The sequence below is a fragment of the Hyperoodon ampullatus genome (assembly GCF_949752795.1).
Source record: "Hyperoodon ampullatus genome assembly, chromosome: 14".
Lineage (NCBI taxonomy): Eukaryota > Metazoa > Chordata > Mammalia > Artiodactyla > Ziphiidae > Hyperoodon > Hyperoodon ampullatus.
In genome coordinates, this window is record NC_136927.1 from 70,195,733 (window position 1) to 70,484,090 (window position 288,358).

Below are 288,358 nucleotides of genomic sequence, written 5' to 3' on the forward strand. Positions count from 1 at the left end.
ATCATGGAGAAATCAGGCTCAGGGGTGGGGGGGGCGGTGTTAGGGTGGGCATGTGAATGATATGGAGTTAGCAGCACATAGTAGGTACACAAGTGCTGAATAAATATTTGAATGAAATTGGAAAGGAGCATTCCAAGGCCGTAGCCCTCAGGAGATGGTGAAGCTACCGGGCCTGTGGTGGGGAGTCTGTCCCCGCCTCTTCCCCGGGCCCACCTCTGGCCTGGCCTGAGATACCTTGAGAAACGGACCCAGGAGGAGCCGCCTGGCCAGTAGGTTCCTGGACAGCCGGGGTGAGGGCTGCTTGCCACATTCTTAGGAGAGAGCACATCCAAAACAATTTCTTTTTCTAAAAGCTCGGCGTTAACGGGTTCCAGATGTCTGTTTGTTATATAATGGGGTTTGTTTTAATAGCATCAACTTCCAGATGTGCAGCCTGGAATCAAGAAGCCCATTGGCCCCCGGAGGACACTGAGAGCCAAGCAGAGAGCTGCCCGGGGGAGAGAGGCAGACGTACGTGCGGGACCAGACATGGGAGAGGAGCTGGCGGTGCCTCCCACTGCCCACTGGGCCACTCACCTGCCCGGCAGCTGTGCCCCGACTGAGGGTGGGGTGGGGAGCGTGATCCAGCCTCCTACTGGTCAGCCCTGACTCTGAAGAGGGGCCCCCAGGGGACAGTCACAGAAAGGCGGCCTGCGGGGGCATGTGCTTGGGAATCCGAGTCGCACCGGTGCTGCCGGGTGACCTTGGTTACGTCTCTTGGCCTTGCTTAGCCTCACTGTCTGTGGAGGTGAAGTTGATTAACACCATCCCATCATGAGGGGCCATTGTGGAGACTGAAGCAAGGTGAGGGGCACAGGGCGGGTGCTGGGAAGCCTTGGACCTTCCCTGTGACCCAGCGCCCCTCCCCCCACTCCCCCCACCCAACCAGCAAGCCCTTGGGCAGCACAGGCGACATTTTCCCTGGAACACTGGAAAAGTGCCATCCGTGAAGCGCTCCCCACTTCCCCTGGCGGCTTGTTCCTCGTTCTGTGGCCCTGCAGCTCCAACAGACAGAACATTCTTCCTTTTGTGGAGCCAAAGGCGGCCTCTGTGTGACCCCCCCAAAGGTCCAAGGTCCATCCCTGGAGCCCTGCCGAGCATGTCTACTCCCTCTTCTACCTGAGGGCCCTCGGGTGCCAGAGGACAGTGACCAAGCCCCCCAAGTCCTCTTGCTCTCAGGGGGCGGCAGCTATAGCATCCCGTGGGTGAAGATTAAGGTGCCCTGAGGAGGGATGTTCAAGATCCTGAACAAGAAATATCAGAGAACCTGAATGTAGTCCCAGGAGACAGTCATGCCCTTACTCACGACAGGAACATTCCGTCCCTCAAAGAAGATAACCAGCCCCAGATTAACCCATAAAAATAATGCAAGTCCAACAAATTTTCAATCAAATGGGGGAGGTTTATAATATAAAGTTGACATGGAAAATAAGTGTAGAATAGCTATTGTTATGGACTGAATGTCTGTGTCTCCTCACCCCAAATTCATGTATTGAAATCCTACCCCCAATGTAATGGCATGAGGAGGTGGGGACTTTGGGAGATCTTTGTAACAGAGGTTAGAGCCCTCATGAATGGGATCAGTGCCCTCATGGAAGGGACCCCAGAGAGCTCCTTTGCCCCTTTTCTGCATCATGAGGACACAGTGAGAAGTTGGCAGACTGCCTGCCCAGAAGAGGGTCCTCACCAGAACACGATCATGCTACCACCCTGATCTCAGACTTCCGGCATCCAGATCCATGAGAAATAAATGTCTGCTGTTTGAGCCACCCCGTCTATGGTACTTTGTTAGAGCAGCCAGAACGGACCAAGACAATCATGACGTCCCTCTATATGAAGATCAGTAAGGGAGGCCTTACCCTCCCAGCTGTTAAAACATATGGTGAAACTCTAATACCTTAAACAGTATGGTACCAGCACCAGAATAGCAAAGAGATAAACGGCAGGGAAAATTGAAAGTCCAGAAATAGACCCATCCACAAATGAACACAGAGTGTGGAAAAGAAATGCATTTCAAACTAAAGCAAATAGGAAATGTAGCTGGTTACCTTTGGGGAAAGGGACTTGGTGTGGGAGGATAGTGAGTGAGAGAGGTGCTGTTTTTTTTTTTTTTTTGGCCATGCTGCGAGGCTTGCGGGATTTTAGTTCCCCACCAGGGATTGAACCCGGGCCCTCGGCAGTGAAAGCACAGAGTCCTAACCACTGGACCGCCAGGGAATTCCCTGATTTTTCATTTTGTATTTTTCAGGATGGCTTGACTTTTCCAACCCTATTATGTATTATTCTTTTTTTTTAATGTCAGCATAATTTAATGTCAGTATATGTTATCTAGAGATTTTGATTCCTCTTGGGTTTGTACTTCTCTGTTTAAAGGGAAATCTAATAAGTGTTATAAAAGTAATAATAAAATGATATATAACAAACTGTTGAGCCCAGGGGAGGGCTCTCACCTTTTATGTCATACATTTCCATGACATTTGGACTACTCTGCTTCCTCCTACTCCTCTGTTTTTAAAATTACAAAAAAAATTTTTTTTAATTTTTAGATTGCAAGTATGACTTTCAAAATCAAGAAGAGAGGAAATGAATTTTGAACAAAATAAACAAACCAGTGCAGAAATGATGGATTACTCACTAAACAGGACTGGACAACTGGCTCACAATTTGGAAAAAATAAAGTTAGATTCCTACCTTACACCAAAATAAACCTCAGATGGCTTAAAGATTTAAATGTTGGAAGTTAAACCAGAAAAGAATCCTAATCCATATACAATTTTTAGGATAGGCAATCATTTTCTAAGACAACGTCAAATGAACAGATTGGTGAATATGACAACAAAAATGTGTCAGGTTTCTTTCCATCAAAACAAAATAAAGGTCAAACTGCTGCAAAAAAAAAAAAACAACAAAAAACAAAAAAACAAGATAGCTATGTAACAAAGAATGAAGAATTTCAATATATAAAGAGCTCTTACAAAAATTCCCGCCCATAATTTTTTTTTTAAATCTAAGCCAAGAATAGAGGGAATCTGACCACAGTGAAACCTGAGTTTCCTAGGGCAGGTTGGAGGTGGGGATGGCAAGGCTGAGCCAGAGGGTTCCTTCTGATGGGAACAGGGAGAGCTCAGTGGAGCAGCTCTGGGGCCAGGTTGGGTGCCCTCCATGTGGCAGGGGTTTCCTGCTCTCCCTGGCATCCACAGTCCTATCTGGTGCCAGCTTCTTCTCCAGCCCAGCCTGACACACACCTGCCCAGCCCAGCACATCTAACATTCCCCCATTCCTTCACACACATCAGGCACTTCCCATTTCCATGACTTTTGCAAATGCTGGTGCCTTTGTCTGGATCACCCCTCTCTCATCACTATCGGAAAAATACACCCAATGGCTCCCTGAAGTCTCAGCTCAATGTCCCCGGTTCTGCATAATTATCTTTGATCCACCCAGCCTCCCAGGGCTCTCCCTTCAGGCTCCTGCAGCACCAGCCCATCATTCCATCCACCTAATTGCGCTTTTCTGCTTACCTGTCCTGGTCCCCTGCTAGACGACAGGGGCCCCTCTAGACAGGGGTCTCCCTGGGCTCCCGCTCCGCGACTCCGGGTCTGCCGTGGGGCAGGTGTTCAACTAATACTGCACGAACAGATGAATTGTACCATGGGTACAGAGCAGAGTACTTGACCTGACACGCCCCACGCTAGGTTAGTTGAGCTTCAGGGTAAGTCATTTCCTAAAACAGAACAATTTTATTAACAATAGGGACAGATTCTGTGACTATTATGTAATTATACACAATTACATAACACATTAAAAATACATTGAAAGAGAGGTGCCTAGTTACAGTTAGAGCAACAGAAAGACACTCACCAAGGGGCAGTGGTAGCTGAACACACTTGAACTACTGAAAGCCACTGCTGAGTCTGACAATCATGGCTTCATACCAGATCTATGCCAGGCTCCCCCTTGCCCTTGAGATACCCATGGTCTCGGGGCAGGGTGGCCGAGGGGAGAGAAAGAGCTATGATAGTGACATGCCCAAGTTTTGTGGTGTCACAGGGAGGAAGTGCTGTCTGTGTGCGTAGGATGATTACAGCTCTCAGGGTAGACATGGGGGACCTTGTGACGCTCAAGGCCCCCAACAGCGTGTGTTATGGTAATGGTACTGGGACTTGAGCCCACAAGGGCAGAGGTTTTTGTCTATTTGTCCACTGCTGAATGTCCAGCATCTGGAACACCATCTGGCACAGAGTAGACTTCAGTAAATATCTGTTGACTGAATGACTGGAGATAGTCCCCCCCCCGCCCGGCACAGTGTCTGGAGATGGTGCTGAAGTCACCTCTGCGTCTCCCTCTGCTGAATCCTCTTGAGTTAGATCACTCGGCTGTTTTTGCTGGAGGCTCAGCCTGCAGAGAACCCAGCTCGGAGGGAGCAGGGGGCAGGCTGGATCTGGGGCGGGGGAGCAGGGAGGAGGGGGAGGCACCTTCAGAGTTTGACAAGGAGGCTCACAGGGGCCCCGGGTGCCTGCAGCTGGGGGCAAGGACCACAAAGGCAGGAGGGAGGAAGGAGCTCAGAGGGGGAAGCTCCAGGGACTGGGCCTGGGTTCTGCCCTCCTCCCTGGGCCAGGGCAACAGAAGCTGGCAGGACGCTCTACCAGCCTGACCGCCCCGGCCTGGAGATAAAACACACAGAGAGGGTGCCAGGCTCTGAGGGATCAATAAAGAGGATTTGCCTCCAGGCTCTGAGCACGGTAACAAGAACTTGAACTTAGGGCTCAAAAAAATTAGGTTCATCCCGTTGGCGAGCGACAGAGCCAGGACTCAACCTCACGTCTTTATAATTCGAGAGCCTGACCTTTTTTCACTCGGCTAAAAAAAAACCAAGGTCACTGGCACAAGGCGAGCCTGGAGCCTGAGGCCAGAGCCAGGCTTCGGTCTGGGTCAGCGTCGCACCAGACCTGGGGGCAGAGCCACGGGGTGTTCTGGGGACGGGGCCAGACCAGGGCTGGGGTCAGAGTGGCTTTCTGGGCTCTGGGCGGCCTGCCAGAGACAGTAACCCAGGGTTGGTGCAGGGCCTGCTGGCGCTCCCACTCCGCCCTCCATCTCTGGCCCCGCCTGACCTTCCTCCCCCGGGGCGAGGAACAGAACGGAGTGGGCCTGGCCCTTATCCTGGAGGAGCTGCAGCTGCTCCTGCAGCTTGATCCCAGCACACAAAGGCGCCTTCTTTCCCAGCATGAGGTCTTGATTGCATGTTGCCCTGAGTCCAAAAGCTCCTCTGAAGGAAGTGGTTCCCTCCCAAGGGTGTGTGTGTGTGTGTGTGTGTGTGCGCGCGTGTGTGTGCGTGTGCGCGTGCGCGCGCGCGTGCGCTGGGTGTGAGGGAGCTGGGTCAGCAGGGTGGTCAGACCCCCTCCCTCCTCCTAGGTTTGGCCTGGAACTTCTCAATCTGCATCCTTTGTGTGTACGCATGTGCATACGTGTGTGTGCGGGTCTGTATGTGTGAACACGTTTGAGCACGTCTCTGCAGTGTCTGTACATGTGCCTGTGCATATTTCTGTTGACAGACAGCACACGCCTGTCCATGTGTGCATGCCTATGGAGCTGCGTAACCAAGTCCGTAACCAAGCACTTCTGGGGGTGTGTGTGTGTGTTTCATGTGTGCCTACACAAGACACCTGGGAGCAGGCCCCCATCTCTGCTGCCTCTGGCCATGCCTCCCCACCCTCACCTCCGCCCTGAGCGTGTGCAAGCCTCCTCCCCACCCGCAAGCCCGCCTCTGCATTTGTCTGGGAACCACCTGGCCCCTTTCAGCTCCAGGAGGAAGACAGGTTAGTACAGCTTGGCTTGTCCCATACATACTTTCCCAAAGTTCCCTGGATCCCAGCCGAACTCTTTATAAAAAGGCTCTTGGGGAATAGCCGAACAGGAAGGTAGAGACCCTGCCGAGGGGGCTCAGGACCCCCGCTCCAAGCTCCAGGAGGAAATGGAAGCATCAGTCAACGGAGCTTCAGCCAGAGAGAGGGCCTCGAGTCCTGAGGCTGAGCTTAGACTGAGGACCCTCCACCCCCAGGGAGGGGGACACATCATCTCAGGGCAGCAGAGCTGGCAGGGACCCCAGGAACCCCACTGAGAACAGGGAAGGAGAGACCCAGAGAGGTGCCCTGGGCCATTCAGAAACTGAGTCCCTTCCGGGCATCCTGCTGTCCCCGGAGACCCTTCTGTGGATAAACTCTGAGTCCTCCCACCCTCAGGGAGGTGGGCACCGCTCCCGCTCTCTCTCGGCCTTGCAGGGAGGCTCCGAGGCCTGGCTGTGCTCTCTGCTCTTGGCCTGCAGAGAGCTCACAGCCGCTGGGCTCCAAGTCGGTCAGTGGGCGTTCGAGCAGCCCCCGCACCACAGGGCGGGGTTTACTCAGCACCCACTTGCCTTGGGGTGCGGGGCCCTTGGGCTGCTTCCTCCCAGCCCCTCAGAGCACAGTGGGCGGGTGGGCTTTCCGCACTGCTCTCCCCCGACCGATACCCGGGCCCCATCCTCTAACGGCGCAGGGCTCCGGCTGGTGTCCTGGGTGTTGGGAGGAGGGTTGTCCAACGGGGCAAGAAGGTCTGACCCCAAGTGAAGCCCGGGGCACAGGTGACAGCCACTCTCACTGTCCGTGCACGGGGACGTGTTGCTGCTGCTGGGGGTGCCACAGCCACGCGGGAAGGGCAGCCCCATGGGCCCCCAGGGAGGAGGCCAGAGGTCTGCGGGGCTGACGTCGCCTCCTGCTGCCGAGAGCCAGCTGGGCTCCAGGAGCTTCCCCGCCGGTCCCCACTGACACACCCTCCTCTTGCCCTCAGGAATCTTTTTCTAGACGGGGCGAGGGGCGGTATGGGAGGCTTTGCTCTTACCTGTCCCCTTGTGTCCAGGCCAGGAGCTGCTTTTGAAAGTCAAAAGACAGGAGGAGATTCTTCTCTTTCCTTTCCTTTTCTTTTCTTTTTTCTTTTTCTTTTCTTTTTTTTTCCTTTTCTTTTCTTTTCCTTTTCTTTTCTTTTTCTGCTCATTGTCATATCAAGTCCCTGAGAAATGAGCACAGACCCGCTGACTGGCTTAGCACCCAAGGGAGGGGAGCCAGAGGGCGCAAAGAATCATCGAGAACCCAAAGTCACAAGGTCAGATTTGAAGAACACTGCGCCCCCCATAGTCGAATGGGCAGAGACAGTGCCAGTTTGGATGGATGTCTTATCTCTCAACTCCTGCTGCTTACGAGGCTGGGGTGCCCGGGCCAGCGGGGCCAGGGGGCGGGCAGTGGACCATGGCTGCTCCCTGGGCCTGTCCGGGATGGTGGGTCGTGTGCTGAGAGCGCAGCTGGAAGGGGCTCCAAACCCTCCCATACCCCAGTCCACGGTGGGGGGCTGCGTCTGCATCCCCTCCCTGAATGGAGGCTAATCATCTCCAACTTGTCTGGGGAAAGGAAGGAAGTGGCCACAGGGGCTCAGCTGGCGGGAACTCCTCACCAGGCCCCCCGCCCTCCAGCTCGGTCTCTCAGATGCACACGCACGCCAGGAATACAAGTTGAGGGCCCTTTCCCTGTGGACACACAGCTTGCTTCCTGATGGGGAGATTTGACAAGGGACCGCGGTGAGAGTTGGAGGGTCTCCCAACTGTGGGCCCGGGGACTGGGGTTGGGGGCTTTCCTCAGGCCCCTATAATCCACCTGAGAGGCCTGCACATCCCCCCACCCCAGTCCCCCCGAAGGCATTCACTGGGGCTTTGGCAGCCCCCCTGGCTCTTTGCCAGCCTGGAACGTTTGGGATCTGTGAATGGAAAAGCCTGGATCAGAGCTGGAGTGGGGATGGGGGAAGGGGTGGGCCGTGGGACTGGGATGTTGCTCTCCTGGTCTGGCCTCCTCTCGGTCAGAGCCAGGACCGAGGCTTAACACCTCTCCAGTCTCGTCTGGTCACTGCCTGCGCGGCTCGTGCTCGGCTTGGACCCCTCCCCCATCCTGCTCTCCTCCCCCACTCACACCTGCAGGGTGGCCGCAGGTGAGATCACTCACTCTTTCTAAGACCCTGAGGATTCTCAGGAACCTGCATGCACCGGGGACAGAGAAGGGTGAGGCCCAAGTGTCAACACGACAGGCACAGGCACCCAAACAGGACCCCTAGCTTCAGGGGCCCAGTGATGAGACTGAGGAGATTTCGCACGGCTGCTTCAGTCCGGGGGGTGGGGGTGGGGATCCCATCAGATGTTGGCAGGTGCCCAGGGTCGCCCCCATGTGCGACTGCAGTGCCTTCCTGGACATTCGGGGGGAGAGCTCAGTCCTCCGGGGGCTGCTAGCTGCCGGCACTGCACCGACGTGAACTCCAGAGCCTTTCCTCGTGTCCTGCTCTGAGAGCCAGCCGAACACCCCAGTGGGGGACAGGATAGTCACCTCCCTTAAAACACTTCCTGATTCTGCTTTCTCACATGTCACCTGGGGGCTGTATCGGGAGCCTGACAGCGCCCACGGCTCGGCCGTCGCTCAAGTAGCAGAGTTGTTCCCAGTGCCCTGGATCCAGCCCGTCAACAGACATTTGTCTGCCCCTGGAGTTTCTGAAAACCTGAATTTATTGCATACACTTAAAAATCTGGGGATTCTATACAAACATCTGAATTTCCATCCTCTGTTGAAAAACAATCAGGGTATTGGGCAACACAGAGCCCGAATGCCTCTATGGTATCAATTGGCTGTAGCTGGTAGCCGCTGCCCCTTTGAGTCAGGGCAAGAGGTTTCTAGTTGCCATTGGTCTTAAGCCTTAAATCTTAAACTTATTGCCTTAACTCTGCCCTGTGTCACTCATGTATGTCACCTGCCTCACCCAGGAGGCATGTGAGTTTATGAACACTGCAATATATTGAATAAAAGGGCCCATGAGTCACTGAGGTCTCCCCAGAGACACAGACCTGTTTCTTAGTTCTCCTTGGGCATGGCCATTCAGGTCAGGACACATGCCCACAGCTGTTTTTTCCATCACTGTGAAAAACACCCAGCACGGCTCTCTTCACCCAAGAGTCATCCCCCTGAAAAAGGATGGAGGCGGATGGAGGCGGATGGGGCTTGATTTATTCTAGGTAAACCCTTGGCACAGCTTTAAAACTCCTTTCTACACTTTTGCCCTCTTGCGTTGATGTCAAATTTACTAGGAAGTCATTAGCCGAATCGCCCATCTTCCTCCCCTGAAAACTGCGGCACTCCCTCCCTCCCGTGCCCTCCCCCTTGTCTTCACCCACGTCTGCGCCCCCGCAGCTTCTCCCCACGCACAATCCATGCTGGCCGGCAGGAGCCTTGAATCCATTCAGTGTCTCACGTCCCTCTGCCTGGTGCCGAGTCAGGAGAGGGCAACGTCCGGCGGATTCAGTAGTTCTGTGGGTCAGTCGTGTCCCCCAACCAGACTCTGAGGCCCCCAGCAGCAGGGTGGTGCCTGATCTGATCTGTGTCCGGAGCACAGCCCAGCCTGCTGCACAGCAGGACGGGCCCGAAGTCCCCAGGCAGTGTCCTAGGGCCCCGTGCCTTTGGGAGGCCAGTTCACCAGCTCTCTGTCACAAGAGGGTCGAGCTGGCCATGGGCTGGGGCCCTTTGAGGTGTGCCGGCTGCCCTTAGTCACAATGTGGGAGGGTGTGTGACAGGAACTCACTTGTCCCTGCAGAGACTTGGTCCCAGCTGCTCTTTCCTGTTTCCTCTGAACTCGGCTTCCAGGATGTGGCTGCCAGTTAAGCCTTGGCTACGGCACCCGCCGGCGGCTCCCAGCCACTGCTGCCTTGCACTCAGCTCCCCGCATCTGGCCTTCCTGTTGCCTGAGCTCCAGGTGGGACCATGACCCAAGCTGGCTCGTCCGCCAGGCCCATCTTCAGCCCACACTGCAGGTAGTCAGCCCACAGCCCCTGACGGAGGGCCGTTTCGGGGGCCCCTTCCCACGGCGTGGGTGGTTTTGCCTTCTGGTCCTTAACCCACGTCGTGTGTCTCCCTGTGCCTGTGTCCTCCGAACACGCGTCTTCCTGCCCTTTTTGGGTCCTTTCTCTAAAAATTGCTTCTCTATCGCTGGCAGCTTCACATCTGTCCTCTGGCTTCCTTCTTCTTTGCCCCAAATAGGACATGGCGTGGAGGAGAGAGAGGGCAGGAATGGCGGTTCTGACTTTTCCTCTGAAGTGAAAGGATGCCCTGGGGGTTTGGAGGCGGAAACTCGAGACAGGCCCGAAGTCCAGCACTTCTTTGAAGTCTGTTTTATCTCAGAAGTAGATGTCACTCTTCTATACTAGTGTATGGTTTATATTTATACAAAACCACGTTTGAATTAATATAAAAATACTTTAAATGACTTAGTTTTTGCACTGAATCTGTGAATACAATGGATGCTCTAGGACAGGAGTCTGCAAGCTTTTTCTGTAAAGGGCCACATAGCAAATATTTTCAGCTTTACAGGCCATGTGGTTCTGGAACAGCCATTCAAGCCCGCTGTGTGGGGTGGAGCCAGCCCCAGACAGTATGTAAAGGAACATAGCTGTGCTCTAAGAAAATCTCGTGGTCTCTGAAACCTGAATTTGGTATGCTTTTCATGGGTCGTGAAATAGTATTCTTTTGACTTTTCCATTATTAAAAAACATAAAAGCCCATTCTTGGCGTGTGGGCTGTACCAAACCAGGCGATGGGGTGTATGCTCTAGGAAGACTGGGAGGGGCCTGCACTTTTGGAATCAGACGCCCCTCTAGGCTCCTGTCCTTCCACTCACGGTGCCACTGGAGGAGGTGACAACCACCTGGGCCTCGTCCTCGTCTGGGGAACACGTTTGGGATGAGATCATGGGCGTCGAGGCCTGGCACAGCGGGCCGCAGAGCAGGCAGCGGGAGGTGGTGCTGGGGACCCTTAGCGGACGTGAGGCTGGGCCTCGTGGGGGAGGGGGGAGGAAGGTCACCAGGGCCCTGGTGGGTGCAGACGGCACCCTAGGGCAAGAGGCAAGCAGTTTTCGCACTAAAAAGCCAGACCGAAGCTCTCGCAGTTGGCGTTTCTGGTCCTGCTTTCCAGGTCCTTACTCAAAGCTTGGGCTGAAATGAGGCTCTGGCCTTTGGAGATGGTCTGTTTGCAAGTTGCCTCTCAGCAAAAAAAAAAAAAAAAAAAAAAAAGTACAGTTTGGGAATTCCCTGACAGTCCAGTGGTCAGGACTCTTCGCTTTCACTGCCGAGGGCATGGGTTCAATCCCTTGTTGGGGAACTACCCGCAAGCCAAGTTGCCTCTCTCCTCTTGGCCCCAGAGGACTCCGCCCCTCCCCCCAGGCCCTTCTGGCTGAGCAGTTACACAACCCCCTGCCAGCCTTCTTTACCACCTTCTAAGGCTGGATGCTTCCCCTTGGACCCAGGCTGGGGAGTCCAAGCACCCAGACGCCATGACCGCCCCCAGGCTCGCACAGCAGGATGGGAAGGAAATACCTTCTTTCCTGGGTGACCTGGCTCCTCTGGCCTCAGGGCTGGCCACTGTAGCCAGGGGGTAGCACGGGGCAGATCAGGCCCTCTCCCCTTGCTCATCATCCCTGCTTACTGCTATTTTACAAAGTTGCACTGAGGGGTAGCCTCCTCCATGCCTCAGACCAGATGCCCACCCTGACTCCATTATTGGCCAGTTTATGGCTCTGGAATTGGTTTCTCTGTGTCCCCAAATCCCTTGCCATTTACCAGCTGGGTGATTGGGTGTTACTTAGCCTCTCTGGGCCTCAGTTCTCTCATCTGTAAAATGGGTATAACCTCAGTGTTACTGTGGGGATTGGGAATATGGCCATAAAGCACAAGCCCCACTCAAAGAAGTTCCTAGTAAATGGGCGTCATTACTTTAAGGGACCGGAGAAAACAGGATGCCTGGTTCCTTAATGGTTTGAAATCTAGATAAACCAAAAACACCTTAGCATAATTACCTACCAGATATTGCATGGGATATACGTGTACCAAGAATATTAGTTTATCTGAAATTAAAATGTAACTGGGTGTCTTTTTTCCCCTAAATCTGGCAACCCTACCCCGAGGGAGGCTACACAGACCCGGGAGCTGCCCTGTCCCCCAGCCCCACAATAGTCTCCTCACCCCTTTAGTTCACTCTGATCAACGGGCTTGCGTGGAAAGGCCCCTTCTTTCCTGTGTGTAGGGTCATAGGGACAGAGGCAGTCAGAAAACCTGTTTCCTGCAGGTGCTTTGAGTCCAACCCCAGATCTACTCTGTACTTGCCTCGGGGCTTGGAGCAAGCTTCTCCTCACCCTTGATTCCCCTGCTACACCCCTAATTTAACTACCTTATCGTTCCGGGACTGCCAATCCTCACCTCACCAGCTATTTAAAAGGAGTAAAGGTACATGACTCAAATGTAACAAGCAGTTGTACGCACTTGACATTGATCATTTCCATCAACCCCATCAACAACCCTATAGGTTCAAGTTATAATTACCCCTGTTCTACAGAGGAGGAAACTGAAGCTTAGAGAAGGTGGGAACGCTGCTCCTGCCTCCGCCAGGGGAACCACAGCTCTTCCAGGGCCTCCACTCCCCTCCCCCCACCCCCCATCCTAGTTGCTCCCTTTGGCCTTTTGACCTTGGGAGCTCGGACACCAGGACGGGCTTCCACAGCACCAACTTCAGTCATTTCCAAACGCATCGCGGGGAACACCTTCCTCGTAGGAGCCGGTACTTTATTCATCCCTTTCCCTTATTTCCTACCTTACCCCACAGATACCCCGCTGACCGTGGATTATGAGGGTGGTCACGATGCCGGCCACTTGGTAGCACAAGCCGTGTGTCCTGAGGACCTGCCCTCACGCTCCTGTCCCTCGGAGACTGGGTTTTGAGTAGCCACGGTCCAGAACCAAGGTGATAGTCACTGAGCTGGGTGAACCCCACTGCTGACCTGAAAAAGAGGTCCTTTTGTGGTTTCTAGACCAGGCAAATGAACAGTAATTCTTGCAAGAAACCATTTTAAGGTATAAATGAATAGAGCATAAAGTTTTCCAGAGGGTGTGACACAACTGTTCCATGTTTCCCGGTGCCAATTTTCCCGAGTGTAATTCAGTCAGAGCTGGTCTCTGAGGCTGAGGGGGTCCCAGACTAAGTATCACAAAGGTTGGAGTGTCCTGGCCTCAGGCTGGTGGTGTTGGGGGGTTGTCTATCCCAGCTCTGTTCTCTGTGGTTTATGAGATACCTTTGCAGCCTCTCCGTTGGCTTTCATGAGGGAGACTGGACGCCAGCATCCCTCTACCCAGCAACCAAGATGCTCTGAGGACAAATGAGGTCACTTACGGTAAACACGCACGAAACATTAAAACACTAGGCCAACGCACATGACTAATTGTACTCTCCCACCCTCATACGAGGAGGTAGAATCTACTGGGGCAGGCTTGGAGGTCAAGAGTGAAACCAAGACTCTTTACTACTTCTACCCAGAAGGAGGGCTCCCCAAGTCTAAAGATCTACAAAGCAAACTGTAGCAGAGGTCCGTAAGGCCTTCTGGAACCACGGCCCACCCATGCTCCAGGCTGTTCATCCACTACCTGGTGGTACCAGCAAGGGACCCAGCAAGGGTGAGGCTGGTGGGGCTCCTGCTCAGCCCCACCGAGACTTTGGCACTTTCCTGCCAGCCTCATTGATAACTTCTGACACAGCTACCCAAAGCTAAGGATCACGAAGTTCTTAACAAGCTGTAAGAACTTCAGCTACTGAGGCATTTCTGTGTTTTGGGGCCTGTTCCAACCCACAGAGGTTCCCTCCTGAAGCCCCAGGTGTGTGACCTGAGGTGGGGCCTACGAAATGGGGCTTAAGAGAGTGGAGGCATCAGCTGCGAGCATTCAGACCCCAAGTCTGGGGAGCAGGTGCGGTGCTGCACCCCCTTCTACGGCATCTGTTTTAACTGGGTGTTCTGGTAGCTCAAGAGATAAATCAAGCCAACCCTCATGAATGATATTTAACAAGCCCCCAACAGGGTGTCCGGCATAAACTGGGCACCTAGGAAAGACAGTGGATTCCTGTGTGCATATGATGCATTCATAAAAATGCCCAGGCAGCAAGAGACATCCAAGTGCCACTGAAGTCCTCAAATACAAATTTGACTTTTAAACTTTTTTTTTTTTAAATCCAGGATCAAGACCACAGACAATTTATTATGTAAGACATGGGGTGAAGAATGATCAAGGAAAGTTATGGCTGTGAGTGACATGGAATTAGATGAAAAGGCTCAAGTTTGCTGAAGAGAGCTTAAATTTGGCTTTTGCTCTTGGAAACGTCAAAATAATCATAAGAAGCACTTATGCCTTACAGAGCAAATAATCCACAGAGTGTCATTTTCATTTTGCAAACAGGGACACAATAGCAGTCAAAGAGAAGCGTAAACACCCAGAGAGTTAACATACAGGTTCGATAAGATATAACACGGGATTTAGCATGCTGGTGGGTTTTAAAATCAAATCCATATTGAACCCTGTGACCTACTGTAGGTTCTAAGTGGAACCTGGGGAAAGCAGCTTTTCCATACAAAACAACGACAACAAAGAAAACCCAGGCTCTGCTGGATGTCTATAATACTCATTTGCAGTAAGGCTTTCAAGATACATGAATTTTTATAGCATTTGTATTTTAAGGATTTAGGGCAAATACAGTTTTTTTTCTACTTGATAAAAAGAAAATTAGTACTTAAAAGGTTCAAAAAATATATCAATTGAGTGATTTTTTTTTACATAAATAAATTATATTGATTTTTAGGATTTAACAGCTGAAAAAACCTTTTCTGCTTCCACTGGAGGCAAAACTGAACAAAATGTTAGTTAAATAGAGAGAGCAGCATTTCTAAGAAATCTGTTGTCAGCATTAGAGATCACCTATGCTACAAAGATGTCATTAAATAGAATTTGTTCAATTACTGGATTCTTTCTTCTTATATGATCAGTTTATAGAATTTCTGATTTATAACTCTAATTCATAAAACTGGGACTCCAATTTTTGAAAATACAGCTGATTGATTTTTTTTTCCAGCCCCGATTTAACAGACTTCTTTGAGATGCTCATTTTGACATTTACATAATTTATAATCCCAAATGTATAAAAGACAATGACAAAAGCATCATAAATAAATAATGCAAACTGAAATAGTTATGTCAAATTTTTGGACCTTCTGATAAATTATAGCAAAACTGTAACAGAAAAAGTAAAAAATACAGTAAATTGTGACAACAAAAGGTGAAACTGGTACTAGTAACACTTCCAACATTTCTGACGGTCCTGCACAGCCCTGTGCCCCTGGGGACTGAACCACGAGCTTCTTTCAAGTCTCAGAGTGTGAACTGTGGATGAAAAGTGACACCATCAGAAGGCAGGGACCACATGGGAGGGAGAAGGAAAGCAGGTGAGGGTTGCCAGGGCCGGCGGGTTCTTCCCGGCCTGGGCAGCTGAGGAAGAAGGGGGAATAATGTTAATTTGCAACACGGTCTCCACTAAATTGATGCTTTGGGATCTGGGTCCGACTGTAAAATATAAACCGAGTAGAGAAGAATCTGGAGAGAAGAAAAAAAACTTTTCACAGTCGCATTCCAAGAGGTGGTACAAACCTCAAACCCTGGCGAGTCTAAGAGTGTTGAGGGACTGTTTGCTTTGCAGGCTCCAGAAAGAGCCTGATTCTTGGCAAAGGGGAGCGTGATGTTAGGAGCCAGGAGGCCTGGCAGTGGCCAGAGCAGTCCCTAAGAGGCCTCGGCGGGGGCACAGCTAGTCGTGTGCAGTCCTCCACCCCCATCGTCGCCGGCAACGGCTCAAGGTGTGTACAGGTCTCTTGTACTGAGAACCCCCTGTTAACCTGGGAGAGGGGGAATGCGTGTGTATCAAGTAATGCCCCATCGGTATTTCTTCTTGCTGCAGGTGCCTGAAAACCCACAAAGGTGTTACTACCAGTAAGGTTTCTGTTTTAGAAAGAAATGAACATACGTGGTTTCAACCATTAATTATATACTTCTGCCTATCCTACTCGTTTAGTAATCATGATAAAACTGGGAAACACTTTAACTAAAAAATATGCACCAGCACTTCTTTCTCTGTGCTTTTCGGTTCCCCAACACATTCTTCCCATTCAGCACAGCTCATGGCAAAAAGAGCTGCTCTCTGCCTCTCCTTCGGCCCTTCTTCACTGGTAAATCCCTAGGCGGTTTTCCTTTGCCATTTTTCCTCCTCAGATAAGTGGGAAACTTGGAAGAGAAGGGGGCAGGGCGTGTCCCCACGTCTGCACTAACTACAATTGCTGGAATGAACGACTGGGTAACGGAGTGAGGATTCTGCGCCTCCTACACTAGGTCAACAACACTTAGCTGATGACGTGGCAAGACCCTGTGACTATTAACATCTGTTACCATAGTTCTCAGACAGGAAATCAGGTAGGTAATAGTACTTATGGAAACACAGGTTCTTATGACAGTGAAGTGAGGGAAGTAACAAACCTTGATGGGATAAGAAACTTACAAGTCATAAGAATTTCTTCAATGAAAAAGTTCTAATTGGTGACACTGTTAGAGTCTTGGGGGCCCCCTTCGCCAGCCGGTGCTGCGTGTCCTCTCTCTGGAGGCGCGGGGGCCCTGGATTCGGGGCAGCTCTGGGCACCGCCCGGCTCCCTCTCCAACCCGGGTGCAGGCTCTGGGCTGGGGTCCGGGTTGTCCCCTTTTGTTTTCTTCCTCATCCTCTTCTGGCTCTCCAGACCTACTATTTCCGAGTGTCTGGCCTGCTGCATGGCTGGCAGAGCCATGCCCATGCCGTGGGAGACAAACATGGATGGGTAAATGAGTCCAGGGGACACTCCTGGGATGAGAAACGGGTTAAAAGCCACAGGACTACTCGTAGTTATTGCGGGTTCGGCCTGATCGGAAAATGGACTAGGACCGGGCTTGTCTTCAGCTGACGTGTCCGTTTTGACATCGCGGCCGCTGGGCTGGTCTTCTGCAGTCTTTTCAGCCGCCGACGTGCCACTCTTCGTTGTGCTTGACAAAGGCGCTGGCACAGCCGAGGCGCAGGTGGTGGCCATGGGGGCGTTGAGGAGCCCCCCGACCCCAAACATCTGGGGCACGGCGGCCATCCCCGGCAGCACCATGGGCAGCATGCTCAACGTGCTCTTGACCTCTTCACCTGTGGGCATCGCTGCAAAGCTGGCCGGGAACCCCACCAGCCCCGTGAGGGGGATGCTGGGCATGTTTCTCATGTTCTGAAGTCCGACCAGGTCCATCCCAGCGATCAGGCCGTTCATGAACAGAGGCCCCATCCCGGAGGGGGAGTCCGCCACGAGGGCGGGAGCCTTCAGGAGCTCGCTCCGGGGCCGCCTGCCCCTCCGGCGGGGGCCTGAGTCTCGGAGAACAGGCTCAGGAAGGGTGTGATTGAACTTGTTTTCTGGGAGAAACCCCTGAAAAAGGACGAAGAGACACAAGATGCTGAAGGTTACTGGATGGTGGGTGAGAAGCTGGGGGCTCCTCACCGGCCTTTCCTGTCCGCCTGCCCACCCCGAGCTGCACAGCTCTGTGCCCCAAGGGCCTCTCCCTTGAGGCTGAGAGCCTGAAACCACCGAGCCACTTCCACTGTGCTCACGGCAGAGGGGCGCCCGCCCTGCGGAGCGGCTGCCGGAGCACTGGGAGCTGGAACCAGCCGAGACCTCAAGTCTTAGTCGAGACTTTTTTTTTTTTGTGGTACGCCGGCCTCTCACTGTTGTGGCCTCTCCCGTTGCGGAGCACAGGCTCCGGACGCGCAGGCTCAGCAGCCGTGGCTCACGGGCCCAGCCGCTCCGCGGCATGTGGGATCTTCCCGGACTGGGGCACAAACCCGTGTCCCCTGCATCGGCAGGCGGACTCTCAACCACTGCGCCACCAGGGAAGCCCCGAGACTTTTTTAAATCGAGGGATAACTGACATAATATTACAGTAGTTTCACGTGTAAAATGCAAAAACAACAAAAAAGGACAACTTCATGAGTTTCCGTGTCATCCTTGCACAGGGCTGTGCCAGTCTTCTCTGATTTGAGCGCGTGTGCTGCCGAGTCTGGCAGTCGAGACCTGCGGCTGCGACCCCTCGGCTAGACCCCACATTCGCCTCCCTCCTGACACAGGACGGTTTTTAACTGAAGCCACAAAGCAGGGCAGGAGGATGGGGCTTGGGAGCAGGAAGATCTCAGTCCTGACCTAAGCCCCCAGCTGTGGGGGCAGAGAGGACAATGGTACCTAAATTAGATCCTCAGAAGATGCCACAGGTCTCTGCTTAAGAGGCAGTCACAGCAGCAGGTGAGTGGGCGACACGGGTCAAGCTCTCAGCGGGCTGCGTGCACATGTGCACATCTCCCCTGACATGAGGAGCGGCTCAGATGCGCTGCTCCTCTCGGTAGTGAGGGTCTCAGCAGTGAGGGAACCTGGCCGTCGGAGGTGCTAACGAAGGGGGTAGTGATAATGGAAGAGCGGCAGGGCTCTCTGCTCTTTTTGGCAGTAACACGAAATAAGCATCTGCCCTGTGTCAGGCACTGGGCGACGGGCTCCGTGTGTAGGGTCTCAATTCGTCACCACGCCCACCCTACGAGTCGCTACTACTGTTACAGCCATTTTACAGGGAGTTCAGAGATTCATACACACGTGAAAAATGTGCACTTGGATGTTCCCAAGTCCCCAGGAATAATACTATTTTTGTGGTCTTATATTTGTCCTTCGAAGAATTTCCCAAAGAATATTAAAGAAAAACCAGGTCATCATGGGCAAAAAGCTTTACGATGGTGAACTTTGTTTGAGGAGAAAAGTCTTCTCAAAAGGCCTTGGTTTAGAAAAGCAGAAGAGGGAATTCCCTGGCAATCCAGTGGTTGGGACTCTGCACTTTCACTGCCGAGGGCCTGGGTTTGATCCCTGGTTGGGAAGGAATGAAGATCCCACAAGCCGCGCAGTGTGGCCAAAAAAAAAGAAAAGCAGAAAGGGAGAAACCTCTGGAACCGTCGTGTTTAGTCACCTTTCTTTCTCACAAATCGAGAAGGGCAGGATTTGCCCCCAGGGCACAAGTGGTGGGTGACAGAGGCAGCAAGAGCCCAGGCCCTGTGGCCCCAGCCCACCTGATTCTCACACGTGACCAGCCACCGTGCTTTGAAAGCTCGTTTGTCCTCAGCTGCTGCTTGGGTCAGGGGATGATACCTGGGGAGCAATTCCTGCCTGGTTCCTGTCTCTAAAGGGAGACCGGTTGGATGTGATGGATGGAGCCAGGCTAAAAGTATCATTTCTCACTGGTCTATCTTGAGCCCATCAGGGCAGATTGCCTCATTCTGGAGAGACCACAGCCTCAGGCCCCTGCTGGGAAGCCCACCTCAGCCCAGGGCCTGGCCATGGTAACCACCACTCGACTAACAGGCTTTCCAAGAACTGTTCCCTGTAGCCCAGCCACAGCCGAGAGCCAGGGGAAGGTCCCAGCTGTGTCTTTTCCCTTTATACTCCCAAATGCTCATCCTCACCCTCCTCATTACTCTCCAGTGGGAGGGCCTGTTTAATCTTAGAAGTCTTTCTGTTGGGAAGAAAAGGAACCTCGAACTTGATGAATAACGCTTCCATCTTCTTTTCAAACAATCTGCTATATATAAAGCAGACGTTCTTTAACATGCTTTATTTTGAGCTCATCAGGGCATCTGGAGCTGGAGAGCTCACTTCGGGCAAACTGCATCCTGCAGGACCTTTGTTTGGTCCCTTGGCGGCCTTGCTCACCAAGTTCAAGTCGCACTCCTCAGGTACCAGGATGCCCCACCCTTGTTGGGAACGACTGATATAGACAACGCTGGGCCCTTTCAGAGCCGGGAACTTGCCCAGAAGGCCCAGGCTGGCTGCCTGCCCCGCTTCAGAGCCGGGGAGCAGCAGCAGAAAGGCCCGGGTGAGGAGAACAGTGCTTCACCCCCAGCACAGTGAGGTGAGCTGGCAGAGGAGGTCGGCCCCACCTCTTCCTGCGGGTGCGAGCATCACCCTAGCCAGCCCGCGGCTGCCGGCCCAGGGCCGATACCCCTCCCAGCAGCTTGGCGACCACACACCGCAGGCAAGGCGGGCTTTGGCAGCTCTCCTTCCTGGTAATTAATTACACCCTGGGAACAGACCTGCTTCCTCTTCCTGGGGAGGCTGGGGGGAGGGCAAGGAAAGGCAGATAAGAAGGGCAGACGCTCAGCAACGCTGCAGGCGTGGATGACCGCACGGGCACCCCAACCCTAGAACATCTTTCTTCACCAATACACGGCAGCATTTATTCCAAAGCCTGTGTGTTCCAGCTCTAAAACTTAACTCCTGGGCGGAGGCAGAGAAGGAGGTGGTGACCAAAACCTACTTACTCCTCCCAGGAAGGTGACTAGGCTCGGCCAGCAAACATTCCCTGAGTGCAAAGAGGCCTAACAACCAAACGCAGTATGAGGACCCTGGTTTAAAAGTCCTACAAACAAAAGAAAGCAAAACAGAAACTAGCCCTGAAAGACATTTCTGGGACAAGTGGGGTAATTGGAATATGGGCTAGCTACAACATATTACTAATAATGACGTGTGTGATGGTGGTAATAGTGATGGGGGAAAACATTCTCAGGAGACACATGCTGAAGTATTTAGGGGTGACATGGCATCTCTGCAATTTACTGTCAAATGGCTCAGCAAGAAACGCAAAAACACCCCCCACTACACACAAGTATGTAAAACAAACATAACTTCACATATAAAATAAGAGGCATGTGCGTGTGCGTACACACATTTCATGATGAGCGACCACTATGTACTGGGCGGGCATCCTTTTTTTTTTTTGGCTGTGTCGGATCTTTAGTTGCAGCACGTGGGATCTTCATTGCGGTGCTCGGGTTTCTCTCTAGTTGCAGCGCTCGGGCTTCTCTCTAGTTGTGGCGTGTGGGTTTTCTCTCTCTAATTGTGGTGCATGGACTCCAGGGCACATGGGTTCTATAGTTTGAGGCACGTGGGCTCTCTAGTTGAGGCGGGTGGCCTCAGTAGTTGTAGCGCATGGGCTTAGTTGCCCTGTGGCATGTGGGATCTTAGTACCCCGACCAGGAATCGAACCCGGTCCCCTGCATTGCAGGACAGATTCTTTACCACTGGGCCACCGAGGAAGTCCCCCAGGGGGCATTCTTAAAGCTGAGTCCCGTGGCCTGACCCCAGTCTGTGTGATGCTGTCTGTGGGGCTTGGCTGCACACACGGCAGAAGAGGCTAAAGGCAGGAAGAAGTTCCTTGCGGGATCTGAATGTGTGTCTAGAAGAAGTGGTAGGGTGTCTAGGGGACCGACACAGAATGCAGCACACCCTAGAGGCTCCGGTCCCAGGAGGGGCCTCGGGAAGGCCAAGCAGTCCCGAGGACCAGGCAGACGCGTGCTTTCTGTTCAGGCCTTACTGCAGGCAAAGGACCCCGAGGCAGGGCCTGAGTTCATTTAACAAAGGAGGGAAAACTCACCTCTGGTAAGAGGCTGGCTCGGAAGGACAGCTCAGAAATGAGTGTTCTGGCAGGGGGTCAGCGTTTGCAGGGGGGTGATGAAGGTTAATTTCCAGAGAACATGAGGGAAATTGTTAGACGTGTGGAAAGAAATGAGACAGTCAAGGGGGAAACCACGTCCTTAAGCCAAGAGATCAGAGGCTCCACCAAGTAAGGACTGGGGTTGTCTCCTGACAAACGGAGAGCGGGGGGAGGGTGCGAGCGGGGCCGAGAGAGACAGAGGATGAGAACCGACGCGGAATCAGTCTGTACAGCACGAGCGGCTCTAAGGTGTGGGTTCCCGAGGATAAAGCAAGAGAGGGGGGCAAAGGGCAGCTTTTCTAGCGCGACAAACCTTCTAACCAGCAGTGGGCCCCAGCCATCCTCCCCGGTGGCCACCGCAGCGCGTGGGGATGGGCGAGGGCGGTGTTTGTCGGGCTGCTGGAGGAGTGACCCTCCAGGTGACCAAATCAGAGACAAGCTCCTTGGGAACATTAAGGAGCAGGAAATGACTAGGGTGGGTGGTCTCTTGGAATTAAAAAAAAGCAAGGGCATCCAGGAAATCCCCCTAAGAAGGGAATGCATACCCAGGAAAGCCGCAGCTGGCAGAGCGCTAAGGAAGGCGTTCAGGAGAGCCTGCGAGTTCAGAGGACGACCCAGGGAGGGCAGAGCCCCACGAGGATACTCAGAAGCGCCCTATTTGGGCAGAGCGCGCTTTGAGGAGGTTAAAAGCACATTTGTGTATCATTTGCCCAAGCTCAACACATTTTCAGGTTGAAATGTTACCGCCCCCTAGAGGTTACGAGTTTTCTATTCCAAATTTGTACTCATCTGTAAACTATAATTAACTCAGATTCGTTCCACTACAAGTATCTGCAGATGTCTTTGAAGTCGCTTCCAGGCTCATGATTCTATAATAGGAAGAGGGCAATGCTTGGAGTCAGCTGTTTTTCATTGCCAGCGAGGAGGGAATAGGAGGAAATGTCTTAAATGGTAGCCAGAAAAACTTTGATTGGAAAATGAAAATTTCCAGTAATGAAGTTCGTTAAACACTGGAAACAGACTCCTGATAAGGGTTAAAAGGTATTTTTCCCTGAACTGTCTAAAATGGGGGGTGGGGGGAGAGCATGGGGTGGGGGAGCGGGTTGGGAATCAGGCTTTGGGAATGGTTTAAGTACAGACTTAACCCAAAAGTTTCAGAGGTAAAGGTTGAAAACAAACGACCACGGAGGCCATGCTGCTGGTGAAAACACCCCAACACCACTTATCACTGCTTATCAACCTCCTGTGCAGCTCCTGGTCCCCCTGGTAAGGTCGCCTGGTTACCGCCTTCCCTGCTGGAGCTTTCTCTCTGAGTCTGTAAGACCCGGCTCCACCGCGATGTCCGTATTCCTTACCCTCAGGCCTGGCTCCTTGGGGACAGCAGGAACCCTCTCTTCCCCACTCAGGGAGTTGACGTCTAATTTTCCAGTATCCTTACAGCGTGGCCTCCTCTGCTTGGGTTTGTCTGAAAAATTCTAGGAGGTAAATGGAAACCAACATTACAAAACATTCTGCCACAGATTCTTCTGATGAGGGTGGTGCCTCTCAGCTGGTTTTGCTATTTTCTCGCTCATGGCCCTCTGCACAGGACCCGTCAGGTTAGGCTGAAGGGAACAGCCCCTTGGCCCTCAGCCAGGCTCTGTCCTTGAAGCCACAGTGTTCCTGCAGCAAGCCGGAAGACAAGTCTCCTGTGGGGGCCTCCCAGCCCTCCAGACCAGAGCCCCTGGCTGACCCACCAGTTTCCCAGGGCACCGCTTCCTCCGCTTTCCCCCTGATCACTGTCTCGGATTCTCTCTTCACTGCTCCCTACTTGGTGGGCTCCGTCTGTCTCTGGAGGGTGTGCATCTGTGAATGCATCCTTCTCCTTTCCTTGAGAGCTTTCTCCTGCCACGTCTTACTAATGAGATGTACCCAGGACAAAGGTGGTGGTGGGGTTGACGTGCAAACGAGAAACAAAAAACCAAGAGAAGATTTCGGTGCTCAGGAGCCCTCTCCTCCAGATTCTTAGTCTGAGGGACTGAGGGCAGAGGCAGTAAGGGGAACTGAGGACAAGTTCCTGAGCAGTAACTGAAACTAATCCATCACCTCAAAGTGGCGAGGCAGTAACTTGAAAAGAATACACAGGAACATTTCCGCAAAGTGGCGGCGCTTATGCAACCTAAAGAATTCTCTGTGAGCTCATGAATGGGATCATTTGGGGGAAGGGAGGGCTGAGCTTGGGCAAGTTCTGACCTCGTAAGATTTCCACGTCTACTTTCCGCCATGGCATTCTGATCTGGGCTGTAATTTCTGTTACTGGAAAACGTAGCCAGAATTTAAACTGTTTTTCTCCACTTTACAATGATGTCCTCAGTGGACACCGACTGCTCTCAGGCTTCCTGGTCCTCCTGGCCCCCCCTCAGCATCTTCGTGTCAGAGACGGCACCGACACACACTCACCGCGCCAAAGCCAGGGACCTCGAGGGGGCAGTCAGCCTGCTGCCGCAGCCAGTCCAGCAGGCTCTTGCTGGGAATGGCTTTCTCAGCCTGGCTGCCGGCTCCCGGGGCCGGCTCCGGGGTTGAGGTGGCAGGCACTGGCCCTTCAGGAGGGTGTGAGGTGCTCAGGGGGGCCTGTCCTGGGTCTTCGTGGACCTCCTGGATGAAGGGAAGACAAGTACGTGCAGTTCGTCACGACAGAATGAAAACTAGTTTCTCAAAGGAAAACACATATGGTGCTGTTTGCATCTTCCCACCAGAACATGACTCTGCCTGTGCCTGACTACGAAGCCCCCCCCAGAAGCTCCTGACGTGTCGGGCGTTCCCTCCACCCGACGGCTCCTCTCCCCTCTCGTCTCCGTGGTAGACTTCCGTACCATCCTGTCTGCTCAGGTTCCCTCTTGCCGCCTCTGTCACCGTCACTGACAGTCCTGGCGACAATGGCCACCCCGCTCCTCTCCCCCGTAGCACTCGTCACAGGTTTTCCCACAGCAGAAAGTACCATACTGCAGCTGCCTTACCTAGTTCTCTCTCAGCACTGCCAAAGCCTGTCTTACTCATCTCTGTATTCCCAATGCCTATATGGGGTCTGCTGATAAAGTACAATGTCAGTGCTAAATAAATATCTGCATAATAAATTTTTCAAAATACTCTGAGGCCAAGGAAAAAAGTTTCACTTCTTCCATTGGAATTCTACAATCATTATAGGAAAACTGGCTTTGCACCTCTAAAAAATGAGACAACCTTCGTATAGACTTGGAGGATTGGACAGGGCAAGAACCTGCCATTTCAGCTTCCCAAATTATATAGAAAGTCTAAGAGGGAAACATATACCAAGCGATAGAGCGGAGCTCTCTGGCTCTAGAGAACCAAGTCCTTGGTTTGGTTCCCTGATCTGCCATTTACCACCTGGATAATCTTGGGCAAATTATTTAATGCTTGTAAGCCTCAGTTTGCTCATCTCCAAAATGGGAATAGTAACAACACCTTCACAGGGTTTTTGTGAAAATCACACAGGACAATCATGTAAAACCCTGAATGCAGTGCCTGGCAAAGGCACTCAATACTGTTCATTATTACTCCTTTTCAAGTAAGAAAACATGAAACGTGATTCCTGTTTCGGAGCTCAAAATTCAATAAATGGGAAAAATCAAAATACAAACAGAGAAGTCAGTGGTCTTTGACACATTAAACAAAGTCTGAGGGGACTTCTCTGGACCAGGTGTGCAGTTTCTGCCCTTTTCTGTTGTTTACAAGGATCTCTGAGCTGAGAACACCTTAGTGTGACCTCAGGAAGCCTCACAGCGACCCTCTGTGGTAGAAGCTGCAGCCCCCTCTTTACAGAGGAGCAAAGGGGGGCGGCTCAAGGTGGCCAGCAGGTCAAGCAGCAGAGCCAGGATTAATGTTCAGGACGTCCTGACCCCCAAATCCCAGCTCCTGGAAAGCGCACTGACCTGGAACAACGCTGTTGCAAACACAGCCCTGCTTCTGCTTTACTCTTTGGATCACCAGTGGCTCCAAGACACTGGAGGCTGGGCTGTTACTGTGTGAAATGGTGAGACCTCCTGGTTCGTTTTTCCAGGTTGCATGCAGGTTAAGGGCCCTCGATGGACTAATACCTATTTCTAAAAGAGACTGAGAGCAACTGATGACGAGAAGATAAGCAGGACAATTGAAATAGGGATAAAAGATCCATAATCAGAAAGTGTTGTGTCTGAGGAAGAAGGGTTTGTTGCTCAGTGTACAGAGGTCAGTGTTTGTACTTAGTGGCTCATATACCCACCAAGATCCCCGCCTGGAGTGTCGGCTCCTTCAGAAAGATGAGGTCCACGCCTCCGTCTACATGCTTCCGCCTCCCTCTCCGCCTCCTGGTGGCAGCGTCATCTCTCCTGAGGCTTCCGTTGACGATCTGTCCAGTCACTGGATGGATCAGGCCGGCTTGCAGAATCCCAGACAAGTCCATGCCAAGGGCTCCTTGAAGTGAACCGATAGCCCCAATCTTAGGGGTGCTGGCGCTCACTGGGAAAGGGGATGTGGCCCCCGGGGACCCCTCCGATGGGCAGGAGAGGTCTATCGCTGACTCTCCGTGCCAGCCGTTGAGGACGATGGGGGGGTGCCCGTGGGTGGCGGGGAACTGCTCCAGGCCCCGGGTCTTTGCGTCCCTCTCCACCTCGAACTCATAAGGACGCCTGTGCTTCTGTTCATCCTTTGTGAATACCGAAGCCAAGAAGCTCTCCTGCGAACACACACATGTGGCAAGAGAGGTTTGAACGCCACCTCTGTGGCTGAATGCCAGCTCTTTCTAGGCCCCATTTCCTTGGGGCTAGTAATCATCTTCTCAGAACTTCTTCTAACTCAAACCTTCTCAAACTTTACTACTAAATCACCTGGACAGCTTGTTAGAATGCAGATTCAACTTCAGCGGGCCTGAGATTCTCTGTATTTCTAACAAGTTCCCAGATGCTGTGAAAGCTGCTAGTCCATGAACTATACACCTGGAATTGCAAGATCATAGTTTAGGGAATCTCAACCTCAGCTGTACATCAGAATCAACTGGGAAGTTAAAAAAAAAAAAAAAGCCAATATCGAGTCTACAGCCTGGACCAATTCAGTCAGAATCCGGAGCTTCTCAAGGTCCCCAGCGGAGTCCAGTGAGCAGCTGAGAGTGAGAGCTAGTGTGCTAATAACCACGCGTCCTTAAACTTGACGTTTGAGTCTATAAACCACAAATAAAACGCATGCCTGCTTTGACTCCCCTCATTTTTATCTGCTGCCACCGTTCTCAGTCCTCGAGTGTTGAACATCCCGATCCGTTCACGCCTCCCCTTCCTCATACAGTCATCAGTCATCACGACATGCCAGCCAACTCCCCCCCTTTCTTTGGAGCCACTCTGCCACTAAGCTGGTCTAGAACTTATCTCTTCCTCAGATGCCCACCTGCCTCCCAGCCCTGGAGGCACAGCCCCTCCCTGACCCCCATCCCCCATGAACCTGCACACCACTCCCGTTGAGGTGCAAACACACTTCCATCACGCACTTCCCCGCTCCAAAACTGCAGCCTCTGCCGCCTACAGGATAAAATCCAGACTCCGCAAAGAACACTAATGGCTTGACCCCCCAAAAAAGAAAGAAAAAAATTCCTATCCACTCAGTATTTGTTGAATGAATGACTCAATTAAGAAGTGCAAAGCGTCCTCCTCCTTTGTTTCAAGGTCAAGAACATTCTTACAGCCTCACCTTCTGCATCTGGGCCACCAACGCTGCGCCACTGCTGAAGACGTGTTCTGATGCCTCTGGCTCTGAAAGGCTGCTGCGGGGACCAGCGCCGCTGGTTAACACGGGGGTGGGCAGTGCGGCCGAGGGCTCATACTGCTGGTTGGAGGGCCACTTCCCCTTTAACACCACATGGCAGATGTTATCCAGGCGGTTGATTATCACGCGATCCTATAAAAAAGAACAAAAGCTCTGAGGAATGAGTACCAAGTTACCCAAATTCACAAAATCCCTTGAAATCAAGTGGCAAGTTTTTTAACCAGAAGGAATTGCTTAGAAAAGGGCGCACACAAATGGACTCACTTTACAAGTCTTAAAAGAAATGGTATCGTCTGGACAATGAAGATTAAAAGCCACAGCGCTGTAAATACGAAGATACGCTGACACTTCTGTCTTATAGTCAAATTAGGTGCATATATCTTTAATGTCACATAACTAGTACCTTTTAAAGATACTAAACATTTGTCTGAGTCTGCTTCTCAGAAATATTCTAAAAGGTTTAAAGGAAAGGAGTCAAAGCTGAGGATGCTCTGGGACGTACCTTTGGCCACTCGGAGAAGGAATAGAGGGTTTTCTCCTGGAGCAGCTGCGCGATGGTGGGAGCCCGAGCCTCCTGCAGGTTGTCCCCGAGGTCCCCTGCGATGCCCGAGGTCGAGTTCTTGCTCTCCTCCTCAGAGTATTTCCCTGGATAATCTAGGAAGAAAGGTTAAAGGTTAAAAAAATGAATTAGGCGCTCCGGAGATACTAGTGATCTGAAAGATGAGGACGTCTGATCTTGTTTTTTAATTAGCCCAGCGTGTGCTCATTTATTTTAAATTGAATTATTAATTACCATGCTTTCTATTTCCAGAAGCACTCTATCGGTTAAGCCATAAAGGCACAACCTGCTCTAGGGCTACCCATGCAAGTCATCCAGTAAGAGTCTGCATCCACAACCAAACAACAACGACGACGACGAAGGACCGCAAAGAGGCTTTCCCGTTTGGTGCAGTGGATGAGAGGCAAGTGAACATTATGCTCTGATACAGAAGTGGGGATAGTGTAGGAAATGTAACACAGCAAGAGGCTGGTATTAATGATGAAGGAAGAAAAGTCCTGAAACTTACAACGAAGGTAAAATAGACCTGATTTATATAAAAAATGATGCAAAGAAACCTAGAACGTTTTAAGTATGTCACTGATGGAAAGAAATGGAAATGCCACACATTCTTTCAGTCTTCAGTGGTGAATGTTTACTATTACTTGTGAAATGGATCTTCAAAGATCCACTGAACGGAGATGACAGGGAATGAACTGTGTGTAGCATAACGTCCAGGAAAAGTTGTGAACCTCCTTCGTGGTGAAAGGACACGGAACGTCTATCCTCTGAAACGTGGTGGTCTCACTTTTGACTGTGCAACAAGTCTCCCAGGGGGCCCGCAGAGACCCCCCCACCCCCCACCCCTCACCAGGAGCAGGGCCTTGCTAGGCCAGGGAATTCAAGGATAAACAAGACAGATGTGGCCCTGGCTTTCTAGGCTCTTACAGCTCCATGAGCGAAAGACAGTTGGGAAAATGCACTAATTATAAACGAATAGTTACAATTATAAACCAGGGTGAGGGCCATAAAGGGAAAGAAACAAGGTGTCATGATAGGGAATAAGAGGGAAAAACCGACTGGTAGAAGGGAAAGCTGGTAGAGAGGACCTCTCAAAGGAGAGACCACCCAGGAAGATGAGGAGGCAGTGGGGAAAATGAGGCGGAGGGGCAGGATCATCCGGAACATGCTGGGCTCTGCAGGCCAGGACAGAAAATTTGAGTTTTATTCTAGATCCAATGGGGAGCACCGCTGAAAGGCTTTAAGCAGAAAAGCTGAACTTAAATTTTAAGAAAAAAGCGGAATGCTGTGTGAGGGAAAACCCTGGAGAAGGAGCCAGGAGCCCGGGCACTGGCCCTGACAGCTGTGCCAGTTACTGCTCCTTCAGCGGCCGAGCTCCATCCTCAGAAATAGGGCAACCCCCTCTGCCTCACCTCTCCCACATCTCATGTGTGGAGGAGACCGCTGGGGTCTGTCAAAGCGTCTTTAAAAGCACTGGTGCTAGGGACACCCCCCCGGCCGAGTGTGCGCGATGCTCACCAAAGCCTATCAAGTTCACTGCTGTCTCCCAGCCCAGCCCAGCTGGATGCCACGGCCACCAGAGGAAGTCCAGGCCAGCACAGCTCTCCTCTAGCCCATCCTCACTGGACTGTCTACATTGCCCAGGACTGAGTACTCGCTGATTTCCCCCACAACAGAGTTCCAAGAGCAATGTATACATGTAATTCCACACGTGGCAGGGACCCTTCATGGCCTGGGGCAAGGTCTGGGCTGGCTCTCCTGGGTCAGCTGGGGCCACAGGCCGATGAAGCTCCTTTCAGTTCAGTTTCTATGTCCTCAGCTTGGCTGGTGTGTACATTTTAATTTGGGTTCAAAACCTTTCCCAAGTTATCACGAGGCTAAAACCAAAGGTGGGAGTTCAGAAATAAAAAGGAAGTGGGACAACCCAGGGCAGGGTTTCCCTCTTTAGATGAAGTCACTGCCTGGGGGGAGGGGCCGGCCTGCCTGAATCCCTGAGCATCACTTGGCCCCTGGCACCAGGCCAGGCACCTACAGGGTATTTTTTGTTTTTTTGACAAGGATAAATAGAACTATCTTTTGTTCACCCTAGTATGTCCTCTTGGGTCTGAGGACATAAAGACAACAGTGAAAAAGTTAAGACCCATTTGTTGTTGCTCAGGATCTCTAATCACTGTATTCATATCCCTGCAAAGCATATACAAATCTCAGGGTCACCTAGATTAACATTTTAAAATCCCTTCCCTACCTAAGATTTCCCTATTTAAAAAGATCAAATCTATCTGCATTTTTTATTGAGTGGCATGTAATTTGGTTATTCTTATTTCTGTTGAGTTACTTAAAGGAATCTCAACCCAGTGCACCGACATTACAACACAGGGTTTTGACAAACACGTGAATAAACGGCACAGTCTTTGCTCACCTTAATAAAGATCACGTTTATTTGTATTTTTGTGGCGTTCCTGAAACATTACCTGCACCTCCGTTAAACTGCAGGTTCTTGGCGTTCCCTGGCTGTTCTACTTTAACCCAGTTTGTAGCACTTTACCTGGTGGAAGAATGAATTCCTTCCCCTCAACACTGTATCTGGCATCTATCATATAACAGCACACAGCCCCTGCCCAAATCATGCAGCTGACACAGCCAAGGTGCTACGATCGTCTACAATCATCCTCAGATTTCTGGAATGATCAGAGTTAAGCTACTCTGCCTCATTTCAGACCAAGGCCTGTGACCTTCGCTTTTAAACAACACGGTGAGTGTAAGCAGGTCCCTTGCAGAATCTGTAAAACCCTTAACACGCCCCCCCGCCAACACACTCGCCCTCCCTGTCTTGCGAGAACTGGCTGATCCAAAATACAAGATCCCACACACTGTACCTTGACTCTGGCAGTTCCCGTCTCTATCATAATCGTCTTTACTCTCAAAATCCACGTCTTCCGCCTTGAGTTCACTGCCTTCGAGATATGTAGGGAAACCTTGTTTCCCTTCTGCACTTTCTTTCCAGGGTTCTTTCAAAAGTTCATGCTTCACCTGAAACAGTTCTGGCGGAACAGTGGTGAGCTCGCCCCCCATTGTGACATTATTGGCTTTGCTTTTGTAGGGGTCTGGGTTGTAACCCTGGGGTTTCTCCACTTCAAACTGGTCATTCTCGAGGCCGTGCGTCCACCTCTCCATGTGTTTGCAGTGACACTGACAGGCTGCGGGAAGAAAAGTGCCCTGCGGTCCAGGATGCTGGCTTCTGGCCGCCAGGTTTCCTTTCTTGGCTTCGTCCACAAGAAAGCCACTGCGGCTCTTCTCCCCTGCCATACGAGCAGTGGGCTCGGTAAGAGGCGACAACTCCGGCCTTTCCCGCGTGCCTGCGGCCAGGTCTAGGTTTTCCTCCTCATTTTCCTCCTCTTCCTCCTCCTCATCACTGTGGTTCCGACCCAAAATCAATTTACTTTCTAAACTTTTGCATTCTAATAAATCAATTAACTGCTGATCTGATGACAGGTTTCTTTTGGAGTCATAGACACTCAGATTGCACATGTCAACAAACCCGCTCTCATTTCCTTGGTCCAAGGAAGGGGAGGCTGTGCATTTGGTTTCCAGCTGCCCAAGGCTTTCAGGTCTCTGCCCTGCCTCGCTGCAGCAGAGTTCCTCTTCCTGTGAAAGAGACACCAGCAAATGTTTTCCATTTTTAATGTTCATTTGAGCTACTCCTGCTTCTAATGTATCCATAAAAGAGGGGCCTGAGGCTATTTCTGCCTCGTGGCCACCAGGCTGGAAGTTCCCATCTCTGCTGGTTGCGAGAGCCACGGCGTCTTGTCTGGATTCGGTATTGGTACCTGGGCTCTCCAGAAAAGAGAGTGGCTCCTGGCTTAGTGCTTTCTTACCATACATCATGCTCTCCAAGGACTCGGGCAGCAGACTCTCATCATGGGTGATGGAAATGACATCCTGAACTTTAGAAATAAAGTTTTCACAAGTCATGTCAGATAAGCTGCCCCGAGGTGGACCAAGATGATCATCCCTACCTTCTGTTTTCACTAGATTCTCAGGTTCATTTTCAAGGGACTCGGAAGTCCTGCTCATTTGAGTATACGCAAGAGATTCATACAGTTTGGAGTTGGTCTGGTAAAGGCAACAGAGACTCCCTGGAGCCCGGGGGTCGGTTCTTTTGTGTTGGGCATAGTTTCTGTAGGCGTCCAGGAAGGATAGCTGGGGGTCGGTCATGACGTAGTAGTCGGTGCGGTTCAGCCCGTGCTTGGCGGTGCCAATCAGCAGGTCCCGATCGTGCTTTCCACACTCCCACCAGACGGGGAGGGAGAGGCTGGGCCTGCAGAGCTGAAGGCGCTCGTGCAGCTGAGGACACTGCAGCACTTGCTCCCGGACCTTCCGCAACAGTTCAATGCGGTACAGGGTTCTCGCGGCCCGCTCTTCAGTGATGGGTTCAACGCAGATGCTGGGATCTGGGGGGCCTGCAAAGGTGAACACAGAGCCTGTCACTTAAGGTGGCCCTTGGACACTTCCTGCCCACCTGAGCGCCTGCATCTTTGATCTTATAGTTTGACTCCCTGGGTCCTCAGCAAGGCAGGGCCTTAGTGGTCCCACTAAACTGAAAAGCTGAAAGAGAAGGGAAGGTTTTTATGAAACATGGACAGACCAGTGAAGGTGAAAGAAGAGCCTGAAAACTCCAGTTCGGGAAATATTAGTTCCCGGTCAATAAGCATGGACTAGGTACCTTCTAACTAGGTACTTTATGGCTGTTATTTAGTCCTCACAAGAACTCTATGCTATACCATCATTATCCTTGTGTAAGGATGAGGAAGGAGCCTCAGATAAGCAAACTTGCTCAAGGTGGCAGAAACAGGACTCCAGTCCAGGTCTTGTCAGCATGACTCCAAGGTCCAGATCTTTCCGATCTATGCAGCTCCCTGGCTTTAATGACAACAGCCTAACTGTGCCACAGGCGGGCAGAAGGCAGGGTGTCTGTACATGGTGCCGCCAGCCCAGAACCCACACTGAATAGGCTCAACATTTGTTTCAGTTTTCCCAGAATACAGTCATACGGTCCAGAGCGAGTTAATCTATGAGTACGAGACTGAAGAGGGACAAGGAGGAAGCTGCTGCAAATTACAACCAGGAAGAAATTTCTTAGAAAAGGTCTCTAGTGGAGCCCAGGGAGTTTAAATGACAGCCACTAGTTTTCCATAGCTACAAGTCAACACATGAGAAAACATTTAAGATTTAATCTAAGGAAAGTGCAAAGCTCACAGTGGGATAATTCTCTATGAGACTTAAAAAAAAAAAAAAAAGCATACTTTGGAAAAGGTAATTAATAGTAGTTTCTTAATATTTCTGTCACATTTTAATCTGAATTTCAATTTTCGTTGGAATCACATCATTTTGGGAGAGAGATTTTATTTTATGAGGGTGGACCCAATTAGAAGTCCGTGGATTTGTGAAAACCCACTGGTCTTTACCTGAATTCTTCACGTCGGCTCCGCGTCTATAGTTATACCTAACTCTGTACCTTGAAAATAAGCACGTTCTCTCCTTGTCCCACCTGGGATATAGTGACAGAGACTGTCCTCACCACCATCCTTCCAGGCTGGCAGACGACAGACGTGGCGGCACATGGCCACGAAGCTATAGAAATAGTGTTCCAGGCTCTCGTCCGACTTCTTGTCCAAACGGGAAATGATGCGAAACTGCGTCCAGTCAAAGGTTTTCTTTTCTTGATCATAAACGACACCAAAGGAAGACACTGTTCTGTAGAAGTCTGCTTGCTCTCTCCTAGTCCACCTAGAGAGGGAATCAGAGAAGGAGAGTGAGCTATTTTCTTTCTTTCTTTTTTTTTTTTTTCCCAGTTAAAAAAAGCCAACAACTACTTACTGAGCACCTACTTGGGAGAGCCCAGGAAGTCAAGAGAGCAGGCAGAGCAGGTCTATTTTACTGTTTATTTTTTTTTTTTTTTTTTTTTTTTTTTTTTTTTTTTTTTTTTTTTTTTGTGGTACGCGGGCCTCTCACTGTTGTGGCCTTCTCCCGTTGCGGAGCACAGGCTCCGGATGCGCAGGCTCAGCAGCCATGGCTCACGGGCCCAGCCGCTCCGCGGCATATGGGATCCTCCCAGACCGGGGCACGAACCCGTATCCCCTGCATCGGCAGGCGGACTCTCAACCACTGCGCCACCAGGGAGGCCCTACTGTTTATTTTTATTCAGGTTGACTTGGGTGGAGGGGCTTATAACAAAGCAGCCCCTCAGCCTCTACCACCACCTTCAAATCACGTGTGCATACTTGAGATCTTAATTCGCCAATTTTATTTTATTATCATTATTATTTTTGGCCGTACTGCACAGCATTTTTTGGCCATCCTGAGCAGCGGGATCTTAGTTCCCCGACCAGGGATTGAACCTGCGCCCCCTGCAGTGGAAGCGTGGAGTCCTAACCACTGGACCATCAGGGAAGTCCCCTTGATTCATTAATTTTACAAATTACCTAATTCATTTCCTCTTGTGGGAGATAAAGATTTTAATTTAAAAGTACTCTATATGCTTAAACGTTCTGCCATACGACAACAGAGAATCACAGAATTCTGGAGGGACCTTTCAAGCCCTTAAATTCACTTCCTTCATTTTACAGAGGGAGACACTGGTCCAGAGCAGGGAGGAGACTCCCTCAGCCACCCACCTCCCTGACTCCCATCTCACACTGGCTTCCTTCCTGGTCTCAGGTAGGCAGGTTGCCCACAACAATCATCTTTCCTAGGACACGAAGGTTCTCTAGATTTTATATCCTGCAGGATTAAGATAATGACTTATGGAAAATGGATTATTATATACCACTGTAGTCTTCACCAGGGGCTCTTGGGCACGGTACTCGCCACCCCCAGAGGCAGTGAGCTAGGAGAGGGGTGAGAGGGTAAGTGGAAGAGTGAGAAGCAGGGAAGGAGGGGCTCTGGTTCTCTCTTTGGAGCTAGATGGGAGAAATCTACTCCCCCAATTACCAAATTTCATAAAGTCACGAGTATACAGAAGTATCAATAATTGAATTCACTATGTGGTATTCTTTTAATTCACTGCATGTTACATCAAAAGGATGGAGAGATATAAAGACTCAAAGAACAGCAGCTTTGTTGATTTGCTCTCCTGGCATCATTCTTAGCCTGTGTGGCCTTAGGCAGCCATTTTTACCTTAATTCTCAGATGGGCAAGTAACTCCTTCCTTCTGGGCTGGCATTTTATGGTACTTATTGTTCTCAAAGGCTTGATAAGGACTGTTGGCTACAATAAGACAACTTCAATGCACACTATTCACTTTGCTGCTGAAAGAATATGATCTGATACATGCTAGTGTGGTGTTTAAATCACATCCCCAGAGACTGGGGTCCAACTTAGGGAAGAGGGTAAGGTTGGAAAATCACACAAGTCTGGGAACTGTGAACAGAGGGTGTCCTAGATATCACCAGACTCCCCAGTCAGCACGAAAACACCACTGCAGTTGGAGGCTGGATTTAATTCACTCTAGAGACAACCTGACTCTATATGAGAACACTGGACACACCTGCCCCCCAGCTGTTGGGTTCCCTTTGTCACCTTTACCCAGTGCGCAGCTCAGCACACCCTTTTGGCCACTGGCTTTTACCTCTTTTGGGCTTCCTTGTTGATGAGATCCATCTCTGAGGACCTCCGGAACATCTCTTCCTGGACCCAGTATCCCTGGTTTCCTGGTCCCAGGATTTCAGGTCGGCAGAGCTCCTTGCGGTTACAGCGCTGGTAAATGGTGACCAGGCGTCGGAGACGAGCTGTGAGTGCAGACGAAACTGGCCAGGGTGATTTGTCTGGGTCGGAGCCATCCTGGGCTTCAAACATCAGTGAGGATATTAGTATTTACAAACAGAACTAAACAAAGGCAACTGGGTTTTTTGGTTGTTGTGCTTCCCCTTCGTTTAAAGAAAACTAAAGCTGACTCAGTAACTTAATGGAAGTAGCTGCTGTTCAACAATCAGCTCGGGAACTAGGCATAGCTGGAAGGGCTGCAATTGCACTTTAGAATTAGCTTTAGGTATGGTGGGTTCTGCTCTCTCTCCAGTACAAATGTGCCCGTCTGTGGGGGCAGAACTGACTCAAGGGCCTTGCTCTAAGGCATCGGCTTAAGTGGATGCTCTGTGGCCATCTCCATTTAGAACTAGGGGCTTTTGTGTAGCTGGGCCTTCCAAACATCAAAGCCTCCGTTAAGTTTGAATTCAGAAAAACAAACAAACAAAAGAACAAACCAAATACCCCTAACTTTTCTCAAAAGAAAAAAAAAAAAATCACTGAAACCACAATTCCTTTTTATCTTTCAGACTCCATCCTGACTTCATTTCACTGTTGAATTCAGTGCCAGGTGGAGAAAGCTGGCCAGAGCCACATTAACGCTCCCTGTGTGACTCCCGCAGAGTTTGATGAAGGTCAACTTAATTGGCTTTTAAAAAGAGCCTCCTTAAAAAGCAGCATTTTTTTCTTTTTTATTACACATGAACTCCAGGATAACTACAAACAGGGACCTTACTTTCCTTTGCCTTCAGAAGGACACAGTCTCACCTGCCCGGCTGTCATCCTTCTTTTCACCAAAAATGCCATCACCTCCATCACTGGAACTTTCCTAGGGATAAATGAAGTCATGCTGTCAGCAAAAATGCAGCTCTGAAGAGGCCAACTCAGAAACCCAGTCCCTACACAGAAGGAGTAAAGAGGCACAAGAGACATCCCCTGCCCAAGAGCATCTCAAAGATCAAGGTGGTCCCTGATGAATAAAGCTTACTTATGCACAGTCTTAAAAGAGCCAGAAAGCAGTTTATTTAAAATAAGCACTTTTCCCTCCTGGAATTGTGTGGAATGAGTCTGCCCGTAGAGAATGAGCTTTAAGAATGATGAACTGGCATGCTCCCCTGGCAACTACATTTTACATGCACTCTTTTAGTTGAGAATTAAATATTTGCTTTACTATCATCACTTGCAGTCTAATACTGTCATTTCACAAAGCATGTGCCTGCATTTTTGGATTTCTGCTCTGAAAAACTGTCATGCTCATGTTCATTATGCTTCATTTACTTCACAGCAATAGACGCTATTTTCCTAAAACATGACTGCTCCAGACAGGAGACCTGATGGCACAAACCTCCAGGAATTTAAAATTAAAATCATGATCTGAGGCTCAGAATCTGAAATAATATCACAGGCACAGAGCTTATCCAAGTTGGAGTATATGTCAACCTGGCTCTAATGGATTCCTTTACGAAGCCTTTCTTGGTCTCAGGAATGGAACTTCAGAGGCTCCTTATACACAAAGCATGTGGGAGTCTAGGTGTGGACGAAGAGACAGTGTGAGTCTTCAACTTACTCCATTTTTAACACAAAAACTTACTTTTTTTTTTTTTTACTTAAGTAAAGTTGACTTGCAACATCATATTAGTTTCAGGTGTAAAACAGTGATTCGGTATCTTTATACATTAAGAAATGATCACCACCATGGGTGTACTTTCTATCTGTCACCACACAAAGTTATTCTAATATTACTGACTACATTCCCGATGCAGTACATCACATCCCTGTGATTAATTTATTTTATAACTGGAAGTCTGTACTTCTTAATCCCCTTCACGTATTTCACCCATTTTCCCACCTATCTTATTGTTTTTCTTTTTTCTTTTTTAAAAACTTTACTTTTTATTTATTTTTTTTACAAACTTATTTATTTTATTTATTTATTTTTGGCTGCTTTGGTTCTTTGTTGCTGTGCATGGCTTTCTCTAGTTGCGGTGAGCAGGGGCTACTTTTCGTTGCGGTGAGCGCAATTCTCATTGCGGTGGCTTCTCTTGTTGCGGAGCACGGGTTCTAGGCACGCGGGCTTCAGGAGTTGCAGCACATAGGCTCAGTAGTGGTGGCGCACGGGCTTAGTTGCTCCACGGCACGTGGGACCTTCCCGGACCAGGGCTTGAACCTGTGTCCCCTGCATTGGCAGGCAGGCTCTCAACCACTGCGCCACCAGGGAAGCCCCGGCAGGCAGATTCTTAACCACTGCACCACCAGAGAAGCCCTCTTATTGTTTTTCTGACTTGCATCTTTTGACCTGAATGATAGGTGAGAATAACCCCAGGATTCATGACTTCGGCCATGGTGGAGCACAGGGTCAGATTCTGTCAGAATAAGGGTCAGCAATCTGCAGCCTGTAGATTGTTTTTGTGTGGCCCTTAAGCTAAGAATGGTTTTTAAAGGGAAGAAGAAGAGGAGGAGGAGGAAGGAAGCGAGGGGCAGGAGGGGGTGAAAGAGAAGGAGGTGAAGAAGATGTGACTCTACTGGCCCCCAGGCCTAAGATATTTACTGTCTGGTCCTTTACAGAAAACTGGGACACAGCCCAGGAGAGCAGCACCTCGGTTCAGGAGGGATGGACAGACACCTATGACTGGCAATAGTGAAAATTCAAACCACTCTCTTAGGCCCCTAATACCGGGGAAGGACCTGAGAAAGGCAGAGGGGCAGGGGTTCATTTTCTGAATGCACTTCTTTCTTACTAGAATAGTGGTCATAGCTGACATTACCAAGAACTACGTGTTACTGTGCAAAACCCTTTACACGGCTTATCTCCTTTGGTCATCAGCACTGCTTTCCCAGGTAGAAAGTATTACTATCCTTATTTTACAGAGGCAGAAAACAAGCCCTAGAAAGTTCTGTAACTTGCCAAGGTCACATGGCTACCAAGGGGCAGAGCTGGGTTTCGAACACAGCAGTCTGATGAGAACCTATACTGTAACCACTGAGCTGCCCAAAACAGAACAAAAAGAGAGACCCGGCTGAAAATCTGATCTAGAGAGTGCAACATATTTAGTATTGAAGAACACTAGTTTAATCTCTCTTCTTTGCCCATGTAATATCAGTGAAGAGAAGGAACTTCAAGCTGATCTACTGTACCATTCTGAAGTGACACTTAAATATGCCAAAGCAGCCTTTCCCACTATTTAGGTAGTTAAAAAGCAAGCAAACACCAACAACCAGGCCTTCCATTCTTCCTGCCATAGAGAACGTTTTTGGGTATTCTTAGAGTACCCGTGAAGACCCTTAGAATGCTGAAAGTTGTAATTATAGACACTTCTAGACTGAGAAATGCTGTACAGCCTATGAGGTGTGGGGTCAGGCGCCAGGGCTACCACGCTCCTTATTACGACAGATGTGTGGCTGCCGTGGGCACCGAATCCACAGGGTTAGCTCCGGGCTTGGTGTGAGGAAGGCACACCCGCCATGCAGGCTTCCTTTCCACCCCCCCTAACAGTTTCTGTTGGCCTGAGGCAAACCCTCAAGTAAGGAAAGATTCTGGAAGCCGTAAGTGCCTTTCTGTCTCCTGCCCTCTCTTGATGGCAGGTCCCCTCTCTATCACTGACAGAAAGGAGAAGACCTGGCTTAGCAGCAGCCAAAGTGAAAAAGATGTCATAATCTTGTGGTCGCATAACCAATTTAATGTGAGTCTGACAGACCGGTATCGCAGGGAGCACATGGAAAGCCCTGCCTCTGAAGTCTGCACGTGAACATGTAGTATCCTAGTTTCTGCCTCTGTGAATCAATCTGAAAGAAATATTCATCTCAGAAGAAGTATGAATCAATCATTTCGAAGTGCAGGGTCCCAGAGAGTGCTGACAAGTAAGACTGTCAAAGCAAGGGCAACGGATTAGTTCCAACCTGCAGTTTCTCCATCTTGAGCACGCCTGTGTTTGGAGTCTGACAGTCCACTGCTCTCTGGTCTTGGGCAAGTTGTTTTGACCTCTCTCAAGCTCATTTCTTCATTTGCAAAATGCAGATAATAGTACTTTACGGGTGATTGTGGGGCACAAATGAGTTGTTTATGCAAAGTGTTTAACCAAATGCTGGCACAAAGCAAATGCCTGACATACGGCAGCTGGCACCAAGGAGATACCCACTTACAGGCCCAACTGCTAGAGGATCCTTCAGCATTTCTATCTTTCAGTTGAAGTGTGTTGTCTAAGGATAGCTTCATGACACAGTGGAAAACAGCAGCAATAACAACAAAAGTCTACAGGTAAGTAAATGGCCAGATACTATACTGAGTACTTCACATGCGTTTTTCATTTATTCATTCTAAATGACTAAATGACCCTTTTTAGACAGAAGGAAATTGTAGAATGAGAGGTTGATAATCTTATCTAATACTACATATAGTTATTAAGTGGTGAAGATGGAATTCAAACCTAGAAGGCCTGACCCCAGACGAGGAGCTCTAACCATTGGGCTGTATTGCCTCTGGTGGCTGAAGACACACCTGGTTGAATCAAATGCACTGTCAGTCACTAAGAGTAACTTAGTTTCCCGCGTGGCACTTCTGCGCCGAGGATGCAGGGCTGTTTCCTGATCTGAGAACAGCAGATCCCCCTTGCCTGTGGCTGTTCCTCCAGGCCCGGCTGCCTTCCCTCTTTGGTCTGGGTGTGGATGCAGGCAGTGGCGTGGCAGCACAGACCTGCAGACCCAGGGAATTTCCTCTAAGCCCTTACAAAACTCCAGGGCCAAAAGAGCGGTGATGAGCTGCCTTCCTACATTTGTTTGCCAGGAATTGTGCTGGGTTCAGGAGCTCTGACAGTGGGAAGGATGGAGTCCTTATCCTTCTAGAGCCCACATTCTGGCCATTACAAGAGACATAAATACTGGCCATGCAGTGTGATGAGTGCTCCTAAACACAGTGGGAAAACCAGAAAGGGTCACCAACTCTGCATGGCCCAAATCAGGTAAGGGAAAGACATCTGAGAGGTGACTTTTGAGCTTCAGATTGAAGGACACAGGAGTTCGCCAGGAGGAGAATATAAGAACTCTTTGTGTAGAGGTAACAGGATGCACGAAGGCGCAGTTAAAAAAAATCCCACAGCAGTTTTCATTTTGTAGAAAAATCAAGCATCCTACTACCTTCATAAATTTCATGTAGAAAGTAGATACACATCAAATGTCATTAACACAAAATTCAAGGATTTTATAATGGAAAGACTGCAGGATTGAGAAAAAGATGTGAGCAGGCAGACACTGCTCTTGACGAATATGACTTTTTTTGCAGCTCATTAAAACTATCTGAGCTTCCCCTGTCTAGAATGGGGATAAGAACAATGCCTAACTGAAGGGGAAACGTGCTTTGTAAGCGTGGAAGTACTCCATCTACATTCAAATATCACTATTTGAGTTCAGAGACCCCTCAAACTCTCAACTCATAAGAATAAAGTCATGGTTCAGTTCCTCATTGAACTTTTCTTATAGTGGGATTTGACCATTTTAGGCATTAAGTTTCCCTGCAGGAGTTTCTTCCTAGTTCACTGTGCATATGACCTCACCCTCCTTTTACAGAGAGCACCTGCTGTAGGAAGTGCTGCAGAGCGAGGACAAGACTGCTGGTTAGAACACAAGGACTACACCAGGCAGAGCTGGGCCGCTACTTATTACTATCTCAGTTAAAGGAGATGGTAACCTCCCTGCATACTAGGTTTGATAGAGAACGATTTCCTTTACCATTCTAGGCTCTAGACCATCCCAAACACAAGTAAACTTTTTGACTAACTGCTTTAGAAGGCATGTCCACTGACTCTAGCTGCAACTGTTTACCAATCAAAAGCTCTACTGGTATTAAATAGAAAGGGTGGGGGAAGGGAGTAGACTAATCATCTCACATGTCCCTCTAACATTCTGTGGTTCTCCAACTGCCACGTTTGAAGAGGACAACAGCACAGTGAGTTCTGGAAGGCACAAGAGCAGCAAGGGGTCTGGAGACAACATGATATGAAGAAAGAAAGAGGAATTAGGGATACTTCACCTGAAAAGAGACTAAAAGAGATTACGGTAGCTAATTGGTCTCAAAATTTTTTAGTCTTATTGGAGAGGAAAGTAAGAACAGTTTTGCTCTTTGCAGGACCAGAAGAAAACTAGACAGAGTCCATGGAACCAACTGGGAGTCAGATTTCTGGGTCAGAATAAGGAAATACCACCCAACAATGAAATGGGCTTCCTTGGAAGATAGCACATTCCCCCTTTCCCTTCATGGATTCCTGGAAGCACCTACACCTGCCTGGAATGACCCCACAGTGATGTTGTAGAAGGGATGGAACACCATCCCACAGACCATGCAGACATGCGTTAGGGTCCTTGCAATGCTGAGATTCTCCCATCTACCAACCAGGCCCCCTCCTATGCCCAGGTCTGTTTAATTCAGATGAATTAACTTAGTGATGGATGATACGCTCTTTGGGCTTCCTTAACCTGCTGATCTGCCTGAGAACAGAACTGGGAGAAGGAAACACCCAACCAGTGTCTTCAGTACAAGGGCCGGGGTGGGGGGAGCAGGCTTGGTTCAGATGTTGGCTGTTCCTCTACATTTGTTATTCTAGCACATGGACTAGAAGTCACTCTTAATCTGTTTATAATCTGTTCACCTCAAAATTTGGGAGAAGGCACTCCCCATTCCTTCTGCTTTTGATTATATTCTATAGCCCAGGTTTTAGGGATCTGAAGAGCAAAATAAATAATACAGGCATTACTTTCATAAATGAATTTTAAAAAAAGTAGTTCCAGAGGAGTTTAACCATACTATAAGGGAACTTGAGTTATTTTACCAATTCTGCCACAACTCCCACTTCAGTGCCCAGATCTCTCCAAGACTGAAGTAAGCATGAGTTAAGCATGTGAACTTTACTATGAACAGCTTTGAGAGCTGGGTCTGGCCTGCGGTTGGTCTGGGGGCTGCCTTTTCATAGAGGGTGCTGCTGGGAGAAGGGGTGTGTATGTACAGCTAAAACACTTCCTACTCTCTTGACTATGAAAAGAATATTTGATCAGAAAAAAAAAAGCCAGAATATCTAGAGAATATCTAGTCTGAACTCTATCATCTAGTAGCTGTGAGAATCTGGCAAAGTCCTTTAACGTCCTGGGCCTGAATTTCCCCAGCTCTCAAATGAGGGCAATAATACCTGAAGCTCTTACTTCACATGGCTGAGGTGAGGATCAACTGAAACAAATGGGAAAAGTGCTTTGGAAAGAGTAAAGCTCCATATGAATTTAAGGTACTATTTTCATTTCTTTGGTACTCAAGTTATTTCCATGGGAAAACACATCCCACACTCCAGACAAAGGAAGTAACTGTAGAAGCTAGGCAGAGCTTCTACCAGAATGGCAGAGCACAGATTTTAATTGTCAAGACCAAACCCAACTTCCTTCAGGTCCAGGGTCTGAAGCTTCATGCTGACTTGCTTCAATCCACTGCTTCGCAAACCTCAAGGAGATATGGAAACATATCTTCAAAAAATAATTATTTCTTACTTTGGGAAAGTGATGTCATTGTTACTGTTACAGGAATCAGAGCTGATGGAAACCAAAGTAAATACCATTCTCCAAACTAGAACCAAAAGAAGAGAATTGAAAACTTTTGGTTGGTGATCAGGAGGAGCAGAAAGATTATTCTGGTAATGGAGTCAGGCGAGGACAATGCTACAGTAACCTCTGGGATACAGAACCCATGAAATTCTAACAGATTTATTTGCTCCACTGAAAGCCAGAGAAAATGTGGTCAAATAGTGCTGGGGCCCTAGTAAGGTTTTGGTCTGCTTATGCAAAGCCCTAGAAACTCATCTGTAAAATGCAATATAGACTTCTGCTTCTGGGAAGATGCATATTTCCCTATTCCACACAACATTTACAACTAAAACCCCTGGACATTATATATAAAACAAACCTAAGAAAACTCTGAAAGGTGAAGAGAAGGCAGACCAACCAGGGACTTTGGGACACATGGGATGACACAGTGGTGAGCTTCCTGGGTTTTCTTTTTTGCCTTATATATCCTAGATCTGGAGGTAAAGAAGCTGGCTACCTGGAAATGACAAAGGGTACAGACAAAAAAAGCCCCAACAAAAGCCTGCTCTCTCTAGTGAAGGACTAGGAAAAGGGCAAGCTAGGAATGGACAAAATGTTAAGACAAGATGTGCTACACTTCAGCTCAACAACACAGAAAAAACTTCTGCTCACCACATCCATGCTGGCAAAGGCTGAGTGGGCCTCTAGAGTCTAAAAGTGGACTCTAGACTTCCACCTTTGCCAGGCTGTAACAGGGCACCCCATTCCCCTGCTGGGTGGTGTCAAGAAGCCAAGTAGGGAGCTGGGACTTTTATCCCTGCTAGGTGGTAGTAAGGTCCCCAACACCCATGGTGTCAGCAAAGACCATATGGAGATCTAAACTTCCATTTCTGCCCAACAGTAATGAGAAACACCCCCGCCTTGGGTATCTTCAGGGGCTGACTGCGAACATTAACTTCTACTCCCACCAGGCAGTAAAAAGGTGGTGTACTCTGCCACCCACCCTGTCCCGTTCCCCTGCAACAGAGGTGTCAGAGGCAATCAGTTACAACAGAAGTTTTAAATAAGATCCCGAGTTTCACAATGTAATACCCCAAATGTCCAGGTTTCAATCAAAAATCACTTATCACATCAAGAACCAGGAAGATCTCCAACTGAATGGGAAAAGACAATCAATAGACGCTAACACTGAAATGACAGAGATCTTAGAATTATCTGACATAAGAATTTAAAGCAGTCCTCAATGAGGAATTCTGAACATACTTGCCACAAATGATAACACAAAATCTCAGCAAAGAAAAAGAAGATCTCAGCAAAGAAACAGAGATACAAAGAAGAACCAAAGGGAAATTTTGGATTTGAAAAATACAATAATGAAATGAACCAGACCAAACAAAAACAAACACAATGGATAGGCTCAACAGTGAATGGAGGAGAAAGAGAAAAGAATCAGTGAGCTCTAAGAGAGAAAAATATAAAGTACCCAGTGTGACCAACAGAGAGAAACAGATTAAAAAAAACATTAAACAGGGAATTCCCTGGTGGTCCAGTGGTTAGGACTTGGCACTTCCACTGCTGTGGCCCAGGTCCGGTCCCCAGTCGGGGAACTATGATCCCGCCAACCGTGAGGCACAGCCAAAAAAAAAAAAAATTAAACAGAACCTCAGGGACCAGTGGGAATATAACAAAAGATTTAACATTCATACCATCAGAGTTCCGGAAGGAGAGGAAAAAGGACTTCAAGAAATAATGGCTGAAAACTCCCCAAATCTGGTGAAAGACACAAACCAACAGATTCAAGAAGATGATAAACACCAAACAGGATAAACTCAAAGAAATCCACACACACACAAATCACAGTTAAGCTTCTGAAAACTAAAGAAAGAAAAAAAAAAATCCTGAAAGCAGCAACAGAGAAAAGACACCTTACCTAAGGGGAAAAACAACTTGAGTGACAGAAGATTTCTCATCAGAAACCAGGGAGGCCAGAAGGAAGTGGCACAACATTTTTCAAGAGCTGAAAGAAAAGAACTGTCAACCCAGAATCCTATATCCAGTGAAAATATCCTTCAGGAATGAAGGGGATATTAAGATATTCTCAGATGAAGGAAAAGTAAAAGAACTGTCACCAGCAGATCTATCCTAAAAGAACAGCTAATGGAATTTCTGTCAACAGAAAGAAGAAATCTTGGGACACCAGGAAGAACAAAGTAAATAAAAATATGGGTAAATACAGTAGATGTTCCTTATCCTCTTGAATCTTCTCAATTATATTTCAGAATTGCAGCAAAAATTATAACATTGTCTGATATGAGTCTAAATGTATGTAGAAGAAATATTTAAGACAATTATATTATAAAGGGGCAAAACTAGAAGTAAGGACACTATACTTCACTTGAACTGGTAAAATGATGATACCAGTGGACTGTGATATATTATGTATATGTAATGAAATATCTAGAATAACCACTAAGAAACTTAAAAAAAACAAAACATACCCAACATAGATAAATCAAAAAGGGGATCAGAAAGAAGTTTCAAATAACCCACAAGAAGTCAGGAAGAAGAAAATAGAAAATAAAAAAATGGAGAAAACAAAATGTCAGACTTAAGGCTTAATGCATCAATAATTACATTAAATGTAAGTGGCTGAATACACCAACTATAAGACAGGGTGCATTAAAAAATATAACCTGACTAAATACTGTCTATAGAAAACTCATTTCAAATAGGCAGGCTGAAAGTAAAAGGACGGAAAAAGGTATATCATGCAAACATTAATCAAAGGAAACCAGGAGTAGCTATATTAATAGCAGATAAAGTACACTTCAGAGCAAAAAAAAAAAAACTATCAGACACAAGCAGGTACATCATATATTGACAGCAGAGTCAACCCACAAAGAAGACATATCCTAAATGTGTATGCACCAGACAACAGAGTTGCTAAACACGTGAGGCAAAAACTGATAGAACTGAAAGGAGAAATACACAAATCCATAATTATAGTTGGAGACTTTAATACTCCTCCCTCAGCAACTAGACAGAAAATCAGCAAGAATACAGAAGAACTCAACACTATCAACTCACAGGACTGAGTTGACATTTATGCAGCACTCTGCCCAACAACAGCAAAATACACATATTTTTCAAGTGCCCATGCAACATACACCAAGAGAGACCATATCCTGGGCCACAAAAATAACTTAACAAATTTAAAACCACTGAAACAATAGAGTGTATTCTCTGAGCACAATGGAATCAAACTAGAAATAAAAACCAGAAAGATTATAGGACAATCTCCAAATACTTGGAAATTAAATAACACATGTCTGATAATCCATGGGCCAAAGAAAAAGTCTCAAGGGAAAAAAAAATTAATTGAATGAAAATGAAAATACAACAAATTTTACTATTTATAATAGTAAAAATCGTGGGACCTAGGTAAAGTAATGTTGAGAGGGAAATTTACAGCACTGAATGCATACATTAAATAAGCCCAAAAGTCTCAAATCAGTAATCTAAGCTCCCACCCCAAATATCTAGAAAAAGAGGAAATTAGAACAGAGGGGCTTCCCTGGTGGCACAGTGGTTAAGAATCCACCTGCCAATGCAGGGGACACAGGTTCGAGCCCCGGTCTGGGAAGATCCCACATGCCGTGGAGCAACTAAGCCTGTGTGCCACAACTACTGAGCCCATATGCCATAACTACTGAAGCCTGTGTGCCTAGAGTCTGTGCTCTGCAACAAGAAGCCACTGCAATAAGAAGCCATGCACCGCAATGAAGAGTAGCCCCCACTCGCTGCAACTAGAGAAAGCCCGTGTGCAGCAACGAAGACCCAACGCAGCAAAAAACAAAACAAAACGAAACAAAAAAAAACCCACAACACAAAACCGGAATGAAAAGAATAATAAGGAGCAGAAATCAATGAAATTTAATATAGAAAACAGAGAAAAATCAATGAAACAAAGTTCCAATTCTTTAAAAAGATAAAGTAGACAAATTTCTAGCAAGAATAATAAGAAAAAAAGAAGACACAAATTATTAATATAAGGAATGAAACAGGGAATAGCATTATAAATTCTGCAGACATCAAAAGGATAACAAGATGATACCTCACTGTAGTTCTGATTTGCTTTTCTCTAATAATTAGTGATGCTGAGCATCTCACACCAGTCAGAATGGCCATCATCAAAAAATCTACAAAGAGTAAATGCTGGAGAGGGTGTGGTGAAAGGAAACCCTCCTAAACTGTTGCTGGGAATGTAAATTGATACAGCCACTATGGAGAACAGTATGGAGGTTCCTCAAAAAACTAAAAACAGAACTACCATATGACCCAGGAATTCCACACCTGGGCATATACCCAGAGAAAATTATAATTAAAAAAGATAAACGCACCCCAATGTTCCTTGCAACACTATTTACAACAGCCAGGACATGGAAGCAACCTAAATGTCCATCTACAGAGGAATTATCTGGATAAAGAAGATGTGGTACATATATACAATCGAATATTACTCAGCCATAAAAAGGAATGAAATAGTGCCGTTTGCAGAGATGTGGATAGACCTAGAGACTGTCATACAAAAGGAAGTAAGTCAGAAAGAGAAAAACAAACATTGTATATTAATGCTTATATGTGGAATCTAGAAAAAGGGTACAGATTAACTTATCTGCAAAGCAGAAATAGAGACACACATGTAGAGAACAAACTTATGGATACCAAGGGTGGAGAAGGGAGGGGTAGGATGAATTGGGAGGTTGGGATTGACACATATACACTACTATGTATATAACAGATAACTAATGAGAACGTACTGTATAGCACAGGGAACTCTACTCATTGCTCTGTGGTGACCTAAATGTGAAGAAAATCTAAAGAAGAGGGGATATATGTATACGTATGAATTTTTCATAGTTTTCCTCCTTTCCATATTTGACTGAATCATGTCAAAAGAACTCAGGAGCCAACTTGAGTAGTTTTCCATAGGCCATATTTGAACAGCATTAAGAAACAGGGACTTCCCTGGTGGCGCAGTGGTTAAGAATCCGCCTATCAATGCAGGGGACACGGGTTTGAGCCCTGGTCCAGGAAGATCCCACATGCCGCGGAACAGCTAAGCCTGTGTGCCACAACTACTGAGCCTGCGTGCCACAACTACTGAGGCCCGCGTGCCTAGAGCCTGTGCTCTGCAACAAAGAGAAGCTACCACAATGAGAAGCCCGCGCACCGCAACAAAGAGTAGCCCCTGCTCGCCGCAACTAGAGAAAGCCCGCGCGCAGCAACGAAGATCTAACGCAGCCAATAAATAAATAAATAATAAATAAATAAAAATTAGTGACAACACCAAAAGCCAGTGAAGATGAGGAGAAAATGGATCATTCATACATCACTGGTGGGAATGTAAAATGGTACAGCCACTCTAGAAAACAGCTTGTCAGTTTCTTGAAAATACTAAACATATAACCACTACATGACTCAGCAATTATATTCCGGGACATTTACCCCAGAGAAATGGAAATGTAAGTTCACACAAAATCTGTATGCAGATGTTTACAGAGGTACTTGCAATAGTGAAAAACTGGAAACAACCCAGATGTTTTTCAATGGATGAAGGGAGAAGTACTACTCGGTGATAAAAAGGAATGAATTATCATTACACACAACAATCTGGATCAATCTACAGGGAATTATGTTGAGTGACAAAAGCCAAGCCCCAAAGGTTACATACTGTATGACTCCATTTATATAATATTCTTAACATGACAAAACTACAAAAGTGGAGAATAGGTTAGTGGTTGCTAGGGATTAAAAAGGAGGTGAAGGTAGGAGGGATGTAGATGTGGCTATAAAAGGGCAACATGATGGATCTCTGTGGTCATGGAAATATCCTATATCTTGATTCTGTCAATGTCAGCATCCTGCCTGTGATATTGTATCATAGTTTTGCAAGATGTCCCCCTGGTGGGAAACTGGATAAAAGGTACATGGGATCACCCTGTATTGTATCTTACAATTCCATCTAAAATCTACAGTCACCTCAAAAGCAAAAGTTTCATTAGAATAAAAGGGCAACGCAGTCTGTGAGTTGACAATTTTTACAATAAAATGTTGGGGAAAATGCAATGCAACTGCAGCAATGCAGTCAAGTTCCCAAAGACCAATATACCAAGATGGGGATTTCTCTCTTGATATTAAAGATAGTGTGGATTACAAACACAGCACATTTGACTCACCATTTGTTTCTGGAGGCCATCTACTTTGTCTTCTGTATTGTCTTCTTTATCTGTGTTGCCTCTAAATAAAATTTTAAAAAAATAAAAAGCATCACACACCACCTAGGAGCTATTTTGCAACTAGGATGCTTGCATGAAAATCCCCCAGAATCACTGACCAAAGAGAGTATTAGTAGATCCCTTTCCCCACAGGCCTCAAAATCTTGGTTTTTCCAGTGTTACAACTTCTACGAGCAATGATTTCCACTCAAATGAGACTTTAGCACGAGACTCATGATCTACTCAGGCAAGTTCAGAGGCCGGCTATTCAACAATGATGCTATCTTTAAAAAGGTAATTACTGCCCATCAAGAACTGTCTGAATAAGCGGCTTTGATAAAAGAACAGTCTAGAGGCTGACAGCCATGCAAACTAAGAGTCCTGATGTGCCGACCCCCAGATCCCACAGTAGGATGCCATGGATAGAGAATCGCTCCTCACATTTAGCAGCCGTCACTTCCTTGAAAGGGAGCTCTGCTGTGCCTGCTGAGGAAGGACGCTGCCCTCCGGACCATCAGCTGCTCGCCCCTAGATCAGCTGCCTAATGTCCTCTCCCTTGTGAGCTTAACTACTGCTGATGCCTACCTGTTTTTCACGATCCCTGGTAAAATCAACTTTGAAGGATTCCTGTCTCAAATATTCTTCTCTCTGTTGTTCAGGTCCTGGGGGCAGAAGGAGCCTCCTACCTTCATTGCTTAACCACAGAAAGAACAGCCCCCCCACCCAAAGATATAAGCTGTAAGCCACATTCGGGTACCTCCCCCAGGTGGTGTTTTCCCTGACCCCGTGTGCCCAACGTTAACACCACTGGTCCTTCGGGCATTTGTTAGTATCTCTCTGAATGCATCTTTATTATCTTTGGGGCAGAGAACGTTATGATAGCTAGGGTGTTCACCAGCAGCTAAGGACAGATGGAAAATGTATTTCAGTCTTTTCTCAGCCTTAGCACATGGCTAGGGGGCCTGGCATTGTGTACCCTCGTGTCCAGGCTTGCCCGTGGCCCTAGGAAATGCTACTTTTGGGGGGAAGATCAGGCCAAAAGCTTACCAAACACAAGCTAAGGGATATATGCGATGTTTTCCAAATATATATATATATATATATATATATATATATATATATATATGAAAACCACAGCTTTTCTCTATTTAGCTTTCCTATGAATTTACACATTTTGGAGTTTGCCCAAAGTAATTAAAACTCGACAAAGGGGACGCTTTCATACTTTTTTTGCACATAACCCAGTGATAAAACCTGAATGCCATGGCCATCAAGCAGTGGCTCCTAAGTCCACCTTACTCATGGACCATGAAATCTTTAAATAACACTGGAATTTCATCTGAGGCACTTCAAGGTCAGGAAGCCTGAACTTGCTGTACCGCTTCTTAACTTTCTGCCAAGTATGAGAAGTTATGAGAAGTCTGAATTCTTCCTTGAGAATCCTCTGGCCAGACGAGCCTGATTAAGGAGTAGGAAGGATGGGGGGCAGCTTGGGAACTCAGGAAGGACAGGAACTGGTATTTGGTTCAAAGTGTTTGGGATTCAAGCGAAAAGCCTGAGGCATCGTAGGATGTAACCAAAGCAGCAATTCTGGAAGGCAGTTCAGGTTTAAGGGAGATGCCAGACCGTGAGGAAGAGACTATTATAGAGTGCTGGATGTATGCGGTCACAGATTCGTGGCGCGACAAGTCACACTGTGGTTGGCCCATGAAGCTTCTCACCTTTCGGGAATGTCTGAGGTCCCATCTGTAACACCCTGCTCTGCAGAAAGGGACTTCTCGTCTGGCATCCCAACCTTCTCCAGGAAGCAAAGTGCTGGGTCTGCTCTCATGGCATTGTACCTCTCGTAACCTGATCAGGGGTAACGAGGAACAAAGAGGTCATGTCAGAACTCACAAGATCTGCCTTGCGCCCTAGACAGTCATTTTATTTCCCTTATTAAATAAAACGCAAAACGAACAAAAAAATACTGATGTAAAAATAACCGGATCCTGTAAGATTTCCTGTCAGGGGAAGATCCTTGCGCTAAAGTGGACCCCTTTGAGGAAGTAGTGCTTGCCCCAAAATGAAAGCTGATGTAAATATTCTGTGTCCGTGAAGACACACAAGATACAGATACAATTCCCACTTGTTTGTGTCTCCTGGACAGCAAGGGAATCAGGCAAGCTGGTTTTGCAATTTCTTCCCCTCACCAACCCTCCAACTCTGGACACCCTATTATCTTGTCATCTCATGAACAGGCCTTGTTTTGTTATGGTCCAATTTTATCCCATGTGTTAGAAGCGGAAGCTGAGCAAAGTAATGGATGCAAAGGATGAAATACAAAGAGGACTACTGTGACTGTCGATTGGATTAAAACAGACCTGTTCCCTCTATATTCACAAACTCAATATGAAATCCTAATCTACTGGCCAGGGCTTTGGAACTGCCTCTCACCATATCCCCAGAGTCAAAAACAGATGGAGGATTTCTGATCCAGAATAGAGGCCTCAGACAGAAGGCAAAACAATGAAAAATATCCCTTTTAATTTGATGATGCCATGCACGACAATTTGTTATTTTATTGAATCTAATGTAATCCTATAATGAGACAGGAATATTTGGTCACAGCTATTGTCATATCGAACTATTTTGGGGGAAACTCCTTCATGATCATCAAAACCCTTTCCATGTTGCCCCTAAGTAAGTCAATTTCTAGCTCTGTAGTATGTACAGAGAGATCCCATCACAGGTGATGTAAGATGCTGTACCTAAAATGAGTACCGGCTGGGCTGCTAGTAACAGATTTGATTTTACTCTGTTGGGTATTTCCCTTCTATATTGGTTTTTGTTCTGATATCACTGTTAATGCTGTTCTAGCCCTCATGTGTAGGCAGCACCTGGTACTTTTTATCTGAGGAGCTGCAGGTGCTTTATCTTTTAATTCAAAGTGACATTTCTGCCATCTCCATGACAGGTGCTGCCTGCACGAGGCATATGGCAGGAGAAACTGGGGCCTTATGTTCTTCTTTATTCACTTATTCCTTAGGGCAATTGTTTGATTACTGTAAGCCTCTCTCATGAGACTGTGGGCTCCCCAGGGACAGAAGCTGTATCCGTTTTTACTCATCATTATACATTCAGTACCTAGCACAGGGCCTGGCACTGTACACACTCAACAAACCGCTGACTGGATGTGTCAGTTTGGCCCAGACTCTCTTCCAATAATCACTGTAGGAAGAACCATCCTCACCCTCTCCCCATGGTCTGCCTCAGCTCACATCACAACAGAAATGCCCTCCATGCTCCTGCTGTCTTGAGGACGTGCCTGCCATCGTCTCTACCTGCCCCCTCCCCTCCCCAGGAAAAGAGGGATGCTTTATCTCATAGCTGAGATGGTGAAAGCTTCCTCCTCTGACCCTTTACCATGGAGGGAGGTTGACTGTCCATGAGGGTCCTGCCCTCACGCATGCTGTGCTGGACAGGGCTTGAAGCAGGCCGGTCCCTCAGATGCCTACTGCCTGGGTGAGTCTCTGCTCTGCAGACTTCTTCTTGTCATGTGCAGGCCTGAAGTCTAGACAAACTCGGTATTTCTATTTCTCAACCAGCTATGAAGCTGGAGACGAGGAAGAGTGATTGACCCAGTTCCCTAGAAAACCCTAACAACTGTCCTGAACAGACAGTATAGTAGGAGCTGTAATAGCAACATAAAGACATAAATAGAGCAACAGGCGGCGTAGGCTGCTTGCCTCTCTCCACTTAGTCTAGAAGTTCCTCTATAAGAATATGAACAGAAATACTAAAATCCATAGCCTGATGAGTATTTCATAAATCCAGGCTGCCCTAGACAGGCGGCCGCCATTTCTTAATGGGATCAAGAGCGGTCAACAGCATCATTCGGAGCAGATTTGCTGCAGGGTCCTTCTTGCTGTAAGCGGAAGCTCCAGCCAGTTCTTCCACGGTGGTAAGCTCGGAGATGGAACCGGGGCTTTGGTCTTCCGATCTAAGCAGGGTCGTCGCAGGCTATGTCTGGGGTGGGGTAGAAGATCCACAAAACCTTGGACGACGAACAGCTGTGTATTTCTTAACAAAGAAAATAGCTGCAGCTCTACAGCTCATACTATGTCTCCAGGGCCTGGAGGCAAGGCAGAGAGAGCTCCTGATAGAACCTTGAAAAGTAAACGCCAGACAGCTTGGCTCTCTGAAAATACACATCTCCATCGGCTGCCGGGTATCTGGGAGTTTGTCACCTGGTAAGACACGTTGTGTGGGTTTGGTTATCCTGTGGAGAGGGCTGTTTCGTGGGGTGATGAGGTGTGTTACCCAGGTGAGGACAGGTCTAAGCCTAGGCTCACAGAATGTCTGCTGGGTGCTGAGCAGCACCCCGCCAGGAGCAGGATCTGATCTGGACTACGCAAGACACCAAGGAGGATGGGCCCACGGAGCCAAGCATCGGCATCGGTCCAACCCAGCCTAGGTTTGACTCCAATGTCACTGTCCAACTTCACAGGTCTGGTTCCATCCAAGAGTGAGCCAGTCTGCATGTGTGGCTTAACACCAGTCCCCCAGCACTGGGTACAGAGGCTAAGTCTTCCCCATCTTCACAGCGTGTCTGCTAAGCTCATCACATTACACCAGGTACTTCAGGCACTGCATGCATCGCCTCCCCGGCACCTGCCCCCCAGCTCTGACCCTGAATACCAGAGCTCACTCAACTGGGAGAACCTGAACGGAGTGGGTGAGGCACCATCTTCAAGTCTCACAGGCGTGCTCAGGAAACACTTAGGAATTATTTACTTGCAACCCTGCGAGCTGCTTCACTGAGCAGAAGAATTTTAGATTTGGAAGTAACCTTAGATATCATCAGATTGACTCTACCATTTCCGATAAGAGACTGGTTCGTTGTGCTTCATGGAGAGGTCACATGGTTCCTCTTCTCATTTCAGAGCTGAGTCTTAGCCCTGCACTGTCCAGCAGAGGAGCCACATATGGCTAATTAAATTTGAACTAATTAAAATTACATAAAATTAAGAATACAGTTGCTCAGTTGTATTAGTAACATTTCAAGTGCTCAACAGCCACATGCGGCGAGCGGCATCCGTAGAGGACAGTGCGGAAACAGGACATTTCTGTCATCAGTGGAAGTTCTAGTGGACAGCACTGCTTTAGCCTAACCTCAGTGGTTTGAAAAATTTTAATTGAATTATAGCTGGTGTACAATATTATGTTAGTTTCAGGTGTACAACAGAATAACTGGACATTTAAATACATTATGAAATGATCACCACAATAAGTCTAGTAACTATCTGTCCCCACACAAAGCTAATACAGGATTACTGACCATATTCTTTGTGAATTATTTTATAAATAGAAGTTCGTATCTTTTTTTTTTTTTTTTTTTTTTTTTTGGCGGTACGCGGGCCTCTCACTGTTGTGGCCTCTCCCGCTGCGGAGTGCAGGCTCCGGACGCGCAGGCTCAATGGCCATGGCTCACGGGCCCAGCCGCTCCGCAGCATGTGGGATCTTCCCGGACCGGGGCACGAACCCGTGTGCCCTACATCGGCAGGCGGACTCCCAACCACTGCGCCACCAGGGAAGCCCAGAAGTTTGTATCTCTTAATCCCTTTACCTATTTTGCCCACCAACCCACTTCCCTCCCTTCTGGCAACCATCATGTTGCTCTTCATATCTATAAGCACCTGCTTTGTTTATTCATTTGTTTTGATTTTTAGTTTCCACATAAAAAGTGAGGTCATGTAGCATTTGTCTTTCTCTGCCTCACTTATTTTACTTGGCATATTACTCTCTAGGTCCATCCATGTTGTTGCATATGGTGAGATTTCATTCTTTTTTATGCTCAAATAGTATTTCATTGTATATATATATACCACATCTTCTTTATCCATTCACCCATTGATGGACACTTAGGCTGCTTCCATATCTTGCCTACTGTAAACAATGATGCAATGAACATATCTTTTTGGATTAGTGTATTTGTTTTCTTCGGGTAAGTATACAGAAGTGGAGTTGCTGGACTGGACGGTAATTCCATTTTTAATTTTTTGAGGAACCTCCATACTGTTTTCCATAGCGGCTGCACAAATTTACAATCCTGTCAAAAGTACACAAAGGTTCCTTTTCTCCACATCCTCGTCCACACTCGTTCTTTGTTGTCCTCTGATGCTTGTGGGTCACCAACCCGGGGGTGTGGGTCCCAGGCTAGACTGCACCTCCGCCTCTCCTACCCATCTTGTTGTGGCTCCTTCTTTATGTCTTCATTTGGGGAACATCTTTTCTGCTAGTCCTCAGGTCATTCTCAGAGACAGCTACTCTGCAAGCAGGGGTAATTTCCATGTGCCCGTGGGAGGAGGTGAGCTCAGGACGTTCCTACTCTGCCACCTTGATTCTGACTCCCTTACCCCAGTGGTTTGATAAAGGGCTCTCAACAGCACCAGACCCTCCCAAAGACTGCATTTGTAACACCAGAATCTACATTTTGAAGGGATTCTTCGTTAAAATAGGTACACGCGTGGTTGTTACATAAATATTGCAGGTTGGCCTGCAAATGTTGAAGAATTCTACTCATAGGGCATGTGTTAGAAAGAGAGTTAACCTTCCAAAGGCAGAGGAATAAGTGACAGTGGACAGCACCAAGCACCTGTTATGCATTAAGCACTGTTCTAGGCCGCCCACATATACTGTCTCATTTAATCTTCAAACAACTCTCCAGGTAGGTTGTCTTGATACTCTCCCCAGTGTACAGGTGAGGAAATAGGTCAGAGAAGTTTATGACTTGCCCAAGGTCACACATTTAGTCAGTGGCAGAGCCGGCAGTGAAAGCCAAGTACACCTAACTCTTCCCACTTCAACCCCTGCTCTCCAGTTCAAAATTCTGGCTAATTCACCTGGCAGGGAAGGTGTGTATTAGGCACATTACAGTGGATATTACCTGGGGCTTTCATTATTCATTTTAACAGTTGGCTGAAAGCAAGAGCAGGTAGTTAGAACAAGGCCGGAAATGAAGAAACAGGGCATTTATTTCAGTTGTTCCAAGCTATTCAAAAACCTCTCTCAGTCCCCTTTGGTCTCTAGGTTACCACATTAAAAAAAAAAAGATGTCTATGCCATCTACTGTTCTTGAATTTTTATACCAACAGGGCAAAAAATACATACTAGGAATATGTAGATTAGCTAGAATGACCTTAGAATTCTGCATACATGTGACATGCTAAAACCTAACATTTCCCCCATTTATTTACTGCTTTACTCAAGAAACCCTGAGGCCTACCACGTGACAGGCACTAGGCCAGAGGCTGGGACTGTAAGAGTGAACAATCCCATGCACAATGGTGCGGTGAGGCTAGTGAGGAAGATACACACTGAACAAAGCCCTTGTGGCCACCCTTTCAGAGTGCCTCACTGATACTTACATTTGCTATATTTTCATGACTCACACATTCATCCGGCCAAATTTCTGAGAGGACAGAGGTGAGGCTCTACTTTCTAAGAGAGACATGGAACAGGCCTATGCAATTTTTCAGGAAAGAGAAAATGTTCACTGAAATACTCACCATGTTTGAACACGCCAATCAGAAGCGACTTGTCAGCCTCGGCATCCCACCAATCCACTGGGATCTCCACGCAGTCGATGTCGGGCAGAGGCACTTCCAGCTCCCTGTGGAAGGAAGGGTGTGGACTCAGAGTGCCTTCAACACAGACAGAAAACAACACAAGAGCTCCCGGCCTGAACCCTCGTACTAAGCCACATCCCGGGCTGCACGCTTAGAATCTGAAGTAACAAGAGAGAGGATTCAGATAGCTGGGGGCCAAGATATCTTAACCAGGGCTCTGCCCCTGGTTTACAGAGGGAGCTACATCAGCAGATGTACTTGGTGTTCAGGCTCCACTCAGACTGAATGATGCAGAATCTGAAAGCACCTCGTGAAGAACGCAGAGTCAGCCAGCCTGGGGTGGGGCTGTGGGCTCTACACGTGTCAGGTGGCTCTAATGTGCCTCTTCGGTTGACAGCCACGGCAAAAGCCAGCAATATGTTGGTTATGTGAAGGCAGAACACCGCTTCTGACTTCATACATGATACATGCATTCAGGTGTCTGAATTCATACAGGATCAAATGTTGCAAAGTGCCCAAATCATCTGGATTCAACCCTTGGAGACCCCAAGCACCATTCAAGAACAAGCTAGTCTGCACTGCTACACGCAGGGTATGAAGAGAGCCTTTCAGAGGCTAGCAGCCACAGTAGGAGGTACTTCCTGGTGAGGGTCTGCTAACGGTCTGCTGGGTAAAACTTCTGGCCAAAGGGATGAACACAGCTCACCCCAGGGAGCAGACATGAGGGATGAGCCCCTCTCTGAGTTTCTGTCCATGTTCTGAGAGCTCACATGGACCCTTAGCTGATTGGCTTTATTTGTCTGAGCACCATCCTTACTCTTTTGAAGGCTCTGAGGTTTGGGGGAGAACATCCATCTGGATGGCTCTTCCCTCCCACCCCCCAGCTGCCTGGGATGGTGCCTCTGCAATGCTGAAGTTTCTTCTTCCAGCAGATTCTTCTTGCTGTGACACAGGGCTGCCTGCCCCTTGCCAGGCCCAGCTCTCCCTGTGGGGATGGGGCTCCCCGGCCCCCACCTCTCCAGGCAGTGCTCCCTAGCTGGCTCCACTTCAGGGCCCACTGCTCTGCCTGCGTGGTGCCATGGGCTGAACAAATTTTGGGGGATGAGCTGTGATTCATTCCTCATGGCACTTTCTGCACAATAAGGCATCTAACGTGCACGGGACCAGTGAGAGCTAAGACGGAGGAAAGCAGAGGGAAGGAGGGAAGGGGGGGAAGGGGGTGGGCAATGGACCTACCCGCTCCACGTTCTACTACCTTCCCTCCATCTACGCATCTAAGAAAGCACATGACGGGGATGAGTAAATTCAGATACATTACTTCTGCCCGGTTAACACTGGATATAAATAAGCGGGTTGAATTCTGCTGCGTATACATGACTGACAAATTGAACTTTTTAGCAACACACCCAACCTCCCTATCCTTACTAGAAATGCCCATAGTAACGACCGAGGAGTAACAGTCAATGTGATGACTGGTCTTAATTACAAAATGCCTCAGGGGTAGGACTGTTGTTGCCTTTCACCTCTCTCCTTCTTTAGTGCTCCTGTGACCACTAAAGCCATTAGCACTGCCCAGTGGAAAGTAAGAGAGAGGAGAAACCACGGCCCCAGGGAATCTCAAAGCACAGTTCAAATGCCAACACTTCCTATGTTCCCTGGGAACAAGCAGCGTTGTAGGGGCCAGAGCAAACTGCCCATCTGGGGAAGGTGAAGGAGGCCGTCTGGGGACCCCATTTATACACTGTGACTTCTGACAGTCCAATCAAGTAGTAGCTGGGGGCTCAGCAGCCTCATTCCCCCAAATCCTGGGATATTCCCACAGGATTCTACAGCTTTGGAAACACTAGCTTACAAAACTAAGGCACAACACATCAAATGGTGACAAAGTATTAGTAATACGACTAGCAAATAAAGGAGAACCACTCAAAGGTAGAAGAGGACTAAGGCCAAGAGTGGGATTCCAAGTAAAGCTTTTTTTTTTTTAATTTTTATTTATGTAATTAATTTATTTTTAGCTGCATTGGGTCTCCGTTGTGGTGCGCGGGCTTCCCATTGCGGTGGCCTCTCCTGCTATGGAGCACGGGCTCTAGGCACGTGGGCTTCAGTAGCCGTGGCTCACAGGTTCAGTTGCTCCACGGCATATGGGTTCTTCCCAGACCAGGGCTCAAACTCGTGTCCCCTGCATTGGCAGACGGACTCCCAACCACTGCACCACCAGGGAAGCCCCCAAGTAAAGCTTTTAGTCTACACCTGTTGGATCAAATATCAAAGTCACTAATGTCTATCCAACAATGATTAGTTAAGGTAGAGAAATGACTGCTTTAAAAGCAATTTTACAACACTACCGGGAGAAAAAAAAACCCAACTAAGAACCTCACCAAGAGCTGTGTTTTTAAGCAGTTGTCTTCTCCTTTATTTCACTCGTGGATGATCTGGCTGAATCATCCTCATTCTGCCTGCCTGCTCTACCAGAACTGGTCCTGGGTGGGAGGGAACACGGGCCTCTTGAAACACAGGCAGGTTTGTCCATTTCCATCAACAGGCACTTTATGGCAATTCTTTAACACTGGGAGCTAAGGTTGACCTGTTTTACCTGGCCGGAGTTCCTTCAAATGCTTTATCCGCTGCTTCTCCCAGTATTTCAGCTTTTAGGTAGTACAGCATCCGGACTCGCAGAAGTACCCTATGATACGTGAACACAGTAATGAAACACATTAGAACCCATAAGCTGCCCGTGAACTGCCATCCCCAAGCTGACCTGGGGGAATTATGGGTGCTCTCAGGTTGTTAGGGCTACGAAGTTATATATGAGAAAGCACTAGAAAAAGAAAACACTAGGTATTAATGGCAGAAATTATTGTGATATCTCCATTTCACTCAAGAAAACGTATCTCATCAGTCACCTGTTCAGGTCATCCTGTGGGCGTGGGAGGTGAGGGAGGGGAGGTGAGGGCAGCAGAAACAGCATCCCACCTGGTCCTTAATAGCAGCAGTCCCCAACTTTTTTTTAAAAATTAATTAATTAATTTATTTTTTGGCTGTGTTGGGTCCTCATTGCTGCACGCGGGCTTTCTCTAGTTGTGGCGAGCAGGGGCTACTCTTCATTGTGGTGCGCGGGCTTCTCATTACGGTGGCTTCTCTTGTTGCGGAGCACAGGCTCTAGGCGTGTGGGCTTCAGTAGTTATGGCACGCGGGCTCAGTAGTTGTGGCTCGCGGGCTCTAGAGCGCAGGCTCAGTAGTTGTGGTGCACAGGCTTAGCTGCTCCGCGGCATGTGGGATCTTCCTGGACCAGGGATCGAACCCGCATCCCCTGCATTGGCAGGTGGATTTTTAACCACTGCGCCACCAGGGAAGCCCAGTCCCCAACCGATCCCTGGCACCAGGGGCCGGTTTCGTGGAAGACAATTTTTCCATGGACCCGGGGGGTGGGGTGTGGGATAGCTTCAGGCGGTAATGCGAGCGATGGGGACCGGCAGATGAAGCTTCCCCCGCTCGCCTGCCGCTCACCTACTGCTGTGCGGCCTGGACCACTACCGGTCCGTGGCCTGGGCGTTGGGGACCCCTGCTTAAGAGGTCTCACCCTGTCCACATGGCCACAATGACCTCTCAGGCAGAGCTGCCTTCCAAGAGGCTTGTTACTAGTTTCCTAGTTTAGTGACGGGTGAGGTTATGTTGAATGGTGCTGTTTTCAAATAGTTTCACTTGCACATAGTTACATGTTACATGAATATTTTAAAGTCTTTTTCATGGTGATACTACCAGAGAGCAATCCCGTCCTCTCTCCTGTGATTCGGCATGGACCACACTCAGGCTTCATGGGAATGCCCCAGCATGTCTGAGATGAGGCAATTAAGTATTTGTTGGGCAACTAGTGTGTCCTGCACTGTGCTGGTACCGTGAGAATGTAACACAAGTAAACGTTAGTTTAACCTTGTTCTTGAGGAGCCTACAACAGTCCAATTGTGAAATAAGGCCAGCCACAAGAGAATCAGAGCACAGCAGACGGCCGTGGGGGTTAGGGGCGGGAGGCTTAAGGTATGCAAAACACAGAGTGAAAGCCAAGGACAGGCACAGAGAAGCCCACCACATCTGAGGAGATGCTGCAGTGAGGGTTACAAGAGTACCTGCCACTGTGTCGACACCAGGCAAGAGTGAAGGCGAGCTACTAAAGCAGAAGCCCGTTTACACGTACTTCTGTAGGAACTGATCTCCATGTAAGTTGTTTAAAAAGAGCGACGAGAACACAAACAGCATGTAAAGTAAATACTACTTTAGAGAAGGTAAGAGGAGGCTGGGTGTTCCCACTGCTGGGCCCTGCACAGAGCATCTCTGGAAGAACCCGGTTAACAGTGGTCGCCTCTGGAGAGGGAAACGGGCGCTGGAGTGGGAGGAAAACTTACTTTTGACAAAAAATATTTGTTAACACGTGTATGTATTACCTATTCAAAAGGTGTTTAAATAACGAGGGGTTGAGCCCTCTAAAAAAGCATAGTTTCTTAGATCTGGGTTGAAAGTGCCACTGTGGGCCTAAGTTGTAGGTGGCAACATAAAAGCTCAAACTTTTAGATGGGAAAGAACCCTCACTTTTCTGCCATATCATTCCTTACCTCAGCTGTCAATCAACTCAAATTCGAGATGTTTTTTCAAAGCTCAGAGAATGAGAACTCTAAGAATTTGCAATCGTCCCTGATCCTTCTGCCTAGCTGGCAGTAGCTGACAGCCTCCTTAGCAAGAACTAGAAAGAAGCTGTCTTAGGTATAGGATTCCTGCCTGCCTGGATCTACCTCAGTCAGAGGAAGGCTTCCAGAAGATGTAAGATACAGCTGTTTCTATATCTCCAAAAAGAGGCAAAGGTGTTGATATCTGGCAGTATCTACAGCACAGGAGAACAGAAATGAAAGCCAGTAGTATTCACCTATACTGCAAATGAGAAGTAAATCAACTCAGAGGACAGACAGACACCTCCTCTTAGAGAGCCACTTCCTCCCAGGCTGAGAAGATAACCTGAGGTGGCACCTGACCTCACAGGGAAGGAGAGCTGGAGCTGGTCTGTGACACCCTTCACTTCAGCCAAACAAAACCTATTAATACTTTTGGGTGGCGGTATTCCCTTTTCTTTCATTTCTTTCTTTTCCTAAAAAACGATTCTCTTGGTATGAAATATACTTCCAGAGAGGGCATTTTGCATAAATGTACAGCTTGATGAATTTCCACATACTAAACGCACATGTATATCCAACATCCAGATCAGGAAACAGGACATCTCCCCAGAAGGCCCCCTGGTAGTCCCTTCTGGTCACTATACCCACTCTGAACAGACAGTCACTGTCCTGACTTCTTAGAGCTTAGATTTGAAGCAGCTGCTTTTTAACCTTTTAAAGTTCTTTTGATAACAACTTCACGCCCCTAAATACTATATGTATTACTAATTACGCAAATGCTTTGAGTACTCACTATGTGCCAGCATGTATTAGCTCACTTAATCTTCATAACAATGCTGAGGTAGGAACTATTATCCTCATTTTAAAAATAATTCACCTGCAGGTAAGTAATGGGGCCAGGATTCAAATCCAGGCAGTTCTAACCCCAGAGCCTTTCTTGACCCACATCTGATATATTGGGGTGGCAGTAAATTTGCTAATTAACAGAGCCCACAATTCTAGAAGCTCACAGTCCAGTTATGCTAAAGAAACTCTGCCTGGTGCACCTCAGGACAGAACCCAAGATCAAAGGGTGGAAGATTCAAGGAAGCGGATTTTAGATTCAATATACAGAAGGACAATTCATTAGAATCATCTGGTAATTAAATGAGTGTTGCTGAGAAATGGTAAACTCCCATCACTAGGAAGGCTTGAGCAGAGGCTGGAGGACTCCCTGCTGGGACACTGTCCACAGAATTCCCACGCTGCGTGGGAGGAGCTGCAAGGCCCCTGCTGGCTCTGAATCTCTTGGTCGCTGAGCCAGAAAAGAACTAAAGAGGACAATACTCTCCATCAGATTCAGATGAATAAACAGCAGTCAGCTTCTTCAAACCCAGAGAAGTGCTTTACTGCATTATTCTTTGATTGTCGGGGTAAGGCTTGCACTCAGGAAAGATCCTGGGGCTGGTGGTTAGAAACGTTAAGGAATTCCTCAAGGGTCACAATTCTGCTCAACATCTGTGATCATCTGTGCGGGTGTCGAGGGAAGTTCTATGTTAATCTCTCCAGCTCAGCCTATGTTCAGTGCTCCAGACCCACATCTGCAGCTGGGGATGGGAGAGCCAAATGTTGCTGCTGTGACTTAATAAGGCAAAACCTGAGTCCTTCGTGTTGCTCTTCAGCATTTCCTGAATATAACGATTCTGATTCTGTCATGGCTACAAGCACCGCCACTCTCCAGCCTACAAGGCTAACGGCCACAGAGTTACCTGCTTTCTGTATTCCTCATCACACATGATGGATTCTTCTTTAGTCACATCTCTCATATTTGACCCTTTCTCCCCAGTTCTACAGTCAGCACCCTAATCTAGGTCATCACGATCAATACTTAGTATTATGACAGAACTCTCCTAGTTGGCCATTCAGCTCCAGGTAAACAACTACTCCATCTTGCAAATTGTTACCGGATTAATTTTTCTCCCCCAGTATCATTTTTTATCATGTCTCACTTGTTCAAGAAATATGGTTGCTTAGTACTTACAACAGACTCCGTGGTGAGCCTGTCATACCAGGTCTCCCATCAAGGAGCCCTCGTCCCTGCCAGCTTCCTTTCTGCTCCCTCACAGTGACTCTGATCCAGTCACAGTGAACATGCCGTCGGGTCCTGCCCCAGCCAGGCTCTGTTATCAACAGCAAGTGCCCTTTAAGTCTTGGCTTGAGATCTACTGCCCCAGAGAGCTTGTACCTTTGTGTGCGGTAGTTTTTATTACAGTATTGGGCATGAGACCTGTCTTCAAATATTTGGAGGAATCAAAGGACAGGGTTAGACTTCAGCAGTAAAGGAAAAAAAAAACCACAACCCAACAACTACAGGACCATTAGGTTGATGTTACAGGGAGGAAGAAAAGACCTTGCAAAAATCTTGATTTACGGGATAGTAAACTCTTTATAACCAGAGGTGTGCAAGCTGAGGCCTCCTCACGGCCTACCAGGAATGCTGAGGAGGTAAGTCTTGCCTGGCCTAGGAAGCTGGGCTAGATGGTTGCCAAGGGTCCTTTTACTTCTAACAGATACACTGTACAGCGATGCAAGTACCCACATGCAAACCTGTCATTGTTTCGTGCCTGGGTGCCCTAACTCCCCCAAACTAAACAAGAACAGTTTCATTTTCTATCACTTTTTCCTTTATTTCCGCCTGCCCCACCCCAGCTCTTAGCCTCGGGATATAAAGAACACTATCTCAGATGAATGTCCACCAAACACCGGGAGGCCATGAATGTCGAAGCAAATCTGAAGAGGAAGCAACCTGGCAAGGGGGTACGGCTGAGAGCGGAGGCCACCAAGGCCAGTCTTCTGCTCTCCCTGATGTGCCCTCGGAGGTGGAGGGAGGGAAAGGAAAAGGAGAACGAGCAGTGAAATCACCAGCGTCCTCCGTGGATTTTGAGAGTCAGGTCAGAAGATCCCGTACGAACTGCACTGGTAAGAGAGGCCGGGTCCCGGGGGAGAAGAGAGATGATTAAGGGAGGTAGAGAGGCTTCAATGCGACTGAACCCTGACCCAGCTTCGAGCACACAGCCTATCCGCCTTTCCAGACCTTGCACGGTGGTACAGGGGCATCAAGTGCCTCCCACAGCCCCGCGGGGGTCCCGGGAAGCCGCGCTGTCAGAGCGGAGCTGCCACCAGGGCTGAGGGGGGCACACTCACTTGTTGCAGTGCTGCTTGAGGTGCTTCTTGTAGCCATCATCGTGCAAGACCACCTCGGGGTTGCAGGTGGCCAGCCAGTCTGCGTTCTTTAACTCTGGGAGCAGCAGCTGGTTCTTCGTTTTCTTCCCCTTCCTCCCTCTGGGGACTGGAGCGGACAATCCTGAGACAGAAATGTACGAATATGAGCCGAGACGGCTTAAACGTGGCTGTCGGAACAGAGCTGGGCTAGGGTGGCAAAGAGGCAGCCGGGCTATGCACGGTGGCCCTGGATGACAGGCCCCACTCCTCCGTCCCCCAGGCAGGGATGGCGAGGAGACACCTGGTCCCCTACTTAGTAACCCCCAGGACCATTCAGTCAGGCAGCAAGAATCTACCGAGTGTCCTGCAGGATCAAGAAAGCTGTAGCAGAACCTGTGCCCGTGGGGACCTCACAGCCTAGCCGGGGAAAAGGAATGCTCGATCTGAGACGTGAAGGTGAGCTGTGTCTCAGCACAGGGAAGGAGCAGCACAACGAAATGCACGGACAGAGGTGGAACTGAGGCAGAGCACGCTGTGTGAGTCCCCGTATCAGAGAAGGAACCCCTGGGACACCCAGGTTAGTGGGCAGGACTGGCACGTGGGGAACTTCAAGAGGGCCCAACTGCACTTAAAACAAAATATCACAGCTAACACTGGATGATTCTGAGGGAGAATGGAAATGGAAAGCATCAGCATCCTTTCCCACAGGTAGCATTCTGGAAATACACCTGAGAAAGAGATGTCCCCAAAGCACAGCAACATGGGCCAACATGGGAAGAGAGAAGGAACTACAGGGGTTTGCGCTACTCGGCTACGGCCCGTGCCACCCCTCACCTGAGTGGTTCTGGAGGGTCTGGGCCTGCCCATCTTTGGTAGGCGTGATCAGTTCCCAAATGAAACTCTTGATCTTCTCGTCGCCCTTGTAGTGCTTGACACAGTACACCAGCAGGGCCCGGCAAATCATCTCCATGTCCTTCTCATTCAGATGCCACTTGAATCGTCCATGAGTCAGGATGTCCTTCCACCGGCCCCAGCTGAGAGTGGAAATACAGAATGGTGTTAGAGGGCGGAAGGGCCACGCATGCCTTCAACACTGCAGGACAAACAGGAGCCGACGGCTTCTCGACCCCTGCTGGGCTTACTGATCACCCTGAGGGATTTGTCCTGAAAGACCTTCGAGGATCGCATACTGTAGCACACCAAATGTCACTGAGGTGACCTGGACCCTGGACACAGAGAGCTTCATATGGCCACTAGAATGTTAAAAAGGGAGGGACGAAAATATCTGGAGCGAGGAATAAATCTGGAATTAAAACAGTCCAGGACTTCCCTGGTGGCACAGTGATTAAGAATCCACCTGCCAATGCAGGGGACATGGGTTCAATCCCCGGTCCAGGAAGATCCCACGTGCCGTGGAGCAACTAAACCCATGTGCCACAACTACTGAGCCTGCGCTCTAGAGCCCGCGAGCCACAACTACTGAAGCCCACGTGCCTACAGCCCATGGTCCGCAACAAGAGAAGCCACCGCCATGAGAAGCCCACGCACCACAATGAAGAGTAGCCCCCGCTCGCCCCAACTAGAGAAAGCCCGCGTGCAGCAACGAAGACCCAATGCAGCCAAAAACAAATAAAAATAAATAAATCTATAAAAATATTATTAAAAAACTGACCCCAGCTGCAGTATTTGAAAGCAATGGTGATGAGCTCCCAGAAGCTAAACCCTCTACTTCTACCAGAGCCAGAGCCCTGCATGAATCATGCCTTAACTCTAACATCTGCTACACTGATTCCTTATATGTCCTTGGGGGAAAAAGGCAGGAAATCAGTACCAGGCAGTAAATTAGTATCAGAGATCTGCCGTGACAAGCATATGAGAAAATCATGGCCCGTCTACAACATGGCAGCAGAGTGCAGTGACTGAGGGGGGCCGCGGGTAGAAGGCACAGCTCTCTCTTCTGCCAACAGCCCAGACCCCAGAGGTGAGTGGAGAGACACACTGGACACATCTCAGGGACTGAACCAAAGAGGGGAAAACAACAATAAGAACAAACAGGTGAAGCCAATACCCACCCAAAGATGAGCAGGTTCTTCTCCACCCGGAAGCACTCGGCCCGGAGGTAGCGTCTGGTTTTGTCATTGAGGCGCCTGGACCTCGTGGGCCTCTCATCAGAGTCACTGTCCAACTCTGAAAACTCCATGAGCTCATCCTCCTCAAAAGAGTTGTAGTGTTTGGTCTGCTTCCTCACGCGCGGGCGGTCGATCACTAAGCTTTCCTGGAAACAGAGAGGACTGCTGGGGAGAAAGCCCCTCTTCACTCTCCCTGCATCACAAGGCAGATCCTGCTGCTGTTCCTCAGGACACATTTGGGAAAGAACCACCCCCATCTCGTCCTCCAGCAGGAAAGGCTCTTCCCAGCACACCTGCCGTGTCCATGACAAGCACAGGGGACACTCTGGGACTTGTTGAAGCTGGTGTCTCCCTCCGCCCCCAGTGCTGGCTGCCCCCATCTGCTGGTTTTGCAGTCTAACAGGGGCCTGGGCAGGCGAGGCCCCCCAGCGCCAGAGTGGCCTCCTGTTCTTGCCAAGAAGGACGGGAGTGGTGCACCCCAGCTGCTCTGCCCGGCATGCGGAGGCCGCCTGTGCTCTGGAGACAGGAGGAGTTGGAGAATTCCATCTGCTCAGCAACTTTCGGAAGACGAACACAAGTTACTGCCACTTCATTTTGCCTTCCAGTGGAGCCACTAACCTTCTGTCTTTCATGGAAAAGATAACCTCTAGCTCAGGAAACTCACCCATTCTGGCGGCTCCCTTGGCCATGACCATCACTTCTCTGGTCTCCATCATTTCATGCTTCTCGCCCCTCCCCCCATGCCTCTTCCCAAAGCTCAGCTAAGCTCCTGCAAACTGTCTCAGGGCAAGAGCTTTTTCTTCCCCCGCTTGCCCACTGTCCTCCTGCACACAGAGTAACTCCCTGACTGTGACATTGTTAAACACTAGAAACAGGTTATTATGGGGACTGCAGAATCCTCCTACTAGGAGAAAACAGGTCAGATTAAGCAACCTCTGGCGATCCTACGGAAGAATATTTAAGGCTGGACGCTGGTTCCTGAATCAGCTAGATGTTAGCAGGGACAGTCTCCTGGGTCTGTGAGTCCATAAGAGTTCAACACTCACCCGAGAAGACAGGCAGAAAGTGATGGGTGCTCATCCCTGAGGGAGGTAACTGGGTCAGAGATGGAGGGAGGGAAAGCTAACGCGTATGGGCTGCCTCACATGGGCTGGGCAGCCACCTTCACAATGTTATCTCTAACTCTGCAAAGGGGGCGCCACCACCTCCTTTGTTCACATGTCTTTTTTCACTCTCAGTGAGGTCAGTTCCCTTGCCCAAAGACATACAGCTAGTCAGTGGCAGAGCCAGTATTCAAACTCTGGTTTTATTCCAAGGCCATTCTCTTTCTCATGTTCAGAAATAGGAAAATTCAAGATGCTGAAAAGAATGGAGGTGAACCCAACAAACTTTTCTTCGTCATGCTTTTTTTCTCTAATGTTCGTCCGAGGTAAAGTTCCTTGCATAGGAAGTGTTGAAATAGAGGAAAACAGTCACATGCCAAGGATAGGATTTTGGCTTGGGTCAGAGGGCTGATCTTGACCTGTTTGGCCAGTTCCAGTTCTAACTGTTTTTATCGAATTTCCTGGACACCCAGCAGACTGTATGCCCCATCAGGTCACTTTAAAGATAACATTTCTCGGGCTTCCCTGGTGGCGCAGTGGTTGGGAGTCCACCTGCCGATGCAGGGGACACGGGTTCGTGCCCCGGTCCGGGAGGATCCCATGGTGCGGCTAGGCCCATGAGCCATGGCCGCTGAGCCTGCGCGTCTGGAGCCTGTGCTCCACAACGGAAGTAGGTTACATACAGCATCTTATTTAAGAACTAAATCTTAGGAGTAAATAATGATTGGAGCTGGTAGGAATTTACGGTCCCATAAGACACCAGTGAAATGTTCAATGAAATAAAATATTCTCAGTGCTGTACCTTCTCACTCTTTGCTTCAGTGTCCAGTTCAGCTATTTTAGCCCATTTCTGCCAAAAGTTTGGGTCATCTAAGGAAATATCCGTTCTGTTTCCGGAAGCCACAAAGCTAGCCTGTGAAGAAGAAAGAGCCAATAAACTGTACTTGAACACAAACTGTAAAACACCTGTGTGATCTCAAATGCACCAGAGACTCAAGAATATTCTCCATCCGCATTCAAAATCAAAACCCCTCACAGAGCTGCCAAAATGAAAGTGAAAATCTTGAAGCTATTGTTTTAAAATTTTATTTTAACGGTGGGGTGAGGATATTACAATTTCAACCTACAGGATCATTTTTTATAACTTAAACTCGGAAGCAGGAGGACAGCCCCTGGGAGATGATGGCAACGTATGTCCAGTTGCCCGTGAAAGGGCTGATTCTTAAAAAACTTCCCTGGATATAGTTTTTCTTTCAGTTCACCAAGCCCCAAGTTTCCACTCTGGGAAAGGCCCTGGCTGGGCCATATGAGGTGTACAGAGATGAGCTATGCCTCTAAAGCACAAAATGTCCCCGAAAAAGCCCTTCCCCCGTAAGCCACCAAACAGGTGATTTAATCACACAGGTCATGAAGCTCACAGAACCTGTGGCGAGAGAACCTGAGAGTGATCTGATAAGTGGTCTGGTTAGTTGAATTCTAAATCCAGCGACCTGACGGGCAGAGGAAAAAGGCATCTAGACTAGAAGCTGGGAATCTTGAATAAAATCTCTTGTCTCACGAAATGAACAAAATACGTGTTCACTGGAATTTCAACTCCCTGACACTGATCAAGGAGTGCTCTCCAAGGGACTCGGGATGACCATTCGAGGGTTTTGGAGCAGTCTCCGTGAATAGTGAAGAAGGCAAACTGCAAACCCAAGTGTCTATCCTGCCCACGGAAGATCAGCTCCAAGGATTCAGAGTGGTGATTTCTTTTCTAGCTTGTGACCCATTATTCAAAGCCTCTCTAAGAACCTGCATCTATCAGGGTGGCACACAGAATAGTTGTGTAGCCAGACCATTTCAACGGTTTGCATTTAGACAAACAGCAGCCTGGCTAATGAGGGTCAAAGAATAAAGACTTTTCTTTCCACTGCCGCCCCACGTGGACTCTGCGGAGAAGGCCTTATACCTTGGCAAAAGTGGATCCTTTCCCTTCAGACTGGATGGTGATAGTGTGGGTTCTCCTCTGCAGAATCTGGTCTATGTCTTCTTCACAGAACTTGGAGCCTTCGTCTTCCTCATCCATTAAGGCACCATAAGCACCTTTCCGGAGCAAGTCCTCTACCTCCATTTTTGAAAGCTGCTGTACCTGGACAGGTCACCAAAGGCTACTCACAAAGTGGGAAATGCACAGGAGAAAAAGAGCCTCTAATCTGACCTTCATGATTCAGTACCCAGTTCCTCCACTAATTGCACATGTCAGAAGAATAAAGACACAAGATTTAGAAAATGAAAACCCAGATAAAGACACTCAAGAGAATGATGGGGAGGGCAGGCAGACAATCCTCCAGGGAGCTCTGGAATAAAACCCAGCACACGACCCAGTGGCCCTAACATTCCTCAGGATCCTGGTTATTATCAAGTGTCACAAACCATTAAAACTATGCACCACTGAAGAGAATATATTGAATGTTTATTTTATGTTTTAGTTTGAGTCTGTATCTTTAAAAACCTCCAGATGTACCAAATGAGCTAAAGAATAATGAGTTATTCATTATTAAATAAATACAACAGTATTGGAAATGATGTCATTTCTTAACTAAAGAAAGGATCCCATGCCAAGTGTTATCTTCTCAACTGCTTGTTGAAAACAGGAAATGGGAGTTCAAAACACCCTTTCCTGGTTCTAATTAAGAATCTGGTTCTCTTTATATCAATCACAGGAGGGAATTCCATGACTCCCAGCACTGGTAACTTGAAGTATTAAACTTAGCAACATATGCATAGCTAAGAGGATGTAGAACATCTGGACTAAAGACAACTCAGAAGGGCCAGAGATTAAGGAGATATTCTGCTTTGTTTGCCTAGACTTTAATACAATTCAAGAATCTTAGCAGCAATTTTTATCCCCTCTAGAGGGGGAAAAGAAGATTGTATTAACTGCCACATTTCAAGCTGATAATTCATTCATTCATTTTTTCACTGATCATCATGCATTGAACGTCTTTAACATGCCAAGTACTGTTAGGGGTGCTGGGTAAGATAAAATAGCTCACCTTCAGGGAGCTCAAAGTCTGTAGTATGAGAATAAAAAGCATGGTGATAATTTAGAGTTAAGTGTTAAGATCTACTGATGTCCAACAGGCAATGTGTAAAACTCTATTTACTGAAATGTTACTGCATGTTGGGCAATCCTACCACCCAACTGCTCCTACAGATCCCTTTACTCATCTATAAAATGCAGAGACCTGAACCTGAATTACCCTCTATTGCAGGGAATTACCCATTAAAGATGTACGGCCTGACTCAATTTAGTGAAAGGGAATCTTAAAACAGCTGTAGGAATGAAGAATTCAGAGAGGCCCTGGGCTGCATGATAAATTCTTCTCTAGGCTCGAAAGCAGGTACTGGCATACTCACTCCATTCGTGCTGCCCTTTCGGTTGATGTCCTGAAGGACAGCCTTGTCCAGACCCAGCTTCAGGCTGGCCTTGTCAAACATTTCCCGCTCGTAGGAGTTCCGTGTAATGAGGCGATACACCTTCACGGCTTTACTCTGGCCTATCCGGTGACATCGGGCCTGAGCCTGGGAAGGAAGGAGGGTCACACACATCGTGTCACCAGACAGAACGGAAGCAGCCCAAGGAATGGGGAAATGCTTATATTCCACGTGGGGTGAGTGGCTGGCTCTCACAGTTACGAGTCATGGGACTGATTCTGGAATAGAATTCACCCAAATGCCAGCCACCCCTTCAAGAGCACTCATTTCATGGCCCGTTATTTACTGAGTGACTGCTGTATGCTGGGACAAAGTGATGAGAAGGACCTGGCTTCCTACCCTCCCTAGCCTGTGGTCTGAGTGCAGGCACTCGTTCCCAGGATGCTGTCTCGCTCTCTGGGGAAATGTCTCACCCAGAGCAAGCAGCAGCACTTTTTAAGTTTTCTCATTTTAATACAGAAATTTTCATAGACAAAAGTAGAGAAAAGTATAAGGACTCTTATGGTCACTCTTGCTTCATCTCTGCTATGCCTCTACCCTCCAAGATTACTATGAAGCAAACCCTTGGCATCATATTGATTCATCCTCACATATTCCAATATGTATTTCTAAACATAAGGACTCTTGTAAAACGTATTACCATCGCTATACTTCAAAAAATTAATACTAAGTACTAACTATCTAGTTAGTTCCAATTTCCCTGCTTATCTCATATATATTTCTTTAAGTTTGATTGTTTGGATCAGGATCCAAATAAAGTCCATGCATTGTAATTGGTTGATCTCTGTCTTTGATCTCTCCTTTTTTCCAAATGCCATTTATTTGTTGAAGAGACCAGGTATCTGTCCTACAGTTTCTCACAGTCTATATTTTGCCACCTGCACTTTGGCTGTGTCACTGAATGGATTCCTCCGTTCCCTTTATTTCCTCTAAACTGGAGTTATACCTTGAGACTTGATCAGGTTAAGATTTTACCTTTGGCAAGTGTAATCCATAGTTGGTGTATAAATTTCCATCAAAAGGTACATGATGTCTGGTTGTCTTTCTTTTGAATTGATAATCATTGCCTAGATCCATGATTTCATTAGCGGTTACAATTACCCTCATCAATTTTTTGGTTACCCTGATGTACAGTTCATATAGGAGAGACAAGCTAAATGTCTGATTCTTTCTCTTTATTTAATCAGTTTCCAAATGAACACCCTCCAAAAGTGACTAATGAAGATTTTTATAATTAGTTCCTTAAGGAATACAATGCAAGTATGCATTTAAGTAATATCTGTGCTATTTTTCACTGCATTGCTGTTTTTTTAAAAATAAATTTTATTTATTTATTTGTTTATTTATTTATGGCTGTGTTGGGTCTTAGTTGCTGTGCGCAGGCTTTCTCCAGTTGTGGCGAGCGGGACTACTCTTCATTGCAGTGTGCAGGCTTCTCATTGTGGTGGCTTCTCTTTGTTGCAGAGCACGGGCTCTACGCACACAGGCTTCAGTAGTTGTGGCATGCAGGCTCAGTAGTTGTGGCTCTCGGGCTCTAGAGCAGAGGCTCAGTAGCTGTGGTGCACGGGTTTAGTTGCTCTGCGGCATGTGGTATCTTCCCAGACCAGGGCTCAAACCCATGTCTCCTGCATTGGCAGGCGGATTCTTAACCACTGCACCATCAGGGAAGTCCCTGTTTCTTAATGTTGTTCAAATATGGCCTATGGAAAACTCCTCAAGTTGGCTCCTGCGTTCTTTTGACATGATTCAGTCAAATATGGAAAGGAGGAAAACTATGAAAAATTCTGGTATTATATTTGGAGATGTCAGTATGAACTCACAGTTAGGGGTGTGTGTGTGTGTGTGTGTGTGTGCGTGCGCGCGCGCGTGTGTGTGTGTGTGAATATACACATAGGTAAAGAAAAAGATATGGATATGTCTGTATTTATGTTTGTATGTTATATCAAAGACCAGCAGTCTCTAACAGCTCCCTTGTTTTCTGGTATGACAACATGTTCCATGCTCCCATTGTATATTTCCTCCCCAGACCTGGATTCAGCCATTTTTTCAAGGAGTCCAAGAGCTTCTTTCAGTGGGAAGTGGCAGTAAAGACAAGAGTCTGGATGCTCTAGGGATGCTCCCTGCCACTAGGTTGGTCATTGTTCCTGGGCCTACTCAGTGGGTAAAAGCAGAAGCGTTTGTGTGTGTGTAGTGTATACGATCATGGGCACACATAAGACAAATTACATCATGAAATCATACTGATATTTTAATTCAAATTTGGGACTACAGGATTTTAACTTCATTAACTATACTCATTAACTATACATCTGTATCGCTTTTTAACCATGTTGAAAAGCTCAGTCCTTAACCATGCCAATATCATTACTCATCTGATTCATCCCGCAAATACATAAAATATCAGAAAAACAGCATCATTATGATCACCACCGAAACATAATTACTGAAAACCATGTAAGGTTTACTGCCCTCCCACCCTGGGATATATCCCACCAAGAATGTACAAACTCGTGTTTAAATACACACTGGGGCTTCCCTGGTGGCACAGTGGATAAGGATCTGCCTGCCAATGCAGGAGACACAGGTTCGACCCCTGGTCCAGGAAGATCCCACATGCTGCAGAGCAACTAAGCCCGTGCACCACAACTACTGAGCCTGCACTCTAGAGCCTGTGAGCCATAACTACTGAAGCCCGCGTGCTTAGAGCCCGTGCACCGCAATGAAGAGAAGCCCCCGCTCGCCACAACTAGAGAAAGCCCGCGCGCAGCAACTAAGACCCAACGCAGCCAAAAATAAATAAATTTATTAAAAAAATAAATACACACTGGCAGATAAGTTTCTTTTTCACAGTGGCAGGATCAGCAATTCTAGCACACTTTCTGTGTAATCTAGGATTGAGCAAATGCGTAAATATACTGAGGGTAACAGGAGCCAGGGTTTTCACTGCTGAAGAAGGAAGTTACAAATATGGCAAGAAGAAAAACTAGAACAACTCTGTGGCGTTAGAATGGATTTGGAGGTATCAGTATTAACTCATGGTTAGAAGTGCACATGTGTGTATAAAACCACACAAAGACATGAATGTGTGTGCATCTGTTTATGTAGACACATGCATGTATATACACACATATACATATGAATGCATGTTATGTATATATGTATATTTATTCCCTGTGTGTGTATGTATGTAGTCTAGCTGTGTCCACTGAGAGGGCCTAGAAGAAATGGCATCCCAGTAGCAAAGAACGTAACGAACCCTCAGATCTTGGTTTCTAAACTCCATTCTCCATAACAAGAGAGAACAAGGCATGTTAGAGAAATGATTAATTCCAGGGCCAGGGTAGTCAAAGTATAGGATGAGTCTGAAACATATCACTGTGCTGGAATGTAAGGAAGTACTCAAAGAATGATGGAGACGCATCAAAGTAACACCTGAAACCTAAGAGGCTTTTGCTGCTTAGGTCCAGGACTATCTGAACATCAAAATACATATCGTATGGAATATAACCCACTGAATAAAAGAAGAACCCATGAGTACATACTGACATAAATAAACTAATGGGAGAAAAGGGAAAACGCCTCCTCAGAGTAGAAAGTAACTAAAAAATGTAGAATGACTGTTAGAAAATCACCACTTATGCAACCATAACAGTGATGACTGATCCAGGCAAAAATAATCAAAGGAAACTAAAACCAGTTTGTGAAACTCTGATGAGGAACAGGATATTTACATAGTCTCAAAGCATCTCTCCAAAGCTACTTAGTAATTTCAAAGGGAAAAATAGCAACTTCATAGAGAAATCCAGCAGACGCCACTAACTAAGCTCAAAGTACTTTTTATCAACAAATGGACATCATGTTCCTCTCGACATGACACACTGAGAAGGACATATCACTTCGAGGTATCACTAAACCTGAACTCAATCCTGAGGAAATACAGACACAAAATAAGGGCCTATCTATGAAACATCTAGACTGTACCCTTGAAAGACATCAAGATCGTGAAAGGAAAAGAAAGATCAAGGCACGGACCCATTAAAGGAGACATGAGAACTAAACGAAGTGGGTGATCCTAGTTTGGATCCTGGGGTAATAACATAAAGAATAATATAAAGAATGTTGAAAGAAATGATAAAATTTGAATACGGACTATGGATTAGAGATACTATTCTTATTTATTTTGAGAACTGAACCCTGGTTATATAAGGGAATGTCCTTGCACTTAGCAAATACACACTAAAGCACTCAGGGGACAACTTACTCTCAGATGGTTCAGAAAAAAAGTGGCGTGTGTGTGTGTGCACACACATGTGTGTAGGTCTCTGTATGTACTCAGAGAGACAGGAGAGAGTTAGGGCAGAAATGATAAAGTAAATGAGGCAAAATGTTAGCAGTTGGTGAAATCTGGATAAAGGGTATATTGGAGTTGCAAACTGAAATTATATCACAATGAAGATACTGAAAAATGAAATACAAACATTTGCGCATAACTCTTGGGGTTATGCTGTCCACATCATATAGAGCTAGGTTCAACTGTTTCATTTCACTTTTGAATTTTAGGGATTGATTTTTCCCACATTAATTTAACCACAATGAAGGGGGTGGGAAAGAAAAAAACTAAACCAAGTAACTTTGGAAATTGGTATTTTGATTATATACTTTAAGACCTAAAAAACACTTTAGTCCAATACTATACACAGGTAAATTTATTTTTCGTAGAATATGGGTTAGTAATTCTGAAACTACTTTATGCGTATACTAAGACTGAACAAATGAGTAAATGTACTGTGTTATGACAATGAGACCAGGCTTCTCACAGCCAGAGAAAGGAGTTACAAATTCGGAAGAGTGCAGAAGGCTAGAAGGAATCCTGTGATGTTGGACTGGAATCAGAAATCTCACTACAGATGGATAGATAGGGAATAAATACAGAGGTGTGGTACCAGTGGTTGTGTCAGAACGCAAGGGAATAAATACAGAGTTGTGGTACCAGTGCTTGGGTCAGTACACACACATCTATATTTCCTAGCTCTGTCTGCTCAGAGTCTAGAACCAGTAACACTCCAGTGGCAATGGGCACACCTAGTAGCCAGGCCTTGGTTTCTAAATGCCATTCTCAACTAAAAGGAACCAGGGAGCCTTGGAGGTATAGTCAGTTCCATGGATATGGCAGGAAAAATGTAACATGAACCTGAGTGTCTTGTGGTGCCAGAAAATAAGAAGTGCTCACAAACTGACAGGAGCATGTCTAAAGGACAGAGGAGCCAACCTGAAGGGCCTCCTAATGACCAAATCTGAACGGCAAAATAAACAATGCGAGTAGTGGGTTATAACCTATTACATAAAATAGATATCCAGGAATCCATACAAATACAAATACATAAATAAATGGGGGACAAAGGACAGCTGTCCTTTACAGTAGGATTCCAATTCCTACTGTAGAAGGAATGACTGAAATAGAAAACTACCATTTGCCAAACACCATCGTAATAATTACTGAAGGCAAGAACCACTGATGAATGCTAAAATTAATGGGCAAAAGTATGATAAGAAACAGGATATTTATAGCATCTCAAAATATCTCCTCCCAACATACTAAGTTTCAAGGTAAAAATAGTAACTTTACAGTGGAGAGACCTGGCAGACACCACCTCAACCAAGTAATCAAGGTTAACATCACAAGTAATAAGACATATCGACATCATGTACCCCCTGAGGATATAACATCACTTCTATGATATTCTTGCCAAAAATACATAACCTCAAATCTGATCATGAGAGAAACATCAGGCAAACACAAAGTGAGAAACAATTCTACAAAACAGCTGGTCAGTATCCTTCCGAAGTGTCAAGGTCACGAAAGCTAAGGAAAGACAGGAGATGTCACAGACTGGAGGCGGCTAAGGAGTTGTAACTTCTAAAGGAGATGTGAAATCCTGAATTGGATCCCAGACCAGAAAAAAGAACACCGGTAGAAAAAATGAAGGAATTTGAACAGGGTCTGTAGATCAGAGCACTGTATTGATGTAAATTTCCTGGTTTCGATAATTACACTATGGTTACACAGAATGTTAACATTAAGGGAAGCAGGGCAAAGGATCCTAGAACTCTGCACTATTTTGCACCTTTTTTAAAGTTTAAAATGATTTCAGAATAAAAAGTTTTTAAAGCTTTTGTTTTATAACGCTATAAAATACTTAGGATGGTTCCAAAGTCAAATATACAAAAAGGCATATTCAGAAAAACTAGCTTCTATTCGTCACGTCCCTGTTCCCTCACCGCCTCCCCGCAAGAGGTAACTATTTAAAACGAAGGTCTTTGTTTATCTTTCCATGGCGGGGAGACATGACAGACAGACAGACAGACAGCCTTTTTAGATAAATGCTAGCATACTATACATACTTTTTCCACCTTACTTTTTTTCACCCAACAATATATTCAGGAGATGACTCCATAGCGGTATGTAGAGATATTCCTCATTCTTTTATCAAAGCTGAACATACTGTTTTAGGCAACAAGTCTCCTACTGATGGACAACTAAGTTCTTTTGTTTTTGGCTATTACAACTAGTTGCTACACCTTCTTTTACTATCTTTAGTGATTGTAAATCTTCATTATTTGGAGAAAATCTGATGGATAGCTCTGGTAAATAAAGGAAGTGATCAAGGTAAATAATATGGTTTGTGGAAACTATAAGGCAGTAATAATATGTGCTCATTAAGTACTGACACTGATTTTCTTTGTTTTGGCTTACCTGGTGTTGAGGGCAAATTACAAGAGGGAGTTTAAGAAATATTCTGAGCAAAGGTCTAATAGAGGAGAGCTACAGACATCACTAATTTATTACCTTCTTGGAATCCATATCCCCATTTGTCCTCAATACCAGAACCCTGACTCTTATACAAGGGCAGCGATGTATTCAACTGAAACCATTTCCAGCCTCCCAGGGCGGGCAAGGTAACACAGTTCTGGACAATGAGATGTAACAGCAGTCTATCAGGGATATCTGGAAAAGTTCTGCTCTCTTGAAAAAAGTGTCACACCTTCCTTCCTTCCTTATTTTTCCTACCTGGGGTTTGAAGTATCCATCTTGGAACCAAGAGCGTGTGAACCACACTCACTGGGGATGGTGGAGCAGAGAGACAGAAGGGACCTGGGACTCTCATGTCACCATGAAGCCACCTCACTAGTCCTGGGATACCCATGTCTGGAAAACAAACCTCTGCTGGGGCTGGGGGTGGGCAGGGGGCACTGTCACGAGCAGCTAGATGGTACCAGGAGATAAACACATTCTCTACCAAGACGACTTACCTAAAGGATAACAGGATGAGTCCTGCCGCATTTAAGAGACTTGCCATTTTACAGTCAAATCTCATATATTCCTTATTTTCCTTTTCAGAACTCACACACACACAAATGTGGTAGAGAGAAACACTGAGAACTGTCAACAACTGAGGTGAAGTGCAAACAAAACACACCATCAGGGCTTCCCTGGTGGCGCAGTGGTTGGGGGTCCGCCTGCTGATGCAGGGGACACGGGTTCGTGCCCCTGTCCGGGAGGATACCACGTGCCGCGGAGCAGCTGGGCCTGTGGGCCATGGCCGCTGGGCCTGCGCGTCCGGAGCCTGTGCTCCGCAACGGGAGAGGCCACAACAGTGAGAGCCCCGCGTACCGCAAAAAAAAAAAAAAAAAAAAAAAAAAACACCAGCAAAGGTATAAACATAGAACCTTTGGAGCTAGACCACCAGTAGGAGGCAGTGGTGCTACCCCTTGCCCCCACGGCCCTCCATCCCAGGGGAAATTACAGAGCTCCAATGCTCTCCTGAATGATTTGTAGGCACCTAGTTTTTTCTGTACTTTTTAACACATTTGAGGTGAACAAAAGCCTACAAGAAACAAGTAGTCAGGTTCAGAAAAATTTTAAACAGATACAGATCCCAATGACTGTGATGGGTAGAAAGGCGGAGTCTCCAAACAGTGACAGATTTCCAACTGATTCCAGCCCTCAATTCACTGTTGTCAGGTGCAAGTCCAGAACCTTACACCACGTCTTTACAATCACGTGAAAATTAAATAGCTGGTACAAAGAACCACACATAATGTTGATTCCTCTACTGACCCTTATATTACTCTTCCAAATTATTAGTTCTATTACATTTTAAAGGTACATTTTCTTTAATACTTTGAAATACTATTTGTACCTGAATGAAAATCTACATCATCAGAGAGGTTAAAACAATCACCTATAGTCCCACAAGAACCCAGCCACGTCTAGCATGCTGGGACACTTCCCCAGTTCATTTTCTACACATGAGTATTTTACTTCATGTCCAGCAATTTTACATTTCTCCTGGCATGCAGAAAGTCTGTATCCGCAGGCCACCTACTCATCAGAAGAGGAATCGGGGCTCTCAGTGCAGTATGGATCCGCGGGCACTGACTGGGAAGCTGCCCTCCCTCAACTATCTCCTTTGCAGGCCTACTTTGGAATCTGAAGTTTCCAGCTCCAGATTTATCCTTTGGGGAAAGGTATCAAACCCTCTGACAATGTAAACATCTCTGGGAAAGAACGCAGATACCTGCTCATTGCACTGTTATTTCCACTGCGTGGTTCAAAAGCCCTGAGCACTTTTCTTTCCCCACGGCCTGGCCTGGTGTGTAGGGCTCAATAAATGTGTCATAAGTCAGTCAAGACCTGGCTGAGAATAGGAAGGAAGGAGAGGCAAGTTAACAGCATGGGAAGAGGGAGCTTTTGGGCAGCAGAAGAAAGGAGCAGGGAGTGAGAAAGAGAGGACACTGAAAAGAGAGGCAGGAGGGCACTTAAAAGAAACCTGACTCACTTTATTTGGGACTGACGCTGTACTGTAAGCACCTGTCCCACCTGCCTCAGGTGCACCACCGACGCTCACCCCACTCTAAGTCGTCACACTTCTTGTTCCCTCTGTCTGGAACATTCTTCCTACTGATTTTATAACTTAAGATCCCCGCCCCCATCATTTAGGTCTCTGCTCAGATGTCACCTTTTTGAAGAAGCCATCCTACACCACCCTCTACAGCAGGGCGTCCAATCCCCATTATTCTCAACCTGTTTCGTTTCTTTGAAATAAGTATCGCTATCTGGGACTATCTTACTTATTTTTCCTTGTTTTTTGCCTGCCTGCTCCACTAAAATGAAAGCTCCATGAGAACACACACCATGGGTCTCGGTCACTGCTGTGTCTCCAACACTTTAAACGGTGCCCGGAACATTCCAGTGTTCAACAAACATAACAAACATTCACTGAACGCCTGGACCATGTAATGGAGCACTCACAAAGTCTTACTTTCTCCTAGCAAAGAAAAGTAAACTCAACAGAGTTTAGTCGTCCAAGTGCAGGCATACATTCTACCAAGCAAGAGGTGGTGCCAGCAATATGATGGCGGCAGAGGAAGTGGCAAAGGGAACCAGCACCTCTCCTTTCTTGGAGCGGAGTGTCAGGCCCCTGGCTCCTCAGGCTGGATTCCCTCCTCCCTTCCAGAATCCTCAGCACAGGCAGGAGCTGCATTACCCTGTGGTTGTGCTCTCGGCTAGGACACCTGCGCCCAGGCTTCCTGAATTCTCCCTTCGGGGACAACCTTATCCACAGGAAGGACGGGACCTGGGCAGTGCTACCACTGTCACCTTGTGGCCTCTGCAAGGGTGGCATGGTACCTTGCTTTTCCCACAGGCCCACTCAGCCCTCAGAGCTGGCAGCAGTGAGAAGAGGTAAAGAGAAGAAGTAAAGAAACCAGTTTTTCACTGCTCTTTTCCCTTCTCAGGCTACGGTAAGCACCCTTTGCCATTTTTTGAACTCAGGGGTTACAGGTACTATAGAAAACCTACACAGAACCTGCTGCAGCTGACGTACCAGGACTGAATCACAGCTGTCCCTCCTGGGTGAAGGCACAGTTTGATTTTTCACACACACTGATGCTAACACAGACATGTTCAAGGTTTGAGAGAGGATGTGGCATTTACTTGATCCTCTAGATAAGACCTCCCTAATAAAGGGACCTAAAAATTGATTTACTGGAACCTACTGTCCTGGAACCTAAGGACCCTGCGCCTTCACTTGTCTGGAAAGGGGAGCAGAAGGATTTGGGAAGGGCTGATGGAGCAGATACTAGAGCAGGAGCCCTAGTTCTCTGTCCTCGTATTTCCGGGAGGGAATGTCGGCTTCCAGGTAGGAACACAACAGTCTCTTTCGCCTCCTTCCTCTCTACTCCAAAGGAGTGACTGATCTCATCAGTGAAACGGGAGATCCGGTCCGAGCTCCTATAGACTCACCATCCCCCCATCCCCTGCGGAGGGCAGAGTCCCCCCTCTGTCACTGCAGGCTTACCAGGACAGCCTTTGCTCTGCAGGCGGCTGCCAGCAGTTCTCAGTGGGCAAGGTTAACTGTGGGATGAGGGTGCGCAAGTGCAGGAGTCCTCGGAAGTCTAAGTCTGGCTACAGGTCAAGCTATACCATCTAATCCACCATCACAATTTATTAAAGCTGATGCTTTGATCCTTTGCACTCCTGGGTCTATTTCTTTTTTTTTTTTTGCGGTACGCAGGCCTCTCACTGTTGTGGCCTCTCCCGTTGCGGAGCACAGGCTCCGGACGCGCAGGCTCAGCGGCCATGGCTCAAGGGCCTAGCCGCTCCGCGGCATGTGGGATCTTCCTGGACCGGGGCACGAACTCATGTCCCCTGCATCGGCAGGCGGACTCTCAACCACTGTGCCACCAGAGAAGCCCTCTATTTCTTAACTGGTTCTTTTGGAGGCAAAAGGGAGAGAAATACAATTTACTGGACTCCTCAGACTCTAACGAGACCAAAGGAAACAGGATGACATCCAATGTCATCTGATTTATGAAGACCTAGGTTTTAAAAACATATATATTTCTCTAGCAAGTCCTAAGCCTCTAATTCTATCCCCAAAGCACAGAAAACCCCAGCAAAAAGATCAGAAGGTTGAATGAATGAACTTTTAATAATAACGAAAAAGCACCAGAAAAGGTAACTGTTCTCTCTGGCTTCCAGCTGAGTTTTCAGACAGTGCAGCTCTGTTCCACAGCCATGGAAGCTGGCTTGTCTGCAGGCCTGCCTCAGGGACTGGGCTGAGCCCAACCTCCCCCTAAGCAGGTTGGCTTCCCTGTCAAGGCTCGGAGGGGGTCTGCCTAGGGGTCGAGAAGCAGTGTCCTGGCACTGTCACTGCTTCCCCACGTTGTCCCGACTCCGGATAAGCACGGACTGCACCACATCTGTCCAGGCTGTTTGAGACCAGAGTGAACACTTACATGTTCTACCATCTGAACTTGACCTCTGGAGCTATGCTAAAATTCCACTAGGGTAGAGGGTAAGACCATGCTCATAATGGGACTCTCTTTTCGTGGCCCTGATGTTTATATCAGGTAGCATGTGCTTCAATCCACTCACAGATAAATGTTCTATGCCAAGCCCATTTCCAAAGGAAATACGATCATCTTGTATCAGAGTAGGAATTGTGGTTCTTCAATAACCATGAAGAACTAAAGATGACTGAAAGCTTTCACTCATTTACAAAAAAGTATCAGAATATGTGCATATGTGTGAACGACTGTGTGCAAGTTAACATGACCTAACTTCCTAGCAAGGACAGTACCAGGGAGCCGCCTGGTTGAGTTTTCTGCTCCGTTAGGGATAGGAATGCATTTCGCTGATTTTCACAGCTGATTTAGCTGCAGTCCTGTGAACCACATGATGGTCTCAGCACCCTGCTCTCCAGACTCTGTCTTCTACATCACATTCACAGCATGTGGGTGAAGGGCAAATGCCAGGGAGAGTGTGCTGAGTGAGCACCATTTGGGGGGTAGTCTCCAGCTCTCGTGCTCTCTTCCCCATGCCAAGCAAGCCGAGAACCTAGCTCCGTCTCTGGGGGCAACTCGGAACAGCCCACCAATCCCAGTAACCACAGACCCAATTCCCTGCCCTAAAATTACTCTATTCTTGCCAATTCTTTCATTCCTACCTAGTCTGACCAGACATCTCAAAAATAAAGGAGGGTTTCCTCTTGGTTACCAAGCTGTAAATAAAAATAACCAAAAAAGCAGCCAGTCTGGAAGACCACAAGTTGAGGAATTCTAACTCTAACGTGGACCTGGGGCTGTTCATCGACACCATCACTCATTTACCTTCTGCTACGTTCTTCTACAAGTGTTCTCCACTCCCAGCTAAGTCACCCGAATGTTCATGGTCTTTGTTTTTCCGCTGAGGTTGAGCGTTAGAAGAAGTTCAGAAACTGACTTGGCATACAGAACTCTCACACTATCCGATTTCAGTTTGGACTTCACTGCTATTCCTTTATTCATCTCCTGCTACTCCCCCAGCAGGGGCCATTAAAAACGGCCATTCCAGAGTTGCTCCCTTCCCCCCAGACCCTAATTCTGGACAGCGCCACCCACCCCATCTGGCTGGTACACAGACAAATCAATCACCTCAGAGGACTTTACCTTCTCCTTCAGGCCTGGACATTCTCGTTCTTGCTTTTTCTATTTCTTGGCATTTCACCTTCAATGTCTAGACTTCACTAGGTGAAGCACGATGATTCCAAAATCTTTGCCTCTGACAGTGACCTGTCTCTAAATGCCAGCCCTATGCTTTCAGTTTTTCTCCTGAAAGTCCTTCAGGCGTGCCCAGCTAACATGGCCTCCAAATGGCCACCCGTTTCTCATACCGTCACTGGCCCAGGTTCCAAGCCTCACAGTCAGGTGAGCACTGCAAAGGAGCACAGAACTTTACAGCTGTCAAGAACTTACTACTTAAGGAACCATCTGTCTCAGGGTTGGCAAACATCTTCTATAATAGTAAATATTTTAGATGTTGTGGGCTATGAGGTCTCTGTTGCAATACTCGACCCTGCCACTGTAACATGAAAGCACCCAGAGATAATAGGTATACAAATGGGTGTGGTTATATTCCAATGAAACTATTTTAAAAACAGGCGGCTAGCCCACTGGCAATAGTTTCCCATCCCCTGATCTACATCACTATCCTAATTAGGTTCTTGCTGGTGACCTGATCAAATAGCTTCTACTGATTATTATTACTTTGGCATTGACTATGTTAACTCCTTTAAAAATTGGTTATTTGAAAAAAAAATTGGTTATTCGTCATATCTAGCAACTCATCTTTGACCGAAATATCCCGTCACCAGGAGCAGAAAGCCCTGATGGCGAGCTGGCCATAGCCACTGATTTTTCAAGTTGGATGTTGAACATAGTGCCACAGAATTTCTTTTACAATGATTTTTTTCCTGCGTTTTACCCAGTTGTCACCAATATAATAATTTAGAGCACTGGTTTTTCAACTAGTAGATTGTTTTCTTCAAACAAAATGTTATTTTGCAACTCGTTAAATGAAAAAGACAAAGCAGAATGACTCTGTGTGACATGGTAGGTAGGGAAGAAGCCCGGATACCCATCACCTTAGCTCCTTTCCTCTGTATCCCTTCCCGGCAGTATCCCCTAGGGCACCTCCTCAGTTTTGTGAAACAGCAGCCTTCAAACTTCTCTTATCAATCACCTGTATCACGAAAAAGGTTTTGAGATCCCCACCGCTCTCTGAGCCACACACTCACACTCTGAGTATCAGCAGATGTCCCGAGATCCAATACACACTCAGGATGAAGTTTGTTGTTAATGATAATGGATGTAAAACTGTCATCTAAAATAGCCTTCTTGACAAGTTAGAATCTTTTGCACTGACTAATTGTGCAATCTGGCTAGAATGTCATTGTTTTTACTTTCACACAGGGTTGATGAGGAATTCTAAACCAGAAGTGTTAGCTCTGTCATTTGCTTGTTTACACTTGCTTTTAAAATGTATTAGCTCCAATCTTTGCCATAATCTTTTCAAGCCACCATTATTCAGTTTGGTTAAAACGAGCAAATTTAATCTGCAAATACACTTAACCGGGCCCACACCAACCCTACTATGCTGCATTCATTGGAGAGCAAATGAACTACTGGGGAAGCCTCAGTCACCCCTGCCACACCAGGGAACTTTCCTAGCCCTCTGGGTCATCTCATGTGCTGTATACGACATATGACCACCTAACAAACAAAGGGAGTGAAAATGCCAGAATCAATCCGTATGTCAAGAGTTAGAGAATTAGTCAAGCTTCGTACCTTTCTTTATGTCTGATAATAAATAGTAGTTCCAATCTACATTTGGAGGCTACCACTGTGAAATACCATTTGATTTGTAGTAAAAGGAAAGAACCACTTGGATTAGCGGGAAGGCTCGACATTTGCTTTTTATTCAGTTGTACCCTGACCGAGGCCCTAAGCCTGCCATCTGGCCGAAGCCATAGCGATAGCATGGAGCATGGCAGACACTCTCTACAGCTAAGCCAGGCCGTGTCATGATGTTCTTGGATTCAGGGACAGCTAAGGCAAACAGCAATCATCCTAATGGTTACCTGCAAGTCATTTTGTGGGTTCCAGTCTGAATCAAATATGATGCAGGTATCGGCAGCTGTGAGATTGATCCCCAGGCCTCCCGCTCGGGTGCACAGAAGAAAGACAAAGCGGTCTGAGTCTGGCTTACAGAACCGGTCGATGGCTGCCTGGCGCAGGTTTCCCCGTACTCGCCCATCAATTCGCTCATAGGTGTATCTGAGGGGACCCAAACGAACGAAAGCCCAGGTGTTAATCATGACTTCAGTGGAGAACAAGAAACAACGCAGGAAGCTGTTGACTAATGGCCTTAAACCCGTCACTTCTACATATGGACCTAATGTCAGCGGTCTAAAAGGAATCCCCCCTCCACATATGCAGCAGGGCAGACACCGAAAACTGCACTGCAATATGTGCCCTCTCTCAAAACAAACGAAAACCAAATCAAAACAAAAAAAACCAGCCAGACTACGGAGGACTAGAGGACCTGTAAACATAAAACATCAATCCCCACTGCCCAGGCAAACTTACTCTCAAGTGTTTCCCAATTTTCTTGCACTGATTCTAATCATAAGACCAGGAAAAGCAAATAAAAGCCGCAACCATCTACTTTCAGTAGAACTCATAACACGGAATCAGAGTTCGAATCAGGCTCCAACTGCTTTTGGATGGACTGAAAATGGGAAGAAGACTGGGTGGACAGGCAGTCTTTTTATGTCTGGGTTGGTCATTTCTATCCTAACAGTTCCTCAAAGCTTCAGAGGTAGAAAGCAAAACCTCCAGGTTTAGAGCTGGAACCAAGATCTTCTGGGCAGCACATTGCCAAGCCAAGTAGGAAGAAATCACAGGAAAGGTTTCTGAGCTGTGTCAGGTTGGAAAGAAGCCAGGAGAATTTTTAGAGGAAAATAAAGTGAGGAAGCAAAGCTGAATATCATTAAGAAGGCATATACCTGTGTAGAAAGTTAAGAATTAAGGGTGGAAAGAATGGTGAGGTGAAGGTAAAAGGAAAAAGAGTAGGAAATTAAACTGCTACGGGAGCCTATTAGCATCTGTCCATCCAATTAGAAAACACAGAAGGTTTGTTTATGATGGAGATCATATAATTAGCACAGAATTAAAACATAGTACCAATCTGGATAGCTGCTTAGTCTTATTTATTTCTTATTTACCCCTTGACAATGGACAAATTAATATGGGGATGCTACCCTGGGCCCAATTTTGACCAACAAGCAAGAACTGGTTGGTAAAGTATATGTAATAGGAACCATGTGAGAAAAGGACGACATCCTAGACCCCAAGATAGTCAAGACCAGGAATCCTGACAAAAACCTTCTCAGCAGCCCAGAATCTGGGAAATCAGATCTCTAAAAATTCAGATAAACAATTGGTAAGAGACTAAGGATAGATCCTCTAGGGGTAGATAACTCTGGGGGGGAGTGGCTTTAGATAACTAAATTGGGCAACATAATCCTGACTTCCTTGAGTAAAAGGAAAATCCACGTGAGAAATCACCCAAGGAAATAAAGGTAGAGAAAGCAGACCAATTCAGGCTCAGAAGGGACACGTACAAAGCAAAGACCCACGTCCAAAAAGACTGTCTTCTTTTTACAAAGCTAGAGTGCACCCATATCTGGAATCACAGGTGCAGATTTTTCCTTTCTTCTTCTTTTTTAATGCAATAAACTTAAGAATAATACATGAGACTACAGTAGCAAATAAAAGCAGTGGTGGTTACAGGATTGTCATGAAGGCAGACCAAGAAGGTTTTGTCCTAAGCTAAAAGCTAAGGGTCATATGTTGAATTCTATACAACTATGAAGCAGTTAGATAAAATTATCATCATTATTAACAGCAACAATATTAGCAGTAAGCTCCTAAGTGTCAAGCTCTGTGCCAGGCACTGCGATATGTGATACATGCTTTATATGCATCATCACATTTACTTCTGGCAATAATCCTGTGAGGTAGTTCCCCATTTTACACTTGAGAAAACATCAAGAACAAAAACGACCACCACCACCACCAGCCTCACAAGCAAAATAACTTGCTTAGTCACCTAGCTGGTAAGTGAGATCTATTTGACTCAAAAGTCCACACTCTTAACCAGTTTGCTGTATGGCCTTCATATTGTACCCTACATTATGCAGTAGAAAGATTTCCCCAAAAACTTAAAAGAGAAAAATAAAGGTAAGTAAGAGCCTCTGGTAAACTTAGAAAACCTGTAACTCTATCAGAAGGTAAGAAGAGAAACTATAGATATCCAAAATGACTGTGATGAATCAATGCACCTAGGAATCGCACCGAGTTACTCGTACGTTTGGCCACGTATGTGATGCAGTGGAAGAGGCACAGGATTTGGAGTCAGAAGACAGGGTTGAGATTCAATTAAATGATAGCTGCCACCACCCAACCATCACACACGTGAACAATTAGTGCTGCAGGCACACAGGACTCAATGTTCTTTGACAAGACACCCCTAAACCATCAGAGGAGCCAGATGCCCGCGGATCTGAGTGAGGCGGGGAATCAGCGTACTAAGGAGGAGGAGAACCAATAAATAGAGATGATACAGCTCGGCAATCACCTAGGGAGAAAAATTCCCATAAAACTGGATAGTGTTTGGCTGTCTATGATAGAACCCAGTTTTAGAAATTGGGCAGAATGACTGGAACATTAATTCTCGTTTCTATCACTCAGTTTTGAGGGACTGCTCTCGAAGAACACAAAACTAAAATAAAAATCCAGTGATTTGAGAGTTCAATTAAATTGTTCCTCACTCCCCTCACTCCTGAGCCAGATCCTTTGGCCATGCCCTCACCCTTGCATGAGCACGGCACGAAATTAAATGGGAACAAAACCGAACTGACAGCTGGCATGACAACCAGGCTCAAGAACAAAGAAAATCTTGAGGGCTAGTAAATCTGAATGAGGAAATCAGACATCATTAAATTTTCCGCACCAAACATCAGTGCAGCAATTAACCCTCTGTGTCAACTGCATTCTGAACAAAATCCCTAGGAGTTGATGTGGTCGATCAAACTGTAATTCTGAGTCACTGTCAAATATCAACAAGAAGCAGGTGGCACTCTGGAAAACCTCTGGGTACTCGGGGTGGGGTGAGGTGGGGTGGGGTGGAAATGACACATTTTTGGCACAACAGGAAATGTTTACCTCAGAAGGCCTGAAGGGAAATGAACAACCTCATCTCCCAGCAATAACCAGCTGGAGAACATAAAAAGTGAAAAAAAACCCCAAAAAATCTGCCGTTCATGATTGCCATAAACATATAAAATACTTACAATTAACCTTAATAAGAAATAAGCAGGAGTTGGCAATAGGGGTCATGTCGGTTTGGTCATCATGTCCTTAACACCTATAGAGGTCTCAGCACAAGGTTGGTACCTTATAAATATTTACCAAATCAACAGTGTATACAGAAGACCTGAGTAAGTGCAGTGAATATCATGTTCTTCAATTTTGCAAAGATGTCAATTCTACCCTACTACGTGTGTAAAAGCCAATCAAAATCCCAACAAATGGATATAGGTACACATAGATAAATACAGATATGTAAATATATAATTTTTTTTTTCTGTAGTGAGGACTGGAGTAGTCAGGGATATATTAAAAAATAATAATTCTGGGGACTTCCCTGGTGGCGCAGTGGTTAAGAATCTGCCTGTCAAGGCAGGGGACATGGGTTCGAGCCCTGGTCTGGGAAGATCCCACATGCCACGGAGCAACTAACCCCGTGCGCCACAACTACTGAGCCTGCGCCCTACAGCCCGTGAGCCACAGCTACTGAAGCCCATGCACCACAACTACTGAAGCCCGCGTGCCTAGAGCCTGTGCTCTGCAACAAGAGAAGCCACCGCAATGAGAAGCCCGCATACCACAACGAAGAGTAGCCCCCGCTTGCCGCAATTACAGAAAGCCCGCACACAGCAACGAAGATCCAATGCAGCCAAAAATAAATAAATAAATTTATAAAAAAAGAAAAATTCTGAAGCTCATCTGTAATAATATATGAGCGAAGGAACAGAAATATTGATCAAAAGAATAGAAAGGTTACATACACACCCAGCAAACATAATATCTCAGTATATTTTATGCATACTGTCTTACATGAATGGGGGAAAAGATGGACTATTTAATAAACAAATAATCAGAAATATTTGGAAATAAATTAAATTAGACCCCCATTATATGCCCTCTACCAAAATTGTAGAAGGACTGAGACTGAAATATAAAAAATAAAATAAATTGAAGAAGTTCAATTAAAGATTATGAGTTATCATGCACATTTAATTCTTTTATCTCCTCAAATGTCTAGAAAAATGATAGGTAAAGGGATTTTTTAAAAAATGCATAATAATGCCTTCCCCCCAATAAACCTACAAACAGAACAGGAGAAAATTCTGGGACTTGGAAAGTAAACCAAGTGATATTTGATTTGAAGAAAGCAGAATCCCAGGTGAGAAATAACCTAATTCAATATGGCAGAATATCCAAAGGGATCAGGCATTGGTGGCACCAGGTATCCCTAAAAGTGAAGACACAGAGAGTCTAAAAACAAGGGAACTAACTAGTTGAATATCTGTTGAAGTATCTGTTAGCCTATCCATCATCCACCCCAGTGCTGAGAGGATAAAAAAGATCTGTACCTCTCTCTACCTCCTCTAGGAGATACCACACAGTTAAAGGCAGAGGTAACATACTAAAAAAGGGAAGAGAGGCAGAGATATTGAGACCTCCCTATCTCTCTCCACCCCTTCCCCACAGTCAGCTCCCAGTCCAATCAAGTTCCCGCCCTCTGGGCAGGAGAGAGGAAGAAAAACATCCCAAAGCACTGACACTGGAGGTTCCCTGATGAAATGGTCCAGCTAGACGGACAGTGTTCACATATGGAGAATAAGGTAGCCAACAAGCTGGCCCACATGCCCAGAGCTTCTTATCTCTGGATAGTGCCTACCATCTGGCAGCCAAAACCAGACATCTGGGGAAAGCCTCTGACCTTTGAGGCTTTGCTTCTGGTGTGGAGGGGCAAGGTCTTAACACACCAATCCTCCAGTAAACAACCACCACAAAATCTGGGCAAAATACAAAAACAAAACAAATGAACAGAAAAACCTATCTAAGGGCACCAGAGGGTTAAGGAAAGCAGGCAGATTTTGGAGAGAAACAGGAAATTGTGGTTTTGGCCAGACAGGAAGCCGGAGTTATGGCAAAGGTGCAGGGCAGCTATAAATCTTGATGAGAAGCCACTATCTTTCTGACCAGAGGCAGCAAGAGAAGGCGTCTGGGGCAACCAGGACTGCCAGAGGGTGAGAGGGGATTGCCAGAAAGTAAAGAGACAGAGATGGTGAACCCCACACACCGGGTATAAACTCTTTCTAAGTCTCTGGTTGACCTCTGACCCACACATGCTTGGGGCAGACTCAAAGTAGTCTGAGCTGAGATTGGAGCTGCTACCTACCAGAGATGCTGACAGCATTTGCATTTTGAGACTCACCTACTTAACGGCCTCCAAATAAAAACCATCAACATCATCATAGCAATATAACAGAATCCTGAATCTCCACAACACAATATTCACAATGTCCAGGGGAAACGTGACCCATTCTTAAAGGAAAAGACAACAGATATCAAGCCTAAGATGTTTTAATTAACAGACAAGAACTTTAAAAGCAGCTCTTTGTTCAGCGAAATAAGAAATGTACATAATGAATGAAAAGATAGGAAATCGCAGCAGAGAAACAAAACATCACACTAAGAAACAAATAGAAATCTTAGAACTAAAATAGAATCTCTAAAATAAAGAAAGCAATGGATGGGCTTAATAAGCATGATGGAAATGACAGACAAAAAAGTCAGTGAACTTGAAGACAGACAAAACAAGAGAGAGAAAAAGGATTGAAAAAAAAAAGAACAGAGCCTATGGACCTGTGAGACAATATCTAAAGGTCAAACATACAGGTAATTGGAGTCTCACAGAGCAACAAGAAAATAGGGCAAAAGGAAAAAAGAGAAATCAAAGAAATATTGACCTAAAGCTTCCCAAACTTGATGAAAGATCTACATTATAAATTTAAGAAGGTCAGTGAACTCTGCACAGGATGAATTCCACACATCAGTCAAACTGCTGCAAATCGAAAATTAAAAGAAAATCTTAGTAGTCAGAGTGAAACAATACATTATATACAGGGGAACAGCCACTTAAATGACTACAAAACTTCTCATCAGAAATCATGGGGGTGAGAACACAATAGAGTAACTTCAAAGTGCTGAAAGGAGGGGGAAAAAAAAGCCAACCCAGAATTCTACTATGGAAGACAGAGACATCAACAAAAAGAAAAATTTGACCTGAGAAAACAGACACTGTAGGAAGACTGTAAAAAATCTATCATCATTAATCTCAGACTGACAAAACACTGCACCTGTGTGATAACTGGCTGAGTGCTATAAAGACTGAAAAATTACAGAAGAAAACTAGGAAATTAAAAATATAATTACACAGTGAAAATCTAGGGATTAAAGTTGGAAGACAGAATAAAGGTATTCTACCAGAGGTACAGCAAAATATAATGAGCTGGAAAGTAGAGAAGAGAAAATTAGGTGATCAGACCAGAAGGTCTGACATGAATAATAGGAGTTTCACAAAGAGAAAACAAAACAGAAAGAAATAATGAAAGATAAAATACAAGAAAATCCCCCAGAACTGAAGGAACATAATTTCAAATGGGAGAGACCTACAAAGCACCCAGTTCAACAGACACCATACAAAACCCAGTTCACTGTCAGATTTCACAGGACTGGGACAAAGAGGGTATATCAAAGCTTCTAAACAGAAAAAACATGTCACATACACAGGCCAGGAATTGGAAGGGCTGTGAACTTCTCAACAATCCTGGAAGCTAGAAGACAGTGTACTAACATCTTCAAAATTCTGTGGGAAAGTGATTTCTGACCTAGTACCTCAAACTCAACCAAACTACTGCTCAAGAATGAGAGTAAACTGAAAACATTCTGACAAAGTCTCAAATTCACTTATCATTCACCCTTTCTCAGAAGCTCCCCAAAGAGGTACATGGGATCCACCAACAAGATTTGACTCAAGAGGGAAGGAAAGAAACTTGTCAGCGTGATAAAGGAAGAGAGATCACAGATGGCAACTGTGCACTAGGCAGGAAGGGTAACTGCCCAGAGAAGAAAAGAAAGAAGGTCCTGGGAGAGACGGCTCAGACACGAAACTGATGTGCTTGAATGTAACAAGAGGAGATTTAGACAACCAGGGTAAATTTTGGAGCTGAATTATAATAAGTATATTTAAAACTATGCACCGAATAAAAAACAATTTTTAGTTTCAGGGAAAAATATAAATTGTGCAAGAAAGAAATAGTAAACAGCATACTACATGGCTGAGCTATAACTCAGCATTTACATAAGTCATAATAAACACTGAATATTAATTTAACCCAAAGTATTGCATGGCAGGTTGGGAAGATGAGAGGAAAGGAGTTGCACATGTGGTAATTATGAGGGGCAGTGGAAGAAGGGAAATATTCATCTTCCATAGTGAGAACAGATAATACTTAAAACTGAAAAAAAAAATTACAACTACTAACATTACTTAGAGATATAGCTATAAATACCAAAAGAAATAGCATAAGGAGTTTAAAGTAAATGCTTCAGGTGGGGGGAAACTGGGGGTATGTGGTGGTATCAGGAAATGCTATTTTTCATAGGTCTAATAGAATAATTTGCCTCTTTAAATTATGTGCATGTATAACTTTGAAGAAAATTTAAAAACTAAATCAAAAAGAGAAAAGTAATGATGATACTGAAGTCAGAAGACCCTGCTGGGTGCAGAGCTGGGGTAAAGAAACCATAAAGAGAGTGAAAAGAAAATACTTCAGAATACTGCATAGTTGAGAGGTGGGGGAAGCCTTTTTAAGCATATTAATTTAAGCATAAATAAGCACTTAAGTTTATTTAAAGCTGTTTTAAGACTGAGAGATTTGACTATTATAAAATTTAAAACTTCTAAGAATAAAATAAACAAACAAAAGCCCATAGCCATAAAGAAAAAGTCAAGAACAACACTGGGGAAGTATCTGCACCATATTCTTAAGTAAACAAGCCATTCTTATAAATTAATAAACAAAAAGGCAAAGAGTAACAAAAAAATGGAGAAAGAACATGAATAAAGCAATGCACAAAAAGAGAAATATAAACAGCTAATAAATATGAAACTGTCATTAATAATCAGAAATACAAATTAAAACAAGAGACCATAATTTTGGCTTACTGAATCAGCAAAGACTAAAATGCAAAAACAGTATTGATCAGAGTATGAAAAAAAAGTCATTCTCATACACCATTAAAAGACACAGTAAAAATGTCTTTCTAGAAGGTGTTTTGGAAATATGTATCAAATGCTTTTTAAAATATACATCATAATTTATTCTAAGGAAATAACTGGAAACGTTCACAATGAATGCAAAGCGATATTCACAGAGTTCCTTAAAATGCTGAAAAATTGGAAACAACCTATAAGACAGAGTATCATGCAGATCATCAAAACTATGTTGTAGAAGAATAATTAAAGAAAAAAGTTCATAATATATTAAATAAAAAGGTGAGTTACAAAGCAGAATGTAAAATATGATCCCAATTCACACAAATCAACAACAAAACTAAATATATGTATGCACAAAGAAAAAAAGACTAAAAAGATAAATGCCCAAATGTGAATGGAAACTTTGAGCAGGTGGTGGTATTATAACGTGTTCCTATTTTCAAGAAAAACTGTAATATTTAGACAATTTGAAAACAAAAATAAGCAATAAATGATAAGGAAAAATAGCATATAAGGGAGCTAAATAAAGACATTTGAACTTAGCAAAAGTAACTCCCTGTTACTCATTTTTGGGGATCTTTAATAAAAACTGCAAACTAGTAGTTGCATACATTTTGAAGAGTGAGATAATATATTTACATAAGAAGCAAGTGTTCTGGTAATTCATATATAGTGAATTTATAAAATACAAAAATTGCTTTCTAGTTTCAATATATTCTTCAAAGAAAAAAACAATCTAACTCTCAAGAATTCCTAACCTAAAGATCTCCACGACAGGGCTCTGAGAAATTCTTTTATTGCCTAATCTGATTCTGGAGAATTATTTATGTAATATTAAATGTCAGCATAACCCATAGTTAAATTGGTCATTTCCTTTAATACTTTTTCTATACATTACATGTTATAAGGACAAACAGACTCTTTAAGGAGCAGAACATTTAACACAACAGAGATTTGCTATGATGACTGTATAAAAATAAGGATGTCCTTTAAACCTAGCAATGCCTTGGCTAATAGTTTCTAAGATCTGGAGAAGTCTTTATGATTAAGAGTAAATTTTAAAAATCCATTTGCCATTTGGACGATTGATGTATCCCAATGACTGGAAATGGAAGGTACAGTGTATAGTGTAACAAATGTAGTGCCCATATAGACTCCAAACAACCCACATAACACCCCAGGCTTTTCACCTGCATGAGGAATGGAACTTAGGTTCAAGGAATTACAGGAGAACAAACAAAAAAATAAGTTGGGATGCCGTAGTGAGTGTATCATAAAACTTTAGAGCGTTTGCTAAGACATAAAACATCCCCAAGTTCTTTTTCTGGCAGTTGTCAGCTTGTGCTCTTTCAGCAACTTGATATAGTGATGCTTTCCAGGGTGTTATTTTTCTCATCATTATTAAGGGGAAAAAAAAACAACATTATTTTCTTAACCTTCTGTAATGCTATCTGAATTGTTTCTTCCAACTAAAGAGAATATAAATAAACATGTAAAATTTATTTTTTAAGCAAAGCAAGGGCTCCACATCATAGGCTAGGAAATTCACTCTAGACAGTTAAAACTGGTCATAAGATTCTACTCTGAATTTTAGTCAATCTTTACGAGAAGATTTCTTATCTCTATTTTTTAATGCTTTTTTCTTGTTAAAACAGAATTTTTGAATGAATCAAAAAGGCATCAAAGAAAAGGAACTGCTTGCAGTGCTTGATGCACAGCTTTGACACAAGGCTCACCTTCTCTGGATGAGATAATCTTCCAGGATGTCGAGACAGCGCACCATCTGGGAGAAGATGAGTACTTTGTGGCCGCCAGCAATCAGCTTAGGGAGAAGTTTATCAATCAGCACCAGCTTCCCTGCTGCTTGAATCATGGCCTGCAGCTGAAAGTCGGGGGCATCAGGGCTGTGGGTTTTCCGGAAGTCCTCCAGAATTTTCTCCTCTGCCCCTGAAAAAGAATGGAACAAAACTATTCTCTGAACAAACTATAAGAGTAATAGCTATCCTCTGCTTGACAGAGCCTAGAAAAAACGAAATGAATTCTTAGGTCTCAAGCCAACAGTCCAGTGAGGCAATGCCGTGTGTCCATCCCATGCCCTCAGCAGAGGGCTCTCCAGGCGGCAGGGCTGTCCTGCAGAGAACACACGTGCTCTGCTTCCAAGGAGAGGAAGGATCTGAAATACCAAGCTGACTCAGGCAAGTGAAGAAACCTTCAGAGAAAGCTGACAAAAAGACACACCTCTCATACCATAAAAGCCTGGGATCAGTAAATCCAAGCCATATTTTGATTTAAAATTTTATAAAAAGTTTTATTGTAAAATAAAAAAAAAAACTTCCAACACGTTCTCTACTCAGTACAGTTAACTGTTAATTTATCTGCAGAGAGTTTTAATCTCATGGCACCATGATCATTTTTTCAATGAAGTAACACATCTCCCTGCACCAAAGTGGAAAGTGTGGACTAGACCACAGGTACACAAAGGACACCAGGCTGACAACTGATATCCATCTTCTGATGGGCAGAGAATTAGTAGAGGTAGGCTCAAAACAGGGCTCTGTATGCTCACTGGCCAGACTGCTTAGGCAGATCCATCAACCTCTTTGAACCCCAGTTTAATACTCTGTAAAAAGGTCAGAATACACACCCTGGCATTCCATGGGAACTTGATAACATAGGACTGTTGGCTATCAAGATGCCTGCCCCATGTCCCCCGCTCACCGTTGATCAGGTAGGGGTGGTTACAGCACTTCCTCAGCTCCATCATGGTGTTGATGAGATTGGGCATGTTGTGCTGATTGGCCCCCTTGGTCAGGAAGGAGAAGTTCTTCTCCAGGATGGCACGGTAGTATTTTTTCTGGATATTGGTCAGCTCTACTTCGATGATCGTCTCTTGTTTGGGAGCAAGGTTCTTTTCCACGTCATCTTTCAGCCGCCGAAGCATCATTGGTTTGAGGATAGACTGCAGTTTCTTCACCTGTCCAGGGAAAACGAGACCTGTTCACCTGCCCCGATCCCGATTCAATAACCGTTACTGGGGTATTCCAACATTCACTACAATCTCTTGAGCATCTAATCATAGTACTGTGGCAGCAGATTAAATGAAAGATCATGCCTGATCCCTGAACATGACGAGCTTTTAATAGGACTGAAAGGAAAAAAGGGATCTGGTTTTAATTCGCAAGTAATTACTGAGAACCTATGTGGCAACCTTACAAGATACAAAGGGAGAAAGATACAAAGACAGGACCTCTTCTGGATGGAGAAAACAAACCTCTCTCTCTCACACGCACACTTGTGCAGCAATTACCTGAGGAATATTTTAAGCCACGTTAGAATGTACAAGTGATACCTTACAAAGGGAAGATGCTGAAAGAACAAAGTAAGAGGCAGAGGGAATCTGGGGGTGGGCAACATGGATGAAGGTGGGCAAAAGGTACAAACTTCCAGTTATAAAATAAATAAGTCCTGGGGATGTAACGTACAGCAAGGTGACTCTAGTTAGTAATACTATGTTGTATATTTGAAAGTTGCTAAGAGAGTAGATCTTAAGACCTCTCATCACTAGAAAAAAAAATTTACGCATGTATGGTGATGGATGTTAACTAGATTTATTGTGGTGACCACTTTATAATATATACTACATATACTGAATCATCATGCCATACATCCGAAACTAATATAATGTTGTTGTCATTTACATCAAATTAAAAAAAGAAAAAGAAGCAGAGGCAATCTGGAAATGGATTCCTCCTACATCTAAATAACGATAGCAGCAAACAAGTTTGGGGGTAGAAATATGTAGAGCATTAATGTGGTAAGGTGACACCTCCTACTCCATCATGTAAGCTGTCATCTCAAGGGGGCACTTTGAGCCTGATCATATGCTTTGCTATGATTTGTCTGTTCTTCTCCTTAACGGTCCAGGCCTGGACAGCAGATCTCTACGCACTTGACCGCACTGGCATGGGGACTTGCTCACTCTCACAAGAAGAGGGCAGAGAAGGGATTCAAAGTCAAGGCACCTGAGTTCACCCTGAGCTAAAAGATGATACCAGTAAGATGAATCCTGGTGGGAAAATAAGAGAAAAGGCAAGTGCAAAAGATCAAGTTTCAAGCCATAAAGATTTCAGAAGGGGTAGATTCTGCAGAAATAAACTGTGGGCTGTGCCAATGCTTCCTGATGAAATACAAAGTGATTCAGAAGAGGTACTTCCTGGAGCAGGTTTGAAACAATGATGAATATGCTTTACTTTATAACCAGATATATAGACTGTTGTGGTTTGCTCCTAACTAACCCCAATCTGAAATCTAATCCATTTAATGAATGCTTTGTTTTAGCAATCATGGTACTTAGGGATGTAATCCCCCAAATGGATAAGGAATTACCATGTAAGAACCCAAAGAGGAGAGACACAGCAAGGTAATCGTTAAAGACAGGGACAAATGCCAATCTGCCACATGCTGGATTCAGCTTTTGCCCTTCACTTGGTTCACACCTTGAATCATTTAGAGTATACTACATGCCAGACACTGTGCTGGTCAATACAACAAACACAACTTTGCAGAAGGTGTGGGCCTTGTCCTCAAGGAGGTCATTGTCTAGGAAGAAGAAAAAATGCATACCACAAAATAAGTGCAATGGGAGAAGAGGATGCATTTCTAATGGTCCAGAATGGAGAGAGGGTTGGACCTGGCTTTTGAAAGATCAATAGATACCACGAATGTCGAGAAGTGGAATTAAGTTTGATTATTCACTGCTCTCAAAGTCTGACTCGCCACAGAAGTAGAAACAAACAGACTGGGACCACGGAGTGTACTCTTGATTCCTCTGTTAGTGAAATTCCCAAACCTTCTCAGTTCCCAAATTCTCGGCCCCAACCCACTCTCACACCATTGCTAGATTAATTTAGCAGAACTGATTATGTCATTTCTGCAATCAAAGCCCTGCACTGCTTCTCTAATGCTTACCAAACCCTTCAACCTGTCTTTCAAGATCTTCCCACAATATATCGCTAAACTCCTCCGGCTTCATACTCCTCAATTCATCCATCCTGTTTCCAGCTCAACCAGATGATTCCCAACTACTGAATAAATTCCATGGCTGATTATGATTATTTTTTTCCTATGCAAAGCAGTCATCATCTCTCTCTCTCTGCCTACTGAAAACTTACCCACCCTTAAAAGTCTATTCTCAAATTATACTTTCTCCATGAAGTCGTTCCTAATTTCCAAACAGATGTGACCTTTCTCGCCTTTAAAAGTCCTCAGCTCTATTAACTGTTCCTCTTACAGCATTTAAACTTGTCTGCCTTATTTCTGCAATGTCCAGTTGAGATTTCTACCCATAGTAGATAGATTGGTTTGTTTTGAAACAGCTTTTGAGTCTAATAAGCTAGACTCAGGGCCAGATCTTTGAAAACAGGACATTTAGTTGATTTGGACAAAACTGAACTTGCCCACTACTCTAGTATACACACCTGCCTTCTTTTCCTCACTACCTGTGTATTTTGTTGCACTCAAGAAAATGAGCCTGGAAACATGTTGCAGGTGATGGAGGAGGGATGAAGGATGAAGAAGGCAGAGGAGGAGGGAAGCAAGTCCCTGAGGCCAGAGCTATGAACAAAATCACTGAACTTACATATGAGATCAGTGAAGGCAAGAGGCCGGGTATAAGGCATTTTGGATGTGGATTCATTTATTCTTTGGAGTAATAAGAACTGCTAATAATCAGTTTATCCTCTTCAACATAAACAAATTAAATAAAGGAGGCAATGCTCATTTTACAAGGGGTGTGAGAACTTGCTAACTCCTGTCCCCCTGGTGACTTGTTTTTCCCTTGATGGTGAAGGTCATTACCACATTGTCTCCTCAAATCCTTCAGGCTCCTATTTACCTGCTCCTCTGTTTTCAGATCTCCAAACTCCTCCAAGAAAGCAGTCTCTGAAGGAAACTGTGACGGCTCCAGGAAGTTGAGCAGACTGAAGAGCTCCTCCACCGAGTTCTGCAAGGGCGTCCCTGTGAGCAGCACCTTGTGTTCCTGCATGGATTCACAGCACGGGATGAACAGGGTCTGAACCACCAAAACAGCAGGTTTTGGTGGGAAAATGATGCCAGGGCATTCTGGGCTTTATTGGTGGCAATTCTGTTTTACCAGATGATGATACTTCATCATCAATATAGGAAAGAGGCAGAGGTTGGTTATAAAACATGTGACTCTACAGATTAAGTGTGACAACATCAATAAACAGATCAACCTTCCTTTCACATCCCTGAGCCCAGGAGCATTTCACGTTAGTTAAAGCACCCATTCATTCATCCATTCATTCATTTGATATTATGGAGTGCCTGCCTGCCACAGACTGGGCACTGTGCCAAGGAGTAATGTTGAAGGCCATCACCTTTGGTACCAGATCATTCAGGGACCTGGAAACAAGCCAAAACATCTTACATTTCCAGGTCACAAATTTCATGGTATTTAAAGATTTCCCTGGGTCCCTCTGGGAATCAGTGGCAAAGGCCAAATTGTTGACCCAGTTCATAACAAAAAAAATTTGCTTCCTGCACCATCAGAGCCATAGTGGGCAAAAGGAAAATCTAGGGTGAGCAGACTGTGCACGAGTAAGCTGCATGCAGATGGCTAAAGAATGCTTCCTCTACTGTGAACAGAAGGGGCCTGTGTTTATGCAAAGAGCTTGCCAACTCTCACCAGGGCCATGAGCTTCAGGCCCTCCAGAAGTTTGCAGTTCCTATTCTTCAATCTGTGGGCTTCATCAATGATCACACAGCTCCAGTGAATCTTCTTCAGCTCTGGGCAGTCTGCCAGGATCATCTCAAACGTTGTAATGACGACATGGAACTTGAAGACTCCTGACAGCGGGTTTCCCTGAGGGTGACAGAACCAAAGACAAAGCTTTACGCCAGAGAATCCAGCTACGGGGTTACCGGCTGGGTTAGAGGAGGCAGCACTATAAATGCTAGGACCTAGGTGAGAGCCAATAAGCACTTCCTCCTCAGTTGAGAAGAGAGAGAATACGAGAATGAACCAGCTATTTAGACAAGAGAGAGACCCCATTACATCAGTGAAACAAAAGCAAGAGAGCACGTACCCTCACAAAAGTGAGACAGAGGAGCCAGATGGAAGGCCGAGAAAGGAAGCGTTTTATTTATTTACTTGTCATGATAAGAAAGCAGATGGGTGCTGATTCACACATTCCCAGCCAGAAGCTGGTCTATGCATAGCTTGGATGCCCAAGGAAACCCTCTTTGCTACTTTTCAGGTGAAATTAATTTCACCTTGTGACTTGGGTTCTAGAACAGATTCGACATCATGATCCTGATTCATCCAGGACAAGTGCTACCAGGCAGGACACACCTTTGTCTTCCAGCCTGTCTTAGTGCTGCCATTGCTTTAAAAAGCAGAGCTTCATCACGTTACAGCACGTCTAAAATTTCTTATCAGTGTCTCCTCCTGCTGTCTGTGAAACCTCTGGGGTGAGCACTGCCTTTCCTCTGAGTTCATTTAATTTTCACCTTATTTATAAAAACCAGTGTTCCGGACAAACATACAAGGATACTCAGCAAAGTGATTATACTTAACAAAAATGTCTTAAAAAATTCTGTTGTGCCTTTAACCATTTGTTTTCTCTTTATCCTTCCATGTCAAATCTGTTAACCTTCTCTCTCTCTCCAGACTCCCTGGCTGAGAATCCTTCCTTTGTACATGAATTCCCCCTCTCGCTTTCTTCACTGAGCACGTAACAGCTCAGATAAAACCTTCTGCATGTAAAAGCAACTTCGTAAGCCAACCAAGAAGCCAAGCTTTCCGTGTCCTAAAGAGCCTCTGGTATATGTCAGAGTGCAAAGCATGCCCTCCAATTCTATGTTTTATCACAAATTAAATTACCAGGAAGGAGTAAGAAGTCTACCGCAGTAAACATGTGACTCTACAGAGTAAGCCAACAGTAACCCAATGCAGGGCATTAAACTCTGGAAGACAAGGGACAGAAAGGCTGTTTTGAACCATGACGTCAGAAAGCTGTCCCCAGGTCTTTGTGACCGGTGGAGGGCTCACCTGTGCATCTCGGTACACCATCTCATACTGCTGGATCATCTGCCTGCTGATCTGGCTGCCGTGGTACACGATGGCGTTCATCTCTGTCCACGTCCGGAACTCCCGCTCCCAGTTAGTGATGGTGGAGAGCGGGGCGATGATGAGGAAAGGGCCGTGGATCCCCCTGAGGAATATTTCTGAAAGGAATGTGATGGACTGGATGGTTTTCCCTAGGCCCATCTCATCAGCCAAAATGCAGTTTTTTCTGCAGAGTAAGAAACACAGATACTTCATCCTCAATATAGGAAAGAGGCAGAGGTTGGTTATAAATAAAAAGATACTTCAGAAGCGTACCTTGACCTGTAAGGTCAGCAGTGAAGGTTGTATCAGCATTTTCCAGAGATACAATGGAAGCAAGTTTCTATTATCATTGTTCACACCCTGCCTACTTCCAAAAAGGAACTATTGCAACTTGTGAGAAAATACATGAAATAGGTCCATTTAAATATAAACTTAAAAATACCAAAAATTAAAATAATACTGAAACAAGGAGAAAAAAGAAATGCCTCAAATCTAAGCCAGTTTCTCTACCTGACAAACTTCATGGAAGCCAAGGCAAAAACAGAAACATAAGTTGCGTGATTCTCATCGTCTATTACCTGCGTTATCAAAGGACAAACTTTTAACCCACATACTAAGTTCCGTATCAAGAGCTAAAAACGCTGGTCTCTTGTGGTGACCCAGAATCACGGACTGCACACAGCTGTGACCCCGGAAGAGTGTGACCCCGGAAGAGTGTGGCCCCTGTCCGGTCTTGCTCCTGACTGTACAGGTGGGCAACCCCAGACCTGGAGTGTCTGAGTGAGCCGTGCCCTGACTCACACTGTGAACAGGTGGCAGAGACAAGGCTAGAACACAGATCTCCAGAGTCCCAACTTGGTGTGTTGTTCCACTACATACTGTCTTTAAAAATCAACACCGGGGATACACTCTAGAATGTTAAGAAAATCTCAACCCATCTTTCTCAAATTTCATCTGTTTCATTTAGATTCTGATAGGAACTAAAGCACAGAGTTGAAAAATGAGTATTACAAGTCTAGGCCACCCATGGCTCACAAACAAGTAGCAGGGTTGGGGCTAGAATCCAGATCCATTCCCCTTTAGAGCCAACTTTTGCTAAAGACTGGGAGACAAAATATAGTTTTAAAGGATCTTTTGGGTTTTGTTTCATCTAGGTTGAGCCCAACCTTTTGGTTAGACTGGCAAAGAAAAAAAAGGACAAAGTCAGTGATGTCTAAAGATCATTCCTCTTGGTTGAAGAAACCAAACCAAACCAAATCTGACATAAAAAATAAAGTCCTGGTATGCCTGATGTGCAAAGATCACCACTAAACCAGTGGCTCCGATGCACTCCCTTGCCACTCTGCTATTGCTACTCTACGCGGGCTAAGCCCACAATCTCCTTCCAGGCACAAATATCTGGTAGAAACATCATCCCTGAAGATAGGACCGGTTCTGGTTCCGCACCTGTTATACCAGTTAAAAAGAAGCCAGTTCATCCCCTCCAGCTGGTACTCCCGGAGCTGGTTACTGTTCTTATACTCTCGAGACTTCTCAAGTTTCTGCCAGGAGTCTGAGGCAGGTCGCTCCTAGGGAAGGAGAGCAGAGAGCACAAGACACAGAGAATGATGCTTCAGGAGCAAAATGTGCAGAGGGACACAGGGCAATGATGGGGAAGGTGGTAAATCTCAAACGTTGTCCTACAGCTGGCTGCAAACTGCAGCTACTATCTTCTGACTAATGAGCCAGTCCTGTATTTTCTAGATTTCAGCAGATTAAACTAAGAACACCTCTATAAAATTTGCAAGCAATTAATGAAGAAGAGAAACAGACCCACCTAAAATCTTGATAAGTATTATATTGCTTTACTGAGACTCTTAGAAATCACTCCCACCTAACATTTTAATTTCCCTACAAGCCAGTATTAGTCAGGTTTTTTAGTTTTCTATAGACAGAATTTTTTTTTGTTATTTGTCCTTGTGGTATCAGCTCAGGAAAGTACAGTGGGTCAAATATTTTGTTGATTAGTTTCTAGAGTAAAGCCAAAAGCCTATATAATCAAAACTGTAAATTCCTTAAATTCACCATGAACGTAATAGCAATCTTTTTGCTTTATTTTCCCATATGAAACACCAATTTCTAAATGTAATTGATCTTTATTGATATGAAATGCCATTTTTATCATATAAGTTCTAACATATCCAGGGAGCTTTATCCAGAGTCTTCATTCTGTCCTGCTGCACTGTCTCTTATTGCAATAAAACCACACTTTTGAATTACTACAGCTTTATATCTGATGGGGAATTATTTTTCAAAAATGTCTTGGCGGGCTTCCCTGGTGGCACAGTGGTTGAGAGTCCGCCTGCCGATGCAGGGGACACGGGTTCGTAGCCCAGTCTGGGAAGATCCCACATGCTGCGGAGCAGCTGGGCCCGTGAGCCATGGCCTCAGGGCCTGCGCATCCGGAGCCTGTGCTCCACAACGGGAGAGGCCACAACAGTGAGAGGCCCACGTACTGCAAAAAAAAAAAAAAAAAAGTCTTGGCTATTCTGTCTCATTTAGTATTCTGTATAACTGTAGAATCAATTTCAAGTTCCCTTAAAATTCTATTGGAATTTTGATTAATCTGGGGAAAATTTTTATTTTTATTTTTAGGTATTAAGTCTTCCCACCTAAAATTTTTGTTTATTTATATTATTTGGACATAGACTTGATTATTTTGCTTCTAGACAAATTGAGCCCCTAAGTTGACACTTCAAGGTCTTAAAAATAAAAATTTTTAGCTATGCCTATAGTTATATAAATGAGAATTTTGAGATTGTAGCTTTTCTAATAGCAATTGTAGTCTTTGGTAGTTCTACTTTGGTAGTTCTACAATAAAGTTTACTCCTGAAATATGCTATTAACCAAAACGAAGCCTTTCACTTGTGATATTTAATAAAATATCCCCAATCATTTCATATCACTGATATTTGGAGATAAGTGTAATCTGTCCAATCTGTTCAGACCACTGAAAGTGTGGTCTCTCAGAAACTTACATACCACAACTTACCTACAAAATTACTATAGCTGTAGTTAGGCTAAGCCTCTTGAAATAGAACTCTGTTGAATATTACTATCAGCACATAGGCACAGGTGTTTTCAGAAATAAAGGGGAAAATAATTTATTATGTCAAAAAATTAATTTTAAAGAGAAAGCTCTTAAGCAAAGATATTCCTATAGAAACTCTCTTGCTTTGTTCCCTTAAAGAAATTAACATCCTTCTCAACCTATAGGAATCATTCAGCCTGGATCCCCGAAGTCCATGTAACTCATTTTAATGGCACTCTACTCTACTAGATACTACGGGGAGACTTCCTGGAATGCTCCTCATCTCTAGCGACTGAAGTGGCTCACTCCTAGCATTGCAGATTTCTACTTTGCTGCTTTGGTAGCGCTCCTGATGTAGAGGCATCACGCTCTAACCCAGTCACTCCTCTGGGTTTTCCCTCTTTCTCCAGTGCTAAAGGTTTTACTTTTACATCACCATTAACATGACCAGAAATTTCAGCCATCTAAGGATAAGGCTTGAAATCAGCTAGAAATTCCCGATGCCTAGTCTGGTTGGCTCCTAAGTGGTACAGACTACAGCAAGTAACTTACCCCAAGGCTCCACAACCTTTAGTGGCTACTATTAAGTTCAAAAGAGAACTGATTCTTGGAGTCTCCAAGGTGGGTCTTGACTATTAAATGACTGCTACTCTCTTTGCACAACCGTTACTGACACTCATTTCTTGCTCTCCCAAAATTCCATATCTGACCTACATGTGACCAATTTTTTACCAAAAAGCTTTTAGTGATGGAATGTCCTATTCATCAAGACTGGTAGGGTTATCTCTAAACTTCAAAGCCCAGGATAAGATCCCCTTAAAAAAAATTATTCAGTTAAAGTATCATTTGGAGCCAGCCCTTCTCTTAAAACATAAAAAGACAACTTTAATTATATTTTGAGCTACCATTCCAATTTAGGATGAGAAAAAATTCAAAACATACCTTTTAAATGAGAGAACAAGTAAATGAGAAACCAAAAGAGACAGGTGTGAAATGATCTCATAGCTCATTGAGAGATGAGGAGGACAGGAGCATCATAACAGCAAAGAAGGAAAGGAAAAGGGAAACTGACTGAAAACACCTGCATTCATATTCTCGCCAAGTGCATGTAGTCAGTCTGAAGAAATAAGTGGGATTCAGGCTGAGAGAGTAAGACTTGATTACTTCTAGATGATAACTTAGAATTAGCTTCAGAATGAAATTCTCTCTACTCTCTGCTCCCCCACTGGTTTGCTTCTGCTTTGGGCCACATGCCCCAGTTAGCCTGGTGCCATATTTGTCCTGCACACACATGCTTCTTCCGTCAGCCTGTGAGCTCCTGGGGCAGGGCCTGGACCTACTTTCTTACTCTGTCCCACACAAGAATCAACCTACAGCAGGTGCTTAGTCAATGACTAACAAATTGAATTTTAAATGCACAACTGTTATAGGAGAGGGTTGAGAGAAAAATTCATTAATCAATTATGTAGACAAACACTGTAAAATACACAGGTTTCTAATCACAGTTCCGCATCTCAAGAAACCTCTGTACCCTTCAGAGTCAAGAAACAAAAGCAAAACTGCTTTTGGATGGACTCCGACAGGGATCTAAGTTCAGTGTCAAAGTCTTGTCTTTGAAGTCCCAACTTTCCCTGTGATATATATAACAACAACAATAAGGAACTGGATAGGAGTTTTTCATATAAAAATAGTGATTTAAAAAAATAGAAAATGATCATTCCAGTCTATAGTTATATTCTTTCACAGCTCTGATTCTTTTCCCAACTTAGTCACATCTTAACTGGGCTCTATCCCAATTCTGCCTCCTTTGACATTTTTGCAGCTTGGTGGTAATAATCCAGAATCAGAAAAACAAACCAATTCAGCAAAAACGTACTGAAAACCTATGTTTTATCTGCAAAGTCCCAGCGATCTATAGAGGAAGGACAGTTCTTCCCTGTAAGAATATTCCACTTGAGTAAAGGCAAAGGATAAAACTGAAGAAGAGAGATCACCAATGGAGCAAGGGATAAGAAAGATACTAACAACTTACTGAGCTTCTTTCCCAAGCCAGGCATTTCTTACCTTCTATCTTACTGACTCCATCTGACAGCCATACACCAAGAAATCAAAGCTCATAGCCAAGCTTCTGAAATGTCACATACATCAAAGTAGAGCCCAGACGTAAAGCTGACCTGAGTGCTAGCGAAGTGTGAGGTGGGGAGAAACACACCCTGAACGGCAGTTTCAATGGGAGTGACCAGTGATAAGACACCACAGGAACCACTCAGGAGCACAGCCAAGGGGACACCCAGGATTGCCAAGTTCCTAAAATCACATGTTACAAGAGGCGCCAAACAGTGACACGGGTACATTACCACATGCTTAACTTCAGGGAGAACTTGCAGAGATTCGAATTCTTTAACTTTCGCAGGATCCACATCCTCCTCCAGCTCCCATGTACTTTCTTCGTAAGGCAGTGAGCACCACTTCACCAGGTAATGCGTCACTTCCTAGTGGGAAATGGGAGAGACACTTACATTCTTTCTACTACATTACAGGAATCAGTCCTACACTGACAGACCTACGAAAACCTCCCTACAATACGGCATGCGAATGCCGTGAAAACAAGGACCACATGTTAACGAAACGTGCACAATATCTTCGGCAAGCAGCAAAGACACTTTGGAAGAGTCGAAACAGCACAATACCCACCTCTCCGGTTTCTGCATCCTTGGTGTGGGCCACCTCCAAGATGCGATCAACCTCCACGTAGTCTGGGTTGAACAAGTCTTCGTCAGGCTAAGGCAAACAAAAAAGAAGAGCTAAGAAGTGTCCCCCACCCCTCCAACCCAGCATCCAGTATTTTAAGTGACCCCTCCTCTGCGCCCTATTGGGCGGGAAACACAGAATGAAAAGGTTCGCTTGAAAATAAAGGTCACCTCACCGACATTTCTGCACTGTCCCCAAATCCTCCTCTTCGGGACTGAATTTAAAGAAACGACCACACCTTACAGGTTGCCCCACCAGGGTGACTTTCCTGTTGGTCATTACAGTACTGAGCAAAAATCAGCACGAGGAGGATTTCCAGAGATATCCCTCGGAAACCCAGAATGACAGTTTGTTTTTCTTCTTAATACCAATAACAATAACAGTTAATATTAGAAGGAGGCATGGAAGGGGCTTCAGGGGTACCAATAATGTTTTATTTCCCGATCTAGGTGCTGGTTACACAGAAGTGTTTATTTTGCAAAAATTCACTGGAGCTGTACCCTTAGGACTGCTTACTGTTAAACACACTACGCTTCAAAATAAAAAAAAAAGTGTACTTACAAAATAATAAGATTTAGAAATATTTAATGTGTGTCCGGTGCTTTCATTTTAGCCTATAAGCTACTTTATGGAGTAGCAGGTGTCGTAATTATCTTTACAGATGAGAAAACTGACTCAGAGAGGTTAAATAAGTACTGTGACCAAGGTTGCAAAGCCACATGAATCAGAACATTTACCCGGGTCTTTCTTGCCCAGAAGCCCTCCTCCTGAAGTGCAGGAATGTTCTTATTACCCCTTAAGCTAGAAGGCACTTTAGGAGCTCTCCAGTTTCATCTTCCAATCAACGCAGGAACACCTGTTTTTACAGCATCCCTGGCAAATCCAGCCTCGGATTCAATTATCCCCGTGTTCAGGAATTTATTGCCCTCTGACACGTGACCCACTGCCAAGACAGCTTTACCTCTGCCTGTCCAGTAGTAGCATCATGATCTTTATCATTATTACTATTAAATTACAGCCTAATTTTCCTCCTGTAACTGACTCATTGGTGTGAACTGCTTCCTCTAGAGCAGCAGTAACAAAGTTGATTCGTCCCTATCGGAACACCTCCCTAACCCCAGGTGTTCAATGTTCTTCAGATGCCACGTTTCTAGATCCCTTGGTGATGCAGAGAGCTAACCTCTGTGGAAGAGTGACTATGGGTCGCGCACCACGCTTAGCACTTCTATCAACACTGTGTCATTTAATCCTCCCAGGTAGTCTGTGAGGGTGATAGTATTAGGGGTTCTGATTTACATAAACGGAGGATACTGAGTCTGAAGGAGCTACTGCAATTGGCCCAAGGCAAACTGCTATCTGGTCATTTTCCCCACTCCAAAGTTGTAAAGATCTTTAAAATACCAATGTGTGACATTACATTTACTTATGGCCATTTTCATTATTTCATTCATCCTCGCCTGTCCAGGTAAACCTGAACTTTGATTCTGTCATTTATTCTCCCAGCACTGGGCTTGGTGTTGAGGAGTCAGGCTCTCATAGGCCTCCAGCCCCGTGGGGCGTGGCAACTCACAGCCTTTCCAACCCCACTCTCCTTCACACGCGCCCCCGGCTACCTCATAAAGCGGCTGGAAATAATGGGTATGACGAAGCTCTATTCAAAACTAGGTTATTATTTATTCATAAGAATATCATTTATGCAAGTTATTAACAAAAATGTTGACGAGGTCAAGACTGAAGACAGCGTTACAGCAACTACTCCCCATTCTCACCCCTCGTTCCTTTCATGACGGCCTCCAATCTTCTCAAAAGCCTTTCCTTCCCCAAGAGTATGAATTCCCATTATAGTATTTCTACACATCCTAACACAATTTTCTATTCCCAACCAAGGGGAAAAAATCACTCCCTTGGGAATAAATCAGAAACCAGATTCATGGGGCTTTGTAGGCTACATTAAGTAGTTTGGACTTTATTCCACGACAACAGGAAGTGCTGAAGGGTCTGAAGCAGGAGTGGCACAGAAGACCCTCCTCCCTTACCTGGGCACAAACAAGTGGTGACTGACCACTGACCCTGCGCCTAGTACCACAGACAGGAAGTACGACGAGGAAGACGTGGCCCTGTCTGTCTCGCAGGGCTCAAAATGGAAGACACAGACACGTAAACAAGTCACTACACTGCAAATGCTCACTAAAATAGAGGCGTGAATAAGAAGTTCCAGGAACCGAGGGAGAGTATCCAACAGGGCTTCAGGATGGTTTTTCCAATTCTAGTCCTTCCTTTCCAATTCTCTACAGAGGAACGATGCCATAAAAGACTGTTCTCACAGGCTTTACAACAATCCTGGAGAGGCCTGGGGCCAAACGTTAAGACTAAAGAAAAAGGACTCCATATTGGGACAAAAAGAACACTTATTGACATTATCCTAAAATAGCTTTTTGTCATTTGAGGAAAAGGAGTACAACATGAACAATGAATTGGTAAGAATGTGCAGCAATCTGCTAAAATTTGATGGCATCTCAGTGCACTCTTAAGGTCTAGTATTTGTGACTACGTTTAAAAAATAATTTTTATTGCTTTTTTCTCCATAAGTTATCTGTATAAAATTGAAAAATTACACGTTAAAGAAAATAGAAATCACCACAATCCCATCAAATGGAGACAATTACGTCATCATTTTCACATACACTCAGACATTTTCTATGCATTATTATGGTGATTCTTCTCTCTTGTACCCCCCAAAATGGAACTGTCTCATATAAGAGCTTGACATTTTCAACTAACAATAGTTAACATCACTAAGCCTCTTCCTATGACGTTAATAATTGTCCTCCAATATCATTTTTACTAGCTGCACAGTATTGCATTCTGTGGGATGTATCATAATTTAACAAGTGTCTATTATCTAACATTTGGTTTGTTTTCAATTTTTCACCAATACAAACAACTGTTTATCATAGCTAAGTCTTTGCACAAAGACTTGATAGCTTCCTTAAAGTCAATGGTGGAAACAGAACTGCTGAGACAAAGGATGGGCAAATATTGAGACATGTGATGTCTGCTGTCATCCTGCTCTCCTGACAGGTCATCCTAAGTTATGCTCCCAACCCGTGACGACGACAGTGTCTCTTCCCTACACCTTCACCAGCAGTGGGAAATCTTTATGTTTAAAACCTTCAAATATTTGATACGTGGAAACTAGAAGATTCCCATTTTAATTTGCATTTCTTTGACTGCTAGTGAAATTGACTACATTTTTGTATGGCTGATAAGTAATTTTCCCCTCTTTTCTGAATTCCCCATTAATTTGTCCATTTTTTTCTATTTGGGATTTTGTATTTTTCTTTTTGAACTAGAAGAGCATTTCTTATCATTAAAGCTATTTGTCATGTGTATAGGTATGTGTATCATGCAGGTGTGTATACAAATGTAAATAAGGTTTCCATACTGGAATAAGAAGAATGTATGCCTTGTATGTATGTGTGCACGTACGTAATTAGGGAATACGTCTATGTACATTATGTACTTACTTAAAGATGTATTTGTGGTATTTTCTAACTTACAGGCACTACAGATGTTTTGATATCCAAATCCATCAATCCTTCCTCTTGCTGTAGGTACCATACTTAGAAATACCCAAGTTTATACATTTATTTACTTATTTTCTAACATTTTAGCTTTGTTTTTATTTTTTACACCCAAACTTTAAGTCTTCTTGGAATTGCCCTTTTGGGGAGGGGGGAGGAGGAAATGAAAGAGCTGTGTGCACATTCCTTCTGTGTGTACATTCTGCCCTAGAACGTGACCTAGTTGCATGTTCTTATGAGTTATCAGTTTATAAGGTTTGATCCTTATTCCTTGGTGGATAATTTGTTTTCTTTGGCTTACAGCTGGATAAATCTTGTCACAAATCAGCAGACACCTGAGCAATAGATCTATACAGGACTTCAACTTTAAGAAACTTAAACCTAGTATTTAATACCGCAAGAAAAGCAGTGATCAAATTAGTAAATATTGCTTCACCTCAGTAAAAATGTGCTTCATCTGGGCTTGTTTATTCCTAAATCGCTTGATCTTCTGTGCGATGCGAGGATCCTTTTCGAGTTCTTCCATTGTGGCCCATTTACAGTGCAAGTAGGAACTATCCAAAGACACACAAATTGTGAGACAAGCACAGAACCAGCAAACCATCAAGCTTTAAAGTGTTTCAATAACCAGGTGACTGTCTAACACAGCAGCAGTGGAGTGACTTGCTGTGGAACTGCTGGGCTTAGAAGGGCCTTGCCCTTCGGGACAAAAACAGAATACAAAACAATGCAGCATTTCCAAGCAACTGGTCACTCTGTGGCTTCTAGAGAAACTGGCTCAGAGCAGAGGGAGGGCAGGTATAGGCAGGCCATCGTTAATGCACACTAGTGAAAGTGGGCACACAGCAGAGAAAGAAAGAAAAACCCAAGTGGGGAGAAAAGCATAGGCCATAGGACCGTGGTTCTCCACTCTGGGTGCAAATGGGAACTGCAGAGGGAGTTTTTAAAACATGCCAATCCGTGAGAACTACTCCCAGAGTATAAGCCAACGGGTCTTGAGTGCAGCAAGGACTTCAGTAGTTTTAAAAAACTCTCCAGGTGATTCTACACGCAGCCAAAGTAAAGCACTGCCACCTAAGGTGAACTTGAGCCAGTCAAGGTCTGTGGGTCGTGCCTTAGGGGCCATTCTTGGAAAATATAAAAGATAATGGTGTGATGAAAGAAGAAGTTCTATTCATTTAAAATACACATACAAATAATACATTAAATAGACGTACAAATTCCTATACTTGACGTAGAACAGCTCCAAGTCGAATGGGGGTTCTCCCGGGTGAACCTGTAACCAAAAGCAAGCAGTTATCAGCCCAGTTCCCCATGGATCACCCTTACGTGTCAAACGAAAAAGGTAAATCAATACTTCTGCCTGCTTTTAGAACATATTTCTCGAGGACATTTTCATTTTCCCAGGTCTTTTTCTGACAGGTCTGGAGCAGGCTTTCTAAAGGCTGAACACACAGTAAGCTATAAGGTTAGAAAAAAAAAATGATCCTCCTCGTGTCATTCTTAGGTCCAGGCTGGGAGAGCATTCAGCTGATAAAGCCAAACTGGCCCAGGGCTCTGAGAGCTGGTGCAGAAGTGAGGACATGCATTTCTGGCGTCCTCCCAACCGCCCCCCACAAACTCCAGTGATGTTCACTCTCAAGGTAAGGAAGTTTACTTTCATAAATACTTGAGGTAAAGATGAAACTATGCCTTCACTGGCACCGGCATACTCTTTCACGCCAGAAATGTTCTCTAGAGGTTCTCTGCACAGCCCTGAGATGTTGAAAGGAAAAGATGTTTTCACTGGGAGTCTTTTCCCATCTCTTCTTCTTGGCCCTCTGATGACTTTCAGTGGGCTAGGGCAACTAAAGGATCAATACCTTTTGCTAGGATCATAAGGAAAAAAAACATCGGTTTGGGCCATACTCAAATATTTCAGAATTTTATGTCTTAAAATCTTTCATGGAGGTGAAAATAAGTGTCAACTAGCCAAACAGTGTTCTTGCCTAGCTCTCAGTCCAGCCAAGAATGACCACTCCAGAAACATCTCTCCACAGAGGGTGTAAACTGCGCTAGTGATATACAAGCCAGAAACATCAGCCACGAACCTCCTGGACAGTCTTAGATGCCAGGATCTTCTCAATGATGTTTGCGTCATCTTCTGGAGGCTCCTGGAGATGGAGGTTAAAGAGAGAGACAATTACGGCACCACAGGAGCCATGAAATAATTCTAGAAGAAATACTGTAATAGGCACTACTTTGTCCAAAAGGTCACCTTTGAGTACTGAGGTCTCCCTCCTATCAGCCCACAGAGTGATCAAAAGATCACACACATTCTAACCTCTGGGCATAACACCCTATCACCTTCCCCTCCCAAGTGAGCAGGGAAGTTATTCTGCTTCTTTTTTTTTTTTTTTTTTTTTTTTTTTTTTTTTTGCGGTATGTGGGCCTCTCACTGCCGCGGCCTCTCCCGCCGCGGAGCACAGGCTCCGGACGCGCAGGCTCAACGGCCACGGCTCACGGGACCAACCGCTCCACGGCATGCGGGATCCTCCCAAACCGGGGCACGAACCCGCGTCCCCTGCATCGGCAGGCAGACTCTCAACCACTGCGCCACCAGGGAAGCCCTCTGCTTCTTGATTTGCTTCAGATTCTTCATTTCAGATCTGCCTTTAGCATCTTTAAAATTGACCCTAAGACTTCTCTTCTCTGCCAAAACTGCTTACATGTTGCTGCATAAATTTTCAGAAAGGCCTAACATAGAAGAGCCTGGGGGCTTTAGAATCAGAGGGTCCCAATTCTGACACAATCCAGCTATTGACTTTGGGCTAGTCAATTAACACCTCTTAGTTCCAAGTCTATTAAAATAGGAGTTAAAAACACATATCTCACTGGGTTACTGGGAGGATAAAACGGCATGTGAAAACATTTTTTGGACAGTAAGCGCTATGCAAATGCAAAGTATAATTATTCTTTACTAAATTGTACCATCTTTCTCCTCTGTACCTGGAAATGGCTTTCTGTTTCACTGATCATCCATTGACTACAAATCCCAACTGGAAACAAATTAACTCCTTCCCTTCTGCCCTGGATACACATCAACATTTCCTAATCTCCATGAAATCTCTTTCTACAGAGTATTTGACTTTAAAAAAAAAATCTGCATTTAAAAAACAACGAACTTAAAAAAGGATGCACTGGATATACAAATATTTCTTTAAAATTTTATTTTGTTTTAACTTTATATAAAGGGTGTCATGGTGGATATAATCTTCTTTAACTTAATATGATATTGCCAATATTCATCCATATTGTTCATGTTGCTTTAGCCATTCAATTTTAATGCTGTATAATATTCTATTGTATTAATAAACCAGAGTCTATTTGCCTTCTTCCTTTGATGGACAAAAAAAAAAAAAAAAGGATGCACTGGGTCACAACTCTCCTGTTAAATGTTCTTCCTCGGACTTTATTTGAGCAGTTTTATTTCCATCGTTTCATATGCACTATATAACCTTTCCAGACCCACTATTTATCACAATATGAGATTTAGAACAGTATATGAAAAGAACACTCATCACAACAACCCTAACTCTCAAAATAACTATTTGGGTTCCTTATCAGAACTTTCCAAAAGGATGGTTTATGCTGCATCTCACTGCCCATTCTAGGGCTCAACTGTCCCAAAGTCATACCATTACAGAAAACATATTTTCTAAGAACTTAAATGAAGCTTTTCCCAGAAAGGTGATGGTAAAAAAAGATGAGTAGGGCGGATGGCAGAAAAGAAGTATGGGAATCAGCAGGCACTGACAGATGCTCCCAAAGGCTACAAATATTTATTACGTCCCCCTGGACACATGGCACTGTGAAGTTAATCCAAAATCACAAGTCTTTTCCACTGCTCAACCAGAAGACAAGTGAACTGGGCCTACCATACAATAGAAGGATGGGGAAGGATACAGATTAAGCTTTTGTTTTCCTGTCAGTATGTTTCTTCTGCTTGATTCTTCTGCACAAGTAAGAAAAGGAGAAGGAGGCAGCTTACTGTGGATTGCCCGTCTTCTCCCACTACAATATAAGCCTTGTGAGGGCAGGGATCTTTATTTGTTTTACTCACTAATGTAGCTAGATACCTTGAAAAAGCCAGGCAACAGTGGGTGATCAGTGAATATTGGTTGAATGCTAAACAACAGGGAAGAGGAAAAGAGACACAGATGGAAATACACAAGGAAAGATAAAGCATTATTCTTAATCTACATCATGTGATTAAAAAGTCTCCCCCTTCTCCATACACCTGGACTTATCTTCTACTGTACAGATGGGTAACTGCAAAGGGCCCAAGCTAGATGTACTTTCCTGAGCAGTAAAATCAATACCCCAACCTTGCAGCCAAACAGAGCTCTGACTATGACAGGTGGGCAGCGAACAAAGGAACAGGGGCTGGGTTACAAAAAACTAGATTAATGAACCAACTTCCTTCCTAACTTCCTATTTCATTTCCTTCCTAAATTTCTCCCACATTATTTATTGAGTGCCTTTTGTGTTTACGCACTGGTCTTATAGAAATAAATGAGCTACAGTCTTCATCATCAAGGAACTGCCAGACATGCTAACATAATGCTTTAAGTGAGGTATGGCATACATACAGCATGCAGAGATCTCAAGGGTACAGTTGTTGAAGTTTAAGTCCTACCAAGATCAAGTTATATAACATTTCCAACATCCTGGAAGACCCTCATGCCCCCACTGGAAGTAACCACTATTCAGACTTCTACCACCATTGATTAGTTCTGCCTATTATTAAGTTTCATGTAAATGGAATCATATAGTGTTTGGTTCGTTCTCCTGTATTACTGTGTAGTATTTTATTGTATAAATACACCACCATTTATTTATCCATTCTATTGCTGAGGAATATTTGGGTTGCTTTCAATGTTCACATAAATGCACTCAGTTACCTTGGATATAACATAGGAGTGAAATTGCTAGGTTATGAGGTTGGTTATATGCTTTTTTTTTTTTTAAATAAATTTATTTATTTATTTTTGGCTGCGCTGGGTCTTCCTTGCTGCGCATGGGCTTTCTCTAGTTGTGGTGAGCGGGGACTACTCTTCGTTGCGGCATGTGGGCTTCTCGTTGAGGTGGCTTCTTTTGCTGCGGAGCGCGGGCTCTAGGCATGCGGGCTCAGTAGTTGTGGCTCAGAGGCTCTAGAACACAGGCTCAGTAGTTGTGGTGCACGGACTTAGTTGCTCCGAGGCATGTGGGATCTTCCCGGACCAGGGCTCAAACCCGTGTCCCCTGCATTGGCAGGTGGATTCTTAACCATTGCACCACCAGGGAAGCCCATGTTTAGTTTTAATGGATATTGTCAGAACTTTTCCCAAAGTGGCTGTAACAATTTTTACATCCAACAGCAGTGTATGGGAGTTGCAACTGACTTGATAACTGTCAGTCTTGAAAATTTTAGCCATTCCCAGTGGATGTGCATTATCATCTCTTTGATTCACATTTCCCTGATAACTAAGGATGCTGAGCACCTTTTCATATGCTTATTGGCCATGTGGATATACTCACTGTGAAGCTCCTGTTCAAGTCATTTGCCTATTTTAAAAATTGTCCTTTTTTCTGACTGGCAAGAGTTCTTTATATTCGAGAGTTTAATATATATCTTTACTTCTCAATAAGAGTCCTCTGTCACAATCCATACAAACATTTTCTACCAATCTATGGTTTGCATTTTCAACCTGTAAATGTATCTTCTGATGAACAGAAGTTCTATGTAATCCACCTTATCAATCTTTTCTCTTATGTATTTTTGTGTTCTGTTTAAGGAATCTTTGCTGCCACCAATGTCATTCATTAAGCCATATATGTGGTTGTAAATCTTCTTGTAGCCACATTAAAAAACAGATGAACTTGATTTTAACAATATTTTATTTAAACTAATATACCCCAAATATTATCATTTCAATGTGATCAATGTAAAATTATTAATGGAATAGTTTACATTATTTTTCTCACACTAACTCTTTAAAAATCTACTGTGTATTTCATACTTACAGCACATCTCAATTCAGACTAGGTATATTTCAAGTGCTTAATAGCCACACACAGCTAAATACAAGCCATGCTGGGCAGTACATACCACTCTATTTTGTTCCATTGTTCTATTTGTTCTTATGGCAACACTACCCTGTCTTCATTGTGGCTTGATTACAAAGTCTGGATTATGGTAAGTATTCCAATTTAGTTCTTCCTTTTCAAGACTGCCTTGGCTAATCTAGGTCTTTTGTACTTCCATCATCAATTTCTATCAGAAAAACACCCTGCTTAGATTTTGACTGGGACTGAACTATAGACATCTTCACAATATTGAGTACATGTATGTCATATATTGCTCTATTTATTTAGGTCTTCTTTAATTTCTTTCAGCAATGTTTTTCATATAGAAGGCTTGTATCCTCTGAGAGTTATTACAGGGTATCTAATACCTTGATACTATTATAAATGGTATTTTACAATTTTCCTTTCCTGATTTGATGTTGCTAGTTTATAGAAACAGTTTTGTTCTGTTTTTTTTTTTTACTATATTGTAAATGGTGCCAATACATTTGCTCGACACAGGGTTACCACAAACCTTCAATTTGTTAAAAAAAGAGTGCAATATCTGTGAAGTGCAATAAAGCAAACAGCAATAAAATGAGGCATGCCTGTATTTTTTCTTTCATTAATTAATTAATTAATTTTGGGCTGCACTGGGTCTTCGTTGCTGCACGTGGGCTTTCTCTCTAGTTGCAGTACGCGGGGGCTACTCTTCGTTGCGGTGCACGGGCTTCTCACTGAGGTGGCTTCTCTTTGTTGTGGAGCTCAGGCTCTAGGTGAATGGGCTCCAGTAGTTGTGGCATGCGGGCTCAGTAGTTGTGGCGCACAGGCTTAAGTGCTCCAAGGCACGTGGGATCTTCCCAGACCAGGGCTCAAACCTGTGACCCCTACATTGGCAGGCGGCTTCTTAACCACTGTGCCACCAGGGAAGTCCTGTATTTTTTCTTTTTCCTTAGTTCAGTAGCCAGGACCTCCAGTGTATTTCTGAATATAAATGAGAATAATGAAATCTTTTTCTTACTCCCAAATTCAGAGGGAAAGTATTCAATACTGCACCATTTAATATAATATTGGCTGTCAATTTTTATCTACTGACTTTTAAGATGTTCTTTCAGTATTTGGTTTTCTACAGTTTAAGATATGCTTAGTATGGTTTTCTTTTTTACATTTTTCCTGCTTGGGGTTACCTGACATTGAATGTACTGGTGGATATCTTCATCAGTTTATAGGAATTTCTCACCATTCATTTTATCTTCAAACACTCCTCTGATTCACTCTCTCCTCCATGTCTAGGACTCTAATCAGATATGTACGTGTTAGTCCTTTTCACTGCACCCCAATTGTCTCTATCCATTTATGCTTTGCTCTGTTCTTTCCATTCTTTTTTCTGTGTGTCAGTTTAGAAACTTTCTGTTGATCTGTCTTCAAAGTCACCAATCTTATCTTCTACTGTATCTAATCTGCTTTTAAACTCATCCACTGTGTTCTGAATTTTATAAATTGAAAATTTCAGTTTTACAGTATTGATCTGATTCTCTTTACAGATTCAATTCTCAGTTGGAATTCTTTACTTTAGAACTTATTTTGTCCATCTTTTCCTCTATTTTCTTTAACACATTAATCATGGTTATTTAAAAGTTCTTTTCTGGTAGCTCTGTTATCTGGATCGTCTGGGGTCTGCTTCTATTAACATATTTATTTTCTTGATTTTCAGTCAATTTCCCAGCCTTTTCGAATGTCTAATAATTTTTTACTGTATGATGAGTACTGTGAATAAAAGAATCATAACAGCTCCAAACAATATCTTCTACTACAAGTGTTTCCTATTTTCTCTTAGACAAACAGGGAGAAGGAGTGGGTCCCGTTGGTCCAATCAGGGACTGTTGGTCAGGACTGGGTTACTGTTAAGATTCAGTCCATCTCTTGTTTTACCTGTTCCTTGAGTATGAATGTCCAAGGTCACTGACTGTAAGTCCAGCAGGTCTTTTTACTCCTGAGCCCTGAAGTCTCCAATCCCAAGCAGGTTAAAAATCTCTCTTAAGGGAGAGTCAGTTTTTTTTTGCAGTAGACCCATCCTTTTAGTGAGATTTTATCTCCTAAAAGTAACGTGAGACTGTGAGATTTCAATCTGCCTTCTGGCTGACCCACTAACTTCTTGGGCTACCCCAGAATTCATCAAATGTCTCCAGGGGAAAGCTCCCTGTTTTGGGAATTCCTTTAGCTTCCAATCATTTCACCAGCCCTGCATAATCAATCACCAGCAGGGTCAGATGGTTTCTCTTCAACCCAGAATAGTCTCTGTTTGGGCCCAGTCTGATCCTCAGCCCCTGCCCAGAATTGCAGAATGCCTCCAGAGAAGAAACAGTCAGCAACTGTCAGCTCATCTAGGAATAGCTCTTCTCTGTCTGGAATTTTAGTTCATCTAATTCTTGTTGCTTCCACAGCTATCTGATGTCTTTAAAAATATGCCCTTTGCAATTTATCTTTTTTCCCCCCTTTCAGCAAGTGTTGGCCTGCCATGCCCTACTATACCCTTACCTGAGAATAAAATCCTCCAACACTAACTCTTATTTTTGGAGTTCCTTAGGGACTAGTTTTTGGGCTTTCTTTTCTTTTCTATCTATACTCATTCTCTTGGTGATCTCATCTGGTCTCGTGGTTTTAAATACTGGCTACGTTGTGTTGGCTGCCATATTTATTTATCCTCTCCTATGATTACAGACTCTTTTATCTAATTGTTACTTGTCATCTCCACTTGAATATCTCAGAGATATTTCACACCTAAGATGTCCACAAACTAAACTCCTAGTCTCTTAGCCAACCCCCCACCCCTACCCCTTCTACCTACAGTTTTCCCCAGCTGAGTTAAGAGGAACTCTAGCCCTCTGGGTGTTCAAACCAAAAATCCTGCTGTAATCCTGACTCTGTTCTTTCCTCTCCACACACCCTATCTCATCAGCCAAGAAATCCTGTTGAGTTTACCTTCAAAGTACATCAGGAATCCAGCCATTTCTCACCCCCTCTTCTGCTTCTACCCTGGTTTAGACCACCTTCATCTCTTACCCAGATTATTCCCAACTGCCTCCTAAATAGTCTCCCTGTTTCCACTCCTGTCCCACTGATCCATTCTCAACACGACGTTCAGAATGGCCCTTTTTATTAAGTGACTCTTTTGCTTAAACTGCTTAAAATGTTTTTCTTTTAACTTGGAGTAAAACCAAAGTCTCCCAAAGGTCTACAGAAGCCCACAGGATGTGTACCCAGCCTCTCATCTCCTCTGTCACCTTTCGTCTCCTTGTCCGTCCCTCATACACACCAGGCACGTTTCCACCTCCGGGACTCTGCTATTCCCTCTGCCTGAAACACTCTTCTCCCTACACGACTCCCTCACCCCTTTACTTCCTTCACTTCTTGGATCAAATATTACCTTTGTGAGGTCAACACTGACCACCCTACTTAAAACTGCAGGCTTCATTCCTGAATTCCGTATCATGCCTATTCTGATTTTTTTTTTCCCAAACCACTTACCACCATTGACATACTACACAATTTTATTATTTTCAGATTGATTATCAGCTCTCCCTAGTTATTTCTACCCTTTGGAGGTTCTGGGCTTAGCCCTTTGGCTTTCCATCCCACGTAGGTTCAAAATCTGGCAAATATCTGGAGGAGGAGATCGGTTGTGTGTATGCTGCAGGCCTCCTCTCCATTTGCTGTAGGCTCCCTCCACGAGGGCAGGGACTTCTGTCTCTTTTGTTCCTTGATGTTATCTCCAGCACTTAGAACAGTCCTTGGTGCTCAATAGTGGTAGGTGCTCAATAAATATTTTTGAATAAATGATGTTAAGAGATTTTGCAATACAACATGGGAATAGTAGTATAAAGCAAGTGCTATGGGAACACAGAGCCAGAGTACCTGGACAAATTAGGAGAGGCTTTGGAAATGAGTTGGCTGTCTATTAGCATTAAACTTTCATAATTGCTGAGCACCTTTCCTACCTACTCCCAATTCTGTATAACCCAGACTAGCAAGCAAGCATTCATACATGTACACCCATGCTAAAAGAACAACTGTCTCTCCTCACTAGCAGGTTGCTTCAAATAGTCTCTTACTCTTACCTACCATGAAGAGCAGAAAAAGACGGTTTCTGATGATAGGATTTTGATTGCTCTCAGAGTTTTTAACTAGGACCACATCCAAGGAAATGTTAACACGTGGATGAAGAAAGCACGGGACTTTACTCTGAGGATTAAAAGGATGGTGGGTTTAAAGCATTCTTCATTATAGAAAATTTTCAAGTAAAAATTAAGGTATTTGCAATAAAATTTCAATTTATTTTTTGGCACTAGTTGAAGAATAGGGGGAAACACACTAGTATTAAAAAAAAAAAAAATCAGGGCTTCCCTGGTGGCACAGTGGTTGAGAGTCCGCCTGCTGGTGCAGGGGACACGGGTTAGTGCCCTGGTCTGGGAAGATCCCACATGCCAGAGTGGCTGGGCCCGTGAGCCATGGCCACTGAGCCTGCGCGTCCGGAGCCTGTGCTCTGCAACGGGAGAGGCCACAATGGTGAGAGGCCCGCATAACGCAAAAAAAAAAAAAAAAAAAAAAAAAATCAATGGTTATCATCAAAATACTGACAGCAGGTTTTTATCCTATCCTAATAAAAGGGAAAAAAGAGAGTAGCGTTTCCAAAATACACATCAAAGTAGGAAGAAAACTGGAAAATCAGGATTTTTCTTTTCCCTAAACAGAGATTGTGCATAAGCATGACCATGTGTGTATAAACACTCAGTGTATACAGATACACACAGATATAAACTAAATCTGCTTGCCAAACATACTTCCATGACAGCCATCTGTTCTCAACTGCTTGGAGTTTTCTCAAATTATCCTTCAAAGGAGACCATTTTAGTTCATTCACTTTTCATGTAAGAACCTCATGAAATTAAAAATTTATTTTCTTAGGGAAAATTTCAAAAAATTTCAACCCACATACCTCCGACCCTCAACCAACCACCTGATTCACTTCTATTCAGCGAGCTGTAAGGAAAGGCTCTAGCAAGAAGAAGCAACTCCAAAACACAAGCATTTACCAAGTGCCATGGAAGGTCCAAAGTAGCATCCAACAAGGTGCCCAGTCTCAGGGGCTTACACTCAGTGAAAGCAAGATAAAACGTATTTTTCTTAGAAATGTACCAGTGGTAAATTCTAATCAGTGTGACAGTAACCCTAAGTCCGGCAGCAAGAATGCAGAAAGCAAGAATAGCTTGGATTTCACAGAATAGTACTGTTTTAGTTGGGCCCTAAAGAATGGTGGCTCATAAGAGGATTGCAAACAGGAAGGAAACTCGAAATGCATCCAAAGGATGAAAGCACCAGGATATGGGAAGCAGGATGCAGACTTGGAACACGAATGAACCAGTCTTAGTAGAGAAAAGCATTACACAGATTGAGGAGTGGGGATAAATGAGGGTAGAGAGGTAGTATGCAGCCACATTCCTTAAAAAATCAGGCAGGAGTTTTGATCTAAAACAGGAGTTAAGAGGTAACCACCTTAGATTGTTGAGTGGGACACTGAAAAAGGCCAAATACTTCTCTGGTATTATGGGAAAATGAGTCTAGTAATGGATTGGGAAGGACAGGGACCTGGGGCAGGGAACGACAAAAGTGCAAACTGTGGTCATTTGAACACTGGCCTCAGCACAACGGGTGGCAGCAGAAGCCAAGAGGAAACAAAGACAGGAGACAATCTGAGGAAAGGCGTGGGGTGGGGAACGGTGGTGTGGCCAGCGGAGAAATGGGAAGAATGAAAACCATCCTCTCGAGCCGAGTGCATAGGAGCCTAAGCACTGAATCATGCAGGCTGGTACAGAGCTAGAGCCATGCCAGCCAGAAGCTGCTCTGCCAAGGGGCCTGCCCACGGCTGTCGGTGTCAGAGTGAGACATGGATGAACACCAGTGGGGAAACTATGCCAGTATGAAGAACTGGAGAAAACAAGAGCCTGAGAAAAAAGGAAAACACTTCACTCTTGTCTTTCTAATCCAGGAGTTAAGAATCACACCTGTTTCTGTAATAAGTTTTAAGCATATTTAGTCATTATTCACATATTAAATAAATACATGAGAAGTCCAACCGAATGCAAGTCTTTATGTTAGTTACTACCCAACATAAAGTACTACCTATGTTAGGTGAAAATTGTGATAAATTAAAAAGTGAGGCTTGTTTTGTAAAAGTTTACAGTCTAATGGCAGGAACAACCAGGAGTGATATTCAGAACAGAATGGCAGAGGCACTGATGAATCAGAACAGTCACAGGCTGTGAACAAGTGGTGGGAGGACTCTGGGGGACATCAGGCAGAATATTATAAATACTCCACAAAACAGAAGAGGGAAAGTGCCATACTTTCATCTGAATAGTTCCTGGGGGTTAATGTAAATTTGACTTTATTGAAGCTCTTTCATGCCAGAGAGATACATAAAAAAAATGAAAAAAAAAAAAAAAGATTATAAGCCCTACCCTAACGTAGCTCATGGCTTAGATGAAGGAAACAAAAACTGGCAGGTGTTTAAAGGACAGTGACGAAGTTAAACATATTAGAGTTAGACAGAGGAGGGGCACTTATCCCCAGCTGGGGGGGGCGGGCAGGGAGCTTCCTGGGGGAGGTAACAACTGCGCCCAGCCCGCCAGGCACGGGAAAAGACCAGACAAAGCAGAGGGGACCATCTGCAAAGCAGCAGGAGGCGGCACAGGAGAACATCAGGAGTGGATGTCTCTCATTCAAATTCAAGCCCTTCTGTCCCAAAGGCAAAATCATACAAACCACACAAACTGTAGGAGGCAAAAAATGAGACAGCCTTGGAAAAATCTATGCACTAAATGTACCATAACTGTGAAAGTCTGTCTCTGTTCCAGGCACCGACATCAGTTTGACAAAGAATAAGAAAGCAAAGAGTCACAGTCAGGCTGGAAACATACTTCCACCCCTAATCCCATATCCCAGCCAGGGGACGGGCCTCTAGACTCCGAAGCAGGGCTGTGCTAATCTGCCAGTCCTGAGTTAGACTGAACCATGCGTAAAGATGTTTTTAGCAACTCACCACTAGGTGAGCACTGCTGAGGTTGCAATTTAGGGCTGGGACAGGGGCCAGCAGCCACAAAAGTGGGCTGAGCATGCTGATAAGACACTACAAAGAAAGCAAGGAGGTAGCAGTGGGGCCTTTTTGGTGCTGACTGCACACCCTTGTCTGCCCCAAGCTAAAGCCAGCAAGCAGGCAGACACCCTTCCAAAGGGCCTTGGGAGAAGGATGAAGGAAAAGCCTCATCTTCTTCCACTGATTTTCTGTGCCACTGGACACTTTGAGGATTGCTTGGAATCCTCGATGAGATCCCTGATTTCGGGGCTTTGTGTTGGCCTGGGAAATCTCTGTTCAGAGCCCCCACCCCCGCGAAGGAAGCCCACTGTGTAAAACAGGTGCAAGTGGAGGGCTCCACAGAGCACTGACCGTGCAACCCGCTCGACCCCACGCAGGCTGTCCAGTCTGCCCTGTGGCGTGGAGGCCAGAGCCACATGGCGGCCTTGCGAAACATCAATGCCAAAACCACGTATCGGGCCCCTTTCTTGTTTAACTTTAGTCACAATTTTTGAGGCGTAATTAATGCAAATTCAGATTCCAGCTTATGTTTCACCACTATAAACTTTCTCTTTGCTGTACCCTTAAGAGGACAGAAAGCGCCTTGTCAGGATATATATAAATTTCCTGAATTATTTCTGTCTGATCAGCTAATGCTGCCCTCAGGCACCAGAGGAGAAGGCAGAACAACCACTGAAATGTGGTTCATGACTTGAGCTAAACGGCTACTAGGAGAAAAAAAAATCCTTCAGAGGGTTTTAACTACCAAACCAACCATAACATCTCCATGGAAGGGAAACCCACTGTAAAACAATGTAATCCTATCACTTCACAGCAGTCTTGCAAGGGCTGTTCTTAACTATGTGCTTGAAAAGTAGTATTATGTGAAAATGCATTACTCTGGAGGCAAGGTGGTTTACGTAGATAAAGCATCATGAGCTCCAGTAGCCAGCCACACAGTGTCCAGGAGGAAGGACAGGTATCTGTGCTATTGCTGCACACGCAGAACATGAATCCTGCCAAGTCAGCAACAGCGACTCCGTAACAAAAGACAGCCTGTGTCTCAGAACGTGCTGCCGGCAACGAGGCGCCTCCTACACGCACAGCCTGTTTCTTCTCTTGCTTCTGATTCCTCCTCTTTAAGCTCCTTGGCACAGATCTCCTCCTTCTCCACATTTACCCTCTGCCTTTCTAGCATCGGGGGTACCAGGTCCTAATGCTATCCTTTTCCTCCCTGATACTGCTGCCAATGGAAATTCCTAAACTGCATATACGGGCATCCTGCTTCTCTGCTCTAACCCATCGATGCTTCCTGCCCCTCATTCAATCCACAGTATGAATGAAGGCCCAACACTTTAGCTGACAGCCAAAGCCTGCATAACATGGCTCTTCCTACCACTCCAGGCTCGTCTCCCACCCCTCTTCAAATCAGACCCCACCACCTGGCCGAGCTCATCAAGCTGCCATACCACATCCTCCGGGACCATCAGGCTGTGAGGCTGTGGTCCACGTCAGAAACGCCTCCCCTAAAACCCTGACCTCCCTCTCCTGTCCACTTTTCCTTCTGTGTAGCCACTGTATCCAGCACAGACTTCTAAGACTGCACTTATCACAATATCAGCACAGCCATATGCCTCTTCTCCCAGATAAAACTCCTTGGAGGCAGGGACCATGCCTTGATACTCATCCTTGTATCCTAGGACCTGGCCCTGCAGTGGACTCTCAATACACGTTGGTAATCCAACTCCCAACTGTAATGACTAGTTCATGTGATTCCATTCATGGAACAGCTATTGACTATGTATCAGACGTTTACATTCTAATGGAGAGACAAAGAAATAAAATGAAATCAGAAATCAGAACATAATTATAAGCTGTAATAAGAGCTATGAAAGAAACAAACAGGAGTGAAATAAACATTAGGATGAGGGGCAGGGATCTACTTTAAATGAAAGAGTCACGTAAAGCATATGGTAAAGAGCATTCCAGGCAAAAGGGACCATACAGGCAAAGGCCAGTAGGTGGGAAAGAACTGCTAATTCATGGCATTAAAAGAGGCAAGTCTTTTAGCTGGAGAGTAATGAGAGAGATGGCGAAAAGTCACGTATCTGAAAAATGAATTTGGTGAATTAGGGCGAGTGTGATGACAGAGGGGCCTGCTAGGCACAGTCAGAAGTCTAAACTTTATTCCAAGTGCAACAGAAAGCCACCTGAAGGATAGAACCAGCAGTTAAGGTGATCTAACTTTCGCTTAAAAAAAGAGCCACAGTACAGCTCCATCAAGTAGTCAAAATGACTGTCCAGCCGAGGCCAGCAGCCCAATCCTAAAGCCGTACCTCCGCCTGCCAAGCCAGTGTAGAAGCTGAGAGGGCAGATGTCCGGCCGGCTCCAAGGACAGCGATGGTTTCCCCATCATCATCCACCACTTTGAAGTCCAGGTCCTCGTTGTATTTTCTGCGCTTCACTTGCCGTCCTGAGCGTCGTTTCTACAGGACAAACACACCCGCCAGAGAGACTATCTGTGAGTCAGAGGGAAAAGCTTGCACAAGGACACGCTCACCTACACTCACACACGAAGGAGACCTCTCTAACTTCGCAAAAAGAATCTTCCCTAAACATAACTCTTTTCAGAACTGAATTCACTCAAAATGGAACCCAGGTGAGGGAGGGAGCCAAATCACCAGGATCCAGTGAGAAGAACGTGTAGCCTCAGAATCCAAGGAACCGTGTTTTATGCACCATTGCTTCCCCCACCCCGCTTTCTGGAATTGGTTTCTATTCCGGTAAAACAGGGACGGGAAGTAACTTCATCATCTTTGAGGTCCCTTCCAGCATAGCTGGAAGCTCAGGGTTTATGACAATGATTTAATAGTTTTTTTTGGTTTTGATTTTTTTTGGGGCCAAATTCACCATACTTACCATGTACTTCTAAACAACTAAATAATACTAATTTTGTTAGGACTGATTTTGAGAATCTCCTAACACCCTTTGAAATGCAAGCAGACATCTTAAGTGTGACAAAATAAGATTCGTGACTCACCATGAAAGGACTCATCTATAATTAAGTAGCTTGTGACCTTTTAGAGAGAGAACATTCTACAACAAAGCAACCCAGTGGCTTTCCTCAAACAGAAAAACACATGGTTCATCTCTACATACACATCATACCCAAGCAGTAGGAACACTTCTGGGAACCATTCACCAGCTAGCTTACTCTTAAGATACTTAAACCTTACAAAACAAAACGAAAAGCCAAACCTCACCCTCCCACATCATCTAAAAGATACCTCCTGGGGCTCTCTCTGTGTTCCCATCATTTCTTCCCTGTGTCACCTCTATGACATTTAATTTTACATGAGGGATTCCACATAAAAAGCTCTCCCCCCAATCCCAGGTACAAATCACCATCCTAGAAACACTGAACCCCCTGCAGACTCCCATCAACCTGATGTACTTGCTGCTCTGCCCGTCAGGACACTTAAGAGCCACTAACCCAAGTTGACAGGCAGTGAAAGGGGGTCTCTGATCTGACACTCCAGACACTACTACTTATTTACCACTACGACTTTAGGAGCTGACACCTTCCTACAACGAAGATCACCTAGGAATCTATGAGGGTCCAGATGATTCTTAAGGAACAGTAAGCTGGTCTTACCCTAAATGGCCCCCATGCAGTAGCACAGCCCAGATAAACTGCTGTGGATGTCAGAGGGAACAGCACTCTCAAATATTAGAACTCACGTCCAAGAGAGGCAGCCTCAACTGACAGAAAATTCCTACCAATGTCCTGGGCACACTTTGGCATGTTTTCAGAAATCTCACTTAGGTGGGCAACTCCTTGTTTCCATGTTTCCTTAACATCTTGGCAAAATGAATCCATCCCTGACTTTTCCAGCATCTGGGATTATGAAAGTGTCCTTGTGTAGACTGGCCAAGCACGCTGAGCCCTAAATGTATTACCTACACAGCAAAACAGGCCCTCTGAGCCTTACCTAGTTTGGATCACAATTCCACTTTCCACGTTCACGCTTACTGTGGCCTAATATCATGCTGCTTTGCAAGAAGGAAGCAAACACCACTAAAAAACTGGGAGATTATTAGTATAAGGACCAGGATACTAAAGAAAAGCCTGTGGTCACCCACTAAAACAATGAAAGCCCAGCCCAGGTCTCTGTGCGAGAGATGCAGGCTGGAGACAGGGAGAGAGGAGCAACAGGATCAGTGTCAGCAAGACCCCGCCCGGCAGCCGTAACGCCCACCAGGGCTTCCGGGCACAGCTGTACCTGGCTGTCTGCAGATTCAGTGGACTCCTCAGGACTCCGCAGGGATGGGTTCGGCAGGCCCTGATCCAGCTCTAAACTCTCCACTGTGGTTTCACTTTTCCTTTTTCCTTTCTTCTTTTTCTCCACTGGGGTTGGTCCTTGCTCCTTGCTACAAGGAGAAATTCAGAATTAAAACTGTTGGGCAGTTTTTAAAACTAAGATTTCTCATGTGATTACAGTTATGATAGCACATCCTGGAAATCTTGGGCCAGGATAAGCTTTAATGGAAAATCTACAAGAGTTTCTTCCCAGAAATTTGCAGAAATATGGGAAGAAATATCTACACAGGTTGATGCAAAATTCACTTTTTTTACACCCCCTATCATGACTACTATAGATATGATTAACGTGATAAGAAATAAAATAATATGAACATCTCCAAAAAACCTCACTTTCAGTTTCACATAAATGTCTTCTCTAGGAAGTTTAATTGCTTCACAGATATTGAGAATCATCCACTTCCAATCTCCCTTTAAGTTACATGCAAAGAGACATCTCCCTAATCTGTCATCACCCTCTATTGAGAATGGTCTATGCGTACGAACTTGGAGTGAGTACTAGGAGCTCAAAACTGAAGACAACACTGCCCAGCCCCTGAGGAGGTTGTAATGACAGAATTCCTACAGACCACCTAGAGCTATAGCCCAATGCAGCAGATGGATGCTTCCTGAGAGAGGTGGAAATGGGCAAAGTCCATCCACCCTGAAAGGCCCTACTAAGATGGCAACATCTCTAATAAGCCTTTTCGGGCCCTGCTGGCTGATAAAATCTCTTTTCTACACTCCCAAGCGCCTCAACTGTGCTTTGCATAAGGTATTCAAACTTTAATCTTTCACCAAAGTTAGTCATTACACGTGACACCAGGCTCAGGACCATAGAGGACCTGGGATCCTCTGCAGTGGCTCGATCAACATTTGCTGAATGGATGAATATTTTACACTTCTCTGAGCTGTCCTATCAGACTCTAAGCTCCCTGAGGACAGAGAGTATGCACTTGATTAAGTTTTGTATTCCTCACAGTGAGCAGTCTTATACCTAAAACATACTAAGTATTCAAAATTTACTGGATAGATGGATGGATTCATCAATGGATAGATACGATGACGTGTCATCAGGGAGATGTGGGAAAACACATCTGAGCAGAGATATACACAGAATTTTGATAGAAAAACAGGAATAATAACAATTACAGCTAATTCATATATAACACCTACTACATGTAGGCACCGTTCTCTAATCCTTTACACGGATTATCTCCTTTACTCTTCACAACAACCTTATAAGGCAGATAGTATTATCATCTTAATTTTATCAAGAGGCACAGTGAGTTAAGATTTCCAGGGTCACATGGCTAGTAAATGGTAGAGAAAGTATTTAAACCAGGCACGCTCGTAACCACCATGGCATTCTTGGGGAATGGAAGAGTGTTAAAGGCACGTTTAATAAAAGATAGCCTGTGTGGCTGGATGACAGGGCAGGTGAACAGAAGCCCTAAGTGATGGAGCTGGAAAGAAACCAGGAGAACACGAGGATAGAGAGCTGAGACTCACCCTGTGTGAAAAGCACATGATGGCAAGCCCGGGCAAGAGGGAATGAAGACCTAGGCGAGATGTGCTCAATGAAAACTCATCAGTGAAAAGGATTTGAAAGATCCAGCAGAAGTAGTACCAGTAAGTCTTGGCAGAATGTGGAGAAGGAGGAAGAGCCAGGATTACTGGTATTTCCCATCAGGTGAGTTACTGGAAAGTGTGGGGGAAGACAGGGACACCACCGGCCTTGTTCAGAGAAGGGAGATCCAATGGGATGAACCCGTAGCGGGATAGCACCCAGCGACAATGGCGAGCACCCATCACATGAGTGCAGACCCAGCCCACCCTCGATTCCCTAGGCTGAAGACTGGCTTCCCTATCAGCAAAGTTCTTTATGAAAATTTTTTTGAGGAAATGAAACTCAAGGGATCCTGCCATTTTAGAGAACTGTACATTTTAACAAGAGACCTGTGCTCTCAAGCCAGGGAAAAGAGTACTTCTTATCAGTTTCAGGACAGGAGACTCAGGTGAAACAGTTTAAAAAGATGCCAAATTTTCACAGGAATATTTATCTCATGTTACATGGCTTCTCACTAAGAAAATTACATAGCAATTTACACTCTACAAAGCCCTTATGTGCTTCTGTCTCATTGAACTGTTACAACCACGGTTCCATGAGGGAGCCAGGGCAGATGAGCTTCATATTCCACATAAAGAAACAGGTTTAAAAGCAACAAAGGCCCCAAAGTTAGCAGCCGAGCAGAGGCCTGCGCTCAGCTCATGTGACTCACAGCCTGTCACTGTTTATACCATATCATGTTTCCTGGCTCCTTTTTTTTTTTTTTTTTAAAACCCCAGGCTCCCTTTCAATAAATGCAAAAACTTCAAATCTGCTTTAATCTTATTTGAATCTCAAAATTATGACCAAAAGAATTGTTAACAAAACATTCCAGTGACCCAAATATACAGAAAAATTCATAAATCCATAGTTGGTTCTCTTAACAAAAGAAGGTTTGTGCTTAATTTTTTGGACACACATTTAAAGACAGCTAATATACCGAAAGTCACCATAATGATCACGTGCTCAGAACCCCATTTAATCTTCTGTAAAATCCTAAATCCTTCTCCCAACATCTGAAATCAATTTTATCTATCTACTAAATATAACTTCACATTGGAAAACTTTGTCTGTATATGTTTAATCTTCATTTTAAATATTTGTATATAGATGGGCTAGAAACATGCTTCATTGTGAAATATCCCACTGAAAACTAAACCAAGCTCAAGACACAATTAAGGAATAGAACCTCCTCAAAATATTCTTTTTAAAGGAATTTATTTATTTATTTTTATTTTTTGGCTGTGTTGGGTCTTGGTTATGGCATGCGGGATCTTTTGTTGCGGTGCCCAGGCTCCTCTCTAGTTGTGGCCTGCAGGTTTTCTCTTCTCTACTTGTGGCACACGGGCTCCAGAGTGCGTGGGCTCTGTAGTTTATGGTGCGCAGGCTCAGTAGTTGTAGCACGTGGGCTTAGTTGCCCCACGGCATGTGGGATCTTAGTTCCCTGACCAGGGATCAAACCCACATCCCCTGCACTGGAAGGCAGATTCTTTACCATTGGACCACCGGGGAAGTCACAGAACCTCCTCAAAATATTAAACCTTACAACAAGGCTTGTATATATTTGCCTTCCATGCTTTCAGGAACAAATTAAATGATGAAAGTAAGGAGGAACTGTAGTCAGGCATCTCCAAAGTCCAGCCTGGGGCACCACAAGACTTCCTAGCCAGAAGCTGAGGGTGGGGTGGAGTGGAGGGAAACTTCTTAAATATATGTCAGTAAAACTGGAAAATGTCTGGAGACACCTGCTTACCTATCTGGGGGTAAGCAAGAAGATACTCTACCTGGGAAATCTTCAAAGTGATTTCCTGGAGGTTACCTTTAACAACAGAATCGATTTTGAGTTCCAAAAATTCTTCCTGGAGCTCTTCTGATAAAGACAAATATCAGGAAGAAAAGATTTCTTATAAGCTTATAAATGGGATTTTCAAATAGGACATCAAGAAAGTATCACCTGAATTCATCCTCCAGGAAGACTAGGTGAAATGTGTTTTTCCCATCTTTGGAATAAGCTTTGAAAACGTTATACTTGAATTTTATCAAATGAAGACATTTTAACCTCCACATTGCTATACATACAGATGCATTTGGTCCATGAATTTTTTTTTTTTTTTTTTCGCCATACGCGGGCCTCTCATTGTTGTGGCCTCTCCCGTTACGGAGCACAGTCTCCGGATGCGCAGGCTCAGTGGCCATGGCTCACGGGCCCAGCCACTCCACGGCATGTGGGATCTTCCCGGACCGGGGTACGAACCCGTGTCCCCTGCATTGGCAGGCGGACTTTCAACCACTGCGCCACCAGGGAAGCCCCCCATGAATGTTTTGTTTGCTCCTCGAAGTTCTACGTTCTTCAAAAATAGTGGTCAAATAATATGTAACAAAACTATGTATGTATGTATGTATGTGTGCACCCTTTGATCCAACAATTCCATTTATAGGAATATACTCTACAGATACACCTCCAACAATATGAAAAAATATATGCACGTGGTTATTCAGCATTATCTGGTAATTTCAAAATAACAAAAAAGACTTAAATGTCCAAACATTAGTGCTGAATAAGTGAGGATACATACAAAGGAGTACTATGTAGCTGTAAAAACAATTAAGAATTCTGTAAACTAATATGGAATGATTTCTAAGATACATTGTTAAGTGAAAAAAGCAACGTGCAAAAGAGTATAGTAATATGCTACTTTTTGTGAAAGAATAAAGAGGAAGTAAGAAAACTTGCATATATCTACTTACTTTACAGAAAGAAACACAAAGAGGATAAACCAAAAAACAATGATTATCCACAAGGGATAAGTGGAGGGAATGGGGTGGAAGGAGTGACATTTCTCTATCTTTTTATATAAAATCTGACTTTTGGAAGCATGTTACATATCAAAAAATTTAAAAATGAAAGATGAAAACAAGCTGAAATAAATGAATCTAAGTATTTCAAATGAATAACATAACCACACTGAACAGATGGAAAAAAAAACTCATTAATTTATAAACACAATATCTGACTATATACTTCCAGCTTTTGGGAGAAGTAGGGAGAACAGCAAACATATCCTGAACTCTCTTTGGTAGGTGTATAGGTGAAGCAATTCTGAAACCATTTTAGTTGTGGTATAGGATTAAACAAAAGAGTAAATGTGTTGGTGTTAGGAGCTGTGGTTCTCACCCAAGAAATGGGAAGACATAAATATGAAATGGTGTAAGGCAAGGAAGATATTGTGGGATGAATCTAAACTGGAGGCCTCAGTGTAATCACATGTTTTCTAAAATAAGTATCTCTATGAACACATGCATATAAATGGGTACATATGCATTATGAATATATTGTGTGCACACAGGTGTGTACATATGTGCATGTACGTATATGTACATGTGTATGTCTTGTGTATTTTTTCCCTAGCTTTGACAACTGCAAGAGCTGAAAAGCAAAGATACTCCAAAAGCAATGTGCACACATAGCACTCAGATTTTGGTTTCTGATACCAAAGTTCCTCACAAAAATGGCTGATTCCAAGACAGGGAAGTTATAAGATCAGCCTGAAACATCTTGTTTTGTCAGAGAGTAAAGGGAGTGCTCAACAAAATTAAGGCAGCACGTCAAAAAGGCACAGGAGTCAGTTTAAAGAGCTCACGGTTACAACTGGGGCCATTTGAGCACCAAAGTAATCAAGGTCAGTAATGAATTATAAGCCACTGAAAACAATAGGAATCCATTCCAATGACAGATAGACAGATAAATAATGAATAAATGAGGGAGAAAGGAAAGCTCTTGCTTACAGAATACAAACAGTAAATGGAGAGGAATCGGTGGAGTTGGAAAATCATTTTGTAACCACTGTCGTAAAGATATATACAGTCCAGAATCATTGAGGAATGCTAAATCTGGGGGGAGAGCAATTTGAAGAGGAACAGGATATTTGCATGATCTTACAGTGTCTTTCCACAGATTGCATATTAGTTGTACATAAACAACAGCAGTAACTAGACAAATGGTTACACATAAGAAAATGGTCTTACTCCTAGGAAGGATATACTGGAGTATTTAGGGATAAAAAGGCATGATATTTGCAACTCACTCTCAAATGGTGGAGGAAAAAAACATATAAATATATATAAATATAAATTATTCTGATATATATCTATTCCACGGCTGAGGTGGATACTGTTTGTTCAGCATCTTTTTGCTAATAGTCAGTACTGATCCCCCCAAACCACGACGGTGAACAGAAGGTCAGGATGGGCTATGGTATCCTAGTTCTTTTACCACAGTGATGGACACATGACCCAGAGAGGCGAACCTGGGACTCCTTCCTTAAAAAAAAAAAAAGATTAATTTTTGGTAGGAGTGGGCAGGAAAATGAAATCTCTTTCCTCCTAGGTTACAAGGCTGTTAAGCTTATGAGCCCACAGTTACAGGCAGGCACAGTTCAACCTTGAGAAGGAAAGCAATTGTCAAGGATGGAGCTGACACTCAAAGAGATGCAGAAAGGCGGGAGACAAAGATCTCGGTGGAATCCTCAGTGGTATAGCCCCTGGTTCTGATTCCTTAAAACCACTGAACTCACTTGTTATTATTTTTTCTTTAACTTAATTCAAGTTGGGTTTATGTCACTTGTAACCAAGAGAGTTCTAAATAATACAAAGGCCGAATAATCTCACCATTTAATGGCACTTGAGGCTGGATCGAAGCAGTGTAATTTTTATAATCCTCGTTTTTCCAGCTTTCAGAGTTAGAACAAACTAACTTAGAAGACAGAAAAAAATGGCAGACAAGATTTTAGAGGCTCAAAGTCCCTCTTTCAGTAACAAAACCCAAATTGATTTTATAATAAAACATATATCCATATATCCGCTTTAAAGAAGCATCTATCAAGTATTTATGATATGCAAGAAATTTCCAACATATAAACTATACCATTCATTCAGGACAACTGTCGGGAATAACCAATTAACAGTTTATTAGTAGGCCTCGGCCCCAAAGCCCTCTCACCCTGTCTCCTACACAACTTCATTAGCCAAGATTTTATACATCTTTACTTTCTGCAGTTGCATTAGGAAAATAAATACCTTTTTTTGCCTTCCATATACAGAACTGTACTATTAAATCACTAGACAGACAGACTTCTTCAACTTTCCTCCTAGCTCTATCTCCAGTTCCCAACCTCCAGCTTTCTTTGCTAGAACTGAGAGAAACGGAGTGCTGGATCTGAGTATGAGTAGTAAAGTCTGGGTATGTGTCACAACACTGTACGAGACTCACTGCAATGAGTCTTTTATTACTTTGCCCCCATGGATTCCAGCTATTGAAAAATTTTAATCTACCAAACCAAGTGCATTATTTCAAAATGACTCACCTTCCCATTTTAAAATTAAATCTTACAAAATGTCCATCGAAGTCTTAGCAGGAAACAATCAGTTACTGCCACAGTGAGTTGCCTTTACCCCCAAATTCAGGATGACTGAAAACAGCTCAGAATGCCAATTACTGCCTCCGCAGATGTGCACGCACCTGGGGAGTCCAGCCCGGGATCCACTGCCCAACTCGAGGAACAACTCTCCAGAAAAGCTCCCGACCCAGGCCTTGCCACAGGGCTCTGATCCTCTTCCCGGAAGTACAGCACTGAAAACGTGGACATTAGCCCAGAGCGCTCATTTGCACACTTAATCCAACTTTTACTTAATGCCCATATTCGTTTGGTCTATATAGAGAGAGCTGAGTTGAGCACAGGTTTTTTAAGATATTGGTTAAGAGACTTCCCTGGTGGTCCAGTGGGTAAGATGCCGCGCTCCCAACGCAGAGGGCCCTGATTGGATCCCTGGTCGGGGAACTAGATCTCGCACATGTGCCGCAACTAAGAGTTTGTGTGCTGCAACTAAGAAGGCTGCATGCCACAACTAAGAAGTCCGCATGCTGCCACTAAAAGATCCCGCGTGCTGCAACGAAGATCCCGTGTGCTGCAACTAAGACCCGGCACAGCCAAAATAAATAAACAAATATTTTAAAAAATAGATATTGGTTAAAAGAAAAACACATACCCAAAACAAATGGTTTGGGTGCAGATATAGTCACCTGTAGACAAAATGTGAACTGTATCTCCTTGTCCTCAATCTCTTTAATCATATCATTAGCACCATCAAAACAAAGATTATACAAGTTTGTGACATTATCATAGTAAAAAATGAAACAAAAACATTACATACTTATAAGATGAAAAAAGCAGAGTTTTAACAGATAATCTTATTAAAAGTGATTAAAAGCAAATGAAAATAATTTTCTTTTAATGTAGAGGGGCTTCAAATGAAACATACAATCACCAAATCCCACTTTCCAGGGAGATTTGCTTTTGACTGATACCTCTCTAACGCCAAATATGTTCATGCCTCTAGTTCTTTATCAACACTAAGCAATAGCCACTCACATCCTGATCCAAAAGTTGATGAGTTTAGACCTCATATTATCTCCCCTATTACTCTACTCAAGTTTTTTGATGAATTCTTTTAGTTTAGGCTACCGTGTTTTAAATTTGTATTAGTTCTTTCTTGTTTTCTGTTCCTTTTTCGTGATAACCCATTCCTGTTTGCAGACAAGACATCATCTTGAATCTGAGGATACTAACTTAAAATCTTTACAAGTCCTTTTCCTTGAATGGTTTCTTCTGAGGACAGTTGTCCTGGTCATTCCTCTTTTTCCTGCTTCTTTGCTGCTTTTCCTCTATGGTCTCGGGATCTTTGGTGAACTATTCCTATTTAAAATGAACGAGGTTGATAATGCAGGTGGCTGATGAGGCTCTCTGCTGCTGAGTAAGTCACTTTCTCCAACAAGCCTCAGCCCTGAATGGGAGGCCTGGCCTGGGACTCTGCATGCACAGGTGGCTGCCCCTTTCTCTCCCTTTTAGGGGTATGGGCAGGGAAAGGCAGAGAAGCCTGGGCTCCTGTGCCCCCTTGTTGTGGATGTCAGTCTCCACTTGGAGCCTAGACCCTCTTCCAGAGCAAACTGCTCAATATCTTTAGAGTAATTGTCTAACTTCAGCCTGGAGCTGACAAATCATGCAGCTACTCTGCCGATAGTCCCTTGATCAGCCACCTCCAGTTCTGGCCCTTCTCCAGGGCTGCCAGGGCCATTGTGAGGAGGAAGCACTTCTACCTCTGCTACAGACATACCTCCTGCATGTGCTCTGAGCTGGGACTCCCTCCATAGTATTCACCCATCAGTATGATACTATGGGCCTCCCTCATCCAGAAATTCATAACATCTTTTATCTTCGAAGAATTTATTCCCTTCTGTTCTTCCTGTCACTTCATTAAAGATCTGACGAAGAAGGGAAAATAAATGTATGCTCGGCCTACCGTTTTAAAACTGGAAATCCTGCAAAGAACATTTATTTCAATACCATTTTGCTTTAAGTCTTTTCTCACCTATTAATTCCTTTAATAACTAGCTCAATACTCACCTCTTTTAAGGAACTCCCTAGACCAGAACTGAAAGACTCTATTTTTTGTTTTTTTTTTCTCTTGGCCGCACCAGGTGGCTTGTGGGAGCTCAGTTCCCTGATCAGGGATAGAACCCAGGCCACGGCAGTGAAAGCCCAGAATCTTAACCACTAAGCCACCAGGGAACTCCCTAAATACTCTTAATCCTCTCAATCCTTTCAGCTAATTCTATACACACTTATACTAGGTTCTTTCATTTGTTTGTATTTTTGCCTATTTTTGGAACACTTGCAAGGCTGTTTCTCTAACTTGAGAAAGTTCCCCAATAACAAGGCTCACAGATGAGCCTTGGTATCACCCCTGTGATACCTTCCTTCCTCCACTATCCCATTCCCAATAAAAGTACTTATAAACAAAACAAGGCACACAGGAGGCAATAAATACATACTAGATAAATAAGTGAGAAGGTATTCGTCAAGCATTTTTGTTTAAGTAACTGTTTCCTTACAGACTGAGTAAAGGTCTACTATTCACCAGACCCTAATTCAGAAAGCCCTGGGAATTACAGAGTAAGCACTCCAGGAGCTCTTAGAAAAACAGGAATGGTGACTTAGTCCAAAGCTTTAGAGGTGGGTCTCTGACATTAACATTTAGATTTCTTCCCTACTTAACAGAAAGCCCAGTGGGTTCCAAGCAGAGGGTCTCTACTCAGAACTCATTCATGTCTTTATATTTGTCTTCTTTCTTCTAATAAATGATCAGAATATAAAAAGTCTCCCAACAGAAAGAATCTTGTCAACGGACACTCTTGAGCCTCCATAAAGATCTGCATGCTGAACAAAGACAGGTGATTGACCTTCGAACAGTGAGGCGGAGCTCAACTGGGTGAATTTTATTACCCCTCCTGCAACACAGTTATCAGCTGACTCGCTGCTCAAACTGATATAATCAGGTTTGGGGCTTACCTTTCTAGAAGCAGCCCTCAAAGAAAAAAAATCAGAAAACGTAAAACCTTCCTACCAGGATGTTATCAAACCCACCGAATTTGGGAGGAAGATCTGCTCTGGGTTGACAAACCCAAACAAATGGGGGTAAAAAGCTGAGGCACAGAAGTTGGGGCTAATGAGACCATTCATTTCTTTTCATCGTTTTGGTTTTTTCATTCCTAGCAGATGTTAGATAGCCCTCCACTTGGGCCAGCACACTGATTCACTTCTTGACTTTGAGAGAAAACATAAACCATTCTGACGTGTGGAAATTCCAAAACTTATGCTCTGCCCTCAACCAGCAACATGGACACCAACACTCAAGACCCTGGCTTACAAAGGCAACCTCCAGCTCAGTCAGAGCGCCTGGCTCCCGGTTTGAGAGGGCAACCCAAAGGGCCACTGACCTACCTCCTGACGCCCTCACGCACACTGGAATAGCCCATCTTTCCTGCTCACCAAGCCGTGCTTTAATGCCATGAAGCTGACTTTTACTAAAGGCCATTTCAAAAAAGAAATATGCAATTCACAGGCACATAGAAGCATTTGACGTAAAAAACTGTCAAGGACAGTATCCACTACGTCACATAATGTTCTCAACTGGTAAAAATTTGACTTCCCTGAGGAACTGGCCCAGTGCTTTTCTAATCTCAAAGCATTTTCCCAAAGCCCTAATCAACATTACCTGACCTCGCAAACCTGAGGCCTGCCTTCCTCTCTGAGCCCCTTGCTGCAGCTATGCGGGCCGTGGGTGTCCACATATGTACAGGTCTGTGCATGTGTTTGTAGGTGTACGTGTATTAGTGTATATCTTCTTATGCCAGTGGCCCCATCCTCTTCAGGAAAAGGTACTATAATTAAAAAGGAGTAAAAGCAAATAAACTATACTTGTGAATTTTAAATTTCAGAGTCAGGGAAATGACAGAGAGCCTAACTTGGCTTCCTGGAGGAGCCTTCTTGCTTTTTATATAATAAAGGAGTGAGCTAGGCTCATACTCCAAGATAGTTTGGAGGGAAAGGCAGAGAGGGTAGTTTTGTTTTTTTTTTTTTAACATTTTTATTGGAGTATAACTGCTTTACAATGGTGTGTTAGTTTCTGCTTTATAACAAAGTAAATCAGCTATACATATACATATATCCCCATAAGAGAGGGTAGTTTTGTTTTTGTTTTTGTTTTTTTTAAAGGCTTCTCCTACTTGAGTGTTTTTATCCGCTAAGCAGTAAGTGGATATTTGTCACTACTAATATCTGAAAAGGAACATCTGCTAGACTCTGTCATCTGTTTAGGAGGGGAACTGTGTTCAATTATCTATTTGCTGCCTCAAATGCAAAGAGAAACAGTATAGGAAAAAGCTGGGGCCATCTTAGTCCTTGAGAGGATCCTATGGAGTGTGCAAACTAAAATCCTGTAGAAGAGGGGCCGTTTTCTACAAATAAAAAACCAATTTCTCTGACACTGGAATCGTCTCACTGTTATCCATTCCTGACCTTCCCTAGCAAAGTGAAAAGAGGCGCAAAGTGGTGGAGAAAAAAGTGGGTTTTGGGCTTCCCTGGTGGCGCAGTGGTTGGGAGTCTGCCTGCCGATGCAGGGGACACGGGTTTGTGCCCCGGTCCGGGAAGATCCCACATGCCGTGGAGTGGCTGGGCCCGTGAGCCATGGCCGCTGAGCCTGCATGTCCAGAGCCTGTGCTCCGCAACGGGAGAGGCCACAACAGTGAGAGGCCCGCGTACCGCAAAAAAAAAAAAAAAAAAAGTGGGTTTTATAGTCAGGTGAGGCTGGAGCCAAATCCTGACAGTGCTGCTCATTAGCTTGGTGCCCTGGACAAGTTACCTTGAAGTTTTCATTTCTAAAATTATAAAATTTATAAGAATAAAATATTTCATTATAACCACCTACTGTTATTTAACAATGGGATCTTATATGAATCTCATTTTCAGGGAGAAGAGCTCTATCCATTTGTTCTAAGAAAACAAATTATATATATAAAATATTTTAAAATAATATATAAACCATACACACACACACACACACACACACACACTCACACACCCCTTCTATGTGTCCAACAACCAACAAACCTGTTGATCAACCCCAGGGACATAAAAGACACAAAGCACGGTGGTCCTGACCTCAGGCACTTCACTTCTGTTGAGGAGACAGGTCATACATACAAGAAAATACTGGTTTATGACTGAGAGACAGCCTATTGCAGAGGTTAGTGTATAAGACTGGGAATCAGGAGGTCTGCGTTTATGACACACCCTTGCAAACAAGTCACTTCTTTGTGGGTCTGTTTCCCTGGCTGCATGCAGCAGGGCTGGACTAGATCTCTTTTATTCTTCAAGGTCTAAAAGTCTTTGATTTGTGATATAAGTGAGGCCCCAAGGGCTGTGGAAATTCAGAGGGGACATGCTAGCACAGGGTGTGGGAGCTCTGTGGAGGAACCGGGTGGGACGTGCACTCAGAGCTGAAGAACGGGAAGGGCTTGGGAGTCTGAGAGGAGGACAAAGGGCATCAAGCTGGAGAAGAGCGATCCAGGGGAGGGGGAGCCAAGTACCTTATTTAAGGCCTAAGGAGATGCATCTAGCCCGCCAGGTCTGCTGCCAGAGACCAGGAGGCAGGGAGAGGTCAGACCCCAAAGGGTTTGGATAACAGAAAAAAGAAGGAGTCTGGATTTTGTCCTGGAGGAAGTAGGAACAATCAGAAGTATCTAAGCAGGTATAATTGTTAGAGGGAATCCCATCTCCCTGCCCTCCATGTTTTCAGGCTTCCCCAGTCCCAAGGAGGGAACAATACCGGACACATATTTTCGGCCCTTCTTAGAATTCCTCTCACTTCCCTGACCTTCTCTGACTGGGGACCTATGGGTGAGACTTGGGAAAAGGAATGAAGCACCCAGGGCCCAGGGTCCTCCCTCTGCTTCAGGGACGTGCCTGCAGTTCTGGTGGATAAATTCAACTGAGTAACAGGAAGCCCGATTCTGGCCACAAGCCAGTGCAAGTTCTCAATCTGGCCCATCAATAATAAAGCTGATAACTCTATCTCCATCTCTGTTGACTATTTCCCAGCTGATCTGGAAAGGAGAGAGGGAAGAGGGGGTTTGATTGACCACCACCACCAGCTACAAACATAAGTAAGATAACAGCAGGGCTTCAGAAAGATTAGCCAGGTGGCAGCTGGCAAGATGGACTGAAGCAGGAAAAGACCAGAAGCCCTTAAATCAGCTGTGAAGCTCCTCCAATAATCCAAGCATCCAGCGAATCATCTGTAACCATGGAGTGTTATCCAGGGGCTACTCAATAAAGGCTCAAACCAAAACATGTACTTAAGCCAATCTGCAAGAGAGTAAATCAAAGAGCACAAAAAATAAGACTTAATTACCAACATATTTTTTTTTATCAACTAATGTCCTTTCAGAACTAGAACTGCTTTTGCTGCCTAGTGGGATCATAAATTAAAGGAGCCAAAGGAATTTTATAAATATATAAAAGACAAGAAAGGCTCACCAGTCCAGAACCCTATCTGGGCTACATGGAAGAATTCCATGATGTTAACAGGTCAGTCTTACACAGCCCCCAAATCAAGGAAAGTTGAAAGCCTCGTGAAACTTGTCCACATTCCCAAAGAGATAACCAGTCCTATCTGTTAACATCCTCTCAGAGTGTTTCTCCTGGATTTCTAAACCTCAAGAGGTTCTGCTGTCTTCTAAGTTGGCAGACTCAGAAGCACTTCTCCAACGCACTTATATTTTATACAACCTAACTAGATCAAAATCATTTCCCTTAATATTGCTATGCATACATTTGACATCCAACCTTGTTTGTGAAATGCCTCCTCCTCATTGCCCCCAAATGGAATCTACGGCAATGTCTGTATACCCGTCACCTTGTTTCATATCCCACACAAAGTAAATACGAATTCCTTTAAGAAGTTGATAAAATTGTAAGCACCAGAGACCAATGGCTAAAGTGAGCCCTGATACCTATGACTTTCTACTGCCTCTAGACACAAACCAAACTCCTTATTAGAGCTGTCAGACCCTCCTCTAACGGCCCTAATGCTAAAACACCATCCTTGAGGATTCTTCTGTTTCCCGTAATAACCAAAGCAAGTCACTCCACTAGCTCACGTCTGAATCTCCTTCTTCACACATGCTGCCACACTGAAGAACCTCTTCAGCTTCTCCAAAATAATTTGGAAAGTTTTTGGCAGAAGATAGAAACTCCACTCCACCCACATCAGACATCAGTGTGTGCGCACGAGGTTCACCCGGAAACAGGGCCCATGCGTTGCTCGTTAGTCAGACTCCTGATTTTACCTACTTCTTTTGACCTTCTGGTGAGGTTATTTTATGTCCATTCACTGTGAACTACATTCCTGGGATCCCACCCAAGCCTCTATGATAAACAAAAGGTAGAATCCCCTGCCAGGCAGAAGGGAGTGAATATTATAAGGCAGTTTTAACTTGGATTAGAAAATTATCCATCTGGTCCCAAAAACTGTCCTTCTGAAAATGAATCGAACCATAAAATAATTTCTGAGTAGCAGCACACGCCACCTAAAATGCTTTCTCTCTTTAAAATGGACTTCCTTTATGCCTGACCCTGTACAGGTCTGATGGCCCCATTACTTTATATTCTGTTAGCAATTGCATCAACCTCTGCATCTTTAATGGGTGCCCCGGTCTATACTCTGCCTCTGCACTTACACTTTAGAAACTTAAATTCCTTAAATTCCCCTTAAATATACAGAGGTTATATATTTTTTATTTTCTACGTCCTCAAAAAGTTGAAATATCATATTCTCCACCAAGAATTTAGAAAGAGACGAAACGACGAACATTACATTTGTATACAGATGACAAATGTTTAACTCCCTGAATAAAGTGTATGGTTGGATCCTGATAGGATCTACAGCCAGGGCCCCCGACATCACCCCGGCAGCCAATCTGTCCCCACGCCCTCTGCTCTCTCTACAGGTCACTACGGTCTGTCTCCTCTGGTCTCGATGACTCACGGTTTCCTGAGCACCTGCTGACATGTCAGGCATCGTGTTAGATACCGAATGAGAGAAACAGACCAGGCGTGGGCCTGCACTAGAGAGCTCGCAGCCCAGGGGAGCCAGGCAGCCCTTTTCTGCCTGGAACTCTGCGCGCACCCACGGCTCTCCCAGACCCCAGCACTGTGCGCCCTCCTGACAGCTGCTCCTCTGCCAGCCTACACGGCGGCCGTTCCCCAAATCGCTGCCCTCCCCGTATCACACCTGTGACTCCCCTTCCCTGACACCCTGTGTGTGCTAACACACTTCACTTCTCCTTAATCCAAAGGGAATGGCAAGAAATTGCAGACACAGTACTAATTAAGGAGGTGAGAAGGTGGTTTACTTTGGCTGAAAGTGGGGAAGTCATGTCCAGGGGGGCTGGAGTAAGGCCAAGGCCAGCCTCTCTGTGGAGGCAGAGCCCGGGGCTCGTGACGGGAAGAAAGGGACGCACCTGGCCTTCTTGGACTTCGTCCTGGCTGCAGAGTCAGGGCCGCTCCTCTTCTCTTTGGCCTCCTTGGGGCCCGAGGCCTCCCGGGGCTTCCGCACCTTCTTGGCCCCGTCCTTCAGCTTGGGCTCCTTGGGCTCCTTGGCCTTCCTGGGCTCCTTGGCCTTCCTGGGCTCCTTTGGCTCTCTAGGTTCACGCTTCCTCTTTGGCTTGGGCTCCCTGTCCTTGCTTCCCTTTGCTGCCCCTTCTTGCTCTCCTGGATCCTTTTTCTTCCGTTTCTTCTTCACGCCAGTGCCTCCTCCTCCACTGTCCTCCATCCCGTTATGGGATGTCGCTTTCCTGGGGAAAAGGGTCTCAGCGTCCTCTTCAGCAGCGTGCAGGTCCTTCTGGGGCAGACAGGGACGGGCAACATCTTCAGTTCTGTCCTCCTGATCAGTGCTGTGGTCAAACGGGGAGGGGGATTTGTAGTCAAAATTGACGGAGGCATCAGACATTGGGGAGTGATTCAGAACTTTTAAATTTGACAACTGCAAAAGAGAGAGAGACAAGCATATTACTCTTCCACTGCCAGCTTCACACAAACAGGGGTATTAACTTTGAATGCATGGACTTGTTCAACACCTCCTGAGTGCCTGCGATGTGGCAGTTCCTCCCGTGCTAGGTCATGGGCACAGAGTGGCAAACAGGACACACATTATGTTTGTTTTTGCCCTTGTGGACTAAGTTGTTAGTATATTATGTAGGTAAGTTGTATGTAAAAACCTGAAGGATTTCCATGTTACGTGCAGAAATCTGAAACACCTTTTTAAACTCCATTTCTAGAACTGGCAACAACAGTCTCCCACAAAATACCTTTAGATTTCGCTAGCAGACACGAATCCTAGGCACACTGTTCTGACCGCGAGTGGCATTTATCATGCTGATATACAAGTCACTGTTCAAATGTATTCATGAATAAAGGTGATGTCACCAGGGTGATAAGGACGTGGGGTCAACCTCAACGTGTTGCTTTATTTCCCCAAATCTCTGCTCTCACATATCATCAAGCAGCATTAACATTCACCTGGTTTGACTGTCAATGAGAACATCTGGATCATTCAAAACTATACCTTTTATTTTTAACTAAAAGTAGTGTTCTTCTGTATGATCATCTAACTCTGTCACCAAACTCAGCAGCAGATAACCTTTGACCACTTGCAAAAACCAACTAACGTATGGGAGGATGCTTTACTGTGATACATGCCTTTAGAAAGAAAGTGTCATAGGTGCTGAAGGCCAACGCTAAAAGAACATTTCAAAGCTGTTCTGGAGCACCACCAAATAAAAGTGAAGCCTCCTAACATGACAACTTTTAAGGAAACATCCCTTTGGAAGCAGAAGGTATATCTCATGTTTTCAGGCCTGGTGACACAAAGTACATTTGTCATTTCATAACAAGGCTGGGGTTGCCAATAATCTGATAATAACGTGGGTGCTAGTTTCAGGGAACAAAGAAATAACTTAGGGAGAGACAAGAAGGCTTTCCAGGAAGATGGTTACAATCATCTTTGGATGATGGCTTAGGACCAGCCCCATTTGTGAGTAGCTTGCTCTCTTACCAAGGGGCCTGGCCTGTGCGGAAGGGCGCAGACACTTGCCAGATGGTGTGGTTTCTCTCTGGCGTTCTGGTTACCAATCTCTGCTCAGGCTTCCTGGCCCACCCTGGAGCTGACAGGGAGTGCAAAACTCAGCTGCATATTTCCCTGCTGTTCTTCCCAGTTCCCTTTCATAGTCTGATACTCCCAAACATAACACTGAGAATCCCAGGAGAAAACGATGAAAGAAAAGGAGGATTCTTTTGGATTTTTATCATAAATAAAGTCCAGTGTCATAAACAAGCCTAAATCCAGAGGGAACTGGTCATTCTGGCAGGACTCACTACTTGGGGGGGAACAAAAGGGAAAACAATTCAGTTTGACTACCTCATTGCTGATTCAGTGCTTAGGGCTTAGGAAAAAGAGGAGCTAAGTAAACTTAAAAGAAATTTAAATCAATAAAATACAAGAAAATGGTTTAGATGGTAAATTTTATAATTATGTGTTTTCTACCACAATAAAAAGACAAAAAAAGAAGGGAGGGAGGAAGGGAGGGAGGGAGGGAGGGAGGGAGGAAGGGAGGAAGGGAGGAAGGGAGGAAACAAGGAAGAGAGAAAGAGAGAAAGAAAGAAAGAGAGAGAAAAAGAGAGAAAGAAAGAGAGAAAGAGGGCTTCCCCTGGTGGCGCAGTGGTTGAGAGTCCGCCTGCCGGTGCAGGGAACATGGGTTCGTGCCCCGGTCCGGGAGGATCCCACGTGCCGCAGAGCCGCTGGGCCCGTGAGCCATGGCCGCTGAGCCTGCGCATCCAGAGCCTGTGCTCCGCAGCGGGAGAGGCCACAGCAGTGAGAGGCCCGCGTACTGCAAAAAAAAAAAAAAAGAAAGAGAAAGAAAGAGAGAAAAGAAAAGAAAGCAAGAAACTCAACAGTACGGTAACAGGCACCCAGTTAAAGCTGGGATCCTATGACCGCATAACCGTCCCTGGGGTGTTACTTAATTATGTGCCAGGGACACTTGCCCCTCAAGGAATTAGTTTTTGCTTATCGTGCAAGGGTGGACACACTAAAAAAGAAAGAGACACAGGTTTGTTTATTAAAGAGGCTTTAAAAGACAATACACTGAAGACCTAATTCCATCAAGGCAGCACTCTGTAGGTCAAAGTGAGACCCTCTCCTCAACTCATACCTCATGTCAAGGTCTCTCTTTTTGGGGCTCTCCAAAAAGCTGAGCAGGTAGCTCAGGCAGGCGTGGTGGTAACTGGATATTCAAGCGTTAGGCAATAACAGTAACAGCAGCTAGCAGCTACTGGACAGACATCGAATGGATATACTCAGAACTATGCAAAGCATGTTTCATGACATCTCTAATCTTTTCAACAACCCTATAAACTTAGCACCATGCTGCCTATTTTGTATATGGAGAAATGAATGATTATGATGCTAAGTGATGTGCCCAAGGCCATACAACTAGTGAGCAGAGAAGCCTGGGTCTGAATCCTCCGGCCAAATGCTTGTTTCGTTGAGTGTTTCATGACATGTCAGGGAACCAGGCCACCAGACCAGCATGATGACATTTGGTTAGAAACGTTAAATGTGATGGTGTGCACAACCCTTTTAGGAAAAGGTCAGATAGTTCTTTATAAAACTAAACACATACCTACCTGATATCCCAGCAATTCTATTCCCAGGAATCCTAGAGAGTTGTCTAGTCCACTCCTCATTTTACAGATAAGATAATCTGTTTAGAGATTTAGAGGTTTAGAGAGAGAAAGCAATTTGTCAAGATATATTCCTAGGAAGTTGGTAGAGCTGGGACAAGGCATGCGGCACAATCAGCCAGTGTTAAAAAGGAGGAAGTGGGCTTCCCTGGTGGCGCAGTGGTTGAGAGTCCGCCTGCCAATGCAGGGGACACGGGTTCGTGCCCCGGTCCGGGAGGATCCCACATGCCACGGAGTGGCTGGGCCCGTGAGCCATGGCCACTGAGCCTGCACATCCTGAGCCTGTGCTCCGCAACGGGAGAGGCCACAGCAGTGAGAGGCCTGCGTACCGCAAAAAAAAAAAAAAGGGAGGAAGTGTTCCAAAAGGCAGATATTAGTAACCAAAAATATGAAATTATAATCTCAAAAGTCAATAATCCACCAGAAATGTCTATTTTTAAGGCACCTTGTTGGGAGCCTGGAAAAGGTATCTGCTGAGGATTAAAATAAGACAAAAAATATTTCTTCCATGTTTCTCAAGGTCAGTGAGGGAAAAGGTAAAGAGCCTAAATAAAGTCTTTGTTTCAACTTCTACTAAGAAGGGCATTAAATTACCATTTTGAAAATGGCCCTAAAAGGCACAGACTTCAGATGATGGACCACAGTAACAACATTTTACATTACATTGACAAGTTAAAGAGACGAGCATCAAGGAACACAAGGATAAAACTTAGAGAGACTGACTGATGAAACATGCAACAATGCTAACTCATAAACTGCCCTGATAGTAATAAAACACATTTCTTTGATTGAAGATCATCAACCTACAATATTCCTAGAAAAGACACTTAAAAATGTGAATCTAGATAAACAGGTTCTGGGTCAGTTGTAAAGGATTTAAGAACTAATGGAGAGGAGCCGGAGGAAGATGGCGGAAGAGTAAGACGCGGAGATCACCTTCCTCCCCACAGATACATCAGAAATTCATCTACACGTGGAACAACTCCAACAGAACACCTACTGAACGCTGACAGAAGACCTCAGACCCCCCAAAAGGCAAGAAACTCCCCACATACCTGGGTAGGTCAAAAGAAAAAAAGAATAAACAGAGACAATAGGATATGGACGGGACCTGCACCAGTGGGAGGGAGCCGTGAAGGAGGGAAGGTTTCTACACACTACAAGCCCCTTCGAGGGCGGAGACTGCAGGTGGCGGAGGGGGAAAGCTTCGGAGTAGCGGAGGAGAGCACAGCAACAGGGGTGTGGAGGGCAAAGCAGAGAGATTTTGGCACAGAGGATCGGTGCCCTCAGGCACACACCAGCCCGAGAGACTTGTCTGCTCGGCCGCCAGAGCGGGCGGGGCTGGGAGCTGAGGCTCGGGTATCGGCTTTCAGTCGGAGCGCAGGGAGAGGTCTGGGGCTGGCGGCAGGAAGAGACCCTGAAGGGGTTAGTGCTAGCCCGGAGGGAGTCCGGGGAAAGGGTCTGGAGCTACCGGAGAGGCAAGAGACTTTTTTCCCTTTTGTTGCCTGGTGCGCGAGGAGAGGGCATTCCCCTCCCTCCCCTCTGCCTGAGTGAGCCAGAGCCCCCGAATCAGCGGCTCCTTTAAACCCGTCCTGTCTGAGCGAAGAACGGACGCCCTCCGGCGACCTACGCGCAGAGGCGGGGCCAGGTCCAAGGCTGAGACCCGGGAGCTGTGAGAGCAGAGACAGGGAAATCTCTCTGTGCAGCCTCCGAGGCAGCGGATTAAAGCTCCACGGTCCATTTGATGTGCCCTGCGTCTGTGGAGTGCATGAATGGACAGCGAATCATCCCAAATTGAGGAAGTGGACCTTGAGGACAAGATTTAAGACTTTCCCCCCCTTTTTTTCCCTCTTTTTACAACGAATTATCTCAAATTAAGGAGGTGGACTTAGCAAGATTTCAGACTTTTCGCCCTTTTCCTCTTTTTACAACGAATTATCCCAAATCGAGGAGGTGGACTTGGAGAGCAAGATTTTTGATTTTTCCCCCTGCTCTCTTTTTGTGAATGTGTATGTGTAATCTTCTGTGTAAGATTCTCTCTGTATAGCTTTGCTTCCACCATATGTCCCAGGGTTCTTTCGGTCCGTGTTTTTTTTCAATAATTACTTTTTAATTTTAATAACGCTACTATATTTCATACTTTATTCTATTTTACTTTACCTGCTCTTTCTTTTTTTCCTCCCTTCCCTTCCTCCCTCCCTCCCTCCGCTCCTCCTTTCCTTCTTTCTTTTTCTTTCCTCCATCCCTCCCTCCCTCCCACCCTTCTTCTTTCCACTTTCTTTTTCTTTCCTTCCTCCCTCCCTCCCTCCCTCCTTTCTTTCTTTCTTTCTTTCCTTCCTCCCTCCCTCCCTCTCTTCTTCCATTCACTCTTCCTTTTGCTTTCATTCCTCCCTCCCTCCCTCCTTTCTTTCCGTTCTTTCCATCCTTCCTCCCTCCCTCCTTTCTTCCTTCCTTCCTTCCTTCCTTACTTCCCTTCTTCCTTTCTTTCAATCTCTCTTTCTTTCTTCTACGAATTATTTCTTTCTACTTTTTCTCACTGTTATTCTGAGCCGGGTGGATGAAAGGCTCTTGGTGCTGCAGCCAGGAGTTAGTGCTGTGCCTCTGAAGTGGGAGAGCCAACTTCAGGACACGGGTCCACAAGAGACCTCCCAGCTCCACATAATATCAAGCAGCGAAAATCTCCCAGGGATCTCCATCTCAACACCAGCACCCAGCTTCAGTCAACGACCAGCAAGCTAGAGTGCTGGTCACCCTATGCCAAGCAACTAGCAAGGCAGGAACACAACCCCACCCATTAGCAGAGAGGATACCTAAAAACATAATAAGGCCACAGGCACCCCAAAACACACCACCAGACGTGGACCTGTCCACCAGAAAGACAAGATCGAGCTTCAACCACCAGAACACAGGCATTAGTCCCCCCCACCAGGAAGCCTACACAACCTACTGTAACAACCTTAGCCACGGGGGACAGACACCAAAAACAACGGGAACTACGAATCTGCAGCCTGCAAAAAGGAGACCCCAAACACAGTAACATAAGCAAAATGAGAAAGCAGAAAAACACACAGCAGGTGAAGGAGCAAGATAAAAACCTACCAGACCTAACAAATGAAGAGGTAATAGGCAGTCTACCTGAAAAAGAATTCAGAATAATGATAGTAAAGCTGATCCAAGATTCTATTTCCCAGATCCAAAATCTTGGAAATAGAATAGACAATATGCAAGAAACAGTTAACAAGGACCTAGAAGAACTAAAGATGAATCAAGCATCAATTAAAAACACAATAAATGAAATGAAAAATACTCTAGATGGGATCAATAGCAGAATAACTGAGGCAGAAGAACGGATAAGTGAGGTGGAAGATAAAATAGTGGAAATAACTGATGCAGAGAAAAATAAAGAAAAAAGAATGAAAAGAACAGAGGACAGTCTCAGAGACCTCTGGGACAACATTAAACGCACCAACATTCGAATTATAGGGGTTCCAGAAGAAGAAGAGAAAAAGAAAGGGACTGAGAAAATATTTGAAGAGATTATAGTTGAAAACTTCCCTAATATGGGAAAGGAAATAGTTAATCAAGTCCAGGAGGCACAGAGAGTCCCATACAGAATAAATCCAAGAAGAAATACGCCAAGACACATATTAATCAAACTGTCAAAAATTAAACACAAAGAAATCATATTAAAAGCAGCAAGGGAAAAACAACAAATAACACACAAGGGAATCCCCATCAGGTTAACAGCTGATCTCTCAGCAGAAACTCTACAAGCCAGAAGGGAGTGGCAGGACATAATTAAAGTGATGAAGGAGAGAAACCTGCAACCAAGATTACTCTACCCAGCAAGGATCTCATTCAGATTTGATGGAGAAATTAAAACCTTTACAGACAAGCAAAAGCTGAGAGAGTTCAGCACCACCAAACCAGCTTTACAACAAATGCTAAAGGAACTTCTCTAGGCAAGAAACAGAACAGAAGGACTATACCTACAATAACGAACCCAAAGCCATTAAGGAAATGGGAATAGGAACATACATATCAATAATTACCTTAAATGTAAATGGACTAAATGCTCCCACCAAAAGACACAGAGTGGCTGAATGGATACAAAAACAAGACCCATATATATGCTGTCTACAAGAGACCCACTTCAGACCTAGAGACACATACAGACTGAAAGTAAGGGGATGGAAAAAGATATTCCATGCAAATGGAAATCAAAAGAAAGCTGGAGTAGCAATTCTTATATCAGACAAAATAGACTTTAAAATAAAGACTATTAGAAGAGACAAAGAAGGACACTACATAACGATAAAGGGATCGATCCAAGAAGAAGATATAACAATTGTAAATATTTATGCACCCAACATAGGAGCACCTCAATACATAAGGCAAATACTAACAGCCATAAAAGGGGAAATCGACAGTAACACAATCATAGTAGGGGACTTTAACACCCCACTTTCACCAATGGACAGATCATCCAAAATGAAAATAAATAAGGAAACACAAGCTTTAAATGATACATTAAACAAGATGGACTTAATTGATATTTATAGGACATTCCACCCAAAAACGACAGAATACACATTTTTCTCAAGTGCTCATGGAACATTCTCCAGGATAGATCATATCTTGGGTCACAAATCAAGCCTTGGTAAATTTAAGAAAATTGAAATTGTATCAAGTATCTTTTCCGACCACAATGCTATGAGACTAGACATCAATTACAGGAAAAGATCTGTAAAAAATACAAACACATGGAGGCTAAACAATACACTACTCAATAATGAAGTGATCACTGAAGAAATCAAAGAGGAAATTAAGAAATACTTAGAAACAAATGACAATGGAGACACGACGACCCAAAACCTATGGGACGCAGCAAAAGCAGTTCTAAGGGGGAAGTTTATAGCAATACAATCCCACCTTAAGAAACAGGAAACATTTCGAGTAAACAACCTGACCCTGCACCTAAAGCAATTAGAGAAAGAAGAACAAAAAACCCCCAAAGTTAGCAGAAGGAAAGAAATCATAAAGATCAGATCAGAAATAAATGAAAAAGAAATGAAGGAAACGATAGCAAAGATCAACCAAACTAAAAGCTGGTTCTTTGAGAAGATAAACAAAATTGACAAACCATTAGCCAGACTCATCAAGAAAAGAAGGGAGAAGACTCAAATCAGTAGAATTAGAAATGAAAAAGGAGAAGTAACAACTGACACTGCAGAAATACAAAAGATCATGAGAGATTACTATAAGCAACTCTATGCCAATAAAATGGACAACCTGGAAGAAATGGACAAATTCTTAGAAATGCACAACCTACCAAGACTGACTCAGGAAGAAATAGAAAATATGAATAGACCAATCACAAGCACTGAAATTGAAACTGTGATTAAAAATCTTCCATCAAACAAAAGCCCAGGACCAGATGGCTTCACAGGCGAATTCTATCAAACATTTAGAGAAGAGCTAACACCCATCCTTCTCAAACTCTTCCAAACAATATCAGAGGAAGGAACGCTCCCAAACTCATTCTACGAGGCCACCATCACCTTGATACCAAAACCAGGCAAGGATGTCACAAAGAAAGAAAACTACAGGCCAATATCACTGATGAACATAGATGCAAAAATCCTCAACAAAATACTAGCAAACAGAATCCAACAGCACATTAAAAGGATCATACACCATGATCAAGTGGGGTTTATTCCAGGAATGCAAGGATTCTTCAATATACGCAAATCAATCAATGTGATACACCATATTAACAAGTTGAAGGAGAAAAACCATATGATCATTTCAATAGATGCAGAGAAAGCTTTCGACAAAATTCAACACCCATTTATGATAAAAACCCTGCAGAAAGTAGGCATAGAGGGAACTTTCCTCAACATAATAAAGGCCATATATGACAAACCCACAGCCAACATTGTCCTCAATGGTGAAAAACTGAAACCATTTCCACTAAGATCAGGAACAAGACAAGGCTGCCCACTCTCACCACTCTTATTCAACATAGTTTTGGAAGTTTTAGCCACAGCAATCAGAGAAGAAAAGGAAATAAAAGGAATCCAAATTGGAAAAGAAGAAGTAAAGCTGTCACTGTTTGCAGATGACATGATACTATACATAGAGAATCCTAAAGATGCTACCGAAAAACTACTAGAGCTAATCAATGAATTTGGTAAAGTAGCAGGATACAAAATTAATGCACAGAAATCTCTGGCATTCCTGTACACTAATGATGAAAAATCTGAAAATGAAATCAAGAAAACACTCCCATTTACCATTGCAACAAAAAGAATAAAATATCTAGGAATAAACCTACCTAAGGAGACAAAAGACCTGTATGCAGAAAATTATAAGACACTGATGAAAGAAATTAAAGATGATACAAATAGATGGAGAGATATACCATGCTCCTGGATTGGAAGAATCAATATTGTGAAAATGACTCTACTACCCAAAGCAATCTACAGATTCAATGCAATCCCTATCAAACTACCACTGGCATTTTTCACAGAAGTAGAACAAAAAATTTCAAAATTTGTTTGGAAAAACAAAAGACCCCGAATAGCCAAAGCAATCTTGAGAACGAAAAACGGAGCTGGAGGAATCAGGCTGCCTGACTTCAGACTATACTACAAAGCTACAGTAATTAAGACAGTGTGGTACTGGCATAAAAACAGAAAGATAGATCAGTGGATCAGGATAGAAAGCCCAGAGATAAACCCACGCACATATGGCCAACTTATCTTTGATAAAGGAGGCAGGAATGTACAGTGGAGAAAGGACAGCCTCTTCAATAAGTGGTGCTGGGAAAACTGGACAGGACATGTAAAAGTATGAGATTAGATCATTCCCTAACACCATACACAAAAATAAGCTCAAAATGGATTAAAGACCTAAATGTAAGGCCAGAAACTATCAAACTCTTAGAGGAAAACATAGGTAGAACACTCTATGACATAAATCACAGCAAGATCCTTTTGGACCCACCTCCTAGAGAAATGGAAATAAAAACAATGATAAACAAATGGGACCTAATGAAACTTCAAAGCTTTTGCACAGCAAAGGAAACCATAAACAAGACCAAAAGACAACCCTCAGAATGGGAGAAAATATTTGCAAATGAAGCAACTGACAAAGGATTAATCTCCAAAATTTATAAACAGCTCATGCAGCTCAATAGCAAAAAAACAAACAACCCAATCCAAAAATGGGCAGAAGACTTAAATAGGCATTTCTCCAAAGAAGATATACAGACTGCCAACAAACACATGAAAGAATGCTCAACATCATTAATCATTAGAGAAATGCAAATCAAAACTACAATGAGATATCATCTCACACCAGTCAGAATGGCCATCATCAAGAAATCTAGAAACAATAAATGCTGGAGAGGGTGTGGAGAAAAGGGAACACTCTTGCACTGCTGGTGGGAATGTGAATGGGTACAGCCACTATGGAGAACAGTATGGAGGTTCCTTAAAAAACTAAAAATAGAACTACCATATGACCCAGCAATCCCACTACTAGGCATATACCCTGAGAAAACCATAATTCAAAAAGAGACATGTACCAAAATGTTCATTGCAGCTCTATTCACAATAGCCCGGAGCTGGAAACAACCTAAGTGTCCATCATCGGATGAATGGATAAAGAAGATGTGGCACATATATACAATGGAATATTACTCAGCCATAAAAAGAAACGAAACTGAGCTATTTGTAATGAGGTGGATAGACCTAGAGTCTGTCATACAGAGTGAAGTGAGTCAGAAAGAGAAAGACAAATACCGTATGCTAACACATATATATGGAATTTAAAAAAAAAAAAAATGTCATGAAGAACCTAGGGGTAAAACGGGAATAAAGACACAGACCTACTTGAGAATGGACTTGAGGATATGGGGAAGGGGAAGGGTAAGCTGTGACAAAGGGAAAGAGAGGCATGGACATATATACACTACCAAACGTAAGGTAGATAGATAGTGGGAAGCAGCTGCAGAGCACAGGGAGATCAGCTCGGTGCTTTGTGACCGCCTGGAGGGGTGGGATGGGGAGGGTGGGAGGGAGGGAGATGCATGAGGGAGGGGATGTGGGAACAGATGTATACGTATGACTGATTCACTTTGTTATAAAGCAGAAACTAATAAAAAACAAAACAAAACAAAACAAAACAAAACAAAAAAAAAAAAAAAAGAACTAATGGAAAGATTACAGCCTAGGTCAATGGTTCCCAAACAGAGGTCCAAGGACAAACCTGGGTTATCCCCCTAAGAATCACTCAAGTACTTGAAAGTCAAGTTAGAATCTAAGAAAATCACCCAGGTTACAAAATGGATAGACCCTGAAAGACTTATGCTAAGTGGAAGGAGCCAAGCACAAAAGACCACATATTGTATAATTCCATTTACATGAAACACCCCAAACAGGCAAATCCATAGAGACAAAAAGTAGAGTAGAGGTTGCCAGGGGTTGAGGGAAAAAACAGAGTGACTTGGTGATGGGCATAAGGTTCTTTGGGGGATGATGAAATGTTCTGGAATCAGAGAGTGGTGATCTTTACACAATCTTGTGAATATACTAAAACCACTGAATTGCATGTTTTAAAAGTGTGGATTTTACAGCATGTGAATTGTATCTCAATTTTTAAAAATTCAGTGTAAGAATATACTGAAAAGGGTCCTCTCATATGTTGCTGGCAGGAGCATCAACTATTAAAAGATTTTTTGAAGGGGAGAGTAGCAATAATACTAAAATTTTAATTTTGGATATGCTTTTAAAGTGAGCAATTTCTCTTTGAGAACATGAACTAAGGAAACATTTAGATACTCCAAAGGTTTATGTATAAGAATATCTGATACAGAATTACTTTTAATAGAGTAAAAAACTATAAATACTCTATTTGTCGACCTTTAGGAAAATGCTTAAATTAACAGCACATCCATCATATAGAATACTACTACACAGCCATTGTTACACAAAGTTTTAGTTGACATTTAGTTGACATTTAGTTTACTTTCCACAACATGTGGGAAAGTAAAAAAAGAAAACCTATGATCTAATCCCATTTTTGTTTTTTTAAGAAGGCTATATCAACATTAGCTTTTTAAAATAAATTTAGGACACATACCATCATTAGGTCTGGGGGATAAGATTGTGGGCAACTTTCACTTCTTTTTTCAAAACTTTCTCAAAGTTATTATTTGTTTGCCTTTACCTGTTTCCCATGATTAGAAGGTAAGCTTCATGAGACAGTGACTTTGTGGTGTTCCCCAAGATCTTTGTGGCTTATAGTAAAACTCAATCATATGATGATTGGATGAAATGAATATTTTCAATTTGAAAAAAGAGAAAAAAGACATCTACAAAATTGTACTGTAAACAAAAATGACAACAAATACCTGTGTACAGAAGAAAGAATGGGAGAAAATAAACAAAATGTTAATCATTTGAGGCTGTGCAAATTTGGGTTTTTTAAATTTTTTTATTAAATAGACATCTAAATTTTCAATAATGAGAATATTGCTTTCAAGATACTTATAATAGAAAAATTTTCACATAGATGTAATAGAAAAATTTTTAAGACTTTAATAATGAAGGAAAAATTGTTTGCCAGACAATTCACACTCCTCCAAATCATCAGTATTCAGGAATCAAAGGCAGAATATGAGAGGCGCCAGCACTATGATTACATCTGACTGAGGGCAGGGCAGAGTGTACTTTGCACTCGGGCTGGAAAGGCCCCTGCACACCCTTCACCCAGAAGCGCTTCCTCCAATTTCAACCCAGCGGTGAGCGGCCCAGTGAGCCCCTGCCGCCCATCGCTTCAGGGTCTTCCACCTTCCCCAGGGAGAGGAAAGTGTTCTCTGTGTAGACTTACTTAATATCAAGAAATCAGCTAAACATAAAAATAAGCAGACAAGGGGCTTCCCTGGTGGCACAGTGGTTGAGAGTCCGCCTGCCGATGCGGGGGACACGGGTTTGTGCCCCGGTCCGGGAAGATCCCACGTGCCGTGGAGCGGCTGGGCCCGTGAGCCATGGCCGCTGAGCCTGCGCGTCCAGAGCCTGTGCTCCGCAGTGGGAGAGGCCACAACAGTGAGAGGCCCGCGTACCGCAAAAAAAAAAAAAAAAAAAGCAGACAAGCTTAACTAAGTTTGAGATCTGTCTTTTTTTTAAAGTCCAAATAACAAAATGAAAATACAAAATAAGAAGTAATTACTACTACTAACGAGTTGGTCTGTGGACATTCCAGGTGGCAAAGCTACTTTCCAATTGGAATTAGAATTGTCTTATTGTTTCACCTTCTCTCTCTCCTTATAGTTACCGCCGGCCTGTGGAATACAGTAAAGACAGAAAACCCCACATATCCTTGCCTTTATCACACTGCAATGGCACTGGGACTCATTCATTTGGCAAACAGATTTGTGCTGAGTGAGCAAGACCCATCTGAGGAGGGACAGGGACAATGTCAGTGTGTGCATGTGTCTGTGTGTCCCCTCTGTGTTTGTGAGTTTTTTCCCTGTATTCAGCATATTCAATCCTTCCACACCCAGGAGTTCTGTGCTTTGGGTGATGAAGCAGGTATTTCAATCCTATATGGCTCCTCACATGGTCACAGCTGGTTCGCACCAGGAGGAGAAGAGTTCGGTTTCAGGCAGAGGTGTCCAGGATGCTCTTGGATACACTTTCCAAAGGAAATGTCTATGAGAATAAATTAGACCGCCCAAGAAGAATGGATAAAGAGAGAAGAGGAAACAGGACCTAACCTGCGGAACACTAATACTTAAGGTCCCCAGAGGGGGAAGAACCTACAGACAGGGCGAAGGAGCAGTCAGGCCAGCGATGTAGGAGGGAAAAAGGCTAAGAAAGTGTTGCTTCACAGAAACCGGAGGATGAGAGCATTTTAAGACAGAATGATCACAGGTGTCAAATGCTGCTGAGGAGCAGGTAAGCTAAGGACTGAAGAGTGATCAACAGATTTGACAATGTCATTTCTGCAAAGCCCCTCTACCCCAAAGTCCTTGAACCTGTCAGTCAAGTCTCCACCTCTATTTTCATATTTTTGCTTTTAAAACAGGATGGGGGTGGTGGTGGGTTTTTCTCTTACGATGTTTCAAGACTCTTTGACTACTCTAAATCTTTAGGCAAAGTCAACCTAAACCTTGTTAATTCCACGTGGTAACAAAAGCTGGGGGCAGGCAGATTATTAAATTTAGATGCTGACAGGAAAGAGGACGAGAGACAGAAAATACTTAATAAGTGCCTGTTTGTTAACAAGTGTTGTTTCTAGAAACCACGAGGCTTTTTTCCAAACAACTATGGCTTTTATGAGCAAACCAAAAGCTCAAAATGATTCAATTTTCTAATCTGTCAAAGTGCAATGATGTTTGTTTCAACCAACCAAGGCTAAGAGAGACCTCTTCTAAAATGTTTTTGTGACATCTTCTAAGCCAAGTAAACCAACAAATACAGAGAGAATAAGACTATTTTCCTACCTCTTCCTGTCTGGCCCACCTGTAATTTCACTGTAGTCCTGGGTTACTAGAGCCCCTGAGCCCAGAACTTAAGCAAACCCTGGCCAATACCATTTCCACATACCAAGGCCCAGCAAGACCACGGCCTGGAGTTAGGAATACTATGTGTGGGCAGGGAACGGTGCTTTTCATATATCTCCACCTTTAGTCACAGCCACTCTGAGTACTCAGAATTGTTTTGATCTTTGAAAGATAAAATAGATGTCAGCAATGATCATTAATAATACCTGATTTTATTAAGGAATGAGTATTAGGCAATATACTAAGTTTCTTAAACAGATTATGTCTCAAAACAACTCTAAGAGGAAGTATATTATGGTTCCAAATATGACTCTATTTTATAGAGTAGAAGTTCAGAGAGGTTAAATAACTCACCCAAAGTCACACAGCTAGTGAGTACCAGAGCTAAGATTTGAACCCGGGTTTGACTCCTGGTTTTAAGAGCCACTGCTCTTGACTACTTCACGATACTGCCTCATGTTCTGCATACACCAAACTCAGAATAAGAATTAGCAAGACTCTCTAACCACCTCTACTTTATTTCCATCAACCACTCCCCAGCACCACGGGTATCTCCCTAACCTTTCCCCCAGAAAACCGTTAACTCATTAACTTTCCTCTTCTATCCATTTCTTTATAAATCCATTTGTTCCGCAGACCAGAATGGGATAATACATGAAGAATCAAACAATCCAGCAGAACATTTAAGATTAAATAAGTGATCTCTTTTCAACTCTACCCAGAAGGATCCCAAGATGAGGGTTAAAGAACATCAAATGTGGGCTTCGCAGCTACCAGAAGACCTACAACCACCATCCTAAGAACACATTCTGTTAGCAGTGGGTACTATATTTCCGTTTTCCTCCCAAAATGAGAACTTTTGATCTTTGGTCACTACGTGTTATGTAGTTTCCCAAAACTGGCAAAATTTATCCAAAACCGTATCAATAGTAAAGGGACGGGCAAGCTGAGGCAAAAGACAGTGAGTTAACGAGAAAACCATAAACCATATCAAAAGTGGAAAGAAGTTCACTGCTGTTACTTCTGCTTTTTTCCCACAATACTCAGAATACTAGCTTTGGGCTACTTTTCCCAAGAGTGAATCCAAGTTAGATGGAGGAAGGCAATTCTCTACAGTCACAGTGACACTTGTCAAATGTCACGGATCCTAGATCTTTTGTTGCCACTTTGATGTTGGCCCAAGGTCTCGTTACCAGAGATTCCCAGGCCCCTCTGGTCAGGACAGGAGATGAGGCAATTCTATTCACTGTTTAAAAGTGGTTGTCTTTATTCCAATGTTTTCTGCATGTAGATGCACTCAAAGCCACTTTATTCATAGAATTTAAAACTCAGCCGCTTATTTCTACTTTTAAAAAATTGTTTTGTGTCTGTTTCAGCTAGTGATATATTGAGTAATATCAGTAACATGAGCTGAAAGAACCACTATGTAATATATAATTATTATGTAATATTTTAATTAAAAATTGTATCTACTTAGACTACTATTTATGTTGGTACCACAGATAAATACCATACATAAATGCCCTGGTAAACCCTAGGACTCTAGACAGGATGTACCACTAAGGTCATCCAGCCCAAACGCCCACTTCCTGGCCTCTGACACACGAGCAAACAGCTCTCCAGTCTCTCCCAGGAGTGGGGAGTTTAGTGCCCAAAAGGTGCAGGCCACAGCTGGGCAGCTCAACTTCTCAGGACGGTCTTCTTCAGATGGAGCTAAAGCTTGTCCACCTATAACTCTCCATTCTCACTTACAGGTCCAGCAACAGACACAGTCAACCTCTTTTCCAAGAGATGCTTTTAAATATTCCCTTCTTCAGGCTACGTAACCTTAGTTTCATCTATCATACCTCATGTTGAATGAGTCAACATTCTTTTATCATCCTGATCACTTTGCTCTGGCCTCTCAAGTATATGTTTCAGAGCACAAGATGAATTAGAACAAGAAAAACAAAAATATGTTAAGGTATGTCAAAATATAGGTTTTAGAGCCCGTGGATTGCTTTAGCATGCTCAGCAACGTCTCACAGTTCAGTCATCGGTATGGCCTGTCACCAGTACCTATAAGAGAAGCAGGATCAACTCCTCCACTTAATTAACTTGCTCCTCCACCTATCTAATATTAACTTTTAAATAAAAACTCTGCCCTGTTCATCAACATATACTATGAGGTGTAAATGAAAACCATCTAACTGACGCTACATAATAACTGGCTGACATACCAAAGGTCTCAATATGAACTTTCAAAAGAAAAGAACCTAAATTCATGTTGGGGTAGTTTTGGTAAAGAATGTTTTTATTGAAATGAAAGCTTACTTAAATAATGTTTAAAAAATTAAATATGCAGGTTGTTTTAAGAAATAAAAATCTGCCCATGTATCATAAATGACAGTAGTTTCGAGGGCTTGGGATTCTCTTCAGTAATGTGTTCTTTTTAACAGCAGCAAAATATTCCACTAGGTAGATGTGCTATGATGTATATACAGGCCTACCTCACAGATATTGTAGGTTTAGCTCCAGATCACCACAATAAAGCAAATACCGTAGTAAAGTGAGTCACACAAATTTTTTGGTTTACAGGTGCATACAAAAGTTATGTTTATACTATACTGCAGTCTATTAAGTGTGCACTAGCACTATGTCTAAAAAAAAAATCTACATACCTTAATTTAAAAATATCTTATTGCCTGGCACATTGTAAATCAACTATACTTCGATTAAAAAAAATTAAATTACAGGAGGTCCAAAGTGCAAGATTCTTCTGCGCCTGCGCGGCCCGGGTCACTTCCCGGGCTGCTCTAAGGTGCCCGGCTCACCGCCATCTTGACCTGGGGCTTCCTTGTTCGCGCTGGGCTGGGCGGTTTAGTGTAACTGCCGCTGAAGAAGGGGGCGCAGTAACCTCCGGTCGGCCGAGAAACTCCATTTCGCAGCCATAGCTGCTCAAAAGATTTGTGAAGGTAACAAAGGGTAGAGAGCTGGACCCGGAGGCGCCGCCGGGACAGCAGCAGCCATGGAGGACGAAATGCCTAAGACTCTATATGTCGGTAAGCTTTCCTGAGATGTGACAGAAGCTTTAATTCTCCAAAATGATTATGGATACAGCTGGAAATGATCCATATTGTTTTGCAGAGTTTTATGAGCGTCGTCATGCAGCTGCAGCACTAGCTGCTATGAATGGGTGGAAGATAATGGGTAAGGAAGTCAAAGTGAAGTGGGCAACAACCCACAGAAGTCAAAAGGAGGATACAAGCAGTAGTACTGTTGTCAGCACACAGCGTTCACAAGGTCACTTCTATGTCTTTGTTGGTGATCTCAGTCCAGAAATTACAACTGAAGATACAAAAGCTGCTTCTGCACCATTTAGAAGAATATCAGATGCCCGAGTGGTAAAAGACATGGCATCAGGAAAGTCTAAGGGATATGGCTTTGTCTCCTTTTTCAACAGATGGGATGCTGAAAACTCCATTCAACAGATGGGTGGCCAGTGGCTTGGTGGAAGACAAATCAGAACTAACTGGGCAACGCGAAAGCCTCCAGTTCCAAAGAGTACATATGAGTCAAACACCAAACAGCTATCATATGATGAGCTCGTAAATCAGTCTAGTCCAAGCAACTGTACTGTATATGGTGGAGGTGTCACTTCTGGGCTAACAGAACAATTAATGCGTCAGACTTTTTTGCCACTTGGACAAATAATGGAACTTCGAGTCTTTCCAGATAAAGGATATTCTTTTGTTCGGTTCAATTCCCATGAAAGTGCAGCACATGCAGTTGTTTCTGTTAATGGAACTACCATTGAAGGCTATGTTGTGAAATGCTACTAGGGCAAAGAAACTCTTGATATGATAAATCCCATGCAACAGCAGAATCAAATTGGATATCCACAAGCTTACGGCCAGTGGGGCCAGTGGTATGGGAACGCGCAACAAATTGGCCAATATATGCCTAACGGTTGGCAAGTACCTGCATATGGACTGTATGGCCAGCTATGGAACCAGCAGGGATTTAAACAGTCTTCTGCACCATGGATGGGACCAAATTATGGAGTGCAGCCGCCTCCAGGACAGAATGGCAGTATGATGCCTAATCAGCCTGCAGAGTCGCAGTGTATGAAACCCAGTGAAAAAGGACTCCAGGACCTAAAGCCAGTGGCTTAAGGCTACAGGGAGTGTAGTAAAGCCCTTGTTTACTTAAAGATTTATCAAATCAGTCAGTGCAAATATCAGATACAATGTATTTATTTAAAAGATTCATTTTTTAATCATGAAATTACCATCCACATTGTTTTAAAAAGAAACAATATGCTGGATGTCTGCCAATTTTTGCCTTCATTACCTTTTTTGATAAAGTTTCTCAAATCCTTGTTTCATATACAAATGCAGGGATTGTTGCCACTTTTTAAAAATAGAGGCAGAAAACTGCACAATGTTGAACTTTTTTCCACTGAAGTAGTGGGCAGTTCTAGTTTGCATTCCTGATATGATTTAAAACATGTAATATAAAGACTAAAAAAAAAAAAGAAAAAAGGAAAACCCAAACTGTGCAGAGTCTAGAAATTCTTTGTAATCTTCAGCTTATGCACAATTCTATTTTAGGTTTTTCTGAAATAGGCATTGTTTGAGCTGCCCCATCTCCACTGTTTTCCCTTTGGGGTTCTTAAATATAAGATATTAGTTCACATCATTTTTGTATCTACATTTTTTCACAAATTTGTCTTGCCTTATCAAAGTTCTATAAAATATACTTAAATGGAAAAAAATGATCTTTAGATTGAAAACTTTTCTCAGATGGATTGATAATTGCATTCATCTTGTGTTTTATATGAGAAGGTGCCTCAAGAATTCCCTGTTGAATTTGTTTAAAAGGGTTTTTATCTTCTGTGATAAACTTTGCTGTGTACCAGGAAATATAAAAACACAAACTTGTTACTAAAGAAAATCTCTGAAATGTGATAAGTTCTTATGAACCCATGTTAATTTCATGTGTCAACTTCTACATTTACATGTATCATTTCATTATGTAAAATGTTTTAGCAATTTAACATTTTGCACAGTTAGCAACTTTGTATGTAATTTCCTCCTTAAAGGCATCATGCAGAATTGAGATTCATAAGGTTTTGTTTGCAGGTAAATATCAAATGCACACTTTGGTAGTCTTTGAATACAAAGTTATCTGCAAAGAAATATATTAATTTGCCATATTCTAGTTATACTTACTCAAAAAGAGTAAATCAACTTGATTTTAGTATGTACAAATGATAGCTGTGAAACTGTAGAATATCCATATGTCAGTATTAGAGTTTCTTGTGAACCCCAAAATTAGCCTGAATGACCAGCCGGGCAAAGCATTTTTTAAACGTTCAGAGGCCAAAAGATAAACAAACAAAAACCTGTGAAATCCTACCTCCTTAAACAGCCTTCAAAGAGGGGAATCCTCAGTGCATTCATTACTTTGATTCTTTTGGTACCTGTTTTCCTAGAGGTCCCAATTTTATTATTTTGGGGTGGCATTCAGAGGTTTAATCTTTGATGGCATTGTTCTAGTTTTGAAATTTCTAGTACATTTCAATCTCTTAGAAGAATTGTGGGAGATTTTGTTTTGTTTTGTTTTCAGCGAAAGTCACAAACTCTCCTCTTCTTTGACTCACAAAGGGGAAGGGTCCCCAGTGTACATATTTGGATGCTCGGTTGTTTTTAAGACCAGAGAGCTCCTGGTGTTTTATTTAGGAACAGAAAGGGCCCATATAATCCTAAGAGTTTCCTGGCCTGTATCCTCCAGGTAGGAGCAGATGGCTGTAAGCTGGTCTCTAAGCCAATACTCCTGTAACCAGAGCCCAGGAAAGACAGCTCATAAATGTATAGTTCTCTGGAGCTCAATTCTGTGCAGTTGTACTGATGGTTCATCAAGTCACTGTGTATTTTTTAAGTGTTGATACATTAAAACTTGCTTTATAGAAGATGAGTAAATTTTTTAAACACTTGGAAATTTTATTTCCTTGTTAATTAACCTTCTACAGATCAGGGCATGCAACCAAAAGCAGCTTAAATACTCAATAAAATAACAGGATGCTGTTTTTAGATTCTTCTGGTTTATGTTCCTCTTTTAGGACCCTCGCTTTTCTCTTATTCAAAAATATTTTATGCCCTATACATCTGTGGACTGCAGGGTGAATTATTTGGGCATAAATAATCCAAGCAAAAGTATAGTTTTTCTTTCATTTTGACTATCTCAAGTAATACCACTTTTTATTAGCCAATATTTTCTTACTGCACAATTCTAAAATGTACATTGACTACTTTTTGAGAAGAAAGTACTATTACTCAAAGGCTTACTACTGAACAAATTTGTAATTCAGGAACATTGCTAACTTTGCTTTAAATCTTATTCTCAGTGTTAAAACAAATCATTTAAAAAATTTACAGTCTAAAAATCATAGTGGTATTAGTATCAGGTAAGGAAATTAAAGTTTTTAAAATGGATTCATTCTCTGCAATATGCATTCAAATTTTACTTTAAAATACATCTGTTACTGTGAAGAACCTAAAGTGGTTCACACTTAATGGGTCATTAAATCCAGTATTCTTTGCCCTGACTGGATATTAAAGTTCCTTTATGTTTTCTATAAAAAAAAATTAAAAATACTTTGTTGCTAAAAAATGCTAACCATCATCTGAACCTTCAGCAAGTCATAGTCCTTTTGCTGGTGGAGGGTCCTGCCTTGGTGTTGACAGCTGCTGACTGATCAGGGTGGTGGTTGCTGAAGCTGGGGTGTCTGTGGCAATTTCCTAAAATACAACAACAATGAAGTTTACCACATCAACTGACTCTTCCTTGCACAAACAATTTTCTGTAGGATGCAGTGCTGTTTGACAGCATTCTACCCACAGTAGAACTTCTTTCAAAATTGGAATCAATCCTCTCAAACCCTGCTGCTGCTTTATCAACTAAGTTTATGTAATATTCTAAATCCTTTGTTGTCATTTCAACAGTCTTCACAGCATCTTTACCAGGAGTAGACTCCATCTCAAGGAACCACTTTCTATGCACATCCACAAGAAGCAACTCCTCAACTGTTCAAGTTTTATCATGAGATGGCAGCAATTCAGTCCCACCTTCAGGCTCCACTTCTAATTCTAGTTCTCTTGTCTTTTCCAAAACATCTGAAGTTATTTCCTCCACTGAAGTCTTGAACCCCTCAAAGTCACCCATAAGGATTGGAATCAACTTCTCCCAAACTCCTGTTAATGTTGACATTTTGACCTCTTCCCATGAATCACAAATGTTCTTCGTGGCATCTAGTATGGTGAATCCTTTCCAGAAGGTTTTCAACTTACTTTGCCCAGATCCATCAGAGGAATCACTATCTATGGCAGCTACAACCTTACAAAATGTATGTCCTAAATAATAAGATTTGAAAGTCAAAATTACTCCTTGATCCATGGGCTGCAGAATGGATGCTGTGTGAGCAGGCATGAAAACATCATTAATCTCACTGTACAACTCCATCAAAGTTCTTGGGTGACCATGTGCATTGTCAATGAGCCGTAATATTTTAAAGAAAGTCTTTTTTTTCTGAGCAGCAGGCCTCAACAGTGGACTTACACATACAGTAAGCCATGTTGAAAACACATGTGCTATCATCCAGGCTTTGTAATTTCCATTTTCTTTGTAATTTTTCTTTGTAATTTCCATTTAGAGAGTATAGGCAGAGTAGATTTAGCATAATTCTCATGGGCCCTAGTATTTTCAGGATGGTACATGAGCACTGGCTTCAACCTAGAAGTCAACAGCTGCATTAGCCCCTAACAAGAGAGTCAGCCTGTCTTTTGAAACTTTGAAGACAGGCACTGACTTGCCCTCTCTAGCTATCAAGGTCCTAATAGCCTCCAATAGGAGGCTGTTTTGTCTAAACTGAAAATCTGTTGTTTAGTGTAGCCACCTTCATTAATTATCTTAGCTAGATCTTCTGGATTACTTGCTACAGCTTCTACATCAGCACGTGCTGCTTCACCTTGTACTTTTAGGTTATGGAGACAGCTCCTCTCCTTACACCTCAGGAACCAACCTCTGTTAGCTTTAAACTTTTCTTCTACACTTTCCTCACCTCTCTCAGCCTTCACAGAATTGAAGAGAGTTAGGGCCTTGCTCTGGATTAGGCTTTGACTTAAGAGAATGGTGTGATTTGTCTGATCTTCTATCCAGACCACTCAAACTATCTCCATATCAGCAATAAGGCTGTTGTGCTTTCTTATTTGCGTGTTCACTGGAACGGCACTTTTAATTTCCTTCAAGAATTCTTCCTTTGCATCCACAACTTGGCTAAACTGTTTAGCACAAGAGGCCTCGCTTGCAGCCCCTCTCTGCTTTCCATGTGCCTTTTTCACTAAACTGAATCACCTCTAGCTTTTGATCGAAAGTGAGAGCCGAGCAACTGGTCCTTTCACTTGAACACCTAGAGGCCACTGTAGGGTTATTAAGTGGACTAACTTCCATATTGTTGTGTCTCAAGGAATGGTTGTTTCCTGGGCTCAGAAACCAGAGGAGAAGGTGAAAGATGGAGGAACAGCCAGTCAGTTGGTGGAGCAGTCACAGACATTTATCAATGAAGTTCACCCCAAAACAATTACAATAGTAACACCAAAGATCACGGATCACAGATCACCATAGCAAATATAATAATAATGAAAAGTTCCAAAATACTGAGAGAATTACCAAAATGTGACACTGAGACACGAAGTGAGCAAATGCTGTTGGAAAAATGGTGCTGATAGACCTGCTCAAGGCAGGGCTGCCACAAACCTTCAATTTGTAAAAAATGTAATACCTGCACAGTAAAATGAGGCATGCCTGTAGTCTCCTTTTTGACGGACATTTAAGTTCATTTCCATTTGTGCTATAATAAACAAAGTCGCAATGAAACCTACACACCCGTCTGAGTATATCCATAGGATAAAATCCTGGCAAATGGAACTGCATTCTCTACAGTGTTTGTGTACTAACTTTTGACTCTACAGAGCCAGGACAGGAGGAAATCAGCGTGTAGGTAGTGTTTAGGCACTGCTCTTCCTATTAAAATTGGCAGCAGGTGACTCAATTCTTTCCCAAAACAGGCTGTTTTGTTTTGGTTTCACAAGGACCTATCCACTGGGAACAGAACAGAGGGTAGTCCTTGTAACCATATCCCTAGGTCACCCTGTATCCGACTACTCAGTGCTCTACAAGCAGAGAGGAAAGTGGCTGGTCCCACCCAACCTCTTTGCATAGGTCCCAGCTGAAGGGCAGGGATTCAGATCTCCCCAGTTACCAGATTGTCATTCAATTCTGTAAAAGGAAAACCAGCCCATCAGAGACAGCCTGTCTCTAAGAGACAGAGGCAGGTCCCCTCATCTCACCTCCCTGAGCCACACTGGTTTAGGTCTCTGGGATCCTCTGAAAATGTAATCACCTGGAACACATAAGTACCAACTAAGGAAAAACATCTTAGCAGGATGCGTCACAAGGGCCAAATGTTTTTATCAACTCCCCTCCAGGAAACCAAATGCCAAACAGTTAATGTTCACTATTTTCTGCAGGGGGAAACTTCCAATTAGTTCACTATTTTCTGCAGGAGAAAACTTCAGCACATCATGATAAATAAGAATTCTGTAAGTGAATGCTTTTAGTTTAACCAAACATCGAAAATAATAAATATGTCAACTATAAAGAAGTGATCACTTCTCTCTTTATAAAAACTTGGTAAGCTATTTCTCTTTTGCATCGCTAATTTTGAATAATATTCTGATCTACAATCTTCATTACATTTATTCCTATATAGAGCTGACCTGAGCACAGTAAAAATCTATATATTAAGTCATTCAGAACAGAGCTCTCAGTTACCACGTGGAGAATGGGAAACAGGCAGCAGAGTAACTACTAGAGGCTAAGAGATAAGCCAAAACTGCCAGCATCTCCTCTTGTAAAAAAGCACCAGTGTATGCTGGATGCATTCACTTAAAAGATATGTGACCTACGGGCTTCCCTGGTGGCGCACTGGTTGAGAGTCCGCCTGCCGATGCAGGGGACGCTGGTTCGTGCCCCGGTCCGGGAAGATCCCACATGCCGCGGAGCAGCTGGGCCCGTGAGCCATGGCCGCTGAGCCTGCGCGTCCGGAGCCTGTGCTCCGCAACGGGAGAGGCCACAACAGTGAGAGGCCCGTGTACCACAAAAAAAAAAAAAGTGACCTCTTACCTGCTTCTCTTTCTTCTGTATTTTCATTATCATCTATTAAAGGCAATTATTTTATTTCTGTAAAACATAAAAAAGGCAAAGATTATGCTAAAATCCAAAATGAAACATTTTAGATGACCTCAAGATTAGCTGTGACACGTGAGGAAAACACAGAATAGAGGATCACTTCTACGGAACACTTACAATTAGTGGTCTTCTAGCCCAGCACCCCCCAGAGCCCTACATAGAGGCCTAAACCTACCTACTTCCATCCTGAACCCTAGTTTTTTGCTCCAGATGGAGCGGAGTCAAAAAGATACTGTCTTTGTAGATAAAACAAGTTATAAAAGATGCTGGCATATTAAATTACAAAGGAAACTAAAAGAGGAACCAAAAATAATGGCGTGACTATATTGAGAGGGGTGGAGAGGGGGTAGAACTAAGCGAAGACCTCATTTCTTTTGGAAGAAAATCAGTAAGTAGCATCTACAACTGGAAATCAAGAAATAGAAATATACACAACATGGGCCTCCCTCGTGGTGCAGTGGTTAAAAATCCGCCTGGCAATGCAGGGGACACGGTTCGAGCCCTGGTCGGGGAAGATCCCACATGCTGCAGAGCAACTAAGCCCGTGCGCCACAACTACTGAGCCCACGAGCCACAACTACTGAGCCCACGAGCCACAACTGCTGAGCCCACGTGCCACAACTATTAAAGCCCGCGTGCCTAGAGCCGGTGCTCCGCAACAAGAGAAGCCACCGCAGTGAGAAGCCCCCGCAGAAGCCCCCGCTCGCCGCAACTAGAGAAAGCCCGCGTGCAGCAATGAAGACCCAACGCGGCCAAAAATAAATAAATAAATAAAAGAAATATACACAATAAAATAGAGCTAAAAGAGTTAAAAGTTGTTGTCTTGAAGGAGAGAGGAGCTGGTGGTGTGAGACAGGACAGGGCACTCTTGCATTTCATCATAAGCTCTCCTACATTACTTGATGTTTTAAACCATGTGCACTTTAAACTGACAAAATAAGTTCCATCCCAATATTTCACACAATCTTTTTTTAAAAAAATAAATTTATTTATTTTATTTTATTTTTGGCTGTGCTGGGTCTTCATTGCTGCGCACGGGCTTTCTTTAGCTGCAGCAAGCGGGGGGATACTCTTTGTTGAGGTGCGCGGGCTTCTCATTGCGGTGGCTTCTCTTGTTGCGGAGAATGGGCTCTAGGCACGCAGGTTCAGTAGTTGTGGCTTGTGGGCTCTAGAGCACAGGCTCAGTAGTTGTGGTGCACAGGCTTAGCTGCTCCGCGGCATGTGGGATCTTCCTGGACCAGGGCTCGAACCCGTGTCCCCTGCACTGGCAGGCGGACTCTCAACCACTGCACCACCAGGGAAGCCCTCATATGATCTTTTTAAATGATTTTACTGTACCCAGGACTTAAGCCCCATCCCCACTCCAACCATAATGCCCGTGATGACACCTGAACTTTTTCTCATAAATGACTTTTCAGCACCATAGCGACTAAGAGCCCAGCAAGTGGCTTGAGAGGTCACTGAAGTGCACTAAGGGCATCCCAGGGAACAGAAAGAATGCTATTTTAGGAAACCCAGAATTTGGGGCTGCCTGAATCACTCACTCTCACCTTCCCCATAGACAAACAATGGAAGGATCATAGTATCCCGGCTTCTGGTTCTAGTCCAGATGTAGACACCGCCTCCTATTTATTGTTTACTTTGACTTCCTGGACATCCCAGAGAGCTAGGAAAACATCCCAGAGGCACACAATTATCCTTACGTTATAATTATTTCTCATATCCAAATGAATGTCATGTGCAGGCATCAAGGAGAACTTTAAAGTGAGACAGTCCCACCTTCTAAATGGGCTCATGGTGTGTATGATGCAACTGAGAAAACTGAAGGATTTCTATCATCCCTGGGGCCACAATTTCAGTTTACCAGTTTAAAGTCTGGTAACTTTAGGGGTTTTTTTTCTCCAAGAGTCAGAAGCATTTTCTATTAAAAGAACCATAAAATGCTACCAGGATGTTGCTGCTTGCAAAGAGCATAGCATCCAAGGAGGTAACAAGCTGCAAGGTGGGCGCAGGCGGGGCCTAGACCAAGGGGGAAGGAGAGGAGGGCAGAGAAGAACTGGCCAAATCAAGAAAAGGGAAAGCTAAGTCAGCAAACAGTGCTTCTAAGGATCAGTGTGAGGACTAGCATTTGATCGAACAATTACCTCAAGAAAACCATAGATTCCTGAGAAATGGCAAGGGAAGGGCTCTGAATCAGGGCAGTTCAAAGAATTTTACCACCTAAACTCCATTACAGTGGAGTCAGCACTAGGTAAACTATGTTAGTACAAGTTTATCTTCTTTATCTCTCAATTTCAAATTATCAGACCCCAGAAAACCAACACTCTCAACTATCACAAACTGCCACAAATTCTGAAAAGAAGAAAGAAGTTTGGAAAATAAATTCTGGCTAATAAAAAGGGATATTATAAATAACCAGACACATATACTCAAATAAAATGCTACCCAACAAAATGAAATCAATCATTTACAAAATACAGAAAAAGTCCAGTGCCAATAAAAATCACTTTTTAATTTATAAAAAAATCAAGTATAATGCAACAGAGACATCAAAAAACACAATTTCTGATCAAGTACCACAAACCAGCATGCAAATAAAACAGGGCCCCAACACTGCCAGGAATGTGGGGAAAACTGTGGACCCAGTGATCCTTGCTGATGGCACCTTTCATTGTTTCAGGCTTTCTGAAAGCACTCGGGCAACGTGCCACTAGATCTATGAACTGCCACAGTCCATTGATCTGCAAGCTCCGTTTTCAGGGATCCATCCCAAGGAAATAAGCCAGCAGGAAATAAAGCTGAGAGGAAGCTCAGTGGTGAGGTCACTGTCACAGCAGAGCTCAGGCACTGCAGAGGGCCATGGGGGTCACAGGGGCCCACCATTCCCTGGGCTTGTGTCATCACAGGGCCTGGGAAGATCAGAGACGGAAGATGAGCACAAGCTGGAAAGACTGGGAAGAGGCTGACGCAATTGTGGCTTGAATGTGGTTACTCAGCAGAGAGAAGGGCTGGAGGAAAAGAGCTGGGTGGAAGATTCTAAACCAAATCTTACCGCCCCCCACCATCTGTTCACATGCAAGATACTGCCACCTGCACCCTCAGGGATATTCACGCTGCACAGATAACCCCCACCCCATTCTCTGAGAGAGACAGTGTGTGTGAAATCCAAGTGCATCCCAGTGATGATGCTGTAAGAATAACTACTCTAGTTCACTGGAAGCAGTCTTTGGCCAACCTCACATTGTTACTGTGAAACCATCTCTAGCACCTGGATGGACAGCTACACACCAGCTCACAGCCACTCCACAAGGTAACAGATACAAACAACATCAATAGGGACTTCCCTGGTGGCGCAGTGGTTAAGACTCTGAGCTCCCAATGCAGGAGGCCTGGGTTCAATCCCTGGTCAGAGGACTAGATGCCACATGCATGCTGCAAACTAAGGAGCCTGAGAGCTGCAACTAATGAGCCTGCCAGCCACAACTAATGAATGTACGTGTGTAACTAAGGAGCAGGCAAGCCACAACTAAGGGGCCCACCTGTCGCAACAAAGACCAAGCGCAACCAAATAAATTAATTAAATATTTTTTAAAAAATCAATAGGTGTTCAATAAACATTTTGTTGACTTTTATTTCTCCAAACAGCACCCAGTAGTTTACAATGCACTCTCTCTTCAGTTACCTCTACTTTTCTTTTTTTACCTCTTTGATGACACACGTTTAAAAAATACAAAACCACCTAGTCTTTTCGTGAAGCTAAATGTTATGTAGCAGGAATGGATGACCAGATATACCCTATAGGTACTTCTGCACACCACTGGAAATGGTTTTGGAGCCTCTGCTGCTGTGCTGCCATCACCCAAAAGTTGTGATTAGATAGATCTTTTGGGCTCGATAAAGTAAAAAATTAAAACAGTAATTTCAGAGTCCCACCACTTAATTAGAAGCATAATACAAATATATTCTGAAACTCCTAACTGTGTGGACAAACTAGGAAATTTGTTAAGAGGAAAAAGTGTATGTAAAAAAAAGAAAAGTGTATAACTTCTGAATTACATGAAAACTGGGAGGACTCCTCACTGCCTTTCAATGCTTATGTATGAAAGTAGCATTTAATTACCTTCACAAGAAGGTTAGCTGCTAATAATATAAAAAGCAAACAATATAAAATTCCCATTCCTTCTTACACTCACCTACCTCACGATGCTTCAATTAAGAAAAATGGGTGCCAGGTTTCAATAATAGTATTTTGAAATTTATTACTTTTTCTCTTTCCAGTTCAAAAATTCTGCCCCAGTGCCTGCGCCATTTCCAAGTTCCTCAGTGCTGTGTTATGGACACTTAAAAAATAATAAAACTGCAGGTACACACCATTTTACCATTCATTTACGGAAATTATTTAAATTTACTCTATCTGGAGAATTCTGCCACCTGGGGTCTATTTCATTTACAAGAGTGTGTGTTTACGGAAACACCGACAAGTGCACACACAGCAGACCCTGCCATGATCCTTATATCCACAGGGACAGCAGAAGACACAGCTGACGACAGGAGGGACGGGGACCTTCGCTGTTAACAGGGCACCAAATCCCTTCCACGCTATCAGGCACTTTGGGACAGAGAGTAAGTGGGAAGCTACTTCAAAAACCAGATCTATCGCCAATTTTCCACAATGACCATGTACTTTTATCATCGATTCATGCCCCCCTTACGGCAGCAGGCACAAATGAGGCAATCCCACAGTGCTGGTGGGGGGTGTGGGGATGTGAGAAGGGAGCAGGCACAGGACATGGGGAGTAACAACCCACCTGAGAAAAGCGAATCAAGAAGGCAGCAAGGAGCTCCTGGGGCCACCTCTTACCGAGACTCGGGACAGACACCCTGGACCACAAAGAGGGTCCGATGGGCGGGGTATCCCTCAACTTCTCACTTCCCACCTCCCCACCCAACCTGCACAAACTGGACAGATTTATCTCCGTCCTTTGCTAGGCCAGAAGCAGCCCACGGGAGGGTAACAGCGAGGGTCTGAAGTGCCAAAAAGCAGAGGAGATCCAGGCTCTAAGAACGGTGAGCCAGAGCTGGTAAAACCTCTTCCAGACTTTGTTTCCTCACCTATAAAAAAGGGTGACAACACCTACACCTCAGAGAGTATCAGGAGAACGTAAAGGGCTCAGAATCCAGTGTCTGTCGCACGGTGCACGTGAGCTGTCTGGCAGCCTCTAGTGTCACCTGTCCTGTGGGCTTCCTGCCAGGGTCAGAGGAGAGAAGGTGGCCCCCTCTCCTGAGGACAACTACCCTTCCATCAGTACTGGGGGTCCATCCTCTCCCACTTCTCAGCCACCTCAGCCTCTGGATCACTTTGCAGTCAGTCTCTCCTCATTTCGTTTAGGCTGCGCCTCAGACCTCACCCAACCCCTGAGGTCTTCCCCAACCACGCTACTCCCCCCAGCCCCGCCCTCACTCTCTATCTTCTCAGCCCAATTTAGCTGAAGAATCCTGGCACTTGTTGCTACCTGACATTATATTATGTCTAGTTGACTATAAATTTATTACCTGTGAGATGCACACACACGAGTGTAAGCTTTGTTTTGTTCATGCTGTACTTCCTGAGTCTGGACCAGCACTGGGCTCATAATAGATGCTCCATAAACATCTGTTCCATGAAGAATCACTTCCTTAAATCATCACTAAGCCTCTCTCTTTCTAAGCTCTTCTCTCAACAAAGAAACAGGCTCAACTCTATCTCAGAACAGTAACTATACCAACAAATCCCACACCTGAATTTTCACTTCCTCTCATATTACCTCCCTAAAGCTGCTCTTCGCAATGACTCCCTAGCTGCCAAATCCAAGGCTTTAGCCTGACTTCCTTGCAGTACTTTAAACTATGGACCATTTCCTCCTTTTAAAATTCTCATCTCACTGGTTTCTTGGAAGCCATTCTCTCCTGCTCTGCCTCTGACTGCAGGCCTCCAAAGCTCAGCTTCCTCCATAGGCTCCTCCTACTATAAGGCCTAACCCTTAAATGTCAGTGCCCCCAGGACTAAACACGCTTAATACCACAAGGGCTCCCTGAGTTCTCCACTCAACTCCCAGACTTCACCTCTACACCAGGACCACTGCACATTTCCAAATCCAAGTCCTCCTCCTGACCTCCAGGTAGGCATGTCCATCCACATCCTGGCCAGTTCCAATTAGGTATTCCACAGATGCCACCAAAAAACCCACAACTCAGTGCTGCCTTTACACACACACACCTGCTCCTGTGTCCCCCACTAGAGGCTAGAGTCCTACAACCTGCCACCCAGCCCAGAGTTCAGTCATCCGTAACTACTTCCCTTTCCCTTAACTCCTTCCTAATTCCTGAATCCGGTGGTTCCTCCCCAGTCCACCTCTTTAGTTTTATTACCACTTTTTTGGCAGGGGGATTTTTTTTTTTTTCTTTTTTAATCAGCTCTAGCCTCCGAAGTGTCTCTACTCTAAGTACCTTCTACCCTCATGCCATTACCCTCATTGGACCAAGAGTATGTTTTCCTAAAGTATAAACAAAATCAGATCATACCTCTGCAGTGTCTTCAAAAAGGAAAACAAATTCCTCATGGCACAGAGCCCTGCGTAAGCGATCTGGCCTCTATTCCAAGCCTGCTGCTCTGACGTTACCTTCCACCATTCACCCAACTGTACTGACTACTTGAGGTTCAAGCTATGCCTCACCAGGAAAATCCTTCCACTGCCCTTCCACTCCTGTCTCTTATCCTTTGAAACTCAACTCTGGTGTCACGTTCTCCGGGATGTCTTACCCGACTTCCCTAAACCCTGAAAGCATCTCATGAGAAGCACCAAGCCATAGCAGCTGTATCACCATGTCATCTTTTCCCTGTCTGTGCATGCCATCGGCTAAGGGCCTAAGCACCCTCTGGGGAAGGGACTCCGTCCTGCAGCATCAGGCTCAGTGCCTGACATTTGGACTCATAAATGACTGACTGTGGAATGAGTGAGTGAATAAATGGGAAAGCTATGTTTACAGAAAAGGCTTTGAGCTCCTACTTTCTTCATCATAACTGGTGGCCTCTACCTTTTCTTCCTTTCCTGTTTATTCTCTTCTTTTAGTCCAATTTCTCAGCATTCATCATACCTTTTCCAAGTAAAAATGTACTTAGCTTAAGAATTCAATAATATAAAGCTTAAAGCAAAAAATATTCCCCTGACTCTGCTCCCTGCCATTCCTGACTCACTCTTCCCAGAGGTAGATCTGTAGCTATTCTTTCTACTACTTTCCAAAATATTTCTAAAAAATGGTGATAGACCGCATTAACAAAATGAAGGATAAAAATCATAGGATAAACTCAATAGATGCAAAGAAAGCTTCTGACAAGATTCAACATCCACTCATGATAAAAACTCTCAACAAAGTGGGCACAGAGGGAACATACCTCAACATAATAGAGGTCATATATGACAAACCCACAGCAAACATCATTCTCAATGGTGAAAAACTGAAAGCATTTCCTCTTAGATCAGGAACAAGACAAGGATGCCCACTCTCGCCACTTTTATTCAATATAGTATTGGAAGTCCTAGCCATAGCAATCAGACTAGAAAAAGAAATAAACGGCATCCAAATTGGAAAGGGGCTTCCCTGATGGCAAAGTGGTTAAGAGTAGGCCTGCCAATGCAGGGGACACATTGGTTCGAGCCCTGGTCCGGGAAGATCCCACATGCCGTGCAGCAACTAAGCCCGTGAGCCACAACTACTGAGCCTGCGCTCTAGAGCCCGCGAGCCACAACTACTGAGCCCACACGTCACAACTACTGAAGCCCGCGTGCCTAGAGACCATGCTCTGCAACAACAGAAGCCACAGCAATGAGAAGCCCGCGCACCACAAGAAAGAGTAGCCCTCACTGGCTACAACTAGAGAAAGCCCGAGCACAGCAACAAAGACCCAACTCAGCCAAAAATAAATAAATAAATAAATTTATTTATTTTTAAAAAAAGAACATATGACCCAAGCTGGCCCAACGTGAGCCTTGCCTGAACCTTCAGTAGGAACTTTTAAAAAACAAACTGGAAAGTAAAACTATCACTATTTGCAGATGACATGATACTACATATAGAAAACCCTGCAGATTCCAACAAAAACCCATTAGAACTAGTAAATGAATTCAGTGAAGTTGCAGGATATAAAATTAATAATAGAAATCTATAGCATTTCTATCCACTAATAATGATCTATCAGAAAGAGAAATTAAAAAAACATAATCACATCAAAAAGAGTAAAATACCTAGGAATAAATTGAACAAAGAAGCTGAAAGACCTGTACTCTGAGGCTATAAGACATCAACACAAATAAATGGAAAGATATAACTGTGCTCAGAGGTTGGAAGAATCATACTGTTAAAATGACCATACTACCCAAAGCAATCTACAGATTCAATGCAATCCCTATCAAAACCAGTGGCATTTTTCACAGAACTAGAACAAATAATCCTAAAATTTGTATGGGACCAGAGAAGACCACAAATATCCAAAGCTATCTTGAGAAAGAAGAAGAAAGCTGAAGGTATCACACTCCCTGATTTTGAAGCATACTCCTGAAACTAACAAAATATGTCCATCAACTATACTTCAAAATAAATAAATAAATAAAATTTCTAAAAAACACGCTAATAGTGCTATTATATTGTTTTTTCCAATTTTAAACATTATTCTATAAGCATCTCCCTATAAAATAGGAGTTGGCAAATGTTTTTATAAAAGGTCAGGTAATAAATATTTTAGGCTTTGCAGGCCACATGGTCTCTGTTGCAACTAATCAATTTTGCCACTGTAGCATGAAAACAGCCACAGACAATATGCTAACATATGGGTCGCTCTGTGTTCCAAAGAAACTACAAAACAGGTAGCCCCCTGCTATGGAAGATGAAGCATATCTTCCCAATATAGTTATTATTACCATTATTTATTAAATCAATATTCAATTCACAGCTAAGACATGAACTATACACTATGCTAAAATTTTCTTCTTTGTGTAATTTTTCCCTTAAAGATAGTAAGTACCTTTAAATTTAAAAATTTAGAAATCTGCTTTGTTTTCTATGAATCACTAACTTATCTAAAAATGCTTCTCCGAAGCCTTAAAATTAAAATTCCTCTCAATCTAAGTTCATTTTTCCCCCCTTGGATCATTATATCTGGAGTGTTAGTTACAACTCTCTTCAATCTGTTTCAAAGCCACATTTCCTAGGACTTCTCATCACCATCCTCCTGGGGGATTCATTCCCTTTGTCCCTCTCAAGAATGAACTCCCAAGTTTCTTTCTTCTCTCTGAGGGTTTACTCTCTCATTCTGGTGAATCACAATGTCCACTACTGACTAGGAAATATATGAACGAGAGGTAAGTTTCTGAGACCTTCATGCCTCAGTATGTTTATAGTCCACCTTGATGGCTTGGTGGGTAGCAAATCACAGGTTGGAGACGGCTATCGCCTCAGAATTTTGAGAGCATTTCACCACTGTCCTGTTTCTTCCACCACGTGTTAAGGAATCTGAACCACTGTGATCTGTAATCCCTTATCTGTAACCTCTCTTCCTTCATAGAAAGCTTTAGCCCCAGGGAACATCTTTTCACAATGATGTACTGTGGGGCTGTTTTAATCCATGAGTTTGGGCACCTGGTGAATTCTTTCACAAACTAGAAACACCTGTCTCAGTTCTGAGAAATCCTCTTGTATTATTTCCTCATAATTTCCTCCCTAATTGTTTTCTTGTCATGGAACTCCTATTATTGTATTTGAAAGACAGACCTTCAGGGCTGTACCTCTAATTTTCACATTAAAATTTTTTTTTAAATCTCTTCGTGTTCTGCTTTCTGGGAGGTTTCCTCAACTTTATCTTCCAACCCTTCTTCTTCTTTTTTTTTTTTTTACGGCTAACATGTTCACCATTCAATAATTCTTTTTTTGGGACTCTGATGTTTTACTCTTGTAGTCTCCTAAGGTTGTGCCAAGTAGCCAACAATGGAAGGGCGTTCAAACGACAGGCGGTGGCTCTTTCCTTTCAAAGACGACGCTGTGATCTAGTAGAAACACTTCTACACAACCAAACCAGCCCAACTGGCATGAGAAAACGCCTCTGTAACAATTTTAAGGATTTTTCTATGTTTTCAAGGCTCTGAATGAGTTTTATATTTCCATCAAAGGTGGCACAGCAACAAAAAATGAGGATTTTGGTTCAGATACATGAATTTTTTGATGCCTGAAAGTTTTTTTGGAATGTAGAGAATTTTAAAATTAGATCTATTTCTCTGAAAAGTTATCTTTTGTGTATAATTTAGGCTAGAGCTAATCTGTATAGGGTGAGCTATGATGCTCTCTGCAACAGGCTAGAGATAACACACCACCTTAATTTCATGACTACAAGTCAAAAGCATTCACATCTCTCAAGATGAAAAGAGGGCCATGAGGACAAGGACGACATCTATTTTGAACACTACTATATACCTAACTCGTAGCACAGTATTTTGTGAATGAATAAATATATTAATATTACACATGGATTTATCAATGGTGGGTCAAAAGAAAAGGATCATACTGGTATATATACCAGGTTTAGTCTAAAAACCCTTCTCTCCAAAAATGTAGGTGCCTAATTCGAAATACCTGCCAACATAACTAGGGAGAAGACACCAGTACCATCGCGACTTCCAAACTGAGGCAGCGCTTTGTTTTGCCAGCTTGAAAGTACAATTACCACCTCAAACATTAACTTAAGATGCTTCGCTCCTCAAAAGAAAAGTGTTTTAAACATTCAAAGTGTTCCACTAAAAGCCCTGTTACCCTGTACATGGGTAATGCAAGCCAAAAAGCAAATCAAGAGTAGTGACTTTGGGCTTCCCTGGTGGCGCAGTGGTTGAGAGTCCGCCTGCCGATGCAGGGGACGCGGGTTCGTGCCCCGGTCCGGGAAGATCCCACATGCCACGGAGCCTGCGTGTCCAGAGCCTGTGCTCCGCAACGGGAGAGGCCACAACAGTGAGAGGCCCGCCTACCGAAAAAAAAAAAAAAAAAAAAAGAGTAGTGACTTTAATCCCTGTCTATGAGACAAGGCATAATTAGCGGTAAGAGCAATAACCTTCTAGAAAACTCTTGTTACTGGATTAAGAGTATTAGAAATGTCCATTTTAAGAGGCTTCCTATTGGTCAACTGCAAAATAACAGGACTTTAAACTCATTACTACTGACTGCAACCGATGTCTAGCACTGCCATAATTCCTCACAATAATGTTTTACCTAGATGGTGTAAAGGTGTAAACTAAGGAAGCTCTCTAGAATCGACTAGAAACATTTCAGTAGTGCTGCATTCACAGAATCAGAACTGAATGGGACCTTTGAGATCACACAGCCAAACACTTTGATCTTCATGGTGAATGAGACACATCTGCATAATACAAAAGGAAAAAAATCAACTCCAAACCCCAGTTCATCTCCTCAATCAGAGAAAATCATTTCAACTCCTCATCTGGTGATGAAAATCAACTTGCTCGATAAGAATCACTATTAACAGTAGTAGTAGAAGCAAATGGCCAGGCATTATCAGAGCTATCAAATAACACACTGTAAAGTAAAACCTGACTGCACTTTTTTTCTGTCATTAGACCCTACACCATAATGTCAACTGACCCAGATCAGGAATGATCCCATCTGTGAACACAGGACTGAAGAAACCAATCTTCTGACAGCCAAGCCCACTCAAAGTTCAGAGCCCTGAAAATTCAAGCTATAACCTTATGTAGGAAGACAGAGGGTTTTACAAATGACACTCATATTCAGTCTCAAGAGACCTCACAGTAATGCAACACCTTTTTGAATCGTTACACTTTAATGCTTTTTGTAGAGGAAGAGTAATACCTGTAGGCTTGAGTGAAGATATCTAGGTTCTGAACATAAGGGTAGTATGATTTGTACAATTTATTCAATATCTCTGAGTCTTAGTTTCTCATTTACAGAACAGGGACAAAAACTATCTTTTGGGAGAGGAGATGGATGAGTTCTATTTTGGACAGGCTAAGTTTGAAGGAACAGTAAAGGCTGAAGCAAAGTGAAGGGGTGGGGAACTTAAAAGCTCAGGAAATGCAATCCTTTTATCTTAAGAATGATTGCCCAAAGGCTGATTGCCCAAAGGCTCACAGTTACACAAAAAGTACAAGAATCAGGGCTTCCCTGGTGGTGCAGTGGTTGAGAGTCCGCCTGCCGATGCAGGGGACACAGGATTCGTGCCCCCCAGATGCCGCGGAGAGGCTAGGCCCGTGAGCCATGGCCGCTGAGCCTGTGGGTCCGGAGTCTGTGCTCCGCAACGGGAGAGGCCAAAACAGTGAGAGGCCCACGTACCACAAAAAAAAAAGAACAAGAATCAGATTTCCTGGGTCCAATTCAGCCCTCTTAGCACTATATCAAGCTGTCTTGTAGGCAAATGAAAACGGCGGGAGAGGTCAGGGCTGGAGATGTTCTCTTTGGGGCACGTGGAGACTGGGCAGAGATTAGAAAGATATTGTACAGACAAATTACTATAGTCTAGGGGAAGAGAGGAAGGGAAGGTGGGAGGGAGGGAGGGAGGGAGGGAGGAAAGAAAAAAAGCAGGCCATAGCACAGGATGGTTTCGATCCATCCTTGGGGTGAAGAAGAATTAAAACAGTCTGATAAAACTATCATTCAAGAAGACCTTTAAGGCACATTTTAGACAAGAAGGATGGACCCTTCAGATAATATTACATACAAGTGAAAAAAATATTTCATGCAAATAATTCATACGATAAACACAGATAAAAATCTTTAGGGATATAACTGCCAAGCAATTCTATTTAAGTTCTTTATCTACTTTCATAAAGCCTGCTATTTGAATCCTGAATTGATAAAATTGTTTTGGAGCAATTTACAGTAAGGAAAAAACTATCTGATGGCTAGCCAAGACAGCAGGAAACGAAGTAAACACATTAACAAAATCATAACACAGACAACACTCAGCAGAGTTTTTACTTTGGGGTAAATAATAGAAGAAAAATCACATATTTATGGTCATTCAGGTGCAGTACTCTATTCTACAGGATACAGGAGAGCCAGCCCAAGTGCAAACCAATCTACAGTCTGAAAACATCTTATCAAATAAATTTGTGGAATTCCTAGTACTACAAAGACAAGCAGATTTGGGGCTTTTCCCCTACTTCTACAACTCTGCTGTGTTAAGAGTAAAATAAAAACCCAGGATTTTTCCAAAGTGGTTTTTTTTCTATTGTTCAAAAATGAGACAAATAATGGATTCTGAACCTGACACAAATTCCCTACTATTCCAGTTTTAAGGTGCAATCCTGAAACTGAACTCCCACATCTTACGTTACATCACCTGCTGCAAACCCAGGAGAATGCTGCACCCTGATGGATTCCACGGTCGTTTCATCTCCTAAAAGCTGTACAACTCTGGCACCTCCTGCTCTTTCCTTAGGGTCTAAGAATTTTACTTTAACAGAATCTGAGAAGGATTTTTTTTAAGCTCTGGATTTTTAAAAGATTAAGTAGCTCTTAATCCTCTCCCACCCTCAACTCCCCCCTTCCCTGAAATCTAAAAGGAAGAGAGCACTGTGATAAACACAGAACCAGGCTGTGGGTGGGTACGTAAAACAAAACTCTGCATGATGTGACGGACTAGGGAAAAAGCTCCCTTGCAAAAGCAAGCACAGACAAGCACTGGCTAAAGGGTGAGGCGGGTGGCTGGCAACCAGAATCTCCTGCCAACAAAATGCCCTGGTTCTCCAAATCTGCTTGTGCTACGCTAAGAGCAGAAACTGCAGGCAATAAGCAGAATACTCAAGAGGCCACCTGAGGCGAATTTAAGCCAGTTGACTAAAGTCTGCTAATACCATGTATGTTATGTGTGGTCCATCTAATCTGCCTAAATATTGGTATAGATGTAGTCACCTATTTTAAATTAATGTATTAGCAAACAACGTATTGTTAAAACTACTGACTTCTAACACCTAAATAATCACTTAACTAGAAGTAGAACTCAGCACGTTTTCAGATTGGTACGTGGTACTATTTAAGGAGGACTGGTCTGGGAGATGATAGAATTCACGTCCAGAATGAGCAGGAGAACCACAGAGAAGGGCCAGTTAGTTTACTTGGTAAATAGTACCAATTCCCAGATCAAAAGACAATCATTTTGAAATATAAATTCAACTTTGGCGAGCAGGGGCTACTCTTTGTTGCAGTGCGCAGGCTTCTCTTGCTGCAGAGCACGGGCTCTAGGTGTGCGGGCTTCAGTAGTTGTGGCCCGAAGGCTCAGTAGTTGTGGCCCACGGGCTTAGTTGCTCCACGGCATGTAGGATCTTCCCGGACCAGGGATTGAACCCATGTCCCCTGCATTGGCAGGCGGATTCTTAACCACTGTGCTGCCAGAGAAGTCCCTAAATTTAACTTCTTAATACCCATAATCTCCCACTCATATTACACTATATTTATATTACCCGTTCCAATGCTCCCTTCCATCATCAGCACAAGCACTGAGAACCAGATGTAGTGATGTGATTTAAAATTGTTCTAGATACAGATGAGCAGTTGTGGAGGACAGCAAATTTCCAACCTGCCACTCTGGAGTACATGTGCAGAATGAGATTCATACCTTCCATCATAGGCACCTTTTCCTTAAGATGCTAAATTTACTAATGAAGCCCTTTATTGGTAGCATAGTACAAGCTCAGGTTAGTAATAAAATGAAATAAATAAAAGTCAGGAAACTCTCTCATTAGCCCGGATATGAAATCCAAGTTAACAGTTCTTGAAGCCTCAAGAGAATCCTAACGGAGTTGGTGACAAAGCTGCATGTCACAGACAAGTAGAATAAAAGCAGCCCTCACACAGAGGAATACAAAACAGTAACTCCCCAGAGGGCCAAGGGACTGCATCAGTCCCTGATGCCTAGGACAGCGCCTAAGATATAGTCAATACCCATATATTTGTTTGGTGAGTACGTGGATTTAATTTATAAATAAAGGCTCACTGGTTAGTTTCACCACTCACACTATTTTCTTCCCTCTACCCTCAAATGACTTAAGGGCTAAAAAATATAAGGAAACAATTTTTGCAAGGGAATCACTCCAGGTTTTCAGCCTGCTGTGTTATATGTTTGTAGTAACTCTCAGCCTGGACAAAGCCCCTCTAGATATGAGTGCCACCAGCGATTCAAAGCACAAAAACAACCATAGCCTATATATGTGAAGATACCAAGCTCTGTACACAAAAGTAGGTAATTCCAAGTCTATTACTGTTACTCACTTTAATTTGATTTAGCAACGATTGGACTTTATACAGCTGACTCTAAAATTCACCCTAAATTCTATCCACAGTGTAATGTCAGAGTTTCTTAGCAACCTTCGCTTTCTGGAAATTTGACTCCTATCCAGATTCCATATCCATCTTGTGGATCCAAGTTCAACTCCTAACTTGGTGAATTCCTAAGATTTTGCACCCAGAGTTATCGACTCCTGAACAAAGCACAGTACTGACCTGCTTCTGCTTGCAGCTTTTAAAAGCCACACATTGACACTCTCCTATCACCACAAATCCCTGAATCAAACATCTATGGTTCTCATTCCCATTAATGCTTACATGGGAGTTACCACTGTGGGCCCCCAAATTTCTTAGCCAGGCAAAAGGGGATCTGGTGATTTAACTGCTTCAAGAAGAAGGGTATATGGTGACAAAGATAAAAGCAAAAATAATGCTTACAGAGGAGAGCAGTGATATTTTATTTAAACTAAGAACAAAGAGGTATCTGAAAAGTCATAAAAAGAAAAACTTAGAAGCTTCTGTTTGAATACTTGGTAAGAAGAACGTCAACAACATAAGAAGTGTATGTTGCTCTATAGAAGACCTCAGCACTAATTATTTGATCCCAAATGGGGAAAAAATGGTAGTCTGGCAATTAATATATATATATATTTTTAAAATTTATCTTTATTTTTTTATTTTTGGCTGCATGGGGTCTACGTTGCTGCGTGCGGGCTTTCTCTAGTTGCAGTGAACAGGGGCTACTCTTCATTGCAGCGTGTGGGCTCAGTAGTTGTAGCTCACAGGCTCTAGAGTGCAGGCTCAGTAGTTGTGGTGCACGGGCTTAGCTGCTCCGTGGCATGTGGAATCTTCCCGGACCAGGGCTCGAACCCATGTCACCTGCATTGGCAGGCGGATTCCTAACCACTGCATCACCAGGGAAGCCCTAATATTTTTTGCTGAATGAATGAACCTGTTTTTTGACATTAAGTTGAACAGCCCTCAAACAGGTTTTAAAAAATAAAAATAAGGTTGAGGGACTTCCCTGGTGGTCCAGTGGTTAAGAATCCACCTTCCAATGCAGGGGACGTGGGTTTGATCCCTGGCCAGAGAACTAAGATCCCACATGCCGCGGGGCAACTAAGCCCGCATGCTGCAACTACTGAGCCTGTGTGCCACAATTAGAGAGCCTGCGTGCCGCAACTACAGAGCCCGCGTGCTCTGGAGCCCACGCGCCGCAACGAAAGATCCTGTGTGCTGCAACGAAAGATCCTGCATGCCACAGCTAAGACCCAATGCAGCCAAAAATAAAAATAAATAATTTAAAAAATAAATAAAGTTGAGATACCCTGGATTATTTTGTATTTTCCCTGTTCAAGCCTGGATCTGGATCTTGGTTTTAAGTTTATACTTTTGGAATCAGACCGTACCACACTTTTACTTTTATTGAAGTATAATATGCATTAAAATAAGTATAGCTCTTCACATACTGAACACCTGTGCAACCAGCATCCACATCCAGAAATAGGACACTCTTAGCACTACAAAAGCCCCATCCATGCTCCTTTTTGGTCACTACTACTTTTCTCCAAGGGTAACCACTAGCCTGACTTCAAACAGTACAGATTAGTTTTGCTTGTTTCTGTACCTTATAAAAGTGGAATTATAGAGTACGTACTCTTGTGTCTGGCTTCAGTGCCAGTTATCAATTTATTGCCTCTCAACTCAAAATTCACCCTTCAGTACCTGCTCTGTGATAATGCTCTGAACTCTTAAGCCTTTTCCCTTTACAGAAAGCGTGATGTTAAGCTTGTGGTCAGTAGAGGGCGTTGGAGGGGCATCGCAGGAGGAAGGAAGCTTGTCTTTCAGGTTCAAGGGTGCAGTGCTTTTGCCCAGTGAGAGTATGTAGGGACATCTAGTGGTGCTCTGTCCTAGTAGCATCCCCAAAGCATCAGACTGTTTGCTCATATTCAAAGATCACCTGGAAGCTTTAATTTGCCAGCAAAGGTCCTACCCATACTTGAGGATAATGAAATATCCCATAGTTTTTTCTTCTCTAGGATAAATATCCCCATGTATTTAATACCTCACATATTTTCAGCTCTCTCCTGAACTTTCTATGTTGTTTCCTCCTTAATTTGCAAAATCAAAAGCTGAACTAAGACACTTTAGCTAAAGTAGTATCGACTCATAAATATCCATCCAAAACCAAATCAAATCTCATGGTGAAATGCTACAGGCACTCCTGTTAAGAAGTCTGGAAAAAGACAAGGATGCCATACATCAAGCATTGCTCTGGACATTCTAGAGAATACATGGGAAATTTATGCGATGTATAAACTAGAAAGAGAGATACAAAATTATTATTTATATATATATATATTATATATGATGTGACTGTTCTTCTTGTAAGCCCTTAAGAAACAACTTCAAAACTATGAGAACCAAGAAAGAGTTTATAAGAAGGTCAGTAAAAAACATATATCTGTACAAACATCACCAACTTTGTAGGAAACAACCTCAAGTTTTCCTCAACGATGTAGCTGCTGCTGCTCACATCATGCATACCGAGCGAGACCTACTCTGCTGCTCCGGCTGTGACCACCTACTCAAGGGGCTGGTGCCAAGGCCCACTTACACAGGCCAGACATGAGGCCAACCTCCCACTGTAGAGTTTGGCACCATGTTGGAACTGACTCAATCAGCCACATGAGGGTAACTCACATGTAGCTTGTCTTTATTTACTCAATTCTAGCCAGAATTGTGTTAGTATGTGCTCAACACAATATTCATCTTGAATTTCTATTACACCAAATTCAACTTCTCCCTCTGGTTTTATGGTTTATCATATCTCTGAGGAGCTGGCCACCTCACTAAGCAACCAACAAGAGGAGATATACAGGACAGTCACCAATGAAGCTAAAGAATCGACTCTGGGGCTTCCCTGGTGGCACAGCGGTTGAGAGTCCGCCTGCCGATGCAGGGGATGCGGGTTCGTGCCCCAGTCCGGGAGGATCCCACATGCCGCGGAGCGGCTGGGCCCGTGAGCCATGGCCGCTGAGCCTGCGCGTCCGGAGCCTGTGCTCCGCAACGGGAGAGGCCACAACAGTGAGAGGCCCGCCTAACGCAAAAAAAAAAAAAAAAAAAGAATCGACTCAAAAAAAAAAAAAAAAAAAGAATCGACTCTTGTTTCTTCAACTCTAAAATGAGGGTATTTGACCTCAGATTTTAAAAACCCTTTCCTAAGGATCCTATGTCCTAAAATTGTCTCATTCTGTGACCCAGTATATATAATAACCACACACCAAGAGAAAAAAAACTATGGGAAACGAATCCTGCAAAAACACTAACATATTCCCTTTTTTACCAAGTTCTCCATTCTCCAGGTGAATAAGAAAGCTAGGGTTTTTTTTTAAATATAGAAGGATAATAATAAATTCTTTTTTTTTTCTCCACGAGAAACTTACTAAAAAGGAAAGAATGCATGCAAGTCAAGAGGATGATTTAGGAGATCTGCTTCTGTTAGAAAGCATGAACATCTTTAACAAAATGTGTTAAGTACTTTAAGAAAGTCTATAAATTTGGGAAAATTTAACCATGGAATGATGATTACCAAAATTACATAAAAGTGTCAATATTTGAGTCTGTGAATAGAATAAATAAAATTAAGAAATATGTTGTTTTTAAATCCACCCTCGCTCTTACACCTAGAAAACCAATCCCTTGAGGCCTTTCCTGTTCAAGTTTACCACTGGTACACAACTGCTGGAAGCTTCACACACAGACTAAAAGACACTAGATAAATCCAGCTCATTCAGCTCCTGACCTGAGGAGGCTTCCTCATAGTTTTGTATTAACTCATCCCTATCAGTGATACCCAACTGCTTAAAACATCAGATTGTTACAACAATGTTCCAATCCTTGAGGATCTAATCATTTTCTTATCCACACAGATTAACTTCTTAACAGACTAATACAAAACAAGCACCATTCGAATATAAAAACATAGAGAAAGGCAGTGACTTTTTTGGCGAAAGAACATGACCGCTCAGATTATTCATTTGAACTGACACTTGGTAGAAATCATGAATTTACTTGCTCAAGTAAAAACAGAATGGGGGACGCAAAAGAGGGGAAGAAAATTATTTCACAGTTTGTTGAAATATGAGACACAGTACTTCAATTAAAAAAAATTACTTAGCAAAGAGATAGCAGAGATATACTGGGGACAAATAGTCTATAGTACCTCCTGACTCTTGGTTCTATAATTGAGACCTATGGCTGCTATTTATTATGATTTGCAGAATTTGAAAAATTGTTTTTATGGTATTGGATACGAGCTATATGGCTTTCTGCTCCAAAAACAACCTGAAATTGTGTAGCTAAGATCCAGGTGGCTGTTCAGAGAGCAAGTAGCTTGAACTTTAAAGCAAAAAGGGTCCAGTGGCCAGAGTACTATCCTGTGTGAATCAGACTGTGACCTCAAGCTGTCTGCCAAGTTTCTCTTGTGAACTGACCATCTATTCTGACCGCCTGATTCTACCCCAGATGATAATACCAGAGTCTGAGGGCTGTTTCCGCCACCTCCAACTAAAGTCCAGTTAAGAGATTCACAAAGTTTCTGAGTAAGAAGGACCTTCCTAAAGGGAAAACCCTACACACTTGCCCTTCCAAGTGGACATATTAAGTGTATATATATGTCTCTCTATATATACAGACACAAGCAAACAAAACACGTATATATGCAGATTATTTATATACAAATATAGATTATCCTCCAGGGATAGTAGGACAGTGCACCTGAGCTATTTTTCTAGTAACGGAGACACTACCTAATCCACTCTGTCCTTCTGCTAAGAACATAAACCCTGCAACCGAACTGCCTGGGTCCAAATTCTAGCTCTTGCCATTTATTAGCTGTGTGACCCAGGCAAATCACTTAATCTCCCTGACTCAGTTTCCTCATATGTAAAACAGGGATGATAAACATGTAAGGATTAAATAAACTAGTACATGCAAATAACAAAGAACAGTGTCTGGCACATAGGAAGTACTATATAAGGTTAAATATTACTACTGATATTTATACAACAGCCATCCAGGTAGAATAACAGGAAAAATATGTAACTACAGCAGTGAGAAAAAATGACCTACAAGAATTCAAGTGACCTATATGGATTCATGATCCATAATCCCCAACCAAAGTAACCTTAGAACTTTCTTATCCTTGGAGCAAACCCCAACGTAGATAAAAATATTTCACAAATGCATGATAATCCAAAAGCAGGAGTTTAGCTCAAAATCTGTTCCCATACTTCCCTAGTGGTCCAAGGGTTAAGAGTCCGCCTTCCAGAGCAGGGAACACGGGTTCGATCCCTGGTCGGGGAACTAAGATCCCACATGCCGCAGGGCAACTAAGCCCACGCACCGCAATGAAAGATCCCGCATGTCACAACTAAAACCCAACGCAGTCAAATAAATAAATAAATGTTAAAAAAAAAAATCTGGGCTTCCCTGGTGGTGCAGTGGTTGAGAATCTGCCTGCCAATGTAGGGGACATGGGTTCGAGCCCTGGTCCGGGAGGATCCCACATGCCGCGGAGCAACTAGGCCCGTGAGCCACAACTACTGAGCCTGCGCGTCTGGAGCCTGTGCTCCGCAACAAGAGGCCGCGATAGTGAGAGGCCCGTGTACCGCGATGAAGAGTGGCCCCCGCTTGCCACAACTAGAGAAAGCCCTCGCACAGAAACGAAGACCCAACACCCCCCCCCAAAAAAAAAAAAAAAATCTGTTCCAGTAAAACCTGTTAAAGATAACTCATTCAAAACCAAATAAATGGGGCTTCTCTGGTGGCGCAGTGGTTGAGAGTCCGCCTGCTGATGCAGGGGACACGGGTTCGTGACCCGGTCCGGGAAGATCCCACATGCCACGGAGCGGCTGGGCCCGTGAGCCATGGCCACTAAGCCTGCGCGTCCAGAGCCTGTGGGAGAGGCCACAACAGTGCAAGGCTGGCGTACAGCAAAAAAAAAAAAAAAAAAAAAAAAACCACACACACACAAATAAATGGAGGGGAATTTACCTAAACATACAATTTTGTTTTTCTACACTTCTTTCACTAAACATAATCAGACAAAAAAGTACTTTGCGGGCTTCCCTGGTGGCGCAGTGGTTGAGAGTCCGCCTGCCGATGCAGGGGACACGGGTTCGTGCCCCGGTCTGGGGGGGTCCCGCATGCCGCGGAGCGGCTGGGCCCGTGAGCCATGGCCGCTGAGCCTGCGCGTCCGGAGCCTGTGCTCCGCAATGGGAGAGGCCACAACAGTGAGAGGCCCGCGTACAGCAAAAAAAAAAAAAAAAAGTACTTTGCATAAAGAAATTTTTCACACACCTCATTTTACTCTGTTTTTTCTACACTTCTTTCACTAAACATAATCAGACAAAAAAGTACTTTGCATAAACGAATTTTTCAGACACCTCATTTTTTTTTTGCGGTATGCGGGCCTCTCACTGTTATGGTCTCTCCAGTTGCGGAGCACAGGCTTCGGACGTGCAGGCTCAGTGGCCATGGCTCACGGGACCAGCCGCTCCACGGCATGTGGGATCTTCCCGGACCAGGGCACGAAACTGTGTCCCCTGCATTGGCAGGCAGACTCTCAACCACTGCGCCACCAGGGAAGCCCATCAGACACCTCATTTTACTCTCAGTTTTTTTTAAAGTTCTTAGTCAAAATTTTTAATTTCATTTTCTACAAGTCTCTGTCTTCTTAAAGTGTAACAATAGTGAAATAAGTGATTCAGGCAACAATCATCAGTTGGGTTAAATTAGGACCATTTGATGAAAGGTGGACAGACCTGCAAATTCACAGGCTGTCAGAAAGTCACGCCATGGATTTTTGTTGGCCAAACGGGGTAATACAACTTGACAACAAAAGGCTATGCCAACATGAACCCGCCAATTAATCTTAGCATACAAAGTAGGACAGTCAAACATTATGGCTTTCTAATGTGAACAGGAAGTACAATATACCACCTATGAATAATAAAAAATCTGAATGATTACAAAAATTGTTAAGCCTCCAAATCTAACTACCTGTTTACAGGTAATATGGAGAAAGAGTAACATGTTATATGATACAAGGATACAATCAGCAAAATCCATAACGTGGGGAAGGGGAACAACCCAGTTTCTCCAACAAATAAATGGCAGAACAGCAACACCAACAACAACAAAGAGGGGATTTATTACAGATTAAAAGAAATTAAAGATATGTATCAATCAAATGCATTAGGTGGACCTTATCTGAACCTGATTCAAAGAGTTAACTGTAAAAAGCCATTTTTGAGAAAAATCAAGGGAAGAGATTCAGTATTAGGTAATGTTAAGGAATTAGGTTATAGGGAATCTGTTAATGTGTATGATAATGCGCTTTTCTGTCCAACAGATATACACACTAAATATTTATAGGTGAAATGACAGGTTATCATGACTTTCTTCAAAATACTTTAGGTCAAAAAGAAAGTGAGAAGGGACACATAAGAATGGCATGAGGATTCACTGTATTATTCTCTCCAGTTATGTGTATGTTTGAAATTTCCCATAATAAAAACTGTTTTTTTCAAGGTTAAAGAAAGAAGAGACAGGAATTCATAACCAGATCTAAGTTTGGCCACCATCCACGAGACATGAAAAACTGCAGAAAGCCTTTATGTAAAACAAACATGAAAAAAGCTGAGAGTAGTGGCCCCTAAAGACTGTATGTGAGATATTTTGGGCAGATTTCTTTCGTCAGCACAAATTCTCTTTACAACATTCCTCTCGAGGTGTGCTTTCCATTAGGCCATGTACTATTACCAAGGTGCAAACAGGATGTCCTGACACCAAACTGAACTCTTCAAGCCTCTTTACCCTGAGAAAAGCTATTTGAGGAAACTGACTACCAAAATACGTATTTTTTCAGTGGCGTGTATGTATTCCTAAGTCTTTAGCAGTTTATCTATACTTTTCAGTTTTTTCCAACATTCGTATAAATAAATATTTTTGTATAAGAAATACTCTTTAGTATAATGAAAAAACAAGCACTGTGGTTAAAAAAAGTTTATTTAAACTTCCCTTCTTTCAATCCCTTCTCCATTCCCATTGCTCCTAACATAGTTCGTGCTATGTTATTATCACCTTATACTTGGTATCACAGCAGTTAAAACAGATTTGCAGGTCAAATATATCACCTGTTTCCTTCCAAAACTTAAAAAGTATATGAATAATTATCCTTATCCCACATATAATAGTAGTGTACTGAATTTAGAGAAGAGAGTACTGTTCAAGTATCATAACCAATAATCTAACAAAGGGGTTCAGTAATACAGGCACGAAGGCTATGCAAAGGAGAATTCTTTAAGTGTGTGTTTTGTACCTTCTTGTTAGGTAAGGAAAATAGTGAATCCAGAAAATTGCACCTTACCAGTTTTAACAATATTTTCCCAATAGTTGTCTGCCAAATATTTTAAGTAACTCTCACCAGGCTATTGTCACCTTTCTGTAATTCCCCCTGGGCTTTATTTAGCTATTGAACATGATTTGGTCAATAATGGTGGTAAAAAGGAAGAGACTGTAAAAATAAACAACAATAAATAATGCCTAAAGGTAAGGATTAATATAGTTTTAAAATATGCAGTTGACCTTTGAACAATGTGGGGGTGAGGGGTGTAGACGCCCCATGTGCAGTTGAAAATTATGTATAACTTTACAGTCGACCCTCCATATCCAAGGTTCTGCACCCATGGATCATGTAGTACTGTAGCACATATTTAGCAAAAAAAAAAAAAAAATCTGCATGTAAATGGACCCATGCAGTTCAAACCCATGTTGTTCAATGGTCAACTGTAAATAAAAATGATCTGTAGGACTCCCCTGGTGGCGCAGTGGTTGAGAGTCCGCCTGCCAATGCAGGGGACATGGGTTCGTGCCCCAGTCTGGGAAGATCCCACATGCTGTGGAGTGGCTAGGCCCGTGAGCCATGGCCGCTAGGCCTGCATCTCCGCAACGGGAGAGGCCACAACAGTGAGAGGCCCACGTACCGCTAAAAAAAATAAAAATAAAAATAAAAAAAAGAATCCACCTGCCAATGCAGGGGACATGGGTTCGATCCCTGGTCCAGGAAGAGCCCAGTTGCCGTGGAAGAACTAAGCCCATGCACCACAACTACTGAGCCTGCACTCTAGAGGCCACGAACCACAACTGCTGAGCCCACCTGCTACAACTACTGAAGCCCAAGCACCTAGAGCCCATGCTCCACAACAAAGAGAAGCCACCGCAATGAGCAGCCCACGCACTGCAACGAAGAGTACTCCCCGCTCGCCGCAACCAGAGAAAGCCTGCGCACAGCCACAAAGACCCAACACAGCCAAAAATAAAAATAAATAAAAAATTTTTAAAAAGAAAAGAAAATGATCTGTAAGATGAAGTACCTTTGGTCCTAGGGAAGGCTGATCTGGGAACTCTATTTCTGTATTGATCTCTATGCCCCTGGGAATAGAGAGAAGGTACAACATTGCATTATTGCTAACAAGGTAGAAATTAATTAGCTCTGCTCCCTTTTTGTTGTTAATATTCTGAGCAAAGGTTACTTCCTTATTTAATACAGAAGTAGTTATATTTATCCATCCTGAGATAGATGGTTTTCAGATAGCAAAACCCTCCTACTGAAAGAACTTAGCGTCTAAAAACTTAAAGATGCCCTTCTAACAATAACTGAGAAGCTAGACTGTAGCAACTAACATTTACTGCATTATTTTTCTTAATCATCATAATAATCTTATGAGATAGGTACTGTTATTATTCCCATTGTATAGCTGAATAAACCAAAGCACAGGATGTTAAGAAACTTGCCAAAGAAAACAGCCTGTAAGGAATGGAAAAATATCATCCTCATCATTACTCAATATTTTTTAGGGATAAACAGAAAAAGAAAAGCCATTGGCAACTCATTCCAAAATCCATTAGTATCATTAAATCTCAGAAATTTTTAATTTAATTATTTGCTGAGCATCTACCATGTGCTCAACATTGTGCTACTCACTAAAAGACACTAGAGGAGAAGCAGAAGACAGCTATTTCCTCTCTAAACCTTACTGTCAAGATAGAGAGACAAAATATACATATAAAACTAGTAGAGAAAAAAAATGTAATGAAAGAGCTACCTCTTCATAAATTCACCCATGTCCAGGCCTCACTTTTCACCCCAGAGCACTTTTTAGATACATCACAGTTGACTGTGGAAAACCAGAGACAATATTCCCACTAACTGGTGGTGGGGGGTGGGTGGAGGCAGTGTGGATTTCTGGCTAAGGAATAAAAATCATTTAATAAAATCAATTCAATTCTAACCAAATATATATATATTTAAAATGTAGTTAAAAGATCATAGAGATCCAAATATGAATAAGACACTCTACCTACTTTAAGAAATCATAGTCTAGTGAGAAAATACAAACCTGCTAACAAATGGCATTTGGTGTGGATGCCAACAGAACTAAGGAAGAGTTTCAGGTACAGTGGGAGCAGAAACAAAGGAGAAAGCAACTATGAGGGCAAGTCCTGATAAGATAACTCCTAGGGATGCTATAAAAAAGAACAGTAAGTTATAGAAATGTAAAATTTTATAACTGGAAAAGGTAAAATTATGTTCCCAGTCCCATAACAGGTCCTGAATATTTTATATGCACAAATGTGATGATCTTCTTCCTCCAAAAACCTACCCCTAATGTAACAGTAATCTCAATATCAATATTTAATGTCCAATTCAGTCTCTACTGTTCTATAATAATGTCCAGCAGTTGATCAAACATTACAAAGTATACAAAAAAGCTAAGTGGCTATGAAACAGAGACAAAGCTATCAAGAGAACCAGACAGAGAGATGACCCAGATAGGGAATTTAAAATAACAATGCTTAACATGTTAAAGAATTTAGAGACAATACACATGAATAGATGGTAAATTTCAACCGAAGGCCAGAATATGTAAGAAAGAGTCAAACAGAAATGCTATCTTTTTTTGTAAAGGTATCAGAGATGAAAAGTTCCTTTGATGGGTCCACCAGAACACTCAAGATAATCAAGGAAGGAATCAATGAACTTGAAGACAGATCACTAGAAATCACCCAAACTAAAACACAAAGAGGGGGGAATAGGGGTGGGATAGGAAGGACACAACAGAAAGAACATTCAAGAGCTGTGATATGATCAAATGATACCACAGACATATAACTAGAGGTGGAGAACAAGGCAGAAATAATATTTGAAGGAAAAATGGCTGAGAATTTTCCAAAAATAAAGTCATCAAACCACAGATCTAAGAAGCTCAGAGAATCCTACAGAATAAATATAAATAATAAGCAAACAAATAAATACAACAAAGAACATATACCTGGACACTTCACAGTTAAACTGCTAAAAATCAAAGTTAAAGAGAAAATCTGAAAAACAGCTGGAGGAAAAAGATATCACCTTCTGAGGGAAAAAAAAAATTCAACAGACTACTTGCAATCCAGGAGATAACAGAGTAAAAGCTTTTAAGTACTGAAAGGGGAAAAACAAAAACTTCATGATGCAGAATGCTACAGTCAGCAAAAGTATCTTTCAAAAATGAAGGCAAAATAATGGCTTTTCAGATGAACAAAAGATGAGGTAATTCAATGTCAGCACACCTGCCCTACAAGAAATTGTAAAGAGGTTCTTCAAGTAAAAGGCATATGATACTAGACAAAAAATGAGGATCCAGCTATTAACATAAAAGTTAATAGCTCTAGGGGCTTCCCTGGTGGCGCAGTGGTTGAGAGTCCGCCTGCCGATGCAGGGGACACGGGTTCGTGCCCCGGTCCAGGAAGATCCCACATGCCGCCGAGTGGCTGGGCCCGTGAGCCGTGGCCGCTGGGCCTGCGTGCCTGGAGCCTGTGCTCAGCAACGGGAGAGACCACAACAGTGAGAGGCCCACGTACCGCAAAAAAAAAAAAAAAAAAGTTAATAGTTCCAGAAATGATCAAAATGTAAGTAAATATAAAAAACCTTTCCCCCATAGTTTTAATTATTCCAAAACTATCTAAAGCAAAAATAGTAACAGTGTATTGTGGAGTTTATAATATATATATAAAAGTAAAACACACGACACCAATAGTCACACAGGATAGAAGGGAAAAACTAGAAGCATACTGTATTGTTAGCATGTGAAATGTGAAATAGTATAATATTATGTGAAGGTAGACTGTGATGTATATTGTAAACCCTAGGGCTATCACTAAAAATTTTTTAAGAGGTACAATTAACATACCAATAATAGAGATAAAATGAGGGTTTAAAACCCCTCAGTCTAGAAGAAGAAATAAAGAGAAAAGGGGGAACAGTTCAGATGAAACAAAGAGAAATCAACTAATATGATGATAGATTTAAATCCAACCATATCAGTAATTATGTTAAATGTAAATAATCTCAACATCTCAATTAGGGGATTCCCTGGTGGTCCAGTGGTTAAGACTTCGTCTTCCAATGCAGGGGGTGCAGGTTCGATCCCTGGTTGGGGAGCTGGGATGCTACATGCCTCCCGGACAAAAAGTCAAAACATAAAATAGAAGCAATATTGTAACAAATTCAATAAAGACTTAAAAAAAAATAAACATCTCAATTAAAAGGCAGAGATTATCACAAGACCCAGTTACATACGTTCTGTAAGAAATCTACTTTCAAAACAAGTTAAAAGAGATAGAAAATGAAATTTCCAATCAAATGATGGAAAAAGATATACCATGCAAGTATTAATCAAAAGCAAGCCAGAGGCTCCATTAATATCAAACAATGTAGACTTCAGAAGAAAGAATATTAAGAGTCATTCACATAATGACAAAGAGGTTAATTCATCAAGAAAATATAATAATCCTTAATATGTATGCACCTGACAACACAGTGTCAAAGCACATGAAGCAAAAATTGATAGAACTCAAAGAATATATATATAAAATATATATACTATAATTTAAATCATATATAGCATATAATTATATATATTTGGAGACTTAACACTCCTCTTTCAGTAATTCATAAAACAAGTTGACAAAGAATGGGTAAGGATATAGACGGTATGCATAACATTATCAACCAACTTGCCTAATTAACATTTACAGAACATTCCACCCTACAAAGGCAGAATATTTATTTTTATTTTTTGGCTGCGTTGGGTCTTCGATGCTGCATGCAGGCTTTCTCTAGTTGTGGTGAGTGGGGGCTACTCTTCGTTGTGGCTTGCGGGCTCTAGAGCACAGGCTCAGTAGTTGTGGTGCACGGGCTTAGTTGCTCCACAGCATGTGGGATCTTCCCGGACCAGGGATTGAACCTGTGTCTGATCCTGCATTGGTAGGTGGATTCCCAACCACTGCACCGCCAGGCAAGTCCCAAAGGCAGAATATTTTTCAAGTGCGTGGGGACATTTACCAATATAACCTATACTCTTGGCCATAAAACAGATCTCAACAAATTTAATTAAAAGAATTGAAATTGGGCTTCCCTGGTGGCACAGTGGTTGAGAGTCCGCCTGCCGATGCAGGGGACACAGGTTTGTGCCCCGGTCTGGGAAGATCCCACATGCCGCAGAGCAGCTAGGCCCATAAGCCATGGCCGCTGAGCCTGCGCGTCTGGAGCCTGTGCTCCACAACAGTGAGAGGCCCGCGTACCACCCAAAAAAAAAAAAAAAAAAAAAAAGGATTAAAATTATACCAGAGTATATTCTCTGCCATAAAGTAATTAAATTTAAAATCATCAAGAAGAAGGTATCTGGAAAATCCACAAGTAATGGGAAATAAAACACATTTCTAAACAACCCTGGGTCAAAACGGAAGCAACAAGGGAAATTAGAAAAACAATTTTTTTGGCCACATCGCACAGCATGTGGGATCTTAGTTCCCTGACCAGGGATCGAACCCATACCCCAGTGGAAGTGCAGAGTCTTAACCACTGGACCACCAGCAAAGTCCTAGAAAATATTTTTAACTGAATGAACATCAAAACACAACATATAAAAATTTACGGGATGCTGCTTAAGCAGTGCCTAAAGGAAAGTTCATAGCACTAAAAGTTTATTAAAGAAGAAAAAGAAAAGAAAAGAAAAGAAAAGAAAAAAAAACGGCTCACTCGAATTAAGCTTCCACCGTAAGAAACTAAAAAGGGAGATCAAATTAAAGTAGAAGGGTAAGTTGCTGCAGCCACTATGGAAAACAGTGTGGAGGTTCCTCAGAAAACTAAAAATAGAATTACCATGTGATCTAGCAATCCCACTTCTGGCATACATCCAGACAAAACTATAATTGAAAGAGATACATGCACCCCTATGTTCACAGCAGCACTATTCACAATAGCCAAAACATGGAAACAACCCAAACGTCCATCGACAGATGGATGGATAAAGAAGATGTGGTACATGTATACAATGGAATATTACTCAGCCATAAGAAAAGAATGAAATAATGCCATTTGCAGCAACATGGATGTGACTAGAGACTATCATACTAAGTGAAGTAAGTCAGAAAGAGAAAGACAAATATGGCACAAATGAACCTATCTACAAAAGAGAAACAGACTCACAGACATAGAAAACAGACTTGTGGTTGCCAAGGGGAAGGGGGGTGGGGGAGGGAAGGACTGGGAGTTTGGGATTAGCAGATGTAAACTAGTACATATAGGATGGACAAACAACAAGGTCCTACTGTATAGCACAGGAAACTATATTCAATATCCTGTGATAAACCATAATGAAAAAGAATATTTTAAAAAGTCTTAAAAAATAAAGTAGAAGGAAAGAAATCATAATAAGAACAAAAATCAATGAGGTTGAGAACAAAAAAATAAGAATAGAAAAATTAATGAAACCAAAATCCAGTTCTTTGAACAGATCAATAAAGTTGATAAACCTCTAGCCAGAATGATCAAGAATAAAAGAGAAAAGACACAAATTACCAACATAAAGACTCAAAAAGGAGGCTCTAGGAATCCTACACACAGTTAAAAGGAAAATAATATTAACTTTGTGCCTCTAAATTTGGACATCTTAGATGAAATGGATGAGTTCCTCAAAAGACACAAACTAGCCAAGCTCACTTAAAAAGGAAAAAAAAAAAAAACCTGAACAGCCTTCATGTATTAAAGATGGTGAATTTGTAGTTAAAAACCTTCTAACAAAGAAAACTCCAAGTCCAGACTGCTTCAGTGGTGAATTTTACCAAATAATTAAAGAAGAAATTACAGACATACCTCATTTTATTGTACTTCACTTCATGCACTTTACAGATATTACTTTTTTTTACAAATTGAAGGTTTGTGGCAACCCTGTGTTGTCAGATGATGGTCAGCATTTTTTAGCAATAAAGTATTTTTTAATTAAGTTACATACATTGTTTTTTAGACATAATGCTATTGCACACTTAACAGACTATAGTATAGTATAAATATAACTTTTATATGCACTAGGAAACCAAAAAATTTGTGTGACTCGCTTTACTACAATATTTGCTTTATTATTGCAGTGGTCTGGAACTGAACCTGCAATAAATATCTCCTGTATACCAATATTTTACATAGACTCTTCCAAAAAAACAGACAAAGAGGAAACACTTTCCATCTAATTTTATGAGGCCAGCATTATGCTGACACCAAATCCAGCAACAGCAATACAAGAAGCCACAGGTCAAAGACAAAGATCAAAACAAAGACACTAAAATCCTTAACAAAATACTATCATATTGAATATGACAATGTATAAAAAGGATAATACATCACGACCAAGTGGGATTTATCCTGGGTATGCAAGAGGGATTCAACATCAAAAAGCAGCTAATGTAATTCACTGTATCAACAGACTAAAGACAGAACCCACACGATCATCTCAACAGATACACAAAAAGTAACAAAATCCAACATTCATTTATGATGAAAACTCTCAGGAAACTAGGAATAAAAGTGAACTTCCTCAAGCTGATAAAAAGCACTGACAAAAAACCTACTGTTAATGGGGCTGTATAATTTTCCCCTAAACTCAGGAACAAGGCAAGGTTGTCTAATCTCATCATATCACTTCAACATCATACTGGGGTCCTAGCCAGTGCAATAAAACAAGAAAAAGAAATAGAAGGCATACAGATTAAACAGGAAGAAATAAAATTGTCTTTATTTGCACTCAACATAACTATCAATACAGTAAATCCCAAAGAATCTACAATAAAGTTTCTAAAATCAGTAAATTAGCTTAATAAGATCTTAGAATTTAAGATCAACATATAAAAGCCAACTGTATTTCTATATACTAGCAAGGAACAATTGTAAATTAACATTTTTAAAGTACTACTTATAATAGTACCCCAAAACATAAATACTTAAGAGATAAATCTAAATTAAGCACAACCATATAACTGCTATAAATCAGCTTTAACTTGACCAGTCTCTCCCCCTATACAGAAAAGCTATGGGAAAGCCTAAATAGCCTAGAACTTCAGAATAAGGCCAACTTATTTTCTTCTCAGCTCTTTGGAATGTTTTGCCATGAGTCAGCTTTCCTTCCAGTAGACGTCTCTTCTCTCACATTTTTCCTTGAAAGAGGTTCATCCTGAGAACTCATGCTGTAAGGCTGGTTATCTTGGAACTAGGAAACTGAAAAATGGAATGCGGCCCCAGAAAATTTTAAACTTGCAAAAGCCAAGTTAAAAGCTTCCCCTCTGGGGAACTGATGAGGCCAGAAACTGACAAGCTTCAATCAATACTAGCTAAAATCCCCAGATGACATACAATACAGTGTAAAAGACTTGTCTTATCACTACGCTTTCCACACATTCACGGCCTCCATTAGTAAGACAGTATTAGGCACTCATGTATTTCAAGACATGTCCCTCATCCCAACACGTCCCTGACACAATTACCTGGACCTGAGGTGGGCCCCTAACCTAAGGGCGGCCAATGCCTAAACAGGCCAACAACTGAGGACATGACATTTCTGGGGTGGAAAAAAAACCTGCTGGGCAAAGTCGATTTTCTCTCAGAAATCTGAAATGGAAGGTACCGAAAGAATAAGGCATAAGCAACAGGAGTAGGAGCTGAGAAGTTACGAGTGTAAGAGAAACTGGAGGAGTCATAAATGGCTTTGGACATGGAAAAGTTAGGAGAGAACATAATATATAAGTAAGCAGAAGCTATAAAGTAGAAGAGAACAGTAAGGTAGGATGAGGAGAACAGTAGATGGAAAGAAAAGGGTGGGGTGGGCCAGCTGAGAATCCTGTAAATGGCCAGGCAGGAGGAGAGACCATCCATGAAAGCCTGCTACTAAGGCCCTGGAACTGTCCTGGATGCAGCAGGGTGACTGTATTAGTCATCTATTGCCTCAATAATGCTGTACAACAACAAACTACAAAATCTCACTGGCATAAACATTTAATTTTCCCTCAGGCATCTAAGTTGCGTTGGCTCTGCTTTAAGCTACAGATGTGCTGTGGTGGCTCTGCTCTATGGTCTCACTCTGAGGCCCACACTGAAGAGGCTACAGCTACTCAGGGCTCTTCTCATGTGATGGCAAAGGCACAAGAGGACAAGCCCACCAACATGAGCACACTGCAGACCTCTGCTTTCATCATGTTCACCAACAACCCATTGGCCTATAAAGCAAGTCATAGAGCCAAGCCCAAAATCAAGGAGTAGGGACATAATTCCATCCACCATGATGTTATGGCAAGGGTATGAATGTAAAATACTACTAGAGAAAACTGAAGAATTGGGGTCAAAGACTCAAAGACACACTACATTGGGAGCATCCACTCCCCAATGCAATGTTACCTATGGATCCTACCTCATCCTTCTTCTCTTAAGAAGCAGGATATTATCTGAATTATTTTGTTGAATATTTCTAATTTAAAAAGGGCGGGCGGGGGGGACTCAAAGTCAGGAGACATGTCTAGAAAATATGGCAGCAAATGCTCAAGGATTTCCACAGATGGAAGGTGCCAATAAAACATACCACTCTCCCAAGTTACACTGAATCTCAAATCAGTCTATTGCGGGTCCAATAGTTGTAAGGCACCCTACATCCGCAGCATATGAGCATTGTCAGCACCTTTGTGGTTAAAAAACACTTTTCAAGAATAGTATTATTGGGCTTCCCTGGTGGCACAGTGGTTGAGAGTCTGCCTGCCGATGCAGGGGACGCAGGTTCGTGCCCCGGTCCGGGAAGATCCCACATGCCGTGGAGCGGCTGGTCCCGTGAGCCATGGCCGCTGAGCCTACGCGTCACGGGGAGAGGCCACAACAGTGAGAGGCCCGCGTACCGGGAAAAAAAAAAAAAAAAAAAAAGAATAGTATTATCTACCTAGTTTGTAAAAAAGAAAAAAAATCAAGGACCACCAAAAAAAAGTCGATGGAGTCAAATCTAAGAGTAGAGGAGAATGAAATGGTAGGAAACAAAGTAGAAAAATGTGGAAAGTTAAAACATTTAATTTGCTGAAGGTATGAGAAATATTGTTTACTAAACAGAGAAGAACTTTGTTAAGAGAGATACAACTGAACCAAAATGGCAGTCACCTGTGGAACAAAGACTTAACACCTAATTTACAGTTGCAACCTCTCCCAGGAGTGGAATCTTAAGCCAGTCAATCTGGAATTACCTGGTCAGCCCTAGTGCTTGATAGACCCCTGCAGTCCTCTAAAGGAAAGTGACCTTGCCACAAACAATCCACTCTTTGCTAGTAACTTCCTCGTCCCACCCCCTTCTGCAAATAAGTCTTTGATTTTGTACAGCTTTTTAGAGCTCCTTTCTATCTGCTGGATGGGATGCTGCCCAATGCATGAATTGTCAAATAATGCCAATAGGATCTTTAAAATTTACTCAGTTGAATTTTGCTTTTTAACAGATTTGAAAGAGTTTTGTTTCTTCAAAAACTAAGTAAAATTCTGGGTACACTTTTGAACTATGACCCATTTCAAACAACTAACTTACTCCTTATAAAAGAATTAACATATACTCAGTAATATCTGTTAAAGGAACCTCGTTCATCAGTAAACACCCAAGCAAGTCAAAGAGAACACGAGTATTATATTAATATAAACAGAAATTAGAGCCACAGTGCACACTACCTTTGAATGCTGTTCAAAGATTTTTAAATGCTTACTTCTGACCCAGACCATCCTGGCAAAAATCAAACTCATGGTCAACCAGCCCACAGCTAAGCAAAAGAACAAACAGGCGACGGAACTGCACTGGCATTTACACTGATGCAACATGAAAACACTTGGGCATTTCATGACTTCCCCAAATCCCCGCTTCACTTTAGGCTGGGTCTAATATGATGTGAGCTAACACATCTCATTCAACTCTGCATGAGTTCTCTTAATAGTCTAGAAGCTTTAAAGTTCTAATTCTGAAAAAGGGTCTTACCACAGCAACTCTGGGACACACACCATTATAATAAACACTATTACACTGAAAACTAGATTTCCAGTTCCCAGGTACCTATAACAAACCTCATCTGCCACCAGAGAATCCCAAAGTGGACTAAAACAAAAGCAGCCCCTACAAAATTCATCCTAACAAGTTTAAGAGGTGACTATCTAAAAGCACCTCCTTAAGATACTTCCTTAAAAGAAAAATCCCCACTCTCCACCCTCTCAGGTGGCCATCACAACAAAAAATTCAAAATAAAATCCTCTACAGAAAACAACTTTCTGCCCACAAGTAGGAGGAAGTTTAAGGTGATCTGATTTAGAAACAGCTCTTTGGTATTCAAATGTTTTGATATGGAGAATGCCAAGGCTGTTTAACTGCAGCTAATCAAAGAAAAGGGTTAAATGGCAGGAGAGGGATATGGTTTGTTCAGCACTGGAACAGATTATTAAGAGTTATGAAATTACTTTCCTTGTGACATTCACCTGGCCTTTACAGGTTGAATTCTTAGGCCCTATTTTCAATCTCTGTTAATTGACAAAATACCAGTCTTAACAGTTTTAGACATATTACCCAAGGCTCACAGGTTTATGTGTACACAGACAGCCACGAGGAAATCAGAGACGGCAATTTAAGAGCAAGCCCAGCCTGCAGAGGGGTCACAGCAGACTCTGGTCTACAACACTGCTCCCCACTTGTCTTCACGTGGCTCTGACCCCCGAGTTTCCCAGGTGACAGCCCTCACACAGCCCCACAATGTTAGAGCAGGTTCTGAAACATGGGTACGATGAACCGAACTGTGTCCTCCCCCATCCTACAACTCATATGTTGAAGCCCTGACCTCCAGTACCTCAGAATGTGACACTATGTGGAGAGCAGGCCTTTACAGAGATAATTATGTTAAAAATGGGGGTCACTGGAGTGGGCCCTAGTCCAATATGGCTGGTGTCCTTTTAAGAAGAGATCAGGGCTTCCCTGGTGGTGCAGTGATTGAGAGTCCGCCTGCCGATGCAGGGGACACGGGTTCGTGCCCAGGTCCGGGAAGATCCCACATGCCGCAGAGCGGCTGGGCCCAAGTTAGCCATGGCTGCTGAGCCTGCATGTCCGGAGCCTGTGCTCCGCAACGGGAGAGGCCACAACAGTGAGAGGCCCATGTACTGCAAAAAAAAAAAAAAGAAGAGATCAGGACACAGACAACACAGAGAAAAGACCACATGAGGACATAGTGAGAAGGAGGACTGCAAGCCAAAGAGAGAGGCTTCAGAAGAAACCAAACCAGCCACCCTGATCTTGGTCTTCCAGCCTCCAGAACTGTGAGAAAATAAATTTCTGTGTAAGCCACCCAGTCGGTGGTATTTTGTTATGGTAGCCTCAGCAAACTGATAGAGGGGGGAACACACTTTGCTACAAAACCCCACAATTAAGGAGAGATGCTGCATCAAAATCCACCCTTAGGAAATTTTTGATGGCTTAATGGGACATCTCAAGTCATCTCAATTATTGAAAAAAATACCACATTCATTATAAGCATCTCTGTAGTTTTATCTAACCTCATAAAAGTCTTCCACAACATCAAACATAAAGCACTGCAGGGAGTTTTTCCTTGGCTACAGCAATCACCAAATTTGACTTCCCTCCTCTGCCTTCTCCATAATGATGCATTTACAACCGTTCACTAGAGTGGTCATCTCCCACAGCTCCACCTAAAACAGAAGCCAAACTTGCACACCAACGTTTCCCTCAAAATTTCTTCCCAAAGTGATATCTTTGGCATTCTTACACATCTTAATCAATCTAAAATCAAAGCATCACTAATGCAGGTCTCTGAAGATACCATGCTGCTTCACATCTCCACACTTGTACTTGACCACCTGGAAAAATTTTAATCCTCTGACAATCAGAAGACATTTCACCTCTTCTAGAAAATCTTTCAAAAACCATTTTCATCCATAAAAGTTGACCAATTCTTCACTTTAATTATGTGTATTATGTCTAATTATGTATGTGTCTATCTCCTTCATTAGACTGAAAGTCCTTGACGGCAGGAACTTCTTCATCTTTAATCCCAAGCCCTTGCAAAGCTCCTGGTGTATGGCACTTGTAAATGGGTACTGAATAAACAAATGCCACCAATAAATTCATACCAACTCTCAGTGGCATAAATCACATTCTGGGTGTCTTCTTAACAGTATGACAGGTTTTCAGTGCTCTCCAGCAATTTGTATGAATCTCACAATTACAAAGCTGAGTAAAGAAACCAGATATAAAACTGTACATTCTGTATGATTCCATTTAAATAAAGTTCATGAACAGGCAAAGCTAATTTTTGGTGACAAAGTCAGAATAGTACTAAGGGGAGATTGTGGGGGAGTAATGGGTATTACCAGAGAAGGGGCACAAGAGAACCTTCTGCGGTGCTGGAAATGTTCTCCATCTTGATTTGAATGTGGGTGGTTACAAAGGTATACACACATGTAAAAACCCATCGAGCAGTATACTTGATATCTGTACACTTCACTGAATGCATGTTATACTTCAAAAACCCAATTTCTGTGTATGGCTCTCACCTACCCTCCATACAAAAAAGTCAGTGCTCAACAAACTTTCGTGGCTGAATGCTAATACCTTCTCAGTAACAGCAATCAATCAACTATATTCATATAAGAAAAATCTCACCGAGCAATTGCAATCAGTCTTGGGTCGGAGCTACACTACAGGGAATACCATCATCTTCTCACACAAGTAGAAAACTCTGCTCAGAGTTGCAGCGTGCCTGCAGGTGCTACATGGGTAGCAATTTTGTCCCTCCTATAACCAGCCCAAAGTATAATCCCTAGGTGTCCAACCCTACCATTGAGGCATAGGATCCCAATGGCATTGCAGGACACTAGGGGAAAAGGGGAGATTTTACAACTGAAAACTCCTTCTACTGCATCATTAAGAATCTAAACACACTGGCAATAATATCAGAAGGAAGCCTCTGTTCATCTCTCTAGCAATTTTCACTTAATTATTCTGCAACTACTTACCTACCAGGCAAACTCCTATTCATCCTTCAAAACACAACTCAAATGTTAACTCTTCTGGGAAGTTCTTCCTAATCTCCCATACTCCTTAATGTTCCTTTTACTGTTCTACTTATATTGTTTCACTGCAATTTAAACATTGGTTGTGTCTATTTCCCCTACCAGATTGTGATAACATTTGTCACCCTGGCACCGCATACATCACAGGGCACTTAGGAAGCATGCAAATGTCTGCAGAACTAACTTGAAATATGACTACCACTTAACAAGTCCTACCATTTAAGTGTCCAACTCTAGAGTCCTAAAATAAGTGGTATTTCCCAGATAAGGCACAGTCTGTACTCAAGAAGAGGGAGTGAAAAAACTATAAATATTCTCTAGGACAATATTATTTTTAGTATTGTGGTCACCAGCCTCTAAGAGTGAACTTCAGGGTAGCAACCTGGAGACTAAGCAACTTAAATGAAGATCACAGGATCTGCCAGGTAGGCTATACTCCTCAGAAGTCTGGTGCAGCAGACATGGTCCCAGAGGCAGTGGGTTCACCACTTCAAGGCAGGGTCTCCAGTGCCCTGCATTTACGTTACATGTAAGAACAAGTAACTGTGTGACTCTGAACAAGTTTCTTTACATCCCTGTATCTCAGTTTCTTCAACATAACATGGGGTGTTGGGGAGCACTAACATAACCTACAGCCTCACAGTTTTAAAAGATTAAATCTGAGAATATACAACGTTTAGTTTCCAGCATGCAGTAAGCACTCCATGAATATTTGCTCTTATTTTTCTGCTGCTCTGGGATGGGATGCCTGTTTTATTTGGTCCTACCATATTCTTGCCCTGCCTGGCACTGGGGTCAAAAGCAAGCAGAGGCAGGGACTTCCCTGGTGGTCCAATGGTTAAGACTCCACACTTCCACTGCAGGGGGCACAGGTTTGATTCCTGGTCGGGGAACTAAGATCCCGCATGCCTGAAGGCGCGACCAAAAAAAAATAATAAGCAGGGGCAAAATCTCCTCTCTGGACCTTTCGACCACTCACTTCCATGTCTGCACAGCTGATTCCCCCTAGCTATAGGCGAGGCCTCCCTTTGACCATGTATAGACCCCAACAAAGCACAGCTACACCTCATTCTTTAGACCCTCTCTTCTTCCGTTCTCCTAATGAAAACTTAGTTTCCTACTTCACTTCCTCAGTGCTCTATCCTGTTTTAACAGATTAATGACAGCAAATTAATCAAATATACAGATCCCACTCTCTCCAATATTCTTATGGATAAACCCAATCTTCCCTCCCTCCATCTCCCCACTCACCTTCTTTCGGTGGGGAGAGGGGTATGTGTGCTGGCATCACAAAACACAATGAAGATGCCCATTTCACCTTCCTTGGGAGGCAAGCCCTTTGGCTGCCACCAAAGCAGTTTTTACCTGCGGGTTTAAAACGCTCACTGCAGCCCTCCCCTGCCATGAGCTCTTCAGCCTTCGCCCCCACCAAGGAGTAAAACAGCCAGTTTTTTCAAGTTCAAGGACATTTATTAAAACAAAATCCAATGACTACAGTAACTACAGGGGTTCAAGGTTAGGACTCTGCCACATCTTTCTTCTCACCTCTCTGGTAGACTGTGGGTAGTCTCTAGACCAGCTATGCCTTGGCATTGCTCTGCTGGCTGTCTGTCATGCTTTTGCAAGTCAGTGGGTCACAACCAGCATTTCTTTTTAAAACAAAAAATATATAAAATAAAAACAGCTGAATTTTACAGTATGCAAATTATGTCAATGAAACTACTTTTGAAAGAATACAGAAAAATAGAGTACATCACAGGCAGTAAGAATAAATATTGAGTATTAAAACATTTGAATTACATATATGAGTATATACTGTGCACAATATTATGTTGTTACTACTGTGAGTCAAAATCACAACCAGATGACAAAACCCTGGCTTCAGCACTCAGATGTGAGCCTAAGGTAAATTTTCTTGGGTAGGTGAGACAGCAAGCAGACGTTCTGGTCTCGGTTGTTTCTACACTTTAGACTGCCTCCAGCTTAGCTTAAAACATGCATTCTCAATGGGGCAATATCGCCCCAAGGGGGCAAAAACTGGTTCTCAGGGGTTAAAATACCTTACTTGTTCTTAAGCAGACATATATGCAGTACATAAACAGATACACTATATATTTGTGGTATTAATCTTCGTGGGTAGGAGGGTAACAATACTAAAAAAAGTCTAAAAAGCCTCCTTAAAGAAGATGTACAGATTGCCAACAAACACATGAAAGGATGCTCAACATCACTATTCATTAGAGAAATGCAAGTCAAAACTACAATGAGGTATCACCTCACACTGGTCAGAATGGCCATCATCAAAAAAATCTAGGGCTTTCCTGGTGGTGCACTGGTTAAGAATCCGCCTGCTGGGCGATGGGTTCAAGATGACGGAGTAGAAGGACGTGCTCTCACTCCCTCTTGCAAGAGCACCAGAATCACAACTAACCACTGAACAATCATCGACAGGAAGACACTGGAACTCACCAAAAAACACACCTCAAGTCTAAACACAAAGGAGAAGCCACGATGAGATGGTAGGAAGGGCGCAATCACAATAAAATCAAATCCCATAACTGCTGGGTGGGTGACTCACAGACTGGAGAACAATTATACCACCGAAGTCCACCCACTGGAGTGAAGGTTCTGAGCCCCACGCCAGGCTTCCCAACCTGGGGGTCCGGCAACGTGAGGAGGAATTCCTAGAGAATCAGACTTTGAAGGCTAGCGGGATTTGACTGCAGGACATCAACAGGACTGGGGGAAACAGACTCCACTCTTGGAGGGCACACACAAAGCAGTGTGTGCGTTGGAACCCAGGGGAAGGAACAGTGACCCCGTAGGAGACTGAACCAGACCTACCTGCTAGTGTTGGAGGGTCTCCTGCAGAGGCGGGGGATGGCTGTGTCTCACCTTGAGGACAAGGACACTGGCAGCAGAAGTTCCAGGAAGTACTCCTTGGCGAGAGCCCTCCCAGAGTCTCCCATTAGCCCCACCAAAGAGCCCGGGTAGGCTCCAGTGTTGGGTCGCCTCAGGCTAAACAACCAACAGGGAGGGAACCCAGCCCCACCCATCAGCAGACAAGCTGATTAAAGTTTTACTGAGCTCTGCCCAGCACCAGTCCCTCCCATCAGGAGACTTGCACAAGCCTCTTACATAGCCTCATCCACCAGACGGCAGACAGCAGAAGCAAGAAGAACTACAATCCTGCAGCCTGTGGAACAAAAACCACATTCACAGAAAGAGAGACAAGATGAAAAGGCAGAAGGCTATGTACCAGATGAAGGAACAAGATAAACCCCCAGAAAAACAACTAAATGAAGTGGAGATAGGCAACCTTCCAGAACAAGAATTCAGAATAATGATAGTGAAGACGATCCAGGACCTCGGAAAAACAATGGAGGCAAAGATCGAGAAGATGCAAGAAATGTTTAACAAAGACCTAGAAGAATTAAAGAACAAACAGAGATGAACAATACAATAACGAAAATGAAAAATACACTAGAAGGAATCAATAGCAGAATAAGGGAGGCAGAAGAACGGATAAGTAACCTGGAAGACAGAATGGTGGAATTCACTACTGCGGAACAGATTAAAGAAAAAAGAATGAAAAGAAATGAAGACAGCCTAAAAGACCTCCGGGAAAACATTAATCACAACAACATTCACATTATAGGGGTCCCAGAAGGAGAAGAGACAGAGAAAGGATCCGAGAAAACATTTGAAGAGATTATAGACGAAAACTTCCTTAACATGGAAAAGGAAATAGCCACCCAAGCCCAGGAAGTGCAGAGAGTCCCATATAGGATAAACGCAAGGAGAAACACGGCGACACACACAGTAATCAAATTGGCAAAAATTAAAGACAAAAAAAAATTATTGAAAGCAGCAAGGGAAAAATGACAAATAACATATAAGGGAACTCCCGTAAGGTTAACAGCTGATTTCTCAGCAGAAACTCTACAAGCCAGAAGACAGTGGCATGACATATTTAAAGAGACGAAAGGGAATAATCTACAACCAGGATTATTCTACCCAGCAAGGATCTCATTCAGACTCGATGGAGAAATCAAAAGCTTTACAGACAAGCAAAAGCTAAGAGAATTCAGCACCACCAAACCAGCTCTACAACAAATGCTAAAAGAACTTCTCTAAGTGGGAAACACAAGAGAAGAAAAGGACCTATAAAAACAAACCCAAAACAATTAAGAAGATGGTCATAGGAACATACGTATCGATAATTACCTTAAACGTGAATGAATTAAATGCTCCAACCAAAAGACACAGGCTTGCTGAATGGATACAAAAATAAGACCCATATATATGCTGTCTACAAGAGACTCACTTCAGACCTAGGGACACATACAGACTGAAAGTGAGGGAATGGAAAAAAGATATTCCATGCAAATGGAAATCAAAAGTAAGCTGGAGTAGCAATACTCACATCAGATAAAATAGACTTTAAAATAAAGAATGTGGGCTTCCCTGGTGGCGCAGTGGTTGAGAGTCTGCTTACCGATGCAGGGGACACGGGTTCATGCCCCAGTCCGGGAAGATCCCACATGCCGTGGAGCAGCTGGGCCCGTGAGCCATGGCCACTGAGCCTGCGTGTCCAGAGCCTGTGCTCCGCAACGGGAGAGGCCACAGCGGTGAGAGGCCCGCGTACCGCAAAAAAAAAAATAATAATAAATAAAATAAAATAAAGAATGTTACAAGAGACAAGGAAGGACACCACATAATGATCAAGGGAGCAATCCAAGAAGAAGATATAACAATTATAAATATATATGCACCCAACATAGGAGCACCTCAATACATAAGGCAACTGCTAACAGCTATAAAGGAGGAAATCGACAGTAACACAATAATAGTGGGAGACTTTAACACCTCACTTACACCAACAGACACATCATCCAAACAGAAAATTAATAAGGAAACACAAGCTTTAAATGACACAACAGACCATATAGATTTAATTGATATTTATAGGACATTCCATCCCAAAACAGCAGATTACACTTTCTTCTCAAGTGCACACGGAACATTCTCCAGGATAGATCACATCTTGGATCGCAAATCAAGCCTCAGTAAATTTAAGAGAATTGAAATCATATCAAGCATCTTTTCTGACCACAACGCTATGAGGTTAGAAATCAATTACAGGGAAAAAAACGTTAAAAACACAAACACATGAAACACATGGAGGCTAAACAATATGATACTAAATAACCAAGAGATCACTGAACAAATCAAACAGGAAATCAAAAAATACCTAGAGACAAATGACAGTGAAAACACGACAATCCAAAACCTATGGGATGCAACAAAAGCAGTTCTAAGAGGGAAGTTTATAGCAATACAATCCTACCTCAAGAAACAACAAACATCTCAAATAAACAATCTAACTTTACACCTAAAGGTACTAGACAAAGAAGAACAAACAAAACCCAAAGTTAGTAGAAGGAAACAAATCATAAAGATCAGAGCAGAAATAAATGAAATAGAAACAAAAAAAACAACAGCAAAGATCAATAAAACTAAAAGCTGGTTCTTTGAGAAGATAAACAAAATTGATAAACCATTAGCCAGATTCATCAAGAAAACGAGGGATAGGACTCAAATCAATAAATTAGAAATGAAAATGGAGAAGTTACAACAGACACCGCAGAAATACAAAGCATCCTAAGAGACTACTACAAGCAACTCTATGCCAATAAAATGGACAACCTGGAAGAAATGGACAAATTCTTAGAAAGGTATAACCTTCCAAGACTGAACCAGGAAGAAACAGAAAATATGAACAGACCAATCACAACTAATGAAATTGAAACTGAGATTAAAAATCTTCCAACAAACAGAAGTCCAGGACCAGATGGCTTCACAGGTGAATTCTATCAAACATTTAGAGAAGAGCTAACACCCATCCTTCTCAAACTCTGCCAAAAAATTGCAGAAGAACACTCCCAAACTCATTCTATGAGTCCACCATCACCCTGATACCAAAACCAGACAAAGATACTACAAATAAAGAAAATTACAGACCAATGTCACTCATGAATATAGATGTAAAAATCCTCAACAAAATACTAGCAAACAGAATCCAAGAACACATTAAAAGGATCATACACCATGGTCAAGTGGGATTTATCCCAGGGATGCAAGGATTCTTCAATATATGCAAATTAATCAATGTGATACACCATATTAACAAATTGAAGAAGAAAAACCATATGATCATCTCAATAGATGCAGAAAAAGCTTTTGACAACATTCAACACCCATTTATGATAAAAACTCTCCAGAAAGTGGGCATAGAGGGAACCTACCTCAACATAATAAAGGCCATATATGACAAACCCACAGCAAACATCATTCTCAATGGTGAAAAACTGAAAGCATTTCCTCTAAGATGAGGAACAAGACAAGGATGTCCACTCTCACCACTATTATTCAACATAGTTTTGGAAGTCCTAGCCATGGCAGTCAGAAAAGAAAAAGATACAAAAGGAATACAAATTGGAAAAAAAGTAAAACTGTCACTGTTTACAGATGACATGATACTATACATAGAGAATCCTAAAGATGCCACCAGAAAACTACTAGAGCTAATCAATGAATTTGGTAAAGTTACAGGATACAAAATGCACAGAAATCTCTTGCATTCCTATACACTAATGATGAAAAATGTGAAGAGAAATTAAGGAAACACTCCCATTTACCACTGCAACAAAAAGAATAAAATAACTAGAAATAAACCTACCTAGGGAGACAAAAGATCTGTATGCAGAAAACTGTAAGACACTGATGAAAAAAATTAAAGATGATACCAACAGATGGAGAGATATACCATGTTCTTGGATTGGAAGAATCAATATTGTCAAAATGACTATACTACCAAAAGCAATCTACAGATTCAGTGCAAACCCTATCAAATTACCAATGGCATTTTTTACAGAACTAGAACAAAAAAATCTTAAAATTTGTATGGAGACACAAAAGACCCCGCAGAGCCAAAGAGGTCTTGAGGGAAAAAAAACAGAGCTGGAGGAATCAGGCTCCCTGACTTCAGACTATACCACAAAGCTACAGTAATCAAGTCAATATGGTACTGGCACAAAACCAGAAATATAGATCAATGGAACAGGATAGAAAGCCCAGAGATAAACCCACGCACCTATGGTCAACTAATCTATGACAAAGGAGGCAAGGATATACAATGGAGAAAAGACAGTCTCTTCAATGAGTGGTGCTGGGAAAACTGGACAGCTACATGTAAAAGAATGAAATTAGAACACTCCCTAACACCATACATAAAAATAAACTCAAAATGGATTAGAGACCTAAATGGAAGACCGGACACTATAAAACTCTTAGAGAATGCTCTTTGACATAAATCGCAGCAAGATATTTTTTGATCCACATCCTAGAGTAATGGAAATAAAAACAAAAATAAACAAATGGGACCTAATGAAACTTAAAAGCTTTTGCAAAGCAAACTACAAACAAGACGAAAAGACAACCCTCAGAATGGGAGAAAATATCTGCAAACGAATCAACAAAGGATTACTCTCCAAAATATATAAACAGCTCATGCAGCTCATTATTAAAAAAACAAACAACCCAATCCAAAAATGGGCAGAAGACCTATATAGATATTTCTCTGAAGAAGACATACAGATGGCCCAGAAGCACATGAAAAGCTGCTCAACATCACTAATTATTAGAGAAATGCAAATCAGAACTACAATGAGGTGTCACCTCACACCAGTTAGAATGGACAACATCTGAAAATCTAGAAACAACAAATGCTGGAGAGGGTGTGGAGAAAAGGAAACCCTCTTGCACTGTTGGTGAGAATGTAAATTGATACAATCACTATGGAGGGTCCTTAAGAAACTAAAAACAAAATTACCATATGACCCAGCAATCTCATTACTGGGCATATACCCAGACAAAACCATAATTCAAAAAGAGTCATGTACCACAATGTTCACTGCAGCACTATTTACAATAGCCAGGACGTGGAAGCCACCTAGGTGTCCATCGACAGATGAATGGATAGAGAAGATGTAGCACATATATACAATGGAATATTACTCAGCCATAAAAAGACATGAAATTTCTTATTTGTAGTTATTTGTAGTGATGTGGATGGACCTATAGTCTGTCATACAGAGTGACGTAAGTCAGAAAGAGAAAAACAAATACCGTATGCTAACACATATATATGGAATCTTAAAATAAAAGATTCTAATGAACCTAGAGGCAGGACAGGAATAAAGAGGCAGATGTAGAGAATGGACTTGAGGACATGGGGAGGGGGAAGGGTAAGCTGGAACGAAGTGAGAGAGTGGCATGGACATATATACACTACCAAATGTAAAACAGACAACTAGTGGGAAGCAGCTGCATAGCACAGGGAAATCAGCTCAGTGCTCTGTGACCACCTAGAGGGGTGGGATAGGGAGGGTGGGAGTGAGATGCAAGAGGGAGGGGATATGGGGATATATGTATACATATAGCTGATTCACTTTGTTATATAGCAGATAGTAACACAACATTGTAAAGCAATTATACTCCAATAAATGTGTTAAAAAAGTGGACATAAAAAAATTTTTTTTAAGTAAAAATAAAAAGCCTCCTTAAAGGGAGTGATAATGAAAAAAAACATGTTGAGAAACATTTCATAAAACCTAACTTCCAAGACTCCACATTCAGACGGAAATGGTCTTGTTAGCAAAGCCTTGCCTTTGGTTGGCCTATTTCCCAGTAAGTGTGGGGGGGGTGGGGGGGGAGAGGAGGGAGGGGTAAGCGTTAGGGAGGGCAGGAGCTGGTAAAGGACATGAGCCTAGTGTTCCTAGTCCCCTGGTCAAATACCATCTCATTCTCACCCCCCACCCAATTATTCAAACCAGGGCTCAGGTTTACACAGAAAGATACCGAGCTCAGTTTTGCATGTGGAACACATAGGTGAAGCTGTAAAGTATGTGGTTGGAAATGAGGGTTTGGAGCTCAGAAGAGAATGGGGATGGAAACAAAAGATTTTAGGGTCATCAAGGGCTGAAGCAAGAAAGAAGTCTGCCCAGGACAGAGTGTAAAGCAAGAAGGGTAAAGGAGCAAAAGGACACGACCAATAGATTATTTAAAGGTGGGGTGGGGTAGGGAAGTTCTTAATAGTTAAAAAAAAAATTAAAGCCCCATGAAATATGCAGAGACAAGATCATAACAATCAGTGGTTCTCAAGAAATGTCCTCAGAAGATAATTCCTAACTCCTAATGTTTCAGGTGATTTAGAGATAACTATGAAAATCTTTTCCCAAAGTCTCATCAACACTACCACATTCTCTCTCTATTTTCTTAACCATTTTTTTTTTTTTTTTTTTTTTTTTTTTTTTTTTTTTTGCATTACGTGGGCTTCTCACTGCTGTGGCCTCTCCCGTTGCGGAGCACAGGCTCTGGACATGCAGGCCCAGCAGCCATGGCTCACGGGCCTAGCCGCTCTGCGGCATGTGGGATCTTCCCAGACCGGGGCACGAACCCGTGTCCCCTGCATCGGCAGGCGGACTCTCAACCACTGCGCCACCAGGGAAGCCCCTTTCTTAACCATTTTTTAAACTGAAGTATAATTTACAATTTTTTGTTAGTTTCAAGTGTATAGCAAAGTGATTCAGTTATGTATATGTGTGTGTATATATATATATATATATATATATTCTTTTTCAGATTCTTTTCCATTATAGGTTATTACAAGATATTGAATATTGTTCCCTGTGCTATACAGTAGGTCAACGCTACCACATTCTCTTAATCAGGTACCTAGGCAACCTGAATGGCTTTAATCCTAAAATGGACAGTAACTCTTTGCTTAGGACAAAGCCTCTCCAAGCATCAGGAAGATGTGTACAAGCAGGTCTGCACTGGGTGTTAGGTTCTACTTTAGCACTTTGCCATCAGTCTAAGAAGGCCAACTCCCAGACAGTGGGGGTGGGGCATGGAAGGAGGTAAACATGGAAGCTGGGCCACAGCATGCTTTAAAGGGGGGTTTCATTCCTATTCCTGAAACCCTGTGACTACCAGAGCACACTAATCCATACTGAAAGAAAAGGACACATGACAACTTAATACAACGCATGATCCTTGACTGAATACTAGATCAGGAAAAATAAAAAAGCTAGAGAACAAGTGAATGGTAAGATTTAAATATGCACTACACGTTGGTTTTATGTCAAGTACCCCGAGTGACACGACTTTATTATAGTTATGTACCCTTTCTCTCAGAATAAAAAAGCAAAAGTATTTAGGGGTGAAGTGTCACAGTGTCTGCAAGGAACTCTCAAAGGATATGGCTTTAAAAATAACTATATATATAGACAGGAAAAAAGACATAAAGCAAATCTGGCAAAACATTAATCATTGGTGAATCTAGGTAAAGGCGAGATGGTGTTAACGGTACAATTCTCATTAACTTTCTGTAGATTTGACATTTTAAAAAATACAAAATAGCAGGGGGGTATAAATGCTGTCAAATATTTTTAAAGTTCTTAATTTCTGTTATGTTCTAACTCCCCTCCATTAGAATACAGAATGAAAAGTTGACACAAAAATGCTTCACAGCATATTAAAATACTATCCCCATGCATAAATCAATTTATTTGGCAAAGAGAAATTATTTCAAGTGCACAAACCAAGTCAGTTTCTACACCACATCCTGAGTTACTACATAGATTAACAGAATCTGGGTATTATTTTTAAGGTTTACCTTTCACATGTTGTGGAAGGTAAACCTTAAGAATACTTTAAGAATCTAGGTACTCTATCTAGATTCTTTATTTTAAAGGGTATATTAACACTACTGGGTTTTACACAAATGCCAAGAGTTAAAGGCTAACTTAATTATCTGGGCTAATGAGAGACAGTACAGATAAACCAAATCCATATGAAGACACTGTTTTAATCACTGGATTTTAACTTCCTAAATCTTTAATCAGAATTACAAGGAAGTAAAACTGACCAAAAAGTTTCATCTCCATCCACTCTCATCCTTAAAGGAATTTCTATTTAATAACAAAAAGGAAAGACACAAATGAAATAAAAATGCCCTAAGAGCTCAACTATGGGTACTTGAACAAAAGAAAACTGACTTTAATCGAGGCAAATATTTATTGAGAACTTACTACCCACAGATCTCTATGAAGAATTCAAAGTACAAAGACTGGACCTTGCACCCAAGGGGCCACCACTTTATTGGAGAAGACACACAGCAAACTGAAGAACAATAATAATGGTTGACTCTGTCTTCCCTTATCCCTGCTCCCAATGCTTCAATTCAAAGACTTATCTCCTAGCCAGGCCACTGCAATGGCCTCCTCATTCATTAACCGGTTGTCAAGCCTCTCCAAACCACTGGTACTTAAACTTGGATGCACACTGGAATCACCTGAGAAGTTAACAAAAATCCAATGCCTGGGTGTCTCTTCTAGAGAATCTGATTTTCCTGTATGCAGCCTGGGCACTGGCATTTACTTCAAGCTTTCCAAGTGATTCTAATATGCAGCAAAGTTTGAGCGCCACTGTTCTAAACCAATCGCTGCTACGAAGGGTAGAATACAACCTACTCTCCTGTGTAAAAACCTCTTGACTATTCCTCATTGCCAACACAAATCTAAACTCCTTACCACGATCTCCAAAGTCTTTCGACATCTCCAACCTACTCCTCCAGCCCTGCTACCCACCCAACTCCACCTACTATGAACTAACCATTTGCCTCTGTTCCCTTGCAGGACACTTCCTATGCATAAAGGGCTTTTCACATCAGACACCAATCCCAGTCTCTGATCATTAAACTCCAAATCAATTTTCAAGAACCAATTTAAAAGTTCCTTCCTTTCAAAAGCCCTCATCAACTTCCCTGGGTAGACGGTTGCTTCCTCTTCTTGCCTTCTAACAAAACTTTGGATATGGCTCTAACTTGACATTTATTATGATATTTGTAGTAGCAGTTTACATTTCTCTCTTTTTTTTTAAAAATTTTTGGCCACGTTGGGTCTTCGTTGCGGTGCGGGGCTTTCCCTAGTTGTGGAGAGCGGGAGCTACTCTTCATTGCGGTGTGCAGGCTTCTAATTTCGGTGGCTTCTCTTGTTGAGGAGCACGGGCTCTGGGTGCGCGGGCAGCACGCAGGCTCAATAGTTGCAGCACACAGGCTTTAGAGCGCGTGGGCTTCAGTATTGCAGCGCATGGGCTCTAGGGCAGTGGTCCCCAACATTTTTGGCACCAGGGACTGGTTTCATGGAAGACATAACCGGGGTGGGTGGGGGGGCAGGGGGATGGTTCAGGCAGTAATGCGAGTGATGGGGAGCGGCAGATGAAACTCCGCTTGCTTGCCTGTCGCTCACCTCCTGCTGTGCGGCCCGGTTCCTAACAGGCCTTGAGGACCCCTGCTCTAGGGCACGCAGGCTTCAGTAGTTGTGGCACACGGGCTCAGCAGTTATGGCTTGTGGGCTCTAGAGCACAGGCTCTCAGTAGTTGTGGCACACGGGCTTTTAGTTGCTTTGCGGGATGTGGGATCTTCTGGGACCAGGGCTCGAACCCGTGTCCCCTGCATTGGCAGGCGGATTCTTAACCACTGCGCCACCAGGGAACTCCCTGTCTCTTCTAATAGACTGTGCACTCCTCGAGGGCAGAGACCAAGTGCATTTATCTTCAAGTTCCTAGTGCCCAGTAATGGCTGAAACAAAATGAAAATTCAATAATTGTTTACTAAATGAATGGGAATCACATACTTGTGGAATAAATGAGTAACAGTACAAGAAAAGACAAAGGCAGTTCAATATGAAATGCCAAGTCAGGGGCTTCCCTGGTGGCGCAGTGGTTGAGAGTCCGCCTGCCGATGCAGGGGACACGGGTTCGTGCCCCGGTCTGGGAAGATCCCACATGCCGTGGAGCAGCTGGGCCCGTGAGCCATGGCCGCTGAGCCTGCGCGTCTGGAGCCTGTGCTCCACAATGGGAGAGGCCAAAACAGTGAGAGGCCCACGTACTGCAAAAAAAAAAAAAAAAAAGAAATGCCAAGTCAGTTACCTAGGCAAAACCTGACTCCAGAAGTGTAGAGGGGAAAGAGGGTGCTTCTGGCACATACAGAGGGGGAAGGCCCCATGAAGACACTGGGACTTATTCTCAATCTCAAAGGAAGGAAAATATTTAGACAGGCCAGAAAACAAGGGGCAGAGAACTAGGAGCACGGAAAACAGCAGAGATATGGCCCATTGCACAAGAAAAGCCATTGGGCTCTGCCTTGGGTTTCTTCAAGAGATAACCTTAAAAAAATTTTTTTTTATTTTAAAAAAGTTTTAGAAATTAATCATGCTTTTCTTAGTTATTTAAATCTATTTTCTGTCTTCTTATCCTGCTTTATTTTTCTTCCTAGTCCTTACCCCCACTTGATACATTACAGTTCTGCATATTCAAATAACCACTAGAACATAAGGTCCCTTAAGAGCAGGAACTTGGTTTTGTTTACTGCTGCATCCCCAGGGTTTACATCAGTGCTGGGCACAAAGTAAATGTTCAACACATATTTGCTGAATGGATGAAAGAACATATTTATTATGGCCTCTGATCTGATCTTTCCTTTTACGCAGAGATTGGCTCCCTACCTCACCCAGTCTCCACATACCGAAATCCTGCGTATCCTTCCGACCCAAATAAATGTCCAGTCTGACTCAAAGCCTTCTCTGACTCCCCATCCCTCCCCTTTCTGAACTTCCAAAGCCCTTTATCTTTCTCATCTTGGACACTTTTTATGGGCTACTTCATAATAGAACAATTCTCTGTGTACAGGTATTTATGTATATGTATCTTATCGCCCCTGTAAGTTCTTCAAGGGCCAGCTCTAGGTCATTTTCCCCCCAGAGCATCGTGCCTTATAGAGTTGCTCAGTAATTCCTACTGAGTAAAAGGAAAAATTAAAGGTGGTATTAAACCTTTGATATCTTTTTTCTTTTTACAGTTGCCCCAGGTCTTAGCTGTGGCTCATGGACTCCTTAGTTGCAGCTCGCCGGCTCCTTAGTTGTGGCAGGTGGGCTCCTTAGTTGTGGCATGCAAACTCTTAGTTGCAGCATGCATGGGGGATCTAGCTCCCTGACCAGGGAGCCTGCAGGGAACCCGGGCCCCCTGCATTGGGAGCATGGAGTATTAACCACTGCACCACCAGGGAAGTCCCAAACCTTTGATGTCTTAATATTAACCTCAGAAAGATTAAAATCAGTAATGATTTACTTCCATTCATCTTGGCCCTGTGATACCCGATTCTTTAAAATTGTAATATGTAACACTTAAATCATGCTTTCAATGTGTGAGGTATTGTTCCAAGGCATAACATAAATTAACTCATTTAATCCTCAACAAAACCATACGGGACAGGTATAATCTCCATTTTACAGATGAGGAAACTGAGGCATGGAGAGGGTCACACAGCCAGTGAGTGGCAGAGCTAGGATTCAAACCCAGTGGTCTGGTTAGAGAATCCATGCACTTAACCACTATGCTGGACTGTCTTACGACTTCTGGGCAGCCTCCTATTTATAAAGCTAAATGTGACCTTCTGAGAAATTTATTTTGAAAATATTAGAGATGCGAGGATATTTACGGCAAGGAACTATCCTCATCACGTGAAAGATGGAATTCCAGAAGGCAGTAAAAGTAGAGAACAGATGACAGAAAAGGAATGGAGGGTGGGCAGTGCAACACTGGGAAGGATGAATGCTGTTAAGAGATAGTCAGCCTTGGACCTAAAACTGCAGGAGCATCTTTAAGAAGGAATGGAACAGAGAGGTAAACAGAAGCTCTGGCATGAAGTTATCATGGACAGAGCCCATATTCTAGATAGAGTTGGTACTGAGATGGCACAGCATAGAGAATGGCAGCAAACCGTACTGCTTAAGAATGTAGGGCTCAAACTGCCTAGGTTACTAGCTCTGAAATTACAGACAAGTAACTAACTCCTTTGCCTGTTTGCTCAACTGTAAAATGGGTGAATATCAACACTTAGCCCTGAGAATCAAGGAGAATAATCCATGTATATTCATCAGGATGGGATTGGTTATGCTGCAGTTAAAATTCCTGTTTAAAAAACTCAGTGGTTTACACCACCCCTCCCGGAAGCCTGTGCAGCCCGCCACTGCCAGGGTTCCGTGATCCAGGGACAACTTCCCTGGGAGAACACACAGTGCGCCTCAGGCTGCTGCAACGTCATGCCGGCCTCTGCTGCCACCGGCTCGGCTCGCCCCGCATCCGTACCCCTCCCACCCCCCCCTCCCCGGCCTGAGTGAGCCAGAGCCCCGGAAGCAGCTGCTCCTTTAACCCCGTCCTGTCTGAGCGGAAAAACAGACGCCCTCAGGGGACCTACACGCAGAGGCGGGGCCAAATCCAAAGCTAAACCCCGGGAGCTGTGCGAACAAAGAAGAGAAAGGGAAATTTCTCCCAGCAGCCTCAGGAGCAGCGGATTAAATCTCCACAGTCAACCTGATGAACCCTGCATCTGTGGAATACCTGAATAGACAACAAATCATCCCAAATTGAGGAGGTGGACTTTGGGAGCAAGATATATTATGTTTTCCCCTTTTCCTCTTTTTGTGAGTGTGTATGTGTATGCTTCTGTGTGAGATTTTGTCTGTATAGCTTTGATTTCACCATTTGTCCTAGGGTTCTGTCCGTCCGTTTTTTTTTTTTTTTATTTTACTTAAAAAAACTTTTTTTTCTTAATAATTATTTTTCATTTTTTATTTTAATAACTTTATTTTATTTTATCTTACTTTCTTTTGTTTTATTTTATCCTCTTTCTTTCTATTTTTTCTCCCTTTTATTCTGAGCCGTGTGGATGAAAGGTTCTTGGTGCTCCAGCCAGGAGTCAGTGCTGTGCCTCTAAGGTGGCAGAGCCAACTTCAGGACACTGGTCCACAAAAGTCCTCCCAGCCCCACGTAATATCAAACGGCGAAAACCTCCCATAGACCTCCAACTCAACGCCAAGACCCAGCTTCACTCAACGACCAGCAAGCTACAGTGCTGGACACCCTATGTCAAACAACAAGCAAGACAGGAACACAACGCCACCCATTAGCAGAGAGGCTGCCTAAAATCATACTAAGGCCACAGACACCCCAAAACACAGCACCAGACGTGGACCTGCCCACCAGAAATACAAGATGCAGCCTCATCCACCAGAACACAGGCACTGGTCTCCTCCAACAGGAAGCCTACACAACCCACTGAACCAACCTTAGCCACTGGGGACAGACACCAAAAACAACAGAAACTACAAACCTGCAGCCTACAAAAAGGAGACCCCAAACACAGTAAGATAAGCAAAATGAGAAGGCAGAAAAACACACAGCAGATGAAGGAGCAAGGCAAAAACCCACCAGACTAAACAAATGAAGAGGGTATAGGCAGTCTACCAGAAAAAGAATTCAGAATGATAGTAAAGATAATCCAAAATCTTGGAAATAGAATAGAGAAAATGCAAAAAATATTTAACAAGAACCTAGAAGAACTAAAGAGGAAACAAGCAACGATGAACAACACAATAAATGAAATTAAAAATACTCTAGAAGGGATCAACAGCAGAATAACTAAGGCAGAAGAACGGATAAGTGACCTGGAAGATAAACTAGTGGAAATAACTACAGCAGAGCAGAATAAAGAAAAGAGAATGAAAAGAACTGAGGACAGTCTCAAGAGACCTCTGGGACAACATTAGACGCACCAACATTCGAATTATAGGGGTCCCAGAAGAAGAAGAGAAAAAGAAAGGGACTGAGAAAATATTTGAAGAGATTATAGTTGAAAACTTCCCTAATATTGGAAAGGAAATAGTTAATCAAGTCCAGGAAGCACAGAGAGTCCCATACAGGATACATCCAAGAAGAAACACGCCAAGACACATATTAATCAAACTATCAAAAATTAAATACAGGGCTTCCCTGGTGGCGCAGTGGTTGAGAGTCCGCCTGCCGATGCAAGGGACATGGGTTTGTGCCCCGGTTTGGGAAGATCCCACATGACACGGAGCGGCTGGGCCCGTGAGCCCGGCCGCTGAGCCTGTGTGTCTGGAGCCTGTGCTCTGCAACGGGAGAGGCCACAACACTGAGAGGCCCGCGTACCGCAAAAAAAAAAAAAAAAAAAAAAATTACATACAAAGAAAACATATTAAAAGCAGCAAGGGAAAAACAACAAATAACACACAAGGGAATCCCCATAAGGTTAACAGCTGATCTTTCAGTAGAAACTCTGCAAGCCAGAAGCGAGTGACAGGACATATTTAAAGTGATGAAGGAGAAAAACCTACAACCAAGATTACTCTACCCAGCAAGGATCTCATTCAGATTTGATGGAGAAACTAAAACCTTTAGAGCCAAGCAAAAGCTGAGAGAGTTCAGCATCACTAAACCAGCTTTACAACAAATGCTAAAGGAACTTCTATAGGCAAGAAACACAAAAGAAGGAAAAGACCGACAATAACAAACCCAAAACAATTAAGAAAATGGGAATAGGAACATACATATTGATAATTACCTTAAATGTAAATGGATTAAATGCTCCCACCAAGACACAGACTGGCTGAATGGATACAAAAACAAGACCTATATATATGCTGTCTACAAGAGACTCACTTCAGACCTAGGGACACATACAGACTGAAAGTAAGGGGATGGAAAAAGATATTCCATGCAAATGGAAATCGAAAGAAAGCTGGAGTAGCAATTCTCGTATCAGACAAAATAGACTTTAAAATGAAGACTATTAGAAGAGACAGAGAAGGAGACTACATAATGATCAAGGGATCGGTCCAAGAAGAAGATATAACAATTGTAAATATTTATGGACCCAACAGAGTAGCACCTCAATACATAAGGCAAATACTAACAGCCATAAAAGGGGAAATCGACAGTAACACAATCATAGTAGGGGACGTTAACACCCCACTTTCACCAATGGACAGATCACCCAAAATGAAAATAAATAAGGAAACACAAGCTTTAAATGATACATTAAACGAGATGGACTTAATTGATATTTATAGGACATTGCATCCAAAAACAACAGAATACACATTTTTCTCAAGTGCTCATGGAACATTCTCCAGGACAGATCATATCTTGAGTCACAAATCAAGCCTTGGTAAATTTAAGAAAACTGAAATCATATCAAGTATCTTTTCCGACCACAATGCTATGAGACTAGATATCAGTTACAGGAAAAGATCTGTAAAAAATACAAACACATGGAGGCTAAACAATACACTACTTAATAACCTAAGTGATCACTGAAGAAATAAAAGAGGAAATCAAAAAATACCTAGAAACAAATGACAATGGAGACACGACGACCCAAAACCTATGGGATGAAGCAAAAGCTGTTCTAAGAGGGAAGTTTATAGCAATATAATCCTACCTTAAGAAACAGGAAACATCTCAAATAAACAACCTAACCTTACACCTAAAGCAATTAGAGAAAGAAGAACAAAAGAACCCTAAAGTTAGCAGAAGGAAAGAAATCACAAAGATCAGATCAGAAATAAATGAAAAAGAAATGAAGCAAACGATAGCAAAGATCAATAAAACTAAAAGCTGGTTCTTTGAGAAGATAAACAAAATTGATAAACCATTAGCCAGACTCAACAAGAAAAAAAGGGAGAAGACTCAAATCAATAGAATTAGAAAAGAAAAAGGAGAATAACTGACACTGCAGAAATACAAAGGATCATGAGAGATTACTACAAGCAACTCTATGCCAATAAAATGGACAACCTGGAATAAATGGACAAATTCTTAGAAATGCACAACCTGCCGAGAAGACTGAACCAGGAAGAAATAGAAAATATGAACAGACCAATCACAAGCACTGAAATTGAAACTGTGATTAAAAATCTTCCAACAAACAGAAGCCCAGGAACAGATGGCCTCACAGGAGAATTCTATCAAACATTTAGAGAAGAGCTAACACCTATCCTTCTCAAACTCTTCCAAAATATAGCAGAGGGAGGAACACTCCCAAACTCATTCTACGAGGCCACCATCACCCTGATACCAAAACCAGACAAAGATGTCACAAAGAAAGAAAACTACAGGCCAATATCACTGATGAACATAGATGAAAAAATCCTCAACAAAATACTAGCAAACAGAATCCAAGAACACATTAAAAGGATCATACACCATGATCAAGTGGGATTTATTCCAGGAATGCAAGGGTTCTTCAATATACGCAAATCAATCAACATGAAACACCATATTAACAAACTGAAGAAGAAAAACCATATGATCATCTCAACAGATGCAGAGAAAGCTTTCGACAAAATTCAACACCTATTTATGATAAAAACCCTGCAGAAAGTAGGCATAGAGGGAATTTTCCTCAACATAATAAAGGCCATATATGACAAACCCACAGCCAACATCGTCCTCAATGGTGAAAAACTGAAACCATTTCCACTGAGATCAGGAACAAGACAAGGCTGCCCACTTTCACCACTATTATTCAACATACTTTTGGAAGTTTTAGCCACAGCAATCAGAGAAGAAAAATAAATAAAAGGAATCCAAATCGGAGGAGAAGAAGTAAAGCTGTCACTGTTTGCAGATGACATGATACTCTACATAGAGAATCCTAAAGATGCTACCAGAAAACTACTAGAGCTAATCAATGAATTTTGTAAAGTAGCAGGATACAAAATTAATGCACAGAAATCTCTGGCATTCCTGTACACTAATGATGAAAAATCTGAAAGTGAAATTAAGAAAACACTCCCATTTACCACTGCAACAAAAATAATAAAATATCTAGGAATAAACCTACCTAAGGAGACAAAAGACCTGTATGCAGAAAATTATAAGACACTGATGAAAGAAATTAAAGATGATACAAATAGATGGAGAGATATACCATGTTCTTGGATTGGAAGAATCAACATTGTGAAAATGACTCTACTACCCAAAGCAATCTACAGATTCAATGCAATCCCTATCAAACTACCACTGGCATTTTTCACAGAACTAGAACAAAAAATTTCACAATTTGTATGGAAACACAAAAGACCCCGAAGAGCCAAAGCAATCTTGAGAACGAAGAATGGAGCTGGAGGAATCAGGCTCCCTGACTTCAGACTACACTACAAAGCTACAGTAATCAAGACAGTATGGTACTGGCACAAAAACAGAAATATGGATCAATGGAACAGGATAGAAAGCCCAGAGATAAACCCATGCACATATGGTCACCTTATCTTTGATAAAGGAGGCAAGAATACACAGTGGAGAAAAGACAGCCTCTTCAATAAGTGGTGCTGGGAAAACTGGACAGGTACATGTAAAAGTATGAAATTAGAACACTCCCTAACACCATACACAAAAATAAACTCAAAATGGATTAAAGACCTAAATGTAAGGCCAGACACCATCAAACTCTTTGAGGAAAACATAGGCAGAACACTCTACGACATAAATCACACAAGATTCTTTTTGACCCACCTCCTAGAGAAATGGAAATAAAAACAAAAATAAACAAATGGGACCTAATGAAACTTAAAAGCTTTTGCACAGCAAAGGAAACCATAAACAAAACGAAAAGACAACCCTAAGAATGGGAGAAAATATTTGCAAATGAAGCAACTGACAAAGGATTAATCTCCAAGATTTACAAGCAGCTCACGCAGCTCAATAACAAAAAAACAAACAATCCAATCCAAAAATGGGCAGAAGACCTAAATCGACATTTCTCCAAAGAAGATATACAGATTGCCAACAAACACATGAAAGAATGCTCAACATCATTAACCATTAGAGAAATGCAAATCAAAACTACAATGAGATATCATCTCACACAGGTCAGAATGGCCTTCATCAAAAAATCTAGAAACAATAAATGCTGGAGAGGGTGTGGAGAAAAGGGAACACTGTTGCACCGTTGGTGGGAATGTAAATTGATACAGCCACTATGGAGAACAGTATCGAGGTTCCTTAAGAAACTAAAAATAGGGCTTCCCTGGTGGCGCAGTGGTTGAGAGTACGCCTGCCGATGCAGGGGACACGGGTTCGTGCCCCAGTCCGGGAGGATCCCACATGCAGTGGAGCAGCTGGGCCCGTGAGCCATGGCCGCTGAGCCTGTGCGTCCGGAGCCTGTGCTCCACAACAGGAGAGGCCACAATAGTGAGAGGCCCACATACCGCACAAAAAAAAAAAAAAAAAAAAGAAAACTAAAAATAGAACTACCATATGACCCAGCAATCCCACCACTGGGCATATACCCTGAGAAAACAATAGTTCAGAAAGAGTCATGTACCAAAATGTTCATTGCAGCTCTATTTACAATAGCCAGGACATGGAAGCAACCTAAGTGTCCATCATCGGATGAATGGATAAAGAAGATGTGGCACATATATACAATGGAATATTACTCAGCCATAAAAGTAAACGAAATTGGGGCTTCCCTGGTGGCGCAGTGGTTGAGAGTCCACCTGCCGATGCAGGGGAGGCGGGTTCGTGCCCCGGTCTGGGAGGATCCCACATGCCGCGGAGCGGCTGGGCCCGTGAGCCATGGCCGCTGGGCCTGTGCGTCTGGAGCCTGTGCTCCGCGACAGGAGAGGCCACAACAGTGAGAAGCCCACATACCACAAAAAAAAAAAAAAAAAAGTAAACGAAATTGAGATATTTGTAGTGAGGTGGATGGACCTAGAGTCTGTCATACAGAGTGAAATAAGTCAGAAAGAGAAAAACAAATACCGTATGCTAACACATATATATGGAATCTAAGAAAAATAAAAAAGGTCATGAAGAACCTAGGGGTAAGACGGGAATAAAGACACAGAACTACTAGGGAATGGACTTGAGGATATGGGGAGAGGGGAGCGTAAGCTGTGATAAAGTGAGAGAGTGGCATGGACATATATACACTACCAAACGTAAGGTAGATAGCTAGTGGGAAGCAGCCGCATAGCACAGGGAGATCAGCTCGGTGCTCTGTGACCACCTAGAGGGGTGGGATAGGGAGGTGGGAAGGAGGGAGACCCAAGAGGGAAGAGATATGGGAACATATGTATATGTATAACTGATTTACTTTTTATAAAGCAGAAACTAACACACCATTGTAAAGCAATTATACTCCAAGAAAGATGTTTAAAAAAAAAACTCAGTGGTTTAAAGCATGGGCTTGCTTACAACATGTAACTACTGCAGATATTTTTCAGCAAAAAAAAAAAAAGGTATCTGCCTAGAAGTGTCTCACATGACTTCCCGTCAAATTTCAGTATCCAAAGCAAGTCACAAAGCCATGCTCAACTTCAAGGCAATGGAGAAGTGCAATCCTACCATGTACCCAAAAGAAAGAGAAGAATATCGACGCACATCCCTAACCACCACCACACCATGAAAGAAGTTCAGACCACACGTGCATGGCACACAGTAAGCACCCAATGACTGGTAGCTGCTGTTATTATTATCATGATTATTGAGGGCTCTGGGAAAAACTTATTCTAACAACCCTAAGGGATAAAGCTGAAAGGACGTGCAGATGTGAAAACAACCTCTCATGCACATTATTTGCAATAAAGCAAAGGTGAATTTATAAGTATCTCACCATGATATAATGGAGGGACGTGCCAAAAAGTTTCTAGTTAGCAAAAAGTAGTAAACAAGAGTTACCAAAATAGTACCACTTATTCTGACTACTTTAAGACATGTAAAATTTCAGTGACAATATATTTTATTTTGGAGAATATATGAAAAAATTATGCAGCCTTTCACAAATTCACTTCTACTCTCAGAGCACTGCTTCCCCTACTCTCCCTGTAAGTTCTTAAGTGAAATCCTCCTGTGTGGGTTTTTAGGACCCTAAGCATCAGAGTTAGGGAAAGAGTCTTATTTAGTGAAATGAGAGTTGAATTCTAATCCTAACTTGACCATAAACCAGTTCTATGACCTACCAAAATTTTTGACTAGGACACAACTAGTTACTCTGTTCCATCATCCATAAGATGACAATATTGACTAGATGGCCTCTGAAATCCCTTCCAACTCTACTCTTCTGCAATCCTGAGAAACCAGAAAGAAGCTCTGTTTAGCAGAATCTAGCTAAGATGCTGAATCATGTAAGACTTGACAACACTTAAATCTTAAAACTAGAAGTAACTGCCACAACCACAGCTATGATGGTAGCAACAGAGCTTAGTTTAAGAGTGAACAACGGAAGAAAAGTCAGGAGCACCCGGGGAGAGCCTTGCTAGCATGAAATGTCGCAGGAAGAGCAGATAAGGGTGGACAGAGTATGACTATATGTGTAAATAAGGAGTCTGGTATTTGAGCATGTTTATGAAATCAGTCTTTTAGTAACATCTCATACCACATTCCAGCCGTAGCTCTGCAAATCAGTGAAGGTGACAGGAACAAACCTGAAGCAAAGAGCCTCCAAAACTTCAAGACTTGGGATGTGTCAACTACCAGATCTCAATTCCAACAGACTGGGTTTTCCAATTCCTTAAGATGCCAAAGCAGTAGTCCAAATATGTGCCTAGGGATCAAGAACTTGAAATCCTTTGGAGAAAGTCAAACAAAAGAGCTCAAAGCTGCATGTTACAAAATGTTAAGCTCTCCCAATCAGTGATACTTGTGTCTCAGTTAAACAGTAGCCCCTGCCCATACAACCTACCATATACATTAACTCACTCTGAGAGTATAAGACTGTCCCCTACAACAGAATTTAAGGGAAAACAGTGCTGCTTTTTAATGAACACCAATGGAAAACAATACAACATTAATTCATGCCATAAACAAAGCAAGACACTGCTGCCATCAGTAATTTTGCTCTTCCTGCAGCCCTATTTATGATCTTTAAGAAGCCTTCTGGGGCTTCCCTGGTGGCGCAGTGGTTGAGAGTCCGCCTGCCGATGCAGGGGACATGGGTTCGTGCCCCGGTCCGGGAAGATCCCACATGCCGCAGAGCAGCTAGGCCCGTGAGCCATGGCCGCTGAGCCTGCGTGTCTGGAGCCTGTGCTCCACAACGGGAGAGGCCACAACAGTGAGAGGCCCACATACTGGAAAAAAAAAAAGAAAAAAAAAAAAAAGAAGCCTTCTGATTCTAACATCTGTGAGTGTATAAAGCATATGGGGACCCTCCTCACTGTCTCTCATGCTTCAAGAGTCACTGCTAAATGACTAAAAATCTCCTGCTTGAAAACTTAAAACCTGGCAAATAAATTTAATAAAATTACAATATGTTTAGAATGATCCATTTTATTATGTCTAGACAGCATTCTAAAAAGCTATAATTCTACATGTGGATCTTCATTTACTTCTATAGCCATACTTCCTTCCACTTGTCAATCACAAAATAATTTCCAGTTCTACAATGAATATTAATCAATATATTAGAGTCAATGCTATTCTTGATTTTAATGAGTTTAAAATTTGAAGTACAAGTAGATGGGGCTGGAGGCAGAGAAGCATATACAGCCCTGAATGAGTAAAAGAAATCCTTTCTGTTAACAAATCAATTTTTAAATATATTGGAAAAGGACAAAGGATAAGGCTCAATCCTTCAAGGGAGCTTTGGTGCATATTATTAAAAACAAAGATTATACCTTTATAAACTGAAAAACCAACCTCTAAGTAAGCTGGTAAACCAGAAATACTTTACATAGGAAAAATCTCCATTAACTAGTCTAAAGTAATGAGAACCCTCAATAACCAGCGTTTTATATTGAGAATTAAGTATTACACTTAAAAGTTGCCTGTGTTAAATCTTTATATGAAAGAAAAAAGCTTCAGCAGTCATGCTGAAAGACATGCATGTTAGTCACAGCCATGAAGGGTCATAAGGCCTCGCTGGAACAGCTACCTTGGTATTTGCAAAACCTTACAGGACACATCTAAATTTATTTTCTGATCCTTTTATTTTCTTAACATCAAATCAACTTTTAGATAAAAATAAATAGGTACGCATAAATGAAAAAAATAGTGCTAAACTTTATTATATGATTTGTTTAGTCTCATTTTAGCCTAAAGGACAGTCTTGTCCCATATTGTATTTTCCTTTCTAAGTGAAAAGAAAAAAAAAAGTCCACTATTTTCCCCAAAAAGCGGGGGGTGGGTGGATGGCAGGGGTGTTAAAGGGTCTAGAGTTGTGCTGTCAAATGCCAGGGCCACTAGCCATATGTGGCTATTTAAACTTCAATTCAAAGATATTAAATAAAAATTTAAATTCTGTTCCTCAGTCATACTAGCCACCTTTTAGGAGCTTCAAAAGCCACATGTGACTTGAAGTCCTGCATAGATATAGGACATTTTACATCACAGCACAGAGTTCTACTGGACAATGATGATCTAGAACAATGTTTCTCAAATTTAAAGGTACACAAAATCATCAGGATAGTTTGTTATAACACATACTACTGGGTCTCCACCCCGGGTAGTTTATTTCAGTTGTCTGGAATGGAGCCCCAAACCTGCATTTCTAACAAGCTCCAAGATTATACTGATACTGCCTATCATCTTGAGTAGTACTCTCTATGGTAAAGAACTAGCTTTTTTTTTTTTTTTCCTAATCCACCACTGACCAATACTTTTATAAAATACTAGAAAAGTTAATTATCAGGAAAAAATATTTTAAACAAGGACTATACCATAAACTTATACTTTCTAAATTATCAGATTCAACAGACAAATCGTTTTTCTAAAAAATGTAGTAAAAGCAGCTAAATACCTTCTCTCAAGTTCTGAACTTACCTCATCGCAGACAGGTAACAAACAGTTCACAGACCTGCACAGATCCAGACTAAGTGTGAGTAGCCCATAGATCTAGAAGAACTTTTTTTATGATTATCTTTTTGGAGCTGGTCATTAATGATCTCTTTCATATCCTCTACCATTTCCTCAAGGTATTTTTACAACTCAAGGCAAAAATGTTATTTCCATTAAGCAGAAACCTCCCCTCTGCCCAGTCCCTTAAAACAATAATATACAGGGTCTGCTCAAACAACCTGATAGGTCATCATTTATATGATCCAAATCTGTCACATGGTCAACAAAGATGATGGCTTGACTTTTTCATGCTAACCCAAGGTTGAATTTAGACTGCTAACACTGCAAAAGTTGGTAAGCCAAGATACACAATGAACATTAATAGAGTCTCTGCGTTAAATCACAGAAAATTTCTTTCGGTAAATAAAATTGACGATCTGGACCTACCTTTCCAGACACAATCCTTAAAAGGATTTCTTATGAATACTGATGATTTCCCCAAACCCAAAATGAACAGTCCAGGTACGTTTCTTTACTCTTGTATACTTAGGGAAGGAACACATCAAACAGAATCCCCTTTTAGGACTCAATGCCCTTCAGCAAACTACCTAAAGCTTAGGTGTTTTCCTCAATCCATATATCAAACCAAACAAACTGATTTTTCTTCTACTCAACTTCTGGTCTGGCCCAACAGATGGACTTCTATGAGAAAATCTCCAGGATAACTTCAGGTCGGCCACTTGCTAGAGACCACTCTTAAGAATTTTCTTATTGCTCTATAATTTTGTTTTACCAGTTTGTTTGACTATTACTTAAATAAATTATAAAATAAGGCTCTGAGAACTTTAATATGTGATCCTTTTTCCTATAGTAATATCTGGTTTAACAGAACTTCACATATATGCATGTTCTGTATAAAATAAGGTTACATGCTCAACTAGACATTATTTTAAGAAAAATATCACTTAAAATTAACAACATTAACAGGAAAGTTACAAGGTATATATTTCATATAACATCTGGGGAATATAAAAATGGGGGGAGATTTTTTTTTAATGTACTGTTTTAACCATTTTTTTTAAATTTATTTATTTATTTATTTTTGGCTGCGTTGGGTCCTCACTGCTGCACAGCGGGCCTCCCCAGCTGTGGCGAGTGGGGGCCACTCCTCATTCCAGTGGGGCGTGGGCTTCTCATTGCGGTGGCCTCTCCTGCTGCGGAGCAAGGGCGCACGGGCTTCAGTAGCTGTGGCTCACAGGCTCCAGAGAACAGGCTCAGACCCGCGTCCCCCGCACTGGCAGGCGGATTCCCAACCACTGTGCCACCTGGGAAGCCCCATCTTTTTAATTGTTCTGCTTACAGTGTCAGAAAGAAAACCCTTTTCCTCCTAACATATCGAATGAAGCACTAACAGAATGAGTAAGAAGTAGAATCCAAAGCAAGATAATATCAGGAGCTTCTGCCCTGATATTACCACCCCCTCCAGTCCCACCTGCAGAGGCAGATGGCTGAGACCGAGAGGCCCAGGACCCTCTAAGACTGTCTTGTCACCTGCTCCAACCTTCACTCTATCAGGCTGCATGGGCAAAGGCATGGAACAGCTTCCCATGTATAACAATAAGGTAGGGAAGAATTTGGGGGTAACCCTTGCCTGGATGTCACCCTGAAGGATGCAGAAGGACTTCCCCAAGCCTAGGACAACTGATCCAGACTGAGACTGCAGGAACTGCTAAAGGGCAAAAAAGACCCAAAGAAGTCAGCCTCTGGGCAAAAAACTTTTGCTCAAACAAAACAACTGTTTTGTAAGGACCTAAATCAATGACCCTTAATATTATTTTTGCATGCAGGTGGGAAGAGATGGGGGAGAGGAGAAGGTGGGGACGGGGGGGAACCACAAATCCCTTTAAGAATCATAAGAAACGACGGATTGGCTTCCCATAAACATGCACACAAACAATATTTTGCATACTATTTTGGGCAGTTCACAGATGAGCTAAAGACTCCCTTGGTGTCCATGAATCCCAGGATAAAAAGCATCAACCTAAATAGGTAGGAACCAAAGGTCAGTGCTACAATACCTAGACCTTCATTTAACCTGAAGCTTGACCTTTTACAGAAAGACAATTTTAGAATTTAAAAATATAGATATTCCGAAAATAAAATGCCTTGATCACAAAGCTGTATAAGAAAATCAAAAATATATTAAAATTTTACTGATAATATATTTGATCCATAAAATTAGATCAGTGAAAACTCCCTACAAGAATCTTTAATAGAGGAGTAAAAAAGCAGACAAACAGAAATCTCCCTTGGGAATTCCCTGGTGGTCCAGTTGTTAAGACTCCCCGCTTCTACTGTAGGGGGCACGGGTTCGATCCCTGGTGGGGAACTAAGCGACAGCATGCCGCCCCGCTAAAAAAAAAAAAAAAGAGAGAGAAAAAGAAATCTCCCTTTACTCTTTCACAAAATTCAAACATGCACCCATCACTTTGTGTTTGGATTCATGTCCTGAAGTTATCTTAAAATTCTGCTTCCCAGTTTTCCTGAAATTTTCAAACACTGTCTCAGTATGTTAAGTTCTTCTGAAATAGCTAGTGGATAAAAGCACCATGGAAGTCTACTGAAAAATCAGATTTTTTTCTTTGCTAAAAATTTTAAGTCCTTCATTATTACTGTAAAGAAAAAGATTCATCAATTTTTTAAAATTCCTCAAAATATCAGCTATTTATGTCATATATTATCAAAGATCCTAACAGTCTCGATGGCAAATGACACAAAGAATAAAAGTAGGAGAATGTAAGGAATCACTATTACAAACTAGAAAAAACAACTAATACAGGTACCACAAGCAAAACTAAACATTTTTCTCTGGATTTTATGCAAATAATCTGGTTCAGAAATTGGAAAAGAGGCGGATATTTTAAAATAACTCCGGTTTACTACCTTCAAGACTTTTATGGAAGTAACAGAATTTCTCATGAGCCTCCACAAAAGCCTCCACAAAATGAACTAAAGAGAAGAACATTTTGGCAAGGAAAAACTAACTGCGTTCTCTCTCTGCACTTCATGGTTATTACTGTACTAGGCTAACTGTGAACTCCTAAGTGCCCTAGAAAGACCTCTCCCACACCATGGAGACAAGGGGGGGCCGGGTGCCCTCACTGTATTCCAACTCGCCTCTTCAGTGACAAATTCTTGAAATGGAGAAGTAAAAATGGACGGGTGTACAGAACTCACGCAAAGTGTGCTAGTTAATCTAGTACCATACCACTAAAGCATGACAGCACACCCCAGCTTTTTAAGAAATCTTTAGAGATAGCTGGTGGTGAAAAGAACATATGCTTTGGATTGAGATGATGTGGGTTCAAATTCTGACTCTAACCTGAACCATCTTTGTGGCCTTGAACAAGTTACTTCATTTCTTTAAGCTGCAGACCATGGAGCTCACGGAGTGGCTAAGAAAATGGGGATATTTTTTCTCATCTCTGTAGTCCCAGCACCTGGCTAAGTGCTGGACACAGACCAGGTATTCATTCATTCAATGCTAGTTTTTTTGCTTCCCTCACAAGTGTGTTATATTCTACTGCAAACAAAAATGTTCTCTAGGGAACAGATATCTAAGCTCTAGCTATTTCCTATGTATTTCGAAGAGTTTTCAATATAGTAATAACCTAGTACAGGGGAATGCAGGCAGTCCCGTGGAATCCACTGTAGCTTTTCGCCTGAATTAGACTAAAGCTTTGTATGAAGGATGGAAGTATAACGAGAAATACTAAATAATTTTAAAAAATAAAACGATTTCAGGGGAGAGGGATAAATTAGGAGTTTGGGATTAACAGACACACACTACTATAAATAAAATAAGCATGGACATAGCACATGGAACTATATTCAATATCTTGTAATAACCTATAATGAATAAGAATCCGAAATATATATATGTATATATAACTGAAGAATTTTGCTGTACACCTGAAACTAACACATCATAGTAAATCAACTATACTTTAATTAAAAGAAAATTTTCAAGAAACTCACTAATGGAGGTATGTTTTCTCTTAAAGGTAGTTGTTATCAGTTATTACCCAACGTTTTATTTATTTATTTTTCATCCTGCTGGCGCCTGAGCTTATGTACATGAAATAAAATGGTATTGCTGGACAACTTAAAAAAAAAATTAAAACCTTGTTATACTGGAGGGACGAGAGAATAGGGTGAGAACATACTCTCCTCAGTTGATTTAGATACTGTCATTGTCCTAGATACTGTCATTGTCATATACCAAAGATATTTATGCAGGTAGAATCCTTAAATCCTAAAACCGGTTCAAAAGGGTTCAGAACACGAGTTCATGTGTGACTACACTTGGTTATTACAAAGTCTTCCCATGAAAGTTGAAAAACATAGGCACCTGCTGTGAGAATCAAGCCTGAGGTTGTGGAACCCTTTTTCCTCATGGTTTAACACAGGAAGACATAACCACAAACTCTGCTTGGGGCATTTTCCTGACCCCCAGGGCAGCATTTAGGAGAACTGGAAGAAAAGCTGGTGAGGTCGGGGAAGGCCAAGGTCAAGAAGTGGGGGCGGTGGTCACAGGGCTGGATGAGGGTCAGACAGGGCTGGGGGCTCAGAAGGAAGAGGAGGAGGTGGCCAGAGCTCTGATTCTGAGGGGTTTAAGCTGCACTCTTGCTCCCACTGGTCACCACGTGGCCGCCTCTGGGGACAGTAACTTGGGAGGCAGCATTTGTGGTGATGTCCCATCAGCACCTCACACACAGCACGTCCTTCTGCCGGCCTTGCTCCTCTCCAGGGCCCCCCAAGCCAGGACACCCCCAGTCTGCCCATTTCTCCCCACTGCGGCCCCTCCCATCCAGGCCACCAACATCTCGTCCGACCACTGGTCACTCTCTCTCGGCTCCCTCCTGCCCTCTGGCCACCATAGTCCACCCCTCCCCAGCAGCCAAGGGATCTTTCTAGAAAGCCAGTTGGACGAGCCCTTCCTTGCTTGGCCTCTGCAGCACTCTGAATGAAGTCCTGGTCTCTTATCACATCTCCAGCTGCTCTCTGGCTCCACCCTCCCGACACCCGCCCGGCCCTGCCCCCGCTGGCCTCAGAGTCTCTGCCCCAGGCCATATATCCATCCAAGAAAACCTTCGAAACTTCTCTAAATCAGAGATCCCCAAGACACAGTAGCCCAAGGGCCTGTTGTTTCTGATAGATTTTCTGTAATATAATAGCAAAACTCACAAAAGAGATGTAGTTTCTAAAGAGATAAGATTCTGTTTCAGATTTCCTTTGGTATTTGAAATAGTTATGAGAAAAGTAAATCAATAAATACAAAAAACGAACTGCCAAAGGATCTTCCAGAAAGGTAGTAACGTTACTTGTGGCCTCCCACTTCACTTTCAACTGGCCATTCAATTTCTCCTGTGATTTGCCTGAAGTAATATACTGATGAGTTCAGAGAACTTCAGACTATAATAAGAATAAATTATAAAAATAATTAGAAAGCTATAGAACATTAAAAAGTTGTGGGAAAAGTGATCATATCCCAAGACTTTGCAGTGCTATAACAGAAGAGCTAAATGTACAAAGCAAAAAAATAACTGCAGTATAAAAGATGAGACTCCAGGCAGACTGTAATACTGCGATGAGACACAGCTAATTTCACAACAGATCTAGATTTACTTTGCCCATGGCCACACTACAGCAAGAACAATATCATAGTCTGGTTACTATAAGGGAGAGTCCAAAGTTAGCAAAAAAAAAAAAAAAAAAAAAAAAAAAGGCGGGGGGAGGAATTGTAAAGGTTAGCTTTTAATAGTCCATTAATCAAGAAAAAAGTTTAAATAATTCATCATAATTCATCTAGGAAATCTGCCCTGGGACAGAAAAGAAGTCCAAAATTAACCTTTTTACAACTCTACATTTTCCCAGGCCTTTTGTTACAGTCATGCATTGCTTATATGAAACCACCTGTTCTGGTTGGCATAAACCCTTTTACTTGACATTTCACGCCTAATCATTTTATCACACACGGATCTCAAACCTCTCTATTCCCAGAGACCCAAAGTTTAGAAAAACTATCTCCCTGAGGTTGCCAACCTGATCTTCCAATTTGGAATACCAACAGATTCTTCTGTGCCATGCAGAGTCGATGGGTACAAATCCCCAGTAAGAAAGCTCATAATTAGCCCTGGGAACACAGCAGAGTGGCCCTTGTCTGGACTCTTCTAGGAGTCACAAGCATATCCCCTTAAAGTACGTCGAAATTTGGAGCCTACCGGGATGGTATTCTTATAAGCCATTTGAGAAACAATAGTCGAATCTCAGGCAATACTGCAGACACTCTAAAAATTGTAAAAAATTTTAAATGGGTATTTTCTCCGTTCATGGATCTGCTACACCAGAAATGAGCAGTGTGGAGAATAACGTGCACACACAGTCCCAAAGATGCCTGGAGATGCCAAGGATTCACTAGAAACCTTGGCCGGACTACTAATGGTCCATAAACCCTAATTTGGAGATCACGGGCCTACAGGTTCAAAATTGAATTATACTGCCTTATTAGATCACATACTACCGAAACCACAGTCACATCAATCATAACTGGAACTAGGAACACTTTAGGTACACAAATATGAGTCTGCTTATGCATTTTTAATTGGATCAAATAAAACAAGCTGCAAACAAACTCAAATTTCAATTATCTCACTAGTGAGGGGATTTCCTAACAGCGTCTTTTTAAAAACCAAGTAGCTGCCAACCCTCTGCACATCTGACAGGCATGTCTCTGGAAATTTGGGAACAGACTCCGTTGCTTCTCAACAGCGAAGGAAATAAATACCCTGAAGGGGACAGATTCCGTTTTTGTTTTTGTTTTTTAAAGCTCAAACATGCAACCTAATAATGCACAAAACTTGGCTGCGGGGTTGCTGGACATCTCCAGGGTTCCAATTCTCGGAGCGAGTGCGCGCTAGTGCGTAAGAAGGGGGCGGAGGGGGTGCGCGCTCGGAGGACGCGCCGGGGCCCCCGCCCCCTCCCGGAGCAGCAGCCTGGCACCAGCCCACCCTCCTCCACCCCTGCAAAGAGACGCAGGACGCCAATAGAGCAACTTCTCCGCGGGGGCGGCGGCGCGAATAGCGGTCACCCCCGCCCCGCCGCTGCACGGCCGGGGGTCTCTCCTCGGCCGGGCCCCGGGGAGGCAGGAGGGAAGGGAGAGCCCTCCGCACGCCCCGCCCCCGCACGCCTGGCCCGGGGCCGGGGGCTGCCCGGACCCCCAACCCTCCGCGCGGCCCGCAGCGGCGCACTCCCAAGGACGGCCGCCTGGCCTGAGCGCGAGGCGGAGCGGAGCGCGGCGGAGGCCGGGCCCTCGCCTCAGGCCTCAGGCCGCCGCCTGCCCTCCGCCAGGCCGCCCGCCGCCGGCCCCACTCGGACCCCGGCCCGGCCGGGCCTCGGCACCGCCGCATCCCCTCATCCTGGCTTCATTCATAGGGGCACCGCAGCCCGGCCGGCGGTGCGGGGCCGGGGACCCGCGGACAAGACCGACCCGCCGAGGCCGGGGAGGAAAATAAAAAGTTAAGAGAAGAACTTACCTAAAATGGCTCCTGCAGCAGCCAAAATACAAACAGCTATTATTTGGTGAAGTTTAGCTCAGACACCCTGCAAGGACACCCTAACCCGGCTCGGGCCCGCCTTCCCTGCCATGCCATTGGGCTTCGCCGGCCCAAAACACAGAGTCATTGGTCAGCCTGGCTGCCGCTCAGACAGAAGCCCATTTCAAGCTTGCTTGCAGGGGCGAGTGATGGGCTCGCTCCATTGTGCTCGTATTTGCATGGATGTGATAGCGGCGCTGATTGGCCGGCGCCGGGGCCGCCCCGCCCCCTGCCTCGCGCCCCCCGCCTTGGAGACGCCGCTGCGCGCGGCCCCGCCCCCCGGGACAGAGCGGCGGGGCCACGGGGGCGGGGCGGGGCCGGGGTCCTGCGGGCCGAGGGGGCGGGGCGGGGTCCTGCAGCAGCAGACAGCGGGCAGGGGGCGGGGACCTGGAGCGCGCGCGCGCGGGGCGGGGCGGGGGTTCAGCCAGCAGGTGGAGGTCTCTTAGGTAGCGGGCTAGCCATATGGAACACCCTGGACTGGTGTCTCGGGGCTGGGAGAGGTTGTGACTGGGGTGCCGCGACAGAGAAATTCCGCTGAGGCCGAGGTCCCGTTGGTCAGGAAAAGAAGATTCCGAGAAGCCAGGCGAAGAGCCAAGGAGCCCCGAGCTCTGTCTCTAGCCGCATCCCTGCCGCTCCTCCTGGCTCCCGGGCACTCCTGGCACACTGGCTTCTTCCCAAGGAACCCCCGCACACCCGGGGAGTTTTCAGCTCCGGAGGTCTTGCGGTGCCTTGGATATACCTCCGTAAAATCAGGTGTCGAGCTATGGTGTGTTTACGTTCAGGCCTGTCTCCCTCACCATCCTTGTAGCATCCTCAAGGACAGGGCCCAGCATATGGCAGTGATTCAACTAATTGTTTAATATTCTTTAATTCGTTCGTTAGTAGCTAATTTTTGAATGCCCACTAAATGCCAGGCATTGATCTAAGGAGATACAGCGGTCAATAAGACAGACCTTGCTATCGTGGAATGGACCTGCTAAAGGGAAAGAAAGACAATAAACAAATACAGGGGGAGAAGTAGTGATAAATGTTAAAAAGAAAATAGATGCAGGCAGAGAGGAATGGGGAGTTGGGCCTGTCTGGCTGAATACTCTGTATGGTATCCATTACGGCCCCCCTCCCAGATGTGGCAGTCACCTCCCACCTTACCCCCTGCTTGCCCCCATCACAGGTGTTTCCTTAACACCCACACACAAAAACAATGGTTGGCTTCTTACTGTGGAGGCTCATTTTACCTTGATTAAAGTAGGAATGATCTGAGTTCTGATGATTCCAAGAGCTGTTTGTCTGATACTTTTAGGATGAACGTGGTTTGACTTTGTCAGAGGTAGCTGTAATGATTTAGCAGAGCCTTACTGCACCCCCAGAGAGCGGATATTTTTAGTGTCTTTGAAACCCCAGCATTCCTATGATTTTCATCCCATGGCCCTAACTCTCTTCTGAGGACAACTTCTTCACTTCTCGCCAGACACCAGAGATTTCTCCAGTTTGAAAATACAAAGATAGCAGCCCCCCGCCCTCTGCCACCTGTCTACCTCACCTGTGCACATTTCTTTCATTTGACTCAAGGCTGGCCAAGATGTATCATGGTCCTTCCCTCCTCCCTCCTCTTTCTTCCTTCCTTACACAAATATTTATTAAGCGCCACCTATGTTCCAGGTATTGTTCTAGACATTAAACAAGGCAGACGACATCTCTGACCTCAGGGAGCTTATAGTCTAGCTGAGGACAAGGCAGAATTTGACACATGGATCCTAAAGAGCTCCAGTCCTGCCGAGCTGCTGGTGAGTGAGTATGCAGAGAGCTGCTTGTCCCCACTGACTCACAGGGATAGCGGACTTGCCCTCCTGAACCAGCGGCTGCAGGGGCTGAAGCAGGACCAGACAGCTGGTAGCTACAGCCTCTTCAGTCTGACACCAGGATCAAGGGTCTAAAACTGCTCATGGGACTTGGGTTTGTGAACTTTAGCTTCTGGAAAGGGCCTGGGAGCAGAGTTATATCAGAGGCAGACTTGGTGAGTCCAACATGGGAGTCGAGTGGCCCTCCTTTCACACAATCAAATCCTGTGCCCACAAAAGATGACATAGCACAAATGAGGTGGGGGTGGAATGGGACTCCAGGCAGAGGAAGGAGAGTGTGTATGCCAAAGCATAAAAGCAAGGACACTGTTGTGAGGTGTGGGAGGGGGAGGGGGGAGGGAGGTAGATTTGTCAGTAATTCCTGTTCTTAAACTTGAGAAAAGTCAGTAGCACATAAATTAAACACACGCAAAGACACAAATATTATATCGCTAAACAAGAAATCAATAGGAATGCATGACTGATTCACAAATGAATGGTACAGGTAAAAGCAAAGGAAAGATTTGGTAGCTATACTCAGGAGAGGCAGCAGACTTGACCTTCAAAGAGTCAAGTCTGTAGAACCGACCAAGGTTAGTGGAATCTGACCCTTAAAACACCTCCGCAGTATCCAGGGGCTGGAGGGGAAACATAGACAGCTAAGTGTCTTTTAGCTGTACCCATCCATGAGGATGTCTTAGCCTGGGTTCTCCAGAATGCAGAGGCTGATTCTGTAGGGCAGGAGTGAGAGGCAAAAGGAGTAAGGTAGGGGACTTTCTCCTTCTGCCAGTCCAGTGGGTAAGACTCTGTGCTCCCAATGCAGGGGCCTGGGTTTGATCCCTGGTCAGGGAACTAGATCCCACATGCCACAACTAAAAAGAGCCCCATGCCACAACAAAGATCTCATACGTGGCAACGAAGATCCCACATGCCACACCTAAGACCTGGCACAGCCAAATAAATAAATAATTTTTTTTAAAGGAGTAAAGTAGGGAAGAGGGAAGAGCCATTACCAGGATGATTATTCATGTGGCCTCCACTAAGTGTGGCTGATTGCTCCCACTCAAGGATTATCCTCTGAAAAGCCACATAAAATGAGTCTCAGTACAGCCTGTGGGAGAGGGAAGGGAAGGAAATTTATCCACCAGCTCATCTTGAGTGAATTCTCATTCATTCCAGTTTTTCACGCATAGGTGCCAAGTGGGGTTCTGTGGTGTCCCAAAATTCAGTGTTAAGGAGTGTGCAGCAGGGCCATGGGCAAAGGATTATCAGGATGCAGCTTTGTGGAACTGGAGCTCATGCAGAGCTGGATGCCACAGCAGCGGCTGGGACAGAGATGGCTGACACTAAGAGGCCCTGAAGTTCTGACGTGGGGGTGACATCGATGATGCATGACTTTCTGTACCACATAGTACATCCATGTTTACAAAGGGCCCCAGAAGAGCAATCCTTAGGCGCTCTGAAGGGGAGCCATGTGAGGGCTGCCAACAGTTCTGGAACTTTGTGACAGTAACTCTAAAAACACGAGTTGCATCCTGCCTGACCATGTTCTCTCTTGCCTTCCTGCCTCTGTTCACTTGTCTGTTTCCTCCATTAGACTGTGAGCTTCTATATTGTTCTTGTTTATATATCTCTGGCAGAGGAAAGGCTACTTTCCCCCGCCTATTTCATTTTCCTCCTAGGCTCATAGAAAAACTACATTTCTCAGTAATCAGATAGGTCCTTGTGACTGAGCTCTAACAGAATCTGGACAGAAGTGACACAAATATATCCCATGTCTAAGCATCCCCTAAAACTTCCTATGTGATCCTCCAAACTCTTCTCCTATCCTCATCTGCTGGCCAGATGCAAAACTATCCAGTGGAGGAATCAAGAGGCCCCAGAAAATGGCAATGGCATGAGTCTGCGTCACCAACTGACCGCATGAAGAACCCGTGTGCTTCCCTGCACTGGACTGTGCTATGAGGGAGAAATAAACTGTCAAAATGTCAAGTCACTGAAATGTGAAGGTTGTTTGTTACGGCCATTAGTACACTCTGACTAATGCAGTTCTTATCTACATTCATTTGATTCTTTGTCCCTCCAGGGCAAGGACTATTTATTTGGCTTTGTAACTCAAGTACTAGTACAATGTCTGGCTACATAGTAGGAATTGCTCAAAGTATGAATGGATATGAATGAGCTGATACCTGAGCCTGGTCTAAAGCATCAAAGGTAGAATGCCAGGTAAGGTGGCAGGTGGAAAGTGTTCCACTCAGGAGACACAGCATGTGCTGCAGAGGCAGAGAGACTGGGGTGAACATATGCAGTTCTCAGCAGTACAAATAGTTCTTGATTTGAGAGTAAGATGGCTAGGGTGAGGCTAGAGAGAAGACAGGGGCCAGATCACAAAAGGTCTTATTCATTATGTGAAGGAGTCTGAACTTTTTCCTACAAGAATCAGTCAAGGTTTTTAAACAGGGATGTGATACCATCAAGTTTATGTTTTAGAAAGATCTCTCTAGCAGCCTAGAAGAAGGGTGGATTAGAAAGGAAGAGGCCAAAATGTGGATTTTTTTAAAGTAACATTTCCCTTTGCTCTAAATCATTCTTCTCATGAGATGCTCCACTAAAAAGAGTTTTGGGGTCAGGTTGGTTTGGACATTGTACATACTTGAGCCCCTCTTGGAAGCTCCCATTGTTCATTAGAAACTCTGAGAAGTCCTGCATTAATGAAATCTGTTAAACTTTAACATAGTATTTCTCAAAATTATTTGGCCCTTTTCATTTAATACCTATTTAAACTAGTATTAGGATTAGATTTGCCTACATATCGCACACACACAAAAGGACAAAGGGCATTAGTAACATTGAAGTTTATTTTTGTCTTGCATAAAAGAAATCTGGGAAGCAGGCAGTGCAAGGGAGGCATGGAGCTCTGTGGTATCGTCAGCAACCCAGGCTTCAGTATTTTTGCTCCACCATCATTGACTTTCATTCCCAAGGTCACTTCATGGTCCAAAGTGGCTGCTGGAACACCAGTCCCTATTTTTTTGGATGGAAAAAAGGAAAGACAAATAGGAAAAAGTGGAGTTGAGTCATGTCCCTTAAACAGCCTTCCTGGAAATACTACACATCACTTCTGCTTACATCTCATTGGCCAGAACTCGGTCACATGGCCACACCAAGCTGCAGAGGAGGCTGGGAAATATGGTATTTTAAAAAAATTTTGCTTGGCTATGTGTCAAGTTAAAAATTGAGGTTCTTGGGACTTCCCTGGTGGTCCAGTGGTTAAGACTCTGCACTCCCAATGCAGAGTGCCCAGGTTCGATCCCTGGCCAGGGAACTAGATCCCGCATGCCGCAACTAAGACCCGGTGCAGCCAAATAAATAAATAAATAATTTTAAAAATTGAGGTTCTTAAGTTTCCATCAACAGATGTATGGATAAAGAAGATGTGCTATATATATATATATATATATATATATATATATATATATATATGATGGAATATTACTCAGTCATAAAAAAGAATGAAATATTGTCATTTGTAACAACATGGATGGACCTAGAGATTATCATGCTAAGTGAAGTCAGTCAAAGACAATTATATATTACTTATATGTGTAATCTAAAAAATAATACAAATGAACTTATTTACAAAATAGAAACAGACTCACAGACATAGAAAACAAACATGGTTACCAAAGGGGGAAGCAGGGGAAGGGATAAATTAGGAGTATGGGACTAACAGATACACACTACTATGTATAAAACAGATAAACAGCAAGGACCTACTGTATAGCACAGGGAACTATATTCAATATCTTGTAATAACCTATCATGGAAAAGAATCTGAAAAAAAAATATATATGTATATATATGTATCTGAATCACTTTGCTGTGCACCTGAAACTAGCACAATATTGTAAATCAACTATAATTCAATTTAAAAAATTGAGATTCTGTCACTAAAGAGTTGAGAGACTCACTTAGCAGTCTCTGGCACAATGTCCCACAGAAATAGTATTCCCAGTACATAAGATGGGATAAAATGACTAAGTAAGGAGACTGATTTTTTAAACATTTTTAACAGCTTTATTGAAGATAATTTGCATATCGTACCCAACACCTACTGCAAGTGTACAGTTTAATGATTTTTAGTAAATTTATACAGTGGTGCAACCTTTACCACAATCCAGTTTTAGAAAATTTCCACCACCCCCAGGAGTTCCCTTCTTCCTGTTTGCAGTCACTCCCCACTCCCACTCCCAGACCCAGGCAACCATTGATCTGCTTTCTTCTCTATAGTTTTGCCTTTTCTAGAAATTTCATACTTACAGAACAGTGCAATATGCAGTCATTTGTGTCTGGCTTATTTCACTTAATGCAATATCTTTGTGGTTCATCCACGTTGTAGAATATATTATCTGTTTATTCCTTTTTAGCGCTGCAGAGTCCTCCATTGTATGGATATGCCGTCTTTTACAATACTTATCCACTCGCCAACTAATGGACATTTGGATTGTTTCCACTTTGGGGCTATTATGAATAACGGTGCTATGAACATTTACATGCAAGTCTTTGTGTGGACATATGTTTTCATTTATCTTGGGTGGATACCTATGGAGATCGATGCTTACAATCAAACACATACGTTGAAAGGACATTCACTGATTACCTGCAACTGACAAGCACTGTACTGGGTGCTGGGGATACAACGGTGAATAAAATGCAGCACAAACTCAGCCTTCCTGGAGCTTGCAATCTGTGAAGAAGACAGACGTTTAGTCAAATGATCGTGCAAACAAATGTAAAACATAACAGCAGTGGTAAGTGCCGTAAAGGAAGGTCACTTGGTGCCATGAGAGCCTGTGCTGGAAGGATCTGCCTTGATCAAGGAGGTCAAGGAAAGCTGCCCATTAGCTGAGATTTGAAGTATACCAGGATGATCACCCCAATGAATTTTGTCCTTCAAAGTAGTATCCTATGAGGCCATACACTTATTTCCAATAATGCTGCCCTTGCAAACAATTCTGAGCCAATTTATAAGCATGCTGGTCCCAGACCTTTTTGTCCTCAGATAAAGTCCTCGTGTTTTAACCTCTCAGAATGTTTTGTTTTCTGATTAGACCATGACGAATCCAACAAACCACATAAGAAAATCAACTGCATCCCTTTAGAGTCACTCTCACCAATTGCCAAAAATGGAATTCCCCTGCTATATCATGGACCTTATTCCCCAAGAGCTAGTGGAGAGGGGTTCATGGCAGTTTGCAAAAATAAACTCACAGAGGAACTTCCCTGGTGGTCCAGTGGCTAAGACGCTGTGCTCCCAATGCAGGGGCCCTGGGTTCGATCCCTACTCAGGGAACTAGATCCCACATGCCACAACTAAAAGATCCTGCATGTAGCAATGAAGATCCCACGTGCCACAACTAAGACCCGGTGCAGCCAAATAAATAAATGTATAAATATTTTAAAAAATAAAAATAGGGCTTCCCCGGTGGCGCAGTGGTTGAGAGTCCGCCTGCCGATGCAGGGGACACGGGTTCGTGCCCTGGTCCGGGAAGATCCCACATGCTGCGGAGCGGCTGGGCCCGTGAGCCATGGCCACTGAGCCTGCGCGTCCGGAGCCTGTGCTCCGCAACGGGAGAGGCCACAACAGTGAGAGGCCTGCGTACCGCAAAAAAAAAAATAATAATAAAAAAATAAAAATAAAAAATGAACTCATAGATATCATCTGTAACAGGAGGAGAGTGGGCAGTATCAGCTCCATTCTCCCTTACAGCTCGAAATCATGTGCCTGTGAATTTGCCACTGAGAAAATGCCAGTGACCCATGGTGTGTGGAGGTAACTTCCAAAAGAGAAATAAAAAAAATATGTATAGCCAGTGGCATTGCCCTGGCCTGCCAAAAGCACTTTCCCCAGGACAAAACTGGATAAGAATAGTTAAGCCCACAGGCTTTGGAGACAAAGAGATCTGGTTCCAATTCCAGCTCTACCACTGGTGACCTTAGGAAAGTCACTTAACTTAGAGTTTTTTGATTTTGATAATATGGTTGTTGTGTGGATTAAATTATTTGTACAAACTACTCAGCACATGGTAACTGCTGAACAAATTGTTAATTACATCCTTTCCTCTGGCCCCTATTTTCCCAAGTTCTGTGTACACCTTCCCCCTTCTGTTGACTGGCTTTTTTTTAAAACATATTAATTCCATTGATTCGACCCAAGTCTATCTCTGTCCTTCTTGCCTTTGGCCTGAGGGACCTTCTGTCTTTTCAAGTGCCTTCTGCTGATATATGACCTCCATCCCTTGTGTATTAATTGGGCTGATTTAACTCTTAAAGTGCTGTAGAGCTCTCTCACCTATGTACGGCACAACTACTATTTTGATTTTTTTAAATCTGAGTTTATATGTATAAATGACTGTGCTCACTTTCGGTAACTATGATTTATGTAAAGTCACACCTCAAATGTTCTTGGACAGGATTTTTTGAAAACACTGGTCACCTTACCCTGAAATAGCTCCATAAATCCTTCATTCTCACTCAGAAGTGTACTTTCCTGCAGCCACAGACCATTTTAGCCATAAAAACTTGCTTAAGCTGAAGCTTTTTACCAAGCCTCAAGTTGCTGTGGAATCCTTTCCCTTATATACACAATTCTGCCATCAACATTACTGACGAATTTAGAGACATGACTATCTGCAAATTGACTATTAAAAAAAAAGCAATGCTGTTTTCACTCTAGGAATAAAGCACTACAGTTTCTTTTTAATTAATTAATTAGTTTCCATGTTTTTGCCGGGGAAAAGTGTGGTAGCCATCCTCCAAGATGGCCCTCAATGGTCTCCACATGCTGGGATTCAAACTCTTATACTGTCCCCACCTATATGGGGTAAGGCCAACTAGGAAGGGCTTGCAGTGTAAAACCTATTTGCCATCTCCAGACATTAACTCTGACAGTGACCACAATGATGTAGCCATTTCACCTGTAAAATGGGGATACTACCCTGTCTAGGCAACTTATTAGGGTGCCATCAGGGTCAAATGAGATGCAGCATGTAAAAGAGCTTTGGCATAAACCCAAGAATTATTATTGAGGATTTCAGGTGTAGTACTTTATACATGAGACATCAGAGTATAAACCCATTATGTATAATTTGCATGTGTCTTAGTGATGACCAGAGGCCATATTCATAAACCAATGTCCTCACATTGTTGAAATGTCAGTGCCTCCAAAATCTTTTGACTCAGGGCCGTAGAAGCTTCCAACTGCTAAGGTGTGACATCTTCCCAGACCAGACTACTGATCGGTCATAGAGAATTGCCAGGGCACTGTCTCTCTTCATGCATTTCTGAAATATTCTTTTGGATAACAGCACACTTTTCAGTAAATTTTTCTTGAATGGTTTTGAAGAAGTGTAAACAATGCCCTCAAAGGACTGGCCAGTGTTGAGCTCCATGAAGTACCAGCACTTCTGCCTTCTGCTTGCCCAACAAGTGAATGGCATTTGCAGGAGAAGAGCTGGGCTACCAAGACTTGCTCAGACAATTTCATTCCAATTCAAACATGTGCCCGTGATGGATTCTTGACCTTAAAACTACACAGGAATCTAGCAGTCATTTTAGCCATGGTTCTCAGTGTTAGGTCTTCACATGGCCAGTTATGAAGTATATGGTAATTTGTCACTGATCATATACAAAGGAGCACAGTCTAAATGATTTACCTTTTAAAAAAATAAATAAATGGGAGCAGATATTCTTATAATAATGTCACTCCTATTCATTTGTATTCTGATGTGCTCTCCTGAGCAACAGAGCAGGGGGTGGCATTTAGCTGAGCACTGGCAATGTCACATAGCCTATGGTGTACCTTGTCTATGGCTCAGCCTGTGGTGAGAGACCATTACCAGTTCTGACAATGATAAATCATGATGGTGTTGGTGAGGGAGTGGTGATTTTATAGTTATGGCCACTATTAATGCTTTTGCTTCAGTAGTATATGCTTTCTCAACTTATTACTAGTATTTGTTGGGCAAAAGTCTGGGAGAGGAATGAAACTTGTTAAAAATAAAGTTAGCCATATTTTATTGGTTTTTCCTTACATAATAGCAATTTTTGAGATTTTTTGTAATTTTCAAAATGGTTTTATGACCATCACACCATAAATATTTTTAGTACTATCTGTCTTACTTCCCTGGGGGGAAAAATCAACCTAGATAGTGAGAAGTATAGTTTTCATCCAAACCTCCTCATTGGAAGCGGAAATAAAAACAAAAATAAACAAATGGGACTTAATGAGACTTAAAAGCCTTTGCACAGCAAAGGAAAACATAAAGGAGACTAAAAGATAACCCTCAGAATGGGAGAAAATATTTGCAAATGAAGCAACTGACAAAGGATTAATCTCCAAAATTTACAAACACCTCATGCAGCTCAATATCAAAAAAAACAAACAACCCAATCCAAAAATGGGCAGAAGACCTAAATAGACATTTCTCCAAAGAAGATATACAGATTGACAACAAACACATGAAAGGATGCTCAACATCACTAATCATTAGAGAAATGCAAATCAAAACTACAATGAGGTATCACCTCACACCAGTCAAAATGGCCATCATCAAAAAATCTACAAACAATAAATGCTGGAGGGCTTCCCTGGTGGCGCAGTGGTTGAGAGTCTGCCTGCCGACGCAGGGGACATGGGTTCGTGCCCCGGTCCGGGAAGATCCCATATGCCGCGGAGCGGCTGGTGCCGTGAGCCATGGCCGCTGAGCCTGTGCATCTGGAGCCTGTGCTCCGCAACGGGAGAGGCCACAGCAGTGAGAGGCCCGCGTACCGCAAAAAATAAAAAAAATTAAAAAATAATGCTGGAGAGTGTGTGGAGAAAAGGGAACCCTCTTGCACTGTTGGTGGGAATGTAAATTGATACAGCCACTATGCAGAACAGTGTGGAGGTTCCTTAAAAAATGAAAAACAGAACTACCATATGACCCAGCAATCCCACTACTGGGCATATACTCTGAGAATACCATAATTCAAAAAGAGTCATGTACCACAATGTTCATTGCAGCACTATTTACGATAGCCAGGACATGGAAGCAACCTAAGTGTCCATCGACAGATGAATGGATAAAGAAGATGTGGCACATATATACAATGGAATATTACTCAGCCATAAAAAGAAACAAAACTGAGTTATTTGTAGTGAGATGGATGGACCTAGGGTCTGCCATACAGAGTGAAGTAAGTCAGAAAGAGAAAAACAAATACCGAAATACCTTATGCTAACACTTATATATGGAATCTAAAAAAAAAAAAAAAAAAAAAGGTTCTGAAGAACCTAGGGGTAGGACAGGAATAAAGACACAGACGTAGAGAATGGACTTGAGGAAACGGGGAGGGGGAAAGGTAAGGTGGGACAAAGTGAGAGAGTGGCATGGACACATATACACTACCAAATGTAAAATAGGTAGCTAGTGGGAAGCAGCCGCATAGCACAGGGAGATCAGCTCGGTGCTTTGTGACCACCTAGAGGGGTGGGATAGGGAGGGTGGAAGGGAGATGCAAGAGGGAGGAGATATGGGGATATATGTATATGTATAGCTGATTCACTTTGTTATAAAGCAGAAACTAACACACCATTGTAAAGCAATTATACTCCAATAAAGATGTTAAAAAAAAACAACAAAAAACACAAACCTCCTCATTGGGGTCACAGGAGGTATAGCAGAGAAAACACTGAGACACAGCTCTGATCCAATACCTCCCCTGCACAAATACTCACATATTGCACGTTTGCTTATTCTCCTTACTCCTTCTGGGCATTAACAAGGGCAAGGTTAAATCAGGGTCACCACAGGCAGAGCTCTGTAAACTAAGTAAAATTCCTGGAAGACCCACTGACATCGAGCAAGTACAAAGCACCACAGGCAAAATGGAGTCAGGATTAGGAGCCAGGAGCTCCAAGTCATTTGGAGTTAGGATCAAAAAAATAGGTGGTTGAAAACAAATGGCAAAGATCCAGGTAGGATGATCTGTTTTGGTAAGTAGGTCCAAATGATGATCTGTGTGTGTCTGTGTGTGTGTGTGTGTGTGTGTAGTCTTGGAAGGGTATTGTTTAGTTAATTAAAAGAGAAAAGGTAGATAAGGGTAGCTCATGAATGATTAGATGGATGGTTGGATAGTTAAAATAATGCATGAAAAATAATGAAATATCTGTGAAGCACAGTAAAGCAAAGCACAATAAAGTGAAGAAGAAAAAATGATTCATGAATGATTGGTGGAGGAATGGATGATTGAATGGATAAATGGAAATAATAAAATTAGGATGGATGGCTTATATGACAGATGAATGGGTAGTGGGCAAGTGAATGATTAGTTGGATGAATGGATAAATAAGTGGACAATGGATGGATGAATAGATAGATAGATAGATACATACATACATACATACATACGTGGGTACATCGATACTAGATGAGTGAATGGATGACCAAACTGATGGATTGGTGGATGAACACAAAGATGGACTAATGAACAGATGGATGAATGAATGCATAAATGGACGGATGGTGTGGTAGAATAACAGTTCTCAAAGATGTCTTCATCCCTGAAATTTGTGAATATTTTAGATTACATGGCAAAGGGGAATTAAGCTTACTAATCCACTGACCTTGAGATAGGGAGATTATCCTGGATTATCTGGGTTGGCCCAATGTAATCACAAGTACCCTTATAAGAGGAAGGCAGAAGGGACAGATTTAGAGATTGAAAGATGGAAGGCTGCTGGTTGTAAAGTTCAAGGAAGGAGACATGAGATCAGTAATGCAGGTGGGCTCTAGAAGCTGGAAAAGGCAAGGAAACAGATTCTCCCCTAGGACCTCCAGAAGTACTGCTGCTCTACCCACATTTTAATTTTAACCCCTTAAGACCCATTTTGGACTGCTGAACTCTAGAACTGTAAGATAATAAATCTGTGTTGTTTTAAGACACTAAGTATGGGGTAATTTATCACAGAAGCAATAGAAATGGATGAATGTATCAATGAGTCAATAATGGCTGGAAAATGGATGAATACTTGGATGATTAAATGGATGAATACACTGACTGATAGTTGGGTGGACGAATGGATGGATGGAGGGATGGGTGAATGCATACATGAATAAATTGTTGGTTGGTTGGAGGGGTGGGTAAAAGAAAACCTGTTTCTCCATTCATAACACTTCTGACACCAAATGTGTGGGTTTTTCCCTCACATTAATCAATTCTGATACTAACTACCTGGAGTTAGCACAGACCCCACAGGTTAAGGGCTCATCCCCACAAGACTGCTCCCCCCACTCTGAACGCCAGTCACAAGTAGAGTGTTCCCAGGTTACTCACACTTCTATCCAACTTGGCTACAAATCAGGGTTGCCCATGACTCTCTCCTCAGGTTTGATAATTGGCTATAATGGATCACAGAACTCAGGGAAATGCTTTAGTTATGTTTACCAGTTTATTATAAAGAATATTGTATAGGATACAAATGAACAGGCAGATGAAGAGGTATACAGGGCAAGGTCTGGAAGGGTCCTAAGCACAGGATTTTCTGTCCAGGTGGAGTTTGGGGTGTTCTACCCTCCCATTATGTGGATACATGCACCAACCTGGAACCGCTCTGAACCCCATAGCTGGAATTTTATGGAAACTTCATCACTGTAGGCATGGTTAACTCAATCTCCAGTCCCTCTCCCCTCCCCAGAGGATGAAGGGGTGGGGCTGAAAGTTCAAAGCTTCTAATCATGGCTTGATCTTTCTGGTGACCAGCCCCATTCTGAAGCTATACAGGAGCCCACCAAGAGCTGCCTTATGAGAACAAAACATTTTTCTATCACCCAGGAAATTCCAAGGGATTTAGGAACTCTGTGTCAGGAACCAGGGGTAGAGACCAAACATATTTATTACATCACAGAGGGGTAAATGAATACATGGATACATCAATGGATAAATGAATTGATGGATACATGGATAAACGAATGGATGAATAGGTAGGTGGGTGGACAGATAATGGATATATAAACAAATGGTGAGATAGAAGGTGAGTTGGTGTATAGATGCATGGATAGATGGTAAATGGGTAGATGACACATGGATTGATGATTGGTATGATGGATGATTAAATGGATATATGAATGGGTAATGAACGAATAGATAAATGAATAGACACTTGGTTGGAGACCTGATTGGATAGATAGGTACTTGCACGTATGTATGTATGCATGAATATAAAAACCATCTTATGCTTAAAGACAAAAGCACTATCTTTGACCTGAAATGTGGACTTTTTGTCCATTAGGGAAGTTTCCAGTTAGGAAAGGAGAAATCCAGATGGACTGTAAAATGTGCACAAAGTCCTGAACTTGCACTAAGCCTCCATCCTCCAGAATGAACAATTTAAAATGAAAGACTTAGGGAGGGTGGGAAGGAGGGAGACGCAAGAGGGAAGAGATATGGGGATATATGTATATCCATAACTGATTCACTTTGTTATAAAGCAGAAACTAACACACCATTGTAAAGCAATTATACTCCAATAAAGATGTTAAAAAAAAAGAAAGAGAAAAAAAATAAAACAAAAGACTTTTGCACTTGATGGTTTCTCCATTTGGAATGTAATATTCTTCCTTCAAATAATTAACTTCTACTCGTTCCCTGCATCATAGCACAAGCATTGCTTTATCAAGGATGCCTTATTTATTATGCTCTTACAGTATTGCATCTTTCCTTTGGAGCACTTTTAAAATTTCAATTTTACATTTATTTGTATGATCATGGATTAGTATCTGTCTCCTCCACTAAACTGTAGTTGCAAAGGGCAAGGATCAAAGTATTTGGGCATGCCATTTTATCCCCATCTCTTAAGTCATGCCTGGCACATAGAAAAAAAAAATGTGGGGTTTTTTGGTAAGTACCTTTTTGAATGGATTGAGACCTTCCTGTGGCATTCCTACTCATATCATCAGAAAAGATCTTGATGGGTTGCTGGAGCATTATTGATAACATGGTGGCTAAGTCTGGCTTTCCTGATGGAAGATTTTGACAAAGAATCTAACCCTCCAAAAGGGAGGAGTCATGCACTGAGTTCAAGTCTTCTTCTGTGCTAGAGAGGACCAGGGCCCTTGTCTCTGCACCAGGCCAACCATGTCTTTACCTTAACTCAGGTCCTCCTCACTCAGCTGTCCTGGAAACAACAGCCTCTCTGACTTACTGAGGCCCTCTAGCCATCTTCCAGCCTGACCTCCATCAGCACCAGCTCCGGCCACCTGCCCCTGCCCTGCTCCAAGCCGGCAGATTCAGAGGCCACACCTCTTCCTAGTGACTAGTAGAACCTCTTCGGTCACTCTGATCATCCTTCTTTTCTTCACCTCTGGTTAGTTTCACTTTGATCTTTTCAGGTCTCTGCTAGGCTTCAGTTTGAATTTTGTGATATTTTCTTCCTTCCTGTGTCCAGGGCACTGAGGGTCTAAGAGAACTGTACTCAAATCACCTAGATGTATGAACTGAGCAATTTACTTAACCTTTCTGAGCCTGTTTCCTAATCCATGAAATGGATGCAATAAATCTATGTCCCAGGGTGGTTGCAGAGGTTAAACAAGATGACATAAATGAAGTACCTAGCACAGTGAGTGGCAACGGTAAGTGATAATCAATTATTAATTTTCCTTCTTTTCCCAAGGTTTTTCTCTCTTGTTTCTTCCTGTGGCACAATGTACTCTCCTTTTCGATTTCCCAGTTTTCTGTCTACAGAACGTTTTCTAGTCTTCATAAAAATAGCACTACATAAAACAAAATTGCAAAGTATTTTTATATTTTTCAAATAACTTAATTCAATTATAGACTGGTCAATTTTAGTTATTTGAGCATTACTAAAACCATCTGAAGCTGGTAAATAAAGTTCTATATTCACATTCAGAAAATAAAGAGCTGAAGCAATACTTTGGAAAACGGTAAGGAAAAGACATATTCCTTGAGGCCTAAGATCTCATATGGAACATGTCAGCCTATTGCTGCTTCTTCTGGCTCAGAGACAATGCACAAGGAGCTCTTTATATTTTAAATTTCACTTCACACAGCAGCCATGAATCTAGTGGAAGAATGGAAGCCCACATTTTCTGGGAAGAAGGATTTGGCAGGTGGTACCTGTGAGTTACCCACAAGGTGCCCACGTGTGTGATTTAGTGCTGGAGATTTGAAAATTCACAAGGAAATTAAGAAATTAGTGAGAAAGAAGTTATCAACTTATTTTTGGAATAGTGGAATAATTATGGTGAAGATCTCGAAGCTAAAGGGAGAATTCAAGACAGGGTCATAATTAACTATTACCAACATAAGCACAGAGGAAAACAGATGGTTCAGGGTTCAGATACTGACAGCACCACTTTCTGACTTAGTAACTTTGGTCAAGTTACTTACTCCATTTCTCTGGCCCCATTTTCTTCATCTGTAAATTAGAAACTAATATTGTTGACATCATAGAAATGTTGTGGTTATTAACTAGTACATTAAACGTGCTCAAAACAGTGCCAGGCACCTAAAAAGTGCTTATTTAGGGGGTAAGTGTGATTATTAATTATTATGAGTTATGGGGTTTCTGGCACATTCTCCTTCACCACCTATTATTGAGAAAGGTACTTGCATAGCACTGGAAATGTTGGGGATTATCTCCAAGAAAAGGTGGTAAGACTGACCTGTCTCAAAAAGGTCTGGATGAATTAACTCAACTCAGACCCTGACTCTCAGACTTACAGCTCAGAAACCTGATTTTGTCAGTACTGAGAACAGCTTCATCTCTAGGGCAGACTCACAGTTACCAAACTCTTTAGACCTATAAACCAGATCGTAGTCCATTAATTTTCAATAAGAAACACAGCTTTTGAGAGGACTAGCATACTCAGGTCTGGGTGATCAGAGCATTTTCTCCCTGGGCTCACACCTATGTGGGAAGCCAAGTCTTCGTAAGAAGACTTCATCGTAAGAAACTTAGAGTCAGAGACTAGGAGTGAGACTAGGAAGGTCTATAGAAAATAGTCTCAGTCCATGCTACCCCAAGCCAGCAATCTCATGTTAGGGAATAGCCTTTCCTCTGCTGTGTATTGTGCAACTTTATCCTCTTTGCCAAGCCAAAAGGGAAAACATTCACTGGTGATTTGGACTGCATAACAAAATTCAAACTTCTGTACAACCAAAACACCAGAAATGAAGGCAAAAGACAAATGATATACTGGAAAAATATTTGTAACACATAATGGCCATCAAAAGGTTAAAATCTAATCTATATAAAGAGCTCTTATGAACCAATAAGAAAAGAGCAACACTCCATCACAAAAATTGGCAAAAGATACAAATAGGTAGTTCACAGAAAAAGAGTACTAATGCTTTATAAATTGTGAAAGGGATCACACTGTGCTTATGACTAAATGCTTTATAAACTTTGTCAAGCTGATATTTTATTATTGTTATAACTTACCTTTTTTGTTAATGAAATATATATATATATATATATATATATGGCTATATATTTGTATGTATCTGGTATTATATTTATATATGATTAATAGCCATTAAAATGTATTCTTCTACTAATTGCTTCTATCTTTTGTCTATTTTTCTTTTGAGGTATTATTTCTCTTATTGATTTAAAAAGCTATGTATTCAGCTATTACCCTTTATACACATTGAATAAAGTCATGGGGGAGAAGCAGAAGAGAATCCCCTTTAACCAAATATCCACTGTGTGCCAGATTCTTTCACATAAATTACCTCATTTATCCTCAAAACAATGCTAGGATACAGGTGCTTTAATCTCCATTTCACAGCTGAGGACCCAGTGGCTCAGAGACTGGGTAACTTGCTCAAGGACATACAGCTAGCAAGGACTACCTGAACTCTGAAGTGAAAGCTGTGCTCTTCCCTCTCAGTCATGCAAGTGCCCTCCCAGAAGGCTCCCAGCTCTCCTGACGATCACGTAATCTCTACCCTGCTATAACATCTGGGAACCCAGATGCAGGGTCAGCCCCAGCTCATTCCTGAACCAACACCAACCGGGCAGAAGTAATGGGTAGGCTAACAGTAATCATACCGTCCTTGTTCCAGCACCTTGTGAGTTTGGGGTGGAGTCCTGGACACCTGAGTACCCACTGAGTTGCAATTTCCCCTCCTCACCCTGAGGCCAGGCCAATTCAGATGCCTACACTTAAAAGAAAAAAGGAACTCATACTAAAGAGGAGTAAGCTATCACTCATCTTCTCTCCTTAAGAGGAAGAGTTGTAATTTGATCAGGTCAGATGCAAGGGCAAGGGCGTCAGGATCACTAAAGTCATAACCAGGAGTACAGCCCTTTCTTCTGCCTCCCATCCACATCTGCTACATTTGCTGCTACATTTTCATATGCACCCAATGCATCAGTTCCATCTGATTACCTGCAGTGCCCCAAGCAGGCTTTGCTGTAACGTACCTCCATGCCAGTACACAGGCTTCTCTCTTCCACCTAGTAAATGCTTTTACATCCTTCAATTACCAACTCACCTCTACTGTGAAGGACCCTCAGTCCTTCCCCTCCACTATAAAGGACTCCCAGAGCCCCCCTCCATTAGGAAGGATCTCTAGACCCTCTTTCCAAAAAAGCAGAGGCAGAGCCTCATTCTCTATGTTCTGCAGCCCCTGTGCTGACTTCTGCCATAGCCTTGACCGAGTTTTACTGTGTCTGGGTTCGCCACCCAGCTCAAACAGGGATTTTCTCCAGGGCTTCAGTCACCTCAGCGCCTCCAGCGCCCAGCACAGAGTGATGAATGGATGATGGTCCTTCTGAGCCTAAGGTCTCTCCTCCCCACCCAGCGCGTGCCCAGACTCACAGGGCTGGTTTCTGTTTTAGATCTCACTCTAATTTGTTTCTTTGAGTAATTTGCTTCCTTCCCCAACTTTCATGAAGACTGGTTCCTGTCTCAGTCTTGATATGAGGGCCTGATATACCTCTTGCTTTGTATCACCTGCCAGCTGGACTCCCACCACTAATTCTGGCTGCTTGCTGGGAGAGTCCTAGAGCCTGGGCTTTAGTGTGAACCCTGCAACTTTTTAAATCCTTCCTGAGCCGGCAGAGTTTCCCCAGCTCCTTCCATACTCCTGGGGTAAATTCAGAACCAGGCCCTAACGCTTCTGGCCCTCTCCATGGTCTTACGGGCATGAGAAGAGGCCTGCTCGTGACCATAAGACTCGAACTTTGGCTGCAACTTGATCCCCTACCATTCTGCCCCCCTCCTACACCACTTCAAGCACGTCAGAAGGCAAATCAGCTGAGTCACTCCTGAGCCCAGCAACATCACAAGCGAAATCAACAGAGCAAGAGGAAATAAGCTCATTGCACAGAGAGGCACTTAGAGCAGGCAGGCAGTCCCAAAGCCCCAGGCAGGCCAGGAAAAGGATCACCTAGATTGTCACTGTGTTGTCCTCTCAGCTGTTGCCACTCTATGGAGAGACTTGCTCTCAGGATTTAGCCTGCAGACCCATTCACAGCTGAGCAGTCTCTGGCACAGGGGAAGGACCATGGGACCCTACTCAGCTGTCTCCAGGACCCTCACTTTTACACACCTCTTCAAGGTGAGCTGCTGGACCAGGGGATGGAGGGGGTGATGTATCCTGAACTCTAGGGGAAGGATCTTTGAGGGTCATTGCTGAGTTGGTCTTTAGACACTGATATCCACTCTGGACCAGCCCCAAAGATGAATAACTCATCATTTCTGCCCTGGAGGGTTCATGGTCCAGCAGATGAAGATGTTCAAGCACTCCAGACTGGGCTCTCATAGAGAAAAGGAAATACAAGTTGAGACAGAAGTCCAAACAAAGTCCCCTTGTGTGGAGTGTGGTTGAAAGGAGAGAGCACTGGCTAGAGGGTGGGGAGAGCTGATTTCGTTTTAAGAATTACGTATTGAGAAGTTCAGATGGTTGTGATACAGAGGGAGCAAAGAGAGATGAAGCTGGAGAGGTAAAAGGAGAGGACTTCATCTTGAAGACCAGGTCTCTATGGCAGAATGTTCACTGTGCTCAGGAGAAGGAACAGACCTGGAAGTGAAGATGACAGGCTTAGGTTGGTACACGTTGAGTCTGAAATGTTGGATTGGAATGGAATCCATTTGCTCTGTGTGTTTGACACTTCTTTAGCCTTTCTGAGCAAAGTGGCCATAAACCATAGGCCTTGTGCAGGACTCTCTGGATGAGTAGTGATTACAGACTAATCACACTATCTTTTGGGAAGTTTGGATCTACAGGATCAACTTACGTAGCAGAGTGGCCTGCAGAAGCAGAGAGGCAGGAAAGTCACCGGGCAGAAGAGGCTGTGGGGTTGACAGAAGGAGCCTGGTGAGAAGCTATGACCCGGTGAGAGCAAATAGTTGGTAGGGGTAAGAGAAATCAATACACCTACCAGAGGGAGAAGCCAGGAGATGGAAGTAGAGATAGAAAGGTGATAAATCATGAGCATGGTGAAGTAACAAAGGCAGGGAGCAATGGTGCCCATTTATCAGGGAACATCGGAATGTCTGGAAAAACAACATTTTCTATTCATCCACAACTACTGGACTCCAGAGAGAGGTCCAGCTCCTCTCTCCCTGGCTTTGCCTCCAAGCAGGAGTCATGCCAATATGCATGGGCCACAGGCCAGGATACTAACTGGGCCACAGGGCCAAGGGTGAATCTCCCTCCTTTACAATTAGCTCTTTTTTGAAATACTACCTCTGGTCCTCCCATGTGGCTGAGAAGATAAATGGCCTGGATTTGTTCCCATTTAAGATCTGTGTTTCCAACCCATCAATGAAAGCCTGAGGTGGGTGGGTAAGTCAAGACCTGCTGTGGAACTATCCTGCTCAAGGATGCATATATCATCCTTGGGGTTGACATTTCGTGCCATTGGAGTGTGGACTGGGGATTGGCCCCATGGTGGGGATAAGACAGAAAGGATATTGTACCATTCAGGTTGTCTGGTTTCCAACAATAGAAACCACATCCAGTTGATGGAAGAAATTTTCACATACTGAGATATGGGGAAGTCATTCTGGTTCATGCATGATTTGGCTTGAACTTTACGCTAACTAGAACAGCCTGTCCTATGCCCTGTCAAATATGCATTTTACATCTGCTTTAAGCATTAAAGAATGCATTTAAAAATAAAAATGGAGTGGCTCTGGTTCAGGCATCCAAAATGGAGCTGGGTGGCCATTGTGGATGTGGTCTCAGACACGTTTCCTCCATCACTGAGAACTTGAGTTTTCGGAACTGTATCAAACTCAAGGACACCACCAGCCATTCTCAAAACAATGTCTACTAGCAGCTGCCAGCTCCAGCTTCTGGTCTCAGTCTCCCCCTTGTAACTGTGTAACCATTTTGACTCCCAACCAATCCTTGCTTAATAAGCATCCTTACTTCTTGCCAGCTCCAATCCTAATTCTTGACAAACAACTGTATGTAATTTTTAAATTTTTGCCTATACTGTATAAGCCACTTCCATTCTGGAGTCTGGAGGAACACAATTCAAGCAATTCTTGAGTCTGTGTATCCCGGGCTAGTCTTCAGTTTGGCTCAAATAAAACTTTTCTATTCTTACCTGTTTATTATTTCTGTTGACACAGTGGTCCTAAATAGAGACAGTGACTCATTGGAAGAATATCAAGTAGCTCATAGAACTGACAAAAGGGCTGGAAAACTGGCCTCAGAAAAGCCAGCTAAGATTCTATTGCAGGTCCAGTCCAGTTAGGTCATTTCCGCCAGTGCTGCTGCCACTAGACAAACACCTCCAACATGCTGGCCTCTGGCCTCCTCCAAATAGAATGGGTACTCAGGTGCTCAAATGGTAAATGTCCTTTTATGAGGTCAGTTAGGTCTCCCTCCAGCCCAGGTCAAAAAAATCCACATTGTTCAATCCAGTGCAAGAGGCCAGAACCTCAGAAAAATGCACACAAAAGTGTGCATTTATCTGGCCTTGTTCTCTAGGCACATATTTCTTTCAAAGACTTGGGGAGAAGGAATGAGCAGAAGTGGTTGGGACAGGATGGGTTTCAGGTCTCAGAGAATCCTGCACCTCCTCCAAATTCCATTATCCTCAACATGACTTAACACAGTTGGCAATCCTGGCCAAGACAGCTCTAAGCTGAGACCTGAAGGGTGAGTAGCAATTAGCAAGGCAAAGTGATAAGGGGAGGGATCTTCCAAGATATGCAAAGGCTTGGTGCATTTAAGCCACTGCAATTGAGGGACTTCCCTGGTGGTGCAGTGTTAAGAATCCACCTGCCAATGCAGGGGACACGGGTTCAAACCCTGGTCTGGGAAGATCCCACATGCCGTGGAGCAACTAAGCCCATGAGCCACAACTGCTGAGCCTGCATGCCACAACTACTGAAGCCCACACGCCTGGAGCCCGTGCTCCACAACAAGAGAAGCCACGGCAATGAGAAGCCTGTGCACTGCAATGAAGAGTAGTAGGTCCCGCTTGCCACAACTTGAGAAAGCCTGCGCGCAGCAATGAAGACCCAACGCAGCCAAAAATAAATAAATAAGTAAATAAATGTATAGGTCACTGAAATTGTTTCCATATGACTGGGAAGATAAGCAAAGGGGATAGTGGGATGAGAGGAGCTAGAGAGGAAGAATATAGTAGAGAGTTTGGATTTTATGCTGATGGCAATGGGATGCCATTGATATAAGTTGGGGACAGACATGATGATATGTGTGCTTTAGGAAAGACAACTGACTCCTGTAAGGATGTTAGTTCCACGAGGACAAGGACTTTGTTTTGCTTTCCACTGTATCACCAGCACCTAACACACAGTAGGAGCTCGATTCATTTCACAATTGTGAAATGAATGAATGAATAAATGACCACTCTATGAAAAATGTAGCCAGATCATCAGTTAAAAGGTGACACGGAGTCCAAATATTAAATAACAGGTGTTCTGAACTATAGTGATGGAGAGAAGTGCCCAGATTCATGCCATGTTTGGGAGACAGAATAAATTAGATGTTGGTAGGGGTGTAATGATGCTGGTAGGGGGAATAAGGTATCCAGGATGATACCCTGGTTTCTAACTTAGATAAAGGAATGGCCAGGGTACCATTACCTAAGATATGAAAGACTGGGGTAGAGATGAACAAATTCATATGTCAGAACATTGTTTTAGGTGTCTATGAGACAGCCAGGTGGCAACTTCCCTTGGGAAGTTTATTACAAGAGAGGTCCCTGGGAAAGCACACCTACACCCAGATAGACTACAGGTGGAGATGTAGCAGTTCGTTTGAGAGCAGTGCTAGGGTTTGTGGCAGGTGGGACACATGAGCCCAGGATACTGAGACCCTGGGAAGTTCCACAGCCCAGACTCCAGTGCTGGCTCTGCCCTTGACTCCACCATTAAAGATTTATGTAATAAATGTTTAAATAAACATCGAGGGCTTACTCTGTGCCGGGTCTTGATGTCTTCTCTTCACTCTCTCGTTCCCAGGCTCACCATTCTGTTACAACTGCAGGAGGATGGCCAGCCCTGATTTTTTTGGGAGACTGAGCCTAAACACTGCACCAGAACCTCTTTCTCAGAATTATGTAAGCTAGGACAGAATGCTGGAGCCTCGATTTAATACAACACAGACTGATAAAACTGAGTGCTCAAATCACATACTTGCGTTACTTTTAGAGTTAAAATTGCAAAATGAAATTAAAACAAATCGTCCAACAAAATGTTTGTTTATACACATTTTAACGACTCCTTATGTAAGAAAGAGAACCCTGTTTTGTCACTGTGCTGTGGTCACGTCACTCCCATTTCTCTGTGCTCTCTTGTGAGGCTAGCCTGTCTTGTAGTTGGCAGTTGGGAAATAAGCCAGGAGAAGGCAGGAGGGTAGGGGAGGAATTGAGTAATTCGTGTTACTAAGTTGCCAAATAGTAACTGCCCTGTTTTTTGGCTTCTCCAGGGTCTGGAGGTGTGGGGATACTGGGGCACTACTTCTGCTCCCAAAACTGCTCTTGGTCATGGTGGTGGGGATTACTGCATCCCTTCACTCTACAAAAGTATGAGTCAGGGCTTCCCTGGTGGCGCAGTGGTTGAGAGTCCGCCTGCCGATGCAGGGGACACAGGTTCGTGCCCTGGTCCAGGAAGATCCCACATGCCGCGGAGCGGCTGGGCCCGTGAGCCATGGCCGCTGAGCCTGCGCGTCCGGAGCCTGTGCTCCGCAACAGGAGACGCCACAACAGTGAGAGGCCCGCGTACCGCAAAAAAAAAAAAAGTATGAGTCAAAGAGAAGAGTAAAGACAGGAACAGGTTTGTCAATTATGTTGAGACCATGGTCAAAAGACAGAGCTGTTGCCAGTAGAGAACGCTTTTCTATTTTGCTTGGTGTGGTAATATCTGTACTTAAGAAGGAATGAAAGTAATGCATGCATTTTGAATCCTGACATACACTTATTAAGTGCTATTTAAATGCTAAATTCATTTAGTTTGAAAATGAAATCATACTCTCACAAAAGTCATTGAAATAACAAAGCATGTGCTGTACAAGGTCCTTCTGCTCTCAGATCCCTTCCTTGTCTTCTCCCTGCTTTGCTCTGTCACAGCAGGGCTGACCCCGTAGCCTTCTTTCCCAGCCTCCTCTGTCAGTTGGGTGACAGTGGGGTTGAGCATGGGAGGCACTGGTAGAAGACCGGAGAGCAGGAGGAGAGGAGAACCCAGGGTGTTTATCCCCAGCTCTGCCACGGGCGGCATCCTCAGCAGTAGTTGTGCCTTCTTTGCCCCTCCAGCCTAGGTGTGGTAGTGGCTTCCTGTCACTGTTAAGCTCTGAGTGGCTTTGCAGTCCTCCCGTTTGGCTTATCAGTTCTTCCATCATTTATGTAACCAATTCTTTGCCTTGAATTCTCTCTCCTTTAAATATTCGGAGGGGTTCTGTTTTCCTGGTTGAGCCCTGTCTGATATGGGTAATATTGATGGAGAGGGATCACGGATGGGAGCTTTTTGTTTTTTATTTATTTTTTTTTTTTTTTATTTTTTATTTTTTTTGCGGTATGGGGGCCTCTCACTGCTGTGGCCTCTCCCATTGCGGAGCACAGGCTCCGGACGCGCAGGCTCAGCGGCCATGGCTCACGGGCCCAGCCGCTCCGCGGCATGTGGGATCTTCCCGGACCGGGGCACGAACCCGCGTCCCCTGCATCGGCAGGCGGACTCTCAACCACTGCGCCACCAGGGAAGCCCCGCTTTTTGTTTTTTAAACTGAGGATGGCCACTTTCTGAAAAAAGGTAACAAAGCATCAGAAGCTGTAGTTTGCCTGGGAGTTGTGGGCATGTGGCAGGGGGATGAGCCTGAACTTTCCCGCCTCTGAAATGAACCCAGGCGATTGAGCGTGGTGGAGAAAGGGCTATTATCCCTGTGGAATCAGGTAGGGCTCTTCGTGGCAAGCAACAGATACAGACTTGGGCTAACTTAAGGATAAGAAGGATTTATTGGAAGACTATAGGAAAACTCACAGAATTGTCAAGAAAGCAGAACAGTCAGCTTTTGGAAAGATCGGGAACAAGGGTAGCTCCAGGATCTAGGGAGCAGGAATTAGCAGTCTCTTTAGGAAGCTTGGTTGGCGTAGCTCGACTACACAGGAATCACTTTTGTCCTTGGATCATTCTGCTCCAGATTCAAAATCCAGGGAGGGGCTTCCCTGGTGGCGCAGTGGTTGAGAGTCCGCCTGCCGATGCAGGGGACACAGGTTCATGCCCCGGTCTGGGAAGATCCCACATGCCGCGGAGCGGCTGGGCCCGTGAGCCATGGCTGCTGAGCCTGCCCGTCCAGAGCCTGTGCTCCACAACGGGAGAGGCCACAACAGTGAGAGCCCCGCGTACCGCAAAAAAAAAAAAAAAAAAAAAAAAAACATCCAGGGAGGAAGGGAGAGGGTCCAATTAGCATGAATTGAGTGCCTATGATGGTCCAGGGAGAGGAGTACCCCAAGGCCAAGTGCAATGTAGGCAAGGAGTTTCCCCGCAAAGAGAGCAGGTGGAGAGCTGTGCTGTTTGCACCGTGGGCCCACAGTAAAAATAAAGAGTAAGGCAGGAAGAAGTGGCCCCAGAAGGAAACAGGAGTGTTCCCTTCTCTAGCCAAGAAACTGAGCAAGAACCAAAATGAAGGCCAATCTGAGGATGACATGGCTGTAGCTGGAGATACTGGCTGGGGATCAGATGATCCATAAGGACTTGCTTCCACCTTTGAGCCAAAGACAGCTGCCTGCTTCCATGTAACTTGGGTCCTCACAGAGGAATCCTCAAACCAATCAATTATGGGGGTGGATGAGACTGGGGGGATGGGGGATAGAGTCCCAGACTGGGAGGCCAAAGCATAGGGCAGGAATAAGTCTTACTTACTTTGTTTCTCCAATATATTATTACGGCTTTTGTTTGTACTCAGAGCTCATTAGGACAGAGTTATTTAGCGCATTGTATCATTGTTCCTGGAAGCCAAGCTCCAAAAAAGCACTCAAGGGCTCTGGTTAATAGAAGGATCATATTTTCACTCTTTAAGGTGGAATTGGTAGGTGAAGGCAGAGGCTCATGAAAGAGACTGGAAGAGATTTACAGGGATCAAGAGGGTAGCAGGGTTGCCAGCCTAGTCTAAGCTGTGTCCACGTATGGGGTGTAGAAGTGTCTGGTTATATCTCTATAGAACTAATGGGCTTGCCAACCAGATGTCTATTGGCATGAGGCTATAAGGGGCTTCATGGGAGAAAAATCACCCTAAACAAAGAGGGAACCAGAGAACAAGATGACCTAGTGAGTAAGGCCTTCATCCTGGGCAATTCTGAGTTCAGAGAGGGGGCTCCCACTTAGATTTGTGTCCAATGGACATCATACCTGAATCTTAAGGTAGAGTGGAGAGAGAGAGAGAGAGACTGAACTCGAAGAATTGAAAACAGACTGTAATATGAATTACAAATAATCTGAATAATCTGTTCTGAGATTCTCCCCTGGAAGTGGAAGTTTTATGTTTGAAGCTGGGGGCAAGAGCCATCAAAATACAGGTTATTGGTTGAAGAACATTCCAAACAGGGCATGGTGACAATGATAACATGAATAGCTGCCTCTTCCAGGACTAGCCCAGTTGCTATCTTTTAAAAAATGTCTAGTCATCTTCAGCTTGGTAGTGAATCTGCAGTGGAAGAACCTTGCCTGGTACATGCATTTATGATAAAGAAGCCTTGTTTCTTAAAGGCTGAGTGCAGGGTTCAGCCTGGGGGCTGGGGGTGAGGGGGTACCCTCCCTCCCTCTGTCCCTCACCCCTTCTTTTTCTCCCTCCCTCTCTCCCTCACCCCTTCTTTTTCTCCCTCCCTCTGTCCCTCACCCCTTCTTTTTCTCCCTCCTTCTCTCCCTCACCCCTTTTTCTCCCTCCCTCTGTCCCTCACCCCTTCTTTTTCTCCCTCCCTCTCTCCCTCACCCCTTCTTTTTCTCCCTCCCTCTCTCCCTCCCTCTCTCCCTCACCCCTTCTTTTTCTCCCTCCCTCCCTCTATAGCTCCTTCTCTCCCTCTCTCCATGCTTATCTCCTCCTGTCTGTCTCTATCTTTCTCTTTCTTTCCCTCTTCAGTCTTTTCCTCAACAATTTCAAGACCCTTCAGCAGTTACTTTCACAAAACCTGGTGGCTTATGCTTTCCAAGAGGGGAAGTTCGCAAATTGCAACAGAGTGTTGTTTTGTTTTGTTTTGTTTTTCTTTGTTTTAAAGCTGAGCAGCACGATCACAGCACCTGCAGGTTTGCTGCCTACTCAGCAGGACAAACAGAGCAGAGCTTGGAAGATGAAAGCTAAGCCTACCAAAGGAAAGGAAACATGAAGGAAGCTCATTGAAAGGGGGAGGAGACTTTGCTTAAGCCATTGGAATGGGAGAGGGACACTGCCCCAAGCATGTGCTGTTTCCCTTGTCCAGATGGTGTCATTTGCCCTGCAAAACAAGTAAGAGACAACATGATTTGGATGCTCAGAAATAAATGTGTGAGTAAGTCATTTGGGAAATGATGCCCACAGCCATGGTACTTAAACAGAAGAGATTCAACCATATTTGAAAACAACTGCCCTGCATTTGCTAGCCTCCAGTTCATTTGAATACTCTGTTTACATTGTATGTTTACCATCCATATTTGCACAATGAGAACTTCCACCTGCTTGTTGTTTACTTAGGGCACATACTGTATTTACATGGTTTAGACCAGAGTGGGAAAACTAGCCATACCAGTTTGGGACTGGAAAGAGTGGGAAGCTCACATGATATGTTCATCTTAATTTCCCCAGACTCACTCCCCCTGCCACAGGTGTTAGCACACGGTGAACACTATATCTTCATCATCATCACCACCATCATCATCATCATCACCATCCTGTCATCATCTCAGGTAGAATGGTTTACTATGCGCTAGACACTATTCTTAGAGCTCACAACGTTCAAGGGAAGTATATACTGTTACCAACCAGGGTTCTCGGCCTTCCCCAATCAATAGAAATGGACTAGAGGACAGACAAGAAATTCAGGCAAGGCTTTACTGGGGCTCTGGTGACTGCAGGAGGGAGTGAAAACAAGTAACAGGTTCCCTTGAGCACTCTCTGAGTAGGGGGCAAGCTGGTTCGTTATATGGGGTGAGGGTAGGGGGTGTGTCCAGGTGTCGGGCCAGAGGACTGGCTAACGTGTTTTGCTCACCCCTTTCGTGGTGTTGAGTGCACGGAGCATGCACAGTACCCTGCTTTTGCTCCCGACACCATTTTTGCTCTCTGCTCTTCAGAAGTGGCTGTTGGGTTTTTTGGTCTTTTTGTCCATAATTTGCCCCAACTGCAACATGCCCACAGTTATTTTTAGTCCCTTATAGTTTCTTTGTATTTTGTAGCTCAAGGAGACATTTGTCCAGGTGCAAGCATGGCAGCACTGCAGCAAAGGGTCCCAGGTCCCAGGCCTGTCTCAGTACCACTATTATCTCCATTATACAGATGAGAAAACTGAGGCAGAGTTTCTGAAACTTGCCTATGGTTAAGTAGCCAGTACATGCTACAGCCAGGATGCTAAAGCCGGCATTCAAATCCAGGCAGTCTGGATGCATGTGTTTAGTGCCGGTTGTTATCCAAGATGGTAAATTGAACAAGTGTAACTGATTACTAACCTTCTTCCCCCAAATCCTATTAAATAATCCTACTAAAGTAATAATAGTGCAGGAATTTTTTAAAGGTTTAAATCTACAAAGATGAAGAGGGTGGGAGAGGGGACAATGTCCCCAGGCAGGAATAAAATTTTAGAAGCTGGAGAGCAGGTGAACAAATGCGGGTTTACTCAGGAGACCCAGAAAGCTATCTTAAACCGGCTGTGGGAAAAGTCAAGAATCAGAGACCTGTTTTCACAACAGAATCCGCCCCCTCCAAAAAAAAAAAAAAAAGCTCAGGGATTGGTAGCACCGCCAGATGGGGCTAGAACAGGAAGATTGGTTTAAAGTCTAAAATGTGGACCCCCAGTTCTCCTCCACAGCCCCAGCAGATTATTCAGAGAAGGTAAAATTGGGCTTCTATATTTGGGGTTGCCAGGTACAAATGAGGCCAGGGGTGTCCCATGCTGAAAATAATGTTTTCAGACTGAATGTTGAAACTCCCACTCATTTCTTCTCTCAAAGCTGCTAGGATGCCAGGATCATACCCTCTAGGCAGGATTGTGGCCAACCCTCCCCTCTGAGGAATCTGTCCAGCCTAAGAAGGGTCTAACAAATGGATCCTGGGGGTCACCTCACAGTGAAGTTCTCAAAGCACATGCCCAAGCCAAGTGCAAAGAGCTTCTGATTAGTTTTGTGGTGCTTTCTTCTTATGTATTATCAGGTAACCTAAACTTCTAAACCTAAATCTAATCTAATCACCCAAACAACCACTAAACATCCCCAAACATTTGAGAAAAGCTCCAATGTGAAAGACAGAGATCCAAACTAACAGGTGCAATTTGAAGGAGTTCAAAATGATAGGAGATAAGACTAGACACTGCACCCATGAAAAAAGAACAGGGTGTTATAAAAGGGGGATCAATCACATCAAGAAAGAAGTCTTGGAAATAAAAGCAGCTATAATGGAAAGGATGGAATCATTTTCCTTGGATATTTAGAGGATGTTGCTGCATGGTCTTCCATCTTCTACTTGCAAAGTCTGATGTCATTATGATTTTGATATTTTCTATGAAAATCATTTTAACTCTCTAGAAGCTTTTAGGATCTTCTGTCACCAGTGATCTGACTGATATTCCTCAAAGATGTGATTTGGGGGTAGAAATATTTTCAGTGTTTGTTTTGGCTATTCTTTAGAATCTTTGTATCTGAAAACTCACATTTTCTGGGATATTTCAATTATTTTCAATATTTTTCTACTACTTATTGGATAATTTCCTTCCATCTGATCTCTCTGTTCTTTATTTTTGGAACTTCTATTACTCAAGTGCTGTACCTCCTCATTGGTGCCCAAATTCTCTCATATTTCCTTTCTTATTGCCCATCTCTTTATCATTTTGTCTTTCAGAGAGATTTCCTCATTTCCACCTCATTTCTGGGCCAGTCCTGTTTAGGGAACCCCAGGAAGTCTGGATTGGAGAATGAAGGGAGGCAAGCCCTCCAGGGAGACTGTGACATCCTCTGATGTGGCATCCATCTTCCTATAGTGTTTGAGCTGTAGGTGTGTGGGATGGTATTGGGAGCAAACCCCTGTCTGGCTCTCTTGATGCTGTAGTACTGAGACCTCGCTATGACCCTCTTGTCCATAGCCCCTCCTCAGCTTTCCCAGCCTCCAATCCAAATCATTTCATTCTGCCCCTAGAGCGGAAGCTATAGATAGAAGTGGGGGAATTGGGAATGTAAGATTGTCTTCTGAACCCTGGTGTATTAATACATCCCTTTAAAGCCACTCTTGCTACTGACCATCCCAAAGAACTGGATTCTATGAGTGCCCAGGGAATGACCAGGACTCCAGTTTAGGTACTCCCTTCAAAGAGCCAATGCCTGGGTAAAAGGCAGGGGTCAATCTGATAGCCTCCTATAGCAGTTAGGGACTCACAACTCATCAGGAACATGGGACAGGAAGATTTTTGTTAGACCTCAGGTAACACACCGTTGCCTAGGCCTTGCTGCGTCCTGGGATGCCAGAGGACTTGTTTCCTTAGCAATGATAATCATGTGACAGGAACACACAGAGATCCAGAGATGTTGCTTAGCAACTAGGCTGCACCTGCTGGGGCTCTAGGCCGGCAGCTTGGGCTGGGGAGCTTGGCTTTGAACTTGGAAACTCCCATCAGGGCTGGCACAAGGGGGAAGACCTAATTTTGGCACATCCAGTTTTGGCCCTGGGCTTTTGTAGGGATGGCTGAGGTACAAATGGGGAAACTGAGGCAGAGGGGACAGGCTTTCCCATAGTAATGGGATGTGGGAAGTAGTGGCAGATGTGGGAAGGGCAGGGCTAGACAGGAGAAGTGACTGTTGGGCTGATGTGGGGAGCAGTTCTCTGTCTGACCCACCCTGGAGAAAACTCTGACATCTCAGAGGATAGGTCTCCAGAACCCTGAGGACGGATGTGTCTGGCTCAGGACCCAACTCCACAGGGCTTTTCAGGAAGTCTAATCAAGCCAGAGCATTTCGGCCCTCAGTATCAGTCTAAGGAGAATTTCCCTCTGCAAGAAATCACAGCTCTTCACAATGCGCAGATATTGGTGGTGGTCAGGAGGTATAAGCAACCAGCATCAGGAACCTGGCTCTTCAAGCACAGGGCCACAGGGAGCTGTCCATGGTTTGGGTGTCCTCCCCGCCTGCTCTCCCTCTGACCTCTGCCAGGGCACAGTTGGCTGGAGGGAGGCTGTGGAGTTCAACTGCTCGGATTTTGAATTCAGCTTCTTTTCCCAAGGGCAAGGGATTAAATTTTGTGTTTCTGTTTCTCTATCTGTACAACGGCAATGATAAGAATGACCACCTCATGGATCATCGTAAGGATTAAATGAGTTAAACCATGAAAAAGTGATTATCACACTTCTTGGCATATAGTATAAGTACTCAGCATACTCCCACCCCAACCCCCTGCCCCCAGCAACTGGCCCAAGAGACAGATTCACCAGGTTTTCTCTCATCTCTCTTGATGCTCCCGAAGCCCCCTTCCCCTGAGGAGCTCGCTGAAGGTTTGAACATCCTTCATCAGGACTTCGTTTAGTGAGCCCATGTTTCTCCAAACCTTGTTGCCCCAAACACCCCCATTCTTTACGCTGGTGGTGCTAGAAAATTGCATGCGTAGCATGTTGCTTTAAGAGCTAATTATTAGAGAAATGCAATTCAAAACTATAAGGAGGGGGCTTCCCTGCTGGTCCAGTGGTTAAGACTCCACGCTTCCACTGCAAGGGGCACGGGTTCAATCCCTGGTCGGAGAACTAAGATCCCGCATGCCATGTGGTGTGGCCAAAAAATTAAACAAACAAACAAACAAACAAAAACACTACAATGGGGCTTCCCTGGTGGCGCAGTGGTTGAGAGTCCGCCTGCCGATGCAGGGGACACGGGTTCGTGCCCCGGTCTGGGAAGATCCCACATGCCGCGGAGTGGCTGGGCCCGTGAGCCATGGCCGCTGAGCCTGCGCGTCCGGAGCCTGTGCTCCGCAACGGGAGAGGCCACAACAGTGAGAGGCCCGCATACCGCAAAAAAAAAAAAAAAAAAAAAAAAAAAAAAACACTACAATGAGGTACTACCTCACACCAGTCAAAATGGCCATCATCAAAAAATCTACAAACAATAAATGCTGGAAAAGGTGTGGGGAAAAGGAGACCCTCCTACACTGCTGGTGAGAATGTAAATTGTTTCAGCCACTATGGAAAAGAGTATGGAGGTTCCTCAAAAAACCAAAAATAGAACTACCGTATGACCCAACAATCCCACTCCTGGGCATATATCCGGACAAAACCACAATTCGAAAAGATACATGCACCTCAATGTTCACTGCAGCACTATTTACAATAGCCAAGACACGGAAGCAACCTAAATGTGCATTGACAGACGAATGGATAAAGAAGATGTGGTATATATACACAATGGAATATTACTCAGCCATAAGAAGGAATGAAATAATGCCATTTGCAGCAACATGGATGGACATAGAGATTATCATACTAAGTGAAGTAAGCCAGACAGAGAAAGACAAATATCATGTAATATCACTTATATGTGGAATCTAAAAAAAAATGATACAAATGAACTTATATACAAAACAGAAATAGATCCACAGACATAGAAAACAAACTTATGGTTCCCAAAGGGGAAAGCAGGGGAGGGATAAATTAGGAGTTTGCAATTAACATATACACACTACTATTTGTAAAATAGATAACCAACAAGGACCTACTGTATAGCACAGGGAACCATACTCAGTACTTTGTAATAATCTATAATGGAAAAGAATCTGAAAAAAAAATAGATACATAGTACATCCCTTCTCCGAGCCTCAGTGTTCTCATCTGTAGTACAGGAAGTGACAGCACCTAACCTCCTCCGTATGAGATAGGACCGACTTTTGATAAATGTTAGCAATGTTGACGTGTGTTGATAGAGGCAGGACCTAAGATTTCTCTCTTTCTGTGGATGACACCTTTGTGAGCTGGCTCCAAATGAGACTGTGAGGCCGAAGGGGATGACTGATTCCCGCGGGTCCCTCAAAGTGAGAGAGGAAACAGTTAAAGCAGCTAGTGATTGAAGTGCCCCCATCTCTACCCTGAGTGGATGCTGGCAGCTGCCATAGCAGCTTTGCCCTCCTGGACCCAAGACCCTGACTTTGCTGCTCTCTGGTACCAAGGGAATCCCGGCCAGCCTGCCTCAGGTCTTCTCCCTGCCTTTCACTCCAGCCGGCCCTGGGGCCCCTCAGCTTGCCCCCTCTCCCTCCAAGCGGAGGCTGGTGCCTGCTCTTCCTTCCTTCTCAGCTGGGCTTGTTCCCCAGATGACCCTACAGCTGCATCTTTCCAAAATTAGCTGGATCCTGCATTTGACTCTGGTAATAAATTACCCAAATGGAGAAAATTGAGTAGTTAACTGGTTCACAGGAAGATAATTAGATTTGCTGAGTCCCTGTTACAGGCAAATAAAGAGGAGGATTGTTTCTCAATTGCCTTCATTAAAGGGAGTTGCTCTCATCCAGGGGCCCTGTAGGGGTTCCCTAGCGCTCCTGGCGCTTCATTCCCAAATAGAGAGTCAGGTGATACAGTGTAGCCAGTGCAGCCTTCCGACTCTAAAAGCCTGGGGTTGAAGCCCCAGCTCCACCACTTACCACCTTTGTGACCTTGGGCATCTGATACAACCTCTCTGAGCCTCACTTTCCTCATCTGAAAATGGGAATAGTGTTGTGTGCCTCACAGGGGTATTAGAAGAATTGAATGACATAATGTAAAAAAAATACATAGTTCTTTGCTCATTGATAAATTTTTCATTGATAAAGTTCATGAAGTTCATTGTTCGTTGATGAAGTGTTCATTGGTTGGAACTAGTTTACCATAGTATCATCATTATTGTTGCCACCACAGCACCATGCCTCCCTCTCATGGAAACAGAACAGATTCTCTCAGCCAGTGAAACATACATGGAACCAGGGGAACGTTAAGTCAACATTAAATCAAGCATTACATGCTGATTGATGCAGAGCTTACACAGGATGGGGAAGACGTGAGGGTCTCTTCCAGCCTATTCAGCTTGTCCCTGTCCTCCTGATATTGGCTCTGCCTTTTGGTCCTAGCCTCTCTGGGTCACCATGTGGCCACCCATCTCTCAGCAGCAAGTTCCCAGAAAGCCCCTCCTAAACACAGCATCTCATACCCACCTATGAGCCCCAGCCCCTTGACCTTTTAAAATTTCATTTACTCCTCTCAAGCCCAGCACCCTCTAGGGTTTATCACTCTGACACTTCTGGTAGGTATAGATCTACATGTAGAAGTCAAGGGAGTTCTCTGGTGGCCTAGTGGTTAGGATTCCAGGCTTTCACTGCCATAGCCCAGGTTCAATCCTTGGTTGGGGAACTGAGATCCCTCAAGCCCCTTGGCATGGAAAAAAAAAAAAAAGGAAGTCAAAAGCCAGACCTTTGGGCTTCCCTGGTGGCGCAGTGGTTGAGAGTCCGCCTGCCGATGCAGGGGACATGGGTTCATGCCCCGGTCCGGGAGGATCCCACGTGCCGTGGAGCGGCTAGGCCCATGAGCCGTGGCCGCTGAGCCTGCGCGTCCGGAGCCTGTGCTCCGCGGCGGGAGAGGCCACAACAGTGAGAGGCCCGTGTACCACAAAAAAACAAAAACAACAAAAAAACAGACCTTTGACTGGCAGTTCTGGAGCCAGACTGCTTGAGTTTGAATTCAGTGTGGGCATCTGTTGTGCCCTTATAAAATGGGGTTGATAACAGTAGTACCCACGTCATAGAGTTATTATGACTAAATACATGTGTGGTGATTAGGGCAGTGCTTGGAATTTGTAAGTGCTCAAAAAGTGCTATCTATTATTACCATCTAGTTCTGACAGTTGGATTAGGGCAAGGAAAGGTCTATAGATAGAATGGAGAAAGGCAGGGCCAGAGGGCTTCACCTGGGTGTGGACTCAGAGTGTAATATCTTAGAGAGACTTGGACCATCTCCACTGGGAAGACTAACTTCTGGGTATAATTTCTCATATCCTCTTAGGTAACTATATTGTATTGTCTCGTTTCTGCTCGAACCCTTAACAGTTCATCCTCCAGACTCACTCTCAGCGGATAATTTTGCTTTTTGTTTCACTGAGAATATACAAGTGATTGGAAAAGAACTGTGACAAGCACACATTTACTCCCCAACTGGACTCTGTCCATATATCCTTTCCTTTCTGTCACTACAGATGAACTGCCTGTGTTCTTTCCCAAGGCCAACCTTCGCCTTATCACTAGATCCCATCCTTTCTTTCTTACTCAAGGACATTGCCCCAGCAATTTACTCTCTCTTTCCTGCAGCATTTTTTTTTCTACTGGAACATCCTATCAGCATAAAAATATGTTTTATTTCTTCATTATAAAAAACAAAGCAAGGGAGTTCCCTGGTGGTACAGTGGTTAGGATTCAGTGCTGTGGCCCAGGTTCAATCCCTGGTCGGGGAACTGAGATCCCGCAAGCTGAGTGGTAAGGCCAAAAAAAAAAAGAAGCAAAACCCTCTTGATCTCACAACCTTTCCAGCTATTACCTCACTGCTTTGCTTCCCTGTACAGCAAAACTTGTTGAAAGTAGTTGTTAATAATTGCTGTGTCCAAATTTTTCTCCTCCTGTTCTCTCTTGAATCCACTCCACTTAGGTTTTCACATCCACCACTCTACCAAGACTGGATTATTGTAATCACTAATGGCCTCCATATTGCTAAATCCAGTGGTCAATGGACAGTTATTATCTTGCTTGACCATGAGTTGGAGAGGGGTTATCTGGCCACCAAATCTCTTTTTCTTCCTATCTGGACCACATCTCCTAAACTTATCTGTAGTTACATATAGCCATAGGACTGGGTTCTGGCCAATGGAATGTGGGTGGAAAGGAGTTATGCAACTTCCAAGCCTGACTCATAGAAACGTCTTGTACTGGATACTTGCTCCTCCAGATCCACTCCTCACCTTCCTCACGCTGTTATGTGCCTCGGGAGCCTAACCACTGGGGACTTTTATCAATGAGCCTTCTGGTTTCTGGTTGGGTTGAGTCAATGGGAGGTACCTGCAGGAGACTGGAGGGAGGGAACAGAGTGGGGTCAGGGTATTTGTTCCCCTGGCTCTCTCCTGTGGGGTTGAGTTGGCTGTTTTCCTCTGATTCAGAGCTTCAGTCCGGCATCTCTCCCCATGTAGTTCTTTCTCTCCCCCATTTCCACTACCATTTACTTTCTCTTGTCTCTTCAGACCTGGGGTGGTAATAGTTCCCACTATCAACCATATCAGAGTTATAGGAACCCTGTAATAGTTTTCCTGCCCCTGCTCACAGCTTTTTTTTTTTTTTTCTTACTTTTTGGCCGTACTGCACAGCATGTGGGATCTTTGTCCCCTGACCAGGGATGGAACCCGCGTTCCATGCATTGGGAGCGCAGAGTCTTACCACTGGACCACCAGGGAAGTCCTACTCACACCTTTATAGGTAATCTCTTTGTTAAACCTTTCTCAAATTACCCAACTTGAATGTGTCCTGTTTCTTGCCAGACTCTACCCAATACATTTCCCGTGCACCATCCTCAACTGCCACCCCCATTTACTGGCTGACATCGGCACCCTTAGTGACCTTGAAAACCACAAGTTGAGGGACTTCCCTGGTGGCGCAGTGGTTAAGAATCCACCTGCCAATGCAGGGGACACGGGTTCGAACCCTGGTCTGGGAAGATCCCACATGCCACGGAGCAACTAAGACCGTGCGCCACTACTGAGCCTGTGCTCTAGAGCCTGTGAGCCACAACTACTCAGCCTATGTGACACAACTACTGAAGCCTGCATGCCTAGAGCCCATGCTCCACAACAAGAGAAGCCTCCACAATGAGAAGCCCACGCACCGCAATGACGAGTAGTCCCCACTCGCTGCAACTAGAGAAAGCCTGCATGCAGCAGCAAAGATCCAATGTAGCCAAAATAAATAAATAAATAAAATTGAAAAAGAAAACCACAAGCTGAAGATGACTCAGCCTCTGGCATCATGGGACCCTGATTATCATCATGGAGCAGAGAACCGCTTCTCCTTTCCTTTTATCCTTCCCCTCTGCTGCTGAATATACTGTATAAGGGTGAGAAATAAACATATTGCCTATGCCACTGAGACATGGGGATGTCTCTATCATGGTAGCTTAGTTCTGCTGGGACTAATACAACCTACCTGCAGTATTTGGCACAGTTGATGATTCTCTGTTCTTGGAAACACTTCCTGTGCTTACCTTCCATGATGGTGCATTCTTCTAGTTTTCCTTCTACTTCAATAACTACTCTTTCTTAGTCTTCTCTGTTGCTTCTTCCTCATCTCTCCAACTAAGCTGGATTTCCCCAGACTCAGTCCTTGATCCTCTTCTTCATCTCCACTTACTTCCTGGTGACCTCATCCAGTCTCATGGCTCTAAACACCTCCAAATTTATATCTCCAACCCTGACTTCTCTCTAGAACTCTTGGCTTGCATATCCAACTACTTGCTTGATATCCTTCTTTAGATGTCTAATAGCATCTCAGACATAACATGTCCAAAATTAAATTTCAGACCTCTTCGAAACTTGCTCATCCTATAGCTTCACCATGTCAGGAAACAGCAACTCCATGCTTCCAACTGCTCAGCCCCAAAACCTTGGTCTATCCCTTTTTCTCTTATCCTATGTTCAATTTGTCAGCAAGTCCTATCAGCTCTATCTTCAAAATATATTCAGAATCTAACCGTTTTACCACCTGTGCTATATTGGCATCAGGAGGTACCAGGATTTGAGAAGGGAAACAGTCCTGCCACATCACTGTCAGCATCATCTATTACTGAATCCTAGCCTTGAACTGGTTTGATTGTGGATTCTTCCAAGAACTCTTTCCTAAAACCCATCAAATCTTCCTGTTTCTCTCCTCAGACACAGACCTATAGACCAGACTGTTTCCAGAGAACTCATTCTCCCATCCCAGCAGACACAGGGCATCAAGACCTCCTATAAGGAACATTCAGCAGAGGAATGGGTAAGCACTATTAACAGCTTTTACCACAATTTGAACTGGCTCTGGGGTGGGAGAATAAATAGTTTTGAGGAGATCTACACCCCCAAAACCTCAAAGAATGGTCACTGGATCCTCATTGAGCTCTGTTTCCCTAGAGTAGAAACTGACCTTCTCCCTAGGATTCCAAAAGATACTTATCTGGGTCATTCCCCAGATAAATATAGGTAAGTATAAAAGATAGGTCATTCCTATCAACCAAAGGATGGATGTTGACAGAGTCAGGAGCTCACCTGGGAAGTCTGGATCCCATAGAAGCCAGAGTGATGCTTTACTGACTCACAATAATGTATTTTAAGCAGAAGAATGGCATGACTAGATTTGTAACCTAGAAAAGGTTACTCTGAAAAACAAAACAACAAAAACAAAATAAAGGGATTACCTTGGAGGCTGATGTGAAAAATGAATTGACGAGGGACAAGAACGGATGGAGAGAGACCAGGAAGGTGTGGCAGCAATCCATATGTTGAGAGGAGATGAGTGGGGTGATCTGAGGAAAGGCGATGCAAATAAGGATGGGGGGAAATGGCTGAATTCAAGAAACAGTACTCTCTTTTCTTTAGAAGGAGTGATCTTTCTAAAAAGCACCTCGAATAGCAGGACTCTCTAAAGTTCTTCCACAGGTGCCCAGGGCCTCCGCGCTGGAACTCAAAGTCCTCAGCATGGCTCATCTCAGCTCTGTGTACACCGCAGGCTCTGCCATCCTGAGATGCTGTCAGTGCCCCGTAAGCACGAGGGGAGCTCAGGCACCCAAAGGTTTGCACAATAAGTTCTTTCATGCCTCGTGTGCCTTATTCCCAAAATTTCTGTCCTGTGGCTTCTGTCCCAACCACTAAAATACTATCACCAAGTTCATCAATGACTTTCTTCTTGTTAAATCTAAAATACATTTTGAATTCTTATCTTATTTGATCTCAGTGAACTCAACATTTGGCTACTTCTGCTTCTTGAAATATATATATATTTCCCATTTTTATAGTATGTGCTCAGCCCTATTCCGGGTGCAAGGGATAGAGTGTTGGGAAAATCAGACATTATTCTCGGCCTCAAATGAGATGTGAAGTGGTCCAACCGAGGATAGAAGTGGAGGGGGCACTTCCCTGGTGGCACAGTGGATGAGACTCCGTACTCCCAATGCAAGGGGCCCAGGTTCGATTCCTGGTCAGGGAACTAGATCCCACATGCATGCTGCAACCAAGAGTTTGCATGCCACAACTAAGGAGCCTGTCTGCTGCAACTAAGACCTGGTGCAACCAAATAAATAAATAAATATTTTTTAAAAAAGGAGTGGAGGAACACTAGCAGTTGAAGGAGAGGAATAAAAAGCCAAGCAACTTGGCCTGTTATTATTTATCATGGTTTTGGAGGTTCTAGTAAATGTCAAAAGAGAAAATGAAATAACTAACATAAACATTGGAAATGAAAAGCTAAAAAAATCTTATTTTCCTTTTTAAAAAAATTATTTATTTATTTATGGTTGCGTTGGGTCTTTGTTGCTGTGCACAGGCTTTTCTCTAGTTGCAGCAAGCAGGGGCTACTCTTCATTGCGGTGCATGGGCTTATCATTGCAGTGGCTTCTCTTGTTACAGAGCACGGCCTCTAGGTGCGCAGGCTTCAGTAGTTGTGGCTCGTGGGCTCTGGAGCGCAGGCTCAGTAGTTGTGGTACATGGGCTTAGTTGCTCTGTGGCATGTGGGATCTTCCTGGGCCAGGGATCGAACCCATGTCCCCTGCATTGGCAGGTGAATTCTTAACCACTGCACCACCAGGGAAGTCCCTAAAAATATCTTATTTTCTAATGTTATTGTTTAATAACAAAATGCAAGAAGTTCCACTAAAAAAAATTATATGAATAAGATAATTTGATAAGGCGGATTCTTACAAGATAAATATATAAAAAATCCATAGCATTTCTCTCATTTTACTAATAAATACCTAGAAATGGAAATGAAGTAATCTTCTATTAATAATAACTTCAAAACATCAAGAATATTTAATAATACATTTAATAAGAAAGGCATAGGAGGGAACCCCCTGTCTGTCCAGTGGTTAGGACTCATTGCTCTCACTGCCGAGGGCCGGGGTTCAATTCCTGGTTGGGGGACTAAGATCCCACAAGCCACTTGGCACGGCCAAAAATAATTACATTAAATTAAAAGTCAAAAACTTAAGAAATAATTATAAAAAAGGAAAGGCATAGGAAAAGCTGTATAAAAACTGTACAGTTTATTGGAAGACATAAAGAAATGAATAAAAAGTGGGGGGAAGCTTAATACAAAAATGTTAATTTTCTCCAAATTTATATGTCAATTTATTGGATTTCCATTTAGATTATCATAGGGTTTTGTTTGAATTGGATAAAGTGACCTCGTAGGAAAGAACAAATGCCTGAAAACTACGAAGAGTCTTATATTATCAGATATTAATTAATAGAGAAAAGCAAATTGAGGTAACAAGATTTTATATCCACTAGGCTGCTAAAGAATAAAAAGGAACTATTGCTGGTGAGGATGTGGAGAAATGGTGCTCTCATACATTGCTGATGGAAATGTAAATGATGCAGGGAATTCCCTGGCAGTCCAGTGGTTAGTACTCTACGCTTTCACTGCTGAGGACCCAGTTTCAATCCCTGGCTGGGGAACTAAGATCTGAAAAGCCACGGGGCAGAGCCAAAAAAAAAAAAAAAAAAGAAATGTAAATGATGCAGGCTTTCTGGAAAGCAATCTAGTAACATCTAGTAAAATTTAAAATACATACACCCTAAAAAAAAGTACATATACCCTTCATCCTTCATCCAGCTAGCCTACTTTTAGGATTCCATCCCTCAGAAACAACGGCAACAGTACACAGGAACATATGTTTACTACTTCATTGCATTAATAGTGAGAGAAAAATTGGAAACAAAGCAAATGTCCAATAATGGGAGGATTGGGGAATCCGGTCTGGTACTTGTTTGAAGTCACCAAAAAATATGAATTAGAGCTATACTAACGGACATGGATAGAATTTCACAAGGTTGTACTGACTGAAGAAAACAAGATGAAGAAAGTATTTTTTCCCTCCCTGAAAATAATGAAAAAAACCTATACAGTAAGTCCCCTACATATGAACCTTCAAGTTGCGAACTTTCAAAGATGTGAACATGCGTTCACATGCCCAGTCACATAAGTTAGTTCAGGTGTCTGGTGTACATTGTCATGTGCGTGCACCCTCTACAAGTGTTTGTGCTTTTGTGTACTTTACTGTACAGTACTGTATAGAGTACAGTAGTACAGTATCTTTATTTCAAGCCCAGGATATCCAGAAGCAAGTGTAAAAGCAGAGGTGATGTAGCTGGTACTGCTAAGAAGCGCGAAGAGAGACAAGAGGAAGAAGGAGTAACTGAAGAACCGAAGAGATTCACGATGCAGGAAATCGCAGGGGGATTTTCTTTATTTGAGGAGGCACTGTTAGGTTTTGAGGCACAGGATCCGAACACAGAACAGTACATGAAGGTCGCAGCAGCCATTCAGAATGCAATCCAGTGCTACTGTTGTCATCTATGATGAGAAAAAAAGAGCTACGACCCAGACATCACTGGATTATTTTTTCATGAGGGTAGATAGAATTGAATCCAGCAAGGAACCAGAACCTAAGCCATCAACGTCAGGCGTGAGTGAAATTACAGCTTGCCCTCCGTCTCCTATTGTTGACGATCCTTCAGCTCTACCATCTCCCACCTCCCCTCCCTCCTCCAATCAGTAACTCTTCTTGCCTGTTCAATCGATGCCAACCTCTGTATGCCATCTGTTGTACTGTACTACTGTACTTTTCAAGGTACTGTACTGTAAGATTAAAAATGTTTATTTTGGGGTTTTTAAAAATGTATTATTTGTGTAAAAAGTATTATAAACCTATTACAGTACAGTTCTATATAGCCGGTTGTGTTAGTTGGGTTTGTAAGCTAACTTTGTTGGACTTACGAACAAATCGGACTTATGAATGCGCTCTTGGAACGGAACTCGTTCGTATGTAGGGGACTTACTGTATAATACTTGTGTATGTGTCTTAAATAAGTCTGAAATAAGCATGAGGGGAATATGAAAGTTTATTATGATAGGATTAGATTCACCTGTGAACGAACAAAACCCAAAATAACAATGGCTTAAATAAGATAGTCCCAGGGGCTTCCCTGGTGGCGCAGTGGTTGAGAGTCCGCCTGCCGATGCAGGGGACACGGGTTTGTGCCCCGGTCTGGGAAGACCCCTACATGCCGTGGAGCGGCTGGGCCCGTGAGCCATGGCCGCTGAGCCTGCGTGTCTGGAGCCTGTGCTCCGCAACGGGAGAGGCCACAACAGTGAGAGGCCCGTGTACCGCAAAAAAAAAAAAAAAAAAATTATAGGATATCCAAAGCTGTTTTGATGTTTGAAAAAAGGAGAAGCCTTGACCAATAAAGTCTGAAGGCAGTGTGGCTGAGAGCTGAATGTTGCTTATGACTGTCTGGGTAGGAAAATAATGGTTGGTCAAATGATCTTTGATCACGCTCTGTCTTGCATTGTAAGAAAATTCTCATTGTTGATTTAAAAAATACCAAATGCCAGAATTGAGCCTAGTCTGAAGGAAGGAGTCACCCATGATTCTGGCAAAACTCTCAATCACCAAAGTCTAGGGGACTTCCCTGGCGGTCCAGTGGTTAAGACTTTGAGCTTCCACTGCAGGAGGCATGGGTTCGATCCCTTCTCAGGGAACTAAGATCCCACATGCCATGCTGTGTGGCCCAAAAAAATCACCAAAGTCTAGTCCAGGGTCATTACTAGCACATGGCACATGCTTGATATAAGTGTGTGTTGAACAAATCAACAAATGAATATTTAAGTGTGCAGAAAGGGGACTGGGCATGTCCTCTGCAAACCAACCAATCCACAGCGATATTCCAGAACATGAGTGTCTTCAAGGACCCTGGAGAAACATGTGTGACCCCATCTTAAATCTGACGTTGGTATGAACTTAAAGAAGTCCAGTTACATGTGCAATATTCCTGAAAAAGCAATTTTCCAATTATATCACAAGGCTTAAAAATGCCTGTACCCTTTGACCTAAAAATACTCTTCCTAGGGAGCGCTCTTGAAGGAATTAATCAGAGACATAGATAAAGATCTAAAATCACATTTGTTACACGGTTAGTCCTAATAACAACAACAACAACAAAAATAAGGACTTGTTACCACAAACTGCTTTGTGACTTGTCGGTTACTGTGGGCACTGTCAAATTTGCTGTGTCATCTGTCTTCAGAGATTCAGGACAATTTAATTCAAAGGGGCCAGGACTGGGAGAAGGGATAGAGAGAGGGAAGGGGAGAAAGGTGGAGAGAGAAAGAGAGGAAAGGAGGAAAAGAAGAGTCAGGAATGGAGTCAGGGAGAGAGAGTCAAAAAGAAACAGGAACAGGGATGGAGACAGAGCAAAGACAGCAGTTCCCGGTGAGCTGCATGTGGTGAATAAATGTTTGTGGAATAAAGACTTAAAAGGGGAAAGAGTCCGAGATGGGAGTGGATTGAGAGGCGGGTCCCCAGCTCCCGACCACATTAGACCCCGTTCATCCTGGAACACCCACCGCTGAGACCCTGGCACACACAGAGAGGAAGCTGGCAGCAGGGTGGAGAAGAGGGAGGCAGGGAAGGGGCAGGGCTCTTGGCACTGGCTGCTGAGACCCTGGGTGAGCAGGGCAGAGGCAGGAGGGCTGCCTGACTCTGTCATGGGCTGGGCGTGCAGGGAAAGAGCTCAGGTCACGCGGGGTGGTGGTGCCATGTTGCAAGACCCTTGTGGTGGGTTTGGATGACACTGCCTCCCCCACCTTCCATGAACTCCTGTTTCCTGTGGGAGTCAACTTACCGATTTTCACTGGGAACTGCTGTTGCAATGCTGTAGCTGCCTTTGGATATTCTTGCAATGACTTTAGAACTTATCCTTCAGTTATTTCAAGTTTGTTTTTTTCATGCATAACTCAGATCTCAGAGGAGGAATCTTATCCCTTTCCCCTCTTGGTGGACTGGTGCATACGTGTGTGTGTGTGTGTGTGTGTGTGTGTGTGTGTGTGTGCAGTGCACGTGTGGTGGATTATGTTTTCTCTGGCTCAGAATCCCTGCTTCCACTGAATGAGCTCAGTTTCAGGACCGTCTTGCCTTCTCATCCTGCCCTTCTGGTACGACTGCAGCATCGCATCCCAAGCAGCCTCACCCCAAACATCACGCCCACACCGTGTCTGTATGAGTAGCAGTCCTTATTGAAGGTTTGGTGCAACAGAGACATTTTATACTGCCCTGTGACTCACCCCCTTGTCCACCTCAAACTCCCAGCTTTTGCCTCTTCCTACCCCTCCAGGTTCCCTTCAGAAGCCCAATTCTCCCCCTTTGATTTGAAACAACAAGTTAAGTCTCCACCCTTTCCTCATCTCAGGGTCTACCTTTCACACCTGCATCATGCTTACAGTGCTTTATAAACAAAGGGCTGCCCACTCTGTCCCATTTTGCAGTAGCCAAGGACCCGCAAGGACTCTGAAAGATGAGGCTGTCTTAGATTGAGTTTCCAGAAGCAGAGACTTGAAGAAGAGGATTCATGTAAAACTTATTTATTTAAGAAGTGTTCCCAGAGGGCTTCCCTGGTGGTGCAGTGGTTAAGAATCTGCCTTCCAGCGCACGGGACACGGGGTCAATCCTTGGTCCGGGAAGATCCCACACGCCGCGGAGGAACTAAGCCCGTGCGCCACAACTACTGAAGCCTGCATGCCTAGAGCCTGTGCTCTGCAACATGAGAAGCCACCGCAGTGAGAAGCTTGAGCACTGCAATGAAGAGTAGCCCCTGCGCGCAGCAACGAAGACCCAATGCAGCCAAAAATAAATATAAATAAAATAAAATAAAATAAAATAAAAAGTGTTCCCAGAAAAAAAAACTGGTTGGGGGGTGAGTGGGGAAGTGAGACCTGGGAAGAAAGGAGGCTAAGGAAACATAGGAGAGCAAGCAGAGTCCCAAGGCGGGTCAGGCCTGGAGCAATCTCTCACGGGAACTCTGGAGACATTTTAAAATTAACCCCACAGGGACTTCCCTGGTGGTCCAGTGGTTAAGACTCTGTGTTCCCAGTGCAGGGGGCCCAGGTTCAACCCCTAGGTCAGGGAACTAGATCCCGCATATACACCGCAACTAAAGATGCTGCACGTGGCAACTAAGATCGCGAGTGCCGCAACTAAGACACAGTGCAGCCAAATAAATAAATAAATAAGTAAGTAAATAACAAAGGAGCAAGAAAGCTGGAGGGCTATACCCCCATGTTTTCAGTCATTTGTTAAGGGCTAATCCTGAAACCCGGCAGGACCCTGTGGGGCTTCTGGGCACAAAAGCCTTTCTGTGTCCCCTTCTCTGAGTTCCAAAGGGCAGGTTCAAACAGTTGCTAATCAGGGAAAGGAGGGGATGTGGAGATAAGGGAGGAGCAGTCGAGAAACAATACTGCAGCCTTGGGGTAGAGTTCTGCTTCCTCCTCAAGGGATACACATAATATCTTTGAGCGCTTCTGCAGAACTAAGCCCCCCACCAAATGGAAGATGTTCCAGAGAGAAGGTCACAGTTCAATAACCTCGAGAACCACAGATCACGAGACCACCAGATGCCAGAAGATCTCTGGACTGAAGGAATGCAGGTCCTGCAGCACCTGGATCCTTATCAGCAACCCCGCCCCTTGACTAAAACTCCTCACAACCCTCCCCCTACCCCAACCCCCGGGTTGGGACACACAGTTTTGAGGGCATTAGCCCGCTGTGAGCCCCTTTGCCTGTCAAAGCAATAAAGCTATTCTTTTCTAGTTCACCCACATCTCTGTCTCTGAGATTTAATTTGGTGTTGGGGTACAGAGGCCAGATTCGGTGTCAGTCCTGGCGGGGGGTGGGTGGGACACACATTCCTAGGTTCTCTACCAAGAGATCAGGTGCAGGCTGCTGGACATCACAAGGAGACCTAGTGTGCATAAAAACAGCCCAGGAGTCCTGGGGGCTCTGGGCACAGCACCAATAGTATCTGCTTCGGGGCCTTTCCCTTCCCCTCCCTTACACATCTCTGCGAGGGAAAGGTTGCCGTGTAGAGGATAATTTCCTCACTGATGGGAGTCATGCCACCCCTTAGAAAGCAGAAGCAGCTGTCACTGAGGATATGGTGTTGGCATGTGTGGTATAATGAGAAATATACTTGGTTTCCATCCCT

At 43.7% G+C, this 288,358-nt stretch overlaps 1 protein-coding gene and 1 pseudogene across 2 annotated transcripts; one reads left to right on the top strand and one right to left on the bottom strand.

Moving 5' to 3' along the window:
• Positions 1–16,536: 16,536 nt before the first annotated feature.
• CHD6 (chromodomain helicase DNA binding protein 6) lies at positions 16,537–241,583 on the bottom strand (the record flags this gene model as incomplete). Its single annotated transcript, XM_079719317.1, has 37 exons — positions 241,483–241,583; positions 170,206–170,262; positions 145,130–145,650; positions 129,526–129,673; positions 127,579–127,728; positions 114,114–114,176; positions 113,241–113,299; positions 112,460–112,577; positions 108,383–108,469; positions 108,046–108,180; positions 104,065–104,186; positions 102,559–102,802; positions 101,194–101,370; positions 100,381–100,524; positions 97,206–97,461; positions 96,224–96,434; positions 86,152–86,347; positions 71,612–71,776; positions 70,161–70,340; positions 69,012–69,122; positions 67,050–67,252; positions 65,812–66,011; positions 64,960–65,119; positions 59,709–59,798; positions 57,056–57,159; positions 51,227–51,356; positions 49,467–49,527; positions 36,442–36,502; positions 35,501–35,717; positions 33,451–33,659; positions 30,749–32,332; positions 27,816–27,967; positions 27,239–27,445; positions 25,785–26,237; positions 23,966–24,160; positions 22,882–23,001; positions 16,537–17,433 (listed from the first exon to the last, which is right to left on the bottom strand). Exons 2-37 carry the CDS (start codon positions 170,236–170,238, stop codon positions 16,537–16,539), a joined length of 8,163 nt encoding a protein of 2,720 aa, XP_079575443.1. The 5' UTR covers positions 170,239–170,262; positions 241,483–241,583.
• LOC307062651 (cytotoxic granule associated RNA binding protein TIA1-like) lies at positions 162,989–164,101 on the top strand (annotated as a pseudogene). The gene has a single exon. The product of its transcript is annotated as a cytotoxic granule associated RNA binding protein TIA1-like (transcript).
• Positions 241,584–288,358: the final 46,775 nt, after the last annotated feature.